Source organism: Microcaecilia unicolor, chromosome 9 (genome assembly GCF_901765095.1).
Source record: "Microcaecilia unicolor chromosome 9, aMicUni1.1, whole genome shotgun sequence".
NCBI classification, from domain to species: domain Eukaryota; kingdom Metazoa; phylum Chordata; class Amphibia; order Gymnophiona; family Siphonopidae; genus Microcaecilia; species Microcaecilia unicolor.
In genome coordinates this window covers 114,971,287-115,259,644 of record NC_044039.1, presented here as the reverse complement: position 1 = coordinate 115,259,644, position 288,358 = coordinate 114,971,287, and the positions used below count along the sequence as shown (strand labels likewise).

General features: G+C 43.9%; 1 protein-coding gene and 1 long non-coding RNA gene across 2 annotated transcripts; one reads left to right on the top strand and one right to left on the bottom strand.

Moving 5' to 3' along the window:
- Positions 1 to 94,682: 94,682 nt before the first annotated feature.
- On the bottom strand, positions 94,683 to 103,282 carry LOC115478124. Its single transcript, XR_003943446.1, has 3 exons — positions 103,271 to 103,282; positions 95,072 to 95,075; positions 94,683 to 94,760 (listed from the first exon to the last, which is right to left on the bottom strand). It is a non-coding gene; the product is annotated as an uncharacterized LOC115478124 (long non-coding RNA).
- A 48,339-nt stretch (positions 103,283 to 151,621) lies between these two features.
- Positions 151,622 to 285,239, top strand: ARHGAP5 (Rho GTPase activating protein 5). Its single transcript, XM_030213780.1, has 7 exons — positions 151,622 to 152,361; positions 203,430 to 207,300; positions 227,618 to 227,762; positions 247,405 to 247,482; positions 255,385 to 255,516; positions 273,407 to 273,512; positions 282,560 to 285,239. Exons 2-7 carry the CDS (start codon positions 203,593 to 203,595, stop codon positions 282,873 to 282,875), a joined length of 4,485 nt encoding a protein of 1,494 aa, XP_030069640.1. The 5' UTR covers positions 151,622 to 152,361; positions 203,430 to 203,592; the 3' UTR covers positions 282,876 to 285,239.
- Positions 285,240 to 288,358: the final 3,119 nt, after the last annotated feature.

Below are 288,358 nucleotides of genomic sequence, written 5' to 3'. Positions count from 1 at the left end.
GTGTATTTATGGAAGCATAAAGTATGAGATTTCTTCTCTAGATACTTGAAAGTTATAACTTTAGCAAGGAAGTCCAAAATCAAAAACCTCATTTCTACCAACCAGTCTCTTGAGCTCAAATAGTCCTAATTTGAGCCTACAGACCCATTCTCTACTTGTAGGCCACTAAAGTACAGTATTGTTAGAAAGATGACTTCTTTATTTCAAGTGATTGGTTTTATTTCAAATGAACTACATCAAAGAGCAGATTGGAGAAATCACACCTGTAGAATCTCCAGAGAGTAAATTTCCATCCAGCTCTCTTCATGTGTGAAACAGACTGCGCAATAAATTAAGTCTCTTTGGAGAAGCCTTCAGACTCAAATCGATTGACTACCTGTTCATGCAACAAATGTGGTTATTTGGGTACCATTAATTATATAGCTTGGAATATGGATGGCAGCAAGATGCAAATGCAGAATGAGTAGTAACAGTAACATAGTAGATGACGGCAGAAAAAGACCTGCACGGTCCATTCAGTCTGCCCAAGAAGATAAATTCATATGTGCTACTTTTTTTATTTGTACTGTCCTCTTCAGTGCACAGAACGTATAAGTCTGGCCAGCTCTATCCCCGCCTCCCAACCACCAGCTCTGGCACAGACCGTATAAGTCTGCCCAGCACTATCCCTGCCACCCACCACCGGCTCTGGCACAGACCGTATAAGTCTGCCCAGCACTAGTCCCGTCTCCCAACCACCAGCCCCAGCACAGACCGTATATGTCTGCCCACACTAGCCCCGCCTCCCAACCACCAGCTCTGCCACCCATTCTAGGCTAAGCTCCTGAGGATCCCTTTCTTCTGCACAGGATTCCTTTATGTTTATCCCACGCATGTTTGAATTCCGTTACCGTTTCCATCTCCACCACCTCCCGCGGGAGGGCATTCCATGCATCCACCACCCTCTCCGTGAAAAAATACTTCCTGACATTCTTCTTGAGTCTGCCCCCCTTCAATCTCATTTCATGCCCTCTCGTTCTACCGCCTTAGTATATAAATGTGTTATGCAGGACTGTACCTGAAAGATTCATTACTGAAAGAGAATGGGCTATGGAAATTTTTAGCAAGTCCATCTCCCATTTAGTATATTCTAAAATATGAAATACGAAAAGCTCTACCATCTGTTTTCTAAACATAGAAAGAAAAAAAATATTGGCAGATAAAAGATCATATGGCCTATCCAGTCTACTCATCCATACCAACTACTAATCTCTACTATCCCTTCCTCTTAGTGATCCAACTTAGTCATGATATCACCTTGCAAAATATGAGACTTAGAATATTCATCTAGCCTACCATGGCTAGATCATACCTGTTCATTTTACTAACTGAAATTATTTTAACACAGGTATCTAGATGCTGCTTAGGAGAAATGGTTTTCTGAATACTAAAGGATGTGGCAATACTTATCTATGTGTCACTTCATGTCACTTCAGTAAAGAACCCACCCTGAGCCTATCTTCACTGAGCAGATGACAGTAAGTGCATAACAAAGAAATATGAAACTTCATTTTGCATAGGATGTATAGGTCAGAAAAGGGATGTCCAAGTCAGGATATTCACAGTGTACCAGGCATTTTACAAAAGGCTAGCTGAATGTGGAGCCTTTTGTAAAATACGTATAGCAGAAACAACCATTTTACAAAAAAACAGGCACAAAGAGTGACTTCACACAAAGAGTCACACGAATAAGTGGGGGTATCACATATTCAAGTGCTATGTTTGTAATTCATACATGTGGATGCTGGATTTTTTTTTTTTTTTACTACACACACAAAAGGAACCAATTCAGGAGACAAGTTTTAAACCTAAAGTGGCTTTTTGAGCTGGTTGCTAGAGAAGGAAGCAAATTGCGTCACCACTCGCTCCTCAAAACCCCAGGTGCAGCTGAGCAGTTTTCATATACTTATGTGCAGGGCTTCATTTTTAGACAAAAAGGAAGTGGAACCGTGGGGTGAGGCCAAGATCAGAAGTAAACTTACTCCTACACATACAATACTTCATTTGTGGATAAAAAGGAAGATGATATGTATATAAATTTGAAAAATGTATATATTAATAATATGTGGTATATCAATACTCGTGCCTTATAAAATATCAAAATATGTTCACAAAAGAAATCTTCACCAAATGTATTAATGTATTCTCATTTTTTAATAGATTTTATTCTATATGTCATTAATTTCATTAAGAGAGCATCAGAAGTAAATTCTAAGTCCTGCCTTGATGTAGTGGTTTGTTCCACAATACCAAGACCATTGTTTAATAAGAGAAAACTACTAAATAACTGTGAAAAGAAGCAAAAAGAAATATCCATATTAGCCATATGTCACTCAGGAAAAAAATGTACCCAATCTTATGCAACCTATGTCTCAAGACTATCCTTATTGCTACTTAGGGACCCTTGTAATGCCTATGCATGTTCAATGCACATCAATTTGGAACTACCACCTGGCTATCGTGAGCCCCGGGCAGCAATTTTATTTTTACGTGTACTGACGATTACCACCCGGTTAACGCGTGAGACCTTACTGCTAAGTCAATGGGTTGCGGTAAGGTCTCAGGCCTAAAATGGACGCACGGCAATTCTTATTTTGTTGCATGGCCATTTTCAGCCAAAAAAAGGCCTTTTTTGTAGGTGCGCTGAAAGATGGACCTGCGCGCGTCCAATACACGCGTCTAATCCAGCACAGGCCACTTTTCAGCGTACCTTAGTAAAAGGACCCCTTAATGACAAAGGTTCCCAAACCTGTCCTGGGAGTTCCCCAGCCAGTCAAGATTTCAGGATATCCACAATGAATATTCATGAGAGAGATTTGCATATAGTGAAATCCTGACTGGCTGGGGAGCCCCCAGGACAGGTTTGGGAACCACTGCTTTATTCTAATACATCCCTACAGGGTTAAAGGAAAAAAAGAGAATACTTGAGTGGGCAGAGTGGTCCTGGGTCCGAGTCTTTACCAGACTGGTGTCTGGGTACCGGGGTGATGTGGGTCTGGGGCTGGATTGGAGCTAATTGCTGCAGGTGGTCCAGATTCAGGCAGGCTCGCAGCTGGAGGGGTGCCTTGGGCCCAAAGGGGCTGCATTGATATGACTGAGGGCTGACACGGTTGCTAGAGGATCGCAGGAGGTAGCGGGCGGTGTTGGGCCACATTAATGTAGTGATTGAAAACTCGGAGGTGGGGAAGAAAGGAGAGGAGTGCTGAACTGGTGAATAATCAGGACCAGCATTGCTGGAGACCTGCGGCAGCTGGAAATGGGCTGATTGTGCAAATGCATGGTTTCCCCGCACATGCGCAGATGGTGGGAGGGACATAAGAGGCAGGCAGTGCTAGGCCTGTTCGAGCCTCTTCTATGCTTGCACAGAAGCACCGGGGTTCAGGCCTGAGCAGCACTGGCCAGATTTGGAGAGCCATGTGCAGTTTGTTGGGGCATTGCTGGGGAGAGCTCCGGAGGGCCTCCTGAAGATTTTGGGGCAGATTTTGGTGCGGCCTGGGTCGGCCAGGCATGCAAGCATACTGAGGAGAATCAGTGCCACAGAAACAGCGTGGAGGCTATTGGCTCATGAGCAGAGCCGTGCAGCTGAGGGTGCTCAAATGCAATTAAAAGTTGTGGAATTTGCCATTAAAGAAGACTCTGGCAAGGTAAAGAGAGCAGGGGAAATTGTTTTGGAAGATGTTTTCTGTTTAAAGTTTGGTCAGAGGTGTAAATAGGGAAGGAGTTTGTGGCAGAATGCAACGCATGCTATGTGAGTGCTTACAGAACTCCTGGGAGAATTCTAAACAGTCTGGTGTGTCAGTTGAGTGGGCTATGCTGGCTAAAGTGGATGTGTGTTGGAAGATGTTTTTTTTTAAAGTACATTTTTTTAACAGAAATTTGACAGGTTTGTTTATAAATTTCAGGGCAGAGTGCCTGGAATAGTTAACTTGAGAAGTCTGCGGTATCATTTGGCTTCTAGGTTCTGTGTGATGGTTGTGTGAAAGGCATCATTAAAGTCTTTGCCTGTACTTTTAAACTTTATCATTCCAAAGTTGTTGAGATGAAAGTCTGACATCTAATTTCTTTCTTCTTGAGTAGAAGCTGATAAAACAGCTTGTGTAAAAAAAGGCTGGTTTGTATAGGTGTCAGGAGTTTGCACCACAGGGGACAGCAGCTTTGTCCTGATGGTTTGAAAGCGTCTCAAGCATTGGAGTTGCGTTGGAAGTTCACCGATGCAGGTTTCATAAGATAAGTACTTTGATTTATTCTTTCATTGTTATAAATATGTTGCTGTAATTGAAGGTTTAGGCTGGCTCAGTTGGTTTATAAGAGTGCACTGAATTATTATTTTAAATTGGTGCACTATTGCACTACACACATTTATGCACACTATTGCAAATCAATATTGTATGAGTGAGCTACCCTATGAATGAAGTGCAATAATTCACCCATCAGTGGTCTAAGTGGGTGTGAAAGTTTCTGATGGAGCTCCTCCTTTATGATTTAATAATACACATTATAGTAGGTATATTCGCCTGGTTCGCACAGGGAGTGGTTCTCTGAGGGCAGAGAAGGTTTTAAAAGTCAATGGCACTGGAAAAGAGAAACCTTAAGCCTTTTAAGGGCCAGATGCACAAAACCTAACGAGCCCACAACTTGCGTTTTAAACTTCACAAAAAAATCAATTTCTTATTACAGTAATAGGGAAAGTTTAAGTTATATGAATTATTTATAGGAAAAATTAATTTTGTTATTATGTGATATTGGAACTCTTCTTTCTAGTTATGTGCACTGGATCCTGTTAGGGCCTAAACAATAAGATAAAATGTTATTGAAGAAAAACATTTACCTCTCAGAGTTTGTTTTCTTTTCTAGAGTTGTACTGGTATTTCACTGGCTTGTCATTATTATTTTGTCTGTGCCTTTTGCTTCTCTGTGAGGAATCACACCTGAGGTATCGGCCACCTGAAGACTACTAGCATTAGGAAAGTAGGGTGTAATTGTTTCCGGAGAGGTCAAGGATCACACTAAGACAGGAAAATATTAGAACTGAGTCACCTGCTACCGCCTGAATATTTTCTCTACCCCACCTAATGATACTGTAAGACAAGTATGTGTGTTGTCACCCCTACTATTCGATGTGGTCATTGGTTGAGTCATGATGTAAAGCTTGGCTGGGCATATAGGTGTGGCATGTGGTGCAGATGGCCTGAATTTACTGATGTAGGATATGCTGATGTTTTCATGGAAAAGTTAGAATCTAAGGCCCAAGAGCTGCTATATACAATCATAGAAAAAGCAGAAAAAAAATAGGGATACAGATCAATGCCAAGAAAACCAAGTGCATGACATCAAACAATTCAAACGTGGACCTGCCAAACTGTGGTGAGTCAATATATCAGGTGAAAGATATTAGATATCTAGAATCAGTGATCTCATCGTCAAAAGTTGCTGGAACTGCTGATATTGCAGCCAGAATTGGTAGTGCCCATGCGGCCTTCTCTGTGCATTAGATACATGGACAGTGCTATCTGAGAGCTTGCACAGGCTGGAAGTGTTCCAAATGAAATGCTTGAACACTAGTACAATGAAACCATTTAAAAAAATTTGCAACAAACCATCTACAACAGAAGAGAAGATACGATAATCAAACCTCTGTGAGTGTGGCCATGTCATAGAATAAAGGCATTGGGCCAGATTCAGCAAAAGGCGCTCAAATTTAGGTACCAGGAAAACACTGCGCTAAGCGCTATTCTATAAAGGGTGCTCTGGGCTGAGGGTTCTATATTAAATAGCTTAGAGTAGATTCCTGCACACAAACGATACTCTCTGTCCTCATGTCCACCTCAATTACATCACCTGTACCAATGTAATGTCGTCCCCCCCCCCCCCCCCAAATCAGTGTTTTGTGTCTCTCCTATTTGATTTCCAAATGAATTTGTGTGCTGAAGGCAAGAAGGGCCATCCCCTGACTCCTGGTGTACAAACATATCTTGCAGAAGATTTGGCATTTGGAGGGACCTCAAGTCCCTGAGGCGCAGGTTCCGCCGAATAAAGCGGGAGAGGCCTGATATGATCAGAACAGTGCGACGGCACCTCAGGGCTCGACGTGAGTATTATAAACAGGGCACCTGTACTCATTTGCAAATGTATTTATTTAATAATGCAAATGTCCTGTACAATATCAGTTTCCACATGGCTAATAGGCTAATAAGTCATAACACCTCTGTCCCAGATCAAGGCCTGAGGTTGCAGCTACCCTCCCATGAGAGTGGCTGCAACTTCCAACTAACCTCCTCTGAGATGAATGAGATGACATGCCTCACTTCTGTATCCCCTTGTAAGACGGATGTCCTTTGGCAGTTCTGCGAGAAACACGTCAATATTATTGTATTTTGCACTTATGAATATTCCTTATTTCCCGTACCTGGATGTCCGCAACTACATGCACTGTACTTGCGCAACAACCAGATACATCAGAGAAGTCCAAAGTATAGTAATAAGGACGTCTTTCTCGTAGAACCGCCGAAGGATGCTTATATGACAAATGTTGGCAAGTACAGTGAATGTTGGGGATGTCCTTTGGCGGTTCTGGAAGACGGGTGTCCTTTTTTACTACACTTTGGGCATCCCTGATTTGGGCATTTTGCACTGCAATAATGGAATGTCTAAGGACGTCCATACTATTTCTCGATTATACCTACCTGATTTTGGACGACTTCGCGAGGGCGTCTTAATTCATACTTGGACGACCTTTCGAACATGCCCCTCTTGTTGAGCTCTATTTATAGCAGCTCTGTACTTACATCTTTTCTCGCTCAGATACCTTTTAGGTAATCTATAAGCAATGTTTTTCAAAGTACTAGGTGAAAGTACCTAAGTAAAAATAGACAAGCAAAAGAGTGGAAGAGATAGTTCCAAGAACTGCCAGAAGTCCAACGTCTTCAAAATAAAAGTTTATTCTCCAATAAAAGTAACATACACCGTCCAGACCCAACACAGACTGTGTTTTGGCAGAGACACAATGATGGATATTTGGGGGGGGGGGGCAGACAGAGAAGCAAAGCTAGATGTTTTGGGGGAGAAGAGGCAGATGGGCAAAGCTTGATATTAAGGGAGAGAAGAAACAGAGGAGCAAAGCTGGATATGGGGGGGGGGGGGGGGGGGGAAGAGACAGGAGCAAAGCTGGATAGTGGAAAGAAAAACAGGCAGTGCTGCATGGTGGAAGAAGGCTGAGGTGTAGAGTGAAGTGTTAGAGGGAGGAGCGATGCTGGAAGGTGGGGGGGAGAGACAGAGGTGCGTTGTTGTATGGGGAGAGACAGAGAAGATATCCATATGGTATGTGAGGTAGGTTGAGGCGGGAGAGAGAGAGGAGATCCTGGATGCCTGGGGCAGGGGAAGAGAGAGTAGAGATGCTGCATGGCAGGGAGGGGGAAGAAAGTTAGATGGAGGGAGAGAAACAGAGAAGAGATTATGGCAGGCAGGGAGAGAGAGACACACACACAAGATCCTGGATGGTGGGGTGGGAGAGAAAGAAAGAAAGAGGAAAAACAGATCCAATATGGCTGAGGGGGAGTTGAGACACACACACACCCTGGGTTAGGGGAAAAGATGGAAAACAAGGAAAATGAAGCACAGATAAGGCTGAGTGGTCAAAGAGGCAGAAAAATGGAAGAAAGCAGAAAAGAAAATATCAGTGTCTGAGATGGATGTAGTAGAAGATGTGAAGAAGACATGCGAAGAGAGAAAAATGATAAATGGATAGGAGATATGGAAAGAGTTAAAAGAAGACAGGCAGTAATCAGAGACTGCGACTTGCACAATTAGAAAAATTAGATGCCAGATAGCAAAGGTAAAATTATTGTAGGCTTTTGGGCAAATCCAAAGAATAAACATGAGAAAACGTATAGAAGAAACGCTTATAAGACAAAAAAAAAAGTCATTAGTAAGATGCTGCTATGTAAATATTGCCCTTTGATATAATCAAACAAAAATAATACCAGTTCATAACAACTGAACGTACATGCATAAAAAAAACTCATCAAAAAGAATTAAAGGATTACATATAAGAAAGATGCATATTAGTCCAAGATAAAAGTGCCAATTGCCAAATATGCAAATTAAGTGAGCGGCACAATGTAGTTTCATAATAAAAACCAATTGAAGACACAACTGGAAACGCTTCACTATATAGCTACAATAATAAAATGTGTTAAACGAACCATGTCTAAGAGACTAGAAAAAAAGAGCAGTGTCGGGAACAAAAAGGAAGAGGAGTGCCGAAAACTAAAAGGATAGCACGCACAGCATTTTGGATACAAACTCATAGCACTAAAAAAAGAAGAGCAACTCTGCCAAATAAAAGATAGCGCTATTAATCTAAATATCTAGAAATACAAAAAGCGAGGAACCTACCAGGAAATCAGCAATAGATGTTCTACATCTTGTCTTTATTCACTGTTGATGTATTGCACGACCTGTTTTTTTTAAAAAACTGAAGTTTATTTTGGCGCCAGTCATTGGTATGTTTGACAGACATACTGTGCTGCAGTTACGTTAGTTAAGTGTCAGCAGATAAAGACCTGAACGGTCCATCCAGTCTGCCCAACAGTCACATTCATTATCAACTCAAGATTTAAATCAACAATGAACGTGATATTATATACTTGATCATGGTCTTTCTTTGGTGTTTCTGGGACATAGACCATAGAAGTCCGCCTAGCTCTGTCCTTATGTTCCAACCACTGGAGTTGCCGTCAAAGCCTACTCCAGCCTATCCAAATTCGTCTTGTCATTTGCGGGGATAAAGACTGTAAAATCTGTCCGGCACTGTCCTCACGTTCCAAACCAATGTGCTGATTATTGTGTGATCTACTGATATCGTAGTAGGTTCCTAACTTTTTGTATTTCTAGATATTTAAGTGCATTACAATTTTGCAGTTACTGTGCATTAGTGGCAAAACTTAACTCTGCATTAACTGTTGGGGGCATGCCCAGCATCTTCCCATGCAGTTAAAGGGCTATTCTATAACTTGATGCCTGCATTTACAAGCCTTTGCATTGCACTTAGCAAGGCAACCAAGTATTATTTTGTAAGAGTGTGCATAACCTGCTTATTTTTGAAAGAGAAGGGCGCCCATCTTCTGACACAAATCGGGAGATGGGCGCCCTTCTCTCAGGTGCGGCGAAATCGGCATAATCGAAAGCTAATTTTGGCCGCCCTCAACTGCAGTCTGTCGCAGGAGCGGCAAAAGTTTAAGGGTGTGTGTTGGAGGCGTAGCGAAGGCGGGACACGGACGTGATTAACACATGGGCGCCCTTGGCCGATAATGGAAAAAAGAAGGCCGGCCTTGATGAGCATTTGGCTGACTTTACTTGGTCCATTTATTTTCAGGACCAAGCCTCGAAAAGATGCCCAAACTGACCAGATGACCACCAGAGGGAATTGGGGATGACCTCCCCGTACTCCCCCAGTGGTCACCAACCCCCTCCCACCCCCCAAAAAAATTAAAAACATTTTTTGCCAGCCTCTATGCCAGCCTGAAATGTCATACCCAGCTCCATGACAGCAGTATGCAGGTCCCTGGAGCAGTTTTAGTGGGTGCAGTGCACTTCAGGTAGGCGGACCCAAGCCCATCCCCCCCTACCTGTTACACTTGTGGTGGTAAATTGGAGCCCTCCAAAACCCACTGTACCCACATATAGGTGCCCCCCTTCACCCATAAGGGCTATGGTAGTGGTGTACAGTTGTGGAGAGTGGGTTTTGGGGGGATTTGGGGGGGGCTCAGCACCCAAGGGAAGGGAGCTATGTATCTGGGAGCAATGAAATCCACTGCAGTGCCCCCTAGGGTGCCCGGTTGGTGTCCTGGAATTTGTGGGGGACCAGTGCACTACAAATTCTGGCTCCTCCCATGACCAAATGGCTTGGATTTGGCCAGTTTTGAGATGGCCGGCCTCAGTTTCCATTATCGGGGAAAACCGATGCCGGCCATCTCTAAGTCCGGCGATCTCAACATTTAGGTCGACCATCTCTAAGGTTGACCTAAATGTTGAGATTTGGCCGGCCCCGACCGTATTATCGAAACGAAAGATGGACTCCCATCTTGTTCGATAATACGGATGGCTCCGCCTCTTCCCAGGGCCGTCCCCAGAGAATGCCGCCCTTAGAGATGGGTGCCCCCGTTCGATTATGCCCCTCCACGTGACCTAGCAGGGAAATGCAAGGGGGCATACATATGGTCAGAGCATGGATGGCAAGAGGCGGGGCTCATACTTTTACACATGAGTTACATGCAACCTTGCTGCATTTATGCATCTACATTTCTGTGAGTTCTATGGAGGGTGTAACTATGGGCATGGAAATGTAAGGCGTACCAGATCCCAGGTTACAGTAGTATTCTATAATGGAATCCGGGTACCCAGATGCCATTATAGAATCAGCTCTCATCATGCATCTTCAGGGCATCTACGTAAATGGACATGCCCAGTCCCTCTTAATGCAGAAACAATACACTTACCACTCATTAAGTGCACTGCAGATAATGCTGATGCAGTTAATGCCACCTAGTGAAGTGACATTACATGTTGTGTTATCTGCTGCATTAACAGTTAATTTGAGGTGTACAGTGCTGAGCATTAAGTGTAAGGAACAGCCCTCCCTATTCTCCATCCACTTCTGTTTTTAGCCTGCATTAACTACTCACTGTATTAACTGTTAGTACAGGAATGTGCTCACAGTGGGGTCTTTTTACTAAGCTGCAGGAAAAAGGGCCCTGCGATAGCAGCGGGGCCATTTTTCCCATGCGCCAGGGCCCTTTTTACTGCAGCGGGTAAAATGTCCCCCCCCCCAAGAAAAATGGCTATGTGGCAAGATAACTCTTACCATGTGTCCTCATTGTCAGGGAGCACTTACCACTATCCATTGAGGTGGCGGTAAGGGTTCTCTCAGTAACCTGGTGGTAACCGAGCAGCGCACGGTGATATCCGATTACCACTGGGTTAGCACCGTGCTAGAAATGTTTTTTTTTCTGATACACCAAAAATGGCACATGCTTGAGCCAGAACTACCGCCAGTGGCCGCATTGGGCTTACCGACGCTTTGTAAAAGGGCCCCATTTTGTACTAAGTTCTGCATCAACTCTTTAGTAAAAGGGCACTAGGTATGGAAACCTCTTATTTTTTTCCTATTTTCTCCTCAGGGAGAGATGGATTAAAAGCTTCCTTTCTGTATCACAAGGGATAGCAAAGGAGGGAACCAGGTACTCTCAGTCATATGCAGTGACTCTCCTACAAGTGCAATTCCATGCTTGGCTTTTGCGAATTAAAGCTCAAACCAAATAATATTTCAAAATTTATTAAGGTTAAGATTTAAGATATGTCATAGGATCCTGCCCTAACTAAATCAACTAAAATGGCCCACAGGGAAAATATGAGCTCTTGCTTCTAATAGACTCAGCTAAAAAAAAATTCAATTTTTCTAGGCGTCTCTTGCTACTGTAGAATAAGGAAAATACCATTGCAGAATGAGGGGGCTGCAGCAGCATGAAGCTCCCCTAAACTACTGTCCTTGGATTGTCCCTCTTGCAAAGACGCACTCTGCTAGTAGAGCTCCCAAACGGTCCTCCACATTTAAACTAAGTATTAGGGTTGGTAAAGATGGTAATGAAAGTAAATTTCCTACCACTGTTATAAACATTCTTCGTGGATACAGCAAAGCAGCTAAAAGGCCATAAAAGTTACTGAAAATGTTACAGGAAGGGTATAATGGAATGATATTCAAAAGCACTTATACAGCCAGCATCAGACATTCAAGTACTTTGATTTCTATTTTCTGGTTTGTTAAATGGATATATTTTGTCCTTGTAAGTTGATAATATGATCAAATCAGTTTAATTTGGATGGGCCAAGTGCTTCAGGGGCAAGACCAAAATTTATTTGAGGTGCGGTGATATTTGGTCATTCTTCAGATATATTTAGGTATATGTGAACCACAGAATTAAGTAACATACCTATATAAATTTAAGACTACATATTCAATAATCCAAATTATACAGAGATATAAAACGATATCTGATTAACTTAGGCTATCTTTGCACAGGTTCAGCCCCACTGAATATCACCTTTGGGATGGTTAGATACAGTCCTACAATAGCTTGAAGTAAAAAAGAGAAAGTGCTGCTATTTAAAAATTAGACGATACACGAAGAAAACCTGGAAAAATTTAGAAGAGAGGGCATTAGCTTGGAGCAAACTCGAATAAGTGATGCAAATTTAAGATCTTTAATTAGGCAAATAAAAAGAAAGGGCTGGATAATTATAGGGGTTTAAATGTTTAGTGGCAATCACTAAACATGGAAACCCTTTATCCTTCACTGATCTTGCAAGAGTAGGAGTTCGTTCATGAGAGTATTTCTCTGTTCATTCGTGCGAGAAGGGATAACACGGCAGTGCGATACATCGCTTCAAGCATAAGTATTGAATTCTACAATACAGTTGTATGTTATCTGCTACGCTTCGTGACCCCTGACGCAGGCGCTGAGCGCCGAAACATGGACTGTGTCGGGTCCATTAAAGGATTGTTTTCAACAATATATATAAGAATAAAGACGTTACCCCTTTTCTTTGAAGGCCCTTGGTACTTTTGCTCTAGTGGCAATCACTAAACATGTAAACCCTTATCCATGAATTTTCTGTAGCACTATAAGGACTGTCTGCCCTTGTAATGTAGGGTAAATTCAAGAAAGGTCACTAAAATTTGGGCACCAAACATTTGGGTGCTAAACTAACTTTAGGCACAACTGCTTATGCCAATTCAAAGGCTGGTATAAGGGCTCACACCCAGCTGTAGCAATTAGGGCGCAATTGCATGCATGGTATAACGTGCACGCAAGTCCTGGGCATGCCTCTGACCCACCAATGCCCTACCCCAGTCCACACCTCCATTGTAGCTCCCAAGTCCGGTCCTGGAGTACCCCTTGCCAGTCAGATTTTCAGGATATCCACAATGAATTTATATGAACTTGATTTGCAAACACTGCCTCCATTATATGCAAATCTCGTTCATGCATATTCATTGCGGATATCCTGAAAACCTGACTGGCAAGGGGTACTCCAGGACCGGACATGGGAAACACTGTTATCGAATACCAACTAAGGTCAGTCGCAAGTGTAACTGCTAATTGGTGCCAATTAACATTACTTAGTGCCAATTATTACTTGTTACCATTAGTTTTCAGCCTGCAACTGATCTTATTCTAAAACTTCTGAATGCAACTTTGCACGATAAGCTGGGTGCTCAAGTTTATAGAATTTGGGGATATGTGTATAGTGCTAGGGTAGAACAATTCCATAACAATGTACCTATATTTAGGTGCCTAGAGGATAACCATGTGACAACTATTCTGTAAAGGAAGGTAGGTGCCTACTTTATCGAATACTAGCATAATTGGTAAAATACACACCTATCATCTATGCGTAGCATTTGTATCAGATATAGAGCTTGTGCTTATCAGGACTCGTTAATCAATTAAGTTGCGCATGCATCTTGGGCATGAACCCAAGTTAACCTTGAAGACAAAGGACTAATGCACAATGAGACTATGGAACCATGTCAGGGACAGGGCTGCAGGAAGACTGTCCCTGCATTCCAAGAGACTTTTATTCCTAAGTTGATCTCACCTGTGAAGGGAACAGGCTTTAATATTGTTTTGAATATAAAGTGTTTTGTTTTGCTTCTATCCCTCTGAATGGCGGTCTGTTAAGGTTCTGCACCCACCTTGGCTCTTGCTATTAATATACAATACATGCAAAGGTGTGGGACTCACCTATGCTCTGCCCACATATATGGCCTTCTTGCAGTTGCTCACTAACCCCTGGATTCTATATATTGGACCTAAAGTTGTGCACCGAAATTTGGGTTCATGCCCAAGATGCATGTGCAACTTAATTGATTAACAAGCCCTTAACTAGCAATAATTGTGTGCTAAAATTATTGCAGTTAATTGTCTTTGATTACAAGTTGCATGTGCATCTGGTCCTTGCTATTCTATAAGGATCAGTGCCCAACTTTTCTAGTGTGTATCTGAAAAAGGGATGTGACCAGGGGCGTGTCGGGGGCATTCCAAAAAGCTGCACGTGGAATTACAGAATTTGGCCAAAGCTTGTCTAACTTGGGCACAGTCCAGCACCCAAACATTAGCTATACATATGCACAAAAAAGAAAAGACAAAAAGTTACAAAAGGCAGGACAGTTTGTAACCACAACAAGCACCACCTGGGGAACAAACAAAAAATTCCAAACAAGTGTCTTTCCTTTGCATGCAACAAAACACACAAAGAAAACACCAGAGCTTGTACACACATAGAGGATAGCGACAGGAGCAATGGGCATGCCCTGTGAAACGCTGACTTGCAGAGCACACAGAAAGAAAACATTAGTATACAGCACCTACCACACCAGTGGATCAGCTAATGAAAGAACATATGTCTACTGCATCCTTCACTTGGCAATAAGATGTTTGGTTGATGTGTGTCTATCACTATAACCTCATTTGCTGTAATTAAGAAAATAGTGAGAGCTTTTAGCAAGCTGAAAGACAGGCCTGCTCAGTGAAGCATTCTGAGCAAGGAAATTGCAAAATATCTTGGGAATTTCATTTAAAATAGAGACATACACCATCTTATCCAGATATTCTAAAGACTACAAATCAGCATTATGAGAGCTGGAAGCTGACTAGATCAATGAAGTGTGGTATGAAAGAAAATCAAGAAATATATAATTTAAGAGACAGATGGGCTGATTTTCAAAATAGAAAAATGTCTAAAAAGTGGCATAAACATCCAAATCAATATTTTCAAAACCTATTTTTAGATGTTTTTCTATGAAGTCCATTAGAAGTGCGTCCAAATCTCATGGGGGTATGTCAGGGCCGTGTTCAGGCCAGGACTTGGGCATTCCTAAGACTTAGACATTTTTCAGCTATAATGGAACAAAACAAAACCGTCCAGGACTAAAACTAAGACTTTTTGAGCTAGACCTGTTTTTATAATGAATAAGGAACAAAAAGGTGCCCTAAATAACCAGATGACCGCTGGAGGGAATCAGGGATGTCCTTCCCTTATTCCCTCAGTGGTCACTAACCCCCTCCCACCCGCCAAAAATGTGATGAAAAACATTACTTGCCAGGCTCTACGCCTGCCTCAGATGTTTTACTAAGGTCCATTAGAATAGTATGCAGGTCCCTGGAGTAGTCTAGTGGTGGGTGCAGTGCACTGTAGACAGGTGGACCCAGGCTCCTACCTCCCCCTACCTGATACACTTGTGGAGGAAACTGTGAGCCCTCCAAAACTCACCAGAAACCCACTGTACCCACATATAGGTGCCCCATTCACCGTAAGGGCTATGGTAATGGTGTACAGTTGGGGGTAGTGGGTTTTGGGTGGGTTTTGGGGGACTCAGCAGGGAAGGTCAGGGAGCATGGTTTGATGTGTACCTGGGAGTATTTTATGAAGTTCACTGCAGTGCCCCCTAGTGCCTTGCTTTCCTGGGATGTCAGGGGGACCAGTGTACTAAAAATGCTGGCTTCTCCATTTTGTGCATTTTGCACTTGGACTTTTTTTTTTTTTTTTTCGAAAATAGACCAAAAAACAAAACGTCCAAATCACAAAACCTTGTTCAAAACAGTAATTTTTTTTTTTTTAAAGATAGACGTTTCTTTTTTTTTTTGAAAATGGCCTTCTTTCCTATTTAGATTTTAGACATTTTTTTTGCAAAACCTCCAAAGTTGGACTTAGATGTCTTATCGAAAATGCCCCACAGAATGTTACAGAGATGTTTGTGAATACCAATGCTCAAGTTTTGTAGGGGCCTGCCACATCCCAGACTCTTCATAATTTCTAACATAAATAGAAAATCCACCTGGAAGAGGGGGCAGTCTTAATGTGAATTTTTGTTTTTCAAAAAGGAGAGTTCTAATAAACATTTATTGTTGTTTCCAAGAGGATAAAGTAATCTACATATGTATACTTTAGTGTGTTGTGGCTGAAGTTGGGTATTCACAATATGGTATGTGGTCTATAAATTTTATATAAGAGAGAATTAAGGGAGCAGCTATCAAACTATCATTGGAGGAAAGACTGTATATAATTTCTACATCTGGGCTTCACACCATTTTCATAGTATTGTTTTATAAACTTCCCTAGGTAGACAGGAGTGGCCTAGTGGTTAGCACACTGGTCTTGCAATCCAGAGGTAGCTAGTTCAAATCCCACTGCTGCTCCTTGTGATCTTGGGCAAGTCACTTACCCCTCCATTGTCTCAGGTACCAACTTAGATTGTGAGCCCTCCTGGGACAGAGAAATATCCAGAATACCTGAATGTAGCTCACCTTGAGCTACTACTGAAAAAGGTGTGAGCAAAATCTAAATTAATAATAAATAAATACCAAATGTGCAGTCCCTTGCACCTGCTTCTCCTGCAGGCAGCTATTTTTCTGAAAAGTACAACTAAGATTTGAAAATGCAATCTGTTTTAATTCCCCTGACCTTCTCTCTGCATTATTTAAATTTAGTTCATACCTTTTTCAGTAGTTGCTGAAGGTGAGGTACACCAGATATTTTCCTGTCCTCAGAGGGCTCACAATCTGAGTTTGTATCTAAGGCAATGGAGGTTTGAGTGATTTGCCCTAGATCAAAAGAAGCAGCAGCAGGATATGACCCAAGTTTCCATGTTTGCTATCTCAGTGCTCTAACCACTGGGCTACTCCTCAAATGCGATCTATGGATATGTTTTACTTCTGCCAGTGGTGTACCCACAGGTGGGACTAAGTGGGCCATGCCCCACCCAATTTAGGCCCACCCAAAATTGTGGTACTCTTGTGGCTAGTGGGGATCCCTAAACTCCTCCAGTGGGACAGACCAGGAGGAAAGGCCAGCAAAGGTACGATATTTAGTGTGTATATGTGTGTGTGTGTGTGTGTGGGGAGGGGGGGTTGTAAGGAGGGAAAGGAAATATTTGTCCCCCTCTGTCCAACAGATGGAAAAAGCGTGAGAGTAATATAATTTCAGTTTTATTAAATGAAGCCTCAACAGAGTTTTCATCAAACCCCTTAATGGGCTCTCATCATAGGTCTCGGTGAAAACCGGAAAAACAGCAGTGAAAAAACTCCCACAGGAGAAAAAACCATTACTTCAAAAACTGGTTATATACCCAATAAATCTAAATAACCAAAGTTCACTTCTCATGTAATTCCCAAACTGAAGTAAAATAGAAAACGCAAAAACATACATTCCAATTAACATGCACTAGGAATAAAAAAAACAAAAGACAAAAAAATCACTTAGCTTCTGTTTTCATACTCAAGAGTGGTCAGCTGTAACTACATCTCCAACAGCGATCCCTCATAAAGTTCCATTTGCACTCACCATAACCCCTGACAAGGGCTCAGGACGCCCCTTGTTTCGAAATAACTGCTATATAGAATAAAATCAAAATAGGAATAGATATATAATGTATCTGATATTACTTTTATTTACTATAACATTTCTGACTAGTTCATATGAGATCTTTCCCCCACAGGTTTATCTTATTCACATATTAATTATTCTCCATAACATAATGATTAATACATCAATTAACATGTAGTTATTTCAAATGTTCAACTAATTCATTCAGACATAATCTATGTCTTAGTCATGATAGTATTAACCAACGTCAGGTGTTCAAAAGTCCTTATGATCAAAGAGTAATATTATTAGTCCCGTAGTACCGTATCAGTTTACTCTACAGTAGTTCTTGTTCAGCCAATTACACTGACTGGATGATCAAATATTAAGTGGTATCCACAATTTTCTTTTCATTTCAACAATCTGTGTATAAAAGAATTCTTGCAGGTCTACACAGTGCTGTGTTTCGCCGTTGGCATCCTCAGACACAAATGGAAAATTTGCAATGAGCCGATAATTGGATGCTAGACTTCTTCTATGGCTATAATCCTTCAGACAAGGGTGAATATAGGCAGTTTTCCAGAGAGAAGCCACTATCCTGAACTCAAAGCTGGAAGAGACCATTATATGAAGAAACAGAATCAGAGAAGGATCACATTTTTAATTAAGAAGGAAAGTATGGGGTCATGCGGTGCCGTCATGGGCTTCATTTTCTTTACTGTGCAACGGCAAAGGTTGATGGGGTGCTATGTGGGAATTACTGATCATAAGGTGTTTGGAGAGAGAGTCCACATTCTGCTGAAGACGATATCAAGTGTGTGTGAGATGTGAGCAATTGGGGGAGCGTGTCACTTGTACAGTAGAAGCTAGCGTTCTTTGAAGTGTATGGACTTTTTCTGAGAATTGTGTGACTGGGTCCTTAGCTGTAAGATTAAGGGTGGAGGGGTGGAGAGGACAGTATTGGTTAAGTGAGTTTGTTGCTTTTTTACTATCCCATAAAGTTTGGATGAGTGAGGTGCCAGTTATTAAGGATGAGAAATAATGATTTTTTAGCTGCTGAAACCTTTCTATAGGAGTTTGCAAAGTTCTTGTATGAATATAAATGTGCTGTAGTTTGATATTATCTCCTTTTACACTCATGATGGCGGAGCTGGTGTTTTATTAGGAGGAACTTGGAATTAAAGAGAGTCCATAAAGAAAAGGAAGGTGAAAATCCCTACCAAACACTCTAAGAGCCAAGGAAGGAGGTAGGGATAAGCTAGTGGGCTCCAAACATGGATCAGAAATGGCCAGGAGTCAAAATAACAATCAAAATTGTATTGAATATATCCAGACGTTTCATACAACAAAACAGATTCAACATGGAACCGTGTTTCGGCAAATTAATGCTTGCGTCAGGAGTTATCTCTGTTCAGTACTTGGTGAGAAACACAGTATACCTCTATGGATTAAAATTGTATCACCAGAAGTTTAAGATCGATGAACTGTACTTAATGTGAGCCTGCAGAATCTCATGCACTGACGCTCAGAATGCATGGGAAACGTGTTTATTGTATCAAACCTCTGGATATAATCAATACAATTTTGATTGCTACTTTGACTCCTGGCCATTTTTGATCCATGGTTGGAGCCCATTGGCTCATCCCTACTTTCTTCCTTTGGTTGGAGCTTGGAATTAAACCAGGAATCCTTCTTTCTCGGGTGAAAAAAGTTGTCAAGCTATTTTAGCGTAGGAAAGTGGAATATTGCTAACCATCTCTTAGGTCGACCTAAATGTTGAGATTTGGGCATCCCTGACCGTATTATCAAAACGAAAGATGGACGCCCATCTTGTTTCGATAATATGGGATGCCCTGCCCCTTTGCGGGGACGTCCTCAGAGATGGGCGCCCTTAGAGATGGGCGTCCACGTTCGAAAATGCCCCTCCACGTGAGGAGGTACTAGGGTACCCGGGAACTGGAATCCATAATGGTGAAGCTCCAGAAGAGTGCCACCTGAGACCCCTGCCTCAGTTGGCCTAATGGTAGGGCTGCCACTGGCCAAAGTGGTCTAGCACTGCAAAAGCTGAGGCACTATGGAAAGGCACCTGCTCCTACATGTAGCACCGGTGTGTACCTGGCGGTAATTGGGCAGTGCCAGACGCTGCCCGGTTACTGCTGGGTTAGCGCGGGAGCCCTTACCATCACCTCAATGGGTGGCGGTAAGGGCTCTCACTTGCTGCACGGGCATTTCCTCAAAAACAGAAAGACCTACTTTTTACCCACTGTGGTAAAAGGGGGCCTCGTCGGGTGTCAAAAACACAAGCCGACACCAGCGCAGCTTGGTAAAGGGCGCTCTGTCCACAATACAGTTAAGACATGGTAATGACACTTCTACTGATTAGGAAAATACTGGGGACTTCTCCAACGGTAAACACAGAGGTTTTCCAGTTACCACATATTAGTTCTGACAATTCATGCATGGCAACTGCAAACTTTTACTGCACTTTAGTACATTTCTCAGAAAATAAAACAAACCTCTAAATACACTATGTATGTAACTAAACAGAAATGGCTCCTGGCCAGTTAAGTCATCTGTTGGAGGCTAACCAGTCATTTTCAGCAGCACTTAGGGGTCCTTTTACAAAGCTGCGGCAAAAGGGGGCCTGTGCTGGCGTCGGTGCATGTTTTTGATGCACAAAGAGACTCCCTTGAACCGCAGCAGGTAAAACGCAGGTCTTTCTTTTTTTTTTAAAGAAATGGCCGTGCGGCAAATGAAGCACTTGAATCCTGTGCAGAAGGAATGGATCCTCAGAAGCTTAGCCGAAATTGGGTGGCGGAGCCGGTGGGGGGAAGAGGGGTTGGTGGTTGGGAGGCGAAGATAGTGGTGGGCAGACTTATACGGTCTGTGCCAGAGCCGGTGGTGGGAGGCGGGGAATAGTGCTGGGCAGACTTATACGTTCTATGCCTGAGCTGGTGGTGGGAGGCGGGGCTGGTGGTTGGGAGGCGGGGATAGTGCTGGGCAGACATATACGTTCTGTGCCAGAGCCGGTGGTGGGAGGCGGGGCTGGTGGTTGGGAGGCGGGGAATAGTGCTGGGCAGACTTATACGGTCTGTGCCCTGAAAAAGACAGGTACAAACCAAGGTAAGGTATACACATGAGTTCATCTTGTTGGGCAGACTGTATGGACCGTGCAGGTCTTTTTCTGCCATCATCTACTATGTTACTATGGAACTTTGGAAGGCTAAGTGCTTTGAAAATATGCCTCTATGTTACTATGACTGTGTTAGCCGATTCCGCAAACCCAGAAATTCAATGCCGGTGTTCAGACATGGCCTGGCATTGAATTTCCAGGTTCAGCGCCAGTGACAGACAGCAAAACGCTGAATGCCGCTGGCTCAATATCAGGTCCATGGATTTTTGGACAATGTAATGACCTTTATTCTTTTTGGGGGGACATAGGTCAGGCTTAGAAGATGCAAACAAAACTGACCTGTTTCCTTGGTTGTAGTGAATTTATGTGATAAATCTACTGCTCTTTTATTTTACAGATTGGTTTACCTCATGATGGGGGCAGTAATTAATGTGCTGGCACAAACACCATGAGTAGCTTTTATTCACAGGATTTGTGTACTAATCAAAGTAAAATTACACATGTACTTTTATTTTGATTATTTTCTAGGTAAAAAGTACTGCCTACTTTCTCTGCAGATACCTTTTTTCCCCTTTGAAATAACAGAATTGAAAATATCATCTATTCATACTGTTTCCTCCTCCCAACTAAAACATGCCTTTGGGATATATATATATATATATATATATATATATCTCATAGAACACACACACGTTGTTACCTGTATTAAGGATGGGCAATTAAAAAAAAATCCAGCTGTTTTACCCATTGCAACAGCTTTGAAAATAGCATTCAATCCCCCTAATTCTATTAAATTCACCAAAAATTGCATGCACAATTTAATTGAAAAACGAGTGCCAATAATTGGCTTTTTCACAAGCAATTATTGGCATTAATTAGATTTAATTGGAACTTATCCCCTGGATTCTATGTAGTGCAACCGGAGTTGTGCGCACAATCAGGTTGTATTTTGATTTGTGCGTGCAATTTAATTATCTCAACAAGCCAATCAGTGCCGATAATTGCCACTTCACAGGCAATTATTGACACTAATTGGCATTAATTAGAATTTACACACAGAACTTGCTAAGCATATTCTGTTGAGTTCTGTGCGTAAATTCTAAGACACAGAACCACAGGGGGCGTGGCTATGTGAGTGGAATGGGTGGGTCATGGACATTTCTAAAATCTATGCATGCTGATACAGAATACGCCCACTCCGTGCCTAATTGTTACTGGCATTTACACCAAGCTTCTCTTGGAATAAATACCTACAACTAAATTTAGTTGCGTGGACAGGTGCTAAGCGCATTCTATAAACTGCGTGTAACTTTATGCCTAGGTATATTTTTTTGCACCGATTTTATGGCGCCATATATAGAAACTAGTCCTATATACATAAATTTAGGCACAGGATCCACGCCTAAATTTTACGCATGATTTAAAAAAGGGCATGGAAATGGGAGGGTCATGGGTGAACAGGGGCATTCCTAGCATTTATGTGCATTGATATAGAATAACTGGGATACATGCCTAATTTAGGTGCGTACATTTACACCACGTTTCATTTGGTACAAATGGCCCCACTTAAAGTTAGGTGCGATTCCCGGGCGTAAGTGCTTTTCTATAAACTGGTCTAACTTTAAGTGCAGCTTATAGAATATAGCTTTTTTTGCACCATATATAGAATTTACCCCAATATACATAGCTTATTCTCATTAGTTGTTCGTACGTTCTTATCACAAAGTCATGATTTCACATTGTGAACTTTGGAGTAGTACTTAAACACTTGGTTAAAACATTTTGAGTCTTGCATCTCTATTACAATTTTGCTCATTGTCCCTGCTGCATATGTATTAGGATATCTTGCTAGAAGGATTACTGCTTCCATACTCTGTCATGGGTTTAGCAGATACTTTTAACAGGTTGCTCACATTTGGAACTGATTTCTTCCACATTTCTCTAATTAAATCTAGTACATTCTAGAGTTTATAGTTGTAACAGCCTCAAGAAGTAAAAGCCTCCTGAGGAATGGGAAACATCTGTTGGTAAACCCCAGGCATGCTCATTATTGATTTCAGTACTGCAGTACTTTATGAGATAAAGTTCCTTATTACATTTTAAGTATTCTAGTAAACCTTTCCATCAACCTATTTGTGTGAGGGTGATAAACTGATATCCTGATGGATTTAATTTTCGTCAGGATGCAGAATTCCTTCATTAGTCTTGAGACAGTGGGATAATTTTATAACTGTTTGCTTGGGCAAAATATATGTGCATACTTCACTGAATAGACTTTGCTGGATTGTCAAAGTGAAAGTGTGCTTTGAAAAATTAATCCAGGAAATCTATGTATTTATATGCACACTTCTTTTGGACGCACAATTTTTCTGGGTTAATTTTCAAGCATATGCACCTAAATTAACTGATTTTCACCCTAATTTTATAACCTACAGTAGCTGCCTTTAAAAACTCATGATTACAACTGCAACCATGACCCTAGCATAGATTTACTGTTCCTGCAGAGGGAATTTTTGAGTGGGACAAAAACTGCTGCCTCTCAGCTCTGTGCAGCTCTTAGACCAGTGCTTATCAAGCACTATCCATCAGATTCTATAAATAGTTCTCAAAGTTGGACACCCATAATTGCTCGCGATCCTGAGATCCGCATGCATATAAGTTATTTTCTGAACTACTAACAATCATTAAATGGCTGTTAACAATCAGTTATTGACGTTAATTGACTAATTTGGATTTGCGCGTGGATCTGGCTATGTGTGATTCTATCAGGATCTGCACCCAAATCCTCTCAGGTGCAACCTAAAAGGTGGCATGGCTGTGGGAGGGGCATCTCACAGAATTAAACGCAGTATTGTAGAATTTGTGGACAGTGTGTCCGAGTTGCACATGAGGATTTACACCAGGTGTCATTTGATGTAAGTCCTCATGCCCAAAGTTGATTGTGGGAATGCGTGCTAAGAGCTATTCTAGAAAGACCACTGAGCCTGGAGCACCCTTCATAGAATAGTGTTGAGCATGATTATTTCCCACTGAATCTGGCCCATAAACTCCCTGAGCCCATACGCCAGGCCCCCTCCCTGCCCATCTTCAAATCCTTGCTCAAAGCCCACCTCTTCAATGTCACCTTCGGCACCTAACCACTACACCCCTATTCAAGAAATCTAGACTGCCCCAACTTGACATTTCGTCCTTTAGATTGTAAGCTCCTTTGAGCAGGGACTGTCCTTCTTTGTCAAACTCTACAGCGCTTCGTAACCCTAGTAGCGCTCTAGAAATGTTAAGTAGTAGTAGTAATCATGGGCACAGAATGCATGTGATCCCTGCAGATGAGGGGCCAATGATGATTGGATTGGCCACTGTTGAAAACAGGATGCTGGGCTTGATGGACCTTCAGTCTGTCCCAGTATGGCAATACTTATGTACTTATCTTGAATCTCCATCACCTTGTTCTCAAAATACTGAGCCAAAAACTCAGTTGATAGTATGGTAACTAATGATGAGAGCAGATTATGTGATGTCAAGGATTTCGCAAAAAACAGAAGAAACCAGTCTTCGCAAGAAACAACAACAAACAAAACAGCGAAGATGACTGACAAAAAAAATAAAAATAAAAATGAAAATAAAAAAATAAAAATAAACAATAATTAAAAAATCAAACCACAAGAATATGTAAAAAATGTTCAAATTTGTATATAAAAATATAAAAAAGCGACACTTTGGTTGTGAAAATTAAAAAATAAACTTTATTGATCAATGGATAGCAGGGAGAAAGGGACTTGACACAGCTATATTTCGGCCGTACAGGCCTGTGTCAGGAGTCTTCTCACTGTATGCTGATTTCTTATACTATCCTAATTGTGGAGGGAATATGTGTATCTCTTTCCTGATATTCTAGCGTTGGGCAATGCTTGAAACAAAGTTAAGCGGAGAAAACCAGAGCAGCGTCTCATCTCTTTGAAATCAAAGGCCATGCATTAGTCTCTTTGGGGTAATTTTATAATAGGGCACCTGTGAGAAATCTAGCTACTTGGACACCAACTACTTCAGCTTCAATAGTGACATCTATTCACAAATCATTGACCCTGTTATGCTCACAGGATGCCATTCTATACGTGACCAAGCTGGAAGATTCTTTTTGAATAATACTCAGACTAAGGTCCTGATTTTAGAAACCCTATTCAGGATATTCACATGCCAAAACTGGCATCTACACATGAATAGCAAACGTACAAAATCCAAATTTCAGAAAGCTGCTTTTGACATGTGTATACAATCACTCTACATCTGTGTGGGAAGGGAGCATGTTATTGTTAAGGCTAGGGTGGAACAGAAATCTACACATGTATATCCTGACAGATAGACTTTGGGATTTACACCTGCTCTTTCCAATGAATAAGTCCAGGGTTAATGCCAGTATGTTGCAGAAAGTGCTGCCTTCTTTCAACATCTTACTGACTACTCCCTTTAACACCTCTGCTCTCTTGAATGTTCCACCCTCCTGATCAGACATTCTCTTGATGAGATAATCTCTCCCCTTGAGTGCTCCCTGCCAAACAGATAACCCCCTCAATCGCAACACCCTCCCCCCCTTTGGAACCCTCTATCTGATTCTCCAAATCTACCTCCAAGTCCCTCTCCTCGACCAAATACCACCTTTTCCCCACTCCCATGGACCCCCAGATCCCTTACTCATCCCTAGGACCTATCTGGAAGTGGTCCAGTGTCCACCAAAATTTGGAAAGTGTTAATTTAAGAAATATTAATATAATAGAAGAAAAAATATATATATAAGAAGTATTTCAAAACACTCAAGTCCACATTATACTGGAGAGATACCCGTTAAACAGGAGGGTTTAGAAGAAAACATACTTTTAAGCAGTGGCGTAGCCAGACAGCCAATTTTGGGTGGGCCTGAGCCTAAAGTGGGTGGGCACAAAATTATCTCTGCCCCGCCATACCTCCACCTCAAAATATAAATACTTTAGCTAATGAGGATCCTCAAGCTCTGTTACCTGAAGACGTTCTCCGAAGGCAGCCAGAACTCCCTTTTACCAAGCTTGGCAGGCAGCAGCAATGTCCCTAAGCCACTAATGCCAGCACCACATGCGAGCTTAGTAGTCGGTGGCTCAAGGATGCTGTCACTGACTGGTGAGTTTGGTAGAAGGGAATTATGGCTGCCTTTGGAGGAGGTTCTCAGCTGGGGATGCTTGGGGTTCCCCACCAGCTATAAAGCAAGGGTCAGGGCCAGTGTTAGACATGCTATGGCCCAGGCCAGAAAATAAAGGAGGGCACTTTGTCTGATCCCCTCTCCTCCCTGCCTCCCCTCCAATTTCCCCACCTGCCAATACTAATCACACTGACAGACCTTCACCAAATACAGACCAAGGGATCGCAAATTAGAAATTAAAATATTTACACAAAAATTGAATTGAGAACCCCAAGAAGTTAAACTTAACATATGCATTTCCTTTCTACTGAACACAATGCAAAGACAATTGCTATGCACATTTCCGAAAGCTAATATATTCCATTTAAAACATTCAAAATAAAATGCTTTTTTTCTACCTTTTGTTGTCTGGATGTTTTATTTTTCCATTATGTTAGTTCCAATTTCCTGTCTGTAATCTACTAATTCTCCTTCAAGCGGCTGCTGTACATTTGTCTTCTCGCTGCTGTCTTTTCCCTCACTACACCTACCTCTGATATAATGATCCTTGCTTTTTAGTTCTGTCCTCTCATTTTTTTTTCTTTTCCGCCTCTGTCAACTCAAATTTCACCCTCTTCTTCATCCTTCTCCTCCTTTTTACTTTTCAGCTACCTATCAGATTTCTATCTTCTTCTTTCACCCACTAGCTCTCTCATTCCCCATCTCACTCCTTTCCCAGGCTTCCATTCCCTTCCATCTTTAATCTATTCTCCATGACCATATTTCTACCCTCTGTAATCACTATCCTCTCATCCATTTTCTTGCCACCCTTCTCCTCTCCCACATGGTTCCACCATTTCCAGAACCTTCCTCCCTCCACCTTTCTAGCCCAGCATCTGCTCTCTCTTTCTTCCATCCCCACCTTTGTAGCCTGATATATCCTGTCCGTTCTCTCTTCCCTCCTGTCCTGTTCCCCATGGTCCATCATAGCTCCTTCTCTCTTCCCTCAATCCCATTGTCTGGCATCTCTCCATCATTTTCATCTGTTCCTGGATCCATCTTCTTCTCTCCCCCTCTCCACCTGTGCATCTCTTCCTGCCTCTCATCCAATCCCATATCCTACATCTCTCTATCCCCCTCCCTTGTACCCCAGAGCCAACTTCTCTCTTCCCCTCCCTCCCTCCGTCCCAAGCAGTATTCATGCCCTTCCTCTGCCATGTCCAACATTTCTGCCTCGCTCCCACTGTCCACCATTTTTCTCTCTCCCCTCCCCCTTTGTGCCCCAGGTCCAACATTTCTCTCATTCACCCCCCCCCCCAATGTAGCATCTCTCCCTTCCTCCCTTCCACTGTCATGTCCAACGCTTCTCCCTGTTTCCTCATGCACCACCTCTCCCTCACCCCTATGTGCAACATTTCTATTTCTCGTACCCCTCTCAGTCCATCCAACGCTTTTCTCCCGTCCCAGCACTTTTCTCCCTTCCCTCTAGTGCCCCCCCCCCCCGGTCCAGCACTTTTCTCCCTTCCCCGCCTCCAGTCTCCGGTCCGCCTCCAGTACCCGGCAGCGATTCACTCACACAGGCTCCCACTGTAGCTCTGGTGTTCCCTTTGCACGTCCCGTCGTCGTCCCGTCCTAAATAGGAAGTTGCGTCAGTGAGGGCGTGATGCGGCAGAGTGAACGTCAGAGGCGGAGCCGGCCTGTGTGTTTGTGACTCACTACTGTGCTTGGAAGCACCGCGCCGTGACAGGAGGAGGAAAAAAAGAGAAGTGACGCATCTGTGGGATGGGGTGGGACTGGGAGTGGAGGGAAGGGATCATGGGTGGTCGGGGTGCACCATTCTTGGGTGGGCCTTGGGCTTAAGTGGGTGGGCCTGGGCCCACCCAGGCCCACCCGTGGCTACGCCCCTGCTTTTAAGGATATTTAACATCTAGGAGATGTTTAGCAAGGTTAATATTACTTTGTTCCTTCAACTTTCTTAGAAGCCACAAATGTTGTTAAGTGGGATGGATCCATTAAAACATATTTACAATCTTTATAAGATACTATACATTTGCAAGGAAACCGAAGAAAAAATGTTCCGCCTAGTCGCAATACTACAGGTTTCAATATCAAAAATTGTTTGCGTTTCTTTTGAGACATCTGGGAACAAAAATATCTTTAGACCCAGAAATGGTTTGTCCTTGTGTTTAAAAAACATTTTGAACAACCATTGCTTGTCTGACAATAAAGCCACTGTGGCTACTAACGTTGCGGTGGTGGCTTATTCGGTATCTGATGTCTCCAAGAGATTTGTAATGTCCAAAGATGTTTGATGTTGCAATACTGGTTCTTGTACTTTTTGGGGGTACATAATAAACCTGAGATAAAGGTAGTAAATTTACTTCAGGAATCTCCAAAATTTCTTTGAAATATCTTTTTAACATCTCCAATGGACTTATCAGTTTAACTCTAGGAAAGTTTATAAATCTCAAGCTATATCTTCTCATATAATTCTCATAGATTTCCATTTTGTTCCTCAAGTTAGAGATACCCTTCACCATAACTGTTTGAACATTTCCCATATTCAAAACTTTTTCTTCTATCGTGTCAATCTTTTCAGAGCAAAGTTTTATTTCAGTTTCATTTTTATCAAGAGTTTTTTCAATCTTACTAACTTTTTGAGATAATAAATTAGTTTGCTGTATTTGATATTGAACCATTTGAGCTACCAGGTCCCACAAAGAATCCAGAGTTACCTCTGGTGGTTTCTGCAATATCAAGGAAATATTCAATTCAGTGGCGTTCCTAGGGTGGCTGACACCCGGGGCAGATCGCCGATGCGCCCCCCTCTCGGGTGCAGCGCGACCCCCCCCCCCGGCGAATGGACACCTCCCCCTGGTGCATTTTTACCTGCTGGGGGGGGGGGGGTGCTGCACGCTTGTCAGCTTCGCTCGTTCCATGCTCCCTCTGCCCCGGAACAGGAAGTAACCTGTTCCGGGGCAGAGGGAGCACGGAACGAGCGGAGCCGACAGGCGCGCAGCACCCCCCCAGCGGCGTGCACCCGGGGCAGACCGCACCCACCGCACCCCCCCCTTGGTACGCCACTGATTCAATTGTTCTGTTTTAATTTCTTTACCTGTGGCTTCTTGACCCACACCTTCTATCAACGGGCTGCTTTCTTCTGGGGATAGAAAACTTCCCCTTAACTCCCTCTCGGTCTGTTCTCCCTGGGCTTCTCTCGAGATCATTCCAGATACGCCTCCTGGCGCCTGAGCACTCGCTCCCTCAGTGGGAGAGCTCGACCGCATGGGCTGTGGAGGAGGAACTCTTACGTCGGGGCTCAACGTTGTAGCCAGTCCTGGAGACGCTGAGAAGTCCTCCATTGTACCGGCGTCTCCTAAGGATCCGCTCCCAACCACACTACCCTGCCCTGGGGTCCTCGCAAATCGGTCCATAGGGCCTACAGGTAAGGAGGCAGGCGTTGGGAAAGCCAGAACCGCTGCCTTGCCTCTTCTTTTCGGCATAAACTGCAAGTACTGTTTCTGTTCCATAACCGGGTCTGAATCCAGATTGTCATGGATCTAGCCAGTTTCTCTCTTCTAGCCAATCACTGTTTGACCTATAAAGTTTTCATAAAAATGGGATGTTGGATACTGGCTAGTAATTTTCAGGTTTGTCCTGGTCAAGGTTGTTCTTCTTTAGCAAAGGATGCACCACTGCCCTTTTTAATGCTGTTGGTAGTTGCCCATTAGAAAGAGAGTTCATGATTTTGTGGCACCTTCTATGAGGCCCCTGCTTGCCTGCTGCATTATCTTTGATGGGCAGGGGTTGAGGGAGAAGGTAGTTGGTCGAAGGTCTCTTAGGATTTTGTCAAGGCCTTCCTCTGTTATTTGGTTAAAAGAGTCCCATATGTCTGTGTCAGAAGGGGACGAGTTTACATGGAGAAGCATTTTCAATATGACATCTTTGACCGATTTAAGATGTTTTGCAAAAAACGTCCAAAATCTGAATAGGAAAGAAGTTCTTTTTCAAAAAAAGAAAAATGGCTATCTTTTGTTTTAAAAAATATTGTTTCTAACAAGGTTTTGTGCTTTGGACATTCTGTTTTTTGGTCCATTAAAAAAAAAAAATGTCCAAGTGAAAAAGGTAGAAAATCAAGCCATTGGGATGTAGGAGGGGCCAGCATTTTTAGTAGAGTGGTCTCCCAGACATCCCAGGAGATAAATGGGGCACCCTAGGGGGCACTGCAGTGGATTTCAAAAACATGCTCCCGGTACGCATCTCACCGTTGCTCCCTTAGCTTGTCTGCTGAGACCCCAAAACCCACTGCCCACAACTGTACACCATTACAATAGCCCTTATGAGTAAAAGGGGCACCTATATGTGGGTACAGTGGGCTTCTGGTGAGTTTTTGAGGGCTCACAGTTCCCCCCACAAATTTAAAAACAGGTCTAGCTCAAAATGTCTTAGTTTTAGTCCTGGACACTTTCGTTTTGTTCCATTATGGCTGAAAAACATCCCAGTATTAGGAACGGCCAGATCCCACCCTTAACACACCCCTGACATGCCCCCTCATGATTTGAACGTACTTCTGATGGACTTCATAGAAAAACGTCTAAAAATTGGTTTTGAAAATACCAATTTGGATGTTTTTGTGAGAAAAACATCCAAATGCAGATTTATGCCACTTTTTGGATGTTTTTATCTTTTGAAAATGACCTCCATAGTAACATATTAAGTGACAAGTGCTCTTGGTTATCTGATTGGAGACTGGGTGGGACTGCCTGTAAATCCTGTTGGAAACTTTGAATTTTTTTGGCAAAGTATGCAGACTGCAGTTCAGTTGTGACTGGGCATGCTGGTTCTGTTGTGGGGGTTGCAATTGGCTGTTTACTGTGCTGAACAGGTGCTTGGTTGAATTGGCAGCCTGTTCAATGCATTGAGAGTAATATTGTTTTTTGGCTGCTGTTAAGGCTTGACGGTACTTTGTCATGTTATTCTTACAGTTTAGCTTGTCCTCATCCAGGTGAGATTTACACCATCTCCTATCCAGGAAGCTTTATTGCAGAGGTTGGACTGGGAGATTGGTCAGGTAGATGAATTCAGGTCAGAGATAGGGTGCTGGGTTTGTGCAATATCTTGAGAGAAAGAATGAACGAGATAAAAAGACAGGTTTCTTCAGGGGAGCAGGAACATATGCTTTCTGAGACAAGATGGAGAAATTCTGGCTTATGGTGCAGAGAGGTCGAGAAGAACACCCACAAGTTCAGGGGAAAGAGCTAGAAGGACCAATAGGGGCAGAACCTGAGGCTAGATAACAGAGGAGGTCCTAGAGGGCGGTCCTCAATTGGAGAGACAGGCCATGCCCTAGCTGACCCTTTATCATCAGGATACTAAAAGGGAACTTTAAAACAAAGCAGGAAAATAAGATTTTGAAATAAAAATGATGAGATAGTTTGAAACTAACAAGAAATGAGATAAAGACCTGGATTTTCTAACATATTATAAACCATAAAATTCTACTCCTTGTTACCTTCTGATCACCAATCCGTCTCCCTTTTTATCCCTCTTGTTCTCTTTTGTCTTCCCCTTGCAACTATTATTGGAATGTTTTTATGATTCACCAGTGGTGTTCCTAGGGTGGCTGACACCCGGGGCGGATCGCAGATGCGCCGCCCCCCCGGGTGCAACGCGACCCCCCCATCCCCGGCAAAAGGACACCCTCCTGGGTGCATTTTTACTTGCTGGGGGGGGGGGGTGCCGTGCGCCTCTCGGCTTCGCTCGTTCCATGCTCCCTCTGCCCCCTCTGTTCCGGGGCAGAGGGAGCACGGAACGAGTGGAGCCGACAGGTGCGTGGCACCCCCCCAGCGGCATGCACCCGGGGCGGACCGCACCCACCACCCCCCCTTGGTACGCCACTGTGATTCACTCATAATTTTCTTGTATTGCCATGTTTTGCTCACACTCCTAACCTGAGGAAGGAGGGTTTAACTCCTGAAAGCTAGGCAAATAATGTATTCAGATAATTCAATTGTATTATTTATTTAAAGTTAATTTTATTTATTAACTTTTAATCTAAACAGCAACCACAATACATTATCCAAGATATAATAAATGTTGTCAGTTTAACACTGGCTGATTGTACAAATGCTAACCAAAATCTCTTGCTGTATGCCCTAAGTGGAATACCTTGGCTTCTGTGAAATTGTATCTTCTAATGCCGACAGGACATACCTTATTTGTTCTAATTTTTTTTAACCGATATTTTGAGGTCTATTCAAAGTTAAAGTTGGACATTATTGCTCAGAGCTGGTACTACTGGAGTGCATCATGCTATCGGTTCTGTCGTTTTCTCTACAGTTTCATTTTTCTTCATTCTGTTCAAGTTTTCCTGCTTCTTTGGAAGTAGTACAATTGGAACTGTTTTTGTGCGGTATTAACCACTCCATCCTTCAGTGAGAATTTTGTTTGATTCCTGTACAGAAGGCTTGTGGTATCCATTTTTTGGATGTACATTTCAGATTTGATTTCTTATGTTTCCAAGTCTGGGTACAGTGGTGTTTCCATGCCCAAGAGGGCTTACCATATAAGTTTTCAATCTGAAACAGTGGCGTAGCCACAGGTGGGCCTGGGTAGGCCAGGGCCTACCCACATAGGGCTCAGGCCCACCCAACAGTAGCACACGTTTAGTGGTAGCTGGTGGGGATCCCAAGCTCTGCCAGCTGAAGAATTCCCCTTGATGGTAACAAAAATGCTACTCTCCATGATACTGGCACCTGCGCATCCTCAGTTTTCAGCCAAAGTGCAATGTTTTAGTAGAGCTATTAGAGATCTCTGTTACTCACATAGAGCAGAATCCTAGAGGTCTATATAGGATTAACCTAACTAGATTGACATGGGTCAGGTGGCACCCTTTCAGTGGAGACTAACAGAACAAAGACTAGGGTAACTCTTAATAAAAAGATGTTACCCTAAGTTAAGGGTGGATCAGAAGGTGTGACATAGGGATTTCTCTTAAAGGAGCAGTATGCTACACTCGAGCAATTGTTGAATCAGCTCTTCTCTGTTGTTCAGCTGATAACTAGAATTTATATCACTGTAATCAGATTCATTAAATAGTGCTGAAACTTAGGTGCCAAAATATTTACTGATAAGTGCTGTTCTAAAGGATCCTGTGCCTAATTTTTGGGCACCAGACTTACACATGCTAAAACCTGGTGTAAATGCTGGCACCCAATTTAGGCGTAGTTAGGCAGTATTCTGAAATTCCACATGCAACTTTTCAGAATCTCCCCCCCCCCCCCCACACACACACACATGGCCACATCCCCTTTTGAGATACAAATCATGTGAGTTAGGTGCCGTGCCTGATAGAATAGCACATAGCCAGTTGCATGTGCAAATTTTAATGAGTGCTAATTAACGTCAATAATTGATTTTTAGCACCCAATTATTGATGGTTCAGAGCTCATTATCCAATTTATTTGCATGCGCATCTCGGAAGCATGTCCAAAGTTGGGCGGGCAACTTTGGGCGCCGTATATAGAATCCAGGGGTATATGCTTTTCTGAAAAGAGAGTTGCAGGCTTACAAGTTCAGGCTTGTGTATTGGGAAGAGTTTCATACACACAGGGTGCAGAATTGTAACTGAATAGAAAGCGAAAGCTGGCAGACTGAACTAAGCAAATAAGTCACTTTAGCATGACTGAAATCAGACTTTTTGCCTTCCCATAGGCTTGTCTGACTCATTAGAAATTCAATTGCTGACTTAGGGGTCCTTTTACTAAGCAGTGGTATGCCCAACATGGGTTTACTGCTCGCCATTCCAGAACTACCGCAGGTCCAATGTGGGCACCAGCAGTAGTTCCACCCCCAGCATGCGGCATTTCAGGCACTAGTGGAAATATTTGAAAAATAGTTCTGGCAGGGGTTACCTGGTGGTTACCACCGGGTCAGCGTGGGAGTCCTTACTGCCTGGTAAGTGCTCCCCCCCCCCCCGCATGGCCACGTGGCAAGGTCAGTCTTACTGCATGCCCATTTCTTTTCTTGACCTTTATACCCGCTGCAGTAAAAAGGGCCTCAGCGCCAGGGGCGTAGCTAGGTGGGGCCACGGGGGCATGGACCCCCATAGATTTAGTTCTGGCCCCCACTACTTTTGACCCACCCCGCCTAACCTCCCCCACCACTTTTGACCCGCCGCAAGATATCTTTGCTGGCGGGGTCCCCAACCCCTGTCAGCCTTAACCTTCTTCAGCGCCGGTCTCCAGTGTGTTCGCTGATCTGTGCTGTGAGTCCTGTCATCCAGCACGTCCTGCACGTTCCTTTAAAAGGAATGTGCAGGACTCACAGCACAGATCAGCGAATGTGCCGGAGACTGGTGCTGAAGAAGACTGGCTGGCAGAGGTTGGGGACCTCGCCAGCAAAGGTACCTTGTGGAGGTGGCGGCGGTGGGGGGAGGTCAGCAGTGGTGGGGGATGTCAAAAGTGGTGGGGGGGGGGGTCGTCGTCGGTGGCGGGGGGGGGGGGGGGGGTGGCGGCTGGGAGAGGCGGGTAAAATGTGGCCCCCACCTTGGGCTCTGGACGCCCCTCCCACCAAGGTCTGGCTAAGCCCCTGCTCAGCGCACGGCAAAAATGGTCCCTGCCACTAGCACACAGCCCTTTTTTACCACACCTTAATAAAAGGGCCCCTCAATCTTAACTTCTTCTAAATTACAATTGATATCTTTCTGTGATAAAACAAGTTTAGACAATTCCAACCTTTACTCCTAATAATATAGGCAGAAATACAGAAGATAAGAACTTTTATGATGAGCAAAGTTTCCGAAGTTAGATTACAGCACATTACAGCATTCTATTTGCTTTTTCTTTTTTAAATGCAGAATGTTTGCCAAAGATTATTATCATGCTATTTCTATTCAGAGCAAAGAGTGCTGCTTTATCAAAATGTCAGCAGACAGCCTAACAGAAAGGCAACATTGTTGGTATGTGGTTAGACTGCAAGTTGTTTTCTGTTTGGAAATTCCTCACCCTTGCAGTAAAAAGTTCCCATGGAGGCTGAATTTTTTGTTATAGCCTAAACAGGCTCTGCTGTTGTGTGTTATCTGCTGAATTTACCAATTTATTTATTTTAAAAATTCACAGATCAACATACATATCAAAAAAGCCAATTAAACAGTAACAGGCACTGAATTATACAATATTCAAAATAAAACAGACAAAATCAACCCTATGCATGTTCAAACAAACATGTCTTCAGTAACTTACTGAACTGAATCTTACTACTACACACTCTCATATAACCAGGTAATTTATTCCAGATTTGTGGACCCGCTGTCGAGAATGCAATGTTCCCTGTGTTAGCATATGCCACAGTTTGCAATTTTAGCGTTCGCCAAAAACTTCAAATTTTCAGACTGCAAGGATCTAACGGGTTGGTATTCTTGAATTACATCTGTAAAATGTTGGGGAACACAATCAGAGTACAATGCTCAGTGTACTAACTATACTATCTTGTTTTGTACTCGAGCATGAACTGGTAACCAGTGCAAAGAGCGTAAGATTGGAGAGATACGTGCTCAAACCGGGGCACACCTGCCAACAATCAAGCAGAAGCATTTTGTATCACCTGCAACGCCTTGGAAGAATCTGTATGCTAAGAATATAGCCGCTGAAGACTGCCTGCCTGTCTGACATTGCTGCCTGGATGTCTCACCGCCACCTGAAGCTCAATATGTCGAAAACTGAGCTCCTTATCTTCCCACCTAAACCAACCTCTCCCCTTCCCCCACTCTCTATTTCTGTCGACAACACGCTCATTCTTCCTGACTCATCTGCTCGTAACCTTGGGGTCATCTTCGACTCCTCCCTCTCCTTCTCTGCACATATTCAACAGATTGCTAAAACCTGTTTTTTCTTCCTCTATAATATCGCCAAAATTCGCCCTCTCCTTTCTGAGCACGCTACCAGAACCCTCATCCACACTCTCATCACCTCTTGCTTGGACTACTGCAACTTGCTTCTCACAGGTCTTCCACTCAGCCATCTCTCTCTTCAATCTGTTCAAAATTCTGCTGCACGATTAATATTTCGCCAAAGTCACTATGCCCATATCAGCCCTCTTCTGAAGTCACTTCACTGGCTCCCTATCCGTTTCCGTATACAGTTCAAGCTCTTCTTATTAACCTATAAGTGCATTCACTCTGCTGCCCCTCACTACCTCTCCACCCTCATCTCTCCCTACACTCCTTCCCAGGAACTCCGTTCACTAGGCAAATCTCTCCTAATTGCACCCTTCTCCTCCATCGCTAACTCCAGACTCCGTTTCTTTTATCTCACCGCACCTTATGCCTGGAATAAACTTCCTGAGCCATTACGTCAAGCTCCATCCCTGGCCGCCTTCAAATCTGGGCTAAAGGCCTACATGTTTGATGCTGCTTTCAATTCCTGACTTGTCACCTGCTCGTAACCTTTATCTTGTCTTCCTCTCTTCAATAGTCCCTTTTCCCTATGTGTCCTATCTGTCTGTCCTTCCCTTATCCCTTATTTGTCCTGTCTGTCTGTCCTGATTTAGATTGTAAGCTCTTTTGAGCAGGGACTGTCTTTTCTTCATGTTCAACTGTGAAGCGCTGCGTACGACTGGTAGCGCTATAGAAATGATTTGTAGTAGTAGTAGTAGTAGTAGTAGTAGTAGTGAAGACTGAAGGAAAGGACTATAAAGCTGGTGAAGTCCAACCTGCTAGTCACTATTAGCTGGTAGAGCTGCCAAAAAGTGAGGTAGGCAGCATTGGGCTACATAGATGCGCTCAAATATTTTGTCCTAATTTTTTCATTTATATATATATATATATATATATATATATATATATATATATATATATATATATATATATATATATATATAAACTTTTTGCATCTTTTAGTCCAATGAAAATAGTAACTGTATTCAACTATTACAGATAGCATTGAAACCTGTTTAGAGACCAATTCTATTTCTTTCTTTCTTTACCCACTCTAATTCTATAAAAGTTGCTAAAAGTTGCGTGCGCACATTTGGGCATGCACCCAATTTTCATGTGCAATTTACTTGAGTAACGAGCTAATTAGCACTGGTAATTGACTTGGTAACAACCAATTATTGGCACTAATTAGATTTAATTGAAATATATGTGTGTAAATTTAGGTGCAGGATCTATGCCTAAATTTTACATGCAAGTTCACAAAGGGGGTGTGGAAATAGGAGAGTCATATGCGGAACGGGGACTTTCCTAACATTTATCAATGAGGGGGGATACGTACCTAATATAGGTATATACATTTGCATTGTGTTTCAGTTAGTGCAAATGGCCTCACCTAACATTAGACATGATTCCTGGGCATAAGTGCAATTCTATAAACTGCACCTAGCTTTAAGAGTGGCTTATTGAATAGCGTTTTTTTCAGCGCCATGTACTAATGTCTATATTACACAGCCTACTGTATATTAGCTGGGCTATTAATCAAATATTTTTTTGTTTACATGAAAGCTGGATTTCTTTGCAGTTTTAATACCTTTTATTGGACGAACATAAGATTAGGCCAAAGTTGTAGCAATGGATAAACTTTTGAGGCTATATATATACTGTCTTCCAACCTTTGGATTATTATTATGTTGGTCTGATACGATGTATCAAAACCTTAAAGAAACTTAGTTTTGTCCAGAGCCAATACAAGACCTGTACACTGTGACATGAAAGAAATTTAGGGCCTAATATTCAAAAGATTAAAAGGCTGTTTTACTAAAATACACTAGATTTTGCGCTTATTACACATTAACAGATAGCATTAACGTGCAGCAAATGCAAACTAACACAGAGGTGGTCCCTGTATTTTGTATTGCAGGTTGTGAGTTAATATTTGGATTAACATGTAGTGCATGCTCCAGGTTAATGTGGAAGAACTACTTAGGAAGTGGTAAGTGGTCCCGCATTAACTGTGTGTTAGTTAGCACATGGTAAGTGCAGTGTGTTAACTGACTAATGCTTTGATGTCCACTCTCTGGCCATGTCATGTCCTCCGACACAAAAAATACTTTATTCTTGGCTTACTATACATTAACTGGAGCCAGGGCCAGCTCAAGGCATGGACCAGGTGAGTATTGACTCAGGGCGCCAAGCCTCAAGTGCGCTGAAAGCCTTCCTTACTGACCCCTGCAGTAGCCAACTCTCTGCTATCATAATCAGCTAATGGCAGTGTCTCCTCACCCTCCCCCCTTAGAGGCAGGGGGATATAGGGAGATAGATTAGAGGAGCAATGCTGGACATGGAAGGAATAGAGAAATAGAGGGGAAATGTTGGACACAGGAGTATAGGAAAATGAATAGGAGATGCTGGATATTGGGAGGGCTAAGGAAAGAGTGCCGTTCCTGGACATGGAAAGTTAGAATTGAGAGACAGGAGATGCTGGACTCAGAAGAATAGGGAAATGGAGGACAGATGCTGGACACAGAAGGAGAGAGAGAGAGAGAGATAGGGAGATGCTAGACAAAGAGAGAAGATAGGTAGACAGAGGGGAGATGCTAGACATGGAATAAGTAGAGAAAGAGAGAGATGCTGGACATAGGCAGGAGATAGAGAGAAGGAGATGCTGGAAACATGATAAGGGTTAAGGGGCGAGAGAGAGAGAGATGTTGAGAATAGAGGAATGGGGATGGGGAAACACTGAACAGAGGGAGAGAGAACAAGAGAGAGAAGGCAATAGATGGAGGAGGAGATTTTGGACAAAAGGGGAAGTTGTTGGACATGGAGATGGGGAAAGATATTGGAAAGAGATGTGGGGAATGGAGGGAAAGAAATGAAAAGCTGTAGGTAGATGCTGTAAAAAGAGAGAGATTGAAAAGTGCATGATAAGGAGGAAATGTGGAATCTTAGTGGATAGAGAGAGAAAATTAAATGAATGTAAGGAAAGAAAAAAGCCTCAGAAATACAGATTCTGCACCATATAAGTGCTCACCCATTCTCTATAACTGGCCAAAAAAAAAAAAAAATCAATCGATGGATCAAACAATAAATAAACCAACCTTCTTTGAATGTCCTCTAAAGTCTTGAAATTAGTGAGAATCTTCAAAAATTTGTTGTTATGTGCTCTCTTTCTAAACTGCACAAATAAAAACAAGCCGCTTATCTCATGAAATGTTCAATGCTCAAACAGCTGTATGGATTTTTTTTTGCTGAGAAGCAACTTCAAAACTTCATTATTTCTCTCCAACATTCATACTACAGGTGTACTTACATTTCAAATCCAATTTTGTTCACATCACAAAAGCTGAAGATTCCAATCACTGATTTGACAAAATGTGATCAAGCACAAAACACAGACACAAAATCATGATTATAAACGTATCGTATCAGTATAAAGTGTTGACTTTGATTTATAAAGCACTACATATGGTGGCTCCTCAGTATTTGAGCAAGGTAATTCAGTGGTATGCTCTGTCTTGTAATTTGCAATCTGAGACAGAAAGACGCCTTGTGGTGCTAACACCGAATATCACCTATAGAGACATCAGCATGTGCTTAAGCGGGGCCACGGTTATGGAATAAGCTTCCAGGGCACCTTAGGTGTTGTTCAAATGTTGCAGCAGTTTAAGAAGATATTAAAGACTCATTTATTTATGCAGGCTTTCCTTACAAAGGAAGTGAATCTGTGGGGATTGGTAAATGGTATCAGGCATTTGTGATGGCAGGTAGATGGTAGGGAGATTAGTCTTTTGATATATACTATCGGGCAGTGCCGTAGCTGTTGGATTATTTGTAGTAAATAATTAGCAGATCTTAGTACACACAGCTTCAGCTTTAGAAATGTTAATTTCTTTCTTCATCTCTCTCTCATTCACCCCTGAATAATTCACTGCTGAGTCACTTTAAAGTTGAAGTAACAAAACATCTGTTTACTCACAGTTTGTAGTTAGATTATAATCAGACAGGCTTATATATACATATTACTATACATTTGTCTTATCAGCTCCTTCCATGTGCTTAGATGGTAATGGATGCTCACACCACCATAGATCCTCTCAGGTTAGGAGAGATCATGAGCTCCATGTGCTCCATGTGCTGCATGTGCTGCATCTATCCCCCACAGGAAGTTGCATAGCTGTGTGACCTCTCTAAGTAATTCACATCAGAGGTCACAGAGTAATCACAGAGAAATAATAGGTGACAGGCAATGCATGTAAAAATACAATTACATTCCAACAAACCCCTTCTCATGCATAACTGTCATGCAATTATTTATTCATACAAAGTCCAAGCTTTATACGCAGATTCACAAAATGTTCTCTGGGTAACGGTTTGGTCATGATGTCAGCTGTCATCTCACTGGTGTGACAATAGTGTAGACTGATGACCCCTTCTTTCGCCAATTCTCGCACGTTGTGGTATTTCGTTGCGATGTGCTTGGTGCGTGACTGAACCTTGTCATTCTGTGACAGTCGGATGCAGCTCTGATTATCTTCCATTATCTGGATTGGTCTCTTTTCAGCTATTCCAAAATCCAGCAAAAGTTTTTCAATCCACATCAGTTCTCTGCACGCTTCCGATACGGCCACGTATTCAGCTTCTGTAGAAGACAAACTCACAATACTTTGTTTATGACTGGCCCATGAAATTTGTACATTTCCATACATAAACACATATCCACTTGTGGATTTATAATCAGAATGATCCCCTGCCCAATCTGAATCACAGTAACATATTAGTTTTGGATTACTATTGGCTGAAATCTTTAATTTACAATCAATGGTACCCTTTAAATACCTTACCATCCTTTTAACTGCAGTCCAATCTGATTTGGTAGGTGAGCTGACCCTTCTGCTCAAAATTCCTACTGCATTTGCTATATCAGCCCTGTATGTGGTAGCTAGATATAAAAGCTTACCTATGGCTGATCTATATTGGATGTTATCTGGTAAAGGTTCTCTTACTGTTTCATCCTTCAGAAAATCAGTGATCATGGGAGTGCTTACAACTTGGGCATCTTGCATACCTAAACTTTCAATAAGCTCATTTATTTTCTGCTTCTGGCTTAGAAGATAAGAACCATCATTTTGTTTCTCAATTTCTATACCAAGATAGTATGACACATTACCCAGTTCTTTTATCTCAACATTGTGGTTTAAACACTTTACAATGTCCTTGTACTCTTGCTCACTTTTGCTTGCAATGAGCAGATCATCAACAAAAGCTAAAATGTATGCATATTGTCCATTTGTGCACCTAGTGTACAAGCATTTATCTGCTTCACCTTGCTTAAATCCTAAATTTGTCAATATTTCATGCAATTTATCATTCCAACATTCTGCACTTTGCTTTAATCCACAAAGACCTTTGTTTAATTTACACACTAGCTGTCTTTGTTTTGTATTTATGAAACCTGTTGGTTGTTCCATGTACAAGTCTTCAGTTATTTCTCCATGAAGAAATGCTGTTTTCACATCAATGTGGTTGACTTGCATGCCTTTTGAGACTGCAATGCTCAGAAGTGTTCTTATTGTCGTGTGTTTCACTACAGGTGCAAACACTTCATCAAAATCTTCTCCATATTTTTGAAGATATCCCTTTGCGACTAATCTGGCTTTATACCTTTCCACTTTTCCTTGTGCATTCCTTTTTAACTTGAATACCCATTTGCATCCTATAGCTTTCTTGCCAGGAGGTAATTTTGTAAGAATCCAAGTATTATTTTTATCCAATGCATCAATTTCTTCTTGTGCAGCTTTACGCCATTCAGCAGCTTCTTCTGCTGGCATTTTTTCAATCTCATCCCATGTTAAGGGCTCTTGAGCTTCTGCTGACTTTGTTAGGTAAGACAGTCTTAGGGGTGGAACACCTTTGTTTTCCCTGGATGAGCGTCTGACTACAGGTTGGTCCGACCTTTCTGCATCCTCTATATCTGAGAGTCCTTCTCCAATTGATTCCCCTTCTCCAACTGTACTGTCTTCTTCAATGATCCTTTCTGTGTCTGTTTCCTCTGCCTGTTCCTCGTTAGATACAGATGAGTTGCTTTCAGACATCTGCCTTGGTATGGCATTTATATACACTGGCATGTCTATTATGGTTCTAGTTTCATATTCTGGATGATAAGGCTCATCTGGGATAATCCAGCCTTTATCAACCCTTTTGTTTTCATCAAAATATGTAACATGTCTTATGCCAACAATGCCAGTTTTCAGATTTAAAATTCTATATCCTTTGTGTCCTGGAGCATAGCCAACTAAAATGCCCCTTTCTGTTGTGGAATCCAGCTTATGCCTTCTTTGCTTTGGTACATGAGCATATGCTGTACTTCCAAATGTTCTTATGTGTGACAGGTTTGGCTTCCTACCATGCCATGTCTCATGTGGTGTGCGCTCAGCGCCTTTAGTTGGCATTCTGTTTTGTAGGTACACTGCTGTGAGAATGGCTTCCCCCCATAGTCTTTTAGGGAGATTGCTATCTGACAGCATACATCTGGTCATTTCCACAAGTGACCTAAATTTTCTCTCTGCAACAGAATTTTGCTCTGGTGTATAAGCTACTGTTGTGATATGTTGAATGCCTTCTTGTTCTAGAAATGTGCGCATGCTTTGTGAAGTGAACTCACCACCATTGTCGGTCTGAAGAACCTTTGGTTTTCTTTCAAATTTATTGCTCACCATGGCTACGTATTTCTTCAGCATGTCTGTGACTTGACTTTTTTCTTTCAGCAAATAGGCCACACAGTATCTAGAGAAATCATCCAAGAATATTAGCACAAATCTGTTATTTCCCAATGATGGGATATTAAACGGTCCACATAAGTCACTGTGTATTAAGTCCAGTACTTTATTACTCCTATTTCCTGTGTATGCAGGAAATGAGGGTCTCACACCTTTTTGAGTAACACAGTCTATGCATTTCTCCATTTTACCAGCATCTGCACTTATCTGAATGCCAGTGGCTAGTTGCTTACTGTAAAGATCCTGGATCACCTTAAAATCACGATGTCCCAGGCGGCGGTGCCAGATTTCCAGACTACATTTACCATCATTCTTCCTTACTTGCGCCATATGTGAGGCTTCACCTGAAATGTTCAGCTTATAAACATCATTATGCATAAAAGCTTCAGCATACACTTCATCATTTTTAGAGATTGTGCACTTACTGTTTTCAAAATGAATCACAAATCCCTTCTTATCTAATGTAGATACACTAAGCATATTGCAAACTGCTTGGGGAATATACAAGACATCACTTACAGGAATTTCTTTAACTTCATTAGACACTTTGCATTTTAAGAATCCAATACCTTTTGCTTGGATCTTAGCAGTCCCTGCATTTGCAGTTTTAAGAATACCTTCCTCTGGATTCATTTCCTGAAAGAAATCCTTACAATTGGTTAAATGGCATGTGCTCCCTGAATCCAAAATCCAAGTACTTTCATTTGAGTTATTATTTACCATAGTCAAAGATTTTTCTGCCATTAGAAAGCCCTTGTGTTTATCTTTGTCCTTCATACATTTCCTGGTTTGAAAATTCTTTAGTTCCATTGGCTTAGGTGAGCTAGAGGGAGTGTTTTGTGTTTCCTTACACCATTTAGATACATGTCCCTCCTTTCCACATGAGTAGCAAATCAGCTTGCCCTTGGGTGGAGTTTTCCCATAGCTCCGCCTTCCTCTGTTCTTTGCCAAGAAATTTGTTTCATTTCTCTCTGACTTGCTTTGAGAACACATCTCCTCAGAATCATTTATTATGCATTCCTGCCTTAGTTTTGATGTTGCCTGTTCAAAAGATTGCCCTTCAATGGCCTCATTTACAGACCTAAAAACATCAAACTTCTTTGATAGTGAGGTAAAAAGAAATGCTCTTTTCAATGCATCACACATGGGAATTCCAGAAAGTTCTAACTTTTGAAATGAAGACATAAGATGCATAATGTGATCATTACATTTACTTTTATCCCTTAATTTGGTCTCATTTAACTCTGCTAACCAAATTGGTTGCTGCTTTGCATATGTAGTTGCATACATAGTTCTCAGTTTATATAAAATGTCCTTTGGTGTATCTTTTCCCTCCACTAATATGGCTTGTTTCTCTGAGAGAGCTTCCAAAAGCATGCACTTCACATAATAGTTTGCATTGTCCCATTCAGCCATATTTTCAGCTGTTCTGTCTTGGTCTAAGCATATATTTAATCTTTTTGCTCGAAGGAGACATATGAATCTTAGTTCCCACTGCCGATAATTAAACTCAGTTAATCTAGGCACCTTGAGAGAATAGAAAAATGGTGAATTTCTTCCCTCAGCCATTTTCTTAGCCTTCTGTCTGCTGTGTGGGGGGAGAGAGAGACAGACTGAATCTTTCCTTTAAAACTTAAGAGAAAAATATGTGGCCTTTTTTTCTGCCTGGTAATATTTCTCTTCTTTTTCAATTCCTGGCCTGGGCCCATAACCCTTTTGTTGGATTATTTGTAGTAAATAATTAGCAGATCTTAGTACACACAGCTTCAGCTTTAGAAATGTTAATTTCTTTCTTCATCTCTCTCTCATTCACCCCTGAATAATTCACTGCTGAGTCACTTTAAAGTTGAAGTAACAAAACATCTGTTTACTCACAGTTTGTAGTTAGATTATAATCAGACAGGCTTATATATACATATTACTATACATTTGTCTTATCAGCTCCTTCCATGTGCTTAGATGGTAATGGATGCTCACACCACCATAGGTGGTTAGGAGAGATCATGAGCTCCATGTGCTCCATGTGCTGCATGTGCTGCATCTATCCCCCACAGGAAGTTGCATAGCTGTGTGACCTCTCTAAGTAATTCACATCAGAGGTCACAGAGTAATCACAGAGAAATAATAGGTGACAGGCAATGCATGTAAAAATACAATTACATTCCAACAGTAGCGAGGGTGGCTGACACCCGGGGTGGGTCGCCGCTACGCACCCCCCCCCGGGTGCAGCATGACACCCCCCTCCGGCGCGCACCCTCCCCCAGAGCGCATTCTTACTTAGTTTAGAAGCGAGGGGCGAGCGGGAGGGCTGATCTGCCCCCGAGTCCATGTCATTGGGAGCTGCGTCGGCTCCATTGGTTCCTTGCTCTCTCTGCCCCAGAACAGGAAGTAACCTGTTCCGGGGCGCAGGGAGCAAGGAACCAACGGAGACGACACCCCCCCAGCGGCATACACCCGGGGCGGACCGCCCCACCACCTCCCTTCCTACGCCACTTCTATCGGGCTCATTTTTGAAAGAGAAGGACGTCCATCTTTCAACATAAAACGGAAGATGGACGTCCTTCTCACAGAGACGTCCAAATCGGTATAATTGAAACCTGATTTTGGACGTCTCCAACAGCAGTCCGTCGCAAGGATGTCCAAATTTCAAGGGGGCATGTCGGAGGCATAGCAAAATCGGGACTTGGGCGTGCCTAACACTTAGACTTCTTTAACCCATAATCGAAAAAAGAAAGGATGTCCTTGACAAACACTTGGACGTTTTCACCCGGACCTGTTTGTTTTTACGAATAAGGCACAAAAAGGTGCCCGAAATGACCAGATGAGCACTGGAGGTAATTGGGGTTGACCTCCCGTTACTCCCCCAGTGGTCACTAACCCCCTCCCACCGTCAAAAAACATCTTTACAAATATTTCGTGCCAGCCTCAGATGTCATACTCAGGTCCATGACAGCGCATGAAGGTCCCAGGAGTAGTTTTAGTGGGTACTGCAGTGCTCATACCCCCTCCCACCTGTTACATTTGTGGAGGAAACAACAAGCTCTCCAAAACCCACCACAAACCCACTGTACCCATATATAGGTGCCCCCCTTCACCTGTAAGGGCTATGGTAGTGGTGTACAGTTGTGGGTAGTGGGTTTTGGGGGGCTCAGCACACAAGGTAAGGGAGCTATGTTCCTGGGAGCAATTTATGAAGTCCACTGCAGTGCCCTATAGGATGCTCGGTTGGTGTCTTGGCAAGTCAGGGGGACCAGTGCACTACAAATGCTGGCTCCTCACATGACCAAATGGCTTGCATTTGGTTGTTTCTGAGATGGACGTCCTTGGTTTCGAAAATCGCCGAAAGTCAGAAATGTCCAAATCCAAGGACATCTAAATCTAGGGATGTCCAAATTTAAGGATTTGGACGTCTCTGATGGTATTTTCGAAATGAAAGATGAATGTCCATCTTTTTTCGATAATACGGGTTTCCATGTTCCTGGATTTGGACGTTTTGCAAAGATGTCCAAATCGCAACTTGGATGTTTCTTTCAAAAATGCCCCTCCACGTTACCTATTATATTGTAACCCAGATCTCACCTCTGACCAGCTCACTATCACCACCAAACCCAGGCCACAAATGTTTTCTCTGTCTTTATCACTCTCACAGTGTCAGTTCTTCACCACACGAGCATGGGCAAAGGCTGGGGCCAGACTTACTCTGGTAAGCCGTAGGATATTAAACTGGACGTTATTTGTAGCATCCTCACTAGTCTTGGAGTCAGCTTTTCACTCACTCATTCTGTTTCAAAGGATACTCAGCACACCCAAAGACAATCTTTTATGCAAAATATTTACTAATTTATGCAACAGCAGTAAATCCAAACTTCGCCATATACAGTCAGCATTTGGTTTAAGAGGTTTCTTTGGTTTTATTCTAGCCAAGGCTTTTTGGTACAATCACATTCACTATTTAACGTTTCTCTTGTAATCCAGAATTATGTAGAACTCTATAAGTCCTGGCCATCACCCATCCCTTAGGGCGTCATAATCCAAGGCTGCTCCTGATGTCTCTAATCACAATCCACATTGCTCAGGATCAGATATTCCCAGTGTAACAAGAATTAATTTATACTTGGGGAAAGAGCTCTAGAGCACTCGCTAATGTTTATAATTTTTAAAATATACATATATATTGGATAATTCTCCACCAGTTGCCGATTAAAGCAACAAGATCCACAATTGCAATGAATTAAACATTAAGTACATTTATTGGATTACATTAACCTGCATTACCAGGTTTAAAGAACAGGAACACTATATAGATTCAAAAGGGGTTTATTTAAAGTTACAATTATAATACAATTGCAGCGATTAATGTTGCAGCGAGAGATAAGAGTCTTACAGAGAATCTGTGCTTAAAGTAGGTAGCAGGTTTTTAAATCAGAAGTTATAACTTACAGAAAAGTCTTTGTTATAGAGCATGCTGTGGTCCAGTGAAGAGCCATGAGGCAGAGGCAGGTCCTCACAGCAGGCAGGTGGGCTGCAGGTCCTCAGAGCAGCAGATTTCCAAGAGCAGAATCCCAAGAGCGAGAGCTGGGCTATTTCCAGGCTTTTTATAGTTAGCAGAGAAGCATGGTGGGTGCATGTCCTGGATAATTTGCTTCCTGGTTTGCACTGTATATTTTGCAAGGTATTATGGTTATTGTAGTCTGTTCACATGATCACATAATAAGTCTTTCCTTTCTACACATGTCTTGGCGTCTTCATGTCTGATAGCTGATGGGAGGGGGCAGATATACATATCTGAGGCAACCAGCAAATGGTTTAACAAGCAAATGCCTTGTTTATGATTTACACTTTTCCAGACTCTCTGTCTGCTGGTGGAGATGTCTTGGTGAGCCTTCAGGTACCCACCTTAGTCATGCTTTTGTTACCAGTCCTTCAAGTGGGCGGAGAAGGAAGTTTTATATCTCTGTGAAGCAGTGCCCTTTTGTCTCTGTTAAGTGTTCCCAAAGGGAGGGGGAAGAGGGATTTGGAGTTCAGATCAGTTTCCCTGTTGCAGTTTCAATAAGTCTTTTAAAATTGTATTTTTATATTGTTATATATTTGTATCTGATTCAGCACAATCAATTGACATACTGCTCAATAATTCTGACACCATGTTATATTCCTGTCTGTACCTCTCAGGGCTACACCCTGGCCTTGAACAGGCTTCCCCTGCTCCAACTCCTACTCCCAAACTGGGTTCCCTTTAACCACCTGGAGCTCTTTTCACCCTCTCGGTTTCTGCTTTTAGGTGCAGGAACTCCTCTTTAATTCCAGCCCTAGTTAATTCTGCCTTTCCAGGATACCCCCTTCCTCCTAGGGTCCTGGCAGGGGTGAAGGTAACCAAAGACCCCTGTGTACTAGCAAACAAGAACTTTTGTTGCCTTCAGACATCAACTTAACTATCAATCATAATCTACAACCATTTCTCCCTGCAACCTATTCCGTAAACACACTGCTGGGTGCATGTGCTAGCCCAGCGGTAGTGCCGATTTAGTGTGCACTACCCACACGTTAGATCTCCTGCATCTTAGTAAAAGGGCCCCTAATTAATAATAAAGATGTTTTCAAAGTCCGACTTAGACATCATATTGAAAACGCCCCTCCTCGTCAGTTATTTTAGAAACATTGATGTCTATTTCTCCCAAAGCTGTCACAGAGCCAAGTATCCTTTGCCGGTTATGCTTTTGGGGGGAGGGGGTGTCACCAACCACTAGGGAATGAAGGAAGTAACCTCCCCATACCTCTCCAGTGGAGCATTGCTCAATAGGAGCACTTTTCTGAAACCTGGACTCCAGGGTAGCAGGTCTAACTCTTGACATCCATCTTTTTGGAATAGACATTCATTTCCCTACTAAAATGGGGAATAAACATCTGTTTTTTGGGCCTGCTGTAGTCCCACACAAAACACACCTATACCACATCCCCTTACCATTTGAGTGTTTTCCATTTTTAGACTTCAATATTACAACTTTGTATAATTGGAACTTAAACATCTATTCATGATGGACATCCATAACCGGCATTTACATGTCTAAAATGCAAATGGCATTTCTAAAATAACCATCTCAGGCTCATAAGCTTATAAATTGACTGAAAATAGGGCTCAAATTTAGGAGCCCACCTCTTTTTGAATATCTGGCCTCTAATTTATAGCAGCATCTGTATATCCCAACATATGTACATATATATATACAATTGAAAGGATACATAATCCACAAAAACATTTCAGGTTAACATGAATAGTTGTGCAGGCTGTTTTAGAAGTCTAGCAATTTAAGATTGGCATAAGATGTGATGGGTGCCATAACAAGTCTGTGACTGGTTTGATTTAGCTGAGGAGCAGAGAGCTGAAAGTAAGAAGTCAAGAGGGTTATTTCTCACCCAAAATATTCATAACTAGTAAAAAAGGCCCGTTTCTGACACAAATGAAACGGGCGCTAGCAAGGTTTTCCTCGGAGTGTGTATGTTTGGGAGAGTGTATGTGAGAGTGACTGTGTGAGAGTCAGAGTGAAAGTGTGAGTGTGTGTGTGTGAGAGAGAGAGTGAGTCTGGGTGTGAGTGTGTTTGTGAGAGAGTGTGTGTGTGAGAATGAGAGTGTGTGCAAGTGTGTATGTGAGACACAGTGTGAGAGAGAGTGTGTGTGTGTGCGAGAGAGAGAGAGAGTGTGTGTGAGACACAGATTCTCTGTGAGAGTGAGTGTATGAGACCAAGCGAGTGTGTGAGTGACTGTGTGGCACATAGAGAGTGAATGTGATAGTGTGAGACAGAGTGTGTGAGAGTGAGAGTCAGAAAGACATTGTATATGAGAGAGAGAGTGTGAGCCTTGCCCTCCCAATCCATGCCCATCTGTCCCCTGCCCCCCTCTCTCCCTGAGCCCTGTCCTGCAATCCATATCCATCCATGCCCATCTGTCCCCTCCATTCATCCTTTTCCAGCAATTCCCCTCTCTCCCTGAGCCCTGCCCTCCCAATCCATGCCCATCCATGCTCCTGTCACCTGCCCCCTCCATTCATCCATATCCAGCAATTCCCCTCTCTCCCTGAGCCCTGTCCTGCAACCCATATCCATCCATGCCCATCTGTCCCCTCCATTCATCCCTATCCAGCAATTCCCCTCTCTCCCTGAGCCCTGCCCTCCCAATCCATGCCCATCCATGCTCCTCTGTCCCCTGCCCCCTCCATTCATCCCTTTCCAGCAATTCCCCTCTCTCCCTGAGCCCTGCCATCCCAATCCATGCCCATCCATGCTCCTCTGTCCCCTGCCCCCTCCATTCATCCTTTTCCAGCAATTTCCCTCTCTCCCTTCCATGACCCCCCCTCGCATCCATGCTCCTCTCTCTCCCATGTCCCAGCCTGGCCCGCCCTCTTCTCCCCCCCCCTTCGCATCCATGCCCCCCCCTTCGCATCCATGCTGTCATTTCTCCCCTGCCCTCCCGCTCCCATTGTTCAACTTTACTGCCCACCCTCTTCTCTCCCCCCAACATCCCTTTTTTTTTTTTTTTTTTTAAATTTACCTCGGTGGCGGTTCTGGCAGCGCAGCGTCAGGGAAGGAGGCGGCGCTCCCGACTTCTAGCCTTCCCTTCGCTGTGATCCGCCTTCTTCTGACGTCATCCTTGACGTCAGAAGAAGGCAGAACACAGCGAAGGGAAGGCTAGAGACGTCGGGAGCGCCGCCTCCTTCCCTGACGCTGCGCTTTGTTTGTTTTTTTTCCGCCCTCGACGTCAGGACGTTTGCCCTCGACGTCATGACGTTTGACGCGAGGGCGGGGCAGAGACGGCTGGCAGCCTGGCTGGCTTCACACCATGAATCCATGAACCCTACAGGGAGTGTTTGAGTGACTTCAGAACGTTGTCTTCAGAACGTTCACGGTGCGTTTTATTATATTAGATGCTGGTGGCAGAAATGAGTAGACATTTCCAGTTGTAAACCCGTATGCTCGGAGCACTCCGGAGGCCTCATGAATCCTCACGCATGTATGCTTACGTCTTTGGAAAAACAATGCCTAGCCAACTCAACGTCATTTGGGACAAGTGGAGTCAGTCCTGATTTCAGAGCTCTAGGTCTGTCCGGGTTCAGAGATTACCAGTCCTGCTTTTCATACTGACTATAACCAAAGGAAATGTTTCAAAAGCCTTAATAGTAGAAGTTAAAAAAACCCCATGTGGTTCTGAATCTGACAGCTTGGCACTTCTGCTCAATATATGTAAAATATTTTCTCTCCTAACTGCAAAGCTGAGTTATGCAAATTGCCATGTCAAAGCCCACTGACACTTCCACATTTATGTCTCTGATGCTTTTCTAGACCTTTATACCCTTTAACCCTCATCCTTGGTCAATTAATAAACAGCACAAATTTGCAAATCCATTTACACCCGGATTCTATAAAGGTCACCCAAATTTGGACATCCAAATTTGATCGCAGATCTGAGATTCACACACAAACTAGGGGATCCATTTACTAAGCTGGGCTGAAAAGTAGCCTGAGGTAGTGTGGGTGGGTGTTTTGGGCATGCGCTGGGCCATTTTTTACCACGGCTGAGAAAAAAAGGCTTTTTTAATGGACTGGGAAATGGGTGCGTGCCTATTTACGGCCTGAGCTCTTACTGCCACTCATTGACTTAGCAGTAAGGGCTCACGTGCTACCCATGTGGTAACCATGCAGCACACGCCAACTGCTGATTACTCCTGGGAACGCCCCCTCCAGTAGAAAATAGAAAATTATTTTCTACCATGGAATTACCGCTGGATGTGCTAGCCCAGCAATAGTGCTGATTTGGTGTGCATTTCCCGCATGTTAGCCCTCCTGCGTCTTAGTAATAGGGCCCCTAATTAATAATGAGCCATTAACAGTTATTGACATTAATTGACAATAATTAGGACTTACACATGCATCTGTCTTTGAACTATTCTATCAAGCTGCATGCCTCAAAAAAAGGGCATGGCCAGGAGAGATTCATAGGAGTCTCATGGGGAGTTCCATAAATGTAGGTGCAGTGTTATAGAATAGGGTTATTTACATACCCAACTGCAATTGATTGTGTGCCAGCATTTCACCAGGTCTCAGTAGCCGTAAGCCCTTGTACCCAAAGTTGGATGTGGGGATCCGTGCTAAGGACTATTCTATAAAGGTTGCTTAGCGTTAAGCGATCTTTATCTGGATTGGCTGCTATTGTGGACAGGATGCTGGGCTCGATGAACCCCTGGTCTTTTCCCAGTATGGCATTACTTATTTACTTATTATTTCTATAGCGCTACTAGAAGTATGCAGCGCTGTACACTTGAACATGAAGAGACAGTCTCTGCTCGAGAGAGAGCTTATAATGTAATCAGGACAAACAGGACAAATAAGGGATAAGGACAAAGAGTAGCAAGATTCCAGAATCCCAAAGACTACTGCTACTACTACTTATCATTTCTATAGTGCTACTAGACGTACGCAGTGCTGTACACTGAACATGTAAGAGACAGTCCCTGCTCAACAGAGCTTACAATCTATTCAAGACAGACAAACAGGACAAATAAGGGATAAGGGAATTACTTAAGGTGGGAATGATAAAACAGAGATGGGTACTGAACAATTGGCATTAGGAGTTGAACGTAGCCTGAAAAAGGTGGGCTTTTAGCCTAGATATGAAGACAGCCAGAGCTAGAGCTTGAAGTACTGATTCAAGAAGTCTATTCCAGGCGTATGGTGCAGCAAGATAAAAGGAAAGGCAGTGGAGGAGAAGGGTACAGATAAGAGAGATTTACCCAATGAATAGAGTTCCTGGGGAGGAGTGTAGGGAGATTTGGCGCTAGGTGCAGATCGTCCTGATGTCTAACTTTGGATGCCATTTATAGAATTTCCCCCTTTCTTTAGTGACATTCTATGAGCTTGCAAATTTTTTTAAAAAGCAGTTCTTTATGTTTTTTTGTTTAGTTCTTTTTTTCCGATGATATATTTGTGAAGAAATTGACAACACTGACCAAAATTCAAGACAGATAATGAGATTTAAGGAAAAACTGCTAAACTTCTCTCTTAGTGCTTGCTTGCTAACAAACAAGTTGTTGGTGATAGTAGGTGTTTGATGAAGTTGTAGGTCCCAAGGAGGCTTTATGAAAGTTAGTCACAAATGAGGAAGACCAATAAAAAGGTCTGACCTACAATTTGTTGATCCTTATTTCTATATACATAAGTAGACTAACAAATCCACTACAATTCTTTGCTTTTAGGGTGAAACTGTTTACACAAGCTAGGAGTGCAGGAGCTGTCAGTCTATTTCTAATGCTTGGATCTGCCTCTTCCAAAAAAAATTCCAATGTGACTGTGGCAGATACAACTTGCTAGTACTAAATTATGTGGGCCCTTTTATGTCAGGTTTTAACACCGTTTTTTTGCCTGAGAAAATCAAGAGATAATTTTTACTCTAACTTTGAAAGATTCATTCATCCATTATTCTACTACTACTACTTAACATTTCTAGAGCGCTACTAGGGTTACGCAGCGCTGTACAATTTAACAAAGAGAGACAGTCCCTGCTCAAAGAGCTTACAATCTAATAGACAAGTGAACGGTCGGTCCGATAGGGGCAGTCAAATTGAGGCAGTCTGGATTCACTGAACGGTAAGGGTTAGGTGCCAAATGCAGCATTGAAGAGGTGGGCTTTAAGCAAAGACTTGAAGACGGGCAGGGAGGGGGCTTGGCGTAAGGGCTCAGGAAGGTTGTTTCAAGCATAGGGTGAGGCGAGGCAGAATGAGCGGAGCCTGGAGTTGGCGATGGTGGAGAAGGGTACTGAGAGGAGGGATTTATCCTGTGAACGGAGGTTACGGGCGGGAACGTAAGGGGAGATGAGGGTAGAAAGATAGTGAGGGGCAGCAGACTGAGTGCATTTGTAGGTAAGAAGGAGAAGCTTGAATTGAATGCGGTATCTGATCGGAAGCCAGTGAAGTGACCTGAGGAGAGGGGTGATATGAGTATATCGGTTCTGGCAGAATATGAGACGTGCAGCAGAGTTCTGAACAGATTGAAGAGGGGATAGATGGCTAAGTGGGAGGCCGGTGAGGAGTAAGTTGCAGTAGTCCAGGCGAGAGGTAATGAGAGTGTGGACGAGAGTTCGGGTGGTGTGTTCAGAGAGGAAAGGGCGAATTTTGCTGATGTTAAAGAGGAAGAAGCGACAGGTCTTGGCTATCTGCTGGATATGCGCAGAGAAGGAGAGAGAGGAGTCAAAGATGACTCCGAGGTTGCGGGCAGATGAGACGGGGAGGATGAGGGTGTTATCAACTGAGATAGAAAGTGTTCCCGGTACAATCCTCAATCCCTGTTTCCTGTAAACCCCGCCTTCCCCATTCCCTTCTATCTGAAATCATCCTGGTAAGGGGTACTCAGATAGTACAGTGGCAGCATATTTATTTATTTATTTATTGCATTTGTATCCCACATTATCTCACCTCTTTGCAGGCTCAATGTGGCTTACAATTCATCATGGATATTGGAAGTAGAAGAGAATATACATTTGGTTTACAGAGGGTATTTGTTACATGGTGTTGAAATACATAATAGTTTTAAAGTAAAAGACATTATAAGGCATTTCTGTATATATTAAAGAATATACAGTTATACGTGCTGATCTTTGTGATATGTGGAAAGGCTAAGGCCAGCAAAGCTCACTTGACAAGCGGGTGCGTCACTGTAGGGCAGAGTCCAGGAAGTAACAGTGTGGAGCCAGGCATTGGTCATGATCCAAGAATCAGTTATATAGAAACAAACAGCAGATCCAGACTGGGGCACATGAGCAGAGTTTCCATGGGATGAACTCCAAGGACACTGTTGGACTAGCAAAGGTGTATCTTCCTGGACTTGCTTATATCTTGGTGTTAATTTAAAACAATGAGGAGCTTCCCAGAAGCATGTCCACTTCCCTCAGATTCACTGGATAACTACTCCCAGATTTCTTCATGGATCTGCAGTCTCCAAGCTCTGCTGTAGCTCCTCAGGGACACAGGCTCGATCTCTGTTGGTATTTTGCACCTTCCCTGCCAGCACAGGAAAGGCTGAGCAGCGTTTCATGCTGAGTTCACAGAGCTGGCCCAAGGGTATCTGATGCTCCTCTTTCCTGGGGCAGCTCAAGGCCCTCCCCCTCCATACTCCAGTATCTTCTTTTCTCTTCCCTATCCCTAATCCCCCATAGACTAGCACCCCCTCTTCTCTTCCCTAATCCTCCCATAATGTTTGCATCTCCCCTTCCCCTCCCTACCCTCCATCTCTTCCTTACTTCCCAGGTGGCCAGCATCCCATTTCCCTTCTGTAGTCTCCCCTCCAGATGGCCAGCATGCCCCTTTCCCCTCCCTAACCCCCCAGTTTAGCATCTCTTCTTCCCATTCTATGTCCAGCATCTCCCCCTTCTGCCCTGCCCATGTTGCCTTGTCTTTTCCCTGGTTCAAGTCACAAGTAGACACAGCACTGGCATGGGCCTTTTCACTGGCAGCGTTCTTCACGATAGCGTGGATAATTATTCCGCCTTGGGCAATATACCCTTACTGGTTGTTTTTTCCAATCTTACAGCACTATATTTATAAGAACAATCTGGACCCCTGAGGCAGGTGTTTTTACGCCAAAACACAGCCCGTGTCAGGTCTTCTTTCAGAATTAAAGGACTCTATTTATCTCAATCCTGAAGGCCCAGCTGTGATTTTTCTTGCTACCTTTTAAACACAAGCCTGTGCTCAAGTGCCGCCAAGTCCTGCTGTCGCTCTCTGACAGTAATTCCTCTATCAGGGAGAAGGCAGGATGTGGCTACACTTGAGTGCAGGACTTTTCTTAAAGGCCCTCACTGGTGCTGCATTTGCTTGTGATTTATGTTGGGGAACAGATACGGCAATGGTGATTTGGGGGAGGTTGGGGGAATGCTGGACCTAGAACAGTGAGGTGGGAAAGGGCAGAGCACATGCTACTGTCCTGCTGCCCCCCAAAAGCTGCCACTTTAGGCAGATGCCTAGTCTGCCTAGTGGCAGGGCCAAGTCTGGTAGTTCCTGCACTGTGAACTGAATAGTACATGTATGGGGTGGTGAGACTATTATTTATTTATTTATTTTATTGCATTTGTATCCCACATTTTTCCACCTATTTGCGGGCTCAGTGTGGCTTACAATACATTGTAAATAATGGAAATACGATTTGTTACAAATCAGTTATGGATTACATTGTGAGAAGTTAAGCGAAGACAGAGTCAAGGTATCATTAGGGAATAGGTCAAGGAAAAGAACAATGGAACAATGGAAAGAGACAACGGGAAATTAATAGGGTAATAGAACCTTAGCAAAAGAACATTCGGTATAACATTTTCTGTGAGTGAAGGTTTAAGTGTGATAATATTACAGGGGATGAGAGTTCAGAAAAGAATGTATTGGTGTATTTCTGTAACAGTGAGTGTGGACTTCATGTGTATTGATCCTTACAGTAAATTTTATCAAAGAGATGAGTCTTCAGTAGTTTGCGGAAGTTGATTAGTTCGTGGATTGTTTTCAAGTTGCGTGGTAGTATATTCCAGAATTGCAGGCTTATGTAAGAAAAGGTTGATGCGTGCAGCGCCTTGTATTTTATGCCTTTGCAATTAGGGAAGTGGAGGTTAAGAAAAGTTCGAGATGATCTTTTAGCGTTCCTGGGTGGTAGGTCTATTAAGTCAGACATGTAGGCTGGAGCTTCACCGTGAATAATTTTGTGGACTAATGTGCATACTTTAAAAGTAATGTGCTCCTTAAGTGGGAGCCAGTGTAGCTTCTCTCGTAAGGGTTTTGCACTTTTGTATTTTGGTTTTCCGAAGATGAGTCTGGCTGCTGTGTTCTGGGCTGTTTGAAGCCTCCTCAGTATTTGCTCTTTACAACCTGCGTATAGTGAATTGCAGTAATCCAGATGGCTGAGTACGAGGGATTGCACTAGGTTGCGGAAGACGGATCTTGGGAAGAATGGTCTTATTCTTTTCAGTTTCCACATGCAGTAGAACATCTTTTTGGTTGTGTTGTTTGCATGGATTTCGAGTGTTAGATGGCAGTCGATAGTGACTCCAAGGATTTTTAAAGTTTCTGAGATTGGAAGGTTTAGTTTTGGTGTGTTTAAGGTGGTAAATTCATTCATGTTATATTGGGAGGTGAGTATTAGGCATTGAGTTTTTTCCGCGTTTAGTTTCAATCGAAATGCATCTGCCCAGGTGTTCATGATGTGTAGACTTTGGTTGATCTCGTTGGATATTTCTTTGATATCTTGTTTGAAAGGGATGTATATTGTTACATCGTTGGCGTATATATATGGGTTGAGGTTATGATTTGATAGGAGTTTTGCCAATGGGATCCTCATTATGTTGAAGATGGTTGGTGAGAGGGGTGATCCTTGCGGTACTCCACATTCAGGTGTCCATGAAGCGGACGTAGTTGAGTTTGATGTGACTTGATATGACCGCAGGGTTAGGAACCCCTTGAACCAGTTTAGGACATTTCCTCCGTTGCCGAAGTATTCAAGTATGTGCAATAGAATTTCGTGGTCAACCATATCAAAGGCACTTGACATGTCAAATTGTAGGAGAAGTATATTGTTGCCGGTTGCGATCATTTGTTTGAATGTAGTCATTAGGGTAATTAGTACTGTTTCTGTGCTGTGGTTCGATCGGAATCCTGATTGGGCATCATGCAGTATTGAGAACTTGTTTAAATAGTTTGTAAGTTGTTTTGTTACCATCCCTTCGGTTATTTTGGTTATTAGTGGTATGGATGCTACTGGTCTGTAATTGGTTATTTCGCTTGCGCTTTTCTTTGTATCTTTGGGTATTGGGGTGAGTAAGATTTTTCCTTTTTCCTTTGTGAAGAGTCCGTTTTGTAGCATGAAGTTTACGTGGTTCGTTAGGTCTATTACAAATTGTCGAGGAGCTGATTTCATGAGGTTGTTTGGGCATTTGTCTAGTTTGCAGTAGGATTTAGCAAATCGTTTAAGTGTTTCAGAGATGAGGTCTTCTGATAATAATTCGAATTCGGTCCAGGTTCTGTCTGCTGGGTAAATTCCGTCTTCTGGGTCTAGACAGTCTAGAAGTGTGGAGTATTCAATAGTGCTGGCGGGTATTTTAAGTCATAGTTGTATAATTTTCTCCTTAAAGTATTTCGCAAGGTTGTCGACATCTGGTATGTCTTTGCTGTTGTTTGTAGCTGGTGAGGTGTCTAGCAATTTATTCACAAGGTAGAAGAGTTTGTGTGTGTCTTTGTAGTTGGGTCCTCTCATTGTTTTGTAATGTAGTCTTTTAGTCTGTTTTATGGTATATTTGTATTTCCTCCGAAGTAGTTTCCAGGCATTTAGTGTTTGTTCATCTTTCTTTTTGTTCCATGCACGTTCTAATTTCCTGACTTGTGTTTTAAGTTTTTTCAGCTCTTCGGTGAACCATGGATTTGATTTTTTCCTATGTGATGTTCTGGTTTGGATTGGGGCGATTTTGTCTAATGTTGTTGTGCATATATCGTCCCATTCTTGGAGGAATTGGATGGTGTCAGCATTTGTTAACCATTCGTTCTGGTAGATCTGTTGCCAGAATGTTGTGGGGTCTATTTTTCCTCTCGTGGTGTATGTTGTTCGTTCATGTTTGTTGATTGTGTTTATGTGTGTTTTTCGCCAGTTGAGGGAGACATAGTGTAGGTGTCCATCTTGTGTCAGTAAGTAGTATGTTTGAGTCTGGGTCAAATTTGTGTGTAATGATGTCTAGTGTATGTCCTTTTGTATGTGTTGGTTGCGTGTTAGGTGCGTGCAGATCCCAAAGTTTTAAGAATTCTTTGCATTCTCGTGTGCCTGTAGAGGTGTCGTCTTCAAGGTGTAGGTTGATGTCTCCTATGATGAGGATGTTTGAGGCAGAGATACATGTCTTCGAGATGAAGTCCATGAGTTGCATTTGGGAGTCTTGCCATTTTCCTGGTGGTCTGTAAAATAGGATTGCGTTGAGGTGTCCTAGTAGGTTTGGGTGAGTGATTCTTGTCGAGGCAATTTCAAGTTGTGGAGAAGTGGATTCGCCCTTGGTTGTGATGGTGAATTCGGGTTTGTAAATTATGGCTATTCCGCCTCCTCTTTTTCCATTTCTTGTCCAGTGGGTGATTTTGTATTCTGGTGGGCATGTCTCTAATATGGCAGGGTCTGTAGGGCTGTGGAACCAGGTTTCTGTGATGAAAAGAAGGTCTAAATTATCTGTGGTAATCCAGTCTAGTATATCTACTGAGTTGCTTACTGCTGATCTTGCGTTGATGTATCCTAGTTGGATTAAGCAGTGTGGTTCTGTGGAAGGGTTCGATGTGTTTATTTTTATTAGTTGTCTGTTCCTTCGGTGGTTGGATTTGTTATTGTTGTTGTTTTTCTCTGTGATTGAACATAAGACCATAAGAATTCCCATACTGGATCAGACCAAGGGTCCATCAAGCCCAGTATCCTGTTTCCAACAGTGGCCAATCCAGGTCACACATATCCAACAGGATCCCAACTATAAGCTAGAGACAAGGGATCTGAGAACACGGGAGAAAGGAAGGACAAGTGATCAAGGTGTGAAGAGTGAGAAAAAAGAAAAGAGAACATCTGGTGAAGATAAAACTCTTCCTCTCTATGAATCTCCAATGTGTCTATAACACGTGAACCTTCTTCGACCACAATAACTCTTTCTCTGCCGGAGATGGCGAATGCCTCCACAGTACTATGTAAGCCACATTGAGCCTGCAAATAGGTGGAAAAATGTGGGATACAAATGTAATAAATAAGTAAATAAATAAAATAAAATAGTAGAGATAACTGATTGGAAAGTGGTAGTTAGGGGGTTATCGTTAGAGTATTAGAGATATAGTGTTGTCCTAAAGCCATTGGTGGCATAAAGCAAATTTGACATCTGTATCAGTTTCACAGAATATTCAATTTATTAGAGTATCAATCTACTTAGGCTCCTATCTACAATGCTGTGTTAACCGTTATTAACAAGCTAACAGTTGACAGCAATGCTAATTTCCACATTAACCAACTTATGTGAAAATGGGCGGAATGTGCGGGGAATGTGTCTTAAGTATGTTAACTGCTAATGTGACAGATAACATGGAGCAGTTAATGGCACCTCAAGAGGTGTAATGAACTATATCATGTTATCTGCTGTTCCATTAATGCAGATGAAATCTCTTTACTGAGCATTAACAGAATGGCAAAATACTGGGAATGCTCCGACAGTTAGCAAGTGTTAATTTTGGCAAGTAATGTGCCATAAATGCAAAGCTTACACACTTTAGTAAAAGCCAACTCAAAGCAGTATATGATAGTAAAAACAACTTCACAAATAAATAAAATTATATAATCATACATCCTTAAAACCACCTACACAATAAAAATAAAATAATTCAATAACAAATAACATTAAGGGGGGAATTTATCAAGAAGCGATAAAAGATTGCCTTTTACCACACCTTGATTTCCTGCAGGATTCACCAACCTGCAATATGCTAGTTCCACATGTTGCTGAATCCTGTTTTAAAGGTATAACACTACTTGTGAGACCCCTTGTAAAGCGGCATTATTCCAGGGACCTGGGAGCATCAAGAAACAAAGCCATGGCCCGATGCTCCTGGGCTGGCAGAGCAGGGTCTCCCCAACTTCCAGCACCTCCCAGCTCAAGCCCTGCCCATACCACCCCCCCTCAAGGTTCAAGCCCCCAGCCCATCCCATTCTTCCAAGGTGGCCCTTGTGCCCTCAAAGGGTTACATTTTCCACATTGGTGGTTCAGGGGGTCTTTGGGCAGGAGCAATGCCCAGTTGTTCCTGCCTAGTGCAGCACTAGCTACAAAATGACCCCTAGTGGTGCTTGGTGCCTGGGTGGGGCTTGGTGTCTTGGTGGGGCTTGAGCTGGGGGGAGAGGCTAAGAGCTGAAGGGCAGAAGCCAGGGGTACCCTACTCTGCCACCCCGGGAACGCTGGGCTGTGGCTTTGCAGCACAATGCTCCTGGGTGGTAAAATAACTCCACCAAAAGCTAGGGTTATTTTATCATGATTTTTTTTTGTCCCTTACATGACTTGCGGTGTACGTGTACCACCGCAAGTTGCATTAGAATATTTGCACAGTAATGAGATGCACAACATGCATTTGCATGTTTTTCATTTCATTATTATGTGACCTGCAGTGACTTAAGTTAGGGCCCTTTAAATTACGTTAAGGGGCAAATAACATGACTTAAAGCCCTAACGCAGATTGACAACTTCTCTAAATTTAATATTGCAAAAAGGATTTTCCCTACACTCAGCCATCTTCTGGCTATCATCTATTTCTTTGCCTCTCTCTTTAGCTATAGGTACTCAAATTATTATGTTTGAAATATGCTTATAGCACCAAACATCAAATGAGCAATAGCTCAACATATTTACATTTTTCAGCAAACATTCCCCCCTCCCTTCCACTTCTTAAAAATGATTTAGGTCTCAAAAAAAAAGTCTGTTTTATACTAAAGAAAAGAACACGCTAGAAATTTAAAACACAACTACTCACCACTGACATCAATGATTTCCAAAACAATTCCCAAAGAACATTTTCCTTTACAAGAATTTAAGTTTTCCACGTTGCAGCACTCAATTATTATTTTGTTTTGTTTTTTACTGTCCTGGCTTCTGTATAACAAAATAAACCCTGATATTTACTTGTAAAAATGTGTCTGTTCTGTACCAAGTTTCTCTTGTTTTGTTGAAGCAATAAAAACCATTGCATTTACAAATAAAATTTAAACAAATGAAAATGAAGGGCCCTCCTAATTTTACGATTTGAAAAGGCAATGAATGGTAGCTGTGCCTCTGCTGGAACATGCTTGGCTGCTGCTGGGGCTTAATGTGTATTGCTTTTATTGAGTGATATAATTTAACTGACTGAGGCTTAAAACCCCCCCAATAAAACCTTGCCAGGTTTCCAACTGCATCATATATTATGGACTGTAAGGAAGCAGACAGGGTTCATTCATTGCTGTGCTTTTGCCACTGATGGAGGCTCAGTAATGTGTATCAATTTTAAAGAGGATACTCTGGGAATAGACAGTTCAGTGGGGATGCCTCTGTTTTGAATAAGCAGGAAGGAGAAGATAATCCCAAGTACCAGAAAGTGCCTGTGTTGACTGACTAATGGGAACGGTAATGATGCATAGCTCAAGACAAAGGGATGGCGTGTGGTGGTTTGTTCTACTTCTTTTTCCAGTCACTGCCCAATCTTGCAGCCTCACTGCCCACAGACAGATCTTCAATAGCAAATCTAATCATTTTCACAAAACCATAAACACCTCTGACTCAAGCACATACAGAATGCACATCTCAAAGATGCTGTTTTTTTTTCTCAAGAAATGCATTTCACCAGCAGCAAAAGGCAAAATGCCGTCATTTGTTTAATAATATTTCCTTGGGATCCTTTTACTAAAATGCACTAACATATGTGCTTAATGTGTTTTAATGTGGGATTCTCCTGCCCCACTAACCCTCTGATTCTATAAAGGTCACAAAACAATTCCGTGTGCAAATTTATGCATGTTCCCGATTTGCGTGTGCCATTTATATCCAGAAATGTCTTATATCGTCTTTTGCTTTAACACTATCATGTATTTCACTACCATGTAACCCAAAACCCTCTGTTAAACCAAATGTATATTCTCTTCTACTTCCATTATCCATGATGAATTGTAAGCCACATTGAGCCTGCAAAGAGGTGGGATAATGTGGGATACAAATGCAATAAATAAAAATAAATAAAAATTTAATAGAATAATGAGCCAATTAGTGCCAATAATTGGCACTAATTAGATTTAATTGGTACTTACCCATGTAAAGTTAGGCATGGGATCTGCACCTACAATTTATGATCGGTCCATAAAAGGGGGCGCAGAAATGGGAGGGCAATGGGCATCTTGGGGTGGATCGGAGGCATGGTTTGGAGTTACGCACATAATTATAGAATAATGTTGCTCTGAATGTAAATTTAGGTGCAGGCATTTGCACCATATTTTCGTCTGATGACTGCATTGCCTTTGAACCCTGTTACTGTTTGACAGAACTGCCCTCCACTGGCAGTATCCTTTTACTGTCTATACACTTACACACACATTACATAAACAAGTCCAGTGACCCCTGAGGCAGGCAAGTTCGCCAAAACACGACCCCGTGTCAGGTCTTACTTTGGTGCCTTAATAAAACTGTTCATCTACTACTCCCGTCTTGAGAGTCGTGAGTCACCCTCTACTTCGTGTTGCATCTTGCGTTCTTCGTAGAGACTTTCTCCTGTTTTCCTTGTGGATTTTGTTTGCTCTGTTCCTACATTTACACACAATCTCTCTGATAAACGGTAATTCTATAAACCATGTCAAATTTTAGGTGTAGCTTATAGAATACCGCTTATGTGGGGGATTTTCAGGGCCGATTTTTTAGGCGCCATATATAGAATCTAGCCCTAAGCCCATATTTTATGCACCAGTATAATCAGGGTCATTTTTTCTTTTTTTCACGTCTCTAATTTTTCCATTAGTGTGCAAGCCTTGCAAAAAAACAACATGGAAGCACTTACCGCCTTACTCTTTAGGAGGCACTAATATGCTGATGATCAGTTTTGCCATGCTGTTCTGAACAGTGCCGTAAAATTACTGCCAGAACAGTGTAAGAATGCCCTTATGATCAATACTAATAATGTGCAAATTTATGTGCATTATTAACGTTGATCATAGGGGGACTTCTGCGGGAGGATTGTGCCTGGACATGCACTCAAGGCACAGTCCTCCCACAGAAGGAATTTGAAAGGTCGGGTCACATCAGGTCCCCTGTCGTGGGTCCCACTGGACCACCAAGGCATTCAGTGTGTGTGTGTATATGGGGGGTATGTGCTCCGGGGGGGGGGGGGGGAGTGAGGAACCTGAGGGTCCACTGGACCTCCAGGCCCTTGTGTTTTTATTTATTTATTTATTTATTTATTGCATTTGTATCCCACATTTTCCCACCCATTTGCAGGCTCAATGTGGCTTACATAGTTTTGTTAACATTGTCATTACAGGATAACAGATACATTTGGTATTGAACAGAGATTAAGTAAGGGTAGAAAGAGGAAGGAAGGGAATGATTAGGGTAATTATAGTAGGTGGTTTATAGATGAGGGGTTGGGGGGCCTGGAGGTCTGGTGGACCTTGTGTTTGAGGGGATTGGGGTGGGGGGCCTGGAAGCATGCAAATGCATGCTGAATAGGGTCTCACCATTCCTCTCCAATGCCCTGGTAATGACCCCCCTTGTGCATCTCACACTATGCCTATGTTATTTTGGCTGGTTTTCAGGGTAACAATTAATATACATGAGACAGATTTGCATGCATTGCCTCCACTGCATGCAACTCTATCTTATGCAAATTTACTGTGCACCAGCTTGAGTGAATTTTTTCAAAAAGATGGTAAATAAATCTTAATAAATAAATAAATAAGTAAGTAAGTAAGTAAGTAAGTAAGTAAGTAAGTAAGTAAGTATTCATTGTGGTTATCCTGAAAACCAAACTGGCTAGGGTTACTCCATGACAGGCTTGAGAAACACTGTCCTAAAATACTAAACTATCTAGACCAAGACTACAGATCAGGTCCTTGAGTACCCCCAGCCCACCTGGTTCTCATGATTTCCACAATGAATGTGCGTTGGTTAATGCGTAGTCAGTTTGGCAGCAAGCTTTTAAAATTTTAGTGTGTGCAAAATTGATTTAATGCTCATTGTGGAGCAATGTACATATAATCAAGTTGCACACATTAAGAGTCTGAATGTGCATTAAAAATTGTCTATTAAACCAAATATCTGAAATGAACCAAGAAAATGCTTAAAAATAGGGGAAATGTAAAAAAACACAAAATGATGTGTATATCAGTAATGAATATGCATGAGATATATGTACACATGTTGTCTCCATTTATGTAAATTTATTTCATGCATATTCATTATGGATATCCTGAAAACTTGACTGGTTAAAGAGTACTCAAGAAATGGTTCGAAAACCTCTGATCTAAACAAAACTATAGCTTAATACAGTGGATCTCAACTCAGTCCTCAGGACAGTCAGCCAGTTGAGTTTTACAGATATCCACAGTAAGTATGTGTCATGGACTTACAGTGACTTCTTTTTCCCAATGCGCACCGCTCCATCCGGGGCATCTGTGGGACTGCATTTCTTCACCCTTCAGCTGAGCGCTGGACACCTAGGGAACATATGCATGCTACAGCCCTTGGCTTATCAGGCTAGCATCAGAAACATCGCTGGGCATGTCCATAGTGACATCATTGGTCTGGCTGTATTTCACGGAAGCTCAGACCCTCTTCCCATGCCTTCACAACTTGGCAGTCCTGGCCTTGCCAAGTTCTGAGTTCCAGCCTCGCTAAGTTCCTGAGTTACAGCTCCACTAGTGCCTGAGTACCAGTCTCACTAGTTTCTGAGTTCTAGCCTTGCTAGTTCCTGAGTTCCAGTTTCACTAGTACCTGAGTACCACTCTTACTAGCTCCTGAGTTCCAGCTTCGCTAGTTCTGGAGTTCCAGTCTTGCTAGTTCCAGTGTTCCAGCTTCACTAATGCCTGAGTTCCAGCCTTGCTAGTTCCTAAGTTCCAGCCTCACTAGTTCCTGAGTTCCACCTTGCCAAGTCCTGAGTTTCTGCCTCACCTAGCTTTTTGAGCCACTGCCTTATCTCCTTTTCTTTGGCTTCAGAAATGACCTGTCTGCCACAGTCGGGCCTATGACTGAGGTCCACAGGCTTACTACCCCGAATCACAACAATATGTATGAGATATATTTGTTTACTATGGAGGCAGCACATGCAAATTTATCTCATTTATATTCATTGTGGATATGCTGAAAACCAGATTGGCTGGGTGCGTTCTGAGGATTGAGTCAAGACCTCCTAGCCTTAGTGCATAGGCCAGTGAGTGTTTAAAATATCTTAAGAAGGTTTGACAAGAGAAAGGAAACCTATTAAACTGCATCGATGTAAGGGCACATTTTAGGATGGAGACATTACTATATTACTATGCTCTAACTGATTAGCACCATGGAGCAATACAGAAGCATTATGATTTTCTCTATTTTATTCTTCATCCCTTTCCTAAAAATTTCTAACATTACGTTTGTTTATTTGGCCACCATCACACACTGAGCCGAAGATTTCAACATATTGTCCACACTGAAGTCTAGATCCTTTTCCTAAGTGGTGACTTTTAATGAGGACCTAGCATCATGTAGCTCTAGTTTGGATTATTCTTCCGTTGTGTACTATATTACTACACACTTTTCCACATTGAATTTCATCTGTTATCCAGACGCCCAGTCTCCCAAGGTCCTCTGCCATTTTTCAAAATCTGCTTGTTCTGAAGTTTAGGGGAGTCCAAGAAGGCAGCAGGGTAATCTCGCTTTTACTTTTTACCTGTGGAGATGGTGAAGTATAAGGGGAAGTCCTGGATCTTCCTTTCCAAACCCAGGCTTCCTATTTGTTTGGCACCATGGAGAGGTTCATGGTGCACCTAGGAGTGCAGCAGGGTGCCAAGGCTAGTATATGCCCATAGAAATGTCCCTGGAGCCAGATGGACTGGGGATTACTTCAGGGTTCAACATTTTTCTCAGCCCAGAGCAGTGAAGAGTGTCACCATAGTGCAGGCCAGGGCCCCACTGCATGCTCCCTCACCTTCAAGTGCACACAAATCTTCTTTTATCAAGCCACACTAGTGGTTCTCATGTGACAATGCTGGCGGAGCCCTTTCAAAGAGAGTGAATATTGTCGGCATTACCACACCCAAGCCGTTAGCATGGCTTGATAAAAAAGGCTCATAATGAGATAAGCACATCTCTCCAAGTTTAGGAGGGGGGGGGGGTCTGGAGGAACTGAAGGTGTACAGAGTAGACTGATGAAGGATGAGGCAAATTGAGGCTGTCTACTTCTGGATCAAGGCACAGTCGTGATGTTTCCTGGCAATATTACTTCAGGCACACATCTTAAATATCCCCATTTAGAAGATCAGAGGGGCACCTCAAGTGTAATTGTGCCTTCACAATTTATGTTGCTGCATCCTGCTAATTTTAGTTTTGAAAATATTTAACTGGCAAATTTAGAGCCGGGTAAAGCATTGTCAGGACAAATGAAGGTCATAAGTGGACATTTCTAAGATAGTAACTCTAAGGTGAAGAGTCACAAGAAGGATCTGAGAAATGTTATACAGTATTTTTAGGCTTCTGAATTAAATATTACAAAATTACAAAACAATATAAGGTGGTGATGCTGTCTCCCATGAAACCTCTGTTAGAATTGTGTAATTATCGTACGGGAATTTTCCAGTTTGCTCAGGAAATGATTTTGCCATAAGAACATAAACATTGCCATACTGGGACAGACCGAAGGTCCATCAAGCCGAGCATCCTGTTTCCAACAATGGCCAATCCAGGTTACAAGTTCCTGGCAAGATCCCCAAACAGTACAATACATTTTATGTAGCTTATCCTAGAAATAAGCAGTGGGTTTTCCCCAGTTCATCTTAATAATGGCTTATGGACAGTTTCAAAGATCTACCATATGCCTCCATTCAAAAAGTTTGAACAGGGAGAATCCCCATGTAGACAATCTCCTTCTTTAGACTTATTAAACTTGGCTGATTACCTGGCGAAATCAGTTTTGGATCTGGTTGTACCAGCTATTTTAGTATTGTGTAATTCCTTTAAAAACGGGGATAAATTATTTATGAATGATAAGATTAGGATATTTTCAGATGTCGCTAAGGCTCTGCAACTTAAACAAAAATATTTTTTTTCATTAAGGCTTGGTATCCTTCAGATTGGGTCATTTTTCTTCTTGACATTTCCCTGTAAATATATTGCGAAGTATCAGTCTGTGAAGTATATTTTTTGAGCATTTGCAGCTGACCTCCTTTTTGAGTAACACTTTTTGCCTAACTCTGAATCTGCTTAGGTTTTGTTGTTTGCAAGAGTATGGGCTATGCTGGTAGATTCCTCCCTGCCTGCTTGACTTTGTTTAAATGAAATATAATATTTTCATTGTTGTTGGGATTGTTTTTTTTTTTTTTTTACTTCTATTCTCAAGATTGTGGATTTGGGATGATTTATGAGAGCTGTCTTTTATTTTTGTTATTTTCTGCTTTTTTTATTTCCTGTTTAGATTACATCGTTTCAGTATTTTATCATATATGTGAGATGTTATTAAAAAGAAACAAAATTAAACAAAACAAAAGTCTCACTTGTTTCTAATTGCAGACACAAAAAAGAAAAAGGAGAACACCTCTCCTCTTTTCATACAGCGTTTCTATTTCCAGATCATTTATAAATATGTTTAAAAAACACAGGACTAAATAAAGATCCCTAGGCATTCTACTATTTACCTTTTTCCGTTAAAAGAAAATTAACCATTAAGTCCTCCTCTCTACTTCTGTCTTTTAATCCACAACAGGACAGTCCCTCCTATCCCAGGATTTTATTTTTTAAATTTCCTATGGAGTCCATCATGAGGGACTTTGTCAAATGCCTTTTGGAAAATCCAATATACCATGAGGGGCATTTTCGAGTAGCGCTTTAGAAATGATAAGTAGTAGTAGTAGTAGTAAATGGCGAAATAAACATCTATTGGAAAACATCCAAAAACTAAAGCCTATTATGAAAGAGAAAAAATAAACGTTTTCTGGTATTTGAAAATACCCTAAACAAACGTTTTGCGTTCAGCGATAGACATTTCCGGCTAGGGGCGTGCTAAGGACAATTTTGCAGCAGCTTTGTAAAAGTGGCACTATGTCATTGGTACCCACATGTACCACAACAGCTGACTCCAAGGGAGGCAAGTTACCAAATGATCCTTTCCACCAACCACCTAGCTATGCACATTCCTAGCTGCTGGCAGCCCTTCACCCTTTGTTTTCCTTATGCAGCAGGGCCAAAAAAACCCAGAATATTTTCTCATGCAGCAGATGTCTGGAATTAAAATAACTTTTAAGCTCTGTTCTTCCTTGTGTGTTTCTGTTTATATTAATACTGGCTATTAAAATGAAGCTCCGCTCTTTAGCCTAGGATTGCCATGTTGAGAAATATGGCAGATAGGAGACATTTTTAGGGGCATTTCTGCCAGTGGCATAGCTAGGTGGGGCCACAGGGGCCTGGGACTCCCCACAATTTGCTGTGGGCCCCTGGTTAGCTGGCGGGGGTCCCCAACCCCCGCTAGCTGAAGACTTTGTCCAGCGCTGGTCTGCGGCGGCGGCACCGCATTACCTGCCCTGCTCTCTCTTCTCCATAAAAAGGAGTGTGCTCAATGTGAGGGGAAGAGAGAGCAGGGCAGGCAATGCGGCGGTGCCCGAGACTAGCGCTGGACAAAGTCTTCAGCTGGCGGTGGCTGGGGACCCCCACCAGCCAAGGTATTTGCGGCAGCGGTGGGCAGCAAGGCAGCGGAGGGGGGCAGTGAAGCAGTGGCAGGGGCGACGTTGTGGCGGTGACCAAAATGTACCCCCCCTCCTTGGGCTCTGGCCCCCTCCCACCTCGAGGTCTGGCTACGCCCCTGCTGTCTGCAGTCTCTTGTCATAGTTCTAGAGACCATGAACTTCACCAACACTTTTTAAGGGAAATTTATGCAGTTATTTGTATATTTATGGGGAGAGGATTTTTCGATACAACATCCAAAAGGGAAAAAAAAACTTTTATTGGAAAACGTGCAAAAAATGAATCCATAATGTAAGAGGTAAATAAGGAGGTCTTTTACAAAGGCGCGCTAAGTTTTAACATGCGCTAAACGCTAGAGACACTCATATATTCCTATGGGTGTCTCTAGCATTTAGCGCCTGCTTAAAACACTAGTGCGCCTTTGTAAAAGGACCCCTAAGTGTTTTCTGATATTCAAAAATACATTTTAAAAAAGTTTAATAAAAAAACACACTGCCAACATCATAGATTTTTTAAGATAAATATTTCAGCCAATTGGAAATACACTACGAAAAATGTGCAATGGCGGTAGTGGTTCCTGCGCTTAGAAGACAACAGCAGGACATTCTCTCCATGTGCAAAACTTGCATACACACCCCTGCACGTGGAAGGATGTTCCTCATTGTAGACAGCAATGTCACTGCGCGGAGAGCCCAATTTCTCTATGGAGGAATCTGAGCTCCTGGTCTTCCTGTGCTGCAAAATATTTAAGCACCACCATTACCTGCCACCCCACAATGTCTCTATGAGGGCATAGAGATCTATCAGGAGCATCCTGGAAAGGTGAATGTGAAGCAATGCTTCCCAGGATTACATCACCAGGCATGTGTAAGCACCATACATAGGCAGGGTCAAAACAATGTGTTTTGAAGGAAGACCATTAGGCCCCCTCCCTTCTATCCATGGCCCACATCTGCAGAACAACTTAGATGTTCCCCAGCTCCCATGGGCCCCCCTCCACTAACCATTAAAGGCAGAAATGAGGGGATGCACATATCTGGACCCCTAACCCTCCCCTCAGGCCCAGCATGCTGCTCCATGCCTACATACTGATGGGTGCATTGGCAGCAGCTCACAAAAGTACATGCAGCCACCCAAACACACACCTGCTTTACCCATTCCCCATCCCAACCTCCCAGCAAAAGTGCTAATGCTCCACAGAAAGGGCACCATGCCATCCTCTGTCTCTATGGAGACCTTAGCTCACACAGCACCTATGCCTGTATATTGCATACCTACTGCCTCAGCCCTCCCTCTCCCCCCCCCATCTATCTGTTGCCATCTGTCACAGGCTATGTGAGGAGCATTGCACAACATGTCAAAAAAATATGTATGTCAATCCAAGAAGCCCCATCACCTGAATCCTGTCTCCTCCAACTTGTGCTTTCCAGATGATTTGGCATCCACTGTGACCTTGAGGCATGCAGGCACCAGTACAGGCGCATATGGCAGGAAGACCCAGGCCTCATCTGGCGCATGAGGGCCCAACGTAAGTACCCCTGACATTGTACCCTTATAACAGCTCAGTCCTGGATCAAGGTCTGAGTATGCTGCAACTGGCTTGATGGACCTTTGGTCTGTCCCAGTATAGCAACTCACCCTCCCAGCAACAACAAACAGTCCTCACACAAACAGCAGCAGCACTCAGCACAGTGACAAACTGGGACTGAACAAACAGAGCAACAATGAGAGACAGAAAACAAGCAGGTAGGAATGTAGAATGGGAGGTGTGGAGGTTTGGTGTGAGAAGGGGGCCAGATACAGAGCAAGGATGGGTGTGGCTGAGGGGCTAGCAGGTGGGCAAGGACTTGAGGAGGTGAGACATAGAGGAGGCAAGGCAGGAAATGTGAGGGTCAAAATGTTCAGACTGGGGCAAACAAACAAAGGTAACAAACCACTCAGCAACTCTCCACTGTTTTTCACAAATGATGAATTCTATCTCTCCACTCTCCAACTCAGCAAATTCACAAATGGGTCCAAAGACAGGTTTGGCCTTGACCTAGACTCTTTTAAAGTAGATGTAAATCACAACATTTTCCTTCTGGCTCCAGGAAGTCATTTGCTATCAGTTAATGCAAAAAATTCCATCACGTAATGGCTCCCATCTCGCGCCCACAACACGCCCCCAAAATGTCTTTCTGAAAACATTTTGGTTTTGGTGAATATTGGACTTGAACATTTTTTGGGCTTCTGTTTGATTACATGATTTAAACGTTTTCATGTGAGAAACACTTCAATCTGCCACCAAGCTCCGATGCAATGCAGCATCTCCTCTCTATGTGTCTCTCTCCCCCCAGTCATGCAGCATCCCCTCTCTATATGCGTTTCTGTCCCCCTAGCCATGCAGCATCCCCTCTCTGTGTGTGTCTCTCTCTCCACCCAAGCTATCCAGGATGTCCTGTCTCTCTCTTTGTCTTCTCCTCCCACCGTGCAGCATCTCCTCTCTGACTCTCCCCCACCACCATATAGTATCTCCTTTCGGTCTCTTTCCCCTGTCATCAGGATCTCTTCTCTCTCTTCCCTCCCCCATCATGCATCTCCTGTATCTCCCCTTGTCATGCAGCATCTCCTCTCTATCTCTTCCCCCACCATCCAACATCAGCCCTCTATCTCTCTCCCACTCTGCCACACATCAACCCTCTATCTCTCTCCCCCCTGCTCTGGCCATCCAGGATGTCATCTGTCTGTCTGTGTGTCTCTTTTCTCACACCATTCATCATTTCCCCATCTCTCTCTCTCTCCCTCTCTCTCTTTTCCTCCACTATATATCATTGCCCCATCTCTCTTGCCCTACCATGTAGCATCGTCCTATCTCTCTCTCCCTCCACCATCTAGAATTGTCCCATGTCTCTCTCCCCTCAAATCCAGCATCACCCCTCTTTCATTCTTCCATCCCCCAATATCCTCCCTCTCTCCCTTTCAACCACCACCATCCTCCACCTCTCTTTCCTTATCCTTCTACTACCAATATTGTCCCATCTCTCTTTTCTCCTTACCCCCACCCAAACATGATCACTGATTCCATCACCAACAACTCCACCCAATCCCCACTGCCTTTCCCTTCCTACCGCCACTTGCTCACCTGCCAGACCACTGCCTTCCCGTATCTGCAGCAGCAATAGGAAATAGAAACTGCATCTTTCCCCTCCCTGACGCCTACCCATTCGCTCACCTGCTGCCTCCTGGACTCCGTGGCTGCAAACTATGACCTCACACCTGCTTTCTGTTTGCTTGCAGCCATAGAGTCCAGGAAGTAGCAGGTAAGGGAGTAGGCGGCAGAGACAGGAAGGACACAGTTTCTATTTTCAATTTCTATGCAGGAAGGTATCAGAGTTTCAGAGAGAGGAAGGTATCAGTTGAGCACTGGGTGCCCCTTACCCCCTGCTGATATCTCACGTACCCCTTAGGGTATGCATACCGTGTGTTGGGAACCTATGGATTAGAGGACTGATAAATGCTCACATGGTAATGGCTGCAACTCATCTGGATCAGCAGATCATAGTGAGAGTGGCTTCTCAAGAAGGAACGTTAGATTCCACACTGAGCCCAAGTGGTTGTTCCCCCCTCCTCCCCCGATGACAGAGGTGGAGGATGTTGTGCTTCTACTGACTGGCATGGAGTTGATGAAGTAATGGTGGCTGATCCAGCACAGAATAGTTTGCAGGTGCTTCTCAAATTAACCATAATTTCTCGATTCATACTAAACTGGAGAATTTAGAAAACACCTTACAGAGTAAAACTTTGTGGATTTTAAATTTCTCTAAAACTAGAGCGTTGTCACCAATGGAGTTGTGGAAAATATTTTTGAAAGAAGTGTGGAAGATCCTTAAACCAGAGAAAGTTGAGATCTCAAGCATATACCATGTTCCACAGGATAGATGAGGTCAAGGAAAAGAGGAAGGAGGCTTTGCCTCCCTTGTGTCAATTGATGGTCTGAACTTGGCTGTCAGCCTTTTTGAAGACATTGCAAAGAGAGATTGCTACCAGTGCTTGGTGGTGGTGTCTCTTACATAAGAACTTGAAAAAGGTTTGATATTTAAATGTTTCTTTAAAAATAGAACTGTTCCCTTTTTTGGTTATATGGTCTCATTTTTTCCAGATGTGGTCAGGTTGATGCAGATGAAGAGAAAGGGATTTCTGCATTTCAGAGAGGGAGTGATTAGTGCTGGAGGGACTTTTTTCTTAAAGTTCCAGTGCAAATGTTTAATAGGCCATGGTGAAACAGAAATGTATTTACTGATCCTTAACACTTAAGATTCTAGTTATTCTGAAGAAACAATTCTATCTCTTTGACCTCATGTGCAACTTTCTTTTAGTCACCTTACTTTCAAACTCCTCTTACTCTCTTACCTATCTACTGTATATGTTCCATCTTTGCTTATACCCTATGCTGTCTATTAAAATGTTCTATTACATATTGTGTTGACATTATAAGTAGTATACTATAGAAACTACTGAATATATATATGCCCTGATTATAAGGTATTGGTTTAGCACTTATATCCAAAGTCACTTTTTTATAATTATAAATAATGTAGCCTCTTAAGCCCAGGGTACCATATACTTGGACACCAACTGAAATGGCTATCATCATTGGCTCCACCCCCATCCGAAAACACCTGCAGAGCAAAAACTCCAAGAATCTCAAAACAGGAGAAAAAAAGGTCTGCAGTAAAAAACGGAGGAGGAGGTTTTAATTGTGACAAATTTTAATCTTACATAACCTTGGGGATCTCTCTTATTTGAACTGTGAATTTCTCACCACAGACTTGTAAGATCTGTTTACACTCAGACGTGCCTATAGAGCAGCTTGTAAATAAATCAGATCATTTTTGGAATCACAGATTTGGAGTAGCTTGTCGTTACTTTGTCGAATCTGAATAGAACTGTACAATTTTGAGTGCCTCCATCCACAGTCCACTCAGGGCCAGTGCAAGGTATTAAGATTCTATAGGCAAGGCTTGTCCAAGTTTAGTCCTCGAGGACTGCTAGCAGACCAGGTTTTCAGGATATCACTAATGAATATGCATATCTCTACCTGAGTATCCCTTTTCCACTCTAGTTACAAATTAATATACCCTATGTCAAGTAACTACCTCACAGTTTATTAAATTATATCAACAACTTCTTCATTGAAAACTTTTAGTTGTAAAATTGTTTAAGATCTTATCATTCTGCTAATTAGCATTCTCACGTTGTTAAAAGTGAAGTGGATAAAGCTGCAGAAATAGGCGATGGACAGAACTGGCGTGAACAGCAATGTGAATATTTGATGAGACTACATCAGCGAGAGATAAGACAGTGTTTGAGATACATGTGAACTATAACCGTTGGAACGGAAGCATCAGTGACAAGTGAACATTGAAGTTAAAGTATTTGAGAAATGGTGGATAGTTAATGGGGAATTGTGTACTGAAGCATTTTCGTGTGAAGAAATGAACATATTGTAACTAAGTGGAGAAATATTTCTCACGTACTGCAGAATTAAGAAATAGGAAGTTTAAACAGCCCAATGTTGGTTTGTACTCACATGATTAGTGGTATTTAAAGTAGGAGTGTGGAATGCATGGTAAGAATGAGTTAGTGTTAGATTAATATTAATTAGGAGAATGATATGATTTTATTTTATTTTTTTTTTTATTGAAAATTTTCATAACTTTACAAGCATTATACTTGCTACATGAAATACAGATATGATTAATACATACCATTCAAGTGGAAACATAATTAACTAAAGAAAAACATTAATATTTCACCATATCTTCCTTTGACCACAATTAAGGAGGAAGGAGTCCAAATAGTTCAGGGGAACATAAAAAGGATAAAAATAAGGAAAGGCCTAGCCCTAAATACCACCATACGATACTTTATGTTGGTTTTATCATTTGACAAGCTTTTTCATATTTATAAATTCTCTCAATTGTGTTGGTACAAAAAACACATACTTTATATTTAGATATTTTATAACACACTTGCAAGGATAAGCAAGTAAGAAAATTGCTCCTAAAGACCTGGTTTCCTCTCTCATTTCCAGAAACTGTTTTCTTCTTTCTTGAGTGATTTTAGTCACGTCAGGAAATATCCACAGTTTCTGTCCACAAAATTGTTGCTGTGTATTTTTAAAATAAAGTTTTAATACAGCGTCAAAGTCTTGCTCAAATACGAAGGATACAAGGAGGGTAGCTCTAGTTGTCACCTCGGATAAAGAGTCCTCCAATATCTGTGAAATATTGTTCAATTCTTCAGCTTCCTCCAAAACACCTTCTCGATCTTTCTTTGTAGGTAAGAAATAAATCTTGTTTATCGGCAGAATATTTTGAGCTGAAAATTTTAAGTTCTCCACAAGAAACCTTTTGAACAAATCATATGGTAACATTCCTACTGGTTTGGGGAAATTAAGAATTCGCATGTTCAATCGCCTATTATAGTTTTCTATTTGTTCAATCCTTTGACGCATAGACATATTATCTTTCATCACTGCAGTGAATTTTTCATTAGTTTTCACAGCTTCTTCCTGAGAGTGTTTTTCCTGATCTTTTAAATCTTGCTTCAGCTTATCCAAAGATTGAGATAGCTGGCCTACAGTATAAGCAAGTTTTTTGGTCTCTTGAGTAGAATTTATTATTAAATCTTGCATTTTTTGCATTGACTGCCAAAGCATGTCGAGCGTTATCACTCTTGGCGGGGTCTCCCGCATCGATTTACCTTCAACAGCCGACTCCAACTCAGGGAGGGGGCCCTCTCCGCTGGCCACATCGCCTCCGACTTCTGGAGCCTGTAGTTCAGCAACCCCTTCCCAAATCATGGCTGGACAGAGTGGAGTACCAACAGTCGGGGGAGACAAAGAGGTCTCAACTTCCAATGACGTCTGAGCCCCTGCACTGGCGTCAAGCGGGTTTCCTCCTCCCGAATCACCTGGTGGACGCCGAATTGCAAATCCGTCCAGAGTTCGCTGCATAGGAGAGGACGTAAGAGCCTGAGAAGGTAAGGCTCTCACCAATCCTTTTCACTTGTGGGGCATTATTCTTTTTGAGGAAAATCAAATTTAGCCGCGAATTATTCTGAGCAGGTTTGCAGCGTTCAGCGTGTCGGCGCCAGCTTGACTCCTCCCTCGAGAATGATATGATTTTAAATGATTTTACAACTAAATGGATGTAGTGGGCAAGGAAATCTATTCCATACATATTCATGATCCTGAAAACCTGGTCTGCTTACAGTCCTCAAGGACTAAACTTGGCAAGCCTGCCCTAGGCAAGTCTTCAGTCTTATGCCCCCCCCAATTATCTCTCATTTATCTTGGTCCCTCCTGAGATTTTTGTAATTAAACTCAACAAGCACGATTACCCTATCACCCATCCTAGAACAATCCTGCAAAATGCATAAATGAACATTACATTTTTATATATAAAACCTTGTTTTCTATGTGCATATGTAATGAGGGCAATTTCCAAAAAAAAAAAACAAAACCATTTACCTGGGTAAAAGGCTCTTCTAAGTAAATTAACTATTTGAAGATTACCCACTCTCATTACAGGTTAAAGTATGTGCTGGTGGTTCTTTCATTTATTTATTTATTTATTTATTAGGATTTATTTACCACCTTTTGAAGGCAGGCAGAATATATTATTTTGGCTTGAGTGAAGAGGTTCTTTGTTGCTCACCAAAAGCATCATTCAACTTTCTGATCTACAAAAGCGGGAACGTGTGGGCGGGACCCGTCACGTCACTGTCAATAAGGAAGGCTGGCTAAGAGTGGCTGTAATACTTTCCCAGACCTACTAAATTCAGAAGGAAATTGTGGCACGCCGCACATATGTTGGATTTCAGGAGAGGTGCTGACTCTGAGGCAGGTTTAGTTTTATATTATAAGTCAAAATAAAAAATAAATATTTTGTTTCATGCAGATCTCTTTTGTTTAAAAATAACTAAATGGGCTATAAGCCCCTAATGCAGTCCATTGATTTTCTTATATTTTGTTTGTGATGACTTATACTGTGCCAGAATTGAAATTTGAAAACTCTTATCTCTATTTGGTCGTTAATAAAAGGAGCTCATTGTGAATACTATCCACCCTAAAAGGATATTTTGTGGCTGTACATGAGAATTGTGATATGATCCCTTGTTTCACATTGTTGATGGTCTGTGATGTTGTCCGTATGAGTGGTGTATTAAGGTCTGCCTAGTGTAATATTTATGGTACAGTAAGGCTCTGAGTGTGCTTTTGTGCATAGTGTTTTGCAGTTGAGAGATTGTTGGCCTTATTGAGGTGACAAACATCAACACTTTAATTTTAATTTGCCATATCACCAGACATGGTTTGGTTTTAGAATATTTTGGAGGATCTGGTGTTGAATTGTTCCATAGATGTGTATGTGGTTTAGTGTTGGTTAAGTGCTTGAAATAATTGAGTTTAAAATATGATATGTCATTTATGATATATAAATCCATTTTTACACGCACATAGAAGCATTACTTGTCAAGAACCAGCAGCCCTTCCTTGGGACTCAGTCTCTTCTCCACCATGACAAATTTTTATACTGAATATATTGCAAGAAACCTTTCACTTGCTAACCTTCAATCTCACTAATTAGAGTGGTACTTGTAACTTTTCACATTTGGGATGGGACACCCTTCGCTCCCCTAGAGTAGATTTATGGTGATGCACAATAAGGTAATTATGGATGTAAGCCCCACCCTTGCCCCACCCCTAACCCCGCCCTCTTTAACCTCCCCAAACAGTTGGGCCACTGACCTCCTATGAGCACACCCTGCTTAGATTCATTATACAGAAGCAACAAAACAGAAGGAGCTTCCACAAAATTCAAGCACTAATTAAATAAGGTTCTAAATGACAAAAGAATGAGATTTTCATGTTTGTTTGTTTTGAAGCATTGGTGTCTGTACAGCATATTTGCAGCATATTTTACAGTGTGTAGGAGGATGAGGTTTAAGTGAAAACATTTGTTCTGGCCCATTTGTATCTCAGTACAGGGAGCAATATTGTACTGAGTGCTGCATCAGAAGCCCACAACTGATGGCTCATATTTGCCAAATAGAAAAGGTGGTGTAAAAATCTAAAACATTTTTAGTAGCTAATAACAAAAATAACATTTAGGCAGTTATTTTAGCATGTGCAGATACCAGCATGGGGGGGGGGGGGGGACAAATTTCCACAGGCCCGGGCCTCCAAGGGGGGCCCGATGCCGCAGTCCCACCCGCCCACCCTCGGCTCCGTCGTCAACTGTCTACCACTGGGCTGGGCCCCCTGCATTGAAATCACAGCGCCTCTCACTTCCGTGTGAAAGCGCTGCAGGCAGCAGCAGATCGCCTCCCTTTGGGCCTCCTTCCCTCCCTGTGTCCCGCCCTCGTCTGACGTAACTTCCGCGAGGGCAGGACACAGGGAGGGAAGGAGGCCCGAAGGGGGGTGATCTGCTGCTGCCTGCAGCGCTTTCACACGGAGGTAAGAGGTGCTGTGATTTCAATGCAGGGAGCCCAGCCCGGTGGCGGACGGCGACCTCGGGGGGGGGGGGGGGGGAGTGGCTGCGGCGACCTCGGGGGCAGGGGGGGGCCCGGCCTAGTTTCTCGGCGGCCCTGAGCATATCCATGAATAAATGCAGAACAAAAATGTTTAGAAAGCCAGGATTGCATGTATATATCTGAAATAAACCAACAACTCAACCCCCCCCCACTCCAAATAGTGAGAAAGAGTGAAAATCTGATGATTGAAGGTTTAAGGGAGGAAAAAGCCTCAAGGAGCTCTTGATCAACGGATCTACAGAGCTATAGATGATCCTATTGACCTATCTCTTGGTCACAAACGGATCTATTTCTCATCATAGGCAATTACAACTATTTTGAAGGAAATTGTCCCTGTCAATCTATATTGAAGGCAAGGGGAAGGGTTTTTGCCTATGATGAGGAATAGATCCTTTTGTGACCAAGAGATAGGTCAATAGGATCATCTATAGTTCTGTAGATCCGTTGATCAAGAGCTCCTTGAGGCTTCTTCCTCCCTTAAACCTTCAATCATCAGATTTTCACTCTTCCTCACTACTTGGAGTGGGGGGGGGGGGGGGGGGGGGGTTGTGTTGTTGATATTTTGAGACAGTGATTTTTTTTACCACTACCACCACTGTTTGTTTTGTTGTTTAGAGGATTATATCTCAAATAAAGGCATATGGCAAAGGGACATGGTCTGGGTGTGTTTTGAGTGAGGACTATGACAGGCCAAAAAATACCCGTCTATTCCCCATTTCAGAAAGGGAATGCACGTATATGAGTCCCAAGATCAACATTGGGATTTACACCTGCTCCTAGGGATGTCTAGATTTTATAAAGGTGCTCATTTTGAGCAGTGCTTTACAGAAGGGATTAGGGGAGGTTGTCTTCTTATTCCTCTAGTGTTCCCCTTCCCTCCTCCCACCCTGAAATTGAAAGTGCCAAATTATTGCTGGCTCTGTAACTAATTGAAAAAACAGACATGTACATTTCTAAAATAGCAGACATACACCCTGGAGTCTATAAAGGGCACTCAAATTTGTGTGCTCAAATTTAAGCATAATCATAAGTACATACAAGTATTGCCATACTGGGACAGACTGAAGGTCCATCAAGCCCAGCATCCTGTTTTCAACAGTGGCCAATCCAGGTCACAAGTACCTGGCAAGATCCTAAAACAGTACGATACATTTTATGCTGCTTATTCTAGAAATAAGTAGTGGATTCTCCCCAAGTCCATTTTAATAATGGTCTATGGACTTTTTATTTAGGAAGCCATCCAAACCTTTTTTAAACCCTGTAAAGCTAACTGCTTTTACTACATTCTCTGGCAACGAATTCCAGAGTTTAATTACACATTGAGTGAAGAAGGCAAGTCACTTAACCCTCCATTGCCCCATTTAAGCCGCATTGAGCCTGCCATGTGTGGGAAAGAGTGGGGTACAAATGTAACAAAAAAATAATTTTTTTATCCGATTCATTTTAAATTTACTACTTTGTAGCTTCTTTGCATGCCCCTAGTCCTAGTATTTTTGGAAACAGCAAACAGACCCTTCACATCTACCCTTTCCACTCCACTCATTATTTTATAGACCTCTATCATATCTCCCCTCATCTGTCTTTTCTCCAAGCTGAAGAGCCCTAGCCACTTTAGCCTTTCCTCATAGGGAGGTCGTCCCATCCCCTTTATCATTTTTGTTGCCCTTCTCTATACCTTTTCTAATCCCACTATCATCTATTTTGAGATGCAGTGACCAGACTTCAACACAATATTTGAGGTGCGGTCGCACCATGGAGCGATACAAAGGCATTATAACGTCCTCATTTTTGTTTTCCATTCCTTTCCTAATAATACCTAACATTCTGTTTGCTTTCTTAGCCGCCGCTGCACACTGAGCAGAGGGTTTGGATATCAGGGGATGCATGCTCAACTAATCTGGGTAAAGAGCTGATTAATGTCAATAATTGGGTGCTGTCAATTATTGATGTTAATTGGCAATAATTTGGATTTGCATGGGCATCTTGCTATGCGCTGTTCTATAAAACTGCATGCTGAAATCCCATAGCGCACAACCTTAAAGAGAGCGTGGTCATGGAAGGGGCATGGGTGGGTCAGGGGAATTCTAGAAATTTGCAGTGTTATAGAATACCACAGATGTGCATCCAAATTGGGCACCAGGAATTTGGGTGCAGGAATCAGTGCTATGCACTATTCTATAGAGGGTGTTCAACCCGGAGCATCCTTTATAGAACAGCGCTGGGCGCCATTTACTGAATCTGGTTCACAGCATCTAAGTATCAGCACTACAGGTGTATGTTCTGAGATACCAGTGTGTATGTGCTGATATTTAGACATGCATGTTGCTAAGTTGCCTCCATTTATAGCTGTAGGTGTTGACAATTGCAAAATGGATGCTACCACCTGACATAGCCAGTACATACATATCAATTCTTTAATATATTTTAGATAATGCTGTCAGCAAATCCTTTTCTAAAAATTTAACATGCTCCAACTTGGACTAAATTCTGCTTTGTATGTTTTTTCTAAAATCTGACTTTACATATATACACATTGGTATCAGAAAGAGCTATTTTCTCTGTCCTAAGCAACTGCAACTTAAAACATTTTTAATAGCTGATAACAGAAAATTATCCTGCTTCACTGCTCAGTTTGGAGGTCAGTAAATTGTTTAACTGGAGTTCCAATTGTATTGGCGTAGCCACAGGTGGGCCTGGGTGAGCCAAGGCCCATCCAGTTAGGGCTCAGGCCCACCCAACAGTAGCACACGTTTAGTGGTAGCTGTTGGGGATCCCAAGCTCCGCCAGCTGAAGACTTCATCCTGATGGTAACAAAAACAATGCTCTCCACGATACTGGCACCTGCGCATTCTCATTTTTCAGTGCATGCCTGCTGCAGGCTGCCAATGTAGAGAGAAGTATTATCCCGCCAGCTGAGATATTTTTTTGGTGGGGGGGGGGGGGGGGGGGGGGAGGAAAGAATACTTGGTGCCCACCCACTTCTTGCCTAGGCCCACCCAAAATCTGCTGTCTGGCTACACCCCTAATCTACATATCTATTTCTGGGGGGAAAAACAGATTGCTGAAATATTTGCACTTTCCATCTGCTCCCCTGCCTCCCGGCCATAAGCGTTGCTATGGGGTGGCAAATGCAAACCAGCATTAAATTCTACCCCGGCCTCTACCCGGTTCAGTATCTCTCTTGTCTTTCCCTCCTACCTTCCCTCAGCAGTGTTCTTGCAGGCTAGTGGCAGCATCAAAAAGAAAGCAACCTTCCTCTGAATGGCCTTGGAATGTTCCTTTTGCTTTGTCCTGCCTCCTCTGACACAATTTCCTGTGTCTGCACAGGCGGGACACACAGTAAAGGAAACACTTCGGAGGCCAGCCAGAGGTAAGTTGCTTCTTTTTTTTTATGCTGCCGGCAGCCTGCAGGAACACTGCCAAGGGAAGGAGGGAAAGACAAGAGAACCAGGTGAGGGGGCAGCACCGGTGGCGGGCAGGCAAGTGTGCGGTGGCGGCAGCAGCAGTGGGCAAGTGGGGGGGGGGGGCAGCAGCAGTGGGCAAGTGGGGTGGGGATTGTTTGCCCTGGGCCCAGCTTTGTCTCTCGGCAGCTACTACTACTACTACTATTTAGCATTTCTATAGCGCTACAAGGCTTACGCAGCGCTGCACAAACATAGAAGAAAAAAGACAGTCCCTGCTCAAAGAGCTTACTCTGCATTCAAGTGAACCTGTTTTTCACAACAGGTACAGTATTCTCTGTGACTTAATAGTCAATTAGCCTGCATTATTAGATGCAACAGGGAGTGGTAGCAATACATAAGACTTACACCTAAAGAGATTTTGTTCTTAATTTCTCTTTAGAAACACTTTCAGAGGTTTGATACAATTTACGAAAAATCTGTATAACAGCTGAAACAAAATCATCAGAATTCAGAAGAAAGGTTACTTAGCTTCAGCTGAATCTATGTTTTTTCTTTTCCATCTAAGCTTTTATGCCAGAGTTTACAGTTATTAAATTTAATGATGTCTCTTGAAATATCAGTTCAGATCCACTTTTATAAATCCAATTTACATAAAGCAGGTACTGTGATATTGATTTTAGAAGGGTTTAGCTAGCTAACGTCAGGGGTTAATGGACTAAATTTGTTGAAAACTTCCTTCCCTTCCCCTCCCCCCACAGTGAATGGGGGAAGGTAGCTGAACCTATCTGGCTAGTACTAATCAGATAATTTTAGCTGACTAACCATGGGCACATGAATGTCAAGCTTTTATCTAGTTAATTATCCATGTACTTGGTCCAGTGACAAAATCCTCTTCCCAACCACTGAAGTACATAAGTACATAAGTATTGCCATACTGGGAAAGACCAAAGGTCCATCAAGCCCAGCATCCTGTTTCCAACAGTGGCCAATCCAGGTCACAAATACCTGGCAAGATCCCCCAAAAGTACAAAACATTTTATATTGCATATCCCAGAAATAGTGGATTTTCCCCTAGTCCATTTAATAATGGTCTATGGACTTTTCCTTTAGGAAGCCGTCCAAATCTTTTTTAAACTCCGCTAAGTTAACCACCTTTACCACATTCTCTGGCAACGAATTCCAGAGTTTAATTACACGTTGAGTGAAGAAACATTTTCTCCAATTCGTTTTAAATTTACTACATTGTAGCTTCATCGCATGCCCCCTAGTCCTAGTATTTTTGGAAAGCGTAAACAGACGCTTCACATCTACCTGTTCAACTCCACTCATAGTAACATAGTAAATGACGGCAGATAAAGACCTGTACGGTCCATCCAGTCTGCCCAACAAGATAAACTCATTTTACATGGTATGTGATACTTTATATGTATACCCGAGTTTGATTTGCCCTTGCCTTTCACAGGGCACAGACCGTAGACGTCTGCCCAGTACTGTTCTTGTACTAAGTTCTGAAGCTAACATCGAAGCCTCTTAAAATTTACACTCCAGCCCATCCCTATCTATTCAGTCACGATCAGGGCGTAGACCATAGAAGTCTGCCCAGTTCCTGTTTTGTTTCCAATTATCGGTGTCACCACCCAATCTCCGCTAAGATTCCATGGAACCATTCCTTCTAAGCAGGATTCCTTTGTGTTTATTCCACGCATGTTTGAATTCCATTACCGTTTTCTTCTCCACCACCTCCCGCGGGAGGGCATTCCACATATCCACCACCCTCTCCGTGAAAAAATACTTCCTGACATTAGTCCTGAGTCTGCCTCCCTTCAACCTCAATTCATGTCCTCTAGTTCTACTGCCTTCCAGTCTCCGGAAAAGGTTCGTTTGCGGATTAATACCTTTCAAATATTTGAACGTCTGTATCATATCACCCCTGTTTCTCCTTTCCTCCAAGGTATACATGTTCAGGTCAGCAAGTCTCTCCTCGTATGGTTTGCAACGCAAATCCCATACCATTTTCATAGCTTTTCTTTGCACCACTTCCAGTCCTTTTACATCTTTAGCAAGATACGGCCTCCAAAACTGAACACAATACTCCAAGTGGGGCCTCACCAACGACTTGTAGAGGGGCATCTTCTGCTGGTTATGCCCCTCTCTACGCAGCCTAGCATCCTTCTGGCCACGGCCGTCGCCTTGTCGCATTGTTTCTTCACCTTCAGATCCTCCAACACCAATACCCCAAGGTCTTTCTCCTGAGTTGAGCTTACTAATCTCTCCCCTTCTATCTGGTATCTCTCTTTTGGGTTTCCGCACCCCAAGTGCATCACTCTACAATTCTTAGCATTAAATTTTAACTGAATGCACTCAAGGACTCCAGAAATTTTTTTTTTCCCAAGAAGTGGTTCCTCCTGAGGAAGTAACACGAAATGCAGTCCTGCATTGGGGAACTGATCGTGTTCTAGTAATGTGACCTATATGGAGGTGTAAGCAGAGATCTCTCAGCCACGTTCAAGCGTTGAAGATAATGGAAACAATTTGGTGGCATATTGAGGACTTTTATCCGGTTACAAACTTTGTTTTGGATTAAGACTCAAATTGCAAGCGGTGTTCTTAAGAGAACACGAGATAAGTGGAATGTTCAGTACACAGGTGGTCTTAAACAACAGCAGTTCAGTGCACATAGTAGAGTGTATTACACGCTACACAGAGATGATTTCTTTGTGCACATGTTGAAAGAACTTATAAACTGAGTCTTATAACATTATATATATTGCCCATAAGCCACCATTGAGTAAAATTTTGTTTAAACTTTATATATGTTATCAAAGTGTTTATTTATGATTTAGCCTTCAACGGTGTGAATGTGGAGTGAGTGTGAGTTGAACAAAAGTTTTAAATAGATATTTGTATGTCTATATGTGTTAATATACATTGGCACAATAAATGCTGTGAAGTAATTTATAACTTCTTGGGAAATTTTTTTTTCTGGAGTCCTTGAGTGCATTTAATTAATATACAAGACTCCGGTGTTTTATCACTATCCCCTTGTATTTGTATAATTAAATTTTAACTGCCAGACCCTCAACCATTCTTCTAACGTTCGGAGATCCCTTCTCATCATGTCTACTCCCTCCAGGGTATCCACTCTATTGGCTATTTTCGTGTCATCCACAAAAAGGCACACCTTTCCTTCAGCAATAACTCCCACAAATATATTAAACAGAATAGGCCCCAGCACCGACCCCTGAGGAACTCCACTGCTCACCTTCCTTTCCTCTGAGTGGATTAAATTTACCATCACCCTCTGCCACCTGTTGGTCAACCAGTTTCTTATCCAGTTCACCACTTTCGGTCCTAAGTTTAACCCTTTCAGCTTATTCACGAGTCTTCTGTGGGGGACCATATCAAAGGCTTTGTTGAAGTCCAAGTAAATTTTCTGGCCTACCCAAAAGATGCATGCTGGAAACTGTGTATCTACACATGTAAATAACAATTTCCTGAAATACGTATTTACATATGTTAGCAATTTACATGTCAGTGCTGCTATTTACATGTGTAAATAGCAGCAGGCAAGCTTTCTAAAATCAACTTCTTTGCGTGTCAGCATGAGGCTCTTACTTTATCCCCCACCTTAAACACATGGATAATTCTTGCCTGGGTCCTTCATTCCTATCTTCCTGTTTCCAAATTGTACTTTAATTGAGCCTGTGTCTTTTGTAATTGCTTTGCCCAATGGAGAGCTGCGTGGATCCTAAACAGGGATAAATCTGAACCCATAGCTAGTTCTAAAATGTGCCTTTTGAATGGAGAAGTGAATGACATTATTATATACAAACTGTGCTAATAGCTGTAATGTAATCAGTCATTCTGGTTGAAGCTGTAATAACAGCCACAAATTGTTCCACTGCTTGGCTTTACCCAACTCCGTCTGACATTTGGTCTGCAGGTGGTAGACAAGTGATACTTATATAACTTTCCAGGAATCTGCTTAATGGTATGAATTGAATTCCCTGCTCTGATATTATGTAAGCAGATAGTCTTTTTAATCTATTTGCTTTATAAACAATTGTGCCATTTTGGAGACTGAGGGGAGCCCTTTTGCTAGTATAAAAAGAGCATCTTAATTACTGACTCTGCCACAACTATGATCATGGAATAACCTTGAAATAATGATTGTTCCACAATCATAGATACTCATAGCACTGCCAGTATTAGCAGGAAAAGCAGTAATACCCAGGTCTGCTTTTTGGTATTTTCTGGAAGAGGTTGCCATTTTCCCCTTCTCTACCAGTTTTTCTTGTGGTGTATGATTCAAAGTTCCAGTCTATAATTTACAACCTGTCAACCCAAACAGAGCAGAATTGCTATAAGCTTTGAATGGCATCTGATCCTCCACAGGAGCTGTATCCTGGAATGAGCATGGTGTGTAAACATGTCTAAAGAGGTGATTTTGCAGTGATGTAATGGAGCAGGACGTAAACCCTAGTAAGAAGGGCTTGAGGTCTCCTTTTCTTTCTCCGTTTTACTTGAAGACAGCAGGACTCAGGGAGTTGCAGAGGTTTTCAACCCAGTCCTCGAGTGAGTCGAGTTTTTCAGAATATCTCCATTTTCAGGATATCCCCATTGAATTCAATGGGGATATCCTGAAAACCCGGACAGGTTGGGTGTGCCCTGAGGACTAGGTTGAAAACTCCTGAATAGATGATATTAGAAATGTCATCCTTTGTGGAATTAAAGAATTCCGGACACCAGGAGCAATAAACTAAGCACATTCCTCAAGTCTGAAAAGATAACATCAATAATTTACAATCTTCTAAACAACAATCAAGCACCGGGTATATGTCAGCTATCCACAAACACATATCCATGCAGGCTACTTACATCCCAGAAAGCAAGACCAGATGGCAAACAAACTATTACAGCCTTCTTATCTTGTGCCATATTTATTTAGTTATTTATTTATTTATTTATTTATGTTTTAGGATTTAGTTACCGCCTTTTTGAAGGAATTCACTCAAGGCGGTGTACAATAAGAATAAATCAAGCATGAGCAATAGGCAATTACAGCAGTAAAAATATTCAAATAATAATAATAGTATGGCGTGGAGGGGCATAATGGAAAGAGGCGCCCAAGTTTTCCTGAGGACGTCCTCGCAGGACTTCCCGGCGAAGAGGCAGAGAAACCCGTATTATCGAAACAAGATGGGCGTCCATCTTTCGTTTCGATAATACGGTCGGGGACACCCAAATCTTGAAATTTAGGTCGTCCCTAGAGATGGTCGTCCTTAGACTTGGTCATTTCTGATTTTCGGCGATAATGGAAACTAAGGTCACCCATCTCAGAAACGACCAAATGCAAGCCCTTTGGTCATGGGAGGAGCCAGCATTCGTAGTGCACTGGTCCCCCTGACATGCCAGGACACCAACCGGGCACCCTAGAGGGCACTGCAGTGGACTTCAGAAAAAGCTCCTGGGTACATAGCTCCCTTACCTTGTTTGCTGAGACCCCCAACCCCCCCCCCCCAAAACCCACTTCCCACAACTGTACACCACTACCAAAGCCTTATGGGTGAAGGGGGGCACCTAGATGTGGGTACAGTGGGTTTCTGGTGGGTTTTGAAGGGCTCACATTTACCACCACAAGTGTAACAGGTAGGGGGGATTGGCCTGGGTCCGCCTGCCTGAAGTGCACTGCACCCACTAAAACTGCTCCAGGGACCTGCATACTGCTGTCATGGAGCTGGGTATGATATTTGAGGCTGGCATAGAAGCTGGCAAAAAATATTTGTTAAAAGTTTTTTTGAGGGTGGGAGGGGGTTAGTGACCACTGGGGGAGTAAGGGGAGGTCACCCCGATTCCCTCCGGTGGTCATCTGGTGAGTTCGGGCACCTCTTTGTAGTTTGGTTGTAAGAAAATAAGGACCAGGTAAAGTCGTCCAAGTGTTCGTCAGGGACGCCCTTTTTTTTCCATTACGGATCGAGGACGCCCATGTATTAGTCACGCCCAAGTCCCGCCTTCACCATGCCTCCAACACACCCCTAGAAACTTTGGTCGTCCCCACAACGGAAAGCAGTTGGGGACGCCCTAAATCGGCTTTCCATTATACCAATTTGGGCGACCTTGTGAGAAGGACGCCCATCTTGCGATTTGTGTCGAAAGATGGGCGTCCTTCTCTTTCGAAAATAAGCCTGATAGTATACTACTTAAATGTCAACATAATATGTAATTGAACATTTTAATTGACAGTGTAGGGTATAAGCAAAGATGGAACATATAGATAGGAAAAGTCCATAGACCGTTATTAAATGGACTTGGGGGAAATCCACTATTTCTGGGATAAGCAGTATAAAATGTTTTGTACTTTTTTGGGATCTTGCCAACTATTTGTGACCTGGATTGGCCACTGTTGGAAACAGGATGCTAGGCTTGATGGACCTTTGGTCTTTCCCAGTATGGCAATACTTATGTACTTATGTAAGAGAGTAAGAAAAGTTAGAAAGTAAGGTGACTAATTTAAACAAAGTTGTAGATGAGGTCAGAGAGATGGTTAAATATTAGGTAGAGGTGGATAAACATGTCCTGCAGCCTGTGTCACTCCTTGTGTGTGTGAGTGAGACTAACAAGTTAGTTACTTCTTCCATTAAAGGCCTGGTTGAAGAGCCAAGCTTTCACCTGCTTCCTGAAGTAGAGATAGTCTTGTGTTAAACAAAGCCTTACAGGCAGTGCATTCCAGAGTGTGGGGGCTACTCTGGAGAAGGCTCGCTTGCGGGTATCATATTGTGTAATGTTTTTTGGACAGGGTGTGGTTAGTGATAGTCCTTGAGAGGACCTTAGTGTCCTTGGCGGTGTGTAGAGGATCATCCTGTTCTTTAAGTACTTGGGGCCATTTCCTTTAAGGGCCTTGAAGATCAGACACAGTGTTTTAACTTTAGCCCTGTATTGTACTGGTAGTCAATGAAGTTTTTGTAAAAATGGTGTGATGTGGCTGTGATTCAAGGGGGGCACTGAACCATTTTACCACTTAAATAAATCAGAGTAGCCTTCTTGTAGAAGAAAAGCATTTGCTTGGTCTGCGTCTAATAGCATTCCAATGAAACAGGTTGAATTTGCAGATACTGTACCATATAGAGCTGATATAATTCTCGCACAGATCATAGAACCATGAAAAAGTTGGTATATTAAAGTGATCTATGCATACTTTTTGTCTTTCTCATAGTGAATTCAACTACCACTGAACTATGAGACAGTTAAGCTTCTGGAATACAGATAAAGGTTGCACTTTTTATTTGAGGTCTAATTTCGCTTTTGTCACATACAGGTTGCATGGACACCAGCTCATTGTTAATGTTACAATGTGATTTTTATTGTTATATTTTTTTATGGTTAGTATTATTTATTGTGAGAGACTTTTATTAAGGTGCACTCACGTCTTTGGCGCGTGCTAAAATTGCGAGCACGCTAAATGTTAGAGATGCCAATACATTCCTATGGGCGTCTCTAATGTTTAGCACGTGTTAAAAACATAAGCACGCTTTACTAAAAGACACCCTGTGTGTTTTATCTGTTTTTATTAGACCCCTGACGCAGGCATATATATGCCAAAACATGGTCTGTGTCGGGTCAATTGAATAAGGAACTTTAGTTTGTCTCAGTCCTGAAGGCTCTTGTGTTCTTTTCTTTTGTTGTTGCTGCTATTTGTGGGGTCCTTTTACTAAGGTGCGCTGAAAATGGCCTGTGCTGTTGTAGGCGCGTGTATTGGAAGCGTGCAGGTCCATTTTTCAGCGCACCTTCAAAAAAGGCCTTTTTCTTTTAGCCGAAAATGGACGTGTGGCAAAATAAAAATTGGCGCGTGTCCATTTTGGCCCTGAGACCTTACTGCCACCCACTGACTTAGCGGTAAGGTCTCACACATTAACCGGGTGGTAATCGTCAGCACGCGTACATTGCCGATTATCACCCAGTTAGCGTCATGTGGTAGAAAATAAAAAATATTTTTGGATGCTTGTATTGGATGAGCATAAAAAATGGAATTACCGCCCGGGGCTCACGGTAGCCGGGCGGTAGTTCCCAATTGACACATGTTGGATGCATGTAGGCACCTATGCGCCTTAGTAAAAGGGCCTCTGTGTACTTTTGGCCCTCTCTTTTGTTACCAGGCCTAATATTTTGACACAGGTTGAACTGAAACCAGGGCTTTCCAAGTGCAGGTTTGCTGTTTCATCAGAAGTCTGTAGACAGAAACTGCCACTACATCCTTGGGAACTTCAGTAAATATAAGTAGAACCAAACACATCAGATCTTGGCTCATTCTTTTGTTCTAGTGGAAAAGGTCCTCTTTTTGACCATCTACTGCACAAATCTGGCATATGAGATATCCTTATATGATGATGTGTTTCTTCAAGGGATGGAAATTGTCGCATCGTTGAGAATGAGACCTTGCAAAATCTTCTAAAGTATTCTGAGCATGGAGAGAGTAGATGGAGGCAAGGAAATTTTTTTTGTAATCCAGAATTAGACAATAGGGTGTGCATAGACCCCCCCCCCCCCCCCAAAAAAAAAAAAGATTGGTCCATGCATGTTTAAAATGAAATTTTACCAATCTGTGGGCATTTTTTCATGTTTGACCTATTCATTTTTGTAGGCATGCCCTGAAAGCATGGGTAAGGGTGTGGAATGCCTTACACAATACAGAAGTTGAAAAACAGCAGACCTACCCAAAGTAATAAAATTTCTCCTGTTTCTTAAGACTACAGTCTTAATAACAGAACAGCTGCTTCATATTGCTGTGGAGTGAAGATGTTACAGACATGGAGATTAGATTATTGCACAAAAATAAATAAATCATTGGAGTCAGATTAAATCAGGCTGTAGACATTAAAATTAAAATGCAGAAAGAAATCTGGTAATGAAAAAAAAAGCAAAAATAATCAGCTTTGCGATCTTACAGATATGTGCCAGGCCTCCTCATGCTTTAGGAATGTTAATAATTTGCACACTTTTGGAAGAGCTAAACTAAAAATAACATGTAAAAAACAGAACAACGTGAATTCATTTTAAAACTACTAAGTATGTGTGGACAATCATTTAAGGAGTCATTTAGGGGCTAGATTCAGTATATGGCTCTGAATGGTATTCTATAAAGGCAGATAGGCACCATTTATATAATAATGCGTAGTACCGCAGCTTTGTAAAAGGAGCTCTTAATTGGGTAAAAATTCTAAAAATTAAATCTTTGCTCAGCAAAATAGTCAATAAAAGAAAAATAACAAATGGGGGGGGGGGGGGGGCTGGGTGAAGGCAGGGCAATAGGGATTCTAGAGAGAATTAATTAAATTTCCCATGCAAATTAATAATGTGCTTTTGTTCGAAATACAACAGGAATTTTAACAAAATATTCTATTTCTTTTTTCTTTCAGTAAATAAAAGGAAACAAAGAACTGTTCATTTTCACTTCCTTTTGTTTAAATAATTTGGCCCTGCCCCATCTAAAAACCAAAAACCAAAACAAAAATTCCCCTCTTAGGCTTTCTCCTCATTTGTCACAGCCCCCGGAGCTTTCATACCTTATCTGTAAGTTTCTTTCCCTTTCATCCCTTCCTAACTTTTTACGCTTCCCCACCTCAATACTGGAAACTTGCAAATGAGATACTACACCGGAACATTTAAATATGCTCTATAAAGAAATAAAATATAGAAAATCCTGCTTGTATGTAGGTTAATTGAAATTTTATTTATATTAAACATTTTGTCAAATCAAACAATATTCCAGAAAGATCTGAAGATCAGTTAAGAGTTAAGCATTTTATATATTGAAACACTTAAATTAATTAGGTCTGAACTTACAGGGCCACATTCTATTAATGGTGCCTAAAAATTGGCGCCATAAAACTAAGCACTTAGTGCGATTCGATAAACTACGCCTAAAGTTAGGCGTAATTTATAGAATATACTCATGTGCTGTTCTTGCGGCTAAAATTTAGGCGCACCTATTTAGGCCACCTAAAACCGGGCCTAAATACCTGCGCCTAAGCAAATCAGGTGTACTCCATAATAGTGTGGATAGTTTTTGAAATGACCAGGCTGACCAGGAACAAACGAGGAGACTTCTAAGAATGATAAACGTTTATTGGTAAAGACTCGACACAGCACTGTGTTTTGGCGGTAAGCCTGCTTCAGGAGTCTAAATTAACAACAATGAACAATAAAAGGATGTCAAAAAATACTGCAGATAAAAATACTGCAGATAAAAAATTACAAACAAAACATACGTATATTAATAAACAATCAAATGTGTCACGTCTTTATCATTCTTTGAAGTCTCCTCGTTTGTTCCTGGTCAGCCTGGTCATTTTCCCACTCTCTTTCACTCCTGACTTGTTTATCGTGGGATCTCAGTGTTCCTCTGCCCAGGCAGATTCACCCTAATTTTTGAAATGCCCATGACCCACTCATTCCATGGTTAAAGGGAAGTGGGAAGTGGACCAATGACTCCAGGGAAATGGGATACTGATGTATAAGGTACCACTTTATTCATAGACCTTATACATCAGTATCCCGTTGTGCTCTCGAGGGAGTTAGTGTTCATCCAATTTGGTGGATCACCTCCACTCATTCCATGCCCATTGCCATGCCCCTTTTCTTGGCTGTGCACATTAGAATTTACACGCACCACATTGTAGAATACGCCTAGAAAGCTGTGCATGTGCATTCTAATTAAAGCTAATTAGTGATACTAATTGGTTTTTAAGTACCAGTTACTGGCACTGATTGGCTTGCTAATCAAGTGTTGCACGCAATATGGCCTTGCAGCAAAATTAGCGTGCACAACTTGAAGCACCATTTATAGAATTTGGGGGGAAGTGCATGAAAAAAATGTTCATACTGTACAGTCGATTCCAAAAAGTTGTTCTGCAAAATAGCATGTATATTGATAATATTAGAATTATTTATTTATTTGGATTTATTAACTGCCTTTATGAAGAGATTCACCCAAGGCAATGCAGTAATTACTACAATCTGATAATTTTCCATGCCATGAACTGCCCAGTTCTGTTCTTAATTACATTCAAAACAGGTGGAAAAATGTTCTATTTCGAGTTGTGTGTGGGGAGGGGGAGATTGGGTGGATGTTAGTAGAGAACATTATCTTTTTTTTGCTTTTGCTTTTGTGATTTGGAGTTGCCTTAGTTTAGTCTCATCCATTTTCTTGGGAATAAGCACCCATAGAAGTTTGGGGCACAATGGGAAATCAAGCTGGGGCACAAAGGGAGAAATCCCTTTTGTGAGAAGGAATGCATGGAATGCTGTCTTTTATGCTGCAATCAGTAACCCCCTGGGCTTTCTGTTAAAAGTTCATATTAAGTATACCTTATTTTCCTCTGATGTAGCCCTGACTCTATCCTTCAACTACACATATAGGACTAGGTTCTATAACTGGCACCTAAAAAATCGGCAGTGAAACCCCCCCACCCCCGCTTAACCGGTATTCTATAAGCCGTGCCTAAAGTTTGGTGTGGTTTTTAGAATACACGCTTAAGTGGAGAATCATACCCAAGTTTAGGTGTGGTCATTTACATAATCAAAAACGTGGTGCAAATGCTCACGCCTAAATTTGTACGTGGAACACCATTATTCTGTAATTATGCATGGAACTCAGCCACGCTCCGATTCTATCCTGAAGCACCCATAAAACTCCCATTTCAACACCTCCTTTTTTGGAACGCATGTACATTTTAGGCATGGATCCCGCATGTGTTGATCCCAATTAAATCTAAATTGTACCAATAATTACTCGTTAAAAATCCAATTATTAGCACATTGACTTGTTTTTCAATTAAATTGCATGCACAACTTGGGAGCATACCAAAATTTGTGCATGCAATTTTTGGCAACCTTTACAGAATAAGGGGGATGGGGGTTAATTTTATAATGCTTCTTCCATGTGTAAAGCCTGCTTTACACATTGTGCATGTGAAAAGTTTGTGCACAGAGAGTGTGTGTGCCTATTTTAAAAAGATCTGTGCATAGTCAATCCTGGGAGCGTAGTTTGAGTTAAGCAGAGGTAGAGTTGTGATGTGCGCAAGCATCCCATAAAATACGCATGTATGCACAAAGAGTACACGTACAAATGTACATCTTTTTCAGGGAGGGGTTAAGTTATGCATTGGCAGTTCTGCTCCATAGAGAATTTTGAGGTTGTTCTATCACTGCTATCATCTGCCTCAAATGAATTTTTGTTTTTGGCCTCAAATACATTTTTATATTGTAACAACTAATAAGCATGCTCCCCAAACCAAGCAAATCTTTACCAAACACTTATCTGTGAAGGATTAATCTTGATGACTCGACATCAGATGCCTACTTTGGGGGTTCACCTTAGGAGCATAGAAAAACAAACGTTTATAAAATAGCCTTAAAATAGACATCTTTGAGGACTTCTTATATTTATTTATTTATTTTAGTACGTTTATACCCCGTATTTTCCCACAAAAGCGGCCACAATGCGGCTTACAAAATTACAAAAGTTACATATCAAGAAGGGAAATAACTGTTTGAAACAGGTTCAGTCAAGAGGAAGAAGGTGTGGGCTGAGTGATGTAGTGGAATATGCCTTCTCACATGTTGGCATCTTGTTACAAAATCAAGCCTATACTCTTTGAAGAAACAGTTGGCATACAATAAGATCATTAACACATTAATTTCTGTAACACTTCACTTAAAGATCCCCATGTTTTAAGACAGGCTTGTCCAACCTTTGTGTATCTGGGGCCAAACTTTATATTTTGAAACATTTGGAGGGCCAAAACACACACCATCGTATTTTGCTGCATGTTTTGCCAAATAGTAGTAATATACAATGGTGCATTGTGCCCTTCCCAGCCTTCACCTGGTCTCTGTCATGTACCCACCCCCACACAGCCTTCATCAATCTTTTTTTTTTGTTACATTTGTACCCCACGCTTTCCCACTCATGGCAGGCTCAATGCGGCTTACATGGGGCAATAGAGGGTTAAGTGACTTGCCCAGAATCACAAGGAGTTGCCTGTGCCTGAAGTGGGAATTGAACTCAGTTCCTCACCGGACCAAAGTCCACCACCCTAACCACTAGACCACTCCTCCGTCTTCACCCAGTCTCTTTACCCTCACCTGGCTTCAGCTACAGAAGAAACAGTGGGATTCCTGCTTCCCCACTGTGACACAGCTCTCTGCAACCTTGGGCCATGTGGTGCTAGAAGTTCAGGTTGGTCTCGCGAGACTCGAAACTGCAAAACCAATCCGAACTTCTGGCACCACATGACTCAAGCTTACAGAGAGCTAAGTCATGGCAGGGAAGCAGGAATCCCGCTGTAATCATCACAAGAATTGCCAAGCTTCTGAGGGCCAAAAAAAGCATTGGGGGGGGGGGGTCTTTTTCTAAGGTACGCTAGCATTTTTAGCGTGTGCTAATATTTAGGGCTTGCTAAATGTTAGCAATGTCCATATATGGAGTTAGCGACAAGGCTGCATTAAAAGGTGGCCTGCGCTATTTTTAGCATGTGGGTTTCCCGCGCGCTGAGGCCACCTTTAGCGTGGCTGTAAAATGGCCACAATTTCTTTTTTCCTATTAATGGCCACATGCTAATTTCCCAATTAGCGCATGGCCATTACTGCATGAGTCCTCACTGCCACCTATTTTGTAGGTGGTAAGGGCTCACGTGCTAATCCTGTGCTAATTGGCAGTGCGCAGAGATTTGCCTGCAAAAACCAATTAGAACAGGGCATGCCTACTCTCTGCCCCTCAAACACGCCCCTGCACTAAAAAATATTTTATATTTTTTCGCGTGGGATTGGTGCACACTGATCCCAGCACTACCATGAAACGCCTGAGCACGTTCCTCAATATTGCCTTTTAGAATGCAGTAAGCACGCTTTAATGCTTACCGCCACTTCGTAAAAAGGCCCTTTTATTTTCTGTTTTTAATATCATTCTATTTGCTGGATTTATATTGTAAACTACTGTGTCAGTATTTTCCAAACTGTGGTATATCAAGAATCAATAAACGAATCTAAACTAAACTAAACTAACCCCCCTTTTACAAAGCCACGCTTAGTGGCTGCCGGTGCAGTAATGCTCACACAGCCCATTCAAAGTGAATGGGCTGTGTCAGCATTACCGCATGGCTTTGCAAAAAGGGGGGGTGGGGGAAGAGTACGTTTCTAATTAATAGAGCTTATCCAAAGATTTGATTTTGGCATCTTTCATATATGTGCAGGGCACTTCTATAAAGTACACACTCACAGTTACATGCTCATTATGCATTTTTCATTAGAATAGTTCCATATATGCATGAATGTATGCACATACGCATATATATGTCAACATTCTGCCTAAAAGCTATTCTGTAAATATACAGGTCTCTTACATAGATCCACTTGAAGTCCGAATTCACTGAAAGCAGGGGTAGAATGTCAGAAAACCATTTGAAACAACGCTTGAATCATATATGTCAGACCTCATAGACTTACCAACCAGGAACACAAAAAGGTCAGCACGCACATTCTTGAATCTCCACTACCCCAGTTGCAAAGGACTTAAATATAAATCAACATATGCATCCAGCTTCTCCTACATTAGCACGCAACTATGGAATGCACTACCAAATGTCATAAAAACAATGCGTGACCTAACAACCTTCCGAAAATTACTAAAGACCAACCTGTTCAAAAAGACATACTACAATGACCCATCCTAAATACCAGACAATGAAACTCTACCAGAACCAGACAAAACTGAACTCTCTATACCTGACTGTTTCAGTCATTCTATCACCAATGAACGTTAACGCACTACCACCTTATTTCTCACGCCGGAAATGAACTGATTACCTAATTTAATCTATGATTTACTCTATCACTTTAATGCAATACCACTTTCTATTTCTCATTCCGGAAATGGCGATCGCCAGTACGGAATAATGTAAGCCACATTGAACTTGCAAAAAGGTGGGAAAATGTGGGATACAAATGCAACAAATAATAATAACAATAACTTATTTAAGTCATCAAACACTAAGGGGGTCTTTTACTAAAGATTAGCTTAAGTTATCTGTAGCAGAGTCCATTTTATTCCTATGGGCCTTGCTGCAGATAACTCGAGCTAATCTTTAGTAAAAGACCCCCTAACTTTCCAATGGACCTTGGCAGTAACTTGTTTCACGTGGAGGGGCATAATTGAACAAAAACGTCTATCTCCATGGGCGTTTATCTCCGAGAACGGGTCCATGAAGGGGCGGACCGAACTGTATTTTCGAAAAAAATAGACGTCCATGTTTTATTCGACAATTGTAAGCTGGGCGTTTTTGTTTTTCAGTGATAATGGAAAATGAAAGCGCCCAGCTCAAAAATGAATAAATGCAAGGCATTTGTTCGTGAGAGGGGCCAGGAGTCGTAGTGCACTGGTCCCCCTCACATGCCAGGACACCAACCGGGCACCCTAGGGAGCACTTTTACAAAAACAAAAAAAAAGGTAAAAGAGCTCCCAGGTGCATAGCACCCTTCCCTTGTGTGTTGAACCCCCAAAATCCCCCTCAAAACTCACTGCCCACACGTCTACACCATTACTATAGCCCTAAGGGGTGAAGGGGGGCACCTACATGTGGGTACAGTGAGTTTGGGGGGGTTGGACGATTAAGCATTAAGCAGCACAATTGTAACAGGTAGGGGGGGATGGGCTTGGGTCCACCTGCCTGAAGTCCACTGCACCCCCTAACAACTACTCCAGGGACCTGCATACTGCTGCCAGGGAGGTGAGTATGACATTTGAGGGTGAAAATAAAAAGTTGTGAAACATCATTTTTTGTGGTGGGAGGGGGTTAGTGACCACTGGGGGAGTCAGGGGAGGTCATCCCCGATTCCCTCTGGTGGTAATCTGGTCATTTAGGGCACTTTTTGGGGCCTTATTCGTGAAAAAACAGGGTCCAGGAAAAGTGCCCTAAATTCTAGCTACAAACGCATACTTTTTTTCCATTATAGGTGAAAGGCACCCATCTCTGTTCGGGTGATAACCATGCCCCAGTCCCGCCTTCACCACACCTCCGACACGCCCCCGTCAACTTTGTACGCTTCCACGATGGAGTGCAGTTGAAAACATCCAAGTTCGGCTTTCGATTATACCGCGTTATTCGTTTTTGGGAGATAAACGCCTATCTCCCGATTTAGGTCGCAATATAGGCGTTTTTGTCTTTCGATTATAAGCTGGATAGAGACACAGATCTACGATTTACTAAAATCCTCATCGTTCCAATAATTTTTTGCAAATTTTTAAATAAATTTAAATACATAAACTTATTTTTTCTTCTATTATGAAAAACCGCCACTTTGTCGTACACCACTCCGGCACTACTGCTGAGCTACCGCCGGAGCCAGGCGGTAGTGCCTGCCCCACTGCATGCCATTTCAAGTGCTGAAAACATACTTTACATTTTTTTAGCGCCAGGGGCTTACCCGATGGTAATCGGGCAGCCCCACGCACTGCCTGGTTGGTATGGGAATTTTTATCGCCTCATAAATAGGTGGAGGTAAGGGCTCGCTCAGGAAATAGCCGTGTGGCAAGTGGTTCACTTACCATACAACCATTTCCTTTTTTTTCCTTTTTTTTTAAAAGCCTTTTACCCACTGTGGTAAAAGGGAAATGAGACTTGATATACCATCTTTCTGTGGTTTTTGCAACTACATTCAAAATGTTTATGTAGTACAGTATATACATGTACCTGGGGCAATGGAGGGTTAAGTGATTTGCCCAGAGTCACAAGGAGCTGTAGTGCGAATCAGGATCAAAGTCCACTGCACTAACCACTAGGCTACTTCTCCACTCTGAAAGGGGGGGGGGCATCAGTCTATGTCAAGTCCACACACAGTGATGCTACTGCAGGGCTCCCTTTTATCACAGCTTTGTAAAAGGGGCCCTAACGGTAATTGGTAAATAGGACCCACTACAATAAAATGGAACTCGCAATAAATAATACACATTAATGTGTGGAAGCACATGTTAGAATGGTAAAACACTTTAGTAAATTGGGGGTCCTTTTACAAAGCTGCACTAAAAATTGGCCTTGGGGAGGGGAGGAGCAAGAGCAGTAGGAGGAACTGGGTTCAATTCCCACTACAGCCCCTCGGTGGCTCTGGGCAAGTCACCCAACCCTCCATTGCCCCAGGTACAAAAAATAAGCACCTGTATATAATATGTTAACCAATTTGAACATAGTTGCAAAAACCACAGAAAGGCAGCTTATCAAGTCCCATTCTCTTTCCTTTTAAGTGTCTTTCCCATGAGCCAAGGTCATTTTAACTGCAGCTATAAAAACCCCAATTTTCTATTTATTTTCATTAATGGCTGTGTGCTAATGTTGCCATTAGTACATGGTCATTTTTAAAAATTACCATGGGAGCACTTAGCAGCACCTATTTTGTAGATGGTAGGGCTCCCATGTTATCTGTGTGCTGACCAGTTAGCATGTGGTAATGTAGATGCGATAACTGGTTAGTGCGGGAACGCCCACTCTCTGCCCCTTACATGTCCCCTGAAAAAATTCCAAAAAATATTTACTGCATGTTATCACACAGACATTCCAAAACTGATATGTGACACTTTAGCACACGTCAGCCCCTAGCACAGCTTAGTAAAAGGAGGTTAGTATTATAGTTATAAAAATGATAAGACCTCAAGAAGTAGACACAATAGCCCAGCTGAATCCTCACTAATAACCTCTACCTCTTCTAGTCATACCTTCCCTTACACACCCTGGAATCCCTGAAGCTCATGCTACTGCCCTGATGCATTTTTTCCTACCTGAAAATCATCTGATATAATCACCCGAGGCCTCTTTCCTGATCCTTGGACATCAGTGTCGTTTTGTATCTCTCCCTTAGATTTTTGTGCCCAAAATGCTTTTTTTTTTTTGTATTATAAAATTTAGTTGCCAGGTAGTTGATGCCTTTTCAAGCTGCTTTATATCATTTCTCATTTTTTCTACTCCATCAGGTATGTCCACTACAGTATGTTGCAGATCTTAGCATCTTCTACAAAAAGAAAACATTTTTCTCCTCATTTCTCCACAGTATCACTGACACAGATATTAAACTGGTCCAGTCCCAGGACCAATCACTGAGGTGCAAAACTAATCGCGTTTCTTTCCTAAGACTGGATTCCAGTTACCATTACCCTCTGCTGTGTCACAACCAGTTTTTAAGCTAGCCTACCATCTGCAGCCCACCCACTCATGTTTAGTTAAAAACATGAAAAAGCAAAGTCCCCATACAAAAAAGGCAATTGTTACTTTCCACATTGCTGCAAACTCTATGGGTACTTTTTACCTACACTCTTTGCACAAATATAAGAATATTTTCACTTTGAACATTCTTATGGGTACATTTGTACCCACTTCTACTGTGGTTGCATTTTTTTTCAATCTATGTACATTATTTTCCTCAAATAAACTATGCTGATTCTTTTCCTTCCCTACACATGCACTGAGGAATTCCGCCCCCTCCCCCGATGCCAGTAAAGGAAGTGTATCGTGGAACATTGAGAATACTTTTAGCTTGGTTAAGGGCTGACAGTTTTCAGACAGCCCTTTTAACTAGACAAATTGCTTTTGAAAATTGCCCTCTCCCCATGGTGAAATTTCAAAGGGCATTCATTTTATTTGTCCAAAGAAATGTGAAAAATTACTTGGAACTATGAGGTCTATTTTGGCCAGGAGTAGTTTTCCCATCCAGAAAATGAATACATGTTGACTGCAGGAAGTGGGTCATGTGTGTTCAGTAGAGATAATTTTGAGATGAATTAGGTGTGGTTTAGAAAGCATAAGCTCTCTTGTATCTGTAATAAAATGCTACTAGTGCTTCAGGACAGTCGGCCAATCAGACAGTCAAACGACTGTTTCCAAAACCTCTTGTAAATGTGCATATCATCAGTGGGCTATAGCTCAATGGCAGAATGAAATGACACTGGACATTTTAAGCCAACAAGACTGAACTGCTCTGCTCTGTGTCTCAGGATCTTCACCAGTCTCTGCTCTGACAATAAGAGATGTCTCCTACTATCCCTGGAAACATATTTGGTATTAGACAGCTGTGAGTAAAAGTTAAATGCTTAAAGCAGATAAATAAAAAAAGCAAAGCAATAGATTGAAACTGTTTAAGGCACACAGGTTTTCTTGGTTAAAATCATTTTTTTACATTACATTACAACTGATGCTTATATGCTGCATGTACCAAAATGTGGATCAGCGCAGCTCACAATCAGTAAAAGAAGGCAGGGACATTTACCCCTAAATTACAACATAATGGAGTTAAAACTATAAAGAAAATAGGGACATTTACCCCTAAATTACTGCTTAATGCAATTATGACTAATAACAATTAGTTTAAGAGAAATTTATGAAAAAAACCCAAAATGTAAATAATTTTCTAAACAATATATAATTAGATTGAGATTGAAGGTTTGAAGGAAGCATATTCCACCTTTTGGAAATTTGATAAGGGAAGGTCAGCAGCAATTCACATTTATAAACAATCTTAAAAGGAAAGGGATATTGAAACATCAACCAATGCCTACAATCGACCACATAATCTTTTTCTTGTATTATGATTAATGAAATCATATATTATGGGGCCATACCATAAAAACTTAAATAGGCCATGCAACATAATTTGAAGATAGAACAAGCCTCCATTGGTAAACAGTGGTGTAGCACTCTCAAACCTAGAAGTTCTACAAATTAACCTTGCTGCAGTACTTTGCAATGTCTGAAGTTTAGGATGAATTGCTATGCTACAATCAGCATAAATGACCCTTCAACAGTGTCTGGGCATTCATGCCTTTGCATAAAACCCATCCCTTGGGAACATCTTTTCAAACAGTTGGTAAGCTTACATATGTACAGGTTGTATGCACTCAAGTTTACCTTCATATCGGATGGGCAATTTTGTACTAAGCCATTGCTGTGCATAAACTGAACATAAGAGTAGCCATACTGGGTCAGACCAATGGTCCATCTAGCCCAGTATTCTGTTTTTCAAACAGTGGCCAAGCCAGGTCACAAGGACCTGGCAGAAACCCGAATTGCGGCAACACTCCATAATACAAGTCCCAGGGCAAGCAGTTGCTTCCCATGTCTGTCTCAATAGCAGACTATGGACTTTTCCTCCAGGAATATGTCCAAACCTTTTTTTAAACCCAGATACGCTAACCGCTGTTATCACCTCCTCTGGAAAGAGTTCCAGAGCTTAACTATTCGTTGAGTGAACAAATATTTCCTCCTATTTGTTTTAAAAGTATTTCTATATCTTCCCATGTATTTCTTATCTGATTCTTTTAGTGTGCATTCTGGAATGGCTTCAGCTGAGAAGAGGATCTACAAAAAGTTTTAAATAAATGAATAAATAAATAAATAAATAAATAAATAAATAAATAAATAATCTTTTCCTGCATATTTAGATCAGATAATGTGTTTAGACTCGATCTGTACATTTAGTGCTAAAAAAGTCTACTTGCCTCTTCACTTGCTCTTCTGTGTTAAGAGCACAGACATCTCAATAAGTTTAGTCCAGGCTTTGGGTAGTGGATAGCAGAGCACAGAGAATACCTTTTTGTTTGGGGCAGAAAAGATTCTATTAGTGTTTGGCCCATAAGATTAGGTTTCAGCAGCCAAATGATCAAAAGTGTTACTCTCTTCCCACTGGAACATGATCAAAAGTTTATCAAAACCCAGATGAAGAGTAATTTTATAATAGGTTGCCTTATGGGGTGGCCAAGTATTCTGTAACAGTTTAGAACTGACACACCTCATTGTATCTGAGCATTAAAAAGGAGGTGCCAATTTACTCAGAGGCCCTTTACTAAGCTGCGTAGGTGCCTACGAGCCTAACGCACACCAAATGGAGTTACCGCCTGGTCACCGCATGGCCTTTGTGATAATTTAAATTTTGGTGCTTGTCTGCTATGCCTGTCCAAAAAATATTTTTTATTTTCTGACGTGCAGCAGCTACACGTGTCAAGTGGCATTTGATGCACGTAGACCTATTATACCGCCCGGTTACCGCTAGGTCAATGGCTCATGGTAAGGTTTCACACCCAAAATGGACGTGCGACAATTTTCATTTTGATGCCACGTCCATTTTCAGCAAACATTTTAAAAAGGCAGTTTTTGTAGGTGCGCTGAAAAATAATTCTGCGCATGGCCCATCTATACTACTACAGGTCATTTTTAGAACACCTTAGTAAAAGGACCCCTGAATACCAAGCCGCTCCTGACATCAGTCTGTTGCAGTTGATTAGAGCATCCTGTTTAGAATGGGCTGTGGGGTAGTTCTAAATCCTCACAGTGCTTCCAGATTCTTCTTGCATCAGCTCACTCTGCCTCTCTCCTGGAGGATCTACAAACTTCTCTCAGGGATCTTGGTCCACTCCCTTGTGACAAAATCATGTCCCGTTTCTTGTAGGGGTGACCAAATCATAAAATTTCCCAGAGGCAGAGTAATAGATTTATATAGTCATCAGCAGAACCAGCAGTATTTTGCAATAGATTCTATGGCCATTTATGCAAATATTTGAATTACTTTTGGTATGAAATCATATACATTTTATTTTGCATAATCAGAATAAAGTTTTCCCACCTTGTTTTGTGCCTAAAAATTTTATTTTGCTCTTTTGAGAGATCAAGGGATGGGAAATTTCAGGTATCAATATACAGGAAGAGGAGAAGATGAGATCTTAGGGATGAGGAGTGGAGGAGAGACTTTCAGGAATGGGGAAAAGGGGAACAATTGGGGTAGAGGGAGGAAAAGAGGAGGGAGGGAAGTTGAGATTTTGGGAGGATTCGGAGGAAAGGGATGTAGTTTTGGGGTCTTATGGAGAGGGTCTGGATCCAGCCCTGTCCCTCTTCTTAAAGGTTCTCCCAACCTGAACTCTTTCCTCCCCCTTCCAACTCCCAATCACCTCTTAATTACAACCCTCTATCCATTTAACACAATCCCCACCAGGGCCAACATTAGGGAGATGCAAACAGGGTAACTGCCTTGAGCCCCCATGCTGCAGGGGACTCATAAGCATGCTTAAAGCTGAAGGAGATGTAGCCTACTGCTGGGTTCTGTGGCCCCTCCCAAGTTTCTGCCCTGGGCCCCAACAAGTTTCATACTGGCCCTAATCGCCACCCCACACTGAAGATTTGCAGCAGGGGAATAATGGCAGTAGATCAGTTCACATCCATCTCCTTTATTTAAAGCCAACTCTTGTGAAAAGTGCAGCAGCACTATCTGTGCATGTCAAAGCGGAAGTTAACCCCAGGCAGTAAAGGAGGATTCGGCCTGATCAGCTACCACTGCTCTCCCCCTCCTACAGGTAATCAATAGAAATAAAACAAAATTAAACGTGGAAAAGAAAATAAGATGATACCTTTTTTTTATTGGACATAACAATACATTTCTACAGAAAATCTGGAATGCAGGATGTGGGGAGGAAGTTGGTTACAAATCTAACCTGATCCCATGGTGATTCTATAAGGACTAGAAAATCTTCAGGATAGACCAGACTTTGCAACCTTTCCATATTGTCAAGGGAGACCAGGGCCCTGGTTATAAGACAAAAGAGCCTTACACAACTTTCAGAAATGATGTACAAAAATCTTTTCTCTCATTAGAATCAACTACCCGCCTTTAATGTACATGTCTAATAACATTCTGGACTGCCTCGGCAGGACTGCTCATCAAGTCTATGTTTGTCATACACACCTACACATGCCTGTGTTTTTGCAGCAATGTCTTTATTCAAAAATTAGACATACAAAGAGTATTCAGAGATGCTCCCCTGCTGATTGTCTTCCCCTCCCTTCATTACCTGACCATTCAAACTGGCAATGACATTGAAATTGTTCATTCACAAGTGTTGTCTGGGAATAGTACAAGCCCTGAAGAGGCAGTTGCCAATTTATCAGTAGAAAAGGAATAACAAATATTCCTTTTATAGAGATTGTCTTTGGATGGAAATGAAGCCAAGGGATTCTGTATGTTTTTAGAGAGGCACAACCTCTGTGTAGTACAACCCTTGCCTGAGTTATCAATTGGAACTGCATGCCCCACAGGCACTGTTTCAGTAATGCAGTGCAGTTCAATCTTGGGGCCTAAAGGCTTTTCTTTCATTCTGTGTCTATGAGGAAGATGCTTAATAAAGGGGAAATGGAAATGGGACTTGATATATCCTTTCTGAGGTTTTTTTTTTTTTTTTTTGCAACTGGATTCAAGCGGTTTACATATATTCAGGGACTTATTTTTGTACCAGGGGCAATGGAGGGTTAAGTGACTTGCCCAGAGTCACAAGGAGCTGCAGTGGGAATTAAACTCAGTCCCCAGGACCAAAGTCCACTGCACTAACCACTAGGCTACTCCTCCACTAAACAGAGCTCAGATTGGGTTTTCAAATCCTAATTGGTAGTAGCCAAACCTCTTTACCATCTACAAAAGGGTTTGACAAATCCAAGGTGCCAGGTAAATATGGTGACTAGAAATTACCCTCTGGAACATGACATTTCCTTGTCCTATATCCATATATAGTTCCAGAAAAGCAACCACGATTGCATCTTCCCTGAAGGACCCACTTGGCTAAAGCACGCAAACACAGCACACCACGTCTCCCAGAACTGAAAGGAACCAGGGCAAAGTTGCAGCTGGATTCGAGTGCAACTTTGCCTGGTTCCTTCCAGTTTTGGGACGGGGCAATCATTTTTTGGACACCATCCATGAATGGAATGGGCATGTTGTGGGTGTTTAAAAAAATTACGCGCACTGTTATGGAATACACTCGATCTGTGCCTAACTTAGGCGCAGGTATTTAGGCCTGGTTTTACATGGCTCAAAAGGGTGCACCTCTGGTGAGTGAGCATTTTCTATAAACTATGCCAAACTTTTGGTGTAATTTATAGAATCACATGAACCGCGTGGTTTTTCAGCGCCAATTTTTAAGGCACCATTTATAGAATTTGGTCCATTGTAATTTTATTTAGGATAATACATCCCAAATTCTGGTGCAAGAGTTTCCAGAAAAGAGGTGGAAGAGGGAAAGCATAGAATGTTTTGAAGAAATTACAAGAAACGAACTCAACTGGGCACCAGTCAGGAAGCATCAGGGCCCTATCAGTTCATGCTGAAGAAAACATTGCAACAGTTGAAGAACCAGATAGTGAAATGATGTCATTTAGGTGAGGTGGCCAGCGTGAGTGTAGGCATATTATAACTTTATTCAAGATGATATATCCCAAATTTTATTGAAATTGGTCAAGTTTTGACAGAGATGTGCAGAAAACAAGCTTTGGATAGTTTTTTTTTAAACACTCTCTCTCTCTCTCTCTCTCTCTGTATATATTATATATATATATATATATATATATATATATATATATATATATATAAAGAGAGAGAGAGAATTCATCAATAATTTTTGCACAAGTGAGGAATTGCTGCAGGATTTTGATCATCCCTTGAATGAGCTATGAGAACAGATCTACTTTGGGGATTGCTGGGTACTGACCACTGCAGGGACAGGATGCTGAGCTCACTGAACCTTGGTCTCACCCAGCATGGCTTTTCTTAGAAGGGAAGTAAATTCCCCTGATGCAGCTGATACATTATGTGTAACACTTCAAGTAGGGCATGGAATTAAAAGCTTGTCCATTGTCCCAGTTCTGTAACTAAGCATGGGCAGGAAAAATAGCTGCCCATGGCACAAAGCCCTTGGAGGCACAAATACATCAGAAATCCAAATATAGGCTGGCAGCAGATGCAAAGCCATGAACAGTGCCACTGCCCTACCATCCAGGCTGGGGAGGAAAAAGAGAAGTGAAAGACTGGATATCAGAAAGAAAAGGAAGACGTTAGAGGGGAACAGGAATCAAAATATGGGTAAGTGACATGCACAGACACATTGGCCTGCTCTGGGTCCAAAAATGCCTCAGTGCAACTCTGCTCTGGTTGATGAATGTCCCCACATGAAGTGTTAATGAAATCCAAGGTAACAGCAAACAGCCTTTAAGCTAAACACATTTTACCCATCATTTTGAAGATACAACTCCAGAATAGTAAAAACTATGGCAGTTGTGCAAGAAAGCTGTTGATATATACAAACATGACTTCACTGCTACACACAACTCTTAAGAGTTGTGCAAACAGAGTTGATGGGCTCTTGTTTACACAACAAAGTAATAAAAAGAAATCAATGCAAGAATAATAAATGAGAAGACAAAAAGGAGCAAAATTTTGGTGGGCATTGGTAAAATCATGAAGAACTATGAGTATCATTTTTCAAATGAAAACTGAATCCCCATTTTACATAGAGCATCTAGATCAGAAAGGGGCATTCAAGTTGAGATTAAAAAATGTCCTGGGTATCTGTAAAAACTCATTGAATGCAAAACCTTTTGTAAAATACATGCATGGACATTAGGAGTATATATGTATTTGCCAGTACAACATCCATTTTAAGAAAAACACACAAAAAAAGAACAGCTTCACTTGGACAGGGGCATAGCCAGACAACAGATTTTGGGTGGGCCTAGGCAAGAAGTGGGTGGGCACCAAGTGTTCTCCCCCTTCCCACCACCACCAAAAAAAATACCTCAGCTGCGGGGAAAATGCTTCTTTTCGCCTTGGCAGTCTGCAGCAGGCATGTACTGAAAACAGCAGGTGCCAGTATCGTGGAGAGTAGCGTTTTCGTTACCATCAGGGGGAAGTCTTCAGCTGGCTGAGCTTTGGATCCCCACCAGCTACCGCTAAACGTGTGCTACTGTTGGGTGGGCCTGAGCCCTAAATGGGTGGGCCCCGGCCTACCCAGGCCCACCTGTGGCTACGCCACTGACTTGGGATCTTACACTTAAGTGCCAATTTGCAACTTAAATGTGTGAGCACCTGATTCTGTAAAACTATACATACAAGAGCGGCCAATAAGGAGCCAGGGCTTCGACTTCAAATGTTTAACTATTTGAAGTGATTAAGGTCAAAGAGAGAAACACTGTTATCCCCTCATTTCCTCCTCTACTCCAGGCCCAAATGAGCAGAGGAAGTGCAAATGCTGACATGGAAAGCTTCTGAAATATACATATATTCCCCTTATAAATGGGAAGTACATGTAATCTTGCCCACAACCTGACCCCCTTGAAATCTGTGTGTGCTGCAAATATATATGTATAAGTAATAGCTTTCTATAACCATTAGTTACACATATATGCCCATGTACACATGAAAAATACTTTCAGGAAAGATGTCAGGAAGTATTTTTCACAGAGAGGGTGGTGGATGCTTGAATGCCCTCCCGCGGGAGGTGGTGGAGATGAAAACGGTAACGGAATTCAAACATGCGTGGGATATGCATAAAGGAATCCTGTGCAGAAGGAATGGATCCTCAGAAGCTTAGCTGAAATTGGGTGGTGGAGCAGGTGGGGGGAAGAGGGGTTGGTGTTTGGGAGGCGAGGATAGTGGAAGGGCAGACTTATACGGTCTGTGCCAGAGCTGGTAAAGGGAGGCGGGACTGGTGGTTGGGAGGTGGGAAGTACTGCTGGGCAGACTTATATGGTATGTGCCCTGAATAAGGCAGGTACAATCAAGGTAAGGTATACTACTACTACTACTACTATTTAGCATTTCTATAGCGCTACAAGGCGTACGCAGCGCTGCACAAACATAGAAGAAAGACAGTCCCTGCTCAAAGAGCTTACAATCTAATAGACAAAAAATTAGTAAACAAATCAAATTAATGTGTACAGGAAGGAGGAGAGGAGGGTAGGTGGAGGCGAGTGGTTACAAGTGGTTACGAGTCAAAAGCAATGTTAAAGAGGTGGGCTTTCAGTCTAGATTTAAAGGTGGCCAAGGATGGGGCAAGACGTAGGGGCTCAGGAAGTTTATTCCAGGCGTAGGGTGCAGCGAGACAGAAGGTGCGAAGTCTGGAGTTGGCAGTAGTGGAGAAGGGAACAGATAAGAAGGATTATCCATGGAACTGAGTGAGTACATTTATAGGTTAGTAGAAGAAGTTTGAACAGGATGCGAAAATGGATAGGGAAGCCAGTGAAGCGACTTGAGGAGAGGGTAGTATGAGTAAAGCGACCCTGGCGTAAGACAAGACGGGCAGCAGAGTTTTGAACCGATGGAGAGGGGAGAGGTGACTAAGTGGGAGGCCAGCAAGAAGCAGATTGCAGTAGTCTAAACGAGAGGTGACAAGGGTGTGGATGAGGGTTTTGCTCGGAAAGAAGGAGCGGATTTTACGGATGTTGTAAAGAAAGAACGACAGTCTTGGCGATCTGCTGGATATGAGCAGAGAAGGAGAGAGAAGAGTCAAAGATGACGCCAAGGTTTCGAGCTGAGGAGACAGGGAGAATGAGAGAGCCATCAACAGAAATAGAAAACGGAGGGAGTGGGGAGGTTGTATGTTTGTCTTGTTGGGCAGACTGGATGGACCGTGCAGGTCCTTTTCTGCCGTCATCTACTATGTTACTATGTTACACATATATGCCGTGTACACATGAAAAAATGGGCTTTTTAAACATGTAAATGCCACCACCCCTTCCAAGATGGTCTCCATAAAACTGCAACTTATGACCTCATCTTGCTTTTTGCAAAAATATTTTTTCAATACTTTTAAACTCAGATTGTATTCATGGCATAGTAATAAGATGCTTGGTATTTCCTCTGGATTTTATAACAACTTAATATGCATGGTCTCTATTAAACAGATTTGGCATCGCTATTTTGAGATACAAATGAGCAAGTAAAGAATGGCATCATAACAACACTCTGTAAGCCACATTGAGCCTTCAAAAAGGTGGGATAATGTGGGTACAAATGCAATAAATAATAAATAAATTTGGCCCAATGAGATACTTGTGGACATTCATTCTGCAAGGGATTATATCATATTACATTAAGTCATTTCATATTAAAAATAAGCTGCAATTATATATATAATTATTCCCTTTGGTGCTTTGTAGAGACTTGTTAAAAAACCATTGACTTTTACAGAACTGAAAGGATTTTGCATGCACAAATTTCCGGTGGTTTTACCTGAGGATTATAACTTTCCTGAACAGCCTGTAGTCATCACTGCATCATTACAAGGTGCTGCAAAGAATGTTCTTCTGAGAATGTCTAAATAAATCTTTCTGTTACTATTCAGTATCAGCCCATGCCAGTAATGTATCCTCCCTCAATGTCCTAAAGAAAATACTTCCATTTTATAGGCTCAAAATAGTAAGAAAACCATTATTCAATATCTAACCTCAGACTGCAGCTGAAAGAACCATAAAATTGAAATAATGCAAGACCCTAAGCTAAACTTGATCTTTACTAATTTTGCCATGTAAAATAGAAAACAGATGATAGCTTAAAGTTAATAAACAGAAATAAAACAAAAAGCTAAAATGATATCTTTTTATGAGATTAAACAATACCCTTTTTTGATTAGCTTTCAAGGGCCAGAATCACCTTCCTCAGGTCAGAAGAGTATGAGCAAAAGATGAATATATCAGAATATGTAAGTAAAGCAGAAACATTAGTCAAAATGTGCATTTAGTTAGTCCAATAAAACAGATACTTTTTTGTTGTTTGTAATACTATTTTTTCTTAAAAAGGGAAATCTCTGGTGCGTGAGGTTGAAATGTTTAGCAAACCTAAGCAAAATTCTTTTTATTTCATATTCTGCTCCGGAGAAACTGCAGATGAGCAAAAAAAGCTGTATATTTTCAATCAACTCTTCCTCATTCTTCAAAAATGTTTATGCACTTACTCATAAACATTGCACACATTGCTCTTTGGTTTCACTGCTTGAACTTTCTCTTCATAGATTTGTTAAACTTCCCTTTCTTGCCTCTTGTTGTAGTAAAATAGGAAGTTCTGTCTGCCAGATAAATGTTTCCCAACAAACAGCAAGGAAAATGAAAGCTGTGTTATAATGCTACCACAGAATAGACAGAACTATGTATCACTCACTGCACACCCTCTTAGCACTGTTCAGCTCATTTTTGGGGACAGGGAAGATTCTGAGTGTGCTGGAGCATCCGTGTAGTGTACTTGAATGTAACTCACCTTGAGTAACAACTGAAAAGGATGTGGGCTAAATTAAAATAATAAATAAGGGTGAGCAAAGAGGAGGTTGATAACTACAGACTTGTCAGTTTAACTTCAGCAGTGAAGGATAAAGCTTTTGAAACAATGCTGAATACAAAGATAATGATGCACCTTGAAACAAGCAGATTGCAGGACCATACACATGGTTTCACAAAGGGAAAAACGCTGTCAGATACATTTGAGTGAATTAACCGGTCCAGAATTTTGCAGACAACCTATGCAAATGCCTATCCAGCTTATTTTCGAAAGAGATTGCCAGCCATCTTCCGACACAAATCGGGAGATGGCCGGACATCTCCTGAACCCGGCCAAATCGGTATAATCAAAAGCCAATTTTGGCCGGCTTCAACTGCGTTCCGTCGCGGAGCTGGCCGAACTTCAATGGGGCGTTTTGGCAGGGTAGCGAAGGCGGGACGGGGTGTGGTTTCGAGATGGCCGGCTTCACCTGATAATGGAAAAAAGATGGCCAGCTCTGACGAGCATTTCGCCGGCTTCACTTGGTCCATTTATTTTCAGGACCAAGTCTCAAAAAAGTGCCCCAATTGACCAGATGACCACTGGAGGGAATCGGGGATCACCTCCCCTTACTCCCCCAGTGGTCACCAACCCCCTCCTACCCAAAAAAAACCCCCAAACCCGGCCATCTTTTTCGATAATACGGTTTGGGACCACTTTTTGCGGTGCCGGCCATCTAGATGGCCGGCGCCGTTCGATTATGCCCCTCTATGGCATCAAATAGTTAAGGCACTATTGAATCCTGTCACTGACACAGGCTGGACCACAAGGTCTTGTAAAGAAGAACCAGATGGCATCACATCTGAAATAAAGATTGCATGGGGCAAGTGAGCTGGCGTGCATCTAGAGACCCTGCCCATTGCACAGGTTTACTTAATCCAGAAAGAGGTCATGGTGGTGGTGGTTGGGGGGGGGGGGGGGGTCAGAAATTTAGAAATAGTTGAATTGCATATGCAAGGGCCCCAGGGAAGAAGGAAGGACTCAGAAGCTCTAAACTTAGTTTTCTGAATCAGAGGTGTAGGGAGTTGTACTGAATGTTGCCTATCTGGACTTTACCAAGGCTTTTGATTGTTCTCCACAAAAGAATAGGAGACAAATTTAGCTAGTGTGGGTGAAAGATAAAAAGCTGTTAAATGAATAAGGAACTGGTTGTGAAACAGGAAGCCGAGAGTGATAGTCAATGAAGCCCATTCTGATGAAGATAAAATGGGCAGTGAGAAACCTCAGGCTTTAATATGTGGGCTAGTTCAAGGGATTTAAGGGAAGAACCTGCATATAGTATGCAAACTGCTCTGATTGTAACCATAGAAAGGCAGTATATCCAATCCCATCCCATTTCTCTTTCCCTTAATATTGGGCTAAGGCTCCTTCATTCCATCAACAATATCACAAGTAACAACGTTACAGCCAATGACTGTTAAGAACCCAGTAGACCTTTACTTTGTTAAAAGTATGTCACAAACAATGACCCACTTATCTTTTTTCTTGCAAAGGCTGCAGCTGTACAACCCGCTGGTGAGGAGGGGTAACAGGGCTGAGGCCATTCCCTCCCATTCTTGAGTCCAACAGACAACTACCACCAACACCTGGCATCAGACGATCCATGGCTGAAGGAAGCAGCTTCTGAAGACCCAGCAGATTTACCTGGAGAGGAAGATGACAACAAAGAGGCAGCTGAAGTTGCAGTGGAGGACATGCAAACGATGCCACCAGAGAAGAGGAGGTGGAGGATGAGGAAGAGTGTGCAGAGAAGCCAGCAGGGAACAGCATCACCTTTCACCTGCAGCCCTGGGCAGGAAGAGGACATATCAGTGCTTGCAGGTGACATCCAGCAGCAACACTCCCTGCTCAGGGTAGTGGTCTGTAGCCTCCACAGGGATGTTCAGGGTCTGATAGGCATCATAGAAGAGGGGCTATCCAATATCAATGCTGGGGGGGGGGGAATCCTGAACCAAACCTGCTCTCCCAGCTGGTGTCATGCCCATCAACACCAGGGAAATCCTTATCATTCACCTCTGCCCCAGAACATTCCCCACCGATCTTCAGTCCACCTCATCTCACCCTAAAGCCTAGCTCTACTGGTGTAAAACTAATGTATGGTGTTTCCTGACTTCCATGAGAAAGCCAGGTCTGACTCAGGAGGGGAGGGGTTGTCATGGTGACAATATCTATCCAGGGCAGACCTCATCCCCCCAACAATCTCTGCCACAGCATGCATCTGAAGGCATCTCCCTCACTGTGTGGCTGTGGCAGGGGAAAAATAGGGCATCAGAGAGTTATCAGGGGTTCAAACAGGGCACAGGGAGGGTGGTTATCATGGCGGCACTGTATATACCTGTTCACATAATCAATATGGCAGAGGAGAAACATTAAGATTAGAGACACATTGGGCACATTATCACACAGACATCAGGGTTGTGAAGGGTGAGGGAGGACAATATTGTAATTTCTTGCCCACAAGAAATGTGTCTCAGTTCATTTCTAGCAGCCACTGCAAGCTGGTATGCCTGTGAGGATGTTAAATTCTGATGCTGCACAGCCTCCCCCTTATTAGTATCTCTGTTGGGCAGTAGTGGTCCCTTTAGGTCTGGCATCTTGTGAATGAGGGCCAGGTTGTGGAGCATGCAGCAGGCTGTGAAAATTTCAGACTATAGCTGGGGTGTAGAACAGGTCCCCCCTGACAGGTCCAGGCACCTGAACCATGACTTCAAGATGCCAAATGTCCTTTCTATCACAGCCCTTGATCTCCTGTATTCCTTGTTGTACCTCTCTTCAAGTGCCCCGTGGGGGGCTGACAATGAGGAGCAGCAATCAGGTCTCTAGAGGATAGCCTCTGTGACCTGCAGGGAAGAAAGCAAAGGGGATGTTAATGAATGTTTACCTGTTGTGTTGATTGGTACATCAATAGAATTGGTAGTCCTGAGGCTTGCTGACAGGTTGTAGCAAATGGTGAGATTCATTTGTGGGACAGAGATAGATGGTTAGTGACTGTAAGGGTGTTGGTGGATGTTCTTAGCTCACTTAGCAGCCATCCCCCAGTGACCTGGTGACTCTGAATACACTCATGTATACCGGATTGGAACAGGTTATAGGCATCATGACTGGACTGTGGCTAGCATGTACCGACATTAGTAATGTTTGAGACATTACAGATGACACATGTTTAGTGAATAGCAGGACTTTCAGATCCTATAGATTGCCTCCTTTCCTGCAGGTGGTCTCTGGTTATGTGGGTGTAGCCTATAGCTCTAAGCACAGAGGGGGCGTGTCGGGGAGCATTCCTGCTCCAATCAGTTAGCGCAACTACAATACCGTGTGAGCCTTTACCGCCTACAAAATGGGTGGCAGTAAGTGCTCATGCAGTAATTTTTTAATGGCAAACATTAGCGCATGGTCATTAATGCAAAAACTGGAAAATTGGCCATTTTTTTGGCTGCAGCAAAAATGGCCTTAGCATGTGGAAAAAACCAATGCAAAGGCGCACTGAGGCCACTTTTTGCTGCATTTTAGTAAAGGGACCTATGTTAGGCCAGTATGTACTATAGATCACTGGTCATTGGTCTACTTATTCTGTTTGAAATTAAGATTACTGAGAAAATGCCAGGGCGGTTCTTACAGATCATTTCTATAAGGGATCATCAGAAATGTATGTATATTCTCAGTGATAGTGGAAAGTCATTTTATCAAGACAATTATAATCATTGCTCCCATGAGAACGTTTTTTCAAAAAGGATTTTAGTCTTGCAAAATTATTATTCCCAAAGTGGTCATAAATATACAACAAATGGTGCAGCAGGAGTAGTTACACTTCCAAACGCTTATCTCATAAGAAGGAATTGCAGCTGGTTCACGGAAATCACATCCAATTTGTAATCCCAATATGGCTGAATTTTGATGGTCATAGCCTGCATCAGAGGGTCTCAGTCAAGAGAAAATCAGAAAGCCTTCATAATTAGTCTACAATTTAATTTTATTGCATTTATTTTTTTTAATGATTTTTTATTTGATTTTCAAAAACAGATACACTTGTACTTTAAAATGTCAGTACATTAATTTAGCTCAATTAAATAATTGTAATGTACCTTATAGATGTTACTCTGAAGAAGAAACATCAATATTCCTACATCTTTATCCCATGAGTTCCTACGCCCGCCTCAACTAACCCTCCTTCTCCCCCCACTTTCTGAAAAGACGTCACTGCCACAGGAGAAGAAAAAAATATTTGTCCTTCCCTGTTGTCTCTTGTTTCATTATATTGCATTTATAAAGTGCTTTTATCTTTCGCCCAAAGCAATTAACAGCATATTTCAAAATTTACCAGTTCATAAGATGTATACATTACAGAATCATACCAGAACCCGCATGTTAGTGGCAACAAATATACAAATGCTGCATTTACAGCAAAAGGCAGCTAGCCCCTTCAAATTGTTAGTACTCAAGGGGTCGCAATAAACAGTTTCTCACACTAGTGTCATCTGTGTCTTTCACCCTATTTTTTGTCAGAATCTGTTGTGTTCAAAAGATGAAAAACACACACATACACTATCCCCCAAATTATATATAGTACGACTTAAGTTGCGTGTGCAAATCTGGGTGTATTCTGATTTGTTGGCGTGACTTAATTGGTTAGCAAGCTAATCGATTCCAATAATTGGATGTTAACAAGCAATTATCGGCACTAATTAGAATTTAACGTGCACTACTCGCTAAGCATATTCTATGAAGTAGTCCAAGTAAATTCTACCACACGATCTCAAAAGGGGGGCATGGTCATGGGAGGGAGCATGGGTGGGTTGAGGGGGGTTCCTAAAATATACATGCAGTGTTATAGAATAACCCCGTTCCTCGCCTAAAGTTAGGCATGGCCATTTACACCAGCTTTTCATTAGTCTAAATGGCTGCGCCTAACTTTAGGTGCATGGTCAATGCTACACATATTCTATAAACTGCACCTAACTTTAGGCATGGTTTATAGAATACATATAGGCGCATTTTCTATCAGCACCGATTTCTTGGGTGCCAAATATAGAATTTAGTCCTATACAGATAATTTCATAAAGTTTGCTCCACACAGTAAGGCCTTTCATACAATTGTAAGAGTGTACATGGCTATAGAAAGAGCATGCCTGTACTTATATGGTCTGCGAATAGGCCTGGGAATGTAGTTTGGGCAGAGCAGTTGCAATGTATGCTTGTATTTTATAAAATACAGGCATAGAGCTCATCCACATATTTACGCTTTTCAGAGCATACGGCAATTTGTGCATGGTCATTTGTATACTACTGAGGCTGGTTCTGGGACCCTATTTTATAAAGGCACATACATACCTATGTCATACTCATAAAATAGGTGTCTTCTTGAACTTTCAGCATAAGCAGTCTGGTGTAAAATTACCCCTCACATGGCATCAGAAGGTTTTGATGCAAACAGGAATGGTCTAATGCAATGTTCTTCAAATCTTCAATGGAAGGCCCACAAGCCAATGGTGGCTGTTGGGGACCTCCTATTACGCCCCCCAGCGCCTCCCTTCTATTTTTGTTTCTATCATGGCAAGATGTTCCCTCTGGTGAGGAGTAGTAGCTTATGCATGCTCATACCCACCCACAACCCAATTCTACCCTGTACATGCACAGCAAGCAGAATATCCATCTGTTGCAAGCTGTTTGCTTGTCAGCATATGTGGCTGTTGCCATCTGATTCATGCCCAAATACTTGCCCTGCAGCAACCACTGCCTGTGCAGTCAAGTAGCAAATGTCTCTCTGTGTTCTCTACTGTGGTCTGCTACTAAACTTGTCACAGCCTTACTTCCCTTTTACCACTCCAGTCTCCTCCCACTTTGTCTGGCATTTATACCACGAGGAACATATCCTGCCACCTACCTCCACTGTGCAGATATATTTCAATTCAAACTTAGCAAAGCTGTGCACAATCAGTTAGCCTAATAAAGAGAGAATAGTGCAGGCATTATGGGTCTGATTCTATATCTGGCACTGAAAAAAATCGACACAGATGGAAAACGTGCCTACATGTATTCTATAAACCATGCCTAAAGTTAGGTGAGGTTTATAGAATACTAAACATGACTAAAATTTAGGTGCAGCCATTTACACCAATGAAAAGCTGGTGTAAATGCCCTGCTAACTTTTGGCACAGAATGGGTTACTCTATAACACTGTGCGTATATTTTAGGAATGCCCACGACCTGCCCATACTCCTCCCATGCCATGCCCACTTTTGAGATCTGCACAGTAGAATTGTTGCAGACTACTTATAGAAAATGCTTAATGAGTAGTGTGCGTAAATTCTAATTAGTGCCAATTAGTGCCGATAATTGCTTCTTAACATCCAATTATTGGGGCTGATTGGCTTGTTAACCAATTGAGTTGCGCATACAAATCAGAATGTGCCCATATTTGCACGTGCCACTCTAGTCACTCTATGTAGTATTTGCAGGTATGTGCTTCACCAGACCCAAGAGCCAGCCTGTTTGTAGAAATACATTTTAAGAGCCATCTTAAACTTAGGCAGGAGCATCTTAATATGAAGGTAATTAGGAAGAGAGTTTTAGAGCAGAGGAACGAGGATATAAAATGCAGAGTTGCGTGTCAATGCAAGTTCAGCACGGAGAAAGGTTTATAAGCAATTTGTCAGTACTGGACCAAAGTAGATGGCATTAGTCCAATAGTATAAGAACATTAAAGGGAGGTGCAGGGAAACTCACCCGCATAGTCTTAAAGGCATAGTATGTATTTTAAACTTCACCCTATAGCTAGCAGGAAGCCAGTGATACTGAACAAAGAGCAGAGTGATGTGGTCATTTCAGCATTGTGGAGGAATCCTAATGGCAGTGTTTTGGGACTAACTGTAATTAAGTATAGATTTTCAAACACCATTGTAGAGAGTTGCAATAGTCAAAATGACTTAAAAAGGGCATGAATAGCGTCAAGAAGGCCTTCATTGATCTTATCTGTTGAAGGGCAAAGAAAACTTTTGGAAGCCTGAGCTGTTTTACACTCTTGTAGGTTATTACATGGGTGGCCGCTCGAGGCTTTGCCTGAAATGAGCATCAGTACTGAACATGAATAACCCCTTTCATTTAAGTTGAATTGACCCCAAGGAATTTCTCAGAGTAGAATGGAAAGTAAACCCTTACTGAACATCTTTGACTAATTTGTCAGTTTTCTATATTCAGGGGTCTGTGCTGGGTCCGTTGCTTTTTAATGTATTTATAAATGACCTAGAGATGGGAATAACTAGTGAGGTAATTAAATTCGCCGATGACACAAAATTATTCAGGGTCGTCAAGTCGCAGGAGGAATGTGAACGATTACAGGAGGACCTTGCGAGACTGGGAGAATGGGCGTGCAAGTGGCAGATGAAGTTCAATGTTGACAAGTGCAAAGTGATGCATGTGGGTAAGAGGAAACCCGAATTATAGCTACGTCTTGCAAGGTTCCGCGTTAGGAGTTACGGATCAAGAAAGGGATCTGGGTGTCGTCGTCGATGATACGCTGAAACCTTCTGCTCAGTGTGCTGCTGCGGCTAGGAAAGCGAATAGAATGTTGGGTGTTATTAGGAAGGGTATGGAGTCCAGGGGTGCGGATGTTATAATGCCGTTGTATCGCTCCATGGTGCGACCCGCACCTGGAGTATTGTGTTCAGTACTGGTCTCCGATCTCAAAAAAGATATAGTAGAATTGGAAAAGGTACAGCGAAGGGCGACGAAAATGATAGTGGGGATGGGACGACTTTCCTATGAAGAGAGGCTGAGAAGGCTAGGGCTTTTCAGCTTGGAGAAGAGACGGCTGAGGGGAGATAAGATAGAAGTGTATAAAATAATGAGTGGAATGGATCGGGTGGATGTGAAGCGACTGTTCACGCTATCCAAAAATACTAGGACTAGAGGGCATGAGTTGAAGCTACAGTGTGGTAAATTTAAAACGAATCGGAGAAAATTTTTCTTCACCCAACGTGTAATTAGACTCTGGAATTCGTTGCCGGAGAACGTGGTACGGGCGGTTAGCTTGACGGAGTTTAAAAAGGGGTTAGATAGATTCCTAAAGGACAAGTCCATAGACCGCTATTAAATGGACTTGGAAAAATTCCGCATTTTTAGGTATAACTTGTCTGGAATGTTTTTACGTTTGGGGAGCGTGCCAGGTGCCCTTGACCTGGATTGGCCACTGTCGGTGACAGGATGCTGGGCTAGATGGACCTTTGGTCTTTCCCAGTATGGCACTACTTATGTACTTATGTACTTATGTACTTATTACTTTATTAAATGCTAACCAATAAAATTAATGCTTTACTAGATAGCTAAGGAAGTCAATAATATGCACATACCGGTATATTACATTACAATATTATCTGAACTGTACCACAATGAAGCTGACTAGTTTGAGTTGTATAAATATATTAATGCCTTATCTAATGAAATAACTTTGTTTTCTAGATAGTAATATGTAAGATAAGATTCCAAGGCACTTGAGCATTACTTCATATATATTTGTTAATCAGAAAAGCTATATGTCTCCCCCCCTAACTAGGGCAGGGGTAACCCCTTTTGCCCAATGTCTCGGCGTAGTGTTGTTGATAGGTCCAGAGCCCCTGAGGTCACGGATCCGGCTTCCTCGGGCAGGATAAGCTCCAAATTCCACCACTGCCAGGACATGTGATACCCTGAGTGAGGGTTAAGTACATAAATACATAAGTATTGCCACACTGGGACAGACCAAAGATCCATCAAGCCCAGCATCCTGTTTCCAACAGTGATCAATCCAGGTCACAAATACCTGGCAAGATCCCGAAAAAGTTCAATATATTTTATGCTGCTTATCCCAGAAATAAGCAGTGTATTTTCTCCGTCAATTTAATATTGCTCTATGGATTGTTCCTTTAGGAAGTCGTTCAAACTTTTTTTAAAACCCCACTAAGCTAACCGCCTTTACCACATTCTCTGGCAACAAATTCCAGAGTTTAATTACACGATGAGTGAAGAAAACGTTTCTCCGATTCATATTAAATTTACTACTTTGTAGCTTCATTGCATGCCCCCTAGTACTAGTATTTGTGGAAAGAGTAAACAAATGATTCATGTCTACCCATTTCACTCCACTCATTATTTTATAGACCTCTATCATATCTCCCCTCAGCCATCTTTTCTCCAAGCTGAAGAGCCCTAGATGCTTCAGCCTTTCCTCATAGGGAAGTTGTCCTGTTACAAGAAATAATTTACTTGGGGATAGCTAGAGCACTCACTAATATTTATAATTTTTAATATATATATATTTATTTTAAAATTTCCACCAGTTGCCGATTAAAGCAACAAGATCTACAATTACACTGAATGAAAGGAATTAAATATATTTATTGGATTGCATTAACCTGCATTACCAGGTTTAAGAAAGAACAGACCATATATATATTTAGCTCCAAAAGGGTTTATTAAGTTACAATATGATTAATGCAATCATATAAATAAGGTTACAAGCGAGAGATAGTTCTTTTAAGAGATCTTTACAGAGAATCTGTGCTTAAAGTAAGGTAGCCAGTTTAAAAGTTAAGGTTATAATTTAACTTTCAGGAGACTCTTTGTTATAGAGCATGCTGTGGTCCAGTGAAGAGCCATGAGGCAGAGGCAGGTCTTCACAGAAGCAGATTTCCAAGGGCAGATTCCCAAGAGCAGGCAGGTCCCAAGAAGTTGGCAGGTCCCAAGAGACTGGCTGGGCTATTTCCAGGCTTTTTATAGTTAGCAGAGAAGCATGGTGGGTGCATGTCCTGGATCATTTGCTTCCTGGTTTGCATTGGATAGTTTGCAAGGCATTATGGTTATTGTAGTCTGTTCACATGATCACATTATAAGTCTTTCCTTTCTGCACATGTCTTAGCGTCTTCATGTCTAATAGCTGATGGGAGGGGGCAGGTATACATCTGATGACAGGCAAATGTTTTGTTTATGGTTTTCCTCTGAGTTCTTTGTTGTCAATAGCTGGAGTTACGCCTTCCCAGACCCTCTGTCTGCAATTGTGTTTTGATGTTGGTGAGACTTCAGGTACCCACCTTAGTTTTATATCTCTGTGAAGCAGTGCCCTTTTGTCTCTGTTAAGTGTTCCCAAAGGGAAAGGGAAGAGGGGTTTGAACTGAAAGCCAGTTTCTGCTGCAGTTTCAAATATATTTTTAAAGCTCTATTTTTGTATTGCTATATATATTTGTATCTGATTCAGCACAATCAACTGACATACTGCTCAATAATTCTGACACCATGTTACAGTCCCATCCCCTTTATCATTTTCGTTGCCCTTCTCTGTACCTGTTCTAGTTCCACTATATCTTTTTTCAGATGCGGCGACCACAATTGAACACAATATTCAAGGTGCGGTCGCACCATGGACCGATACAAAGGCATTATAACGTCCTCATTTTTGTTTTCCATTCCTTTCCTAATAATAACTAACATTCTATTTGCTTTCTTAGCCGTCGCAGCACAATGAGCAGAGGGTTTCAATGTATCATCAACAATGATGCCGAGATCCCTTTCTTGGTCGGTGACTCCTAACGTGGAATCTTCCATTACGTAGCTATAGTTTGGGTTCCTCTTTCCCACATGTATCACTTTGCACTTGCTCACAGTAAATGTCATCTGCCATTTAGACACCCAGTCTCATAAGGTCCTCTTGTAACTTTTCATAATCCATTTGCGATTTAACAACTTTGAATAACTTTGTGTCGTCAACAAATTTAATTACCTCACTAGTTACTCCCATCTCTAGATCATTTATAAATATGTTAAAAAGCAGCGGTCCCAGCACAGACCTCTGGGGAACCCCACTATCTACCCTTCTCCATTGAGAATACTGACCATTTAACCCTACTCTCTGTTTTCTACCCTTTAACCAGTTTTTAATCCACAATAGGACACTACCTCCTATCCCATGACATTCCAATTTCTTCTGGAGTCTTTCATGAGGTACTTTGTCAAAAGCCTTTTGAAAATCCTGATACACAGTATCAACTGGCTCGCCTTTATGCACATGCTTGTTCACCCCTTCAAAGAAATGTAATAGCTTGATGAGGCAAGATTTCCCTTCACTAAATCCATGTTGGCTTTGTCTCATTAATCCATGCTTTTGAATATGCTCTGTAGTTTTGTTCTTTATAATAGTCTCTACCATTTTGCCTGGCACCGACATCAGGCTCACCGATCTATAATTTCTCGGATTCCTCTGGAATCTTTTTTAAATATCGGTGTTACATTGGCCACCCTCCAATCTTCCAATACCACGCTCGATTTTAAGGATATATGACATATTACTAATAATAGTTCCGCAAGTTCATTTTTCAATTCTATCAGTACTCTGGGATGAATACCATCCAGTCTAGGAGATCTGCTACTCTTCAATTTGTCAAATTGCCCCATTACTTCCTCTAGGTTTATAGAGATTTCATTCTCTGACTCGTCAGCTTCAAATACCATTTCTGGCACCGGTATCTCTCCCAAATCTTCCTCGGTGAAGACCGAAGCAAAGAATTCATTTAATCTCTCTGCTATGGCTTTGTCTTCCCTGATTGCCACTTTTACCCCTCAGTCATCTATAGGTCCAACCGATTCTTTTGCCGGCTTCTTGCTTTTAAAATACCTAAAAATAATTTTTACTACGTGTTTTTGCCTCCAACGCAATCTTTTTTTAAAAAGTCCCTCTTTGCCTTCCTTATCAGCGCTTTGCATTTGACTTGATATTCCTTATGCTATTTTTTATTATTTTCAGTTGGTTCCTTCTTCCATTTTCTGAAGGATTTTCTTTTAGCTCTAATAGCATCCTTCACCTCACTTTTTAACCATGCCGGCTGTCGTTTGGTCTTCCTCCCTTCTTTTTTAATACACGGAATATATTTGGCCTGGGTTTCCAGGATGGTATTTTTGAACAGCATCCACGCCTAATATAAATTGTTGACCCTCGCAGCTGCTCCTCTAACTTTCTTTTCACCATTCTTCTCATTTTATCATAGTCTTCTTTTTGAAAGTTAAACACTAACGTATTGGATTTCCTGTGTATACTTACTCCAAAGCTAATATCAAATCTGATCATATTATGATCACTGTTATCAAGCAGCCCCATCACCATTACCTCCCGCACCAGATCATCCTAGTCCACTAAGGACTAGGTCTAGAATTTTAACTTCTCTTGTTGGCTCCTGTACCAGCTGCTCCATAAAGCAGACCTTGATTTCATCTAGGAATTTTACCTCCCTAGCATGCCCTGATGTTACATTTACCCAGTCAATATCGGGGTAATTGAAATCACCCATTATTATTGTATTGCCCAGTTTGTTAGCCTCTCTAATTTCTGATAACATTTCTACATCTGTCTGTTCATCCTGGCCAGGAGGATGGTAGTACACTCCTATCACTATCCTTTTCCCCTTTACACATGGAATTTCAATCCATAGGGATTGCAAGATGTGTTTTTTTCCTGCAGAATTTTCAATCTATTTGATTCAAGGCCCTCCTTAACATACAATGCCACCCCTCCACCAATCCGATCCACCCTATCACTATGATATAATTTGTACCCCGGTATGACAGTGTCCCACTGGTTATCCTCCTTGCACCAGGTGTCAGAGATGCCTATTATATCTAATTTTTCATTTAGTGCAATATATTCTAACTCTCCCATCTTATTTCTTAGGATACTGGCATTCGCATATAGACATTTCAAACTATGTTTGTTGTTCCTATTTACATCATGCTCAGTACTTGACAGTATTAATTTGCAATCTTTTGTCTGATTTTTACTTTTATTTAAGGACACTTGAGGCATATTTTCAAAGCACTTAGCCTTCCAAAGTTCCATAGAAACCTATGGAAATTTGGAAAGCTAAGTACTTTGAAAATATGCCTCCATCTACTATGGTCTCTTTTGCAACCACACTGTCGGGATACCCGATAGTGAGGTTGAGGGTGGGCCCATAGGCGCCCCGTATAAGAGGCTTGGGGAGGCTAAGCCTCCCCAGCCCGCCACTGCCCCGCCCCGCCACTGCTGCCGCCGCCGCCACCGCCCGCCGTACCTTTAAATATTATAGTTTTGCTGGAGTCGCGGACAGCCGGCATTGAAGACATCAGCAGGCTTATGCCAGTTCCAGCAGCCTTCCCTTCCCTCGTTGCAAGTCAGATGATGGCTCCGCCCTCTTCTGACGTATTTCTTGTTTCTACGAGGGCGGAGCCATCATCTGACTTGCAACGAGGGAAGGGAAGGCTGCTGGAACCGGCATAAGCCTGCTGATGTCTTCAATGCTGGCTGCCCGCGACTCCAGCAAAACTATAATATTTAAAGGTACGGCGGGGGGCAGGAAGGAAACAGGGCAGATGGGAGAGGAGAGGAGGGTTGCTGCACATGGTGGAAGAAGGGGAGAGGAGGGTTGCTGGATGGAGGGAAGGGGAGAGGAGTGTTGCTGGACATGGTGGAAGAAGGGGAGAGGAGAGGGCAGGGGAGAGGAGAGTTGCTGGACATGGGTGGATGGAGGGGAGGGTAGGGGGGAGAGGAGGGTTGCTGGACATGGAGGGGGAGGGAGGATTGAGGAAGGAGATGAGATAACAGAAAAGGAAGAGAGTAGAAAAACTGCACATGGATGAAGAAAATAGGCAAAAGCTGGATCCACTGGACAGTCAAGTTTGCGGAAGACCCAGCTTTTACTTACGGATGTAGGACAAGAAATGAAGAAAAAAGGCGGAAAGTAAACAAATAAATGGAAAGGAAGCCCTGGAAACGGAGTTAAGAGGACACATAGCAGCAGAATCGGATACTGGGCCAGCACAATCAGAAAAACAAAGTCACCAGACAATAAAGGTAGAAAAGATCATTTTATTTTCATTGTAGTGTTTGGAATATGTCCACTTTGAGAATTAGGTGTTCAACATTAAAAGTTTATTTACTTATTTATGACATTTTATCCCACATTAAACATGAATTAGGATGTTTTGTGGCTCTACATGAGAATTGTGATATTATGATCCCTTGTTTCAATATTGTTGACGGTCTGCATTTTCCGTATGGGTGGTATATTGGTGTATTAGGTTCTGCCCAGTGTAATATTTATGGTACAGTAAGGTTCAGAGTGTGTTTTTGCACAAAGTTGTGCATAGTGTTTTGCAGTTGAGCGATTGTGGTTAGTATATGTTTTGAGCAACCACTTTATTCTTTGACATATGATACATAGCTAATATCTAAATTTAATAAAAGGTATTAATTGTGACATTTATTTATTTATTTTTTTCTGTGTGTGATCAGACAATTATGGATTTAAGCTCCACCCCTGGCCCCACCCCTAACCCCGCCCCCTTTAGCCTCCCCAAACAGTTGGGCCACCGACCGCCTATGGGTGGGCCTGTGAAATGACACAGCTGGACAAAGGGATATAAATGAAAACAAGTGTTTAATTGAATCCTAAAGCCTGTTATGTCACAGAGCCAGTAACACAAGGAAAATGCCTCTGTAGTTCAAGAAGCACGGTCTTAAGCAGGCCTCTGGTTGGCAGGCCAGCCCAGAACACAGTCTGTGGCTGGTGGGGCTGCCACATCCCAAACACAGCCTGTAAGTCCTTCTCGGTTGTTCTCAGAGTTTTAGGGTCTGGCTCCAGCCAGACTTCAGAGCAAGGCTTGCAAGTCTCAAACAGGAAACAAAAGTGGCCTCAGCCAGGTCACAATCATTAAATGTAAGCTGTAGTGGGGTATGCTAGGGCTTCGATTCTTCCTTCCCTGGGCTTCCTTAACCTCAATCTGGCCCTGTCCTTTATACTTCTTGGTTCTGACTATACCTTTCCCAGCTCACTTTCTCCCAGGCAGGACTACTGTTATTAAAGTAGCTCAGCCTATTTGAGGGACTATTTTTAAGGGTGAGGAGCAGTGTTCTATAAACCCCCTCACACTCCTCAACAATAATATATGTTAGAATAAAACAGGGAGAATAATTATGAGTTGGCTTAACTGGCAACTAAAACCTCTGAAAAGTATTTTGCTGCTATTAGTGATTTATTATGAAGTTTATTGAAAGACCTGCCATGTTATGGAACCTCTTGAGTTCCCATTACCTGTTTTGCTACTAATCTGTCATCCAGGAGCTTTTGCCAGATTTTCTTTCATCAGCGAATCAACTCATTGATTTCCTAAAATAATTTAACAAAGGGCTCTCAAGAGCCTCTTTTAGAATATAACTGGCTTCCATTAGATCAATGCGGACAGGAACACAATAACATATTGAATGATGGCAGAAAAGGCTAACTGAGACTTTCAGTTTGCCAAGTCATTCCTGATTCAAGGGCTGGGTCTTCTATTAGGCAGGCTAGGCGTTATTTTTCTGGCAGTAAGAGCAGGGTTTGTTTGTACGCTGCTCTCTGAGTATTGGAAAGGCATAGCAAACACTGTTATTAACATACATTTGACAACATTAAATACAATTTGTGACCATCTCTGCTGCGCACGTTGTTTCCTTTGCTAAAGTCCTTTGTGCATTCTGCGCAGATTTATATGCGAGCTATTCCTGTGTTAATTGGCCTTACTGCCAGCAGTAGGTTTTGAGAATTGGCAATAACTTTGAGGGCAGGGGGAGGGGCAGCTCTAAGAGCTTCCTTATGCATGAGCACACAGGGCTCTGCTCTGGCCCCTGACTCTATTAACCAGTGCCTCAAATCTTAGACAGCAGAGAACATCCTTATATTTTCCACTCCCAGTTAACAGACAGAGACCAGCAAGGGAGATTGAAAGGTTAGACTGGACAGAGCAGAACAAGGAAAAGCCCCTCTACTTCCTAATGCAGCTCAGGGCCACCGAGAGACAGAGCCGGGCCTGGAGCAGGGCCGCCGCAGCTGCTGCTGCCTCCCCTCACTGGGGCCGCTGCCACCCTCCAATTCAGGTTGCAGCCACCGCCGCCGCCCCCACTCAGACTACCACTGCCCTCGCCCCTTACCTTACTGCATCTGCTCCTCCCTCAGTCTGTCACTCTCCTGCTCCTGTGTGCCGAGAACAGGTTATTGTGGTAATGCAATCACCCAGGTCCTGACTCACAGGAGCAGGAGAGAGACAGGCTCTGGCGCTGGGCCCCCCTTGGAGGCCAGGCCCAAGGATTCTTGCCCCTTCTGCTCCGCCCTCTCAGTGGACCTGATCCAGTTTTCTGTCTCCACTCCTCCTTTCCTGTCCTGCAGGGAACATGAAGGTAGGGGCTGAAGCAGTGGACAAGAGTTCAACTTTCGTCTGCATATTTGTATTTATTTATTTTTCACATTTCAACTGATCATCCTGTAAATAACAACTCGGGACCTTGTACAGCAAATTTAGGAGCCCTTTTACTAACATTTAGCATGTGCTAACGGAACTAGTGTACACTAAATGCTAAGAAGCTTCTTGCATTTAGTGTACGCTAAGTTTTAGTAAAGGGGCCCCTTAATCAGTAAAGTGAAGTTACTCATCTGTAGCAGGTGTTCTCTGAGGACAGCAGGACACTCAACAAATTATTTCTCATTTTAAAGTCTGAGTCTGCACCTACCTTGGTCTACTGGATGGTTATCCAGGCACAGGGTGAGAGTACCAAAGTACAGCTTGTCTCCTGGACTAAGTACATAAGTACATAAGTAGTGCCATACTGGGAAAGACCAAAGGTCCATCTAGCCCAGCATCCTGTCACCGACAGTGGCCAATCCAGGTCAAGGGCACCTGGCACGCTCCCCAAACGTAAAAACATTCCAGACAAGTTATACCTAAAAATGCGGAATTTTCCAAGTCCATTTAATAGCGGTCTATGGACTTGTCCTTTAGGAATCTATCTAACCCCTTTTTAAACTCCGTCAAGCTAACCGCCCGTACCACGTTCTCCGGCAACGAATTCCAGAGTCTAATTACACGTTGGGTGAAGAAAAATTTTCTCCGATTCGTTTTAAATTTACCACACTGTAGCTTCAACTCATGCCCTCTAGTCCTAGTATTTTTGGATAGCGTGAACAGTCGCTTCACATCCACCCGATCCATTCCACTCATTATTTTATACACTTCTATCATATCTCCCCTCAGCCGTCTCTTCTCCAAGCTGAAAAGCTCTGGGATTGCTTCCTCCATGGGCTGGACAGAAGCACCAACAGGCAGGGCATGGGTCTCCAAGATGGGCTGGAGTGGCATCATAGTTGGCACAAATGCCCTAGATGCCTTGGCATCTCCCCACTTCAAGATGTGCCTTGGCTCCCCTTGCAGCATGACCCAGAATCGTTCCTAGAGGGCAGGCTTCGGTAAAGGTAGGGCCAGTGCTGGTGTGGAGACAGCCTGCGAAGATACTGGTGTCCAATCAGAAGCGGGGTATTGACCAGGGAGACTGGCGTATTGGCACCACTTTGACGGTGGGGGGAATAGCCCTCTTGATGCTGACACTTTTCAGGCACCAGCAAAGCAAGTGCCCCAGAGCTCTGGGCACTGTGCTTCATTGCCTTCATTTGGTTTCCAGCATTGGAGTCCTTCAATGCCGATGAAAACAAAGCAGAATCCACACGGATCCTCGGTATCTGCTCGGCCTGGACAGGTGCTACTGGTGCTCGATGTTGAGGCAGGGAGAGACCTCCTTCATGCCAATGCATCACCAGTGTCTGGTGTAGCTCCAGAAGCCATGGGGACTGATGATGTGTCAATATATCATACTTCTATGTACTAAAAACGTTCTCATGCACTGCCTCTCTACTCTTTTGGGTTCTCTTCTGCATTTGAGCACAAAGAGAATAATTAGAGGATCTATGGTCAGGGTCTAGACACTTTAGGCGCCTGTCATATGTGTTAGTCACAGACATGGTCCTATTGCAGTCTGTACACCACTTAAACCCACTGGCAGCCTTTTGGGACATCATGGGGAAAATAGCTGCAGCAAAATCAAAAGGCTCAATGGTGAGAATTTGAAGGTTAATAATAACTAAAATCCTGGCTGGAAGCCCAGGCCTATATACAGCCACGAGCCACAGAAAAATGAAAAAAAAAAATCAGAAGGCCAAAAGCTAACATAAAACAGGAGAGAAAAAAAATACTGTGCTACTCATTGAAAAAAAGAAGAGGAAGGAAGGCAAAAACAGCTAAAATGCAAATCACTTGCAGCCACAATGGAAGACATGTCTTCACAGTTTCGTGGAGAAAATGAAACTGGGGGTCCTTCGTGACTTGGGTAGGCGGGAAGGCACTCGTGCAGTGTGGGCCTATGAAATGCGTCCAGAAGTTTCGCCCCCATGTGAAAACTAATTGTCCTGCTTGTCCTTTGAGAAAGAAATTAGATGATAAATCAGAATAATAAAAACAATTATGGTCGCTTATTCTGTATTTGGAAAGGGTTTTTCTGTGCCGTGTTTGCAACCAATATGAGATAGTCTGTAGTTTCTGCATAGTCCATTCAATTCTGTTTTGCCAGTAGGACATTTTTTGTTAATAAAATCTGAATTTTTAGTCGACCTTTCCAAATAATTCTCAAGACAGGTTTGAGCATTTTCAGAATTAAGGTATAATAAATCCCTATCTTGAAGATGTTACAATCTAAGTGGACACCCAGGGGTGTGCTGGTAAATTTTTAACAACAGGCTCTTTCTCCGGACATAGCCAGCTCTGCAGTTGGAAAGGCCAGGGGTGGCCGGGGGGAGGGGGAGCAACTTTCCTCTCTCTCCTCCCTCCTTTCTTGCGGGCATGCTAGGCATACCTTTGCTGGCAGCCAATAAATGGACTGCCACGACTCCCTACGTCTTGCTCTGAGCAGCATGCTGGAACTTCTCTCACATGCTCGAGAAGTCCCAGCCTGCTGCCCAGAGCTGGAAACAAGGAGCGGGGAGCAGTAGTAGTCTATTTACTTGGCTGGAAGGGCTCAGCATACCCACCAGCAAAGTAAAAGATAATTCAGCAGGGGGCCCAAGCCCACATTTTGGGAGCCAGTTGTTAAAGTAGCCATGGAGGGCCCTACTTTAACAACTGGCTCCCAAAATTCTTAAAAACTTAACAACCGGCTCTTGCGAGCCTGTGAGAGCCTGCTCCAGCACACCACTGTGGACACCATAGATAATGGGAGATAAAGGGTCCTTTTACTAAGCAGTGTGGAAGCCTTTATGTAAGGAAGATTGATACTGTGGGTGTAGTTTTTGTGCTAGGTATGCAATGTTTGAAAGAATTAGCACTTTATATGGTAGCATTTAAGAAAGTTAGGTCCCTGTTTACTAAGCCGCGCTAGAGGTGTGCTAGCATTATTAGCGCACGCTAACCATGAAGATGCCCGTAGTATTCCTATGGGCGTCTACATGGTTAGCGTGCGCTAATTTTTAGCATGCGCTAAAAATGCTAGTGCACCTTAGTAAACAGAACTCTAGTTTTAGTGTTCTGTTGATATGTATTTTATGCTTTGTTTCTCTGTGAAAAGCTTTGATTTAAGCAGTACAAAATTGTTGAAAATAAATAAATAAAATTAAGCGGCCGGAGCGTACCCTTTTGTGGGTCTTTCCCTCATGCTAAATCCATTTTTAGCACAGCAGTAAAATGTCCGATTTTTGAATTATTGCATTAATGGCTACAAGAGCTAATGTCGCCATTAGCACATGGACATTAAAAAAGATTAGCGTGTGAGCCCTTACTGCTACCTATTCCCAGACACACTCCCTCTGAGATAAAATATTATAAAATTTTTTTTTTTACTGCGTGATGTGTGTATGTTAACCTGGAACTTGCTGCAGAATACCTGAGCGTGCCCAGTAAGCATGTGCTAGTGCTTACCAGAGCTTGGTAAAAGGACCCGGAAGTGACTTGTCAAAAGTCACAAGGTTAATAGGTAGAGGTGCGACCTAGTTATCCTAGTTTTCAGCCAACTTCTCTGAACATTAAATCACAATTTATGCCTCCTGAACAGAATAGTAATACTGTTCTGGGGCTCTATATGAGGTTTGCATTGCTGCATTTTAATAAGTAGAGCTGTTGATGTTTGACTTCTGGAAATGAGTGCAATTCTGCTACACCCCTGCACATTTTCCACATTCTGCTATCTGAAACTAATGCATTTTGAGCTGTACTTAACATTTTACATCATTGATCTGCACAATATATTCTACACTTATATGAAAGAACAATTCTAGAAAGGCAAAAAGTAATTAAGACCAAAAACCAAAGCGTCTGATTGCATGTCTTCATATCCTTTGTCACAGTAAATCCAATTAATTCCTTTTCTAAAAATTGTCTTAAGACTCTTAATTTAAAGAGTCCCTCAGTGTTCATCACCCAGTCAGGGTTGAATCAATTTGGATACTCCAGAATGAAGAATCAAGCCACTTCTGTTATATGGAGTGATTTGAAGCAAAGGTCTAAATAAGCCCGTCACAACCCTGGATTTCTTTTGGCAGCTTTAAGTTGCTCAAAAGGTACACACTGGAGAAGGTTATAAGAACATTTCAACATGCTCAATTTCCCTTGCAGCTCTATCGGGTCCATCATTTTAAAGTGGGATCAGTATGGCACCATCAAGACATTGCCTCAGATAGGCCATCCCTCCCAAATAATAGCCAAGGGTTAAGAAAACTGCTAAGGAAGTTCGCTGTGAGACAAGGTTACTTTGAAAGAAGTACAGAAGTTTCTGTCTGAGATGAATCATAGTAGCCATTGACTGGAATACTGCATTTAGTACAAATAATAAGATGTTAATTCGTAGCTACCAGGGTAGCCATTCATGAAAGTGCTGACATTTCAAGCTATGAATTCAAGTTTTGCTATTTGCATCAGGGACAATATTCTGACCAGAGACCCCTCCTTGTACACATTTACCATTTCCCAGCACAGCAGTGAAGTACAATGATGTGCTGAAGTTCATCAAACCTCGAATAACTTTCTTTTATCAATTTAGGATCAAAACAAGCATAATTGTTACTGGCAGATCCAACGTGCAGTAATCAACTGCAAGAGACTATCTAGTATGTGCAGGCAGGCATGAAAGGATCCACAATATTCTTGAAGAGGCCATGAGCAGACCTCAGTGGCATAGCTAGGAATGAATGGGCCCTGTGAGGAAAAGTTCAAATGGGCCCCTATCTCTTCCAATATAGTGGGGACAGGGGAACCCCTTCAGAGCTCCAGTAACCAAACTCTGCAAAAATGCAAAAAAAATATTCCTGACCTATATAGAAAACATGTCAAAATAAGGCAGCACTAAGGGCCAGATTTAGTAAATAGGCACAGGGAAAAATCAGGTTCAGCATCACTATTTCCTCTGTGGGAGTCCTCCAATTGTGTTGCTGCCAGTAGGGGGTAGTGCTTTAATATTGTGTTTTAAATTACTAGGGACAGGCGGGTTCTCTAGAATTTTGCAGAGCTTGCCTTGTCCCTCACTATTGAGAATATGATAGTGAAACAGCGCCCTCCTCCCCTTGTCAGGCCAGTTGGTGGAGGACTCCTGCTCAGCTTAGAGGAAACAGTGCTCAGTGCTATTCTATAAAGGTGCTCCAGGATGAATGCCTTTTATACAATAGTGCCTAGTGGGGATTCCCATGCTCAACACTGAGCGTGAAGACTTACGCCAACTGAAACCTGGTGTAAATCTTGGTGTGCGAGTTGGGTTCAAATTCCTGGAATTTCTAATGTCTACACCCCATTTCGAGGTGCGCGCAATGGAAATTTGGCATGCAGCAACTCCTAATTGGTACCAATTAATATCAATAATTGATTGTTAGTGTTCAATTATTGATGTAAATTGGCTAGTTATGTTGCCCACACATCCCAGGTTTGCGCCCAAATTTGAGCAACATTTTAAAGAATCCGGGGCTAAGTACTAGATTCTATATATTACGCCTAAAAATTTGGCACTGAAATGTGTCACGGTTGTGGCCGTGCCCTTATGTTCAGAACTACTGTTTCTCTGTATCTAGCTCTGTGACCTCTCCAGTCTGCTTCATTTCCTATTGTTGTTCTTCCTGTACGCCAAGCCTCGCTTTGGTTTTCCTGCTTCTGCGCTTTGGTTTTCCTGCTTCTGCTTCATTTCCTGTTGTTGTTCTTCCTGCTAGCTAAGCCTCGCTTTGGTCTCCCTGCTTCTGCTTCATTTCCTACTTGTGACATCAGCCTACTCCTTTATAAGGACCCAGGGAGCGTTCCTATGTTCAGGGCCGTGCCAATGCGGTAAGTGGGGTAAGCAAGGCAGGGGGGCGCCGCTGTCCTGCCGTCCGCTCACTTGCAAAATCTTTTACCTGAAGTTCCGATTCTCCTATCTCCCCTGCCCTCCTTTTCATGGAAAACAACACAACAGTATTCACTGAGGCAGGCAGGCAGGCAGGCTCTTCAAGTTATTTGAGAGAATGCAACCAGATTGCTATATATGCTTTGGTTTGGGGATAACTCATCACTCAGGGTGAGCTTCAGAGCTTGACCAGCATTCAAATTAAAGAGAACCTGAAATGCTAAAAGTGCTAAAAAATAAGTTTTAAAAGTATTTGCATTAAATCTAATTGCAGAATTCAGGTGCTGGGAGTCTGTACTTGGTTGTCATATGCTCAGATTTGTTTAAATCATCTGCAAATTAGTCCGTTTTTGGGAGGTTCTCATTTGCATATTTATGAATAAAAAATGATGGAAATGTTTACAGCCTTAATGTTAGGTCATGGCTCTGATCAAATGTGTGAAGTTTGATCCAAAAACGAAGGGTTTATCTAGTGTTTTTCACTAAAACTTCCCATGAGTGTCTGTATGTTAATTTGCATTCAAATAGAGCTCTCTGATTGGATGATCAGCTTCTGTTAAAAATCTGCCAGGAAGGGAACAGAGTGAGACAGCAACTGACCGTCGGTTTGGCCACTAGAGACATGCAGCTGTGAGTTCCTGTGTGTGTTGACTGAAATTATAAGAGTGCCTGATTATGTGGTAAATGAGAAAATATGAATGAAAAGAGGTTAGTGGAGATTGAATTTTGAGGTTTCTCTAGTGAGAAAAGGATCTGAATATTTCAGGATTACTTGAAGTTTATGAAGAATAGAAAAGGGTGAATTTCAGTTTAAGAGTGTTTAAATCCTATAAGCTATATAAAGGCTAGGTAGATTTAAATGACTGTAAGCAAGGAAACCTTAATATTTGATCTGAAATAAATATTTGATCTGAGATAGTTGATCAGAGATAAATGTTTGATCTGAATTATATCCTTTGGTGCAAAAGAGATTAGAAAAAGAATCTTTGGAAACTAAGAGGACTTTGCTCACATTTTGAATTAGCATTCCTATTTTGAGTTGGAAATCTTTGAAGTGTTATGAAAATACATTTTGCTTTAATGAAATTGCTAAACTTTAGAGTCAGAGACTTATCAATGAGGGATACATACAGTGCTATTTTTTCTTGAGGTCTGGCTTACTTGCCTGCTCCCTTCTGTTCCTGCTCTGCTAGACGGAGGGGGGGGGGGGCCCAACTGATAGTCTGCAGGGGGGCATCAGAGACCCTAGGCACGGCCCTGCCTATGTTGCCTTTGCAAGAGGTCATTTAATCTTGTGTTATCTGTTTAGATCATTTCCCTGCTTGGCTTTGTTCCTGAGAATCTGGCTCCTGAAGGTCTGTTCTGTGTTTTTTTCAGTCTTGTGTTTCAATGCTTTGCTTTGTTTCTGTGTGTTTGCTTTTGAACCTTGATCCTGAAAGCCTGGCTCTAGAGCCACAGCCTGCCCTTAGTGCCTGTATCTGTTTGACTCTACCCTTGGCTCCTGCTTTTAGTCTAGCCCTGCTTTTGACTCTTGCTATAGTTAAGCTCTGTGTTTAAGCCACTCTCTGTGTTTAGCCAAGCTCTGTTCCTGTTTTCTATATTCTCTGTTCTGTTTCCTGTGTGTGTGGTTCTTGTCTGTTTATTCTGAGAGTCTGTAGAAACCAGCGTCGGCCCTGATTACTTCACTGCTATACAGCTGTGGCTGTCTCTCAGTCTGCCAGGCCTTTCCAGCTGTGGGTGCTGGTAAGCACATTGCTTCTTTGTTTGTTTGTCTTCCCTTATTCTGCTTAATCCTTTGCCTGCTATGTTTGCTTCCTGGCTCTTGAGCTCTGTTTCTGCCAAGTTCTGTTCCTGTTGTGTGTTTGAGCCAGGTTCTGCCCCTGCTCTGTGTTTGAGCTAGTTCTGTCCCAGTTCCCTGCTAAGCCAAGCCCCTTTCAGTATCCTGTTCCAGCCAAGCCAAACCAAGTCCCTTTCAGTATCCTGTTTCAGTCAAGCCAAGCCAAGTCTGTTCCAGAATCCTGTTCCAGTCAAGCCAAGCCAAGTCTGTTCCAGTATCCTGTTCCAGTCAAGCCAAGCCAATTCCAGAATCCTGTTCCAGCCAAGCCAAGCCTGTTCCAGAATCCTGTTCCAACCAAGCCTGTTTGAGAATCCTGAATCCTGTATGAGAATCCTGAATCCTGTTCGTCAAGCCTGTTTGAGAATCCTGAATCCTGTCCCTGCCTTGTTTATTGTCTTGCTTCTGTTATTCTTGTTGCCTAGTTCCTAACATGTCTTGCCTGTCTAGTTGTGCTTTGTCTTGTCTCTTTCAGTCTAGTCCTGTCCGGATTCAGTCCTTGCCTTGTCCTTGTTTTGCCCTTTTCTGGACCCAGTTTTAATCTACTTCCGTGTTTTGCCTTGTCTTGCATTTTTGGGTCCCATGCCCAGTTTTAATCCTTGTCCTGTCTGGGTTCCAGTTCTGGCCCCTTGCCTTCTTTTCCTTGCCTTGTCTGGATCAGGTTCTTGTGTTGTCCATTGTGTTTAGTTACCTCTGTCCTGCCTTTTTGAGTCTGTTAGTTTATCCTAGTCCATTCTGTTCTGATTCCTGCCAGAGCCAGCCCAGGTGATTTGTCTGCCAAAGCTCCAGCTTTGGTCCAAGGGCTCACCATTCCTGACAGTTGTGACAAAATGAAATTCGACTACGTGCATTCTATAAAGTACACCTTAATTAGGTGTACTTTATAAAATAAGTCTACATTTCCGCACAGTTTATAGAATACACATGATTAAATTTAGTCACGGGCAGTTACGCCAAGTAAACCCTGGTGTAAATGCTGATGCCTAAATTAGGTGTGGACCAGGCGTATTCTATGGCTATGCCCCCTTTTCAACTATGCAACTCAGAATTTATGTGCAGCACGTTATAGAATATGCTTGGACAGTGCTGTGCATAAATTCTAATTAATGCCAGTGTCAATAATTGCATGTTATTGGCAATTATCAGAGCTGACTGGCTTGTTAACCAGTTAGGTTATGCGCACTGTTATGAAATATGCTTTCATTTCCACGCAGAAATCTTGGCACGATGTATAGAATCTGGGGGTAAATGTCCAGGAGGCAGCACCCTAGCATACCTCTATATTTTCTGCTGGAAAAGCAGAAGTCAGACTCCTACGGCCCCCTACATAGAAACTAAACACTAACACCATACCTACTTCTATAGTTCCCACACAGCCTCAATTGCAGAATAAGGAACAATACAGTGGAAATAGGAATTCCGAGAAGTGTGTCTGTAATGCAGTAAAGTAGCAACAGAAATGTATTTCCTTCTGTACTGTGTAAAATATAGTTATCAGGGTTGCACAATTCAAAAGCTGACATATTCCAGTCACTTAATTAAAAATAAAATGTGTTCTTCTTTTGTTGTCTGGGCATTTTAGTTTACTAATTCCAGTCTCCCCTTTCAATTTTTCTTTTGTTCTTTTCCAGAGTCTCGTTTTCATTTCTTCCTTTCCTTTCTAATCTGTCTCTGACACTGATTGTTCCCCTTCATCATTTTTCTCTATTTCTCTCTTCTGTGCATTTCCATTCAGTAGTTAGATTTAACCCCTCATTCTCTCTCTCACTCTCTAGTCCTCAGTTTCCCTCTTTTCACAGCTCATTTACCCATGAGTATACAATAAGCTTTCCATCTCCCACTCTTGCTGTCTCCAGCCCTCATTTATCTTCCTCCAGGTCTCATTCCCCCTCCAACCCCAGTTAACCTGTTATTCAGCCCCCCTCTCCCCAGCATCCAGCCCCTTGCATCTTTCTCTTACTGCTACCCAGTTTCCTCATTCTCTTCTCAGATCTGTCCCATCTATCTGTTCCTTTCCAATGCCTCTCAACCCTTTTCCACGCCCTCCAAATAATCTACCCCTTCCCCCTTTTTAACCCTTTCCCTCCCTTCAGTCTTCCCTTATCACCCTCTTCTTCCTTCTTACCACTTTCCTCCCTCTTTCATTCCATTCTAATCCCTTCTCTCTAGTCCACTCCACTCTCTTCTCCCTTGCTACCTGCTCTGAGCTCCTTCTCACCTCTTCCTTCTCTCACTGCCCACCTTCAAGCCCTGTATCAAGTTCTAGCTCCCAGCCCCAATCCCATTCTCCACCTGCCTCCCTGTCAGCCCCTTCTCACAGGTCCAGCATTAGAACCTTTTTCCCCGAATCTCAGCCCCACTGTTAGCTCCAAGCTCCTTTCTCCTAGTCCCAGGATCAGACCTTTGTATAATTATACTACAGCAAGAGGCCCTCACTGGATGCCCACCGGAAGGGTGGAAGGCCAGATTTTAGGACTCAGGCTGTAAAAATACCAGCTAGGTTTAAAAATCTATGACTGGCTGAGCAAGGACTTGCTTTTCCTGCAAGTTAATATGCGTCTAGTTTAAGAATCTATCCACTGGAATAGTGGTGGGCCAAGCTACATAGCTTTGTACAGCTGAAAAGCACTGACTAGGCCTGATAACCTACTAATGGCCTTATAGATGAGTCTTAACAAAATCAGGTACAAATTGAATGTAGCACTTATTAAAATGGAGTTTGTCTTTCTATAAGATGAAACTGAGATCATAAGATGATAAAAAAAGAGGAAGTGAAACTGATATGCTAAAAATAAGATGTTCTGGCAGAAGAGAAAAACATGTGACAAAAGAGGAAATTGCACAATAACTTGCCAATAGCTAGAACGGAAGCACCTGGCCGGATAGGAAGTATGATCTCAGAAATTGAGAAATATTAGAAAAAAAAGGTACCTCACAATTGACTTGTATTGGGATCTGGGCTATAAATAAGATAAGATTTTGACAGAGAGTTGGAGTCCTTCCCAACACTTCTCGGACGGCAGAGCTCTGTGCAATTGAACCCAGAATCTGTTTGATGTCTGTACTTGATTGAAAACTTGGTAAGATTAAAGCCTTCTTTCTGAAATCTATCTCTGTCTCTATTTTCAAGTACTCTCCACCTGTTCATTTATACTACAAACCAGCCACATACAAATAATACACACTCTTTGCACTAATTTAAGGACTCATAATATATGTGGGAACACAAATGGCCAAGGATTCATTTAAATCCAGATAGACAGAAGGCATGGTCATGGGCATTATCCTAGAGTTACGCCTTCTGGTTGCCTGCACAACAGAAATATCACTGGGATGGAATATCAAAAGAATTTAGGCAGGCGGCCCAACAGATAGTGGAAGCGCAGACCCTTTGTCCTTGGAGAAGGGTATTCCTGGGGCGCAAAGAGGGCCTTTAAAATTTACACCTTCTTCCAGGTCTACTTTGAGCCCCTTCTGACATCCCCAGCTGTGTAACTGCAACTGGTTCCAGTGGTGTGCTGGAGCCAGCTCGCATGAGCCAGTTGTTACATTTTGCTGCATTTTGTGAGCTGGTTGTTGATGGAGCCAGGTAGCCAGCACACAAACCTCTGTAGGGTTTTTTTTTTCTCCTCCTCTCTCCCTCCTTCCTGGCCCCCACTTGCCCGCAAGTCCAGCATACCTCAGATTCCTACCCTCATCATATCCTCTCTCAGGTCCATCCCCCCCTCGCCACCATCTGTCAAACATTACTCTTCCATCAGCGCTAGTGGTAACACGCTGTCAAGCCAACCCGGAGCCTTTTCTCTGCCAGATCCCGCCCTCTTGTAAGCAGGAAGTTGCATCAGTGTGGCAGGACATGGCAGAGTAGAGGCTCCAGGTCAGCCAGGCAGCATGTTACCGCTAGAGCTGCTGGAAGAGTATGGTTTGAAGGATGGCAGATGAGGGAATGAATCATTTGGGAAGCTGAGAGAGGTATGAACTTACGGGGGAGCAGGAGATGATGCTCTGTTTGGTTGAGAACAGGAGACGGCATGAAATAAAAAAAAAAGTTGAAGCTAATTAGGGTAGTCTATTTCCCTTCCCGCGCAGCTGTCTTTATCATAAACTCAAAACAAAAGCAAGCAAACCTATGAGCTGCTGCATCCACATTGTCGTTCTTTATTGCTGGTATCATTTTTATTTAATCTCACTTATATTTTCAAACATGCCAGCTTGTGCAGCATACGGATATACACAGAAGTCAGAGGAAGTATAATAACAGAATAACGTTTCACAGATAGAGTAGTAATTTGTTATAAATCATATTCAGTGCGTCATTTGGAGGGCTGGTTATAGGGACACCCTAGCATGTGTTATATTTGTGCAGAGATTTGTTTCTCCTGGTAAAGGGCCACTAAAACAGATATCATGTTATAAGAATCGGGTGCTCAACATTCAGAGTTTCTATCTATTTAGTTAGTTATTTATGACATTTATATCCGACATTAAACATGAATTATGTTGAAACCTGGGAGTATATAAAATTTTTGTTCCTGTGCCTAAATCAAAAGAGAAAGATGGTTTGTGGGAACTTGCATCCTTTGTTTTGTTGGAATACAGTGGTAAATTATTATTGAAAAGCACTTAATATTGTTTATTACTACTATTTAAAAGAGAGAGATTCAATAATGAGGGCAGAGCTACCTTCATGTAGAAGTCCAGTCCCAACATTTTCCAGTTATGTAGTTGTTCAGGCCTCTAAGACTTGTAGCTTCTAAGTCTTATATCTTGACGTATAACCTCGGTACACTAGTTCACACCTGAAGACTCTATCTCTCTGAAAGTCCTTTATTTGAATAACACAATGTTTACCCACAGTCAACTATAGATCAGAGGTTCTGCCCCAATGGCAAAGAGTCTCCGTGATTCTGAAAACAACATTAGCTCAGAGCTGGTTGAATGGAGTACAATATCTTTTTAGTAAGATATATTCAAGGTAAAACTAAGTACTCTAACAGAGGGTAACGCAGGAAAGGGTTCTGTACTGTCTAACAAATGAAGCCTACCTCAGACTAAAGGGAACAGAAAAAGGGCACACTCTGACCCAGCGAGCAGGGGGAAAACCACCAATGGGAACAGAGCCTGTCAACTAGTAACAGCATAACCAATCATATAACAGTTCTATGCAGACAGGCTAGTGAAGTCACATTGCCTGATAACTGCACCCCCCACAATGCAACGCTCATGTGACTCTGCAGTGAGAATGACAGAAAAAGTGTCACACCCACCCCACAGCCATATTACAATCAGGGAAAGGCTGTCAGAGAACAGAACAGTAGTATATATTTATTTGTTCTTCAAGTCTGTTTGGTTGTAAAAGTCAAGTTTTTTTTGTGGGGCGGGGGTTAATCTTTGTCTCCTGGACGTGTGTTTGTATATAGAGGAGTCCTGGGAATAATGATGTCTAAGGGAAAGCAGCAGTAGAACAGCTGGAGATGAATGATTTTTATGTTTATACAAAGTTAATTATTTCAGTGGAAATTAAATCTGTTGTCTGCCTGCTATGTGAATATTTCATCACTCTTTCATTATTGCTACCAAGTATTACATATTTAGGGCATATGTCTTAAAACACAGATTGTTTAAATTCGTTTATCTAGACGTTACATGCACATTGTTAAACCTGAAGGCAAAACATAAGGGTGGTGAAACAATTTGATATAAACTGTGATGTTTATGACTTTACTTGTTTTGTACTGCTTTTGGTCCTACTGATCTGCACATCTGTTGTGTTATTTTATTGAGTGGAAACAGTTGAGTGGGCTTTTAGGAAGGGAGGGGAGTATGAGAGGGGAAGGGTTCTTGGGGTTGGATGGCCATATGAATTTACAGTAAAGAATATTGTATATTTTAATATTATTTGTAAATTGGTTGCTACACTCTACCTTTGTACCAATAAAACGTATAATAAAGCTACGTACATATATATTGCTTTTTTGGGGGAAGGGGAGAGAGCCTGTTGTTAAAGATTTACCAGTACACCACTGCCTAGTTTCTTACTATTTAAAAGAGAGATATTCAATACTGAGGGCAGAGCTACCTTCATGCAGAAGTCCAGAGTCTAAGGGCTACTGCAGCAGAAATAAGAGATCTGCATAAATATTTATTTTTTATTATTTTGACTTATGAAAACCACTTGTCCTTGAAACATGTTCAAAACAGAATAATCCATTTGTACAAAAGAGACGAGGTAAACATGTGATTCCATGTGATCCAATGAAAGGAGAATTTAATTTTACTCCCAGTCTTTATAACACCAAGCTTCTCAAGGCGGATTACAATAACAGTTAAAATGAACCCATCAACAGGATATCCTTACTGACATTTGACCATGTATTACTGTATTGTATAGAACAGTGTAGAAACAGTAGCACAAAATACAGCCTTTATTAGTGCTGTTTCACCGGCTACAATGATATTCAGTTTTCATTTCATGATATTTATATCTACATATGGGAAGCTTTCAATTAAATAAGGGCCCCTTTTACAAAACCACGGTAAGCCCAACGCAGGCTTACTGCTTGCTAAAAAGGAACTACTGCTGGGCTACTGCAGCAGCCCAGCAGTAGTTCCCACCCCCAGTGCACTGTCATATCCGGCACTACAAAAATATATTTATTTTGTAGCGCTGGGTGTACCAGTGATAATTGGGCAGTGCCGAACGCTGCCCGGTTACTGACAGGTTAGTGCGGGAGCTCTTACCGCCACATCAATGGGTGGTGATAAGGGCTTCCCCTCAAAATGGCTGAGCTGCAAGTGCTTTACTTGCCGCATGGCCATTTCATGCAGAAAAGAAAGACCTACCTTTTACCTGGCTGCAGTAAAAGGGGCCCTCAGCGCACATCAAAAACAAGTGCCGACGCCAATGCAGGCCCCCTTTTGCCACAGCTTGGTAAAGGGGGCCCTTAAAATGCTGTCAAATAAAAAAAATAAATCTTTTGTCCTCCACTTTTTAAGGCACTGCCTATACAACTGGAACAGTTTTTAACTTTTTACAGCTGGACCATGCTTAGGCAGTCCGTTATTTCTAATAATCTTTTGCTATTGTTTTCAATAGCATTTGCTATTGTTTTGGGTGAACCAGTGTGATGACAATCTCTGTCTACTGGCAGCAAGCTCCGCCTACTAGCTACAACCCATAAAATGGGCTAGATAGCTTCCTACCATCTCCTGTTCTCAATCTAACCTCCTTGATTTTGAGAGAAGAGCCAGCATGAGCAGGAGCAACTGGGGATTACTCCTGCCCTGACTACACTGCTAGAATGCCAGGGATTGTAAAATGGGCCCCCTACTGGTGGGTAGGAGGGAAAGGCAACTCCTGTTTGGAAGGAAGGGAAGGGGGAGGGGGAGGGAAATAAACAGGACAAAGCACCAATTTTCGGCTTCCACTGCAAACACATGGTCAGTTTTGGCTGAAACCGAAACCAGACAGAAAAAGGATTTTGAGCCAGTTTCAGCATGGTAACCAAAACTGAAATTCGGTCTGCCTCTAGTTCTATTCTCTCATTTCCCAAGCCCCAGCATCACTCCCTTCCCAACCCCTACTTCTTCGCTCCTGCCGCTCTGCCTGTCCTCTGTCAACTGACTGTTAGCAGCACAGGACTACTGAAATCAGAAAGTACTTCCCGTATCATACAGGAAGCATTGCTCTCTGGTTAACTCCTCTGTGGTGTCAGCAGAAGACAGGAAGAACAGCAGGAACAAAGACACAGACTCCTGCTGCTCTGCAGCAGATTTAGAGAACAGGAAAATTTCAGAGATGTCAAGAGTGGCCCATCCCAAAAAATGATATTTAATATCCAAATTAAGGAGACTGAAGGTCAATAAGCAAGGTTTGTCTTGTAAGTTTGGGGTTTTAATACAGACCTGCCAAGTCTCCCGCATTCATCGGGAGACTCCCGCTTCGGCGGGTCACCTTCCGCCAAAGTGGGACAGTCACAGTCTCCCACTAAGATCGAATTGTTTCCTCATCGCCGCCACTGCTGCTTCTCCCGGCAAATAACTACAAAATAAAAAAGCACTGGGCCGCAGCAGTCTTCAGCATGCGCTGTCAGCTCTGCTGGTCCTGTGCTCCAGGAACTTGAAGTTGATGTCAGACTGCTGCGGCCCCGCACTTTTTTATTTTTGTCGAGGCTGCTGTAGAGATTGCATGGAAACAGGAGGAAGGTGGATGAAACAAGTTGAAGCCGATAGGTTAATTTTTATCTGTTTCCTCTTCAAAACAAAGCAAGCAAACCTATGAGCTACTGTATCTATGTTGTCATTCTTTATTGTTGGTAGCATTTTTAAATTTAATCTCACTTATATTTTCAAACATGCTGGCTTGTGCAGTATATAGATGTACATAAAGGAAGTATAATAACGTAGTAACTTTTCATAGGTAGAGTAGTAACTTGTTAGAAATTGTAATCAGTGTGTCATTTGGGGGGGGGGGCTGGTTATGGGGACACTTATATTTGTGCAAAGAATTTTTTTTTCTAAAGGTAAAGCGCCTCTAAAACAGACATCATGTTATGAGAATCAGGTGCTCAACATTCAGAGTTTCTATCTATTTATTTATTTACTTATAAAATCGAAACCGAATCGGTTCCCCAGACCGGAACGAGACTGGAATGGGACCGTAGCTCTCCAAGAGAAATAGGTGTACTGGCCGCAGCTGACCTCGTGGCCCGACACATCCGACCGGACAGACCCATCTGAACCGGCCGAGCAAGTGAGCAGGTGAGAGGCCCGTAGCTGATCGAGACTGCCGGCCCACCACGCCCCAAAGCGGAGTGGTGAAGCTACGGCAGGATCGAACGGCTCCCGGGACGAGACGATCGCAATGCCCCAGGACGAACGAGCGAGCACGAAAGAGGCCCGAGAAGGATTGAGGCTGTTTACCTGCCATGTCCCAGATTGGAGTGAGTAGTGGCGACGAGACCGACCAGCCCGCAGACGACGACCTTCACAAAGAACTACTACCAAAGAAGCCATCCGAAAATCACTGAACCGGAGGCCCAATCAACAGCCGACGAGAACAGGCTAGGGGAGACCTTGATAGAGGAGTGGCTTCAGCGCTCACAAAGGACTAGATAGGCTCACTTCCAATAAATACCTATGATACCAACTCAAGTCCTGCAGGCATTGCTTCTAAGTGTACTTGGATGACGGCAACTCTAAAAAGGGAAGCAAAGACTGACTAATTCTGATTCCTTGATCCTAATAGCTTGGACAGGTATATCTCCTCATCAGTTTAACTAAACACAGCCAACATGCATCCCAACAAACTACTCATGCTAATCTACTTCCTCCCCTTAATTTACCACATATGGACCACTCCCAACATAAGCAACAATCTTTCCACATCACACAAAGACCACATAGAACCCTTTAATAATGCAACAAACCAAAAGAATAACAACCAACTAAAATTAAAAACAAGCACATACGGAAATAACCAACAAAAAGAGAAGAAAAGACACAATAAAACCAAACACCAAGAAACCAGACATTTAATAAAAATCAACACAACCAAGTCCCAAACGGAACCCTACAGACAAATCCGAATGGGATACACAAACGCCAGATCAGTGATAACTAGAACAGCGAATTTAACAGACTAGATCATCGCAGACAATCTAGACCTCCTATTCATCACTGAAACCTGGATTCATGACCTTAAAGACCCTATAATCCTAGATCTATGTCCACCGGGTTACAAAATTAACCACTGGACAAGAAACGGAAAAAGAGGAGGAGGAATAGCAATTATATACAAATCCGAGTTTATCATCACAACAATAACCGAATCTATTCTACCGCAACTTGAAATCGCTTCGGTAAGAATTAACCACCCAAACCTGCAAGAACACCTTACCGCAGTCTTGCTCTACAAACCACCAGGCAACTGGCAAGAATCCCAAACACCTCATGGACTTTATCTCGAACACATGTGTCTCCAGCTCAAATCTCATCATAATAGGAGATATCAATCTACATCTCGAAGATCTCAATTCAACCAGTACCAGTACGAGTTCCTACAATTATGGGACCTTCATAGGACACACACACAACTTACCCACAGAAAAGGACACACTCTAGACATCATCACACACAACTTTGATCTCGATACAAACCTTATCCTAACAGACACAAAATTTATTTATTTATTTTATTGCATTTGTATCCCACATTTTCCCACCTTTTTGCGGGCTCAGTGTGGCTTACAATACATTATGAATGATGGAAATACAATTTGTTACAACTCGGTTATGGATTACATTGTGAAGAGTTAAGCGAGACAAAATCAAAGTATCGTTAAGGAATATAACAATGGAAAAGAACCGTGAAACATTGGAAGGAGACAATGGGAAGCTAAAAGGGCAATTTATAATAACAAGAAGACAGATGGTATACATTTTTCTGTGAGTAAAGGTATAAGTGAGACACCTGTACCATGGTCGGACCACTATAAAGCAAACATTTCCCTCCAATGGCGAACAAAAGGACTACTGAATAAACAAGAACGCAAAACTTACAACACAAGAGGAAAAATAGACCCGGTAATATTCTGGCAACAGATTTACCACAATGATTGGTCGACAAAAACAGATACAATCCAATTCCTATTAGAATGGGACGACAGATGCAGATTCACACTAGACAATATTGCTCCAACCCAAACAAGAACCTCACACAGAAAGAACTAACACCTTGGTTCAACGAAGAGTTGAAAAAACTCAAAACACAAGTCAGAAGGTTAGAACGAGCTTGGAATAAAAAGAAAGACGACACAACACTTAACGCCTGGAAACAACTTCAAAGAAAATACAAATACACCATAAGACAAACCAAAAGACTACATTACAAAACATAATTGGACCAAATTACAAGGACACACATAAACTGTTCCAACTCGTGAACAAACTATTAGATACCACACCAGTCACTACCAACAACAAAGACACCCCTGGAGCAGACAATCTCGCGAGATACTTCAATGAAAAAATAGTACAACTACGACTTAAAATACCTATCAGCACCATTGACTACGCAGAACTCCTTAACTGCCTAGACCCAGCCCCTGGCATTCACCCAGCGGACAGGACCTGGACTAACTTCGAGCTATTATCGGAGAACATCATCTCCCAAACGCTCAAAAAATTTGCCAAATCACACTGCAGACTAGATATATGCCCAAATAACCTGATGACGTCTGCTCCTCAACAATTCATACACGACATAACGAAACACCTGAACTACATGGTACAAAATGGACTTTTCCCGAAGGAAAAAGGAAACATTTTACTCACCCCCATACCCAAAGACGCAAAGAAAAGTGCCAGTGAACTAACTAACTACAGACCAGTAGCATCCATTCCCTTAATAACCAAATTAACGGAAGGGTTGGTGACCAAGCAACTTACAAACTATCTAGATAAATTTTCAATTCTTAACGATTCCCAATCAGGATTCCGGTCTAACCACAGTACCGAAACTGTATTAGTAACTCTCATGACTAAATTCAAATAAACGATTGCATCTGGTAGGAACATATTACTTCTACAATTTGATATGTCAAGCGCTTTTGACATGGTTGACCACAGAATTTTATTGCACATCCTTGAATACTTCGGAATTGGAGGCAACGTCCTCAATTGGTTCAAGGGAATTTTAACCACAAGATCATACCAAGTAACATCTAATTCGACTATTTCAGCCGCATGGGTATCTGAATGTGGAGTACCACAAGGATCCCCCCTCGCGCTGACTCTATTCAACTTAATGATGACACCACTGGCCAAATTACTGTCAAATTAAAACCTTAATCCATACATTTACACAGACGACGTAACGATCTACATCCCAGTCAAAAAAGATCTAAAAGAAATTTCCAATGACATCAACCAAAGTCTCAAAATCATGCATTCTTGGGCGGACGCATTTCGGCTAAAACTCAATGCAGATAAAACCCAGTGCTTAATACTCACCTCACAACATAACAAGAAAGAATTCACCGCCATTAACACACCAACTCTAAACCTTCCTATCTCAGAAACCCTAAAAATACTTGGAGTCACTATTGATCGACACCTAACACTAGAGAACCACGCGAAAAACATAACCAAGAAGATGTTCCACTCTATGTGGAAATTAAAAAGAATAAGACCTTTCTTCCCAAGGAGTGTTTTCCGCAACCCGGTACAATCAATGGTGCTCAGTCATCTAGACTATTGCAACGCACTATATGCCGGCTGCAAAGAACAAATAATCAAGAAACTCCAGACAGCCCAGAACACTGCAGCCAGACTCATATTTGGCAAACCAAAATTTGAAAGCGCCAAGCCCCTATGAGAAAAACTACACTGGCTCCCACTCAAGGAACGTATCACGTTTAAAATATGCTCACTAGTTCATAAAATTATCCTTGGAGATGCACCAGCTTACATGTCAGACCTGATAGACCTATCACCTAGGAATGCCAAAAGATCATCCCGCACATTCCTTGATCTGCACTTCCCTAGCTGCAAAGGAATGAAATACAAAATAATGCATGCATCAAACTTTACCTACCTGAGCACACAGTTATGGAACGCACTGCCACGCAGTTTGAAATCGACATTCAAAAGAACGAACTTCTGCATACTATTGAAGACACATCTCTTTAATAAAGCGTACCACAAAGATCAACAACTGTGAATACGCACAACTCGCATATCTATATTCAGAACTTGTTTCATAATATCTGCTGTACAGTATGATTTCATTTATTATGTTTGTTTTACTATCATCATGCTGACAAGATCCTGCAATACCAAATGTTTATCTATTAACATTCCTTCACTACTCATGATGTATTGTAAGCCACTTTGAGCCTGCAAAGAGGTGGGATAAGGTGGGATACAAATGCAATAAATAATAATAATAATAATAATAATAATAATAATAATCTCCTTGTGACTCTGGGCAAGTCACTTAACTCTCCATTGTACCCAGTACAAAATAAGTACCTGTATATAATATGTAAACCATTTTTATTGTAACCATAGAAAGGCAGTTTATCAGTTCCATTGCTTAATATAAACTTTCATAAACATTACTGGATAATAAGCATATTTTCATAAGAGCATTACGTATTCACATTTTGTTAAGTATCTGCTAACGCTAGAGACACCCATATATGGTGTCTCTAGCGTTAGTGCATGCTAAATTTTAGCACACACTAAAAACGCTAGCATGCCTATAGAGTGGCTTAGTAACAGGGCTCTAAGTGAAAACCTGTGGTGAGGGAAGATAAGAGGAGCATTTTCGACCTGATGCCTAATTCTGATTTTGGATATTTTACAAAAAATGTACAAAAATCCAGTAACGAACATGTCATTTCAACCAGATAAACAGCCAACTTTTTGTTTCAAACATGGCCATTTGCTGGATATTTTTGTGTTCAGTGTGTCTATCTTTTAAGACCATTTTTTGAGAAAAAATGTCCAAGGGAAAATGCACTAAAACAAGCCATTGGGATGTAGTGGGGGCCAGCACTCTTAATAGACTGGCCATATAGACATCCCAGCAGAGCAGTGGGGTACCCTAGGGGGCACAGCAGTGGACTTCAATAAAAGGCCTCAGATACATATCTCACCATTAACCCCCTTATATTGTACGGTGAGCCCTCCAAAACCCACCAAAACCTACTGTACCTACATATAATGACACCTGCAGTCATAAGGGCTATTGTAGTAATATATATTTGGATTTGGTTTTTGGTGGGTTTTGGAGGGCTCATACTTTCCACCACAAGTGTACCAGTTAGAGTGAGATATGACTCTGTGTCCCCTTTTCTACAGTCCACTAAACTGACTATTAGACTATTCCAGGGACCTGCTCAGATATGACTGGCCATAACATTTGAAGCTGTCCATAGAGGCTGGTATGTACTATTTCTTTCACATCGTTGGAGAGTGGGAGGGTTCAGTGACCACTAGGGGAGTAAGGGGGGGTCATGCCTTAATCCTTCCAGTGGTCATCTGGTAATTTAGGGGACCTTTTTGTGACTCAGGCATACTTGAAACAGGTCTAGAACAAACTAACTTTTAGCCCTGGATGTTTTTGCTTTGTTCCATTATAGCAGAAAAACGTTTAAGGTTTGGGAACACCCAAATCCCACCCCCTTGTGATTTGGATGCAATGCAGAAAAAAAAAATCTCAAATCTGAGTTCTGAAAATCACGATTTGGACATTTTTTAGAGACAAACATCAGTAGTGTACCTCACCTTCATTTGTCAAAATTAATTGATTTTGACGGGTGACATGCCCATTCTGGGTTTTCAGCCAATCAGAAGTGAGGACACGCCCAAGCCATATCCACTCCCCACCCCCTTTGATGAAATCATAGCACAAGCCATACCCACTCCCTGCCCCCTTGGATGACATCACCAGATATGACGTTTTGGCCCAGCACAAGCCTCGCCCCTTTTGCATAGTCATGACCCTTGCCCTGTCTTATTTGCATAGCCCTGCCCTAAACACCACCCCTTTTTTGCATAGCCCCCCACCCCAAACCTTTTGGTGATGTCATGGGGCACAATATCACACAGATATCTATTGAAAACATAAGGGGGGGGGGCAGCTCTTCCAGGCATAGCCCACGAGTTTCTGACCCTGTGTGAACAGATCTCACAGCCTAACAAGTCAGACCCCTATGGTTTCTTATGTAAGGTAAAAGCAAAGAGGAGGAGGAAGGTCAGTCTATTCTTTTGTTCTGAAACCTAAAACGGCTGGCATTCAGTAAAAACAGCTTTAAAAGTAAGCACAAAATATCAATTTGAAAGAAAAAAATTATAAGAAAAAGAAAACAAAATGTCTATTTTCTTTCCTGTGAGAAAAAAGTGAAGAAACAGCTTTAAAAGTAAGCACAAGTGATCATTTTGAAAGAAAAAAATGATAAGAAAAAGAAAAAAAAAATGCCTATTTTCTTTCCTGTGACTAATAAAAGGTTAAGGAGCATGTACAACTAAATTCTGACAAGGCTGTAGGGGGCAGTATAGGAGGGGGGTTGACATCACTTCCTGTCACATGACCCCCATCCAAGATGGCAGTTAGTAGTGTAAACTGCAAATGATGTGATGCATACAGTAGTACTTCCTGTGACATCACCAAAAGGGATGGGGCTTGTGGGGACAGGGCTGTGCAAAAAAGGGGAGGAATTTGGGATGGGCTATGCAAATAAGGCAGGGTTTGGTCTGGATCAAGACCTCATGTCCAGTGTTGCCAGGTGGGCGGTTTTACCGCCCAATTGGGCGGGTTGCGGTTTTTTGGGCTTCTTTTTTGTTATTTGGGCAGTTTTTTTGGCGGTTTTTTCGGCCGCGGGGGGCAGGGCCGATGACATTTTGGGCGGGGCCGATGACGGGGAGGCGGTGCCGATGACGGCGGGGGTGATGATGTGGGGTGGGGGTGTCGGGGGCGGGGTTTGAGTTTGGGAGGGTTTTGGGCTGGATTTAGGCTGGTTTGGGTGGGAAAAAATTTTTCCACCTGGCAACATTGCTCATGTCCAGTGTCATCATCCAAGGGGCAGGGAGTGTGCCAGCTTGGGCTGTGATGTCAAAAGGACAGGGAGTGGGCATGGTTTGGGATGTCCTGACAAGTTGAAAACCTGGAAGTGGGTGTGTCACCTTTCAAAATCAATTTTGACAAATATAGGTGAGGTACACTACTAACATCCAAATGTCACTTAATTTTTTAGATGTTTTTCTCTTTTGAAAATGAGTCGTAAAGTAACTTGCCCAGAGTCACAAGTAGGATCAGTGAGTAGTTGCGCTAATGTAATTCTCAGCCCCTTGTTCCAAATGCTAGGCTGCTTTCTTCTTTTCAGCTCCGTCAGTGCACCTCATTTGTGTCTGCTACTGCAGTATTGAGATCTCTCCAATAGGCAGCTCTGCCAAAGTACCTCATTCTTGACACTGTTGTGTCAATAGCCACTATGCATACTCAGAAAGAAAAGGCTAGCTAGTTCCAAGTCTACTTGCCAAAAATCAAGAAAACTTTGACCTTAAAAAAATGTAAACTAATTGCAGTAGTACTTCCTATTCAAGTCAGTTCCTTAAAAAGACACAAGAGAGGAATATCACGGACTGGATGAGATTCCAATCCTCCTAGCCATCTAACTGTTGCACATTTAAAAGGATTTATTAATAGGACAGCACATGAGCTGCTTTGCTGGGCTACGGGATGATGAGCAAGCTAAGTTCCTGAGAAGGGAGACAGGATTGTCCAGCCCAGCGCCAATTGCTTATTTTCAAGGAATTCAGTTACGGAATGCATTTTGAAGAAAAGTATACTATTGAAAACTAAATACTTTAAAAGAATGCAAGCTATTCTGCAAAGATTGGTGAACTAGAGAGTGATCAGCACAAAGGTACGCAAAGGCGAGGACACGTCATAGTAGAAGCGTTCCAAGCCTCTTCCCTTCTCCCAGCTCCACCTCTTCATATATATATATATTACAAAAAACCCTCAACAAATCAACTAACTGGCTTAAAACGTTATCTACTTTAATACAATATATAGATGATGACTACTACAGTTATTGACATTTAGCTGACATCCGAAGCCGGCATTCCACCCGCGTCTGCCCAACGACCCCGCCGCCGCTGTTGTTGGCGGTCGCGCGCTGCGCCGGGCATGCCGCACTTTCCCCGTTCCCTTCCCCCTCTGCTCGCACGAGCGAGGGCGAGTGGGATCGGATTCGGGCGCCATTACTGAATCATCAGGATTGCGGACCAGGTGGGGGAGCCAGCGATGCACCAAGGACGGCGATCATAACAGCAGCAGCAACAGCCGGTGCCAACACTCTAGACTCTGAATTTTCGCAGATAATAATGGGGAAAAAAAGAAAAGAAAAAAAATGAAAGGAAAAGGATTGCGAGAATAGTCCACCCAGCTTCCTGCCCTTCCTCGAGCGACAAGAGTCTCTCCTTTCAGATGGGAGGTGAAAGTTGAAGCGAGAACACGGCTCTTCCTTCTGATTATTTTTCCCCTCTATCGTTTGCTTGCATAGCTAGAGAAGGGCGGGAATAGAGGGGTGGAAAGGAGGAACAGCCGTCGTGAGGTAGAAGAAAGGAAGAAGAAAAGAAATCCCCCCTCCACCTCAAAACCCCTACAACTGGCATAAGGCGTGGAAAGAGAAGGGGGAAGAGAGTGATTAAATCCCCCCACCGCTTTCTTCTCCTGCTCTTGGAATGCTGGCCTCACTGCTGCCGACAGCCACCATGTTAGGTAGGGAAGAAATCTCTTTTACAGGAATGAGGAGAAAATGAAACTACTAGTCTCTGCTACCCGGGTGTGCACTGAAAGCTGGGGTTAGGTAGGGAGCAGTTTCGGCTCTCCCGGGCACAGATTTGTAAGGTGTCTGTTGACCTCGCTTTGCTTTTATGCCTACAAGCCGGAAATGTACCCTGGCTGGATTCTGATTCTTTCACAGGCCTCTCCTCAAAAAAGGTGAGAGCGAGGGGGGAAAGAAAAGAAAAAAAAGAGGCCCCTGGAAACATCTGGAAGTAACACGATTTAATTTACCACCAGCTTAAACAAATGCATTAGCATACATGTGTGTGTGTATGTATATGTGTGTATATATATATATATATATATTTTGGTGGGTCAGGGATCTGAATGATTTATTTTGAAATTGACAAACATCTTGCTGTGTAGTTCATAACTCCTGTGCTAGAATTTTTCAAACAAGATCATTTTTAAAAATAACTCAGGAGAAAAGTTTAGCCCCCGATTTGAGAGAACTGTTCAGGCATTATTTCTTTTTCACTAGGTAGTTTTGTTCTACCTGCCACTAGTTTACTTCCCAGCTTTTGTTTCTTTCTCTCTTTTTTTTTTTTTTTTTAAGAAATTCACCCAGTGAGATGCCAGAAAATAATACATTTTAATATATGATAATGGCAAAAAATAAGCACCCCAGTAAATGTAAGCGTTTCGTAGGAATTCCCTGGAAACCCGGAAATAGCACACAGCTGTTGGACATTTTTGGTTAGCATTTGTTTTTTTGCGGCAGTGAAGTGATAATCCTCGGTGTCATAGGCAAAAGCCGATTTTTTTTCTCCATTTTATACTCGTGGCAAAGATTGTTTATTAATAAAGTCATTATATAAAATGTTCTCATATGTAGATGTTTTCTTTTTTTTTCATTTATACAGTTAAATTATCCAGTCGAAAATTAAAACAGTACGTTTCCTTTCGATGCTGAGGCTCAGAGGGAGTTAGGAGTGCAGTGAATGATTGACATCTGACCATACCAAATATTTCTTTTCATGTGGCATATTTATTTATTTTTTAAAGCTTGATTCCTGTATGGTTTATAGATGATGATGGGTTTAAAATTTGCATATATTCACATGTTGAGGAAGTTTGCAAGTTTTGAAGCCTGTTCTTGACAACTTTCAAAAGTGAAGGAAACGTTTTTATTAAATATTTTTTGTTACATTTTGAACTCGATATGAGCTTCTTCTGAGTCAGTTCTTTATGTCTTAACTTCTTAGCAAGAATTCTGTGCGTGTGTAGTGCTACTAAGAGTAAAAGCTTCATACCTCTAAAACTACACGGTTATAAAAAAGTTTGACAAAGTACTCATTGGCTCAGTTTTTTAATGTGACAAAATAGTTAATGAATTGTCAAATTAGTTACGGGAAAATAACCTGCTGGTGGCACTGCTGATGACTATTTTAGTAGTTTAATTGAAAAGTTTCTAAAATGGTATGGTTAGCTCATATTAGATATGAATTTGCTCGTTTGGCCTGTATGTCTGTCCTAATTAGATTCTCTGTCGAGCAGGGACTGTCTCTTCATGTTCAAGTGTACAGCGCTGCGTACGTCTAGTAGCGCTTTAGAAATGATAAGTAGTAGTAGTAGTAGTACTTATAGTTGTAGATAGGTAAAAAAAATCATGTGTAAGCTACTGTGAAATTAAGTTTATCACACAGGAATGATAGGAATTACCAGAGGTGGGCCAGATCAAATTCTATTTAAAAGCAAAATCTTTCTTCCCAAAGCTAAATGGTAAATACAGATAAAGACATATTCATTATTTTTAAACACTTCTATTACTTTCTAGAATTTATATGGAAGGTATAGTTTGAAGCAAATTAGATTTACTTGCTTAGCATGAAACATGTTTCTTGATTATAATTGGATAAACTTTTTTTTTTGTATGTTTAGTGGATACATGCAATCTTCTCTTTTCTCTGTAAATGCTAAGCGAAATATTGGTCTTTTTGTAAGAAATATCTTTGTTCAAATTATTTTCTTTCATTTTTTTAGGGAATGTCATTGATCAGCATACTTCACTAGTGCATTTGTTGAAATACTACAACTTGATAGTTTTACATTTTGCTTATGAGTAAAATGTGAATTAGGATTTCTATATTGCATTTTTCTCAATAGTATATTTACAGAACTCTTCTTTCTTAAAATAGAGAGTTAGAACTATGAAAAATGTACATATGCTAGAAGTAGTAATACACTTGTGATTTTGTTCAGTTTCTAAGAGTTGTATGATAGAACTATTCAGTATACTTGTATAAAATGTTTTATGGAAGATCCTAAATCTAACCAGTAGTGGATCATATACAAGAAGGATTGATACATAATTGGCTGCTTCCTTAGCATCCCTCCAGACCGGCCCAACATGACTGATGGGTTGTGCACGACTTCCAGCAGGTGGAGACTGAGAACATTGAAACTTGAGAGAGCCAATAGGAGCCCAGCTCAGCCCCCTCCAGCCTCAGTATTCTCAGTCTCCAGCAGGTGAAAGATGTGGTGAGCCCTTCCATCTCGGGTTATATATATATATATATATATATATATATATATATATATATAAATCTATCTTTAATTTCTCTCTCTGTGTGCTGCTGGGTATTATTGGCTGGGACAAAGACCTGAGGGGGTTTCAGATGCCTCGGGGATGCGCACTTCAGTGGCAGAGTCTCTCCTCCCCTGTATCCCCGAGCTCTTCCTGAGTGCAGGTTGCCTTGGGGTTGCTTCTTATCTCTGTTTTGGCCTTCACCCCTTCGAAGGAAGGGTGTTGGCAGACTAAGGGGAACAGCCACGAGGATTTAAAAAAGAAGGAAAAAAAAAAGTATTTTAGTTTGGCAGAAGTGGAGCGCAGCTCGACCAACACTGCTCTGCTTTGTTCCCTTTCCTGGCTGTGTTCCTCTCAGAGACTTGTAACATTTCGGTTGGCGTGGCTGAGAAACTGCGCCGGTGCACAATCTGTCAGCGGCACAGTCTTATGGTGGCTGGTGTCTGCAAAATTTGTACCGCGTTGGAGAACATGGGGCCGTCGGGTTTGCCTGAAGCGAGGAGCCGCAGTTTGGACTCTCCCACTGTAGCGATGTCCTCAGTGGAGCCAGGGAATGGAATCAAGATGGGTTCCATTTTGGCAGGAACTCCCGCCTTGTTGAATTCTCAGGCCCATTCAGGACAGCGTGCAGCACAGCTCTTGAAGCAGTCAGCAGGGGTGGCGAGGCCTGGAGTTTTACATGGACTCCCGGAGGGGGACAGAGTTTGTGGTACAGATGTATAAGGTGTTTTTACTGCATCAGTCTGCTCCTTTGGGAGTCATGGCCCTGTGGCCCTCCTCAGGGGACTGGTCGGGAGCTAAAAGGCCCAGACTCTCTTGGGATAGTCAAGACCTCGCTTTGGTGGCTGGTTAGAATCTCTAGGAGGAGAACTGGATGAACTGGTCCTAGATGAAGAAGATGGTATGGAAGGAGAGGAGGCAGTTGTCTCTCAGGAGGAGTTACCGCTGGGGAGGACTCGTCGGTGGCAAGAGTCTTCCATAAGGAAGATTTGCAGGAGCTAATCTCCTTAGTGACGTCTACTTTGAATTTTGAGGAAACTCTGGAGGTACCGCAGCAGAGTAAGGTGGATCCCTTGGTTAAAGGGGTGCAGAAGCTGGGCAGGACCTTCCCTATGCATCAGGACATTAGGGACATTGTTCAGGCGCAGTGGGATGCTCCAGATGCGCCTTTTTGACTGCCTCGGTCTATGATTTGGCTTTATCCCGTGCCAGACCAGGAGAAAGAATGGCTTAAGCCACCGGTAGTGAATACAGTACTGGTGGATGGCAGCACGGCCCTCAGAGATCCTCAAGATAGTCAAATAGAGACTCTTTTAAAGCATTGTTATAATGTTTTGGCTAGCGGTGCAGGCGGCCATCTCGGGAGCATTGGTGGTGAGAGCATGCTTCCGTTGGTCAGAGTGGGTGCTGGACAGGGACTTGGATGATTTTACCTTGGTAGATCAGGAAGTGGCAAAGATTGAGATGGGTTCGGCGTTCTTGTCAGATGCTCTTTATGATTTGTTGTGGGTATCGGCGAAGTCCATGGCCCTAGGGGTGGCAATGCGAAGAATACTCTGGCTTTGTGACTGGTTGGCAGATGCAGCTTCCAAGTCCAAGCTAAGTCCTGTTTCGAGGATCCTTGTTTGGTGAGTGATGGATTTGATGGAACTCAGCGAAATGCCAAGGTGCCGCGTTTCTTCAGCCACAGAAAGGAATAGTGCTCTGAGGGCCTGGATGCTATTCTTCACCTGTGGCTGACGGATCTGCTGTACGTATTCCTTCCCTGGCCTCTGTTAGGTTGCGTCGTTCAAATCATAGGCGGTCGGTGACTCAGATGTTTGGGGGAGGCCAAAGTGGGGCGGGGCTAGGGCCATAGTGAGGTGGAATGTTGGTCAAATTAAAATCCTTGTGGTGCAACACCTGTGTCAGCAGTAAAGGGACAGTGGGGGGCACTTTTGAACACAGCTTCCTCCCCTACCTAGTACCTCTGTTACTGATGGTATTATATACTCTGAACACACTCCAGGGAATTATGGGGGTTGTTTACTAAGGTACGCTAGCGTTTTTAGCTCATGCTAAAAATCAGCTGGCACTACAACACCCATAAGAATATAATGGGTGTCTGTGTTTAGCATCAGCTGATTTTTAGTACGAGCTAAAAATGCTAGCGCACCTTAGTAAAAGGTGCCAAAAAAATCAAAATAATGCAACATATTAAACAGAACAATATTTGCCGTATTCTGGAAATATATGCAGGTACTTTAACACTTGACTGCCAAATCAGCTGTAGCTCCCCAGTCTTCCTGTTGGCTATGTGAACAGTGATGTTCAGCATCACTGTAACAAAAATCCTGAGGTTACTGTACATAAGTATTGCTATACTGGGAAAGACCAAAGGTCCATCAAGTCCAGCATCCTGTTTCCAACAGTGGCCAATCCAGGTCACAAATACCTGGCAAGATCCCAAAAAAGTACAAAACATTTTATTCTGCTTGTCCCAGAAATAGTGGATTTTCCCCAAGTCCATTTAATAATGGTCTATGGACTTTTCCTTTAGGAAGCCGTCCAAACCTTTCTAAAACTCCGCTAAGTTAACCACCTTTACAACATTCTCCGGCAACGAATTCCAGAGTTTAATTACACGTTGAGTAAAGAAACATTTTCTCTGATTCGTTTAAAATTTACTACATTGTAGCTTTATCGCATGCCCCCTATCGATTTGCCTGTCGATGTTTGTGGTAGGTTGCCAAATGGTCATCAGGTTTCAGATCTGCTGCCCTTTAGTTTATTGTTGAGTTACCAAACATGGTAGGATTAGATATTAGCTGTACATGATGGTTAGAGCAATGGGCTGAGAACCGGAGAAGTCAGGATTCAAATCTAACTGTGCTCCTTAACATCTTGGACCCTCCATTGCCTCTGGAACAAACTTCAATTGTAAGCCCTCCAGAAAAAAATATCTAATGTATGTGAATGTAACTTACACTGAACTATAATTGAGAATGGCATGAGCTAAATCCAAATTCAAAATCTTGTAGTAGGCATATTGTGAAGTAATACAAAATGTTAAAGTTACGAAAGGACCTATAAAGCTATTCTACCATACCATAATAGCACTTACTTCCAGGAGTCATATGAGGGCCTACATAGGAAACCTATCAGTGGGCACTAGAATATTAATATATCTACTAAACTGATTCCGTACAGACATTTAATGCTATCAGAATAACTGGCCTCTTTCACAAATGCAGAACACAGGCAGACTCTCACTAAGAATGAAATAAGTAACCACAAGCTAAAAAAAGAAATATGTAGTCAAAACTTAAACTGAAACCCCATGAAGCTGGATTCTGCATATAGTGTAAAACCAGAGAAATAGAAACAATAATGTATTTCCTTCTGTACTGTAAAAAATAAAGATAGGGGATGTAAATTTTAAAAACTGACACAGTCTACACACTTAATTAAAAGTAAAAGTAAACTAGAAAATAAGGTGATACCTTTTCTTTGGATTAATTTAATAGATTTTTTGACTAGCTTTCGGAGGTCAAAACCTTCTTCAGGTCAGGATGGTTTACTTAGTCAAAAAATGTATTTCCTATATGATAATTCTCACCACCAACATTCTAATGTGTCTGCCTGTGTCCATGGCTCCTTCGGAGTTGCTGAGCTAGGCTCCGTAGCCAGGCTGAATTCACTCACAGCTGATTCCCAGGCAGGGGGAGGAGTAGGGAAACATGAGGAGCAAGTGGCAGGGAGCGGCGCATCAAACAACGACCCTGCTCTCTCACCTGCCCCGCCTTCATCCACCCAGGGTGTGTAATCAATTCTTCGGGGCAGGCAGGAAAGATCCCCGGTCCTGCCTGCCCGCTGCTGGCGCTGACGCTCCCCCGCTGCCGGATCACTGTTCAAAATGGCCGCCGATAGTTACAAGGGCGGCCTCCAAGACTTCAGCAGAAGTCTTGCGAGTCCGCCATTAGAAGTCTCGGTGGCCATTTTGAACAGTGATCTGGCAGCGGGGGAGCGTCCGCAGCGGCCAGGCAGGACCAGGAATCTTTCCTGCCTGCCCCGAAGACTTGGTTACACAACCTGGGTGGATGAAGGAGGGACAGGTGAGAGAGCAGGGTCGTTGGACATGGGTGGCTGGAAGGGAGGGGCAGGGGGAGAGTAGGGTCGTTGGACATGGGTGGCTGGAGGGGGGCATGGGAGAGGAGGGTCGTTGGGCATGGGTGGCTGGAGGGGGGGGGCAGGTGGAGAGTAGGGTCGCTGGACATGGGTGGCTGGAGGGGGGCCAGGGGGAGAGGAGGGTCGTTGTTTGATGCGCCGCTCCCTGCCACTTGCTCCGCATGTTTCCCTACTCCTCCCCCTGCCTGGAAATCAGCTGTGAGTGACGTCAGCCTGGGTGGCTGGAGGGGGGGCAGGGTAGAGGAGGGTCGCTGGACATGGGTGGCTGCAGGGGGGGCAGGGGGAGAGGAGGGTCGCTGGACATGGGTGGCTGGAGGGAGGGGGTGAGGGGGGTCCTGAGACCAAAAAGGTGGGGGTCGAAGGGGGGCCTCAAACCATAAAGGGAGGGGAGAGGGGGCACACACTCACTCACTCTCTGTCTCTCACATACATTCTTTCACACTCTCCATCTCTCACACACACTCTCTCTCTCAAACATACACTCTGAGGAAAACCTTGCTAGCACCAGTTTCATTTCTGACAGAAATGGGCCTTTTTTATTAGTAGTACAATAAACTCTGTCTCTCACATACACTCTCTCTATCACACTCTCCATCTCTCACACACACTCTCTCTCAAACATACACTCCGAGGAAAACCTTGCTAGCGCCCGTTTCATTTCTGACAGAAATGGGCCTTTTTTATTAGTAGTACAATAAAAAGGTATCTTTATTTTCTGTTAATGTGGACCAACACAATTTCCATATTATTTCATCCTAAATTAAAAATAAATTTATTTTTTGTACCTTTGTCTGGCTATTTAATTTTTCTAATTGTGTAGGTTGCAGTCTCTGGTTACTGTTTTCCCATCTTAACTCTTTCCTGGGTCTCAAATCCATTTTTCATTTTTTTTCCTCTCCTCGTGTCTTCACCTCTTACACTGCATCCATCTGTGACACCAATATCTCCCATTCGGCCTTCTTGTATTTTACTGAATTTGTGTCCACTCAGATAATCATTCTTAGTATCCAGTCTTCAATCTTTTTTTTTTTTTTTTTAATCTTTTTTCCTCACACAGGCCCTCCCATTTTAATTCTCTTATTTCTCAGTCTTTCACAAACTGTTCCCTCTCTTCCCCCTGCCATGTAGCATTTCCATTTCATGTTTCTCTCTCCCCACAGCCATACAGCATTTCCCATCTGTGTCCCTCTCTCTCACTCGCTTCCCCTCATCAATACAATACCTTCCCCTCTGTTTTTCTCACTCTCAGCCATACATCTCCTGTATAGTCTCTTTATGTCCTCTCATCCATGCAGCATATCCTCTGTGTCCTTCTTCCCTAGTCATGTAGCATCTCCTCTCGCTCTCCCATCCAGAATCTCCTGTCTCTTTCTCCACTTTCTATGTAGCATCCCATCTCCCCCATGCCCCAGCCATACAAGATCTCCTCTCTCTCCCATGCCCCTGCTGTATTCATCCAGAATCTCCTGTCTCCTCCCCCATCTCAGCCCACCCCGGCCATTCAAGATTCCTTCTCTCTTCCTCCCCTCCCCATGACATATTAATCCAGGATCTCCTCGCTCTCCCCCTCCCCCAGCCATCTAGGATCTCCTCTTTCTCTTACACCACCCATTAATGTTGCCCCTCTAATTCTCTCACCTCCCACCATCCAACTTTGCCCCTCTGTCTCTTTCACCCTCTCATTTTCTTCCCCATCTAACATTACCCTTCCGTCTTTCTCTCTCATCCCCTAGTAAAGCTAGTGTTGACTTCTCTCCACCCCCTCCATCCAGAATAACTTGTTTCTCTGCTCCACAGTCCTGTTTCTCTTTTATTTCTCCCATCCCCCACCATGCAGTATTGTTCATCTTCCCCTCACTCCACCATCACTCCATCTCTCTCTCTCTTCCCCCACCCCCCCCAATTATTCACTCACTGGCACCTCCAAGGTAGCTGCCTTCTAGAGTCCGCGAGCTTCCATTCCATTCCAGATTTGTGCAACTGTCTCCCTGGACCCCGACTTGGCTGGAAGAAAAAATGAAAGTATGCGGGGGGACATAGCCCTCGGCACACTGCCGGCTCTGCCAGTTTCTGTCTTCCTCCTCCTTTCTCACACCCATGATGTAATTTCCTGTATTAGGGGGGTTGGGAGGGAGGAGGAGGAAGACAGAGACTGGCGGAGAGCTGGCAGCGTGCCGAGGGCTATGTCCCTACACGAATCAGGAAGGGAAAGAAATGGAAGGTTGTGGTTCTAGTTGTGGATGCCAGAAGGCAGTGGCAGGGAGGGGAAGGTAGTGGTTAAGCCTCCCCAAGCCTCTTATACGCCTATGGTTCAAAGGATAGAAAAACATGTGGGGCTCGCAATTCTGGTAGCTCCAGATTGGCTGAGGTGTCCTTGGTATGCAGATCTCAGGCAGCTTCTGGTGGCTCCCAAACTGCGGTTGCTGGAGTCGGTCGGTCTTCTGTCTCAGGGGCCCGGTCCTCATGCCAAATCCGGCTTGATTTTGTCTTACGGCTTGGCTGTTGAAAGGGCTTAGCTGAGAAAGCGTGGTTATTGTTTTCGGTCTCTTCTCCACCACTGCCAACTCCAGGCTCCGCCCTTTCTGCCTCACCCTATGCCTGGAACAACCTTCCTGAGCCCTTACGTCAAGCCCCCTCCCTGCCCATTTTCAAGTCTCTGCTTAAAGCCCACCTCTTCAATGCTGCCTTCGGCACCTAACTCTTATCTTCAGGATATCCAGACTGCCCCTATCGAATTGACTACTCACTTGTCCTTTAGATTGTAAGCTCTTTGAGCAGGGCCTGTCCTTTTATGTTAAATTGTACAGTGCTGCGTAACCCTAGTAGTGCTTTAGAAATGTTAAGTAGTAGTAGTAATGTTCTGATTTAGATTGTAAGCTCTTTTGAGCAGGAACTGTCTTTTCTTCTATAGTGCTGCGTATGACTGGTAGCGCTATAGAAATGATTTATAGTAGTAGTAGTAGTAGTAGTGGTCTCACCGTACTTCTACTTCTTTGGGTACGTTCATATTTGGGGGATTTTCGAGGCCTGGTGTGGTGCTCAGGGGATTGCGCCATTGCAGGCTAGTGTGTCGCTGGTTTTGATAAGTGATTAGCCGTAGCTTCCCTGAAGGTGCAGATAGTGGTGTTGACGTATTTTGGGGGATGGGTCAAGGGTAAGTTATTGACTAGTCATCCGGATGTGGTTTTTTTTTTTTTTTGGAGAGGCGTGAATGTCTTGCGTCCGCCTCAATAGTCTCCTTTTCTGTCTTAATTTGGCCCTCTTGGCTCTTACTCATCCTCCCTTTGAACCTCTGGCTTCTCTTTCCATCAAGGAGCTTACTTTAAAGCCAGTCTTTTGGTCACTATTTCATCGGCAAGGCGTGTTTCGGTATTGCAAGCTCTATCGTGCAGAGCTTCTTTTTTGGAGTTTCGGTCAGATCAAGTGGTATTGCTTCTGGTTTGGCAGCTTCAAAGGCTACCTTAGCCAAGTGGATCAAAGAGGTCATTGGTTTGGCCTATATTCTGAAAGGTAGGTTGATTCTGGATGGAATTAAGGCTCATTGTACTGGAGGACAGGCTGTGTCCTGGGCAGAGTTGTCTTTGGTGTCGCCATGTGGAGATTTGCAAGGTGACCACTTGGTCTTCGTTACATTCGTTCGTGCAGCATTACAGAATCGATGTACCGGTGCATCGGGATTGCGTTTTTTGGTCAGCGAGTTCTTGCTGTGGGGCTAGTTTGGTGCCTTCCTTAACTGACTGCTTTGGTACTTCCCATCAGTCATGGTGGGCCGGTCCGGAGGGAAGCTAAGGAAGGAGAAATTAGGTCCTACCTGCTAACTTGCTTTCCTTTAGTCCCTCCAGACCAGCCCAGCTCCCTTCCCATTCAGATGTGTTTTGTTTTCGGCAGAGCGGTTAGATAGTTTGGTCTTGGTTGTCTTCTTTGTCCTGGTTTCTGTGGGGACAGTTTTTTGAATGTAAATAAATAAAGAAATGTATACGTTTCATGACGAATCAAAGATGTTTCTATTAATGAGATGTTCTGTGGTGTTGGTCGCTTTCCTGCATGCTTTTGCTTTCTTATTATCCAAGGCTGTATTGTCCAGTGGTGCACAGAGGTTCTGTTTTCTTTCTTTGTTACTGATATACTGAGGCTGGAGGGGGCTGAGCTGGACTTCTATTGGCTCTGTTAAGTTTCAGTGTTCTCAGTCTCTACCTGCTGGAAGGCGTGCACACCCCTCAGTCTTGCTGGGCCAATCTGGAGGGACTAAAGGAAAGTAAATTAGTAGGTAGGACCTAATTTCTCCATTGCAGATCAAGTTGTTTTCTAAGGTGCATAGACAGACCTAGACTTCAATTGAAAATGCAGGTGAAAAGGAAAATAAACCATTAGTTGTGTTTTCTCAGATTACAGTAAAGTTTAGTTTTGAAGTTTTTCATATGCAATATAAAGTTCGCTTCGAGGAGCACCTCATCCCTGTAATGAATTCTGAACATGGTTGCTAGACTTATCATTTGTTGTTATTGTTTATTAATTTGATATATCTCCTCTTTTGAGCACGAGTCGAGGTGGTTTACAATTGTACAGTTATGTGCACTGTCCCTAATGGGCTCACAATCTAAGTAGTATATTGTACCTGGGGCAGTGGAGGGGCTCAGGTGGTGTTTTACAAAGGCATGGTAGCATTTTTAGCACATGCTAAACGCTAGAGAGGCCCATAGGAATATGTGGGAGTCTCTTGTGTTTAGCTCATGCTAAAAAAGCTAGTACGCCTTTGTAAAAGGCCCACTAAGTGACTTGCCCAGGGTCACACAGAGCTGCAGAGGGAATCTAATTGTGTTCCCCAGGTCTTCAACCCACTGCACTAACCTTTAAGCCACCCCACATTATGCATACTGCATAGCTCGGAGTATGCATAATACCTAGTTTAAGTACAAGTAAGGATCTTCTATGTGTAGAGGAGCGGTAGGAGTAATGAAATGCTTACAGTTACCTAATAGACAAAGCACTATTTATATATGTATGCATTAAGATTTGCTTACATTTAATAACAGTATAACTAGAAAAAAAAGGATAGTGAGGTAAAGTTGGAAAAAAGAAAATCATAGTAATTATATTATCACTATTGGTAATATACATATTCAAACAGTACAGTAAAATTTTCATTAAATAGAAATATTTATTCGGATTTAGCTCACACTTTTTTTTTGCAGTATTAGGTCAGGGTAAGTTACATTCAGGTAAACTACCGTATTTTTCGGACTATAAGACGCACCGGACCATAAGACGCACCTAGGTTTTAGAGGAGGGAAATAGGAAAATTTTTTTTTCCTTTTTCCCTCCTCTAAAACCTAGGTGCTCCGGTGCGTCCTGTCCGAATCCCTCCCTCCGAGTTCGGGATCGCCCTCCCCCCGGCCCTGTCACCACTTCTCCCTACTCACGTCACGCGATCTTCCCTGGTGGTCTAGTGACGTCGGGACAGGAAAGAGCCCCCTCTTTCCTGCCCAGCGCGCTGCTCTCCGTCGTCCTGTATGCTGCCTGACGGTCTCGGCGAGATTCAAAATGGCCGCCGAGAATTGAAGTCTCGGCGGCCATTTTGAATCTCGCCGAGACCGTCAGGCAGCATACAGGAGGACGGAGAGCAGTGCGCTGGGCAGGAAAGAGGGTGCTCTTTCCTGCCTCGACGTCACTAGACCACCAGGGAAGATCCGCGAGCCCGTGAGTAGGGAGAAGTGGTGACAGGGCCGGGGGGGAGGGCGATCCCGAACTCGGAGGGAGGGCGGGCGGGCGATTCCCAACTCGGAGGGAGGGAGGGAAATCTCTACCTTCGGACTATAAGATGCACCCCCCATTTTCTTCCCAAATTTTTGGGGAAAAAAGTGCGTCTTATAGTCTGAAAAATACGGTAGGTATTTTCCTGTCCCCGGAGGATGTACAGCAATGTTTATAAGTCTTTTTATGGCTGCGGCCCCATGAGAGCAGCCAAATAAAATTTTTGTGACCTTGCTCAGAAGGTGTAGAATAATGATGCATCTATGGAGACTCCTCCCCCCCTCAGCGGGTTGTGACCCCAGATGTGGATTTTCTGACCCCATTTTGGGGTCCTAAGTCTCAGCTTAATCTAATTTTGAACCTGAAGCAAAGGAGGGTTAAGTGACTTGCTCAAGATTATAATGAGCATCGGCAGGATGGCCCTTACAATGGGGTTGATACAGAAAACCACTGTGCACATTTGCCATGGGGTGTATGCACATATTAGTGACAGCACAGTGCAGTAAAAAAAAGACCTGCACTGTGCTGTCAATAATGTGTATTCATACATTACTGACAGCACAGTACAGGTCATTTTAATGTAGTGTGAAGGGTAATGAGGACATTTAAGCATTCCAATGGAAATGCACAGAAGGATACGGCGGCTTTTAACGTGCGCATAACAAAAAGAAAATTTTTATTAGGTCCAGGGCAACATAGGAAGGTTGGTTGAGAGGATTTAGTGCCAGTTTCTGGAGTAGTCTGTGAGTTGGTGTAACCTTTTTGGGATTTAATTCCAGAGTGTGGAGGCTACTCCTGAGAAGGCTTGCTAATATCATATGATTTCCTTTGGTGAGGGTGTATGGATACACATTGGGGCCTTCGTGATTAGTAGACTTGACTCTTGCAATTCACTATACCTAGGTCTCAGGGCTACAGATACTAGACGCTTACAGATAATTCAAAACACAGCTATAAAACTAATAACTGACAAAAAGAAATTTGACCACGTGACCCCACCTTTTAAAGCTGCCCACTGACTCCCACTGCCCCACCCTATTATCTTTAAAATTCTACTGCTTGTCTATAAGACCCACCAATCTGGAGTACCACCATATCTTTCCCTGCTATTGATTCTGTAAGCTAACTAGCAACTACTCAGCTCATCCGCTCAAAATTTACTAGTAATACCGTCTTTATACATGTACATACTAGGAAAACTATCTTTTTTGTACAGGGCCCAGAACACTGGAACAGGCTCTGCCAATCACTTTGTCGCCACACCTTCCTTCAAAGTTTCAAAAAGCAGCGTAAGACCTTTCTGTTTCTAGATGCATTTTCCTAAATCTTTTATATTCACTTCCCCTTCTTCTTCACTGAGGAGGGTGAGTCTGACTGAGGATGAGATTTAATGCTCCCCCTTCCTTTCCCCCCCCCCCTTACTTCCCTTTTTCCTGTCAAGATATTGCAGTTCTGCCCTCTTGTATCTTGTATTTGTGTTCGTAGTACACTGCCTAGATACTTGCTCTGTTAGGTGGGATAGTAAATCTCTATACTTGAAACTTGTGTAGTGGGAGACCACGTGACGCTATGAGCTAGGCAGGACGTCTGCTGACTAGCTCTGAGGCCCTCGCCCTAGATCGATCAAAATTGCAGAGATCTGACTCATCCTAAACGTCTACTTTATTATTGCTAATGTTTATAACGTGCCTATGGACAAATATTTACAAAAATCGCCGGTTGCAATGGCACACAGGTCAGTAAAAAAAGAAAAAACTAAAACCGCAGACGGCCCGCTTGAAACTTCGCCATCGACAAGCTTCAATGATCAGCAACTAACTCAGCTGACAGCAGCGATTGCGAGCGCGTGGGACCCGAAATGGGCAGCGCTTAACGAGAAGATCGATAGTTACCAGACGGCGTTAGATGGCTTGGGAATTCGCACCAGTGACTTAGAAACATGGGTGTCCGCGCTCGAAGATGATTCCCGGGACTACGGCCCGGACCTGCGAGGCCTGCAGCAACAATTGAAGGAACAAGAAGAGAGGCTGGAGGACCTGGAAAGCCGTTCCCGGTGGAACAATGTCCGCATAGTAGGCTTACTGGAACAACTTTCAGAACGCAACTTACACACATGGTTGGCAACGGAATTGGCCCTTACAGACTCCTGCGGCCCCCTAATAATAGAACGTGCACACCGCGTAGGACGTCGAATGGAGGCAAACGCAAGGCCACGGGCAGTAGTGGCGAAGATCTTGAACTATCAACACAAACTAGAAATACTCCAAGGGTTCAGACTTCGCAGGGACTCATTGAAATATGGAGACAAATCCACTTTGATTTTTCCGGATTATACGCAAAAAGTCCAAGATCTGCATAGGAAATTTCACCCACTCTGTGCTCTGCTTGCAACAAAGAAAATAAATTCGCACTGCAATATCCAGCAAAATTATGCCTTTGCATCAATGAGCAGTGGCAAGCCTATAATATGGTAGAAGAAGCGCGAGCAGTATTAACAGAGTATCATTTACTGGACGGGACATGAGAGGAGGAATGAGTGGTAACTAAACATGTTTGAGTAGAATTTTATCTGTTACTTAGAATATAACTAATGTTGAATTGCATGTAATTGTATAGAGATCTGGGGTAGGGGCCTCACAGCGCCTACACGTGCTGCTTTCAATCTCGCAGGCTTAATAGCCGGTGAAGATGATCTGGGGTAATTCTATTGGGAAGAGGAGGGGGGGAGAGGGGGGGCAGGGCGGGTTAGAAGGGAAAGGGGGGAGACTCCTCATGACATCTTAGATATGCCAGCAAGGCAGAGCTCAATATACACTGACACAAGGACGGCCCGTGTAAGGCTTGTTACTATTAGAGGCACCACAATTGAGAGTTAGGCAACATCCCAACAGTAACGCAGTGGAGAAATATGACACACTTCGAATAACAGACCAGGGTACTTTCTTAAGACGTAGGCTATGCCTGCATGAATTGTAACATGGAATGTGGGGGGTATTACGTCCCCGGTAAAACGCGCTAAAATACTGAGGGCCTTGCGTAGACATGGTGCAGATATTGCATGTCTACAAGAGACACGTCTCTCCGAACTGGAACACAGTAAATTACAGAGAACATGGGTGAGTGAAGTGCTGGCCAGCCCCTCTCAGGGACGGAAGGGAGGGGTAGCCATACTATTTAGGAAAAGGCTGTCCTATAGAGCGGAGGTCACGGTTAGAGACCCAAATGGATATTTTCTGTTAGTTAAGATCTGGTTGCAGGGATTGGAGTTCAAGCTGCTGGTAGTATATGCCCTAATAACCATGATCTCAAATTTTACCAGTCGATACTTAAGCTCTTTCATCAATAAGAGGGGGCACCACTATTGCTAGTAGGAGACCTTAATTTGATCAAAGACTCTGAGTTAGACTGCACAAACCCCGCCTCTGCGCACTATCAGGGCTATAGACAGAAAACTACTACTCAACGTGTAATTAAACTCTGGAATTCGTTGCCAGAGAATGTGGTAAAGGCGGTTAGCTTAGCGGAGTTTAAAAAAGATTTGGCTGGCTTCCTAAAGAAAAAGTCCATAGACCATTATTAAAATGGACTTGGGGAAAATCCACTTCTTATTTCTGGGCTAAGCAACATAAAATGTTTTGTAATTTTTTGGGATCTTGCCAGGTATTTGTGACCTGGATTGATCACTGTTGGAAACAGGATACTGGGCTTGATGGACCTTTGGTCTGTCCCAGTATGGCAATACTTATGTACTTCTCTGCAGTGACTCAGAATAATACGGTCCCGGTGGATTGGGATACGGCTCTAAAGGGCCCGCAGGACTGGTGACTAGTCTCTTTTGAAGCATGCCTTTGATGTTTCATCTTTAGCTGTTTAAGCGGCCATCTCTGGGGCTCTGGTGGCCCATGCTTGTTTCTGATTTCTCTGATAGATCAAGAGGTAGCTAAAATTGAAATGGGATCTGCATTTCTTTGAGATGCCCTCTATGATTTACTCCGGGCTTCTGCTAAATCCATGGCTCTGGAAGTGGCAGCCCGCAGGACTTCTGGCTCAGAGGTTGGTCTGCGGATGCAGCTTCAAAGTCCAGAATGAGTAAGTTTCCGTTTCGGGGGTCCCTATTGTTTTGAGAAGATTTGGACAAGCTGTTCAAGAGTTTAGGAGATACCAAAGTGCCTAGACTTCCAGAGGATTGTCTAAGGACTATTGGTCGGCGAAGGGGGGGGGGGGGGTTGCTTCCATAAGAGGTTGAGGGCTTGATGCTCGGTGTTTCCACGTAGGCAGAGGACTCCATTTCAAAGGTCTCGTTATTTTCAGCTAAATCAATCCTTTCATGGGGGTAAACGGGGAAGCAGGGATGGTTCCTTCTCTTCCCAGACTTCAATTGTGCAGCACAATAAAGTTTTGCAGATCCAGCGTCCAGTACCAGTTGGAAGTCACTTAAAGAGGTTTTCCTTTGCGTCCCTCCGGACCGGCCCAGATTGAGACTGATGGGTTGTGCACGCCTTCCAGCAGGTGGAGACTGAGAACTGTGACTCTTGAGTGAGAGCCAATAAGAGCCCCTGTCTAACATAGAATGCTCCAGTAATCTCAGTCTCCAGCAGGTTGGAAGGTGGTGAGCCATTTAGTCTCTTACTTACTTTTATTTCTTTTTTTTAAATAAGTTTCTGTGTTTTCTCCCTCTGTGCATCTGGTTGTATCCTAATTTGTTAGAGGCTGAGATCCGTGGGGGACTGTTTACAGCCTCGGGGGTGTTACACCCGAGTGGCCGGGTCCCTCCCCCTCATCCTCCCAATTCCAGCATATTTCGCTAAGTTACTTCTGCCTAGGACTCTTTAAGGTAAGAGCAGCTAGGCTGGGAGTGGCAACCTTTTAACTTTGAAAAAAAAAAAGAGAGTTTACACAGCTTTCAGCACTGTTGTTACTCTCTGAAGCGTTTGTGTTGGGCTGTCCTCTCTCTCTCCCTCCCTCTTTCTCCCTGTGATTCACAGCAGGAGGGCAAAGGGAGCTTTCCACATTGTTTAGAGCTGTTATGTCGATGTTTAGAAGGTTTTTGTAGTCTGCTCCTCTTCCCCTTTGATCTCTGTACTTGGGAGCTGAGTGTCAGCAGTTTATTAAAAAAAAAAAAAAAAAAAAAAAAAAAAAAAACACCGCGCGAGCTCGTCTCTTCAGGCAGTCATGGCAGGAAAGCTCAGACGCTGTACTGTTTGTCAGCGTTGTGGTGTAGGAGCGAATGGGGCTTGTAAATATTGTACAGCTGTAGAGGATCCCTCTGAGGGAGCTCCCTCGACCTTGTCGGCACCAGTTTCTGCTGCAGGGGGTAAGGATTCAGTGCCCAGTACTACTAAATCGGTGGCCCCGGTTTTGGCGGGAAATGCCACCATTTTGAATAGCGCAGTGAATTCGAGGGTCAGTCCGGTTGTTCTACAAACATCTTCAGAACAGGCTTCTGCGTCCTCCTCAGGCGCTGTTGGGGGCAGTGTTGCCAGATGGGCGGTTTTCCCGCCGAATTGGGCGGGTTGCGCGACCGGCTACGGGAAATTTTTGAAGGCTGTGGGTTTTGGGCGGCGTCAGGGTTGATGACATTGAAGGCGGGGCATGCGGTTTTGGGCGGGGAAAAATGTTTAAAGCTAGCAGAATTTGTACTTCAAATGTACAAGGCGTTTTTACTTCAGCAATCTCATCCTCCCCTGGTAGCTTCAGGGAAAAGAATGTCTGAGGGGCAGCTGGGCTCTGCCAAGCAGCCCAGAGAGTCCGGAGATAGGGTAGAGGACCCTGATATTGCTCCGGAGCTGGATTTACCTTCCCTGGAGGAGCAGCCTTTTTTTCAGGTTGATTTTGAGGAGGAGGGTTCTGTCCTTGGGGAGGCAGTAGCAGAGCCCTTCATTCCTGGGGAGGATTCATCAGTGCTGAGAATTTTTCACAAGGAGGATTTACAGGATCTGATGTCCTTGGTTTCCTCCACTCTCCGTTTTGAGGAGGAGGAGTCTTCGGATAATCCGTCGTGTAAGGTGGATCTTCTTATTAAAGGAGTCCGTAATCCAGGTAAGACGTTTCCTATGCATCAGGATATCATGGACATCATTCAGGCTCAGTGGGATGTCCCTGATTCTGTTTTTCGGCCTGCTAAGGCTATGATGTGTCTTTATCCAGTGCCGGAGGTAGACAAATCTCTTTTAAATCCCTCTGTAGTGGACGCAGTGGTCTCTGCGGTTACTAAGCGGAATACGGTACCTGTAGATGGGGGCACAGCTCTCAAGGATGTTCAAGACTGCCGGATGGAATCCCTTTTGAAGAGTAGTTTTGATGTATCGGCTCTGGCAGTTCAGGCAGCTATCTGCGGGTCTTTGGTAGCCAGGTCTTGTTTTCGGTGGTCAGAAAGGGTGTTGGATAGGTCTTAGACGATTTTTCTTCTGTAGATTCGGAGGTGGCCAAGCTAGAAATGGGTTCTGCCTTTTTGGCAGACGCTTTGTATGATTTATTGAGAGCTTCGGCCAAGTCCATGGTGTTGAGTGTAGCGGCTAGGCATTCCCTTTGGTTTAGAGGTTGGTCGGCAGATGCGGCTTCTAAGTCTAAGCTTAGTAAATTTCCCTTCAAGGGTTCTTTGTTGTTTGGCGAGGAATTGGAAAAGCTGGTTCGCAGTTTAGGGGAGTCTATGGTTCCACTGCTTCCTGAAGATGGACCTAAGCCGGCAGGACGCGATATGTTTTTTGGTCGGGGCTGGGGACTGGATTTTCGTCGGTTTTGGCCTGGTAAGGTAACTCCGGTTCAGCGTTCCAGATTTTTCCAGAGGAATCAGTCCTTTCGAGGTTCTCACAGAGGAGGCAGGGATTCAGGAGCTTCCTTCCAATCCCCAGCTCGTCCAGCACAATGAAGGTGCCTGGACCCAGCCTCTGGTTCCAGTTGGAGTGCGTTTGGCGCAGTTTTACCAGAGGTGGGTCCAGGTTACCTCGGACCAGTGGGTTCTTGAGGTTATTCGAGAAGGGATACGCCTTAGAATTCGAGTGACCTCTCTCCGAGTCTCCTTGTCGTTCTCACGGAAAAGCACTCATTGTCAGGGGCACTCTGGAGCACCTTATCTGTCTACAGGCGATCTGCCGGGTTCCCGCAGAAGAACTTGGGCAGGGTCGCTACTGGATCTACTTTGTAGTTCCCAAGAAGGAGGGTTCTTTCAGACCAATTCTGGATCTCAAGACGGTCAACAGGTCTCTCAAGGTTTCCCCCGTTCGCATGGAGACTCTTCGCTTGGTTATTGTGGCGGTCAGAACGGGGGAATTTCTAATGGCCCTCAATCTTTCCGAGGCCTACCTTCATGTCCCTATTCGGCTGTTTCATCAGCGTTTTCTGCGTTTTGCAATTCTGGGCAGGCATTACCAGTTTTGAGCGTTGCCATTCGGTTTAGCCACGGCCCCTCGCACATTCACCAAAGTAATGGTGGTCGTAGCTGCGGCTCTCAGGAGAGAAGGAATTCTGGTTCACCCTTATCTTGACGATTGGCTCATCAGGGCGAAGTCGTATCAAGAGAGCCTCCAGGTCACGGATCGAGTGGTTCAGTTCTTGCGGTCGTTGGGATGGGTGATCAGCTTCAAAAGGAGTCGTTTTCAGTTATCTCAGTCTCTGGATTATCTGGGAGTCTGTTTCGACACTCATAAAGGTTGAGTATTTCTGACAAAAGCTCAAATTCTAAAATTGCAGTCCCTGATTCGTCAATTTCTGCGCTCTGTGTTCCCGTATGCGAGGGACTATCTTCAGATCCTGGGGTCCATGGCTGCTACAATAGAGGCGGTGCCGTGGGCCAGAGCACACATGAGGCTTCAGAGGTCTCTTCTCTCCAGGTGGTCAACTCAAATTGGCACCCTGCTCCAGAAATTACCCCTACCGGCACAGGTGAGGGGCAGTCTTCGTTGGTGGCTCCGCGCGCCCAATCTTTCCTCAGGAATGCCACTGGATGCTTCCGAGTGGATTGTACTCACGACGGATGCCAGTTTACGGGGTTGGGGAGCCCATTGTCAGAAGCAGTATGCTCAGGGATGTTGGTCAGCAGAAGAATCCTCCTGTCCGATAAACCTCTTGGAGTTGAGGACAATCCGTCTGGCGCTTCAGGCGTTTTGCCCTCTGGTGCAAGGCATGTCAGTTCGGGTCATGTCAGACAACGTCACGGCGGTGACCTGTGTCAATCATCAAGGAGGAAAAAGAAGTTTTCAGTTGGCATACGAGGCGGCACTTCTCATGGACTGGGCAGTCTCATGTGGTGGCTCTCGGCGGCTCATGTAGCGGGAGTAGAAAATGTCCAGACAGACTTCCTCAGTCACACTACTCTGGATCCAGGGGAGTGGTCTCTCAGTGACGGTGCGTTTCAGATGGTAGTGGATCGCTGGGGACTTCTCGTCATCCATCTCCTTGCCTTGGCTCGAAACGCAAAAGTTCCCATCTTCAGTCGCAGAAAGGAACCAGCAGAGAAGGGGGTGGTTGCGCTTCTGCAGCCCTGGCCGATGGGCCTTCTGTATGCTTTTCCACCGTGGCCTCTCACAGGATGTCTTCTACACAGGATAGAGAGTCATCGAGGACAGGTGATCTTGCTGGCTCCAGACTGGCCACGCAGACCTTGGTATGCCGATCTCCTGCGTCTCCTGGTCGAGTCACCTCTCGAGTTTCCACAGCTTCGTGGCTTGCTAGTTCAGAGGCCGGTGCTTCATTCAGATCCGGCTCGATTTTGTCTTATGGCCTGGCTATTGAAAGGGCGCGGCTAAGTAGGAGAGGTTATTCGGCAAATGTAGTTTCCACTATGCTTCGGTCACGACGTCGCTCTACTTCTCTTAATTATGTGAGAACGTGGGGAGTGTTTGAGGCATGGTGTGAGGAATCCGGTGTCTCTCCTGTTCGGGCTTCAGTGGCCAATGTGTTGGAGTTTTTGCAGCAGGGTCTCGAAAAGGGTCTATCTGTATCTTCTCTTAAGGTTCAGGTGGCAGCTCTCTTGTTTTCGAGGGCGAGTGCAGGGGAAGTTGTTGGTGGCGCATTCGGATGTTGTTCGTTTTTTACGAGGGGCAGGGTTTGTCCGCCCTCCGGTTTGGGCGATTTTTCCTTTGTGGGACCTTAATTTGGTTCTCTCTGCTTTGTCGCAGTCCCCTTTTGAACCTTTATCTACCTGCACTTTGAAGGATTTCACGCTTAAGATAGTTTTCCTAGTGGCTATTGCTTCAGCTAGAAGAGTGTCGGAGTTACAGGCTCTGTCCTGTTGGTATCCATTTTTGGAATTTGCTAAGGATAGAGTCATGTTGCGTCCGGTACCATCGTTTATTCCCAAAGTTTTGTCCATATTTCATTTGTCTCAGGTTGTTGTTCTGCCGGTGCTAGGTTCTTCTGGTTCGGAGGAACAGCGCTGCCTCAAGTGTTTGGATGTTAGGCGGACGCTCAAGCATTACCTGCGTGTTATGGAAGACTTCCGGCAGATGGATCGCCTTTTTGTTTTGATTGGGGGTTCTCAGAAAAGTTTGGCGGCTTCTAAGCCCACTCTGTCTAGGTGGTTGAAGGAAATGATAGCTTCTGCTTATCTTTTAGCGCGCCAGCCCATTCCGGAGGGAGTGAAGGCTCATTCCACCAGAGCTCAGGCTGCTTTTTGGGCTGAGGAAATTTTTGGTGCCACCTTTGGACATTTGTAAGGTGGCCACTTGGTTGTCTTTACATTCTTTTTCGAAGCATTACAGATTGTATGTGCAGTGTAGGCAAGATGCAGTTTCTGGTGCGTGTCCTCACAGCGGGTTTGTTGGGGTCCCGCCCTTAAAGTCACTGCTTTGTTACTTCCCATCAGTCTCAATCGGGGCCGTTCCGGAGGGACGCTAAGGAAGGAGAAATTAGACCTTACCTGCTAACTTGCTTTCCTTTAGTCCCTGCGGACCGGCCCAGAACCATCCCGTGAATTTTACAATGTCTGTTGTTGTTTTGGGTTATGAAAGCTGTGTTGCTCTATTTTACAGTTCAGGTTTAAAAAGTTATATTTCAAGTCAGTCCTCTCATGTTCTGGCAGTTTTGCCGTGCTTAAGTTGTTAGGCACAGAGGACAAGTTGCACGAGCCCAGAGTAGGTTCGATGCACATGGCTGCTTAGGTTCCAGATGCACAGATCGAGGTCTTTATTTCTTGCTTTGGTACAGTTTACTGGAGCATTCTATGTTAGACAGGGGCTCTTAATGGCTCTCACTCAAGAGTCACAGTTCTCAGTCTCCACCTGCTGGAAGGCGTGCACAACCCATCAGTCTCAATCTGGGCCGGTCCGGAGGGACTAAAGTAAAGCAAATTAGCAGGCAAGGTCTAACTTCTCCTTTTATATCCTGGGAATCCAAACGCTCTTCATGCTTTTGCACCAGATCCTCTTGAACTTGAGCCCTAGTCTGCACAATCTCAATCTCTGACCTCATCCCTGAGAATGAGGTTTTATGTGAACCAGGGTTTTGATTGCCACCCACAGGGATTCCGTATCCACTTACTCCAGCTTCTGTAACTCCCCATACGAACAGTACACTACTCCAGAAGATGTTGCACCTGAAGCCCGGGCACCAACCCCTTTGGCGGCCCCAGCGACTCCTCAGTCCAAGCCAGTCGCATTTTCACTCTCAAAGTCGCAGCTATATTCCGAAGCACATGGGATGAAGTTTGCCCTCCAGGCTTCTGAACTTCCGGGTCGATGGGGAGCTTGCCGCTTGTCTGGGCTCAATGAGACCAGGTCCACCACACCTTTGGGCTTAACCCCTGAATAGGAACTGCAGCCACAGCTGAAGAGGAAAGCAATCCAGGGATCGTAGATTGCGATAGGTGCTTCGGGACCCCTACGGGTGGAGGCTTCTGGGCGCGAGGAGCACCTTAACGCTTCCCCATCTAGACACTTGTAGGGTGCAGCAGTGCAGTTTCGAAGCCAGGAAACCAGTGCGTTCCTCTCAGGTGTCCATCCTCGATGCTATCTTGGCCTCATGACATTAAATTTCACCTTTTATATACCTAAATAGCAACCTTCTCTTGGGATTCCTACGCCAGAAACGAAAAATTTTGAAACCCACCCTTTACATTACTTATGCTCAATTGGTGATTAAGTGGGTCTCCTGCAGAACAATTATGGGCCTCTTTTATCAAGTTGCGCTAGTGGTTCCTGCACGGCAGTGCTGATGGACCCCATCCAAAGTGAATAGGCTTTGACTCCATTACCACACTGGGAGCTGCTAGCTTGGCTTGATAAGAGGACCTATGTGAATTAGATTCTTTTTAACATATCTTAGAATCCTCATTTAATTGGAATATTCAATCAAATTTACATTCCAGGAAAATAATTTAATAGTCATTAGTTTATTCCAGTATGTGAGAACCCCCCCCCCCCCCCCCAAAAAAAAAAAAAAAAAAATCTGTGAAATTTATCCATCCCGATGTCTTGTCACTTGACCTTTCCCAAACTTTCTACTCAATTACAACTTCAATATGGAGCAGCATGACCAAGTAACAGAATAACAAGAACATACATCAAAACAGAGGACAAATGGACCAAGAATATTCCAGTATTCTTCCCAAAAGGTGCTAATAATAAATCGCACGGAGTTAAGTAACATGTTGACCTTGCATGCATTTAGTATGGACTATGCGAGACATCCTCAAGAAACTGCTGCTGCTTTTGGTACTTATCAAAAGAAAATAAGGAATAATATAACTGTGGCAAAACTCAATACAAAAATCTTTTCCAAAACTCTATGTAGGAAAGGAGGCGATAGAACATCAGATATACATTAATAAATGGCTATGAGACCTCCAGCTATTTCAAGTCTGCAGCCTAAACATACTTTCAATCACTTGCCCAAACCAACAAGCCAACCTCCTTAATTATACATTCAAAATTTAATTTTATTGAAATTTCAGACTATAAATAGCACAAACAAGTTATTTCAAGGGAAATCTATGTCTAAAAATAAACTAAAAAAAAAAAACAGGGACCACTTAGCTTTTATTGTAGATTTCTTCAGTATGATAGCAGTGAAGTACCCGACGCCCACAGAATTCATTGCTGGCATTTTCCTATGATGCCCAGAAAATACTTTGCTTGCGTTTGGTACTTATAACAGTCTGAAAAGTTGGTGCTTTAGTAGTATCCATGTTACTCGCATTTTCCTGATCTGTCTAAGGAACTGTACGTCCTTTTTTGAAACTAGGTGTACTCAAGTCACCGGTCTGATTGCAGAGATTTCATATGACATGATGTGTATGCTCTAGACCAGTGGTTTTCAACCCATTCCTCAGCTGTGCAATTCAGGTCTTCAGGATACTCACAATGAATATGCATGAGAGATATTTGTATGTAGTGGAGGGTGCATTCTGATACATCACATGTATATTCATTGTGGATATCCTGAAAATCCAAGTGGCCCCTAAGGACTAGGTTAAAAACCATTGTTCTAGATGTTCTTTCAAAAGTTGTACCCAGTCTAAACATTCCTTCATTGGAGGTATGTGGACATCTTTGTTTAGATATGCAAATGCCAACCTGAATGGGAAGGTCCATTGTCACACACTGCCCAGCCCATCTGAAGGTGTGGGCCGAGTGTCTGACTCACTGCACCGCCCACCCAAAGGTGTGGGCAGAGTATCCCTCAAGCAAAACAGTAATCCAAAAAGAGGTCCATACATGATTCTTCACAGCAGTCCTCAATTCCTTCCAGCAGAAGACTCGCTCTGTCACCCTTTGCAAGGGAGAGACAATGGTCTCCAGCGCTGCAGATCCACCAGCCACAGAGTCCTGACTTGGCTCCCCCTTTCGGTCAGGGTGAGTTTACAATTCTACCACAGTCTATCCCCCAGGTGGCTTAAAGGCCTGGGAAGACCAGATCCTTCCCCTTTGGGCCTAACCAGGGTCTCTCTTCCCTTCTTTGGTCCTATTTATAAGGAATGTCCAGTCATATCTGCCTATGCTGATCATATGCAATTGAGTTAATGCACTCAGTCACTGGGTATCTATCACTCTTTCTCAGCACTCAGGGAATTATATCACTAGCTTCCAGAAACGTTAGTCTCCCCCTCCCCCCCGCCGGTCTCCTCCCACATAGTTTTCCCTGATGGCTACTTCCTCCCACACAGGGGTCTCAGGTCTTGACCTTAATTGTAAGGGTAGACCATGGAACTAAATTCAGACCCAGGTGGTTGTCTTATGGTTTAACTCTGGTGCTGTTGCCGGGCAGGGGGGTCCTCAACTCTCTGACGGGATGTACACTCCATCACGTCCATTGAAACTTAATGTTCAGAGATTGCAAAAAGTGAGTTAGAGGTCTAAAACTTTTCTTTTGCTGCAGCGTAAATTGGTGTAGATCTCAGTATATCTTTACAGAGTCACCATGAGAAGTAAGGGAATCTAAATTCCTGATAGCCATTATTAGCTTCTGTTTGTCTTCAAAGTAGTGCAAACAGGAAATTATAGGACGGGCTGACAAGGAATTAGTTACGGGAAAATAACCTGCTGGTGGCACTGCTGATGACTATTTTAGTAGTTTAATTGAAAAGTTTGTAAAATGGTATGGTTAGCTCATATTAGATATGAATTTGCTCGTTTGGCCTGTATGTCTGTCCTAATTAGATTGTAAGCTCTGTCGAGCAGGGACTGTCTCTTCATGTTCAAGTGTACAGCACTGCGTACGTCTAGTAGCGCTTTAGAAATAAGTAGTAGTAGTAAGTTGGTGTAGATTGATGGTAAGATCTGTGGATCCGTTCTGTGCGGATCTTCTTGCCAGTCGTCTCTGGTGCACATTATTGGTGATAAGTATCTTCCAAATTGCAAAAAAAGATCTTCCTCCTTTTTTTCCTGCCCTCTGATATCTATTGTCCATATGTTTCAACACTGCTGTCTATTTTCAGTAATTATCTTTCTCTATATATAGACTTTTTCTTAGGAAACTTGGATAAAAGTAGTATCGTAGCATCAATTTACCCAACAGTTTTGATCTCATTTTGAGACACTATCATCCAAATGATTCAAAGATTCTTTCAGTTATACTACTGCAGCCTCATCTGATTCAGCACAAAACAAAAACATATCAATGTTGTAGAGCACAATTTTTTCTTTCAGATGATACTGTTCACAAGCTGATTCAGGCAGACTCTTTTTAAATAATTGGCTTTGAACTTTGGTACATTTTACCATTTGCGCTGACAGTGCCAACTTTGAAGAGATCCTGCAGGGCGGTTGTAGATGCTGGTTAGTTGCAAATCTGGCAGTATTATGTCCAGCACAAGCATAATGCTTTGTTCAAAATTTCAAGTCCGTATCTTTTCATGGAAGTTGTTGCGGTCTGAATATTGGTCCAAATATGTTCCGATGAATCGCGACCAATTTTGATGCACACACTTTGAGTCAACTTGTTTGACTGGATTTTGCATCCATAATGTTAAAATGTATTTCATCGGAATTAGCATCGAAAACTGTACAGGATTTGAATTTTTTAGCCATTCTTATAAATGTGTTTGGATAAAATTTGAACAAAATTGGAGACATGATGAGGGAGGAAGTGACGTCACGGGAGCAATGGAAGCATAAATGCTGAGCTCCCGTTTGCCCATAGCGAAAATAGAAAGATTCCCTACCGTAAGCAAAATTTAAAAACATACATTGGAGGGCACAGAACATCTGAAGAGGCGGATAAAAGGAAACCGACGCCGATTCACCGCCAGCAGTGACCTGCGAAAAATTGCATTGGGCGCGGCGAGGAAGTGGAGGTGTGGTGGCTAGAGAAACATCCATCGGCTCCGCTATAGAAAACGGGAAAGCGGACCTAATAGTGCGACTGAAAAACAACAAAGCCAAAATAAAAGCGATGGAGCCTAACACCGCGACGCCAAGCCTCTCCCAGTTTGCATATGCGGGAAGCACGAGGCAGAGCAATATGGCGGCCAGCGGAGAGGAATTGGTAGCCAGTGGGGATCGAAAACGCAACCCCTCTGCTGAAGATATGTTCCCGACGCCGGACCAACTGAATCAGGAGGAGGAATCCCTCCCAGAATTGAGAACTCTGCTAAATGAAATCCGCTCTGACCTAAAAGCGATGCGGGCTGATTTAGCCAAGATGGGGGCAGACCTCAGAAGCGAAATAAAAGAGCTTGGTCACAGAGTGGAGGAAACAGAGACCAGATTAGAAGAACAGGGAGAGAACATGGGGGCCCTGGATCGGAGAGTACATGAAATAGACTTGGGACATGAAGCACTAGCTGATAAGATTGAAGATTTGGAAAATCGCAGTCGACGAAATAACCTCCGATTTAGGGGTCTACCGGAAACTCCCACTTACCAAGAAACGGAGAAGGTGATACAACAGATAGTCAGTGCATTGGTGGCAACTCCCGAGCAGCCCCTGGAACCTGAACAAGTAATATTGGATAGAGCCCATAGAGCCCTTGGGGCCACAAGAAACAACCTTCCCAAAGATATGATAGCATGTTTTCAGGATTATAAATTAAAGGAACGAATTCTTCAAGCAGCACGCCAAAAACAAGATTTTAAATGGGATACATACAAAATTGAGATATACCAAGACTTGGCGGCAGCAACATTGAGGAGGAGAGCAGACCTGAAGCCGGTAACCAGGAGATTAAGGGAGATGGGACTCCAATATAGATTGAGGCATCCATTTGCCCTGATATTTTATAAAGATGGAAGACAACATCAGGTGAAAACGCTAACAGAAGCAAGGGAAGTGCTGCCTGAGGATATCCCAGCATCATCCTCCATGGATATAGAAGCGAGACATCCCCAAACGAACATGAGAAACTACCCGAAATGGCAGCGAGTTGGCCGCAAACGCCTGCAACGCCAGCAATCAGCTGGACGCCTAACTTGAACATAAATGCCAAGGGTAATGATGCGAACTGAATTATTCAATGGTTGATATGGTTAGAGATAAGAGTTTGCATGAAGGGGCATAATCTACCAGGGGAAATGAGAGCTGGGAAGATCCAATTAAGCGAAGGGGGGGGGGATGAGTAGATAAGGGGAATGCACAGAGGGAAATGTTAAAACTATATAAAGACCGGGAAAGGAGAATCAAAAAGGACAAAAACTAGCTAAAGAAGGGCAGAAGGGTCACACTCTCTCTACAAAGCACCGTTTTAATCTCCTTCTTTTTTTTTCTTAACTTTATTGGAGATGAAACGAATGCTCTGGATTTGGGGAAGGGAGTGGGGGGGGGGGGGGAGGGAAGCTTAGAGGGGGAAATGGGGGGAAACTAAGCCATAGGGGAAGAGTACAGGAGGGGGAGGGGGGGAACAAAGGGGGACAGAATGCTATGAGGTTACAATATGGTGTTAAATATGTTGAAGGTTTATTATTACAAGTTGTAAAATGTTTAAATGTATAACACTAAATGTAAGAGGCCTTAATACGCCGCAGAAGCGTAGGCAGGTGTTTAGAGAAATGATCCGACAAAAGTCGGATGTTGTATTTCTCCAGGAGACCCACCTGAGAAGAAATTATGAGCATCTGATGAAACATGCAAGATATCCAATTATACATTGTGCTTCAAATAGGGAAAATAAAAAAACGCAGGGGGTTCTGATAGCTTTATCGAGCTCCCTCCCATGGCAAGTACATACCACGGTGAAAGATAAAAGAGGGCGATACATATTGATGGTAGTGTCCCTATACAATAAACAATATACTCTAATATGCATGTATGCTCCTAACGTGGGGCAAAGAGAATTTTTAGATACAGTAGAAAAGGTGATAAAGGAGAATGTACAAGGAGAATTAGTGGTGGGAGGTGATCTTAATCTCACGATAGATCCTAAATTGGACAACTCAGGAGGGAGGGTAGAATATGCTAAAGCAGACAGGAAAGCCCTTATAAACTGGATGACCCGATGGGATTTAGTAAACATATGGAGAGAGAGGCATGGGACAGAGAGAGACTATTCCTTTTTCTCCCCTAAACATAACACTTATTCACGAATTGATTATTGGCTAGGAAGCAGAGGGCTGAGTAATAATGTCAAACTAGTAGAAATAGAACAATGTAGCTGGTCAGATCACTCGATGGTGCTAATGGAGGTGGTGGGAGAAGGAAGGAAGACAAGGAACAGAAGCTGGCGCCTAAATGAAACATTATTGATGGACCCGCAGAATGTCCTAGAAATAGAAAATAATATAAAAGAATACATACAGTTCAATGACAATGAAGAGGTTAAACCGGCAAGCTTATGGGAGGGTCTGAAAGTAGTAATTAGGGGACAATGTATAGCAAAACAAGCTTATATCAATAGGAAAAGAATGGAGGCTGAAACTAATTTACGGAAACAAATAACGAAACTAGAGGGAATTCATAAAAAAGACCCAACAGAAAGTAAAAAAGCAGAAGAAATACGTCAACTTAAAATTCAACTCAATGATGTACAGCTAACGGAAATAGCCGGACAGTTAGAACAAGTACAGCAAGAATATTATGAATTCGGAAATAAAACAAGTAGGCTGCTGGCTAATAAGCTTAAAAAACAGGCGCAACGCAATTATATACATGGAATACACAACACTTCAGGAGAACTAATAACACAAACAGAGGGAATAGTAGGCGTATTTTGGGATTTCTATAATCAACTATATCAAACAGAATATGAGATATCAAGGGAAGAAATGGAACAATACATACAAGACCTGGGGATGATGAGAGTTTCGGGAAGGGAGCAGGAAGCGCTATCAATGGCCATAACATTAGAAGAGATAGAAGAAGCAATAGCAGATCTGCCAAACAATAAATCACCCGGACCGGATGGCTTCCCTACGAGATTTTATAAAAAATTTGCAAAAATTCTAGCCCCTGTACTATTGAAAGCTATTAATGCTTTCGAGGAGGCACAAGAGTTGCCATACTCATGGAGGATGGCGGAAGTGACTATACTTTTAAAGCCAGGGAAAGACCCACTACAATGTGGTTCTTACCGGCCAATATCTCTCCTGAACACGGACTATAAGATCTTTACTAAAATAATGGCACGCCGCCTACAGGAGGTAATGCCTAGACTGATACATGAGGACCAGACCGGCTTCATTAGGGGGCGTCAAGCACATGATAATACTCGGACACTATTACATATTATACAACAAGTGCAGGAGGAAAAAATACCAACATTAATATTCTCGATCGATGCGGAAAAAGCATTTGATCGTGTGGATTGGGAGTTTCTATTTACAGTAATACGCCAAATAGGTATAGAGGGCCGATTTATGACATGGCTGCGACTATTATATATGAAGCCGATGGCGGTATTAAAGATAAATGGGACATATACTAATATATTAGAGCTGCACAGAGGCACAAGACAAGGATGTGCAATTTCACCATTATTATTTGCACTATCAATCGAACCCCTAGCTATGATAATACGGGCACATAAAGATATAAGGGGAATAATACGGGGGCAAAGAGAACATAAAATAATGCTCTTTGCCGATGATGTTTTGTTAACATTAACTCACCCATCACAATCAATACAAGAAACAATGACGGTAATGTCAAAATATGGAAGGGTCTCAGGATTTAAAATCAATATAAGTAAATCAGAAATATTAAATCTTACAACACCAACTAGAGAAGTGCAGGAGATAACAGATAAGTTTCCGTTTACTTGGGCAAATAAGTCAATTCGATACCTAGGGATTCAGATCACACCGGAAATAGGAGGACTATATCAAGCAAACTACCCCCAAAAAGTTAAAGAATTATTTGAGGAAATAGAAAGATGGGAAGGACTTACTATATCATGGCTGGGAAGAATCCATGCTATAAAAATGATACTCCTACCAAAGATACTATATTTGTTCATGGCCATCCCGATACCTGTTCCACAAAGGTTCTTCCAACAACTAAATAGGAAAATGTTTGCCTACATCTGGAGGAAGCGACCACCTAGGGTAAAGAGAAATATGATGTTTCAATTACCCGTAGAGGGGGGAATGGGAGTACCGAATTTCCAATTATACTACCAGGCAGCTCAACTCAGAATATTGGCGGAATGGACTCCTAGAAACACAAAAAAATGGTTACATTGGGAACGATCATGGATGGGTACCCGCTACATAGGAAATATACTTTGGAAAAAGGGAACTGAAATTATGACACTAACAAAAAAGGTACCAGTGGGTATTGGTCTCTTACTGGAGACATGGTTGCGGATACGACGAAAGGTGTTTCCGGAGAGGAAATACTTTTTACAAATGGCTATTTGTGGGGCTCCGGGATTTCCACTAGGAGAAACAGATAATGTATATAAAATTTGGGCCCGTAAGGGACTATATATGCTGGGCCAGATATGGAATAATGGAGACATAAAAACTTTTGAAGAATTAAAAGAGGAATATGACTTGGAAGAACGAGATATGGCATATTATCATAGCTTACGAAACTACATAAAAAGACGGGCAGGGGAAGAACTAGAACTTACAGAAACAACACTAGAAAGAGCAATTAAGGGAGGAGGGGGTAGAGGGGGGGTATCACGGTTATATAAAGCATTATTAAAGATGTCCAACCCACAAGATCATTATATTAGACGATGGGAAGGGGCCTTGCAACAGACCTTCACAAGGGAAGGATGGATGAAGGGACTTAGATACTTGCTGAAAGCCTCCATCACGCAGTCGGTGGCAGAAAATGGTTATAAAATATGGTACTGGTGGTATTATACGCCAGTTAGACTACAAAAAATATACCATAAGATATCACCGGACTGCTGGAGGGAGTGTGGTAACAGAGGTACATTTATGCATATATGGTGGGAATGCCCCAAGATGCAAGCATTTTGGACCCAAATCCGAGCACTGGTTTATCAAGTTACAAAGATAGATTATCCAAATCGGCCGGAATACTGTCTTTTACACTTCCGGCCGGGAAAATGTAAGATACACCAACACAAAATGGCTAGTCTGATTTTTGCAGCAGCCAAAATGACAGTGGCAAGGGCATGGAAACAGATAGAGATGCCGCATGTTAAAGTAGTAGAGCATAAACTTGACTATTTACATCAGATGGCGAAACTGACCGCATTGAGAAAAGGCCAATTGCATAAGTTTCAACAAATTTGGCAATCTTATGAACAGATGAGAGAAACATGTAAACACCATAGTAAGAAAGGGGGAGGGGAATAATGGGATAAAAGACTGTTAAGAGTTTATCAACAAATATTGTTATGGAAAAAGAGATGTATATGTTATGCATAAGTTGATTGTTGCGGATAAGTGAAGATGTAACTGTTATGTCAAAATATAATAAACAAATTTAAAAAAAAAAAAAATTGGAGACATGATGGTGGGAAGGTTTAGACCACATGCCATGAAATTGACCCTATGGGCTCTTGGAACGTAGGTCACCTGGAAGCCAAGTTCTCAGATACACATTGGTACTTGAGGAAGGCTAGTGTCTAGAAACTTCAGGATAGACTGTCTGTTGTTAGAAACCCTCAGGCTCTTTTAATTACTCTCAGTATGCTGTGAAGAGGTAGGGAACTACAAGGTCCAGAATGCACTGCAGCAGCAAGGGAATCAGAGTCAGGGGGAGGACTCTAGGCAGGAGAGTGAGAAGCCAGCAGTTGATTGGGAAATTGAACCAGGTGTGAGAGGGTTGCAGGCAGCTTTATTAAGAGAGTGGTGGAAAGCTGTAGGGGGTAGATGGAAACACTGGGGAAGCTCTCTCTGGAAAAGGTGACAGCTGGAGAAGGAAAGTAGATGTTTGTGTTTGACTGTTTGAGTTTGAGGAACTGTCTTAAGTTTGAGAAGGGTTTAAGTAGCAGGCTCTGAGTAAAGTGCCTTTCTGTTATGTTTGACTTGAATAAATGTTTGTGTTAAAGAAGAAGAAATGTTGTTGATAAAGAAGAAATAAGCCATGAGGAGTATGTTAAATGACCATTAATAAAACCCTTAATTATAAGAAGCCTGGTGTTGATGAGCGTTTTGTGAAGGGAGGAGGCAGAAAGCTCCCCAGTGTTTGAGACAGAATCCTGTGAGTTACCGAGACGGGTAGAGCCCAGCAGTGACTGTGTGGGTGTGGAGGAAGCTAAGCAGGGTCAGCCCTGGCTAGAGTCTGGAAGGTTGACCAGCTCACAATGCACAGAGCTGAGGAATATTGTCTGGAGACAAGTCATATCCTGTACCTGGGGAATGGTGGTAACTTGTCATCCTGCACCAGCCCAGCATTCTTTTGCTAGGCAATAGATGACCACTTAACATTTTCTTTTTCTACGCTAGCAATGCTCTGAAGGGGGAGCAGGGGACTAGATCTGCTTTCTCAGAGCAAGTTTCAGCAATCCATTTTTATATTTCTGTATCCAGTACAATTTATAATCCAGCAAATTCATCACATCAGTCTTCGGTGACAAAAAATGGCAGTTGAGATGTTGATGCATTGGACTACTTTATTATATACTAGTAAAAAAAGGCCTGTTTCTGAAACAGATGAAACGGGCGCTAGCAAGGTAATCCCTACCCCCCCCCCCCCATCGGGCACATAAACCCCCTCGCCACCCGCAGCTGCAAATACTAACGCAAATACTGCTGCTTCTCCTGTTGAGCAGCGGCGGCCTGGACAAAAAGAAAAAAGCTAAAAAAACATTTCAAACCTCAAACACGCTTCGTGTGTTTCCCTACTCCTCCCCCTGCCTGGCCGGGGTGTTGATGTTCGTCGGGTGGGGGGGTGGTTTGGTGATGCGGCGAGGGGGGGGGGGTGTCTGTGTTGCTCCGAAGTGGCAGGGAGCGGTGCACTGACAGTTGATTCCCAGGCAGGGGGAGGAGTAGGGAAACACGCTCTGCCTGTTTCCCTACTCCTCCCCTTCCCTTGGAATCAGCTGACACTGACGTTAGTGCGTTCTAGCCTGCCTAGCAGACCACCTCCGAGGGAACCACGGTCCCAGGCAGGTTAGAACGTTGGAGGTGTGTATTATTATATAGGATTTGACTAGCTTCTTGGAGCCAAAATCCCCTTCTTTAGTTAAGTAAAGTATGAACAAAAGATTGAATTTATAAGTGAGGGCAAAAAAAGAGAGACGCAGGAGCAGAGCCTCTACGTACGTATTCACAGTTAAGAAAGGAGTAGAGGATGAACAAAATAACGATCAGCCGTGGTGATGAGGTCTTCAGATCTTTATTAAAAGCACCAGTGCAATAGGACCCAACACGGGCCGTGTTTCGGTGGATGCAGCCACCTACCTTAGGGGTCACAAATATAGCTCTAAGCTTAACTAGTTGACAAAGTATGTCTCTGGTGCCCGAAAAAATAAACTGAACTTTTACAATGGGCTCAGTGAACAGTTGTCGGAAGAGCAAGCGTTGAGAGCGCCGTATCTATGGTGCTTTTAATTTGAAGACCTCATCCCCACAACTGATCGTCATTTTGTTCATCCTCTACTCCTTTCTTGACTGAATTTATAAGTGAATCATAAAAGCATTCCGGTGATCGTATGAAGGGGGGAAAAAGGGAGATGAATGGGTGATCAGAAGGTGAAGGGCGGTAGAATTTAATGGATTTTATAAAGTATTACGACTCGACAAAGATTTAGATTTTCTTGTTTCAAAGTAATCATTTTAACTTCAAAAGTCTTAGATTTCTAGATTGCTATTTTTCAAGGGGTTGAGAATGTCTGTTCCTTGTCATCAAGCAGATGCAGCCATTACAGATGAGTTGTGTCCATCAACCAGCAGAGGGAGATAGAGAGCACACTTTTTTCAGTGCCTCTTACCAGCTAGCTCCACTGCCTCTCTTCAGTATTCTCTATCTCCCCTAGCAGAGCGGCTGCAGCTTCTTCGAGCTCCATCTAAAATCTGCCTGGAGGTTGCTCCTGTGCTTTTGCCAGTTGTTAGCAGGGGTGTTGGAGGCTATAGCAGCTTCACTTTAAAGGCACATAGGTTCGCCCTTTCCCTGCTTTACCCATACCTCCGTGGATGTGGACACATTGCTTAGCTTTCCCTGTCCTTCCCCACCAACAGTGGATGCAGGCACATAGTTTCGCCCTTTCCCTGCCTTTCCCACTCACCTGAGCCTCCGGAGTCCTATTTACCTCTGCTTTCCTCACAGCGTTAAAAAAAAAAAAAAAAAAAGTTGCGTTGCGCTTAGACGCTGGAACAGGTGTTTTTCCTTGCCTTTTTCTGTGGGACCGGAGCTGTGATACTCGGTCCAGTGAGGTAAGAGTGTTTTCTGACTCCTCCGGGGTGGGCCCGCGATCGGGGCGACTTTGGCGCGAACTGCCATTTTGTATTTTACCGCCGTTTTCGGCGATGGCTGCGGAGACAGTAAAGCGCTGTTCCAAGTGTGGCAAGCGCAGATCAGCAGCGGGGCTCTGTAAATCGTGCTGTACAGACGTTAGAGCTGGCCCGAGCATGGCGAGCGACGATTCTTCACGCTCTGAGCTGGCAGCAGACGCCGTTTTGACTTTACCACATGGCGCGACCTCCGCTGAGACGGAGAGTCCTGAGCCCGGGGGGAGGCCTCGGTATGAGGCTGATATGAGAGCTTCTAGCCCCGGCAGAGATCCGGGTGCCCAGGGTGAGTTTTTCTTCCCTGATTTTGTCTTATGCATAAAGCATATATGCTTAAAAGAGCTCTCCTCCAAAGCCCTGCAGGGGCCTCTTCTAATGCCCCCCGGTGGATTCTAGCCTTGGTATGCCCTCTGAGGCGTTATTCCCTGATAATTGGCAGAACATGAAGCGCAGAAGGGCTCATTCCCCTTCAGAGAGTGCTGCACCTCCATTTTCCCCCCCGTGGTCGGGCTGCGAGGATTCGGAGGACTCTGGCAGGCATTCATGGTTTGAGGAGCCAGAATCTGGTGCAGAAGTGACTCAGGATCTGAATGATCCCTCCGCGGTGAGGATTTTCCACCGTGATGAGCTGCCAGCGCTTATTTCTGATGCCCTGCAGGCTCTCTCTATTGAGGACCCTGCCAGTGGCACAGCCTCCTCTGTGAATCCTAGGATGGCTAGTACCAAAAAGCCTGCTCGAGCCTTTCCTTTGCATGACTCCATCCAAGAGCTTATTTCGGCTCAATGGGCTGACTCCGAGGGACCTTTGAAAGTTTCCAGGGCTATGGGGTAATTATACCCTCTGAATGAGAAGCATATGGCTCGCTTTGCTATGCCTAAAGTGGATGCCCTAGTCACAGCTGTGACAAAGAGAACTACCTTCCCTGTTGAAGGAGGTGTTGCCCTGAAGGATATTCAAGACCGTAGACTGGAATCAGCACTTAAACGGTCATTTGAAATTGCAGGTCTCACTATTCGGGCGTCTGCATGTAGTTGTTATGCTGCTAGAGCCTGCCTGGCTTGGCTGCAACAGGCAGTGGAACAGCCCGGTGATGGAGCGGAGCCCTTTTCAGATGTGGCTCCGCGGATGGAGTCGGCCTTGTCCTTTCTTGCTGACGCCCTTTATGATATTGTCAGAGCTTCGGCTAAACACATGGCAGTAGCAGTGGCGGCTCGCAGTCTTCTTTGGCTACGGCATTGGGCGGTGGACATGGCCTCTAAGCAAAGGTTGGTGAAGTTGCCCTTTCAAGGCCTTCTGTTTGGTGAGGAGTTGGAGAAAATTGTGAAGGGCCTGGGTGAGGCTAAACCCCAGCGCTTGCCCGAAGATAGGCCTCGGCCTTCCTCTAAGGGTGCGGCAGTCCACTCCTCTTACAGACCTCGCTTCCGTGAAGCTCGAAGGTACCGCCCGGGGCGTTCTGCTGGGTTCACTTCTCGTGCCTTTTTCAGCAGAGGAACTCCTTTCGCTTGGACAAACGTTCCACAGCCACTGGCTCAAGGCCTGGAGTTCAGGGGCGACCCTCTCAATGATGGTGCGCCGGCCCTCTCCTCGAGTCCTGTCATCGGAGGACGTCTTTCCCTCTTTGCCGAGGAGTGGGCCAACATTTCCTCAGATCAGTGGGTCTTGGACCTGATCAGAGACGGTTACAGAATAGAATTCGACGCCCCTGTAAGAGACGTGTTTGTGGAGTCCTGATATGGTTCTGCCGCCAAACAGGCGGCGGTAGAGGAGACTTTACAAGGTCTGATTCAGATAGGGGCCGTGTCCCCGGTACCTCCCGCCAAACACGGCTGGTGCCGCGAAAAGGAGGGTCTTTTCGCCCAATTCTGGACTTAAAAGAATTAAACAAGTCCCTGAGAGTGCGGCATTTTCACATGGAAACCCTGCGCTCCGTCATTGCGACGGTACAGCCAGGAGAGTTTCTCATGTCTCTGGACCTGAAAGAAGCTTACTTGCACATACCAATTTGGCCCCCGCACCAGAAGTTTCTGAGGTTTGCGTGATGGGAAAGTATTTCCAGTTCCGGGCCTTGCATTTTGGCCTCGCCACAGCTCCCCGCACCTTTTCGAAGGTTATGGTGGTAGTAGCTGCCCATATAAGGCGAGAGGGTATTCGGGTTCACCCGTACCTGGACGACTGGCTCATTCGAGCAAACTCTGCTGCAGAGAGTCAGCATGTAACAGTCAGAGTGGTCTCAGTACTTCAATCTCTGGGCTGGGTCGTCAATTTGGCCAAAAGTCACCTGACCCCCTTGCAGTCTCTAGAATATTTGGGGGCCAGGTTCGACACAGCCTCGGGGTATGTGTACCTACCCGAGCAAAGGCGATGCAAGCTTCAGAATCAGGTCCGTCTGCTCCTGAGGATGCCCCGCCCGCGAGCTTGGGACATTGTCCAGCTGCTTGGATCGATGACGGCCACCATGGAACTGGTGCCCTGGGCGAGAGCGCACCTGAGACCTCTACAGTATGCTCTACTCCAAAGATGGTCTCCAGTATCTCAGGATTATCAATGCAGACTCTCTTGGCTCCCTGCGGCCCGACTCAGCATGGAGTGGTGGCTCTCAGACAGCATGCTGTGGCGAGGAATGCCGCTGGCGCTCCCCGATTGGTGCCTAGTGGTGACAGATGCCAGCCTGAAAGGCTGGGGCGCACATTGCAAGGGGAAGAATGCCCAGGGTCTATGGACACCCGAGGACCTTTCAAGTAACCCTGGAAGGATTGGCTGTCAGAGTGATGTCGGACAACACGACAGCAGTGGCCTACATAAATCGACAAGGCGGCACTCAGTGCAGAGCTCTAGCCGCGCAGGCCTAACAAATTTGCTACTGGGCCGAGCTGCATCTACAGTTTCTGTCGGCAGCTCACATTGCAGGTCAGAGCAACGTGCAAGCCGATTATCTAAGCAGGCATCAGATTGATCCAGCGGAGTGGGAACTTGAAGACGAAGCATTCCTGCAGATATGTGCCAAGTGGGGCAAGCCCGTGATGGATCTAATGGCGACAAGCACCAATGCCAAAGTCCCGTGTTTCAGCAGATGGAGAGATCCTCGCTCGGCAGGGTTGGATGCCTTGGCTCAACCCTGGCCTCCGGGCCTACTGTATGTGTTCCCTCCGTGGCCCTTGATAGGGCGAGTGCTCCTGCGGATTCGGCTGCATCCAGGAGAAGTGGTTCTCGTCGCCCCGGATTGGCCCAGGAGGCCTTTGTATGCGGACCTCTGACAGATGCTCGTAGAGGATCCCCTTCAGTTACCTCTGGTTCCCAACCTGTTGTCACAGGGTCTGGTGACCATGGAGGACGCCGGCCGATTTGGTCTTATGGCCTGGCGATTGAGAGGGAGCAATTGAGAGACAGAGGCTATTCCAATAAAGTAATTACCACTCTCCTGCAAGCGTTCCACTTCCGTGGCTTATGCCAGGATTTGACGCCAGTTTGAGGTCTGGTGTGTTTCCAAGGAGATCACACCCCTGCGGGTTCCTGTCTCGCCGATTCTAGGCTTTTTGCAGGATGGTGTACAAAAAGGCTTGGTCTATAATTCCCTGCGGGTGCAAGTGGCAGCGTTGGCCTCCCTGCGTGGCAAGGTTGAAGGCATGTCTTTAGCTGCTCATCCAGATGTGGCACGGTTTCTTAGAGGGGTGCTTCGGCTCCGTCCTCCCGTGCATGCACCTTGTCCAGCTTGGAACCTGGGGCTAGTGCTGAAAGCCCTTCAGGGTGCTCCCTTTGAACCGCTTCGGCGTGCTTCAGAGAAAGATTTGACACTGAAGGCCGTCTTTTTAGTGGCCATTACTTCGGCGAGACGGGTGTCAGAGCTCCAGGCGCTGTCCTGTAGAGACCCTTTTCTGCAATTTTCAGAGTCCGGGGTCACGGTTCGGGCCGTGCCTTCCTTCTTGCCTAAGGTTTCACCTACACCAACCTATTTTCTTGCCCTCCTTTGTCGAGGAGGAGTTTCCAGAATCTTTTGGGCAATTGCACCTGTTGGACGTGCGCAGGACTCTGCTGCAGTATCTGCGAGTTACTAACTCTTTCAGGACCTCTGATCATCTGTTTGTTTTGCTATCAGGTCCTCACAGAGGGTCTCCAGCGTCTAAAGCCACTATTGCCCGCTGGCTCAAAGAATCTATCTTTTCAGCTTATTTGCTTGCCGGCCGGCCTCCGCCTGATGCCTTTAAGGCGCATTCCACTAGAGGAATTTCCTCTTCTTGGGCTGAAACTGGAGCACTCTCTCTTCAAGAGATTTGTAGTGCAGCAACATGGGCTTCTAAGCTCTCTTTTGCCCGACATTACAGGCTGGATGTGGCTGCCAGGAGGGACGCACATTTTGGAGCGCAAGTGCTGGCGCGTGGTGTGGCTTGTTCCCACCCTATCTAGGGATTGCTTTGATACATCCCATCTGTAATGGCTGCATCTGCTTGATGACAAGGAAGGGAAAATTAGGTTCTTACTGTGATAATTTTCTTTCCTTTAGTCATAGCAGATGCAGCCATGATCCCTCCCTGTCTGATTGCTATCTGCTGTAAATCTATTTCAGGTTCTGTTCGTTTCCTGGAGATTCCGTCCTTGGGAGAAAGTCGGAAAACAGTCTTCAGGATTCTTGTTCAATTAAAGGAGGATGACTTAATTCCCTCCAGTTTCATGTTTTGGAGGATGAGTTTATTCCCTCCAGTTATGTCTTAGTGGAGGATGAGTTTATGCCCTCCGGGAGGATGTTTCATTCCCTCCATTCTGAGTTAATGCCCTTTGTTGTAGGGCCATCATTCGCTGTGAGGAAAGCTCATGTTATTCCCATTGCGGTTTGCCATACTGCTTTGGAAGCTTCAAATAATGAAGAGAGGCAGTGGAGCTAGCTGGTAAGAGGCACTGAAAAAAGTGTGCTCTCTATCTCCCTCTGCTGGTTGATGGACACAACCCATCTGTAATGGCTGCATCTGCTGTGACTAAAGGAAAGAAAATTATCACGGTAAGAACCTAATTTTCCCTTCCTTTGGGGGCAAAATAACTTTCTGAGAATTTAATGGAAGGGGATGAAATGTATTATGAGGGAAAAACCAGTAAAAGGTGCAAATTCAAAATGGGCCAAATCGCACTGGGAGCTCTAGAGATTTCGCCCGAAGACAAGCAGGACAATGTATCTTACATCTGGGGGACGTTATCTGACCGAGCCCGGTGCAGGTGCTGGCCAGAATAAGGCTTTTGGCAGCAACATACGAATGCCTTCCCACCTGATGTCAGCATGCAGGACCATCAGTCTCTAGTTTTCTGCATGTGATGTTCTCTCTCTCTCCTTTTTTTTTTTGTTTTAATTGAAATCTTCAATTCACATTTATCAAAACATAAACAGAAATATGCATCAAATAAATAATACAAAACAATATTAGAAAACACATGCATACCAGTCCACATTACGGAGAACCAAATGAGCAACAAGCATCTCATATGAGTCATATATACCAATCAAAAACAGGCATAGCAAGAAACAAAAAACTATTTTGTAAATGATTTCTGTATTTTTCTGTTGTTTACCTGCCATTGTAAAACAAAAAAAAAAATGTAAGAATTTCAAATTTTCTTTCTCTAACAATAAAGTTTCCAAATGAATCAGATCTAAGAAAATATAGGAACTATTCCCAAGTGTTACCAGACACAAAGACATTTCAGGAAAAAAAAGAGACCCCCAAAGTCAAGACTCTTGGTCTTAACTGTAGGAAGGCCTGGCAACATCTAGGACGATCATAATCTTCTGCCCCAAAAAACACTTTTCAAAATTAGCTATTTATGTTATTCTAATTGAAAAGAAACCAACAGTATGCTCCTTAGTGCCCCTCCGGATCGGCCCAGAATGTGACTGATGGGTTGTGCACGCCTTCCAGCAGGTGGAGACTGAGAAAAAAAACTGTGACTCTAGAGCAGTGATGGCGAACCTTTCAGAGACCGAGTGCCCAAACAGCAACCCAAAATCGAATTATTTATCACAAAGTGCCGGTACTCATTATGGGTGGGGGTCACCACATATGACTCCACCCCTATGATAGCCACACCCCTTACACCAGCCATGGCGCATATAAACAGACATCATTGAAAATATTATACTAGTATAGGAGAAAAAAATAACATGATTTTCTTTCATTATAAATCATTTCTGTAAGCTGTTACAGCTCCAGTATACCCAGTGCAAAATAAGACAGCAGATGTAAATTCTCAAATTGGACATATTCCAAACACTAAAAAGAAAATAAAATAATTTATTCTACCTTTGTTGTCTGGTGACTTTGTTTTTCTGATCATGCTGGCCCAGTATCCGATTCTGCTGCTATCTGTCCTCTTAACTCCATTTCCAGGGCTTCCTTTCCATTTATTTCTTTACTTTCCTCCTTTCTTCTTCATTTCTTGCCCTCCATCCATGTCCAGCAAACCTCCGCTCCCCTCCAGCCACAAATGTCCAGCCACCCTCCTCTCCCCTCCAGCTACCCATGTCCAGCCACCCTCCTCTCCCCCTGCCCTCCCTCCCAGCACCAGGCAACCCTCCCACCCAGCATCCAACATCAGGGCTCCCTCCCTCCCAGCACTCAGCATCAGGCCTTCCCAGCACCCAACATCAGGGCTCCCACCCAACATCAGGGCTCCCTCCCTCCCAGCACCCAGCAGCACACAGTAGCAAGCCTCCCTCTCACCCAGCACCACACAGCATGAAGCCTCCCACCCACCCAGCACCAGGCCTGCCTCCCTCCCTCCCAGCACCAGTTCGGCATCCCTCCTGCCCTCCCTCCAACCAAAGAAGTATCAGGCCGCCCGCCCTCCCTCCCAGCACCAGGAACCCCCCTCCTCCTTTGAAATTTAGCGTACTGTCCTACTTCTCGGGGTTAAGGCAGCGTGCATCGGCAGCGAAGCGCGTGTTCTTCACTCGGCGCGCCTTCGGTCTTTCCTTCTGTCTCTCAGGCTCTGGTCCTGCCCCATAGGTGGGACCAGAGCTTGAGAGACAGAAAGGAAGGCCGAAGGTGCGCAGCACGAAGAACACACGTTTTGCTGCTGCTGCCGATGCACGCCACCTTAACCCTGAGGAGTAGGATGGTACGCCTTTTAAATTTCAAAGGAGGAGGGGGGTTCCTGGTGCTGGGAGGGCGGGCGGGCGGCCTGATGCTTCTTTGGTTGGAGGGAGGGTGGGAGGGCTGCCGAACTGGTGCTGGGAGGGAGGGAGAGTGGGCGGACCAGCGATTGTCGCGCGTGCCAATGGAGAGGGCTCTGGGTTCCCTCTCTGGTAACGCGTGCCATAGGTTCGCCATCACCGCTCTAGAGAGAGCCAATAAGAGCCCTTGGCAACAAGAGATCCAGTAATCTCAGTCTCCAGCATGTGGAAGGTGGTGAGCCCTTCAGTCTCAATCTTTATATTATATTTATGTTCTATTATATTCTTTATATTTTTTATATATAAAAAGCCTGTTATTTAGAGGCAGAGGCCCGTGGGGGTCTCTTAGCGCCTCGGGGGTGTCAACCTCGGGTGGCTGGGTCCCTCCCCCCATGTCCTTCCTGGTATTCTTTTAAGCTGTGCTTGAGTGAGTAAAAAAAAAAAAAAAAGGCAATCTCAGCACAAAAAGGCAGTTTCCTCAAGCTCTTCAGGGGAAGAGCTTTAGAGGCAGGGAGAGGCAGCCACGACAAAAAAACAAAAAGTCAAGCTTTGAGTTTGGTTCTCTGCCCTTTACTTTCTCTTTGAATGAAAGCAAGACAGCTTCTGTTTTCTCTCTGTGATGGTTTGCTGTTTTTTTTTTCTGGCTCCTGTTTTGGTTCGCAGTTGGCTTAGGCAGACGCGATGGCAGAGAAGCTCCGCCGCTGTTCAGTTTGTCAGCAGCAGGGAGTCGGCTCGAGTGGTGCTTGTAAGTTTTGTACCGCGGTAGATGCTTCGTCTGAGCACGGAGCAGAGGCTGTAAAAATGTTGGCGCCATTAGCCGGGGGGAGGGGGGTGTCCGATTCAGCAGTTTTAAGTGCAGTCTGGCCAGCCTCGCTGGCAGCACCAATTTCGGCGGGAAACGCCGCCATTTTGTCTTCCCCTCTAAATGCTGCATCCCTGCCTGCTTTACCGGCCTCTCTACCGGCTCTGCCTCAGACTCCTGTTTCTTCAGCAGGTGAAGGTGGCTTCCCGCCTGACTTTGTGGTACAAATGTACTAAGCTTTTTTATTGCACAAAGCTGCTCCAGGAGAGGCTTCAGTGAAGAGGTCTCAGGAGGGCCAAGCAGCGGCTGCTAAGCGGCCCAGGCAGTTTTGGGATTTAGAAGACGATTTTTCTTCTGATTTGGACCAGGAAATGCCATCCTTGGAGGAGACATAGGTGTTTCTGGAAGGTCATTTTCCTGAGGACCTCGGTCAGCTGGAAGATGGTGCGGAGCCTCTCCCTGCGGGGGAGGATTCCTCAGTGGTGAGAGTTTTTCATAAAGATGACCTGCAGGATCTTATTTCTCAGGTTTCCACAACCTTGCGATTTGAGGAGCAGGAGACTCCAGTGGCGGAGACCAGAAAGTTATTCGTAGGCCAGGTAAGACTATTCCAATGCATCAGGATATTAGGGACATCATTCAGGCACAGTAGGAGGTGCCGGATTCTGCCTTTCATCTTGCCAGATCCATGCTCAGGCTTTATCCTGATCTTTTATGGATCTTTTATGGCTTCCAGTGGTGGATGCCGTAGTGTCTGCCGTTACTAAACGAAATACAGTTCCCGTGGATGGCGGGACGGCTTTGAGGGATGTCCAGGATCGCCGTATAGAATCCTTGTTAAAGAATAGTTTTGATGTTTCTGCTCTGGCAGTGCAGGCTGTTATCTGTGCTTATTTAGTAGCGAGAGCCTGTTTTCGTTGGTCTGAAAAGTCTTGGACCGTTCTTCTGATGATTTTTTCAGTAATAGATGCCGAAGTTGGAAATGGGTTTGGCCTTTTTGGCAGATGCTCTTTACGACTTGCTTCAGGCCTCTTCTAAGTCTATGGTTCTTTGCGTTGCGGCCCGTCGCTCTCTTTGGCTTCGTGGCTGGTCTGCGGATGTGGGCTCTTAAGTCCAAGCTTAGTAAATTTCCTTTTAAGGGTTCTTTTCTCTTTGGCGATAAGCTGCTGCGTAGCCTAGGTGAGGCTAAAGTTCCGAGGCTTCCTGAGGATCGTCCCAGGGGGCCTGGGCGTGGTGGTTTTTTCCGTCCGTGGTAGGAGCCGTGCTTTTCTGTATAGACCTGGCAGAGTAGTTCTGTTTCAATGATCCAAGTTTTTTTCAGAGGACTCTCTCCTTTTGTGTGGTCGTAGAAGCAGTCGGGAAACAGGAAATTATTTCTCGTCTTCCTCCCATTCTCAGCAATGAAGGTTTGCGGGCCCAGCCTCTGGTTCAGGTAGGAGCTCGGTTGGCGCAGTTTTATGGGCCCAAATTACTTCAGACCAGTGGGTTCTAGAGGTTATTTGCGATGGGGTTTGCCTTAGACTTTGCGCGTCCTTTGTCAGATGCTTTCGTGGAGTCTTCCTGCCGTTCTGTGCTCAAAATCAGGGCTGTCAGGGACATTCTATGTAGACTTCTCGACCTTCAGGCTATTTGTCCAGTTCCTTTAGAGCAGCGTCTAGGACGTTACTCCATAAACTTTCTGGTTCCCAAGCAAGAGGGTTCCTTCAGGCCGATTTTAGATCTCCAGGTGGTCAATTGAGCCCTCAGGGTGCCCTTGTTTCTTATGGAGACTTTGCGGTCGGTCATTGTGGCGGTGCAGACCGGGGAGTTTCTGGCATCGCTCAACCTCACAGAAGCCTACTTGCATATTCCTACTCGACCGGCACACCAATGTTTCCTTCAGTTTGCGGTGCTCGGCCAGCATTCTCATTTTCGGGCTCTTCCCTTCGGGCTTGTGACTGCTCCTCGGACGCTTACCAAAGTCATGGTCGTAGTAGCCGCAGCACTCAGAATGGAAGGCATTCTAGTCCATCCTTATTTAGTCGATTGGTTGATAAGAGCAAAGTTTTACCAGGAGAGCGTTCAGGTGACAGCTCGAGTAGTAGACTTCTTGAAGGCCCTATGTTGGGTAGTCAGTGCACAAAAGATCCGTCTGCAGCCATCTCAGTCATTGGAGTACCTGGGAATCTGTTTCAACACGTTGCAGGGCTGTGTTTTTCTTCCACCGGCTCGTGTCTTCAAACTGCAGTCTCAGATTCGTCACTTATTGCAGTCACCGAGGCCAACGGCCAAGGATTATCTTCAGGTCCTGGGTTCCATGGTGGCGGCGATTGAGGCAGTGCCCTGGGCCAGGGCTCACATGAGGCTGCTTCAGAGGTCGCTTCTTTCTTGATGGTCATCACAGAACGACTCTCTACATCAGAAATTGTTACTTCTGGTTCAGGTGAAGAGCAGCAGATGCCAGTCTCCAGGGATGGGGAGCTCACTGTCAGGGACAGTATGCTCAAGGCCTGTGGTCTCCTCAGGAGAGATCTTGCTCAATAAATCTATTAGAGACTAGAGTAGTTAGACTAGCAATCCAGATATTTGTCCATCTGTTGAGGGGCGAGGCAGTCCGCGTGATATTAGAAAATGCCACCACGGTGGCTTACATCAATCAGCAAGGAGGAACGAGGAGTTGGCAGTTGGAGCAAGAAGCGTCACAGCTGTTACAGTGGTCGGAGGTGCATCTGGTGGCGCTGTCAGCGGCTCATGTGGCAGGAGTTCAAAATGTTCAGGCAGACTTTCTCAGTCGAAACATGCTAGATCTCAGGAAGTGGGCTGTAAGCGATGTGGCGTATCGGACGGTGGTGAACCGTTGGGGGGTTCCCCAAGATGGACCTGTTTGCTTCTTGGCCAACCAGTCTTCTTTATGCCTTTCCTTTCTGGCCATTGATAGAGCGTCTACTTCAGAGAGTCAAGATGCACAGGGGCTGTCAGATCTTGGTGGTGCCGGATTGGCCTCGCAGACCATGGTACGCCGATCTTCAGCGGCTTCTAGAAGAGGATCCGTTCAAGCTCCCGGTCAGGCAGGATCTTTTGGCTCAGCTTCGCTCTCGTCGGTGTTCTGCCTCTTTGAATTATGTTCGGACCTGGAGGATTTTTGAGGCCTGTGTGAGGAGCTCGGGATAGCTCTCTTTCACGCGTCTGTCTTGCAGATTTTGGATTTTCTGCAGCATGGTTTCGACAAAGGCCTTGTTTTGGCTTCTCTTAAAGTGCAGATTATCGTGTTTTCGAGGTCGTGTTCAATGAAGATCGCTAGCTAGCCACCTGGGATGTGTTCCGTTTTTAAAGAGAGGTCCTCCGTCTCGCTGTTCTTTTCCCCGCTGGGATCTTAATTTGATAATCTTAGTTCTTACCAAGCCTCCCTTTGAGCCTTTATTTTCTTGTACTTTGAAGGACTTAACCCTGAAGGCATTGTTTTTAGTGGCTCTTGCCTCAGCTAGGAGATATTCGGAGTTGCAGGCTCTTTCGTGTAGGTCTTCGATTTTGGAATTCAGCTTGGATCGAGTGGTTTTAAGACCAGTTCCTTCTTTTCTGCCCAAGGTATTGACTTGTTTTCTTTCATCTCAACCGGTGGTGTTGCCTGTTCCAGGTTCTTTCTCTGGGTCAGAGGAGCAGCGTCTCTTGAAGCGTTTGGATGTCAAAAGAGTTCTGAAGCATTATATGAAGTCTACGGAGGAGATTTGTCGGTCCGATCGTTTGTTTTATTCTCATCAGAGGTTCACGCACAGGGTTTATGGCTTCTAAGCCCACTATTTTTCGTTGGCTTAAGGAAATTATTGCATCACTCCCTATATGAGAAATCTGCTTTGATTGCTGTTACAATTAATTATGTAGAAAACTGTTTGGATTATATTACTAGATGTGCTTCTAATAAACTTGAGAGCTGATTTCTTGTATATACTTTTGTATTTATTCAGTTTATCTCCTACTTTACTCAGAGTAAGTGCACAGCTCTGGTAATTGCAGAGTCTAGATAAACGAGGTAAATATATACCAGAAGCAGCCTTGGATGTATTTGTTCATCAAAAGACACTTCATATGTGGCTGTGTGGCTGTCATTCAACTAAATATGAAGAGAATCTCTCAGAAACCTATTAGACCACAAGCCCTAGGTTGACAACGGATACATTAAAAGCCGTTGATACGTTTCTATCATCGGGATTTTTTGTATTTACAGACTCTTCATATATTGCTTCACTTTTTTTCAATAATTTTTTTATGTGCTCAATACTATATTCAATAACTGTATTATTCAAACTAGAACCACTTCTTATCAAGGAAAGCGCCAAACATGATGCAACACTTAGCTTTAGTCCTACGGCGCCACCGTTTCACCTGTATGTGGCTTCATCAGGGACTATCGTTGCAACAATCAGCTTCCCATAATCTGAAAAGATAGGATTCTGTCATGAATATTATCTTCTAAAACAAAATATACTTAAAACAATGCCTATACACACAGGTCTATATACTTTTCAGTCGAAATAACTGCTCAAAATGGCGCTTACGTGTCACACGCCAAACAAGGCCTACTTATAGAACGCTCCTACCAGCTGTTCTATGACTCATAGATCAGCTTTTCACAGCAAAAACATGGCGGGAAATTCAATATTAACTCTGACTTAAAGTTAATTTGGACTCAGGCTTGATGTTAATAAAATGCATTCCACTTGATTTTATTGTTTAAACCCGTAGGCTCGAATGATTTAAGTTTAAAAGTCCATTGTGCTTCTTTCCTCAAAAGCATCAACTTCCTGTTGCCGCCTCTCGGGTTCTTTTGTATCCTGTCCAATGCACAACACCTTAGTTCGTCAATTCAACTAAAGGTTCCTTAATATTGCATCTAGCAATATTAGATCTATGCTCAAGTAATCTTGTTTTGAGAGCTCTGGTTGTCATGCCTACATACAATTTGTCGCACGGACATTGGATAACATAAACGACGTGGTCAGTTTTACAATTTGAGAAATGAGACAACCGGTACGTTTTGTTGTTGATTCGATCTTTAAACTCCCTTGTCTCTAAGGTGATCCTGCAGATTTGGCATGTGCCACACTTAAAATGTCCTACAGTCTTCCGTATAATGTTTGTTCCTGATGGAACTGGGCTCAGCTCTTCTTTGAGAGTTTTTTCCTCTTGCAAATGCTATACGTAAATTGGAACCTGTGAATATGGGATTGGATTGTACAATGTCCCAGCGTTTTTTTACAATCCTTGAAGCTCAGAACTTGCAGATGTATATTTCATTACCATGGTACACAAGTTCTCATGTATCTTCTTTTTACAGGCTCCTTCCAACAGCAGGTCCCTGTTGTTAAATTTTGCCCGCTTATACGCTCTCTTAATTGTGGATTTTTGGTAACCTCTTGACAACAATTTCTTGGACAAATTCTTCGCCTGGCGTTTATATGTGTGATTGTCTGAGCAAATCCTTCTGATTCTTAACATTTGAGATAATGGTAAACTGTTCTTTAAATGTGTGGGGTGACAACTGGTGTTATGCAAAAAAAGTGTTTCTGTCTGTAGATTTTTCATAAACTTTGGTGAAACAACTTTCATTCTGAATTTCAATTTCCACATCAAGAAAATGTATAGAAGTCCTGGATGATTGATATGTGATTTGAATATGGTCATCGCAACCATTTAACCACTTCACAAACATGGATAGCTCACTGGATGTACCCGTCCATAACATAAAGACGTCATCTATGTAACGCCACCATTTATGTATTTTCTGACTAAAAAGCGAATTATCAATCCACTCCCTTTCAAAAGCATTCATAAAAAGGTTTGCGATAGACGGTGCAAAAGTCGCACCCATGGCGACTCCGCTGATTTACAGGTAGTACATGTTGTTAAAAAGAAAAAAATTCTCTGTAATAGCCAACTTGGCTAATTTCATAAGGAATTCGGTAGGGATAAAACGTTCTGTATGACAATTGCTCCCCCCTTGTCTGCCTTTTTGATGATGATGTTTTTATCGTTCTTCAAATCGCAAAGTGACTTATATTCAGCACGAGTAAGATTGCGTGTGTATTTCTTATATTGAGAGCTACTTTCATTTTTTCAATATCTTTCAATACAAGCTTCTTAAAAGTTGCAAGAGCTGGATCTAATTGTCCAGGTGGAATCCAAGTAGATTTCGGTCTAATAATGGTTCTCTCATCATGTGCAATACTGGTGCCAAAAAACATCCAAAGCTGCAATTTCCTAATAAACTTCTCCAGATCTACGTTGAACTGGAAATCATGAAAAAATGACGTAAAAACAAAAGAAAAACCTCTTCCTAATAAACTGGCCTCATCTGGGGTTAAACGTTTCCTAAATAAATTGATCACCACTGATGGCCCGTTCTCTGGGATCGCGTCCAGGGTCTGTTCCGCTGGGTGCTTCTTTCTCTTTTGCTTCTAGACCATGGCCTGGATCAGTTCATCGAGGGCAGGCATCGGTAAAGGCTGAGCTGGAGCTGGGATGGAGACCACCTGCGGTGCTGAATTGGAAGCGGAGGCTTGGCTGTATGGAAACTGACACATTTGCACCACCACAACAGAGAAAGCGAGCAGTGCTCCTGGCACAGACGCTGCTGATGCACCGGAACTCCCATCACCTTGCCTCAAGGGGGACTGATGCCGACTTCTTAGCCTTCATTTGATGCTTGGCATTGGGGTCCCTTGGTGCCAATAAAGAGGACGTCAAAACCATGTCTCCTCTTCGGCCTGAGGTTCTGGTTGTGTTCTGTGATTCTTTTCCATTTTCACCCCCGCCCCCCCCCCCCCCAAAAAAAAAAAAAAAGCCAATCATTTCTTATTGAGGTTGGCAGCAGTATGAGGTTCCCATGATAAATATCCTGGTATATGCAGGGTAGTGAGTGTTTTGCTCTGTTGTTTATCATTGCAGCTGCAGTGGTTGATGGAGCATGGGTGTTTTACGAAGGGATCTTCTGCTGCTTGGCTAGATGCATACTGGATTGTTCCAGGGAGCACCCCAGCTTATACTGATGATGTCACTGGTAGAATTTAGTTTTCTCTACCTCCACCTTCTGGTAGTAAGGAATAACATCCATCAGTGCAGAAGAGTGTAGCTGACTAAAGGAAACAAAATTAGCAGGTAGGACATAATGACCCCTTACTAAACATATATTCCCACCGCTTATGTTTTATTCATTGTTTTACAGGGTGAATAGGTTTTCTGTTCACTAGAGAAGTTATTTTTATTTATTTATTTTTTTAAGAATTTGCATTTCTGTGTGTAGTTTTGTTGTAGTGTTGAAAACCAAAGCTCAAAAAGATATGGAATAATTATACCTGATTGTGTGTTTTTTTTTTTTTTTAAACTAGGAAGATGATCCAGAAGTGAGATGATTTTACAGTCAAGATGGAGAAAAGAAGAAGAATAGAACACTGTGATCCTAGGCTTTAGAAAATCATATCTTGAATTTATAAGAATGAAAGACATTACCACCTGTCTAGATGAATACAGAAGGCTGAAAGGAGAGTTGTGATGGCAAAAAATAAGGAACCTCGTCCTCCTTCCTATACTATTAGTGTAGTTGGACTTTCTGGAACTGAAAAGGATAAAGGAAATTGTGGGGTTGGAAAGTCTTGCTTGTGCAATAGATATGTACGCTCAAAAGCAGATGAATATTATTCTGAGCATACCTCTGTGCTTAGCACAATTGACTTTGGTGGGCGTGTGGTTAACAATGATCACTTTTTGTACTGGGGTGATGTAACACAAAAAGGCGAAGAGGGAATAGACAGCAAACATCATGTAATTGAACAGACTGAATTTATTGATGATCAGACTTTCCTGCCTCATCGGAGTACAAACTTACAACCATATATAAAGCGATCATCAGTCTCAAAATTGCAGTCAGCAGAAAAACTAATGTATATTTGCACTGACCAGTTAGGCCTAGAGCAAGATTTTGATCAGAAACAAATGCCTGAAGGAAAACTAAATATAGACTGCTTTATTTTATGTATTGACGTAAGTCAAGGATGCAACAGAAAATTTGATGATCAGCTTAAATTTGTGAATAATCTCTATATTCAGTTAGCAAAATCAAAGAAACCTATAATCATAGCAGCAACTAAATGTGATGAATGTGTGGATCATTACTTGCGAGAAGTTCAAGCTTTTGCTTCAAATAAAAAGAATCTTCTTGTCGTGGAAACGTCAGCCCGATTCAATGTCAACGTTGAGACATGTTTTACTGCTCTGGTACAAATGTTAGATAAAACTCGTGGTAAACCCAAAATAATTCCTTATCTGGATGCCTATAAAACACAGAGACAGCTTGTTGCTACAGCAACAGACAAATTTGAGAAACTTATTGTGCAAACTGTGAGAGATTATCATGCAACTTGGAAAACTGTTAGTAATAAATTGAAAAACCATTCTGATTATGATGACTATATAAATTTAGAAGGGACACAAAAGGCTAGAAATACTTTTTCAAAACATATAGAGCAGCTCAAGCAGGATCATATTAGGAAAAAAAGAGAAGAGTACGTTAATACATTACCACGAGCTTTTAATGCCCTTCTGCCAAAGCTTGAAGAAATTGAATATTTAAGTTGGTCAGATGCTCTAAATTTTCTGGAGAAAAGGTCAGATTTTAATTTGTGGTTTGTGGTGCTAGAAAAAACACCCTGGGATGAGACAGACCATGTTGACAAAGTAAGTGACAGAAGGATTCCATTTGACCTTCTTTGTACGTTGGAAGCTGAGAAAATATATCAAAATCATGTTCAGCATTTAATATCAGAGAAAAGGAGGGTTGAAATGAAAGAAAAATTCAAAAAAAATCTTGAGAAAATAACATTCATTTCACCTGGTCAACCCTGGGAGGATGTTGTGTGTTTTGTAATGGAGGATGAGGCCTATAAGTATATAAATGAAGCAGATCGTAAAGATGTTTATAGTAAGTATCAGCGTGAAATCGTTGAGAAAGCCAAAGAGGAGTTTCAGGAAATGCTTTTTGAGCACTCTGAGCTGTTCTATGATTTGGACCTTAATGCAACACCCAGTACAGATAAAATGAGTGAAATTCATGCTGTTCTTGGTGAAGAACCACAGTACAAAGCTTTACAGAAACTTGCACCTGATAGGGAATCCCTTCTACTTAAACACATAGGATTTGTGTATCATCCTACTAAGGAAACATGTCTTAGCAACCAGAATTGTATGGACATTAAAGTAGAGCAGATACTTGATAACAGTCTTTTGCAGTTGGATCTTGGTCGTTTAAATTTGTACCAAGATAGTGCCAATATTGATAAAGTTAACCTTTTTATTCTAGGCAAAGATGGTCTAGCACAGGAACTGGCAAATGAAATTCGGACACAGTCCACAGATGATGAGTATGCTTTAGATGGAAAAATATATGAACTTGAGCTTAAGCCAATTGATGCAAATTCACCTTATCTTTCTAGTCAGTTGTGGGCCTCTGCTTTTAAACCACATGGGTGTTTCTGTGTGTTTCATTCAATTGAATCACTTAATTTTATTGGAGAATGCATTACAAAAATAAGGTCTGAAGCTACCCAGATTAAACGAGACAAATATATGGTTAATCTTCCATTTACACTAATATTAGCTAATCAGCGGGACAGTGTTAGCAAAAATTTGCCTATTTTAAGGCACCAGGGTCAGCAACTGGCAAATAAACTTCAGTGTCCTTTTGTTGATGTACCTTCTGGCACATACACACGCAAATTTAATGAAACTCAAATAAAGCAAGCTCTGAGAGGTGTGCTGGAATCTATCAAACACAATTTTGACATTGTGAGTTCTATTCCTACTATTAAAGATCTGTCAGAAGCCGACTTAAGGATTGTGATGTGTGCCATGTGTGGGGACCCATTCAGTGTGAACCTTATACTTTCACCTTTTCTTGATTCTCGTAACTGTAGTGCTGCTCAGCCTGGGCAAAGCAATTCACTGATCCTAGATAAAATCATAGGTGAGAAAAGACGGCGAATACAGATAACAATATTGTCCTATCATTCTTCAATTGGTGTAAGGAAGGATGAATTGGTGCATGGATACATATTAGTTTACTCTGCAAAACGGAAAGCATCAATGGGAATGCTGCGTGCTTTTCTTTCAGAAGTGCAGGATACTATTCCAGTCCAGTTGGTTGCTGTTACTGATAGTCAGGCAGACTTTTTTGAGAATGAAGCAATCAAGGAGTTAATGACTGAAGGAGAGCATATAGCTACTGAGATTTCTGCTAAATTTACAGCTTTATATTCCTTTTCTCAATATCATCGTCAGACAGAAGTTTTCACACTCTTCTTTAGTGATGTTTTGGAGAAGAAGAACATGATTGAAAATTGTTATATGTCAGATAGCACCAGGGATTCAACAAGTGCAAGTGAAGATGTTTTCCTTCAGTCACCCAGAGGAAATTCTTCACCTTTCAACTGCTATCCAGATTCAGAAGATGATACTGAAGCCCCACCCCCATACAGTCCAGATGGGGATGATGTGCAGCTTCTTCCTACACCAAGTTCAAAGAATCGCCTAGATCTGGAAGGAAATGAGTATCCTGTACATAGTACACCCCTTAATTGTCATGACCATGAGCGCAATCATAAAGTGCCTCCACCTATAAAACCTAAGCCTAAAACAAATGTTAAAAAACTGGACCCAAACCTTGTTAAAACAATTGAAGCTGGCATTGGCAAAAATCTAAGAAAACCAACATGTCGAGTGCCTTTAGCACACCCAGAGGACTTAGATCTGTGTGAAAATTATACAGACCCCCTTGATGCTATTTTCAAAGGCAAAGCTTTTGTTGACGATATTTCCAGAGTGTCGGATGATAGCCAGAATCGTAGTATTAAACTTCGGAACCCTTTTGTTCATAATGCTCAGGGAGATGAAGAAAATGGTTTTCCTGACAGAGTGTCAAAGAATCATGGAGAAAGGCGGCCTTCAAAATACAAATATAAGTCTAAAACACTGTTTAGCAGAGCCAAATCTTATTATCGGAGGACACATTCAGATGCAAGTGATGATGAGGCCTTTGCTACCATATTAACTAAAAGGAAAGTAAAGCATCATGGAAGTGAAGAGGATCCTCTCCTCTCGCCAGTGGAAACCTGGAAGGGTGGTATTGATAATCCTGCTATTACTGCAGATCAAGAAGTATTTGAGAAAAGAACGAAGAATATGAAACACAAAATAAAGGGAGAAAAGGTAAATTTAAAAAAATATATTTTTTGTAAGTTATTGTGTTTAGTATAGTAGTTAGAACTTTAACCTTGTTGAGCAAAATGTTTGGTTATGTTCCAAACCTTCCTTCCCACTGACTGACATTGACTACTCTATGTTTGAGTTTATGCAGTGTTAACTTGCTTGTAATAATGTTCTTTGTCCCTCCTTACTTGGCAAGAGTCTATATAAATTACTGAACAAATGTTTGCAAGGCCAAACATCTGAGAGGTGACTGTTTTGAATAGTAAAGCATTTATGTTTCTTCTTTCATTTTTTGTTAATCATTTAGTGCTTTCAGTTAGTGCCTTTTATTTAAAGGGAAGTTGTATAACTATATTTTCAACTAGTTCAGTACATTGGCCTTAATTAGATGCTGGTGCAGATGTATTTATTTTAAAATCATTTATTTGTATTTTAGTTTAAAGTGTCTCTTCTAGTATTGGCCTTGTTATATGCTGGGAAACAAGTAGAACCTATATGGGGCTTTTATTTTAACATAATGTATATTTTTAGACATTGCCTTTGCTCTCCTGCGCTACTGCAGTAAATTTGCATGTGGTTCCTGCAGAGTGTATGAAATAAGCACAGAATGCTTTGGGCCTGACTGCTGTATGTACCCTGTATACTTTCCTCTGAAGAACTCTGCTTTCAGGAGGGATAAGAGAGAGAGAGAGAGAGAGAGAAAATCTTAGGATTGTTTTATGAAATCAGCTTGTTGGTAGGGTCCATCACTGTTGTTTTTTAGCCCCATTTTTGTACTGTATTTTGTCCATCTGCTTATTTTGGAATCAGAGTTCATAAAAATTCTGCTCCTACTTACCATTTATTTGCTGTTACATTGGGATTTTCTTCTTTTCTTTCCTATTTTTCCAGCTATTGTGGCAGTAGCCCTCTAGAACCCAGTACAAGCATGCTACTGAGCTGCCCAGTTGGTGTTGTTTTTCAGTGATGTGGAAGCTCCTTTCACATGAGACTGTTAATTCTGCATTATTGTCATAGGTCAGCCTGACACCCCTTGCTTTATTTTATCTTTTCATGGCCAAGTTTTGTTTGGGGCAACATTGCAGAGTGATGTTACAATCTCTCATTTCAGAATAGCATATAGAATAGTATCTTTTATAAGCCTCCCAATTATCCTGAACCAGTGGTTTGGAACAGTTATATTCTGTTGCATTTGAGACTTCCCCCCCCCCTCAAACCCCCCCCCCCCCCCCAAAACAATGAGTCTTTGCTTTTTACCTTACAGTGTTTTTGCTTGGTTTTCTCACTTAGATGATTATATTTTTTAAATTCTGTTTTGTGCAAAGATGTCTAAACATAGCATTTAGGAAACGCGTTACATACATAGGAGCCAGCTGTGCAGGTGCTGAAGACCCTCGTATTTATCAAGATCATTCAACATGTCCAGGAGGGGCAATTTATATTGTGTTTGTATTTGGCAACCCCCGATCATTTTGAAGTGTTGCACCTATGAGTACATATCTAATTTGACTTTTTAAACATTTTTAGTTAAAACATTTATTTGAAATTTGGAGTTTATTGTGCTCTGAGATGGGTGTTGCTCTAACCCCCGCTGCTAAATTGAACAGGCCTGTCAGTTGCTAGGGCTGCAGAGTGTGCTTTCCTTCCTTTCCCCTTAGCGCAGATAATTTGGTTTCCATTACATTCTATCCCACTATTCCAGGACAAGTGGGTAGTTATGTCCATCGACCAGCAGATGAAGATAGAAAATCCAGAACTGAGCACTACTACCTAGCCACGTGCTAGCCGTCCAGTTCCTCAGGATCTTCAATCTCCAGCAGGTAGATGGACATACTTTGTTTCTCTCTGTGTTCCAGTTGGTTTCTTCTGGTCCGGTTGGTGACTGGTTCCCAGTTGAGTCACACCTGAGGAAATTTAGACATACCTGGTGGTGCTGGGTCCCTGTCTTGCTCCCGCATGGAGGCTTTCTTCCCTTTATTTCTCTCCTGAGCCTCTCTTGTGGCAGTGTCTATGCAGCAACCAAAAAAAAAAAAAAAGAGAGCCACATTTCTTCTGACCGTATCAGAACGGCTCCAGTTCAGTGGTGTCGGTTCTGGCTGGGGAGGTGAGGAGTTTGGAGAGTTCGGGGGTGCACACCCTGTTTCAGGATCCAGGTGGTAAGTTGGGGATCTGTTAGCAGGCCGTGGTAATGGTCACGCGGTTCCTGTGGCGTGCCTTTTTTCTATTAAACACTAGTGCCAAAAGTTAAAAAAAAAAAAAGTAAAGAAATAAGAGGGAGCAAGTTAGCGGGCTTGCAGTGCGCTCTTCCGAGTCGGGCCTCTGACCGGGTGTTTTTTGGTGCAGCGGCATGTTGGTACCCGCTGAGGTGGTGCGCGGCTCCTCCTGTGGGGGTAGACGCTCCTTCTCGGGCCACTGCACGGTGTGCAGATCGGTGTCCCCAAGTGGAAGGGGAGATCCCGGTGGCCTTTCTCTGGGGATAACTGGCCTGGATCAGCGCTCTGGGTCCCCAGGGGGATCTCTTTGCGACTCCTCTCTGGCGGAGGCAGGAACTTTGGCCATTTTGTCCTCCACAGTCAGGGAATGTGCTCTGCCAGTGGCAGAGAAAAGGGGCAGTCGCAGCAGGGGGCTTACCTGATCAGGGTATGCCTTTTTCCCCTGAATTTGTCTTGTTAATGCACCAGGCATTTTTATTAAAGCAGGGGGGCGCTGCTCTGCCTACTGCGGGGGTCCTGGGGGGTGCGGAGTCGGACTCAGCCCCTCCTCCTCCCAAGAGACTTCGGCCTATCCTGTTGGACGACCCTTTGGAGGGTTGTTCACCCGTTTCTCCGGGGTCAGACACGGAGTCCGCTTCTTTGGGGGGCCCTTCGGTCCTGGAGCCGTTAGAGGAGGGAAGCTCCCCTTGGGAGATGGGGATGACCCTCGGGTGTTCCAGCTTTTTTCAAAAAGATGAATTGGGTGCGTTGATTTTGGAGTCCTTATCAGCTCTTTCCATATCTGAACCTGGGTGGGATTCTTCAGGTTCCCAGCAGTCTGGTCCCATGTGGGGGCTTAGGGGTCCCTCTAAGGCGTTCCCAATCCATCCAGATATTCAGGATTTAATCTCTGCAGAGTGGAATACCCCCGAGGCGGGTCTGCGAGTGGGGAGAGCCATGGCCTGTCTCTACCCTTTGGTTCCGGAGGAAAGGGAGAAGTTGGGCTTTCCTAAGGTGGATTCTTTGGTGACAGCGCTGTCTGTGGAAGGCGGGGTGGCCTTAAAAGACCTTCAGGATAGGAAATTGGAGCAGACCCTGTAACAGGCCTTTGAGGTGGCTGCCTTGGGCTTGCAGGCTACAATTTGCACTTCCTTTGTGGCCCGTGCCTGTCTGCAGTGGTATAAAAGGTCGGGGGGCCAGGAGTGGCTCGCGGGCGGCTAGGAGGGAGGCAGGTCTCTCTTATCTAGTGGACGCCGCGTACGACATGCTTAGGGCTTCGGCCAAGGGTATGTCATTGGCGGTCTCCGCAAGGCGACAGTTGTGGCTCTGGGCGTGGTCTGCAGATGCGGTGTCCAAAGCTTGGTTGGTCAAGCTGCCCTTTCGGCGAGGACTTGAGTAATCAGTTGAAAGAGCTCGGAGAGTCTAGACCCCAGCAGCTACCTGGGGACCAGCCTAGGTCGTCTGGTCGGCAGTCCGGGTTCTCTCGTCCTTGGTTTCAGGACAGTAAGAAATACAGACCAAGTCGCACGGCCTTTGGGCAAGGCCTAAGTTTCAGCCCCATCAGGCTTTTCGGAGGGACAGGAAGGGGACCAGCAAGTCAGGTCGGACAGGTCCTCCTGCCCGACAGTCGCAATGATGGTGCGTTGGTCCACGCGTTCAGTCCGATAGGGGGATGTCTTCAGGCGTTCCAGGACACGTGGGCCTCCATCACCTCAGATCAGTGGGTGCTGGACATCCTGCACGACAGTTACCGGTTAGAATTCTGCCGCCCGGTCGCTCCTCTCTTCTTACAGTCTCCGTGTCGAGGTTCTGTCCGAGAGGCACAAGTCAAGTCCACTGTTCAGGCGTTACTGTCTCTTCAGGCCATTGTGCCTGTGCTGCTCGACAAGCACGGACAGGGGAGATGCTCCATCTATTTTGTCGTCCCCAAGAAGGGAGGCACGGTCCGGCCCATTCTGGACCTCATGAGTGTCAACAAGTGCCTGTGGGTTACGCACTTTCGGATGGAAACCCTCAGGTCCGTCATTGCCTCCGTGCGGGAGGGCGAGTTTCTCACCTCTCTCGATCTTAAAGAAGCGTACCTTCATGTTCCAATTTGGGGCCTCCATCAGCAGTTCCTTTGTTTCGTGGTACTAGGTCAGCACTTCCAGTTTTGGGCGCTCTCATTTGGCATTGCTACAGCCTCACGGACCTTCTCCAAAGTGATTGTAGTGGTGGCAGCCTTCCTTCGGAAGCATGGTGTTCGAGTGCACCCTTACCTGGACGACTGGCTAATTCACGCGTCGTCCTACCAGGACAGCTTGGAAGCGACGTCCATGGTTGTCAGGCTGCTTCAGTTCTTGGGATGGGTGATAAATTTCGAGAAGAGCTGCCTGATCCCCTTTCAGTGCCTGGAATACATAGGTGTTCTATTCGATACCCAGTGGGCTCGGGTCTTTCTGACCGGCCCGCGGCGGGTGAAGCTGGTGAGGCAGGTATGTTCCCTTCTGTTGGCCACTAGGCCATGGGTTTGGGACTACGTCCAGCTTCTAGGGTCCATGACAGCGGCCATGGAGGTAGTCCCTTGGGCACGAGCTCACATGCGTCCGCTTCAGAGTTCTCTGCTCTCTCGCTGGTCTCCGGTGTCGGAGGCTTACCAAGTCAGACTGCCTTGGATGTTGGAGGCCAGACGGAGCATGAGATGGTGGCTCTGCCCCCAATCTCTGGCTCGGGGAATGTCCTTTCCCATTCTGCAGTGGGAGGTAGTGACAATGGATGCCAGCCTGTCGGGCTGGGGGGGCCCATTTAGCTCAGGGTACGTGGTCACCGCAGGAGTCCCGCTGGACCATCAATTTTCTGGAGCTTCAGGCGGTGCGGCTAGCTCCAAAGTCGTTTCTCCCATTCTTGAAGGGGACGGCGGTCCGAGTCTTCTCCGACAATGTGACGACTGTAGCTTATATCAACAGGCGGGGGGACATGCAGCAGCCGTCTGGCCAGGGAATCCGGCCTCTTGATGGCCTGGGCGGAGCGGCACCTGTCTTACCTCTCAGCCGCCCACATTGCTGGAGTCCTCAAAATAGAAGCCGACTTTCTCAGCCATCATGTTTTGGATCCTGGCGAGTGGGAGCTGCCTGCCACGGCGTTCCAACTAGTGGTGCGGCATTGGGGCATTCCTTGCATGGACCTGATGGCTACGAATTCATTAGGTCTGGATGCCCTACTTCAACCGTGGCCGGTAGAGGGAGTCCTATATGTCTTTCCTCCTTGGCCGATGTTGGGCTGTCTGCTGAGAAGAGTAGCGACTCATCGCGGCAGAGTGATTTTGGTGGCTCCGGACTGGCCCAGGCGTCTTTGGTATGCCGACCTCATCAGTCTTCTGGACGGCCATCCGCTGCAGCTGCCGCAGGAGAGGGGTCTTCTCCGGCAGGGACCGGTAGCCATGGAAGATCCCTCCCACTTTGGTCTTATGGCCTGGCCCTTGAGAGGTCTCGTTTGAGGAAGAAGAGCAATTCGGATTCGGTTATTACTATTCTGCTTCAGGCTCGCAAGCGGTCTACTTCTTTAGCCTATTCCCGCGCCTATTTGAAGATTGGTGCGTGGAAAGGGGTTTGGATCCCTTTAGCGCTTCGGTGGGCAGCATGCTTGATTTTCTGCAGCAGGGGGTGCACAAGGGCTTAGCGCTGGGGTCCTTGAAGGTCCAGGTGGCGGCCTTAGCCTGCTTCCGAGGGTGCTTACGCAATTCTTCGCTGGCGGCTCACCCAGATGTGGTCCGTTTTCTGAAAGGAGTGGGTCGTCTTCGACCGCCCTTCTGGGCTCTCTGCCCTGACTGGGATCTCAATCTGGTGCTTGGAGCGTTTCAGCGTCCTCCCTTTGAGCCTCTTTGTCAGGCTTCCCTGAAGGATCTTACTCTGAAGGCGGTATTTTTGGTGGCTATTGCTTTGGTCAGTCGCGTTTCTGAGCTCCAGGTGCTCGCTTGCAGGGACCCCTTTCTCCGTTTTTCGGAGGGGGGGGGGGTGTCTCTACGAACAGTGCCGTCTTTTCTGCCCAAGGTGGTCTTGGAATTTCAACTTAATCAGTCGGTAGAGCTGCCTTCCTTTCGTCGGCAGGACGTGGGGAGTCAGTATGCGTCCTTGCGGCGTCTGGATGTTTGAAGAGTTCTTATCCGGTATCTGGAGGTGACTAACGAGTTTCGTCGCTCAGATAGATTGTTTGTTTTGTTCGGTAAACAGAAGTTGGGCCTAATGGCCTTCAAAGCGTCCATTGCCCGTTGGTTGAAGGAGGCGGTGTCGTCCGCCTACCTCCTGGCAGGGAAGGCTTCGCCTTTGGGTTTGAAGCCCCACTCGACTAGGCGTGTGGCGACGTCGTGGGCAGAGACTTTGTCTTTTCCGGTAGACATTTGCAGGGCGGCAACGTGGTCGTTGTTGCATTCTTTCAGCAAGCATTATAGGGTGGATGTTGCTGTGTGGTCAGATGCATCCTTTGGGGCGGCGGTCTTAAGAGCAGCCGGGCCGATGGCCCACCCTCGCAGGAATTGCTTTTGAACATCCCATTTGTCCTGGAATAGTGGGATAGAACGTAATGGAAGGAGAAATTAGGTCTTACCTGATAATTTTCTTTCCATTAGTTCTTCACACTATTCCAGGTTACCTGATAATTTTCTTTCCATTAGTTCTTCACACTATTCCAGGAGCTCTCCCAGTGTTTTTGGCTTATTTTGCTTCTGACTGCCCTGCTCACTGTTCTGGATCCTGTCGTTGGTTTTGGGGTTTTTTTTGCCGCCTTTGTTGGTTGGTTGGTTGCTGTTCATGCATTTAGGTTGGTTTTCTGCTGGCTTATGTACAATACTGAGGAACGGGGCGGCTCGCACGTGGCTAGGTAGTAGTGCTCAGTTCTGGATTTTCTGTCTCCACCTGCTGGTCGATGGACATAACTGCCCACTTGTCCTGGAATAGTGTGAAGAACTAATGGAAAGAAAATTTATCAGATAAGACCTAATTTTTCCATATTAATCCTTTCTTTTCTGGTTTGTCAGGAAGGCACCATATTAAAGTATAGAAATAAATAGTTTTAGATTATAATATATACACACACACACACACACACACAGTGCACTCCATTTAAGTGCACATCAGATAAGCGCATGCTCTGTTTAACTGCATGCCGTACTTCGGTCCCGTTTTTGGCACCATCAATTTCTATAGGGACAAACTTTGGTTTAGCGCACTACTGATAAGTGCAAGATTCGCTTATATGCATGTTTTAAGACTGCTCCTCTGCAGGAAAGACTCCGCATAAGTGTGCACACGGAATATGGAAGCCGATTGGTGCGTGACAACCAATGAGATTTCAAATTTACCGCCCCTTTAACTGCCACAGGCATAATAAGCGTAAGAAGGTTGTTAGAGTGTACACTGGAGTCGTCGTGGCAGAACTGTAAGACTTTAACGCTGGCTGAACGAATAGAAGTTCTTAAATTAGAAAACAAACAAAGTCAAGCATCTATTGTTAAAGAATATGGTGCCAATCCCAGTCAAATTTCACATGTCTTGAAGCAGAAATATCAGCTTCTGGAAGACTGGCAAAACAATACAAATCCACACAGGAAACGTAAAAGGGCGGGAAAAGCTGAGGAGGTAGAAGATGCTCTTCTTTGGTGGTTTTCTCGAGTCAGGAGCAGACAGTTTCCTGTCAGTGGTCCACTGCTTATGGAGAAAGCTAACCAGCTAGCTGAAAGTCTTGGACTAACTGAATTCAAAGCCACTGTTGGATGGTTGGAAAGATGGAAGGAGAGGAACAGCATAAAATTCAAGAAACAGCATGGTGAAAAACAAGACACTGATGACTTTGGTGCTGAAAATTGGGTTGTTTCAGTTCTTCCTACCATCTTGAACGAGTTTGCACCTCGTGACATTTTCAATGCTGATGAAAAGGTCTCAATTGGCGAGCAATTCCTGATGGAACACTTGCATTCAAACATGCCGAAACTACTGGAGGTAAAACGTTGAAGGACCGACTGATGATCCTCCTTTGCTGAAATATGGATGGGAATGAGAAGTTGGAACCCCTCGTCATTGGAAATATCAAACAACACCGTTTCTTCGAGAAAGTTAAGCGACTTCCTGTGTCATACGAGGCTAACGCAAATTCATGGATGACTGGGGAAATTTGGAAGCAGTGGCCAAAGAAGTTAGACACTAGAATTCGGGCACAAAAGCATCAGATTTTGTTGCTTTGTGATAATTGTGCTGCACAAAGTGATGATGTCAGGCCGTCTAACATCAAGGTCGTCTTCCTGCCACCAAACACTACCTCTCTGATCCAACCTTTGGATCAGGGCATAATAGCCAATTTCAAACAACATTATCAGGCTCTTGTGCTGTGTTGTCTGATGAGCGTTATGGATGACCAGACTGGCAAGGATAAACGTGCTGTTGAACTGGCTCGTAATCTATCACTGTTGGATTCCCTACATATGCAGAAAGCCTGGAATCATGTTACACAGGCAACCATTGTGAACTGCTACAAGTGGGCAAGCTTTCTTAAGGATGTGGAGAGGGATGAAACAGATGCAGCTGTTGCAAACGTGTCAGATGAACAGGTTATTGACATCCCAACCTGTGCTACTGAAGATGAGTTTCATCACTATATAGCTGTTGATTACGATCTACAAACAGCTGGCGACAGCACTGATGTCGAGATATGAGCCTACACGCAGGCAACAACGGCTGATGATGAAACAGATGATGAAATGAGCAGCGAGGCACATGCTGATGAAATTCAACAACCTCCCCCTGTCACTTTTGCAACAGCACTGGAGAGTCTCAACACTGTGCGGGCCTATCTGGAGGCCACTGGATGTCAGTGCTATGACAGTTTTTACCATCTGGCAGACATATTCTATGGAACTCACAGACCCAAGAGTATACAAAGGACTATAACTGATTACTTCAAGTAAGCCTAACGTTAGTTAACGGAGATACTGTACATATAATAATAAACAGTACTGTACATATGTTTATCAGATGTCAAGCTTCTTTGGGTCACAACGGTTAAGTGCACGCTGTGGTTAACTGCATGCATTTCTTTGGTCCCAGACCCTTGCACTTAAGCGGATTGCACTATATATACTAAAAATTGTTTCTAAAATGAGCTACCAGTGATAGCTTTAAGAGCTAATATTTCATAAATCGTCTTGACCAAGGACAAATATTTTATTTGAAACCTTTTTACAGCTTTTTATATAATTAATTCTTTAAAGTTGAGATGTTTACACTTAGTGATGTAATTAAAGTACTTTTCTAAAATTATTTTGTGAATCAGTCTAATAATAGTTTTACAAATTAGGTCTTATTAAAATAATCTGAGGTTAGCATTTTTTTGGATGCAGCATTTAGTACTGCTTACTTTATTAACTCTTCTTGTCTGGCCTGCTACTAGTTCTTTATTTTTAAATAGAATGTGCTTTAACAGTATGCGAGAATCTGCCAAGTACACTAGCTATTTATAAAGTCTGAGTATCAAGTTTGCTTAAATTCTTAATGGAGGTAATAGGAGGATTGTTTAAAAAGATTTACTGTTTATTTTAGTCAAGAAACAAGATCTTAAGCAAGTTGGAAGTGCACACTTGTAGCATACCATAAAGTTGGGTTTCTGCTTCTCCAGATATAGTCATAGGTCACTTTCTGAATGGATATGGATAACATTTGGTAGGATAACTAGAAACTGAGTAAAAGACTGTCTCCTGCCAAATCCATCATGAATGCATCCCCTGACATGTAGAGCACAGTGATGACAACAGGCTCTTCCTTAAATAAATGCATCTTAAAAATTGTTACTAATGCTTTCAAACTTTATTAAGGCAACATGAAACAGAATTATTTTATTTATAGACTATTTTGCATTGTTAGACATGCCTTTGTTTATGCATGTTTAGCTCACTCTTTTTTTTTTTTATTGGTACCGCAAAGCATTCAGGTAATATAGTTTTCCCTGTCTGACTGCACTGTTTTGAACAAGCGGGTGTTAGTAAAGTAAAAACTGGTCTTTCTAGTGAACTCACTGTTATAACCTGCTGCTGCTTAGGGAAATCTCCGGTATTTTCTGTACCTCTAGCAAATGGTAGATTGCTCAGATTGTCCTCCATTTTGCTGGCCAAGTCCACACAGTGAGGTTGAGCCTAATGGCCGGTACCCAGGTAACCGGGTCCCTGGACTGGACATGGTTGACGGATCTGTGTTCCGCTGTCCCCAGGTGCGCTTTTTAGTGTCCACTGGGTGAGGTGCTTAGCTCAGCCCTCCTGGAGGGGTGTGGGTTCCCACCTCCCCCACCCCTCGTAAGTTATACATCCTGTTTGGGTGTTCTCTACTCGGGCTCCCCCAGGCATTTAAAAAAAAAAATTACTGTTTGGCCTGCCTGGTTTAGCTTTATTTCTTCCATTGGGAAATTAAGCTTTCTGAAGTGTAAAAAAAAAAAAAAAGCACAGGGGAGCTGCAGAGGTGGCAGAGCCCCGGACCAGACTGACCTGAGTGTGGAGGCAGACCTGCATGCACCGGGCATGCCTGCTGGCAGGCACTGCTTGTCTGCAAGAGACAGCAGCTTAATACAGCTGCCAGCTCTGTCTGCCCCTCCTTTGATGGGCAATTTCCGACTTCGGAAACAGACCCAGGGATGGGGCTGGAGATGTTTGCTCATCCCCACACTGAAGCGTCGGGACCTGTGGTCCTGACAACTTTGGCAGGAACAGCAGCCCTATTTGATTTTTCTTCCTTTATCTCCTGCTGCTGTTCTAGTGCAGCAGTAGAGTTCTTGGCCCCCTTTGGAACTTGGAGAGATGGGGAGCATATCTCTCCTACCCACCCTGCATCTGCTTGCAGGGGGGGGGCTAGCTCTTTTGGGCTCCAGAGCTTAACCCAAATGATTAAGCCCTGTAGGCTAAGGCTGGCCCCTCGACCAGCAGTAGAGCTCCTGGAAGTTCCTGGTTGGGGCCCCGTTCTGGGGGTGAGGTGGAGACCTGGTAAGCTTCTGATGCTCTGGGTGGTTCTGCATGGTCTCCAGGGGATCAGGAGTATCCGTTGGACCCTCAGTCTCCCCCAGACTCTGATTTTGAGGAGGATTCTCTTTACAGGGAGGAGGAGTGGACCCATGTGATTTGGCTGTTCCATTGGGAGGAATGTTCTCATCTCACACAAGGTCATAGTTTATACTTTTTATAGTTTTATTAAATTTGCTGTACCGCTCTAACTAATGGGCAGAGCAGAGCGGTGTAAATACCAAATAAAAACAAAACAAAAGAGAAAGAAAAGAACTACAATATTGATAGGACCATGGACCAATCATACCAGAGAGGGCAGAGGGGAACAAGGGGAGGAGAACCTGGCTGTTGCCGGGGATCCCATGGAATGCTTAAAGTGCCCGCTGTTGACTCCTTTGAGGGGGGATCCCTTGTTGGAGGGCCTCATGGGGCCCCAAGAGCATTTCCCGCTTTACAGGGCCCTCACTCGAATGATGCTGACGTAGTGGGATTCCTCGGGTAAGGCTCTTAGTGGAGAGGTACTGAATGTACTCCAAAGTGGACACTCTTGTTACAGCAGTCACCAAAAGGACTGCTGTCCCCGTGCAAGGAGGCTCTGTTCTCCAGGAGCTGCATGAGAAGCGGGTGGAGCAGCAATATAGCCGTGCCTTTGGGACATCTTTCGTTCAGGCCGCCAGATTCCCCAGCTGTTTCTTGTCTGGAGTCTGCAACCTTCTTGGCAGATGTGCTTTATGATTTGGCCTGTTTCTTCTTCCGGTCATTGGGCACCTCTGTGGTAGGTAGGTGCTGGCTGTGGCTGTATCACTGGTTCACAGATGTGGTCTCCAAGAAACTTCTCAGTCAGCTGCCCTTTAGGGGGGGGGGGGGGCGCTTGTTCAGAGAGGACCTGGAGAAGCTGGTGAAAAATATGAGGGAGGCTGGTCCTCTTTGCCTCCCTGGCCTGCAACAAAGGGGCTCTGGGCAACCCTCAGCCACTACAGGCCACTCCAGGGGAGCAGGCTGATTTCGGCCAGCTCAGTGTTCTAAACCTTAGGTTCAGATAGACTCTTCACGCCAGGATCTTTTTGTGGGCCAAAAAGAGCTGGTGATTATAGCCTCTCCAGTGGGGCTTGGAGCAGCCTGGTCTGACCAATGAGGGTACATTGAGTTCCTCGGTGATTCTGATAGGGGGCAGGTTGGCCCTCTTCTTCCACAAAAGGGCCCACATCACCTCAGATGAGTGGGTTCTGGAGTGGTCAGAAAAGGTTGTTCCCATGAATTCACCCACTCCATTCCAGTTGCCTTCATGGTGTCTCCAAGTGGCTCAGAGCTGAAACGATAGGCTGCTGTTCTTACCTTGCAACATTTACTCAACCTGGGAGTGGTGGAACCTGTTCCTTCAGAGGAGCAGGGTCTGGGTCGATATTTCACTTGTTTTGTGGTCACAAAGCATAGCGGCTCCTTTTGGCCTATCTTAGATCTAGGAATGCTTGCCCTCAGCTGATTCTGACTGGTCCAAGAAGAGCAACTATATAAGCTTATATTTAAAGCTTACTAGAGTTTAGGGATTCTTTTCAAGTGGTTGATGCTTATCCTCCCATTTTGAGTTGATTGACAAACAGTTGATGCCCTCAGATAAAGCATTTTTTTTTTTAATGGAAACTGTCTGGTCTGTGATCACTTCCGTTCACTTGGGTGAATTTTTGACGATTGGACCTCATGCATAGTCTAATCGTGGATCACCACAAGTGGTACCTCTGCTTTTGTGTGCTTGGGCACTATTTCCAGTTTTGAGCCCTGCCTTTTGGACTGCCCATAGTCCTTTGCACCTTTTCCAAGATGATGATGGTGGTGGCCTATTTGAGGTGCAAGGGTATCCAGGTGCATCCCTTACTTGGACAATTGGCTGATTCGAGTTGACTCCAAGGTGGAGTTCGGGAGAGCAACTTTTCAGGTCATAGCTCTCCTGGAGGCCTCTGGACTTGGGTGGTGAATCGCCTGAAGAGTCACTTAGTCCCTATTCAGGTCCTGGAATATCTGAGAGTTTCCTTCAACACTGCTCAGGGGATGGATTTCCTCCTGGAATATTAGGCAGTGATGCTACAGGCCCAGAAATGCAGGCTGTGTGAGCTGCCGACTCTCCAAGGTATGGGACTACCTGCAACTCTTGAGCTCCGTGCCGGCGACTCTAAAGGAGGTGCCTCAGGCACAAGTGCATATGCAACCTCTGCTGTTAGTTTTCTGGTCCAGTTTCACAGGACTTTGGACACCTTTTATTTTTCTCTGCCAGAGTGAGAGCCAATCAGGACTCACCAGTCCTCCGAGTGGTTTTGCTGGACTGTCCGCATTGGGTGATGGTTACAACTAATGCAAGCCTCCTTGGCTGGGGAGCTCATTGCTAGGGCAGAGTGGCTGCTGGAGGCATTGTGGTTGGCTTATCAATCCTGAGGTTAGAGGCTAAAATAAAATCAGCTTTAGTTGGGCAGGAAGTCCAGGGTGATGGGAAAGGTTCATCATTCATCCCTGATCCCTCCAAACTCTAGCTTATTCCATCTACTTAGTGGTTCCAAAGATGAGCAGTGCCTTCAGACCCATTCTTGACCTCAAAAAGTCCCTCATTTCTGCATGGAGACCTCTGCGATCAGTGATTGCTTCAGTGTGACTGGGTGAGTTTTTGACCTTTTTGGGACCTGGTAGAGGTTTATCTTCCCATTGCCATCCAGCTGGGCCACAAGCGTTTTCTACATTTCTGCGTCCTGAGAAGGCATTTTCAATTTAGGTCTCTTCCCATTGGCCCTTTGATGGCTTCTTGCACCTTTCCCAAGGTTATGATGGTGGTGGCAGCCCAGCTACACAAGCAGAAGATATGGGTGCATCCATACTTTGATGATTGGCTTGTAAGAGCCAAATCAGAAGCAGGGTCTAGGGTAGTCGCAGCAGAAGTTATTCAGCTCCTCTAGCGCCTGGACTGAGCAGTGCATTACACTAAGAGCTGACTCTGACAAAGTGCAGAAGTACCTTGTGACCCACCAGGCAGGAAGCAGTGTTTCTCCCTATGGAATATGTGTGCAAACGTCAGGCTCAGCAAAGGGTGCTGTGGGCTTTAGGGACCCTGATAGCCTGGGACTATTTACAGCTGCACAGTTTTACAGCAGCAATCCTGAAAGTGGTCCCATAGGCTAGGGCCCTCATGCAGCACTGCAATCAGTGTTGCTCACTCTTGGGACCCCTTGGTCACAGGAGTTTGAGGCTCAGCTCACCCTCTTAGGCTCACTGCCATGGAGCCTGAATTGGTGAGACTGCCCACACCATTTTATATCGTACTGAAAGGGTAGATAGGATTGGAGGAGGGGTAGGACTGTATATTAATGTGAACCTTGACTCGGATAGGCGGCAAATATTGCAGGATACAAAACCCCTATTGGAATCTTTGTGGATTGAAATTCCATGTGAAAAGGAAAAAAAATGGTGATAGGACTGTACTACCGTCCACCTGGCCAGGACGAGCAGACAGACGCAGCAGTGTCAAAGGAAATTAGGGAAGCAAATAAAATGGGCAATGTAATAATAATGGGTGATTTCAATTATCCGGATATAGACTGGGTTAATGTAACATCGGTACACGCTAGGGAGATAAAATTTCTTGATGAAATCAAGGACAGTTTCATGGAACAGCTGGTTCAGGAGCCGACGAGAGAAGGAAAAATACTAGACTTAATCATTAGTAAAGCTCATGATCTGGTGCGGGGAGTAACTGTGCGAGGGCCGCTTGATAACAGTGATCATAATATGATCAGTTTTGATATTGGCTTTTAACTAAGTGATCTTAGGAAATCAAATATACTAGCGTTTAACTTTAGAAAAGGAGATTAAGATAAAATGAGAAGAACGGTGAAAAAAAGGCTGAAAGGAGCAGCTCACAGGGTAAAAAAACTTGAATCAGGTGTGGAAGCTGTTCAAAAACACCATCCTAGAGGTACAGGACAAATATATTCCACGCATTAGAAAAAGAGGAAAAAAGACCAAACGTCAGCCGGTGTGGCTAAACAGTAAGGTAAAGGAAGCCATTAGAGCCAAAAAACAATCCTTCAGAAAATGGTGAAGAGAACCAACTGAAAATAATAAGATAAAACATAAGGAATGCCGAGCCAAATGCAAAGCAGAGATAAAGAGGGTGAAAAAGGACTTTGAAAAAAAATTAGCGTTAGAAGCGAAAACACATAGTAAAAATTTTTTTAGATACGTCAAAAGCAGGAAGCTGGCTAAATAATCGGTTGGGCCGCTGGACGACAGTGGTGTTAAAGGGGCAATCAGGGAAGACAAAGCCGTAGCGGAGAAGTTAAATGAATTCTTTGCTTTGGTCTTCACCGAGGAGGATTTGGGAGGGACACCGGTGCCAGAAAGGATATTTGAAGCGGGCGAGTCAGAGAAACTAAACGAATTCTCTGTAAACTTGGAGGATGTAATGGGTCAGTTCTGCAAACTGAAGAGTAGTAAATCACCAGGACCGGATGGTATTCATCCAAGAGTATTAATAGAACTGAAAAATGAACTTGTAGAGCTACTGCTAGTAATATGCAATCTATCCCTAAAATCAGGTGAGGTACCGGAAGACTGGAGGGTGGCCAATGTAACGCCGATATTTAAAAAAGGTTCCAGAGGAGATCCTGGAAATTATAGACCGGTGAGTCTGACGTCGGTACCGGGCAAAATGGTAGAGGCTGCTATTAAGAATAAAATGACAGAGCACATACAAAACCATGGGCTCATGAGACAAAGTCAGCACGGATTTAGTGAAGGGAGGTCTTGCCTCACCAATCTATTGCATTTTTTTGAGGGGGTGAACAAGCATGTGGACAATGGGGAGCCGGTGGATATTGTGTATCTGGATTTTCAGAAGGCGTTTGACAAAGTGCCTCATGAAAGACTCCAAAGGAAACTGGAGAGGCATGGGATCGGAGGTAGGGTATTATTGTGGATTTAAGAGCTGGTTGAAAGATAGGAAGCAGAGTAGGGTTGAATGGTCAGTATTCTCAATGGAGAAGGGTAGTTAGTGGAGTCCCTCAGGGGTCTGTGCTGGGGCCGCTGCTTTTTAATATATTCATAAATGACCTAGAGATGGGAGTACCTAGTGAGGTAATTTAAATTTGCAGATGACACAAAGTTATTCAGGGTCGTCAAGTCGCAAGAGGAGCGTGAAAGATTACAGCAGGACCTTGCGAGACTAGGAGTTTGAGCGTCCAAACAGCAGATGAAGTTCAATGTTGACAAGTGCAAAGTGATGCATGTGGGAAAGAGGAACCCAAATTACAGCTATGTCATGCAAGGTTCCGCGTTAGTAGTTACAGACCTAGAAAGGGATCTGGGAGTCATCGTGGATAAGATGTAGAAAACTTCTGCTCAGTGTGCTGCAGCGGCTAAGAAGGCGCACAGAATGTTGAGTATTATTAGGAAAACAAACACGCGGATGTTATAATTTCGTTGTATCGCTCCATGGTGAGACCGCACCTCGAGTATTGTGTTCAGTTCTGGTCACTGCACCTCAAAAAAGATATAAAGGAATTGGAGAAGGTGCAGAGAAGGGCGACGAAAATGATAAAAGGGATGGGAGGACTTTCCTATGAGGAAAGGCTAAGACGGTTAGGGCTCTTCAGCTTGGAGAAGAGGCAGCTGAGGGGTGATATGATAGAAGTCTACAAGATAATGAGTAGAATGGAGCGGACAGATGTGAAGCATTTTTTTACACTTTCTAAAAATAATAGAACCAGGGGACATAAGATGAAGCTAGAATGTGGTAGATTTAAAACAAATAGGAGAAAGTTGTTTTTCTTTACTCAGCGCGTAGTTAGACTCTGGAACTCGTTGTCGGAAAATGTAGTGACAGCAGTTGGCATTGGTGAGTTTAAAGGGGGTTTGGACAGATTCCTGAAGGAAAAGCCCATTGAACATTATTAACTTAAATTTTTGTTTTGTTTTTGGGTTTTTGATGGGTTCTTGAGTCCTGGATTGGCCACTATCGGAGACAGGATGCTGGGCTTGATGGACCCTTGGTCTTTTCCCAGTATGGCAGTGCTTATGTTCTTATGTACCATTTGCTTGGCCCTCTGTGTTTTCTGAGTGGATAGTGGTGATCACCAATGTAATCCTCCTGGAATGGGGAGCCTATTGTCTGGGGCAAGTGGTGCACGGTCTGTGGTCCATGTTGGAGTTGGGGTGGGCCATCTACTTGGTGCTGGTAGAGTTCCTCCCCTGTTTCATGGGAAGGTGGTCCGGGTAATGTCAGACAATTGCACAGCTATGGCATACATAAACAACAAAGGAGGGACCCAGAGTACAATAGTGGCCTTTGAGGCTATGAGTATCTGCAACTGGACAGAAGCTCATCTAGCAGCAACCTCAGCAGTCCACATAACCAGGATGGAGAATGTCTAGGCAGATTTTCTCTGTTGGAACTTGACCCAGGGGAGTGAGAACTGGACTCGGCAGCGTTTCAGCTTCTGTTGGCCCATTGGGGGGGCCCCCTGTGTTTCATCCTGATGGTGTGTACAGCTCTTAATTTGCAGCCCTGGCCCTTGAGTTGAGAAGTGTTTGTGAGGTAAGGAACTTGGGCTCCCTGATTTTTAAGTCACAGTTTTTCTTGGTTGTTTTAAAATGCTGTCTTTCTTAGATTTTCTGCTTTTTGCCATTCTTTCAATATACGGGAAGAATTCGTTTTGGTGCACAGTACACCTTTGTTTTTTCCATTGATGACAAACAGTAAGTGTTTACACACTAGCTTGGGTATTTCTCACCCTTTCTGATGTTTGCAGCATAATTATAGTTCCTTAGCGTCCCTCCGGACCGGCCCAGAATGTGACTGATGGGTTGTGCATGCCTTCCAGCAGATGGAGACTGAGAAAAAAACTGTAACTCTAGCGAGCCAATAAGAGCTCTTGCCAGCTAGAGAGAGATCCAGTAATCTCAGTCTCCAGCAGGTGGAAGGTAGTGAGCCCTTCAGTCTCTGTATTTTTTTATTCTGTACTTTATTTATCTTTCTTGTAAGGGATTCTTTCTATTGCTGGATTAGTTCTGTGCATTAAAAAAAAAAAAAACAAGAAAAAAAAACCTGTTTTGCAGAGGCCCGTGGGGGTCTCTTGGCACCTCGGGGGTGTTATTCTCGGGGGGGGGGGGGGCTGAGTCCCTCCCCCCATGTCCTCCCTGTTATTCTTTGGTGCTGGGCTTGTTTAATCATTTTTTCAGCTCGTATTTAAAAAAAAAAATAGTTTCCTCGAGCTCTTCAAGGGAGAGCTTTGGAGGCAGGGAGACGCAGCTACTTAAAAAAAAAACCCCCCAGCTGAGTTTGATATAAACGAGCAGGGCAGTTCCTACGTTGTTTTTTCCTGTGTTCCTTTGGCCTTTCGTCGGGTGTTGAACAGCTGACAGCGATGTCAGAAAAACTTCGCTGATGCGCCGTCTGTCAGCGGTGGGTGCTTGGCGCGAGCGGGGTTTGTAAATTCTGCACAGCTGCAGAGGTTTTTGTGGAGCCGGCCCGATTCGGGCGCTTTACCTGCGGTCGCGTCTTCCTTGCTCTCGGTTCCAGTTTCGGCGGGAAACACCGCCATTTTGGATGCCCCGCTCAGCGCTGCGCCCCAGGCCTCTCTGAGTACTGCGCTTCTGCCTCCTTTTCAGACTCCCTTTTCCACAGCCAGTGAGGCAGGATTCCACCTGAATTTGTGGTACAGATGTACCAAGCCTTTCTGCTACATAAAGCTGCTCTTGTGGACCCTTCAGGGAAAAGATCTCTGAAGGGCTCTTCTTTGGCTGTAAAGTGGGTCAGGCACTCTGTGGAGGCAGATGAGGATTTTTTTTTTCTTGCCCCTGATCAGGAAATGCCATCTTTGGAAGAAGACCTAAAAATTCCCAGATTACTTCTGGTAAAAAATGTAAACACTAATCATACAAACCAGGGTATGGTATAATGGGAATAGTACAAGTGAAAGGATTGACCCAAGAGTATGCCAAAATATAAGGTGCTATGTATATATGGATAGATGTATAAGGGAACTCTCAGAGTATAAACTCACCCAAACGAGACAACACTAAGTGTTTTACGTCTCTAAGGGTGGACAAGTATCTCAATCATAGAACTTCTCCTTTGTGTCTTTTTATATTTTTTTATATACTTGCAAATGCACCCCGTGCTATAATACAAATAAAACATTCCAAAAGTGTGCACCCTCTGCCAATGTAGGCAACTGATAGATCAATGCTGTCATGTTTTCATGTGACTTTTGCTCTATAGTATTCTGACCCTCTTTCTCAGACTTTACTTTTGTAGAGCTGAATTGTCTCCATACAGTAGATTGTAAAAGAGCACATTCTGTATCAACAGAAGTAAAGATGTTGGAAGATCCACCCAGTTCTTTGTCTCTTAGATCCTAACAGATTAGCTATCACAAAATGTACAACTACAAATTGAATCTCAAAATAATACCTCCCGCTTTCCCTTGGAGTACTACTACTACTATTTAGCATTTCTATAGCGCTACAAGGCGTACGCAGCGCTGCACAAACATAGAAGAAAGACAGTCCCTGCTCAAAGAGCTTACAATCTAACAGACAAAAGATAAAGTAAGCAAATCAAATCAATTAATGTGTACAGGAAGGAGGAGAGGAAGGTAGGTGGAGGCGAGTGGTTACAAGTGGTTACGAGTCAAAAGCAATGTCAAAGAGGCGGGCCTTCAGTCCAGATTTAAAGATGGCCAAGGATGGGGCAAGACACAGGGGCTGAGGAAGTCCACCCCAGGCGCAGGGTGCAGCGAGACAGAAGTACAAAACTATTTTTCTTACATTCTTTTTTATGACTGAGGGTGACATGCATGCTTGCTACATATGAACAAAAAGGCCTTATAGACCCTTCTAACACCAGCTAGTAAATTATTCTGGCGTTGGATGTGTGCCACATGTGTAATTTATCCTGAGGTATGATGGTCCATGAAGAATACCATACAGGTAAGGAAATTGCTGTCTATTGGGTTTGCCTGTTGTAAATATCCTTATGAGCTTGTTTTGTAATAAGACTTTCATGTAATAAACAATGTTGATGTAATGTTTTTCAGTTTTGTTATAAAATTAACACTATGTTTTACAATCTCAGAAATCGAAAAACCCAACGTTCAATCCACCAACCCGTAGAAACTGGGAAAGTAATTACTTTGGGATGCCCCTACAGAATCTGGTTTCAGCTGAGCAACCCATTCCTCTCTTTGTTGAAAAGTGTGTCAGCTTCATTGAAGATACAGGTAGGATAGTTATATCTTTAAAAAGCTGTGTAAAAATTGAATTGTGTTTACTATTAATTTGTAATTTAAAAAAAATATGCTTTGTGCTTAAATTTCATCATGTAGGTTCTGTTCAAGTTGAAACTATAATGTAGCAATACAAGGTTAACTTTTTTCAAGATTGTAAAAGCTGACATTTTATGTTTCGTTAAGTCCAACCACATTTTACAAGATTTTATTTTTTTTTTAAAGTCTTAAACCGCAGGAAAACATTTTTAGTGATGTTCTTTAGCTGGATGAGCACCTATTATATGTGTTCTGTGAAATCGAGCTTCCTTAGCGTCAGCAGCAGATAAATCCAGAGACGTTTGGGTTGTGTCCATCTACCAGTAGGTGGAGATAGAGAGCACTGAATTGCACCTCCTTATAGGATGGACTGCTCCCTGGTCAGTCAGTATTCTCGATCTCCAGCAGGCAGATGGATGGTCTCTCACAAGCTCCTGGTCTCATCTGTTTGCAGCTCATTTTTGGGATCTCTCAGTTCAGTTGAGCTAAGGGGGGGGGGGGGGGGGGTTGTGCTGCTGAGTGGTGCTGCCTTTGGGGGGTACACCTGGTCACTCCAGGTCCCTCCCCCACCCTGATACCCTCTCCAGCCCTCCTCTATATGCCTTCCTCACAAAAAAAAAAAAAAAGCCTTAACATCATATTGGCTCCTGGAGAGATACAGGTGCCCCCAGTATCAGGGCTAGGATTGGAGAGGGTAGATATGTGACTGTGCTGGACTCCGATGACCAAAGGCTAAGAGCAAATGAGTCAGCAGCAGGCCTCCCAAGAGCTCCCCGGGGTGAGTTTTTTTTATTTGCTGTTTAGCTTATTTTCTGGTACTGTTTTCCTGGTGGGGAACCCTACAGCGGTACATGCATTCTGTGGCCGTCTTTCATGGCTGGGAGCAAATACCGCATCCTACTACGAGGTCTATAGGCTCTGTTTGTCAGACGAGGTTTGAGTTTGGGTTGGGCTTGCTGTTTTCCCATGCGTGCATAGCGCGGGCTGCTCTTTTACATTGTGATAGTTGATATAGCCTTCGGGCAGACTTATTCCTATTCTTCAGCTCAGGTTTCACACCCAGGTCGGGTGCTTCTTTCCCTACCAGGTCCTGAGGCCTGGGAGGGTGTTCCAGGTCTAGGCGCATGGGCATCTGCATTATATTGTATTATATTTTATATAGTATGTTTTGCTTATTGCAAAAAAAGAGTATCAAATCAATAAAATAAAGTCAAACAAGAGCACTTTGTCCTAACCTCAGAACTCTTTGGAGTCAGCTTAGTCAGTTCTGCTAAGTACTGAGTATTGATGTTGCTTTCCCTTTTCTGAGCCTTCTGCTAAGGTAGACATTGGGGGACAAGGGCACCCCAACATAATAGCCTGGACAAAATAGCCTTTCAAATAAATAAGTATAGTAAAAACATTATTAAATGACGTAAGCAAATACCATCTATCATCATAATTCATTCATTTCATACTTTACATGTAGTTTAATTCATGCTAAACTATAACATTCTCTAAATAAACATATTATGAGCCACACTTTAAAGAAGGTAATATCATCTGCATTATACATTGGCACAAGTGCCTGTAAACGTTTCTCAAGTTGTATATAATTGGATTTAGATGACTCTGAGAGGCATATTTTCAAAGCACTTAGCCTTCCAAAGTTCCATAGGTTTCTATGGAACTTTGGAAGGCTAAGTGCTTTGAAAATATGCCTCTCTGGCTGTCGAATGCCTGCACAATAACGAGCTAGTTCTATTTCAGTGCAATCTTGTTCCTTCCTAAAATGATCAACAAGTTTAAATATAGAGGTGACAGTCGGTGGTCTGCTGAGATGATTGGTGCCATTCTTCTACAGAGTTGTTCATATGAGGTAAAGCAGCACGCGGTTGCGTACGTTCCAAGGTGCAGTAGCATAGCGAGGCTCTGCTCTGCGATTTTGCTGCTGCCATCCAATGAAAGTGTCCTCCAAGTAATCAGTTACTGGCGTTATCTCAGGAGGACAGGTCTCAATGATGTTCTCAAACCCTGCTGGGACATCATCTATCAGTAGGAGACTCAAGGGTCCTTTTACAAAGTCGCATTGAAAAATGGCTTGCAGTAGTGTAGTCATGGGTTTTGGGCATGCGCCGATCCATTTTTCAGCATGCCTATAAAAAAAGTCCTCTTTTTTTTTTGTTTTTTTGCCAAAAATGGACGTGCATCAAAATCAAAATTGCTGCACATCCATTTTTCGTCCGAGACCTTACCACTAGCCATAGACCTAGCGGTAAAGAATCTGGGCGGTAATGACCCTACGTGCGTCAAATGCCACTTGGCGCGCATCTGTTAAGCATGCCAGAAAATATTTTTCAGATGCGCCAAAATTGAAATTACCACAAAGGCCATGCAGTAACCGGGTGGCAATTCCAATTTGGTGCACATTTGGCACGCGTAGGTGCCTACATGGTTTAGTAAAAGGCCCTCAATGCAATCAACATCTTTATGTTAATACGGATAACTTCATTGTCTCTATAAGCATCTGTTAAATCACTATCCTCCAAATATACTGCCCTAAATGAAATAAACATGCAGTTAGAGGAGAGGCTGGAAACACTTTTGACACTTGATTGGGATCCTATAGGATACATGGAGCCAGTATTCTATAAAAGATTTGGAACACAACTCTGCCATTATAGAATACTAGCGTAGTATCCATTTTTTGGGGGGCCTAACCTACATATATAGAATTTAGCTCAAAATATTTGCAATGCCAATATTTATGCGCAGAATAGCATACCAAAACACGCACAGATGTATGCAATTGTTACTCTGGGTCTGAAACAATTTTTTGTGTGCAGACCCATGTGCTCATGCAATGCTCAACAATCCAACACTTTTGTTTTATGTTCAGCAAACCACCTCTTCAGTTCTTTTTTTTAAATTATTTTTACCCATAGTCTGTGGAAGCTAGAAAAAAGTTTCAGGTTATACATGCTTGCCATGAAGAGAAGGAACTATGAAATCCTCACAAACGCTGACCACAGAAGAATGAGTTAGCCTTTTACACCTCCTTATACGTTGCATTAAAACCCCACATTGTGCTCAGCCCATACTCCTATCCTCTCCCCCACATCTTTTCCTATTGTCCTATTCTCTGTAACTGGGTTATCTCCGCGATACTTTGTACCATACTTTGTATTGTCTCTGTGATACTTTGTACCATACCTTGTAAGCTGCACTGAACCTGCTATCGAGTGGGAAAGAGCGGGGTATAAATGCTATAAATAAATAAAAATAAATCTGCGTGGTTCTCTACTGAATAGGTAATAACGTTATTAAGCTGTATATAAATTGTACGCTAAAGCTGAGCTAGCTGGAAACACTTTTGACACAGTATTCTGACTTGCTTTTTCAAAGTCGGATAGCATGCTAACAGGGTTCAAATTAGGAATTATCTCCAAAAGCTTTTGAAACACACATGTATAGTTTTCTTCCTTTTTGTCCTTCAGCAGAATATAAATTAATGACTTTGAAGTTTTGTCAAAGCATGAACTTGAAAAAACAGTTCCGGGGCAACTTTAAATGCCCCATCAATGAACCAGTGAGGATTTTCCTCGAAGGTGTAAATTTTTGCTCATTCCAATCATAAATATTTGATTGTCATCACCAACATGTGAATCCCCATAGCAGGAAGTTAGAATTTCTGAAGGTCAGTCGAAGTGCACGAGGTATATCAATTTCAGCAACAGTGTGAGGATTGGAATAAGGATGATGAGTGTACTTAATTTTACGCTCTATGGCCCGTTGCGAACCTGCATATGCAGAAAGATGAACAATTGACTGATATTTCTAATGTTTATTATTGTGTGGTCCTCATCCACTGAATCCTTCTATGGTTTTAAAGCAACCATACTAATTGGTTAGACATCACTTGTACGTCATCCATGCGTTGTTTCGTCTTTCCAGTATGTCCAACAAGGAAGTGTTAGCGCATGCCCAGTTACGTCCTTTTTGGTTCAAGATTGAACTATTTAAATAACGGGCAGTGGAATCTATAGCCTTCTTTTGGACTTCACATTGATACTGCTGGTGCAGACTGTGGCAGTATTCTTTTCGTATTTCTTGGTGACTTATGTTTGTTTCCTTGATACCTTCTTGGTCTCCGTGTCTACCTGTATATCTGACTGCCGCACTGATTTTTGAAGGTTGCAACTTTGTTTTTCTTTTTGCTGATTGGCAGAAGACAGTTTGTGGCTCCTTCACCAGCCTCTTCGTGGCCTCTGTTCGGGACCCTCCTGTTGGGGGCTATGCAGGCTGCCTGACCTGGTTGCATACTGCCAGGTTTTTGCGTTTTCGAGTTTCATCTCTCCACTGGGCAGGTGGCATGGTTGTGTCTCTTTGCTTCTACAGGCGGTCCTTCTCTGTTAGCAGCTCCAGCAGTTTCGGCCTCCAGCAGTTCCTGTCACCGTTGTTTGCCTTTGCCTCACAGTGACAGCTTCAGCTAAGCGCATGGCTACGGCTGCTTGACTAGATCCATGGCTCTATGGTATTGGTCTGGTCCCAGTCTCAGTTTGGTTCTATCTCAGAATGCTGTTCCCAGTTTTCTCTGTCGGTTGGAACAGCTCCATGTCTGAATGAGGAACGCAGCCCTAGTCCTGACTCTGAACACAGCCGCCTGTGCCTGGTGACTGCGGCTCCTTCGTGGGGCACAGTTCCATTTCTGATGACTGGGTGCATCTTCATCTCTGCCTGTTGAGTGTGGCTCCGTCACTGCCCATTGAGCGAGGCTTCACCTGTGAATTTGGATCATAGCGCTATCTCGTGGTGCGGAGCTGTTTCTTCTCTGCTGCTTCCGAATCTCTCCAGTACAGTTGGCTTCATCTCTGTCTATGGGACATAGCTTCCTCTTGGGTTTTGGGGCACGGCTCCTTCTCTGCATGTATGCCCAACTTCACCTGTGAGCACGAGCCAAGGTTTCATGGCAGCAACTGGATCTCCTCCTTCCTCTGGTTATGCCTCATAGCTTCATCCTTGAAGTTGTCCAAAGCTTTGTCTCTGGATGCGTAATTCATTTCCTTCTCTGATTACGGAGCACTGCTTCTTGTCTGACTGTGGGTGCAGCTCTGGATCTGGGACCAGCTGCATCTCTGGATGAGGAGTACTACGCCATTCATTGAGGTGAAAGTGCACCCATCTTTGAACTTGCACAACAGCTTCAAAAACTGATCCATATCTGACTCTTGGACTGGTCTTGTCCTTGTTATCTTTGATTTTCTCACTTTGTTGTTCTAGCTGGGGAATGTTCCTCTGTTCTGTAGTGTACAACACAGTGTGGAATGTTGCTAGCTGCCGCATTTCAGCTCACCCTATTCTGAGCCTCAGCCCCATCTTGCAACAGGATCCTCCCCCTCTTATGACGGAGTTCTCCTACGTGCCTTCATGCTTGTCTCTGCATGTTCAGCATGACTCCTGCTTGATTTCTTGCATGGTTCCATCATTTATTTGAAATCCTGACAGTGTTCTGTGCAGATGCCTTATTCATGTCTTGGAGTCATGGGTGACTCTCAGCACGGTCCCGCCATTGTTGACTATGGTGGTTTCCACATTTTCATTTCTGTTAATCAGCCATTGTTTCCTCCATTCTTTGGGAGGAAAATCATCCTGGTTGATTCCATCTGCTGCTTTATATTGTGGTCGCTGTGGGCCTTTCTGGTATTCAGGCCACCAACAGATGTCTGGGCATGGTCTCTCTTCCTGCTCCTGGTGGGCCTCATTCGAGGCAGTGCAGCCTCATATGCAGTCATAGCTCGCTGGAGTCGGGCGTCTTTTGGTTGAGTGTATCTTCTGGGTGCGTCTCCTCTTCTCTTCTAAAAAAGTCACCTACATGGTCCTTGTGGTGCACGTTTTCCAGACCTTGTCCAGTTGATGGTTTTGGCTAGTTTAAGGCATCCTTTGGGGTGTCAGTTCTTTCCATTTTTTTCACAGCTGTGTCTGGTTCCTACCCTACTTGTGGATTACTTTGCTACATCCTATAAGCCTCTGGATCTGTGTGGTACTTATGACAAGAAAGGAAAAATTATGTCTTACCTGATAATTTTCTTTTCTTTAGTCACAGCAGGATGAACAGAGTCCCCACCCTTTCACGAGGTGACACTAACAGTTTAGTCTGTTTCTCTGCTTAGGTTTCTTGCTGTAGTTGCTTGGGCATAGTTCTGCTAGTTGACAAGTTTATACTTCATTTCTATGAGGTGGAAGAAATGTTTGCTGCCTTATTCCTTCTGCTTTGTTACAAGAAATACTGTCAGTATTTCTTGTAACAAAGCAGAAAGAATAATAAGGCAGAGTTCAGCTTTGTACTCTGTCTCTACCTGCTGATCAATGGCCATAACCCACATGTCAAAGGTTTCATTAGCTGTGACTAAAGGAAAGAAAATGATCAGGTAGGACACACTTTTTTGATTGAATCCGGAAGGATATGGGAAGTCCAATGAAGTTCTTTTGGAATGGGGGAAATATGGCCAAATCTCTTACTACCAGTAATAAGTCTTGATGCATCATTCTGGATGAGCTAATCTGGCAATATACTGCTGGGAAAGCCCATAATAGAGGGAATGGCAGTAGTCCACCTTACTAACAATCAGACTGAAGGCAAGAACCTTTAGATCTAGAAGAGGGAAATAAGGTTTTACCAAACGGATTTGCCAAAGGGCATGCTATGAGGATCTAAGGATAGGAGATTTGCAGGTCCAAAGAAAGGTGGGAGGAAGTCCTAAAATCCAATACTGATCACTGGGTATTAGCAATTATTTTGATATTATGTTTAATATACAAGCTATTTCTCCCCCTTTTCTGCACTTCCTATTTTCTGCCACGTATCTTGCAAGAGACTCATTGCTATCATGGGAGACGTAGTTCAATAATATCTAGGTCTGCCTCCACCATTAGGGCTTGATTGAGCAGTTGCACTTGTAGCTTTTACAGCTGTTTTTTATTGGCTTGGTCTTTTCTTTAAATCTCCACATAGACATCACACCGATGTGTGTAAAGTACCATTCTCCGAGGACAAGCAGGCTGCTTGTTCTCACGACTGGGTTGACGTCCGCGGCAGCCCCCACCAACCGGAAGAAGCTTCGCGGGACGGTCGGCACGCAGGCCACGCCCACCGCGCATGCGCGGCCGCCTTCCCGCCCGTGCGCGACCGCTCCCGCCAGTTACTTTTTTTCCGCGACTGAGAGAGTGGTGCGTTTGCCTCTCTCTCTGTTCAGCCGCCGGATTTTCGACCGCGTTTACGCGGATCGTCGCTTGGACCGTTCGGTTCCCTCTGTTTTTGTTTGTATTGTTTTAAAAAAAAAAAAAAAAAAAGAAATTTTTTGCGCGTGTGGAGCACGCGCTCCCCTTTTTTCCCTCGCTTTCTAGCGGGGACGCCACGTTGCAGCCTAGTGGCCGCTCGGTCGGTTGATTTTTCGTGGTGTGATTTTAGCCACCATTGCCGACTTTGACTTCGCCGACGCGATTTTTCCGTCGATGTCCTCGAAGGTCCCGAGTGGATTTAAGAAGTGTGGTCGCTGCGGCCGGCCGATCTCGCAGACCGACACCCACGCTCCAGTGCCTCGGGCCGGGCCTCGGGCCGGAGCACAATCTCAAGTCGTGCGCTTTGTGTCTCGGTCTCCGGAAACGGACTCAGGTTGCGAGGCAAGTTCTGCGGGACCGTCTTTTTGGAACTTGCGCCGGCCCCTCGACGTCGACCTCGACGGCATCGGTATCGAAGGCCGGTTCTTCGGTACCGGTATCGATGCCCGAGACATCGGCACCGATGGCAGCGACCCCAGGAGAACAGGTCCCGTTGGCCCGCCTTTCCGCCGGTGAGAGTGGGGTTGAGAGGCCGCGTGGGCAGTCGGCCCCGGTCACTCCCTCAACTCGTGAGCCACGGGACCGAACCCTGTCGGACCCGGTACCTCGAGACCGAGGGGGATCGACCTCCTCCTCCTCCATGCCCTCCGGCGCCGGTGACGTGCACCGGAAAAAAAGATAAGAAGCGCCGTCACCGGGAGCCCTCGGTGCACCCTGAAGAGGAGTCGACGCCGAAGCGTCATCGCAGAGAGGAGAGATCTCCGTCGGTGGTGGAGGTACCGACGCGTCGGGTTTCCGGCACCTCGGTGCCGTCTCCTGGCCCCCAGCAGCTTCTGGCACCGACACCCTTACCGGCCCCACCGCCTTTCCCGGCAGCGGGCCTGGACGAGTGCCTCAGAGCCATCCTTCCGGGGATCCTGGAAGGGCTGATGCGCCAGGCTGTGCCGGCGTCGGGGGTGCTTGCGCCGGCGAGCTCTAGCCCGGCGCCGGGGCTGTCGACACCGCCGCCGCTTGCGGTGCCGGTCTCGACCGCCACGCAGGTGGAGTCGACGTCGATGGAGGGAGCTCCGTCCCCGCCGGCGCGGGAGGTCCACCGCTCGACGACACCGAGACCTTGGTGCCTCGACGTCGAGCCGGGCCCGGTACCGGACTCAGCTACATGAGCTAATGTCCGATACCGAGGATGAGGACTCGTGGGGGGAAGAGGAGGACCCGAGATATTTCTCCTCAGAGGAGTCTACGGGCCTTCCCTCGACCCCACGCCGTCACCGGAGAGGAAGCTCTCACCTCCTGAGAGTCTCTCCTTGCCTCCTTTGTGCGGGATATGTCTATAAGCATTCCCTTTCCCTGTGGTCTCTGTGGAAGAGCCGAGGGCCGAGATGCTCGAGGTCCTCGACTATCCATCACCACCTGAGAGTCCTCCACGGTACCGCTGCACAATGTCCTGAAGGAGACGCTGCTTCGGAACTGGGTGCGACCACTAACTAACCCCACCATTCCCAAGAAAGCAGAGTCCCAGTACAGGATCCACTCTGACCCAGAGCTCATGCGGCCCCAGTTGCCCCATGACTCAGCGGTCGTGGATTCTGCTCTCAAGAGGGCACGGAGTTCGAGGGATACCGCCTCGGCGCCCCCGGGGCGGGAGTCTCGCACTCTGGACTCATTTGGGAGGAAGGCCTACCAATCCTCCATGCTCGTGACCCGCATCCAATCTTACCTGCTCTATATGAGCATCCACATGCGGACCAATGTGCAACAGCTGGCGGACCTGGTCGATAAGCTCCCGCCGGAGCAGTCCAGGCCTTATCAGGAGGTGGTCAGGCAGCTGAAGGCGTGCAGAAAGTTCCTGTCCAGGGGGATTTTTGACACCTGTGACGTGGCATCTCGTGCTGCGGCCCAAGGTATAGTGATGCGCAGGCTCTCATGGCTGCGTGCCTCTGACCTGGACAACCGCACCCAGCAGAGACTGGCTGACGTCCCTTGCCGGGGGGATAATATTTTTGGCGAGAAGGTCGAGCAGATGGTTGACCAACTGCATCAGCGGGAAACCGCTCTCGACAAGCTCTCCCAACCGGGCGCCTTCAGCACCCGCCCCCGCGGGCGGGCGTTTTTCCCGGGCTCGGCAGGCTGCACCCTATTCTTTTGCGAAGCGTAGGTACAACCAGCCGGCCCGAAGGCCTCGTCAGGCACAGGGACAGCCCCAGCGCGCTCGTTCCCGTCAACAGCGTGCGCCTAAGCAGCCCCCTGCGCCTCCACAGCAAAAGCCGGGGACGGGCTTTTGACTGGATCCATGGGAACATAGCCGCCCTACAAGTGTCCGTACCGGACGACCTGCCGGTCGGAGGGAGGTTAAAATTCTTTCACCAAAGGTGGCCTCTCATAACCTCCGACCAGTGGGTTCTCCAAATAGTGCGGTACGGATACGCCCTGAATTTGGCCTCCCTGCCTCCAAATTGTCCTCCGGGAGCTCAGTCTTTCAGCTCCCATCACAAGCAGGTACTTGCAGAGGAACTCTCCGCCCTTCTCAGCGCCAATGCGGTCGAGCCGTACCACCCGGGCAGGAAGGGCAGGGATTCTATTCCAGGTACTTCCTTGTGGAAAAGAAAACAGGGGGGATGCGTCCCATCCTAGACCTGAGAGGCCTGAACAAATTCCTGGTCAAAGAAAAGTTCAGGATGCTTTCCTTGGGCACCCTTCTGCCAATGATTCAGAAAACGATTGGCTATGTTCCCTGGATTTAAAGGACGCATACACTCACATCCTGATACTGCCAGCTCACAGACAGTATCTCAGATTCCGCCTGGGCGCACGGCACTTCAGTATTGTGTGCTGCCCTTTGGGCTCGCCTCTGCCCCACGAGTGTTTACAAAGTGCCTCGTGGTGGTAGCGGCCTACCTACGCAAGCTGGGAGTGCACGTGTTCCCATATCTCGACGATTGGCTGGTCAAGAACACCCTCGGAGGCCGGAGCCCTCCGGTCCATGCAGTGCACTATTCAACTTCTGGAGCTGCTGGGGCTTGTGATAAATTACCAAAGTCCCATCTCCAGCCAACTCAGTCTCTGGAATTCATAGGAGCGCTGCTGAATTCCCAGACGGCTCAGGCCTACCTTCCCGAAGCGAGGGCCACCAATCTCTTGGCCCTGGCTTCGCAGACCAGAGCGTCTCAGCAGATCACAGCTCGGCAGATGTTGAGACTTCTGGGTCATATGGCCTCCACAGTTCATGTGACTCCCATGGCTCGTCTTCACATGAGATCTGCTCAATGGACCCTAGCTCCCCAGTGGTTCCAAGCCACCGGGAATCTAGAAGATGTCATCCGCCTCTCCACCAGTTGCCGCACTTCACTGCTCTGGTGGACCATCCGGACCAATTTGACCCTGGGGCGTCCATTCCAAATTCCGCAGCCCACAAAGGTGCTGACGACGGATGCATCTCGCCTGGGTTGGGGAGCTCATGTCGATGGGCTTCACACCCAGGGTCTGTGGTCCCTCCAGGAAAAGGATCTGCAGATCAACCTCCTGGAGCTCCGAGCGATCTGGAACGCGCTGAAGGCTTTCAGAGATCGGCTGTCCTGCCAAATTATCCAAATTCGGACAGACAATCAGGTTGCAATGTATTACGTCAACAAGCAGGGGGGCACCGGATCTCGCCCCCTGTGTCAGGAAGCCGTCGGTATGTGGCGTTGGGCGTGTCGGTTCGGCATGCTTCTCCAAGCCACGTACCTGGCAGGCGTAAACAACAGTCTGGCCGACAGACTGAGCCGAGTCATGCAACCGCACGAGTGGTCGCTCCATTCCAGAGTGGTACGCAAGATCTTCCGAGAGTGGGGCACCCCCTCGGTGGATCTTTTCGCCTCTCAGACAACCACAAGCTGCCTCTGTTCTGTTCCAGACTTCAGACACACGGCAGGCTAGCGTCAGATGCCTTTCTCCTTCATTGGGGGACCGGCCTCCTGTATGCTTATCCTCCCATACCTTTGGTGGGGAAGACCTTATGAAGCTCAAGCAAGACCGCGGCACCATGATTCTGATAGCGCCCTTTTGGCCCCGTCAGATCTGGTTCCCTCTTCTTCTGGAGTTGTCCTCCGAAGAACCGTGGAGATTGGAGTGTTTTCCGACTCTCATTTCGCAGAACGACGGAGCGTTGCTGCACCCCAACCTTTCAATCCCTGGCTCTCACGGCCCTGGATGTTGAGGGCGTAGACTTCGCTGCGTTGGGTCTGTCTGAGGGTGTCTCCCGGGTCTTGCTTGCCTCTAGGAAGGATTCCACTAAAAAGAGTTACTTTTTCAAGTGGAGGAGGTTTGTCGTTTGGTGTGAGAGCAAGGCCCTAGAACCTCGTTCTTGCCCTGCACAGAACCTGCTTGAATACCTTCTGCACTTATCAGAGTCTGGCCTCAAGACCCAACTCAGTAAGGAATCACCTTAGTGCGATTAGTGCTTACCATTATCGTGTGGAAGGTAAAGCCATCTCTGGAGAGCCTTTAGTCGTTCGATTCATGAGAGGCTTGCTTTTGTCAAAGCCCCCTATCAAGCCTCCCTACTGTGTCATGGGATCTCAACGTCGTCCTCGCCCAGCTGATGAAACCTCCTTTTGAGCCACTGCATACCTGCCATCTGAAGTACTTGACCTGGAAGGTCATTTTCTTGGTGGCAGTTACTTCAGCTCGTAGGGTCAGTGAGCTTCAAGCCCTAGTAGCTCATGCTCCATATACTAAATTTCATCACAACAGAGTAGTGCTCCGCACTCACCCAAACTTCCTGCCGAAGGTGGTGTCGGAGTTCCATCTTAACCAGTCAATTGTCTTGCCAACATTCTTCCCCAGGCCGCATACCCGCCCTGCTGAACGTCAGTTGCACACATTGGACTGCAAGAGAGCATTGGCCTTCTACTTGGAGCGGACACAGCCCAACAGACAGGTCCGCCCAATTGTTATTTTCTTTCGACCCTAACAGGCTAGGGGTCGCTGTCGGGAAACGCACCATCTCCAATTGCTAGCAGATTGCATTTCCTTCACTTACGCCCAGGCTGGGCTGGCTCTTGAGGGTCATGTCACGGCTCATAGTGTCAGAGCCATGGCAGCGTCGGTGGCCCACTTGAAGTCAGCCACTATTGAAGAGATCTGCAAGGCTGCGACGTGGTCATCTGTCCACACATTCACATCTCATTACTGCCTCCAGCAGGATACCCGACGCGACAGTCGGTTCGGGCAGTCGGTGTTTGCAGATTCTGTTTGGGGTGTAAATCCAACTCCACCCTCCAGGACCCGAATTTATTCTGGTCAGGCTGCACTCTCAGTTAGTTGTTCTTCGTAGGTCAATTTCTGTTGTACCCTCGCCGTTTGCGAGGTTCAATTGACCTGGGTTATTGTTTTGAGTGAGCCTGAGAGCTAGGGATACCCCAGTCGTGAGAACAAGCAGCCTGCTTGTCCTCGGGAGAAAGGGTATGATACATACCTGTAGCAGTTGTTCTCCGAGGACAGCAGGCTGATTGTTCTCACCTACCCTCCCTCCTCCCCTTTGGAGTTGTGTGTTTCTATTTTATTGCTTGTCATTCAACTGGCGGGAGCGGTCGCGCACGGGCGGGAAGGCGGCCGCGCATGCGCGGTGGGCGTGGCCTGCGTGCCGACCGTCCCGCGAAGCTTCTTCCGGTTGGTGGGGGCTGCCGCGGACGTCAACCCAGTCGTGAGAACAATCAGCCTGCTGTCCTCGGAGAACAACTGCTACAGGTATGTATCATACCCTATATAGCAGAAAGAAAAACTGGTTAGGGAAGTCCTTTTGAAAACAGGCATATTTCAAGGTCCACGTGGTTTTATTGTGTAAAAGTGTAAGTTGGGAGGAATCTCTTTCTATGCATATTTCTCACTCACAGAGGAAATGCCCTTTGCTATGTTATCTGCTCAAACAGTTCTGCTTGAGCCGCAGGTCTTGTTATTCTGGTGAATACTGTTCACATATTTTTTTGTCTTCCTCTATGCCTTTTTCCCTCCATCTGCCTTAATAGCTTCCATCTCTTGGTTCCAAGGCAAGACTAGGAACACAATGTTGAGGGAAAAATTAAAAATTGAATCTTGGTTAGCAGTTTGATTCTGCCAGGAAATGGACTTGAGAGGAATATTTTCTCTGGTAGTGTCAAAAACTGTCATGTAATTTTAGCCACATGTGAGTTGATTTAATGGGATATGTAAACACAAAAGTTGTATCATGTCTGATGATTATTTGAAGTTTTAAAGTTTTAAAAATTAAAATAACTGCATATTCAGGCTAGCATTTTTGCTTCATTTCTCCTCAGAATACAGAACTATCAGATTTTGGCAGAAAGTCAAGAGCCAATTAGGCATATTTTCAAAGCACTTAGCTTTCCAAAGTTCCATAGGTTTCTATGGAACTTTGGAAGGCTAAGTGCTTTGAAAATATGCCTCAATATATCCTGTAGAATAGCTGATAAATGGTGTGAATTGCTTGCTGTAGTTGTAAATCTTACTATTAAAATATATTCTTGCTTATATACAAAAATAACTTTAATGCATAGATAAGCATCTTTTCTGAATAGCAAGATACAATTTTTACATGATACATAGGTGCTCATTTTTTTAAACAGAAAAATGTCTAAAAAATTGCAAAAATTGGCTATGCTCTCTGGACTTGAAGGACGCCTACACGCACATCCCGATACTGCCAGCTCACAGACAGTATCTGCGATTTCAGCTGGGCACACGTCACTTCCAGTACTGTGTGCTACCCTTGGGCTCGCCTCTGCGGCCCCAGGTGTTCACGAAGTACTTGGCTGTAGTAGCAGTGGCACTTCGCAGGCTTGGGGGTACACGTGTTCCCATATCTCGACGATTGGCTGGTGAAGAACACATCCGAGGCAGGAGCTCTACAGTCCATGCAGATGACTATTCGCCTCCTGGAGCTACTGGGGTTTGTGATAAATTATCCAAAGCCCATCTTCTCCCAGTACAGAGACTCGAATTCATAGGAGCTCTGCTGGATTCTCGGACGGCTCGTGCCTATCTCCCAGAGGCGAGAGCCAACAACTTGTTGTCCCTCGTCTCGCGGGGTGCAAGCGTCCCAGCAGATCACAGCTCGGCAGATGTTGAGATTGCTGGGCCACATGGCCTCCACAGTTCATGTGACTTCCATGGCCCGCCTTCACATGAGATCTGCTCAATGGACCCTAGCTTCCCAGTGGTTTCAGGCTGCTGGGGATCTAGAAGACGTGATCCACCTGTCCACGAGTTTTCTCAAATCCCTGTATTGGTGGACGATTTGGTCCAATTTGACTCTGGGACGTCCTTTCCAAATTCCTCAGCCACAAAAAGTGCTGACCACGGATGCGTCTCTCCTGGGGTGTGGAGCTCATTTTGATGGGCTTCACACCCAGGGACGCTGGTCCCTCCAGGAACGCGATCTGCAGATCAATCTTCTGGAGTTACGAGCGATCTGGAACGCTCTGAAGGCTTTCAGAGATCAGCTGTCCCACCAAATTATCCAAATTCAGACAGACAACCAGGTTGCCATGTATTACATCAACAAGCAGGGGGGGCATCGGATCTCGCCCCCTGTGTCAGGAAGCCGTCAGCATGTGGCTCTGGGCTCGCCGTCACGGCATGGTGCTCCAAGCCACATATCTGGCAGGCGTAAACAACAGTCTGGCCGACAGGTTGAGCAGGATTATGCAACCTCACGAGTGGTCGCTCAATTCCCGAGTAGTGCGCCAGGTCTTCCAGGTGTGGGGCACCCCCTTGGTAGATCTCTTTGCATCTCGAGCCAACCACAAAGTCTCTCAGTTCTGTTCCAGGCTTCAGGCCCACGGCAGACTGGCATCGGATGCCTTCCTCCTGGACTGGGGGGAGGGTCTGCTGTATGCTTATCCTCCCATACCTCTGGTGGGGAAGACTTTGTTGAAACTCAAGCAAGACCGAGGCACCATGATTCTGATTGCTCCTTTTTGGCCGCGTCAGATCTGGTTCCCTCTTCTTCTGGAGTTGTCCTCCGAAGAACCGTGGAGATTGGATTGTTTTCCGACCCTCATCACACAGGACGAAGGGGCGCTTCTGTATCCCAACCTCCGGTCTCTGGCTCTCACTGCCTGGATGTTGAGAGCGTAGACTTTGCCTCTTTGGGCCTGTCAGAGGGTGTCTCCCGCATCTTGCTTGCTTCCAGGAAAGATTCCACTAAGAGGAGTTACTTCTTTCTATGGAGGAGGTTTGCCGTCTGGTGTGACAGCAAGGCCCTGGATCCTCGCTCTTGTCCTACACAGACCCTGCTTGAATACCTTCTGCACTTGTCTGAGTCTGGTCTCAAGACCAACTCTGTAAGGGTTCACCTTAGTGCAATTAGTGCATACCATTACCATGTGGAAGGTAAGCCGATCTCAGGACAGCCTTTAGTTGTTCGCTTCATGAGAGGTTTGCTTTTGTCAAAGCCCCCTTTCAAACCTCCTACAGTGTCATGGGATCTCAATGTCGTTCTCACCCAGCTGATGAAACCTCCTTTTGAGCCACTGAATTCCTGCCATCTGAAGTACTTGACCTGGAAGGTCATTTTCTTGGTGGCAGTTACTTCAGCTCGTAGAGTCAGTGAGCTTCAGGCCCTGGTAGCCCAGGCCCCTTACACCAAATTTCATCATAACACTCACCCTAAGTTCTTGCCAAAGGTTGTGTCGGAGTTCCATCTGAACCAGTCAATTGTCTTGCCAACATTCTTTCCCCGTCCTCATTCCTGCCCTGCTGAACGTCAGCTGCACACATTGGACTGCAAGAGAGCATTGGCCTTCTATCTGGAGCAGAGACAGCCCAACAGACAGTCCGCCCAATTGTTTGTTTCTTTTGATCCCAACAGGAGGGGAGTGGCTGTGGGAAAACGCACCATATCCAATTGGCTAGCAGATTGCATTTCCTTCACTTACGCCCAGGCTGGGCTGGCTCTTGAGAGTCATGTCACGGCTCATAATGTTAGAGCCATGGCAGCGTCGGTAGCCCACTTGAAGTCAGCCACTATTGAAGAGATTTGCAAAGCTGCGACGTGGTCATCTGTCCACACATTCACATCTCATTACTGCCTGCAGCAGGATACCCGACGCGACAGTCGGTTCGGGCAGTCAGTGCTTCAGAATCTGTTCGGGGTTTAGGATCCAACTCCACCCCCCTAGGCCCATGTTTATTCTGTTCCAGGCTACACTCTCAGTTAGTTGGAAAAATTGTTAGGTCAATCTCAGTTATGTCCTCGCCGTTGCGAGGCCCAATTGACCATGTTTGTTGTTTTGAGTGAGCCTGGGGGCTAGGGATACCCCATCAGTGAGAACAAGCAGCCTGCTTGTCCTCGGAGAAAGCGAATGCTACATACCTGTAGAAGGTATTCTCCGAGGACAGCAGGCTGATTGTTCTCACTAACCCGCCCGCCTCCCCTTTGGAGTTGTGTCTTCCCTTGTCTTTGTCTTGCTACATATGAGACTGACGAACACGAGCCGGTTCGGGCGGGAAGGCGGCCGCGCATGGGCGCACGAGGACTAGCAAAGGCCTTTGCTAGTGAAGTTCCGATTGGAGGAGCTGCCGTGGACGTCACCCCATCAGTGAGAACAATCAGCCTGCTGTCCTCGGAGAATACCTTCTCCAGGTATGTAGCATTCGCTGTATTGCCATACTGGGAAAGACCAAAGGTCCATCAAGCCCAGCGTCCTGTTTCCAACAGTGGCCAATCCAGGTCACAAATACCTGGCAAGATCCCAAAAAAGTACAAAACATTCTATACTGCTTATCCCAGAAATAGTGGATTTTCCCCAAGTCCATTTAATAACGGTCTATGGACTTTTCCTTTAGGAAGCTGTCCAAACCTTTTTAAAGCTCTGCTAAGCTAACCGTCTTTACCACATTCTCTGGCAACAAATTCCAGAGTTTAATTACACGTTGAGTGAAGAAATATTTTCTCCGATTCATTTTAAATTTACTACATTGTAGCTTCATCGTATGCCCCCTAGTCCTAGTATTTTTGGAAAGCGTAAACAGACGCTTCACATCTACCCGTTCAACTCCACTCATTATTTTATAGACCTCTATCATATCTTCTCTCAGCCGTCTTTTCTCCAAGCTGAAGAGCCCTAGCCACTTTAGCCTTTCCTCATAGGGAAGTCGTCCTATCCCCTTTATCATTTTCGTTGCCCTTCTTGGCACCTTTTCTAATTCCACTATATGTTTTTTGAGATGCGGCGACCAGAATTGAACACAATATTCAAGGTGCAGTCGCATCATGGTGCGATACAAAGGCATTATAAAATCCTCATTTTTGTTTTCCATTCCTTTCCTAATAAAACGTAACATTCTATTTGCTTTCTTAGCCGCAGCAGCACACTGAACAGAAGGTTTCAGCGTATCTTCAATGACGACACCTAGATTCCTTTCTTGGTCTGTGACTCCTAACGTGGAACCTTGCATGACGTAGCTATAATTCGGGTTCGTCTTTCCCACATGCATCACTTTGCACTTGCTCACATTAAACGTCATCTGTCATTTAGACGCCCAGTCTCCCAGTCTCGTAAGTTCCTCTTGTAATTTTTCACAATCCTCTCGCGATTTAATGAGTTTGAATAACTTTGTGTCATCAGCAAATTTAATTACCTCACTAGTTACTTCCATCTCTAGGTCATTTATAAATCACGCGCTGAGTCCCCTTTTACCGTAGCAGATAAAAGACCCTTGTTTTTTTTAAGGGAAATGGTCCTGTGGTAAGTGAACCATTTAGGAGACAGTAAGGGCTCCTGCGCTCACCCTGCAGTAACCGGGCAGCGTGTGGGGTTGCCTGATTATTGCTGGGTAAGCCCCCAGCGCTAGAAAATAAGAATGCTTTTTCTAGTGCCAGAGTTAGCGAGTGGCAGAGGCTGGGACTACTGCTGTGCTACCGCAGTAGGTCCGATTTGCTGTGTGCCAACGTGGCGGTAGCCCTATAGCCATTTAGTAAAAAGGCCCCTTAGTCTCTCAGCTATGGCCTTCTCCTCCCTTAGTTTGTTTACTGTCCCTTGATCATATAATAGCCAACTGACTCCCTCGTAGTTTTCTTGGCTTGAGTGTACCTTTTTTTGAGTTTTTACCTCTGACAAAATCTCCTTGAACTCCCTTAGTATTCTGAGATGTATTTCATGTGGACCTGTGGCTTTGTTTACTTTGCAGGTTTTTGATAAATACACCTTCTGTAAATTATGTGGTATCATTTTTTTTCCATATCCATATGTACTTTCGGTAGCCATCTTCTCTGTGGTGGTCTTCTGTGAATACCAAATACAAATTTATTTAGCAGTGGTTGGTTTGGCTGGTTCTTCCTTTTATATTGAACCATATTGTGTGATGATCACTAGTACCCAGGTGGGAAACTATCTATCTGGATGCTTGACAAACTAGGTCCAGCATCTCCCCTCCTTGGTTCCATCACCACTTATATTTTGCATTGAGGTGGCGGTAAGAGCTCCTGTGCATGGCACTGCCCGGTTACCACCGTATACACTCCGGTGCTACAAAAATAAATATATTTTTGTAGCGCTGAAAATGACGGCGCGCTAGTGGTGAGAAGTACCGCCGGGCTACTTTGGTAGCCTGGCAGTATTTCCTGTATAAGAGCGGTAAGCCCGCATTGGGTTTTCTGCCGCTTACTAAAAGGAGCTCCTACAGAGGGGTAGAGGAGGGCTACTTTGGGGAATTGGAGAAGATGGGGCGAGATGATGACAATAACCCAGGATAAAATTGAGGCTTAAAGAATAAACTGACAAAATAAACAGAAGACAACATAGATTGAGAAGAAAAACAAAAGATTGGAAACTTTGACCATTTGTTGGTATTGTAAATTTTCTTCACAGTTTTTGACTTGCTGCAACCAAGGATAGTTAAACACATTTTGCTATAAAGTATTCCATGAAGATGGAATTTTTTTTTTATTGGTGTAAATATATTTTAACTAGTTTACAAGAGGTAGTGCTGCTTGTCCGGTCAGTCAACGTGCACACCCTGTTAAATTTCCTAAATACTTTGCCTTCCTGGAAACTTCAGGGGTTGCTGTCCTTCACCATTATTTTCTTATAAGGCTGCTGGTTCCCTGTATAATCTGCATTTCTATGTGAAACTATGATAGTTTACTACTTTTTTATTTAATAAAAATCGTATAGCTTATTCAAGTATCTTGTTTTCAAAATAAGTTGTCATTTTACAAATATTTGTAGTTGTTCCTTGTAAGCAAGTACGTAAAATATTTACTGATGTTAAAGGATATGTTCTATTTTTGTTTTTCAAGGCTTATGTACAGAAGGGCTTTACCGTGTTAGTGGGAATAAAACGGATCAAGACAACATTCAGAAACAGTTTGATCAAGGTAATTCTGGTTTCCTATCAATACTGTGATGTGTAGCAAAATAGATGACACTAGACCTGATGTTACAAAAAGTCGTTTTCAGTTCTAACTCCCAATCCAAATTCCCCAACAACGTAGCCTAGTGGTTAGGGTGGTGGACTTTGGTCCTGGGGAACTGAGGAACTGAGTTCGATTCCCACTTCAAGCACAGGCAGCTCCTTGTGACTCTGGGCAAGTCACTTAACCCTCCATTGCCCCATGTAAGCCGCATTGAGCCTGTCATGAGTGGGAAAGCGCGGGGTACAAATGTAATTAAAAAAAAAAAAAAGTCTATCTATCCAGCCTAGGGTGGGGAGCTTATGTAGATGGACTCCACACCCAGGGACAGTGGTCTGCTCTGGAGAAGCAGCACCAGATAAATCTCCTAAATCTAAAAGCTGTCGGCAAAGGCTGTCAGAGATAGCTGTAGAACCAAATCATTTTGAAATGTACTATTCATCAAAGCAGGGAGGCCAGAAATGGTATTTAATGGTGTTGAGTCGGAGGAACTCGGTATACTTGGAAGATGTAATAGGGAAGTTTGACAAACTAAAGAGTAGCAAATCACCTGGATTGCATGGTATACATCCTAGAGTACTGATAGAACTAAAAAATGAAATTGCAGATCTGTTATTAGTAATTGGTAATTTAATCTTCAAAATCAAGTGTGTTTCCAGAAGATTGGAGAGTGGCCAATGCAACACTAATTTTTAAAAAGGTTCCAGAGGTGATCCAGGAAATTATAGATCCATAGAGCCTGATGTCGATGCTGGGCAAAATAGTAGAGGATATTGTAAAGAAGAAAATTACTGTACATATGCAAAAGTATAGATTAATTGGTCAAAGCCAATATAGATTTATATAGATTTAGTCAAGGGAAATCATGCCTCACCAGTCCGCTGTGTTTCTTTGAAGGGATGAATAAACATGTGGATAAAGATGAGTCAGTTGATATTGTATATCTGGATTTACATTTGACAAAGTATTTCATGAACAACTCCTGATGAAATAGTCAGGGTAGTGCCCTATTATGGATTAAGAACTGGTTAAAAGATAGAAAATAGAGAGTAGGGTTAACTGGTCAATATTCTCAGTGGGAAATGGTAAATAGTGAGGTTCCCAAAGGATCTGTGCTGGGATTGCAGCTTTTTAATATTTATTAACAACCCGGAAAACGAAATAATGAGTGAGCTGATCAAATTTGCTGACAACAGTTATTCAAAGTTCAATTACAAGAGAATTGTCAGAGATTTTAGGAGGATCTTATGAAACTGGCAGTCTGGGCATCCAAATACATAGTAACATAGTAGATGACGGCAGAAAAAGACTTGCACGGTCCATCCAGTCTGCCCAACAAGATAACTCATATTTGCTGCTTTTTGTGTATACCCTACTTTGATTTGTACCTGTGCTCTTCAGGGCACAGACCGTATAAGTCTGCCCAGCACTATCCCCGCCTCCCAACCACCAGCCCCTCCTCCCAACCACCGGCTCTGGCACAGACCGTATAAGTCTGCCCAGCACTATCCTCACCTCCCAACCACCAGCCCTGTCTCCCAACCACCGGCTCTGGCACAGACCGTACAAGTCTGTCCAGCACTATCCCTGCCTCCCAACCACCAGTCCCGCTTCCCACCACTGGCTCTGGCACAGACCGTATAAGTCTGCCCAGCACTATCCCCGCCTCCCAACCACCAGCCCCGCCTCCCGATCTTGACTAAGCTCCTGAGGATCCATTCCTTTGGCACAGGATTCCTTTATGCTTATCCCACGCATGTTTGAATTCCATTACCGTTTTCATTTCCACCACCTCCCGCGGGAGGGCATTCCAAGCATCCACTACTCTCTCCGTGAAAAAATACTTCCTGACATTTTTCTTGAGTCTGCCCCCCTTCAATCTCATTTCATGTCCTCTCGTTCTACCATCTTCCCATCTCCGGAAAAGGTTCGTTTGCGGATTAATACCTTTCAAATATTTGAACGTCTGTATCATACCACCCGTTTCTCCTTTCCTCCAGAGTATACATGTTTAGTTCGGCAAGTCTCTCCTCATACGTCTTGTAACGCAAATCCCATACCATTCTCGTAGCTTTTCTTTGCACCGCTTCAATTCTTTTTACATCCTTAACAAGATACGGCCTCCAAAACTGAACACAATACTCCAGGTGGGGCCTCACCAATGACTTATACAGGAGCATCAACACCCCCTTTCTTCTGCTGGTCACACCTCTCTCTATACAGCCTAACAACCTTCTAGCTACGGCCACCGCCTTGTCACACTGTTTCGTCGCCTTCAAATCCTCAGATACTATCACCCCAAGATCCCTCTCTCTGCCCGTACCTATCAGACTCTCCCCGCCTAACACATACGTCTCCCGTGGATTTCTATTCCCTAAGTGCATCACTTTGCATTTCTTCGCATTGAATTTTAATTGCCAAACCTTAGACCATTCTTCTAGCTTCCTCAGATCCTTTTTCATGTTTTCCACTCCCTCCCGGGTGTCCACTCTGTTACAGATCTTAGTATCATCCGCAAATAGGCAAACTTTACCTTCTAACCCTTCGGCAATGTCACTCACAAATATATTGAACAGAATCGGCCCCAGCACCGATCCCTGAGGCACTCCACTACTCACCTTTCCCTCTTCCGAGCGAATTCCATTCACCACCACCCTCTGGCCGTCAACCAGTTCCTAACCCAGTTCACCACTTCAGGTCCTATCTTCAGCCCCTCCAGTTTATTTAAGAGCCTCCTGTGGGGAACCGTGTCAAAAGCTTTGCTGAAATCTAAGTAGATTATGTCCATAGCTCGTCCCTGATTGAATTCTTCTGTCACCCAATCAAAGAACTCAATGAGATTCGTTTGACACGATTTCCCTTTCGTAAAACCATGTTGTCTCGGATCTTGCAACTTATTGGCTTCCAGGAAGTTCACTATCCTTTCCTTCAGCATCGCTTCCATTACTTTTCCAATAACTGAAGTGAGGCTTACCGGCCTGTAGTTTCCAGCTTCTTCCCTATCACCACTTTTGTGAAGAGGGACCACCTGTGCTGTTCTCCAATCCCTCGGAACCTTTCCCGTCTGCAAGGATAAATTAAACAAATCTTTAAGAGGACCCGCCAAAACCTCTCTGAGCTCCCTCAATATCCTGGGGTGGATCCCGTCCGGTCCCATGGCTTTGTCCACCTTTAGCTTTTCAAGTTGTTGATACACACTTTCTTCCGTGAACGGTGCTCTATCCACTTCATTCTCAATTGGACTATTTCCAGTCCATTGCGGTCCTTCTCCAGGATTTTCCTCTGTGAAAACAGAACAAAAGTATCTATTTAGCAAATTTGCTTTTTCTTCTTCATTTTCCACATAGCGGTTCGCTGTATCTTTTAGTCTCACAATTCCCTTTTTAGTCATTCACCTTTCACTAATATACCTGAAGAAATTTTTGTCACCCCTCCTTACTTTTCTAGCCATTTGTTCTTCCGCTTACGCTTTTGCCAGTCGTATCTCTCTCTTGGCTTCTTTCATTTTCATCCGATATTCCTCCATGTGTTCCTTTTCTTGAGTTTTTCTATATTTCTGTAACGCCAACTCTTTAGCCTTTATTTTCTCAACCACTTGCTTGGAGAACCATATCGGTTTCCTCTTTCTCTTGCTTTTATTTACTTTCCTTACATAAAGGTTTGTGGTCCTATTTATAGCTTCTTTCAGCCTGGACCACTGTCCTTCCACTTCTCGTACTTCCTCCCAGCCCATCATCTCCTTCCTCAGGTATTCCCCCATTTTACTAAAGTCAGCACGCTTGAAATCCAGGACTTTGAGTTTTGAGTGGCCGCTCTCCACTTTAGCTGTTATATCAAACCAAACCATTTGATGGTCACTGCTGCCCAGGTGGGCACCCACTCGGATATTTGACACACTATCCCCATTTGTGAGCACCAGATCCAGTGTCGCTCCCTCCCTCGTGGCATCCAAATGGCAGATGGCATTTAACATGAACAAATGCAACGTGAGGCATGTAGGGAAGAAAAGCCCACACTAGCTACATGATGCAAGGTTCCAAATTAGGAATCACTGCCCAGGAGAAATATCTAGTATTGTTGATACGTTGAAAACATCTGGTCGGTGTATAGCAGCAACTAAGAAAGCAGATAGAACATTAGAAATTATTAGGGAAAGAATGGAGAATATAATAATGCCTTTATATCGCTCTGTAGTGCAACCCCCACCTTGAATATTGTGTGCAGTTCTGGTCACTGCATATCAGTAAACCAAATGTGGGTACGGAATGTCACCCCTATAAGGAAAGACTAAAGAGACTAGGACTGTTCAGCTTGAAGAAGAGATGACTGAAGGGAGATATGATAGAAATTGATAAAATCCTGAGTGGAGTGGAACAGTTCGGCATGAATCACTTGTTTACTTTTTCCAAAAGTTTAAGGACTAAGAGGCACGCAATGAAGCTACTAAGTAGAACATTTAAAACAAAGTAGAGCAAATATTTCTTTACTTAATGTGCAATTAAGCTCTGGAATTCATTGCCAGAGCTTGTAGTAAAAATGGTTAGCATTGCAGGGTTTAAAAAAAGTTTGGACAATTTCTAAAAGAAAAGTCCATAAACCATTATTAAGGTGGATTTGGGAAAATCTTCTACTTATTCTTGGGATAAGCAACATAAAATCTGTTTTACTCCTTTGGGATTCTTTTGAGATATTATCAGGTATTTGTAACTTGCATTGGCCACTGTACCTTTGATCCAGTGTCGCAATGCATATTTATTTATCCTATATACTTGAATAAGTCGAAAGTAGTTTTAGGACTAAAAATGGTCAAAAATGCTGTGACCCATGTGTAAATGAAGGCTGAGTCCTACGTTGCTTCCTCCCTCTCCCTCCTCTCCAGCATCTCGCCTCCTCTTCCCATAGCCCACAACTTCACAGAGTTCAACATCAGTCAGAACAGACATAAAACCAGAAGAAAACAGCTAAATCATAAGATTTTAGTGTGTGAGAATTATATATTTATCCCTTACTGATAAGTCTTCAATTCAGTTTTATTCATCACTCTCATTTTAAACTTTTGGCAAGTTCACTACAACAAAATGTTCTTGAAAAAATATTTTCACAAATAACTTGCCCTTTCTTTCCAGGGTGGATGTTTTATTCATGAATTGGTATTTCTCAGCACCCACACACTCCTGTTTTTCTTTTACCAAAAAAAAAGGCAATCAGAATTTCACTCACCAACTCTTTCCACACCAACCGTCTCAGTTAAAGTTCCTTTTTGAACCTACTGCTTGAGCCATCAGCCAGTCAGACGACTTTTAACTGTCTTCATGTCACCTGATAATTGGCATGCACACTTCCATTGTACATGCTCAGGGCAGATTTTCAACCAGCCAGAACATTTAGATTTTAAACAATCACTATCCCCATCATTCTTCTGCCTTATCCTCCAAAACTGCCTTCACACCCAAGATATATCCCCTGCAGCTAACACATCACCTCTAAGCTGCCTCCACCCTAAAAATACTTCCTGCGAAGTGCGAACTACATTGCAAAATAAAATTTAAAAAACCTATCCCCAACTGCTCTACCATTCTGTAAACTGCTCCATCCCCTCCAAAATAATCTAATCTGTATTACACCACATCCAAAATCTACCTACCTGCAACTGACACAACACCCCAAACTTCCCCAATTGCAAAACTACATCTGCTAGTTCCCCGCCAACCCACACTGTCCCAACTGCATAGGTACACCTGCTAATTCCCCACCAACCCACAAACTGCCCCACTGCCAAAGCTTATCCCACACAACTGCCCCTACATGGTCCACCCTGCCCCCACCCTCAAACTCACCACCCCACAAGTGTCCTCCCTGCTCCATCTGTCTCCCCCACAGATACAACACATACCCAGTACACACAGGGAGTCACTACCCCTTTATTTCTTTTCTTTTGTGGTTATTCTATTCTTAAAATTACCACAGGAATCACAGTTTCATATTTCATATTTCACTTCGCAGGGAGGACACTTGTGGGGTGGTGAGTTTGAGGGTGGGGGCAGGGTGGACCATGTAGGGGCAGTTGTGTGGGATAAGCTTTGGCAGTGGGGCAGTTTGTGGGTTGGTGGGGAATTAGCAGGTGTACCTATGCAGTTGGGACAGTGTGGGTTGGCGGGGAACTAGCAGATGTAGTTTTGCAATTGGGGAAGTTTGGGGTGTTGTGTCAGTTGCAGGTAGGTAGATTTTGGATGTGGTGTAATACAGATTAGATTATTTTGGAGGGGATGGAGCAGTTTACAGAATGGTAGAGCAGTTGGGGATAGGTTTTTTAAATTTTATTTTGCAATGTAGTTCGCACTTCGCAGGAAGTATTTTTAGGGTGGAGGCAGCTTAGAGGTGATGTGTTAGCTGCAGGGGATATATCTTGGGTGTGAAGGCAGTTTTGGAGGATAAGGCAGAAGAATGATGGGGATAGTGATTGTTTAAAATCTAAATGTTCTGGCTGGTTGAAAATCTGCCCTGAGCATGTACAATGGAAGTGTGCATGCCAATTATCAGGTGACATGAAGACAGTTAAAAGTCGTCTGACTGGCTGATGGCTATGTGTGTTGCCAAGTTATCTGTTGCTTTGGCAAGGACCAGATTAAGTCTTTGGTACAACCTCTGTAGTGAGTGAGCCTGCCCTGTCTACTTTGATTATAACTAGCAGCAGAGAGAGTAGATAGGATTCAACCAGTGGGAAGGCAGTGGAGGATGAAGACTGGAAGGCAGTTCTAGTCACAGGAAGGGAAGAGGTAACCTGAAAATTTCTGTGCTGTGGAAGTGAAGATTCTGCATCTAGTGGGAGGCTGAAGAAAAATGAACCCCCTCCAAAAATGCCACACTACATTTAAAAAAAAATTCTTAGAGGTCTTTTTATTAGAAGCTTAAATCAACATTACAAAGAAAAGGCAATATACATCAAATATAAGGAGCATAATAAGCACTGTGTTGCCACAGTACATTTCTGTGGGAGTAGTAGTTCCAACAGCTGCAGCATTTTTACACTGATTCACTGATTAAGGAATTGCACCTTTCAAACTTCTTTTCCCTTTTCGTCTTCTCTCCTGAACACAGATACACAGAAAGCATATGCACACCTAACCAACTTAAAAATACACATGCACAGACACATACAAAGCAACCTCCACACATATGCACCCTCCTCAATTGAAATTGTATTGTGAAAAGTAATAAAATGGTATTATTAATTGAATTCCAACTATAGGCATCAAATCTGCATTATTCACTTCTACCAGGATAGGGCACATAACCATAAACATCTATATATCTATCCCAGGAGCTTATCAGTTTTTCTTCAGACCATTTGAGCTAGCAGTCCATCATTTTCTGCTGAATTTAATAGGCAATCATCGGTCTAGTTTTTTCTCAAATATTTTTCTTATGGAACACTATTATAACGAACTTTCAAAACTTCAAAGTCATGAACTTATCTGATTAAATACAAAAAGTAATTCCCCTTCATTAATTTCACAGGAGAACATATACCCCTTCTTCATAGTTTACTTCTATTAAATACAGTAGAAAATGATGGGCTACTTTCTCTGATGGTCTGAAGAAAAACTGATTCATATTAGAATTCCAGATATATGTGTAACTTAACCATATCTAACATACCCTTGTTAAGGAGTTAGGTTAGTTCTGTGTATTCAGTGACAGAAATGAACATCTGGAGACAGTACCCCAAAACTGAAACTATCTGGGGCAATCAAATGCTGTGTGCTGACCTTAAAAGTACCGTTTCCTCTTGTAAAATCTGTGTTGCTATTGTAACTGCGAATGTTAACTCCAGCATCTGATAAACTTCACATTTTTTTCTTACAGATAACCATCTCAACTTAACGTCTATGGAAGTAACAGTAAACGCTGTGGCAGGAGCACTTAAAGCTTTCTTTGCAGATCTTCCTGAACCTTTAATTCCTTACCTTCTGCAGCCAATGTTACTAGAAGCAGCAAGTAAGTAAATTCTGTCTTCGTTAGTTTAACTGGTTTGTTAGTGTATATGCATGGAGGAGGGGGAGTTCAATTAATTTATTTGAGGACATAAACTTTTGTTGTAGAAAAGCTGCAGCATTTTTTTTAGTGATATGTTATTTTGTTTGCTTGGCTTCATGCACACTATTCTTGCTATAACTAGATCCTCAAGTTTGAGACAGTCCTTTCTTCATTTGGGTTGCTGTTTTCTTTCTCTCTACTTTCCCCACCATTCTTTTATGAAGACAAGTAGATTAATTATGTCTCACAAGTGGGTCATATGACTGGACATTCATGCCAAACAAAAGAAACCAAGTTTTTTTTCTCTTCTCATGTGATATAGAGCTGTGTACTGTTTGTTTGTTTGTTTGTTTGTTTGTTTTCATCCATTACAAATGCTAGATGAATTTCTGAAGGACTCCTATTCTCTTAAAAGCTGGACTTTTTGTGAAAATTTTCTCTTTTGTTTCGAAAGTGAGTAGATTTTCATGGCTAATGAGCAGGGTTTGGAAGGCTGCTTCAAAATGTTTGCATGTTAGGGGGCTGAAGGCAGCAGCATATTTGGATCAGTTAAGGTCTGGGAGACAGCAGAAGAGCTGGAAGGAGGACTGTAGGTTCCTACATGTAGGTGAATTTTCAGCCATATATGTAGGTATCTTAAGTTTGGCTGAAGCTGCTTATAAATTTAGGTTCCTAAAACGTAAGTTCCTAAATGAGAGTAACTGCAATTGTGGAGCTCCTAGTAGCAGCAATCAACCTGGTTGTCTGGGTGAGGGCTCATATGAGGCCACTTGACACCATGCTACCGTCCGTGTGGTTGCCCACCTCAGGAGTTTAAGATATAGCTTTGTCTCACCTAGGCTTTGGCTTGGGGTGCAGTGGTGGCTGGATGGCAGTCATTTGAGCAAGTCCATGGCCTTAGAAGCCCCAGACTGGGTCCTGGTGAGAACCCATACAGATGTGTCGATTGGGAGTCCCACTGTTTTAAGTCAGATGGCTCAGGCTCTCTGTTTGGCAGAGGAGTCCAGGTGCACAGTAACAGAGTTTGGAATCAAGAGACACTCACCTAGCACTATTGACCTTCCTGCTCTGAATTTGGGGCATGGTGGTGCACATTCTCTTAGACAATGTAGCCTCTATGGCCTATGTCGGAGCAGGGCTGAGGAGAATCTTCAAACAATCTCTTTGGCTCATATATAGTGGGTAAGAATATACTGGTGAACCTTGAGTAGGAATGTCCTAGACCTGGGAGAATAGGAGCTAAGCAACAAGGCCTTTTGAAGTATTATGGTCAGATGGGGGGGGGGGGGGGGGGAGGTGTTCAATACATAAATCCAGTGATGTCTTTTAGGAATCATAAGGTCAGTTGAGTTTTCAGCAGGAGAAGGGAACAGGACTCCCAATAGCATAGATGCTGTAGTCCAGGTATGGCCTTGCCCCAGGTGTCTTGTCTTCCTACTGGGGCTGCTGATCAGGTTATGCAGTAGATAGAGCACCGCTTCTCACTGTTGATCTGATTGGCCCAGGAGGCATGGTACACTAACCTCTTGAGGTTAAAGTGGAAGATCTCTGCATCTGAGCTCTTCTAAGAGTCTGCTGTATCAGGGTCTGGTCATGAGGATGCTTCAACTTACGATCCTTGTGAGGAAGCACTTATGCAGGAAAGAAACGCTCTTTTGTGTACCAAAGTGCTAAAGTTTGGAATAGTATTCCTGCCTATATTCATAAAATTTGGAATAGTATTCCTGCCTATGTTCAACAGATTGCTTCATATTTATAGTTTTACAAAGCCTTGAAAACTCATCTGTTTCATTGTATTGAGCTATGTACTGTTTTTTTTTTTCTTGTGGTTATAATGAATATATTGTAGTTAGCATTGTAAATATAATTCCTTTCTAGCTATAAGTGACTCGTAGTGTAATCCACTTTGAGGGAGGGGGAATCTATTCTATTCTATTTACATCATTTGTATTCTGCCTTTAACCACAGCTGCAGTGATCGCCATGATATTGAAGGCCTGCAAAAATTCTATGGCTTGGGCCTATATGGCAACTGTTTTAGTTTTTGCTAAAGGCAAGAGATAGCTTTCCCCAGAACTCTTCTATATATAAATCATTCTGACTTGCTCAGCAAATAGATAAGATATAGGAAAATTAATAAACGATCCCTGAGAACTTGACCTCTCTACAAGCAGGACTGGAGAATTGGCTCTACTATTCCTTATCACTTCTATAGTTCTACTAGATATACGCAGTGCTGTACACATTATGTGCAGGTATTTTCTCTGTCTCTAGTGGGCTCATAATCTAAGGTAGCTTTTTTTGTACTTTGTGTAGTGGAGGGTTTAATGACTTGCCTAGAGTCACAAAGCTGCAGTGGGAATTTAATTCCACTTCCCCAAGATCTCAGCTGTCTTCGCTAACCATTAGGCTAGTCCTCCACTCCACTTTGAACTTGCAGTGTCAGGCTGCAGACATCATTTGCAACCAGTGATGTGTTCAGGGGGGTTTCTGTCACAGCACATCCCAGTTGTACAGTTTCGGGGGGGGGGGGGGGGGGGGGGGGGGGGGGGGGGGTGAATCCTACCATATTTAGCCCCATGTCCAGAAGTTGTTTCCATTGTAGCACCTCAGTCTGGTCCTGCAGGCACTTTCTTGAGCTCTGTTTGAACCCTTGAGGGAGACATCTGTTAAAAGGATCTTTTGCTGAAGACAGTTTTGGTTGCTATCTGTTCAGCATGGTGAACTTTAAAGCTGCAAGCTCTTTTATTTAGGGACTGTTATTTGGTTGTCTTGCAGGAGAAATAATCCGCCCTGTGCTGCCTCTTTTTTTTTTTTTTTCACCTAAGATGTTTTCAACATTTCACCTGACCCAGGAAGTCTCATTGCTTATTTTCAGGAAGTCTGTCATGGGAAGGAGAACAAAGATCTTCATTGTTTGGATGCCTGCTGGGTCATGTTTCAGTACTCGAGATGACCAACTCCTTCAATAAATCAGTCAGGCGGTTGGTTCTTTTTGCTGGTCTGTGCAGAGGAGAGACAGCATCATTGATTTCCATATGGATCAGTGAAGCAAAAGGATCAGTCTATAAACAGCAGGGGCCAGTAGGTACCAGTGAGATTTCCAGCCTACTCCACCAGATTGCAGGCAGCTTCCTGGATGAAGTGTAGGGTGGTATCTTTGGAAGACATTGCATAGCGGTGACATGGTGGTCTCTTCACTCATTTTCTAAGCATCATTTCCATTGCGTCCCCAGATCAATCCAGAGACTTGTGGGTTATGTCCCTCAACCAGCAGGTGGAGATAGAGAGAACTCCGAGTTTTGCTATAAGTGGTCATGTGCAGCCAGCTTAACCTCAGTATTCTCTCTGTCCTGTGCAGCTGTGCTGTGATCTGGCTCCTATCCCATTCCCTCAGGTGCTGTTGAGCCTTTTGTGGGGTTGAGGTGCCGTGTAGCTCTTTCTGGGGTACACCTGGTGGGGCCAGGTCCCTCGCCTTCCCCCACCAGCCTCCTCGGTTCCCAGTTGTGGAGACACATGGTTTGGGTCTGCTGGTTTCTCTTTCTCTCCTGCCTCTCTTAAAGTAAAAAAAGAAAAAAAAAAAGGTCAGCGCGTTTGAGCTGTAGTACAGGTCCCATCCCTCAGACTACTCGGAGGTATGCTGGGCTTGGGACCGAGCTAGCAGCTTGTGGAAGGCTTGGCAGCCATTGCCTTAAAGGGAGCAATTATGTCAGTGCCGTCGGAGTTGGCAAAGCGCTGCTCTTGGTGCGGCGCCTGACGAGCATGCATCCAGTTCTTGTGAGGTATGTGCGGTTTTAGAGCCCCCAAGCAAGCAGCGTGTGGAGCCACCGGATCGGGCGTCGGCAGGGGAAGCTTCGGAGTTGGCCAAGATGCCTCTGGCGGGAGAGCCGCTACCGGCCGCAGCGCTCGCCTCAGCTGGCACCAGTTTTTTCTCCTGTTCTCAGCCGCTCAGTACCACGGCAGCGGGACCGCAGCTCGCCCTTACTTCGGGCATGGCAGAGGTAGGAGTTTCTGGCACCTACTCAGCATTTGCCGAGTCGGGGGCTGTTCCCTTCTCTCCAGAGTTTGTGCTGCTTATGCACAAAGCATTTTTGTTAAAAGCAGCAGGAGAACCATCAGCAGATGCCATGTTCTCTGGCCACCATGGCCCCCTGCCTAATTTGCCTCAGAGTCTCCCTAAGATGCCGCGTTTAGAGCTCCCAGGGGCTGAAGAGGATTTGTCTGGGCCGTCTGATTCTGCTGAGTTCCATTTGTCAGGGGACTCCCTCCACACTCCTTCGAAGGTGCTGGAGGAGGGGGAGCTTCCGACGGGAGATGAGGATGACCCTACTGCGGCACGGCTTTTCTGTAAAGATTAGCTCCCTTTGCTAATTATTCGAGCGTTGGAGATTTTTAATAGTTCCCCTCCAGAGTCGGCACCTCCCGCAGGGGCTACACCCTCCATTATGTCGTGCACCAGAACGCCCTCCATGAAGGTCCTCATTACAGCACAGTGGGATATGCCGGAGGCCAAGCTTAGAGTAGTGTGGGCCATGGCAAAGCTTTGCCCCCTGCGCCAGGACGATTTGGATTCCCTTCATTTGCCGACAGTGGATTCTCTGATTACGGCGGTCACAAAAAAAAGACTACGTTGCCAGTGGAGGGGGGCACAGCTCTTTGAGACCTTCAGGACTGGAAACGTCGTCTGAAGGCGGCCTTTGAGGTAGCCACTTTGGACCTACAGGCTTCGGTCTGCGGATCTTATGCTGCGCGGACTTGCCTTTCCTGGGTTCAGAAGGCATCCTCGGTAGACAACCTCATTGAATGCCTGCCGGCTTTGGAGTCAGGCCTGGCGTATCTCGCAGATGTGCTGTATGATATTCTTAGGGCTTCAGCCAAGGGAATTTTCCTTGGCAGTTACAGCCCATCGATGGATTTGGTTGCGACATTGGGCAGCGGATGTCTCCTAAGGTCTCGCTTGACCCGGTAACCCTTTCGGGGTAAGCTCCTCTTTGGCGAGGATCTCGCTCAGATCGTGAAAGAGCTCAGAGATTCTAATGGACAGCGTCTGCCAGAGGACAAGAGTAAGGCAACCTTGAAGTTGGTTTGCCCCCGTTTCCGGGAGGCCAGGCGCTATAGACCAGGTCGGTTGGGTGCCTTTCAGAAGCCCTGTTTCCAGCAGAAGCAGCAGTCCTTTCGGGCTGACCGTCGTTCCGTCACCTCAGCTCCCCGAGGTCAGCAGGGAAACAGGAGCTCAGTGATGGGGCCCTGGCCCATTCCCTTTCGTTAATAGGGGGACGGCTGTCTCTTTTTTGGGAGAGGTGGGCCAGGGTTACTTCAGATGAATGGGTCTTCGACATTATTCAGGAGGGCTACAAGCTCGTTCACCCATCCGTTGGCAGATGGTTTCCTGGAGTCTCCCTGCAAGGCCGCTGTAAAGCAGGCGGTGGTTCAGGAGACGCCGAGCTGCTGCGCTTGGGGGCAGTCGGTCCCGTACCTTCTGCCGAAGTCAGTCAGGGTCGCTATTCCATTTACTTTATAGTTCCCAAAAAAGGATGCTGTTCTTGATTTCAAGGCTGTCAACAGGACTCTATGAGTGCGGCATTTCCGGATGGAAACTCTACGTTCCGTCTTGGCAGCGGTACAGCCAGGGGAATTATTAACTGCTCTCGACCTCAAAGAAACCTATTTGCATATTCCCAATTGGCCGTCTCATCAGCACTTCCTTCGCTTTGTGGTGCTGGGTCAGCATTACCAGTTCCGGTCCATGCCTTTTGCTCTGGCCCAGCACCTCGCAGCTTCTCAAAGGTTATGGTGGTGGTCGTAGCCTTTTTGTGGGCTCGGGGTGTTCAGGTGCACCCGTATCTGGACGACTGCCTCGACGGCGCTCCGTCCCAGGAGGAGTGTATCCGAGCTACGGACACAGTCCTTCGTCTGCTGTGTTCTCTAGGTTGGGTGGTCAACCTACAAAAGTGCCATCTCACTCCGTCACAGGCCCTGGATTACCTGGGGGCTCTGTTTGACACCTGAGAGGGCAGAGAATTCCTCCTGGAGGTGCGCTGGCTGAGGTTACAGAGTCAGCTTTCCTCCCTGCTGCAGGATCTGGCTCCAAGGGCCTGGGACAACGTGCAGGTGCTGGGGTCAATGGCCGCGAATTTGGATGTGGTTCCGTGGGCCAGGGGTCATATGCGTCCGTTGCAGTGGTCCCTACTCAGCCGTTGGTCACCCCTGTCTGAGGAGTATGCGATTCGGATTCCTTGGACGGCATGTGCACGTTTTGCCATTCGCTGGTGGCTATTGACGAGGAATCTGCAGCAGGGGTATGCCTCTTGTGATAATGGATTGACGAGTGGTGACACCAGATGCCAGTCTCTCAGGCTGGGGGGCTCACTGCCTTGACCAGATGGCTCAGGGCATCTGGTCTCCGCTGAAGTCAGCATTGCCGATCAATCTCCTGGAGTTACGGGCGATCCGCTTAGCACTACGCGGCCCTAATTTGGGGCCAGTCAGTCAGGGTTCTTTGCGACAGTGGTAGCCTATGTCAACCATCAGGGGGCACCAGGAGTGCCCAACTTGCGAAAGAAGCCTCCCTTCTCTGCCTTTGGGCGGAGAAACATCTCTCACTCTTGTTGGCGGCTCACATCACGGGAGTCTTCAATGTGCAGGCGGATTTCCTCAGCCAGGGGCAGAGAGTTTGGCTCTGAAGGCGTGGACGCTCTGCTTCAGCTGTGGCTGGAAGCGCTTCTTTGTGTTTCCTCCGTGGCCCATGATAAGCTGAGTGGTCGGCTGGATTGCACGACATCAGGGGTGGTGATTCTGGTGGTTCCAGATTGGCCCACGCAGCCCTGGTATGCGGATCTCATCCGTTTTCTGATCGACGATCCGCTACCCTTGTCGGAGCACCGCGACCACCTGTTCAGGGCCCCATAGTCATGGAGAATCCCATCACCTTTGGGCTTACGGTATGGCTCTTGAAAAGGCACTCCTCAGACGTAAAGGCCCAAGAGCTTGATTGCTACGATGTTGCAGGTGCGGAAGCACTCCACTTCGGCCTATCCACTAGTCTGGCAAACCTTTGTTTCTTGGTGTTTGTTGTCAGGCATTTCGGCGGAGTCTGCTCCGCTCACGTCTATCTTAGCCTTTTTGCAAGAGGGCCTCAAGACGCTTTCCTTGAGCTCTCTGCAAGTGGCAGCCTTGGCATGTTTTCGAGGCCGCCTGTGCGGTCCCTCACTGGCTTCTCATCCAGATGTGGTTCGTTTCTCCGTACCGTCAGCCATATTAGACCATTGTGGACTCCGATATTGCCTGAATGGAGCCTGAACCTGCTTCTGCAAGCAATGCAGCATCCTCCTGTGCTATTTGCAGGTCGCAAGAAAGGTGAAATGGCCTCCAAGGCCACGGTTGCCCGTTGGCTTCGGGAGGCGATTGTATCGGCTTTCCTGTCCATGGGGAAGACGCTTCTTCTATAGGTGCAGGCGCAATCTACAAGACACCAAGCTAGTTCCTTTGCGGAGTATCATCTGGTGCCATTAGAAGATATTTTTCAGAGCAGTTACTTGGGCGTCCGTGCATACGTTTACCAAGCATTACTGGCTAGATGTCACAACGCGTCGGGATGTGGCCTTCGAAGCGTCTGTTTTAGCCTCTGGGGGAGATCAGTCCTGCCCTACTTGAGGACTGCTTTGGTACATCCCACAAGTCTCTGGATTGATCTGGGGACTCAATGGAAGGTAAAATTTGTTCTTTCCTGATAATTTTCTTTCCATTAGTCTCATCAGATCAATCAAGAGGCCCTGCCCTGGGATTGGTTTTCCTGTATTCTGTAGTTCTTTCGGTTTTGTTTCTTCTTGGTTCTATTCAGGTTCCTAAGTTTAGTCTGTGGGATTTTAATTAAAAAAAACAAAACAAAAAAAAAAAAACTCTTCTTCAGGTCAGCATCTTTGGAGGGGTCTCCTTCAAGGGCATGGGTCTTCGGGCCCCTGCCATGGTATGCTGCACTCGGAGAGGCAGAAGAGTGTGGTATTTGTCAGTGATGGATTCCTAGTTACTGCTTTGGTATCGTTCATACTGAGGTTAAACTGGCTGCACATGACCACTTATAGCAAACCTCGGAGTTCTCTCTATCTCCACCTGCTGGTTGCGGGACATAACCCACAAGCCTCTGGATTGATCTGATGGGACTAATGGAAAGAAAATTATCAGGTAAGAACTAATTTTATCTTGGATGTTCACTCACATGTCTGGACTGGTCTAGCAGGATGAGTAGGAAGGTGAAATGTAGTCATATTGTTAATTTCCTTTCCTTGAATCCTGCCAGACCAATTCAGGACTTGCTTTGGGAGGCCAAGGTATAACATAAGCCATTTGTTTAGCATGCCATCAGGTATATATTTCAGAGCCAGGTGTTGCAGGTAATAGTCCCTACAGTTGATCTGCCCAGGGAATTAGCTATGGAGCTGGAAGAGTGGGCGGAGGCCTTTGACGGGTCTCCTTGGTGGTAAGGCTATCACCTTCTCTGGCAACTGTGGTGGCCGGGAGGGGGGTGGTATCTGCTATGGAAAAAAGAAAATAAGAGGAAAAAGAAAAGAATATTTGTTGGGTGTTCTCTGTTCGTTGAATACAGTTGGGATAGTTATGGTTAATGTAGGTCTTAATTTTGACAGAACAATGTTGGTTATTGACTTCAGCTGCACCACCTAATATATTAATATACCAGCGCTGAAGCGTGAATAGAACTGTTCTGTCTCTGCTGGTAGGGGAGACAACCCGCTTCTCTAGACTAATGTGGCAGGATTCAAGGAAAGGAAATAACAGGTATGACTACTTTTCACCTTCCCGTATTTAATTTTTTCATGTTCATTTTAATCTGAAATAAGAATAAACTTGAAATTCGGAGGGAGGGGAGTTATTGTGTTATAAATAGTGCAGCCTTTTGTTCAATTTTGTGTTGTATTGCTTAATAAGGTGCACAATTGAAGACACTGCCTTCATTACACCACCACAATCACAGCTGTTTCAGTGCTATGACCATTCCTGAAAAAAGTCGTCTTATGAGGATATTTATTTGGATTTGTCTCGTGTTTTTTTCACTTGCAGCTCAAGGCAAGTTACATTTAAATTTGTTCAACACATGATAATTTAGATACCCTTCTTGCTAAAGCAAGACGCAGAATCATGGTGGATGTTTGTGGTCTTTTAAAGTTCATGGAGGCTCCAAAGGCCACTGCCACTGTAATAATAGATTACTGCAAGACTAACAAATTCATATGTGGTAAACTTTGCTTAGTTTCCAAGAAAGTGGCCGTGAAATAGAAGGTGTAATCGGCACCTGGTTTTCAACAAAGTCCAGCTCTCACCTCTGTGGCTGAAGCAGCCATGCAGAGAAATTAAATGAGTCTTCCACTGTTCTTCCTGGTAAAGATCTGGGGCTCTTGGGCAAGAAGGTTTTCTAGGGAGCCATGCTGTCTGCTGACACTGCAGGTCATCAGTTTTATATGGTACAGTAAATGCTTACCATTTTTTAAAAAGTACAAGTATATTCATCCAGCCTCTCACCACATGCATATACACTCATCTAGTAGCCATCATAGAGGGACACATATAATGTATGACACTTTCAGCACTTTTGACAGATTTTCCACTTTGGCCATTGCTGCCAGATGAACGTCATTATATTTCTAAGCCAGTTGCTGAAAACGCCTTTTGAGCTACTGGAATTATGTTGGCCAAAATATGGGAGGATGATGGTAAGATCCTCTGTTTGGTTGGTGGGATTGTGGGTAATTGTTTTAACAGTTTCTGTATTATATTCTTTCACCTTTTTTCACTATGTGTTATGGGGCTTTATATCTGTTTTATGTTTTGTACAAGTTATTTTTGTTTTTCTTTTGAAGTTATAATATTTTACTTTATTGTAATATATAAACCACAATAGGCAGTTTTCTAGGGTAACACTATATAAAAATTAATGGAATGGAGTGTCAGTTGAAGTACCTGACTTGGAAGCTCTTATTTAGTGGTGACCATTTTAGCACACAGCCAGTAAGCTCCAGATCTTAATGACTTATCTGATCCATACCTTTAGTCTATTCAAAAGTCCTTCCAGGGGCACACCATTCATCAGTTAAGTCACTCTTTTATATGTGCATTTCTCCTCCACTGTCAGTTTCATTCCTTTTATGGTGGAGTGGCCTAATGGTTAGTGCAGTGGGCTTCGATCCTGGTAACCCAGGTTCAATTCCCATTGCAGCTCCTTGTCACCTTTGGCAACTCACTTAACCCACCGTTGCCCCAGGTACAAAAACTTAGATTGTAAGTCCTCTAGGGACAGAGAAAGTACCTGTGTATAATGTGTACAAGCACGGTGTATGTCTAGTAGTGCTATAGAATTGATTAGTAGTAACAAGTATGCAGTCCATCAGGATTTATAGCATATAAGTCTACAAAATCCTGAGTGATGTAGAAGTAAATCAGTTTTTTACTCATTCTAAGAGTACAAAGACTAGGGGACACTCGAGGAAGTTACATGGAAATACTTTAAAAGCAAATAGGAGGAAATATTTTTGCACTCAACGAATAGTTAAGCTCTGGAACTCTTTGCCGGAGGATATGTAACAACGGTTAGCGTATCTGGGTTTAAAAAAGGTTTGGAAAAATTCTGGAGGAAAAGTCCATAGTCTGCTATTGAGACAGACATGAGAAGCAACTGCTTGCCCTGGGATTTTTGTAGTATGGAGTGTTGCCACAATTTGGGTTTCTGCCAGGTGCTTGTGACCTGGCTTGGCCACTGTTTGGAAAACAGGATACTGGGATAGATGGACCACTGGTCTGACCCAGTATGGCTACTCTCATGTTCTTATGTTATCATGATGTTCAGTATGCTTGGAATAGACTTCCTGAGTCAGTCCATCATTCTCCATCCCTGGCTTATTCAGATCCATGTAAAAGACCACTTTTCTTCGAGGCTGCTTTTAAATCTTGACACCTTATTCACCTATTTAATACCCATGATGTTTTAATCATTCCCATAATAAACTAAACTCTTTAATCTTATTCCTTAGCTTCAGCAGTACCATTCTGAACAAGTGGGTGTTATCCCCTTCTACCAACAGATGGAGTTAGAGAAAAAACTGATCTCTTTTTCCAGTTATATCACTGGTATAAGGTCTAGTGCTCAGAATAAAACCTCAGTTTCTCCATTTCATGTGAACTGGGAGGTCGTTTGACCATCCTTGTGGAAGAGAGCTCTGACATTTTGGCTTGGAGATTGCCTAAGCTGGATGTCGGGGGACATTGCTGTGTTCTCTGAAGGGGACAAATTAATTTTGTCTCTCCATCCACCCCTTTGTTCTTTTCCAAGGCCCTAGTAAAGGGTAAGGCAGCTTCCAAGGCCTCTATTATGTGATGGGTCAAGAAGACAATGGAGTATGCTTACATTCTCCGAGGACAAGCAGGCTGCTTGTTCTCACGAATGGGTGACGTCCACGGCAGTCCCTCCGATCGGAGATCTTCACTAGCAACAGCGTTTGCTAGCCCTCGCATACGCATGTGCGACAGTCTTCCCGCCCGAACGCTCTCGTGTTCGTCAGTCTTCTTTTTTCCGTGGCTCAGGACGGCTGTTTTTCAGTCGGTCTGTGCCCCAAGGAGACCCCTCGCGTCTTTTCGCCATGTTTTTCCATTCGGAAGTGTCCGATTTCCTCTTTTTCTTTCGTGTGTCTCTTAGTTTTAAACAAAAAAAACCTTCCCTTACGTTGAGTTTTTTTCCCGTAAGTTTCCTTTCATTGTTGGGCGCGGCCTTTTCCGCCGCCCATACAGGTTTTTTCTAAATTTTTTGGTGCCATTAGCCATCATCGCGAATTTTGACTTCGCCGGCGTGATTTTTTCACCCATGTCCTCGAAGCCTGCCAGCGGCTTCAAAAAGTGCACCCAGTGCAGCCGGACTATCTCCAGCCGGACTATCTCCCTCACTGACAGGCACATTTCGTGCCTTCAGTGTCTGGGGGCCGGGCATCACCCCCAGGCCTGTACTCTCTGCCTTCTTTTAAAGAAGCGGACTCAGGCGGCGAGATTGGCCCAGTGGAATCTGTTGTTCAGGGCCTCGTCCGGTGCTTCAACGTCTTCGGTACCGAGGTCATCGTCCGGTGAGTCGATGTCTGCGGTACCCAGCTCTTCTGCCGGTGATCCAGTGTGTACAATACCGAGGTCAACGGTGGTATCAATGTCGTCGGAGGGTGCTTCGTCTTCCGGAGTGCAGGTGAGAGCTGTCCATTCCCCTGCTGGTGGCGGTGAGCCCTCGAGTAGGTCTCCGCCTGCCTCGAGGGCTCCTGCGGTACAGGCCCCCCGGGATCGACCTCATTCGGACCCGGTGCACAGGAGACGTTCGGATTCGACGTCCTCCTCTTCGGTACGGGGAGGTACCGGTGACGTGCTTCGTGTGAAGGCAAAGAAGCATCGTCATCGGTCACTTTCCAGATGTGGTACCGAGAGCTCTGGGTCGCCGGTGCCACCAGCACCCAAGCGTCGACATCGGGAGGAGCGCTCACCCTCCATTCAGGAGGTGTCGATGCGCTCCCCCGTGGACAGCCCGGTACCGCCTCCGCGTCCTGGACAGATTCGCAGCTCGTCACCAGTACCGGACTCCTTGCCTCTCTCGACAGCCGATCTGAACGAGAGCCTCAGGGCCATCCTTCCAGGGATCCTGGAAGAGCTGTTGCGCCCTTCTCCTCCGGTACCGGGGGTGCTTGCTCCGCCGGTACCGACGACTGAGGCAACGGCTGGGCCCTCGTCCGTGGTGAGGTCTCCCTTACTGGTACCGCTTGCAGTACCGGCATTGGCTGCCTCCCAGGCGGACTCACCGACGACATCGATGGAGGGAGCTCCATCGCCGCCGGTGCGGGAGTCTTCCTTTCGACGCTCCCACCGTGGCCATATTCCTACAGAGTCGAGGCGGGCGCGGCTTCGGACAGAGGTTCATGAACTGGTGTCCGACACCGATGGTGAGGCCTCGTGGGAAGCAGAGGAAGAGATCAGATATTTCTCAGATGAGGAGTCTGACGGTCTTAATTCTGATCCCACTCATTCCCCTGAAAGACAGCTTTCTCCTCCCGAGAGTCTATCTTTTACCAAAGGTGGCCTCTCATAACCTCCGACCAGTGGGTTCTTCAAATAGTCCGGCTAGGATACTCCCTCAATTTGGTCACGAAGCCTTCAAATTGCCCATCGGGAGCTCAGTCCTTCAGCTTCCAGCACAAGCAGGTACTTGCAGAGGAACTCTCCGCCCTTCTCAGCGCCAATGCGGTCGAGCCTGTGCCACCGGGGCAAGAAGGGCTGGGATTCTATTCCAGGTATTCCTTGTGGAAAAGAAAACAGGGGGGATGCGTCCCATCCTAGACCTAAGGACCCTGAACAAATATCTGGTCCGAGAAAAGTTCAGGATGCTTTCCCTGGGCACCCTTCTCCCCATGATTCAGGAAAACGATTGGCTATGCTCTCTGGACTTAAAGGATGCTTACACTCATATCCCGATACTGTCAGCTCACAGACAGTATCTTTGATTCCGTCTGGGAACACGGCACTTTCAGTATTGTGTGCTACCCTTTGGTCTCGCCTCCGCGCCCAGGGTGTTCACAAAATGCCTGGCTGTCGTGGCGGCGTCTCTATGCAGACTGGGAGTGCACGTGTTCCCTTACCTCGACGATTGGCTGGTGAAGAACACCTCCGAGGCAGGAGCTCTACAGTCCATGCAGATGACTATTCGACTCCTGGAGCTACTAGGGTTTGTGATAAATTATCCAAAGTCCCACCTTCTTCCAGTTCAAAAACTCGAATTCATAGGAGCTCTGCTGGATTCTCAGACAGCTCGTGCCTACCTTCCTGTCCCTTGTTTCCTGGGTGCGGACGTCTCAGCAGATCACAGCTCGGCAGATGTTGAGATTGCTCGGCCACATGCCTCCACAGTTCATGTGACTCCCATGGCCCGTCTTCACATGAGATCAGCTCAATGGACCCTAGCTTCCCAGTGGTACCAAGCTGCTGGGGATCTAGAGGATGTAGTCCAGCTGCCCACCAGTTTTCTTCAATCCCTGCAGTGGTGGACAATTGGGTCCAATTTACCTCTGGGACATCCCTTCCAAATTCCTCAGCCGCAAAAAGTGCTGACGACAGATGCATCTCTCCTGGGATGGGGAGCTCATGTCGATGGGCTTCACACCCAAGGGAGTTGGCCCCTCCAGGAACAAGGTCTACAGATCAATCTCCTGGAGTTACGAGCCGTCTGGAACGTTCTAAGGGCTTTCAGGAATCGGCTGTCCCACCAAATTATTCAAATTCAGACAGACAACCAGGTTGCCATGGATTACATCAACAAGCAGGGGGGCACCGGATCTCGCCCTCTGTGTCAGGAGGCCGTCAGAATGTGGCTTTGGGCTCGCCGATACGGCATGTGTCTTCAGGCCACATATCTGACAGGCGTAAACAACAGTCTGGCCGACAGGTTGAGCAGGATCATGCAACCTCACGAGTGGTCGCTCAATTCCAAAGTGGTACACGAGATCTTCCAAGCGTGGGGCACTCCCTTGGTGGATCTCTTTGCTACCTGAGCCAACCACAAGGTCCCTCAGTTCTGTTCCAGACTTCAGGCCCACGGCAGACTAGCGTCCGATGCCTTTCTCCTGGATTGGGGGGGAAGGCCTCCTGTATGCTTATCCTCCCATACCTTTGGTGGGAAAGACTTTGCTGAAACTCAGGCAAGACCGAGGCACGATGATTCTGATCGCTCCTTTCTGGCCGCGTCAGATCTGTTTCCCTGGAGATTGGAGTGTTTTCCGACCCTCATTACTCAGAACGAGGGGGCTCTTCTGCATCCCAACCTCCAGTCTCTGGCTCTCACGGCCTGGATGTTGAGAGTGTAGATTTTGCCTCCTTTTTTTTTTACATTTGTACCCCGCGCTTTCCCACTCATGGCAGGCTCAATGCGGCTTGCATGGGGCAATGGAGGGTTAAGTGACTTGCCCAGAGTCACAAGGAGCTGCCTGTGCCTGAAGTGGGAATCGAACTCAGTTCCTCAGTTCCCCAGGACCAAAGTCCACCACCCTAACCACTAGGCCACTCCTCCTCCTTGGGTCTCTCCAAGGGTGTCTCTCGGGTCTTGCTTGCTTCCAGGAAAGATTCCACTAAAAAGAGTTACTTCTTTCTATGGCGGAGGTTTGCCGTCTGGTGTGACAGCAAGGCCCTAGATCCTCGCTCTTGTCCTACACATACCCTGCTTGAATACCTTCTGCACTTATCTGAGTCTGGTCTTAAGACCAGCTCTGTAAGAGTTCACCTTAGTGCGATTAGTGCATACGATTACCGTGTGGAAGGTAAGCCGATCTCGGGACAGCCTTTAGTTCGCTTTATGAAAGGTTTGCTTTTGTCAAAGCCCCCCCATCAAACCTCCTACAGTGTCATGGGATCTCAATGTCGTTCTCACCCAGCTGATGAAAACTCCTTTCGAGCCATTGAATTCATGCCATCTGAAGTACTTGACCTGGAAGGTCATTTTCTTGGTGGCAGTTACTTCAGCTCGCAGAGTCAGTGAGCTTCAAGCCTTGGTAGCTCATGCTCCTTATACCAAATTTCATCATAACAGAGTAGTCCTCCGTACTCACCCTAGGTTCTTGCCGAAGGTGGTGTCGGAGTTCCATCTGAACCAGTCAATTGTCTTGCCAACATTCTTTCCCCGTCCTCATAACCGCCCTGCTGAACGCCAGCTGCACACATTGGACTGCAAGCGAGCAATTGGCCTTCTATCTGGAGCAGACACAGCCCCACAGACAGTCCGCCCAAATGTTTGTTTCTTTTGATCCCAACAGAAGGGGAGTGGCTGTCGGGAAACGCACCATATCCAATTGGCTAGCAGATTGCATTTCCTTCGCTTATGCCCAGTCTGGGCTGACTCTTGAGGGTCATGTCACGGCTCATAATGTTAGAGCCATGGTAGCGTCAGTGGCCCACTTGAAGTCAGCCACTACTGAAGAGATTTGCAAGGCTGCAACGTGGTCATCCGTCCACACATTCACATCTCATTACTGCCTTCAGCAGGATACCCGACGCGACAGTCGGTTCGGGCAGTCGGTGCTGCAGAATCTGTTTGGGGTTTAGAATCCAACTCCACCACCCCCCCCCCCCCCCCCCAAGGCCCATTTTTATTCTATTCCAGGCTGCACTCTGTTAGTTGGATAAGTTTAGGTCAATCTCAGTTATGTCCTCGCCGTTGCGAGGCCCAATTGACCCTGTTTGTTGTTTTGAGTGAGCCTGGGGGCTAGGTATACCCCATTCGTGAGAACAAGCAGCCTGCTTGTCCTCTGGGAAAGCGAATGCTACATACCTGTAGAAGGTATTCTCCGAGGACAGCAGGCTGATTGTTCTCACCAACCCGCCTGCCTCCCCTTTGGAGTTGTGTCTTCCCTTGTCTATGTCTTTGCTATGTACTGGACTGACGAACACGAGCGCATTCGGGCAGAAAGACGGTCGCGCATGCGAGGGCTAGCAAACGCTGTTGCTAGTGAAGATCTCCAATCGGAGGGGCTGCCGTGGACGTCACCCATTCGTGAGAATAATCAGCCTGCTGTCCTCGGAGAATACCTTCTACAGGTATGTAGCATTCGCTTTGCTCCAGGTGCAAATTGGATAAAATGTGAAATGCTGTTTATTGCCAAGATGTTTGAATGTGTTCTTGTTACAAATGGTTTGCTTTCCTGTGATTTTATTGGAGTTCTTTTCTGAGATTTGTCTTTATTGTATATCGCCTTGAATTTCTTTGTTTAAAAAAAACCCAATTGAATTGGGGTACTTTTTTGTATTCTGTGTTATAGAATAGTTCCTACTTTTGCAAACTGATGTGATTATGGCTGTGCCGTGTGCTTGTCTGGGTCTTTCCTATCTTGTTGGGCAGACTAGATAGACCGTACAGGTCTTTATCTGTTGTTATCTACTTTGTTACTATGATTTGACAAGTTTGAATAAACCATAACTATTAACCATATATATATCAAATCCTGTCCTCCTTCCCTTTAAAGGACTGCTAATCTCCCTCCAACCCTAGAGCCAACATTTCTCCCTTTCTCTTCCTTTTCTCCCCCCAGGTCCATTATAGCTCTCTCCCACCCCTCCACCCCCATGAGCAGTGACACAAACTTGATGGAGAGGAGCATCCAAGCTCTTTCCGTAGCTGCTGAAGCTCACCACCTCAGCATAGCTTCCACTGGTGGCCCCTCCAGTTCTGCTTATGGGTCTGCAGTTCATTCCCCTCTCACCCACCCAAGGTTTGGCATCTTTGCTCCCCCCCCCCCCAGGTCTATCTTAAAGATTGTTAATCCCTAGCAGAAGCAGTGTTGCATATATGTTGCCAGCAGCCTGGTCTGAAGCTTTTCCTCTGGCCTGTCCCGCCTCCTGTGACATCACTTCTGTTTCAGCATAGGTGATACAGGTCAGAGGGAAGGCTTCGGACCAGGCTGCAGGCAGCATATGTGCAGCGCTACCTCTGCCCAGGGACCACTAGAAGACCCCTTTTAGGTAGACTGGTGCGGGTGGGGGGTGATGTTGAATTGCAGGTGGGGGGAACGATGACAGATCATGCTAAGGACAGGGGTTGGGAGTAGAAGATGGCAGAAGAGAGGTTTGGAAGAGTCAGACATTGCAACATGATTATTTTTTATTTCAATTCATTTTTTAATCATTAATAATTCATTAATTGCAGAGTTAACTGCGATTAACTTGTGGGTGATATTTTGTGAGAAGTGCATTTCGATTGAATCTTGAACCAGAGTATTGATAAAGTGGCTTTGTCAATTGCTAGATATGGAGTGTTAAACATCTTTCTTTTTTTCTTACAGAAATATTGGATAAGGTAGACAGACTAAATGCATTGAAAGAAATTGTGAAGAAATTTCCTTCTGTAAACTACGATGTATTCAAATGTATCATAACGCATCTGAACAGGTTTGCTTCTGTTTTTTTTTTATTTTAAAACTAGAAATTGTTTGGGAATTACACAATAGATTTACAAATGAAGAAATGTATATCAAATAAGGAACTAAACTACCTCATAGCATTCATGCAACTGATGAATTATTGAAAATCCATCCATTTTTAATGTTAATATTTCAAAAGAAACTTAGTCCTCATTAGTTAATTCGTGGCACTTTCTAAAATGGGGCAGCTAGATGTGAAAGTCACTTTTCACATGGAAGTTGTGAAATCATCACTTTCATATATAGGTGTCAGTACCTCTTATGTGGAAGCTGCCTGTCCTGATACTCAGAATGAACAGCATGGTCTTTTTCTAAAATACCACCGAAATTGAGTACATCCCAACCTGGATGTCTTAATTCCAAACTCTACATTCTCTCCCGGATTATATATATGGCGCTTTGAGTCGCATGTGCAAATTAGGGTGTATGCCCAATTTGCATGTGCAACTTAATTGAATAATGAGGAAATTAGTGTCAATTGACATCCTAACAAGCAATTAGTGATGCTAATTGGATTTCATTAGCAGTTAGCATGTGTAAATTTAGGTGCCAGATCTGTGCAAGTCTGAAAAGGGGGTGTGGAAATGGGAAGGTCATGTGCAGATCAGGAGCATTCCTAGAATTTACAACATAGTTATAGAATAAGGGGGTTAGGCGTGAGGATTTGCACCATGTTTCAGTTGGTACAAATGACTGTGCCTGAAGTTAGATGTGATTCCCGGGTGTGTTATTCTATAAACCACGCCTAACTTTAAGCGCAGTTTATAGAAGCACTGCTTGTTATTTTTTCAGCAACAATTTTTTTTAATTTTTTTTAGGCTCAGTATATAGAATTTAGCTCTCTGGGATATGTTATATCATACTTGGTTAAACCAAAAGTTCATAGAGACTAGTATTCTGTCTGCAACAGTAGGAAGTCCAAGTCCCATGTACACATTAAGTTTTGGTGCTGCATTCTAGTTCCTACTTAAAAGCTTAAGATAGGTCTTAAAACATTGCTCTTTTCCATGGCAGTTGCAAAATTGGTCCCTCTCGGCTGATCTGTGGGAGCTGTTATACCTGTTTTCTTCATTTTCTGCACTCTCCTTTATTTCTTATCCTTTCTCTTATTTTCTTTTGCTCACTGGCTTTCTCTAGCTTTGTTTTCTTTCCTTTATTGTAGGCCACTTTAATATTATAATATAAAGTGGTAAATAAGGCTTATTAAAAATTGTTTTTCATAAAGCTGTTTTCTCTTCCTGCATAGATTCTATCTAGATTTTCATGGGCCAGTACATGCAAAACAATTTGCATAAGATTGAAGAGTTTGCAGATGCTTCCTTAGGAAAAATCTGCTGAACTCAGATCCTTAGTAGGTAAAAGGAAGAAATGTAGAAAACACACAATCAGGTTGACCTTTATGTTTTTGAGACATAATTGAGAGCTTCTGCAATGGCTACAGCCTTGAAACCTCTTATAACATGCAGGAAAAGCTCACTGATATTCCCTGCATGGGTGACAATCTTTTCAGAGATAATGTCAAATCCCTTTCCCACTCCACTTCAGACTACCAGTCTCTTTCTTTAGGAAGTTTGCCATTGGGAGTCCAGAAAAGTCTCTGCTGCTTTCAAAGTAGTATATGCCCTCTTCACTCTCATTTGCTGCAATCCCAACAGGGTTCTTGCTCTTTTCCAAGACAGCAGAGGACCCAGAAGTCTCACTGTGCTCCTCAGCCTCCGCCAAAACGATAATGATTGTTTTGTCAACCTAAAGGATGCATACACCCATATAGAGATAACTCCCTGCCTCTGGAAATATTTCAGATTTGTAATAGGGAGATACTACTACCAGTATTGCATCCTGCTCTTCATCAGCTCCATGGCATGTTCATGGTAGCCACACACATGCATAAACTTGGAATTGCATGTATCTCCCTGCCTGGACAATTGGTTACTCAAGAGCCAATCTTAGGAAGGAGTTTAGAGATCCCAGTAGCAGATGTTGTTTCTGGACAGCAGGATGCAAGTCCTCATATATCTTAATGCAGAGGTCCTCTATTACAGTACAGGGTAGGAAGTGCAGCACATGCATGGTGAGTCTAAGAAAAGCTTCTAGAAGTTGAGCTAAGGTGTAGAAGCTTTTTTTTCTGTCAATAAGCAGGATTGATTCAGGCACCCAGTGGATGACAACATGCCATGTTACTGGGACAGAACAGCAGTCCCAGAGCTTAGAACCTAATGTAAATTTCTGAGTATAGATGGCTCTTCCCATGCGCAGTAGTTTCCTCAGCTCCGCAGATTTGTTTTTTTGTGCTCAGCTGAATGGATACTACAAAGCTCTTCTAATTACGTTTATTCTATAAATTGCCTTGTTTCTTCCAACATTGTTTTTTTTTTAACTTTTGTCATGTCATCAAAATCATAGTTCAGACCCAGAATGTTGACACATATTTTAAGTAATTAACCTGTATGGTTGCAGATCATAACCAGAGCAAATACGAGCATTGTGCTCATATGTCTCCTTGAGCCTGCAAGGATTGTTTGAATTGTCTTTACAACCACTCTTTTTACTGTTCTCCTTGTGACAAAAGGCAATTAATTAAGTACCAATAAATCAAATCACTACAGAAGTTGAGAAAAGATTTGCTTCTGGTTCAGACGGATCAGAAGAGGGCCTCCTCTGGCAAAAATCTGTTAGTTAAGAATCTTCTGTAAGAGGATTTTTTACTTTTACTAAAAACCACCTCAACAGATGTCTTTGTCATTTCAACAGAGGCCAAGTGCCATGATTCTCATAGCCCTCTATTGGCTTCAGCAGAACTGGTTTCCTCTTCTAAAAAGTCTGGAAGTTCTTCCCCTTTGCAGGTTTTAGATATTTCCAACTTTAAGCACTTTGGATTGAAATAAAGGACACAGCATGGAAGTTGAACAGAGAAGAGCGACAAAAATGATAAAGGGGATGGGATGATTTCCCTATGAGAAAAGGCTAAAGAGCCTAGGTTCTTCAGCTTGGAAAAGACTGCTGAAGGGAGATATGATAGAGGTCTATAAAATACTGTGGAATGGAATGGGTAGATGTGAATCACTTGTTTAATGTTTTCAAATATACAGGCACTGGGGGGCATGCAATGAAGCAACTAAGTACCAAATTTAAAACAAATTAGAGAAAATATGTCTTCATGCAACCTGTAATTAAGCTATGGAATTTGTTGCCAGAGAATGGGGCCATCACCACACCCAATGAAGCTACAAATCTTTAAAAGCCTGATCATTCAAAGTTCAGACTTCAGAGATCTACCACAACTTTATGCTGGGGAACCTAAGGCATGCAGATATATCTCTTGCACATTCATTAGGAAATCCTAAAAACCTGATTGGTTGTGAACTAATGAGATTGCAGTTTCACTCCCTTGCTTTAGAACTTATATTCCCCTTAATATGAAAGTTAAAAAGAGCTATGCGGTCGCGTGCTGCATGCACTGCTGATATTTAAAGTGTTCCGGGCCATGTAGTGATGATATCACGCTCCCGCACTTCCACTCCCAAAATGGCTGGAACCTTTGGGAGGAATTCCACTGTGAATTCCTGCTCTCCTGCTTGCCAACACCTTCTCCACGAAATGCACAGTCCCCCCTGATCTTACTAAGCTTGATAAACCCAACATTGAAATACTACCAGTTTCAGAGGGAGAACACTTGGGAATCAAGGATCAGTGTTATGCCACCTTCTTAGTTTTCTCAAATGTCCGAACAGTCATTGAGAATATCCCCAGAATGGATGGGCAAAGAATAAACAGAGTCTTCTGCATCGCATCCTTTTACTCTAAAGAGCAGATTCCCACCAGAAGTCTGATGCAACATAAGTTTGTCTAGAAAATGTCTGGTGAGAGTTTCCAAGTTTTAGTGCTTGTTATCCTGCACATCAAACAGTTTATCTGAGCGGTTTACAATCCTAAAAGGGGGGACTGGACAATGTTCAAATGAAGTCATGAAGTACACATGTAGTTACAAAATATAAAATATACACCTATGTGCACACTTCAGCCATATACCTTTACACCTGCTCTTGAGCTGCATTTTAACAGGTTTTGTGAGGCTATAGTATGACAACACATATAGGAGGCCTTTTACTAAAATGTGTTAACCAGTTAACACAAGAATTAGCATGCACTCTAATGCGCAGCTGCACTAAAAGTTAACTTGAGGCCTTGCTAACAGCATAGTGTGAAATGCAGTGGGGAATGTGGGTGAACTGTTCTTTGTAGGTAATACTCATAACTTACTGCATGTTACCTGTTCCAGCAGCAGATAAAGCAGATAACTTCATTAGTCCATAGCATTTTTTTTTTTCAAATAATTTCCTGAATCAAAGCTGTTTTTGCATTTGTTTCAAAGAAAGGGCCATATTGACCTCTCCGTTTAAGTACTGAAATCCCTTGAATTCATGACCTTCCCTTCACTAAGCACTCCTTTCTTGAAATCTGAACATTATTAAAATATTGTGAGCTAGAAACTAAAAAAAATATATAATCTAATAGCTATATCTGAGCCTGGTGAGATGGAGACTTACTTAGGTGGTGGAGGTTCTAAGGAGTTAATTGAGGCTGAGTGTTTTGTTCTGAGTATTATCCACCTGTTGAAGTTTAGAGAAGTGGTTCTAAACCATTGTGTCTTGGTGGTGACTGCCAAGGACATACTAACATAGTAAATGACAGCAGATAAAGACCTGTATGGTCCATCCAGTCCGCCCAACAAGATAAACTCATTTTACATGGTATGTGATACTTTATATGTATACCCGAGTTTGATTTCTCCTTGACATATTCAGGGCACAGACCGTAGAAGTCTGCCCACTGTTCTTGTACTAAAATTTATGAAGTTAACGTTGAAGCCCCTTAAAATTTACACTGCAGCCCGTCCATATCTATTCAGTCACGATCAGGGCGCAGACCGTATAAGTCTGCCCATAACTAGTTTTGCTTCCCAATTACCGGTGTTGCCACTCAATCGCATGGCAAGACATAGGCTCTTGAGGCTCATGCCCCATCTCTGTTGGGCAGTGCTTCAGAGAACAACCCTTTCTGCTCACTTCACTTCCCATGTAGCATGAAGGGAAATGTGATAAGAGAGGGTGAACATGGAGTTGATAGAGCAAAGAGCCGACCACTTTGCTTCCTACCTGCCCATTCACTTCTGTTATTGATGAATAGAAGGGTAGGAAGTGTGCTGGAGCAGACCCTACAGTACTTTCTCTTTCTCTTCAGGATTGTTTTTGTGGGGGTGGGTGAGGGGAAGACATACAAGGGGACAGAAGAGGAAGGTTTAGAGCAAGTGGTCTTTTACTTTGCCCTATTACAGCAACTCCAGCTCCTCATTTCCTTTCCCCAGGAGTTCTTTGTAGCCAGCAGGAGAAGGGGGAGAGGACTTGTAGCTATGATTTAAAGCTGTTTTTGTGGGAGAGAGGATGTAAATCCTGAAACAAAGGGATAAATTCCAGGTGAATGCTATCTTCTTCTCACCTTGAAGTCAATGCAAAGTTGGACTCTTTGGAAACACTTTGCTCTCCAAGATCCATGCTGCCTTATATTTTTTAGTAGGTGTATGAGAACTGAGATTAAGGGTGCAAAATAGAGGAAGTGAGAGAGAGCTGAGTGAGTGAGTAAGAATCATATAAAGGAGAGGGGTGTGTATGATGGAGACATACAGGGGCAAGAGAGCTGGTAAAAAGGGAGTAGAAATGATAGAGGGTGAGTGAAATTAAATGGAGGGAGAAGATGTGAGAGAGAGAAATATATAGTATTGAGTTGGGATAGACATTGTAATAGAGAAGATATCAGAGAGAGGAAGAAGAAGATAGAAAAAGGTAACAGAAAGCCAGTAGTGACAGATAGTGAGAAGAGGTTTGGCGGTATGAGAGACAGAAGTGGTGATTGTGAAGAGGGAAACATCAGAGGGTGAGTGATTCATACACACACACAGTTGATGGGGAAGAAATGTGTGAGAGAGCTTGAATTAGTTATGAAAAAGGTATATGATGGAGGAGTCAGAGGGGGAGGATATTGGGAGAAGAGAAGATTATGTAAGAGGATCATTGGGGATAAAAATGAATCTGAGAGAGTGATTAGAAGATAATTGAGGATGGTGTAGGCAAACCAGAAAGGATGGAAGGATGTGAGATAGTGAGTGAAATTAAATGGTTGAGAGAAAGAAGGGTGAGGGGACAGAGTCGATGTAGGACAAGGTGGAGAGTGGTGAGAGAGAAAGGGTGGCAATAGAGAAAGGAGCCAGAGAGCAGGAGATTAATGTAGGAGACCCAGTCAGAGGAAGATGGAGAGGTTGGGGGCAAGTGCTAAAAAGGGGAGAACTGGACGGTAAGAGATTAGAGGTAGAGAAGAGAGTAATGGAGGAAAAGGAGATAAAAGGAAAAAAAATTAAAATGTTACAGATCAAAGGAGAAATAAAAGATAACGTGATAGAAGAAAAGTAAAATGGAAAGGAGAACATTGAAGAGGAGTTAAAAGAAATAAATGAGTGAAAACAGAAAGAGAAAAAAGATTGAGATAATATGATTGGAGTAAAAAGAAAACACTGAGGTAACAAAGACAAACACATTTTATTTTCAGTCTGGTAATTAGAGTAAGTTGGATGCTCTAAAATGCAGTTCAAAAGTTCTGACATGGATGTAACTCCCACATAGAATATATGAGTTGGAAATAACTAGATTGTGTTGACTAATTTGATTTTTTTTTTCTGGTGTGTATAATTAATTCTCTTGTATGTAGGACATATGCACCAGCCCTGAGGCTTTTGTATCAGGCCGAAAAATATTTTGTGGTAACGGAACTTAAAAGAATGTGCTTTTAGATATAGTTTGAGGTAGACTGCTACAATTTTCCAAGGACACAGTCTATAGGCTGTCCCTTATTACCCCTCTCCCCACCAGAATGACCTGCTCACTACAGAGAAGAAGTATCCTAGATTAACCCACTAGAAATCTGGTATCCTTCCCTTCCTGCTTTTCATCTTACTGATAGGAGGAGCCCATTGTTTCTTACCTGTTTACTTCCTCAATTGACTTCAATCTGATGTCTGTATGTTCAGGACCCTGCAGTGTTGAGATCTGCTGACCCCATTATTCAAACATCAGACTTGCTGAACTAAACAACATATGAGGAGAGACTTGCTGAACTAAACATGTATACTCTGGAGGAAAGGAGAAACAGGGGTGATATGATACAGACGTTCAAATATTTGAAAGGTATTAATCCGCAAACGAACCTTTTCCGGAGATGGGAAGGTGGTAGAACGAGAGGACATGAAATGAGATTGAAGGGGGGGCAGACTCAAGAAAAATGTCAGAAAGTATTTTTTCACGGAGAGAGTAGTGGATGCTTGGAATGCCCTCCCGCGGGAGGTGGTGGAAATGAAAACGGTAACGGAATTCAAACATGCGTGGGATAAGCATAAAGGGATCCTGTGCCGAAGGAATGGATCCTCAGGAGCTTAGTCAAGATCGGGAGGCGGGGCTGGTGGTTGGGAGGCGGGGATAGTGCTGGGCAGACTTGTACGGTCTGTGCCAGAGCCGGTGGTGGATAGCGGGACTGGTGGTTGGGAGGCGGGGATAGTGCTGGACAGACTTGTACGGTCTGTGCCAGAGCCGGTGGTTGGGAGGAGGGGCTGGTGGTTGGGAGGCGGGGATAGTGCTGGGCAGACTTGTACGGTCTATGCCAGAGCCGGTGGTTGGGAGGAGGGGCTGGTGGTTGGGAGGCGGGGATAGTGCTGGGCAGACTTATATGGTCTGTGCCCTGAAGAGCACAGGTACAAATCAAAGTAGGGTATACACAAAAAGCAGCAAATATGAGTTATCTTGTTGGGCAGACTGGATGGACCGTGCAGGTCTTTTTCTGCCGTCATCTACTATGTTACACTATGTTATATCAGATTGAAGCTAGCAGTACAAGACAAACACAGGTAAATGCTGCTCTCCTCTTGTTTGTGGGAGATTGTGATGGTGATAGTACATAATTTGGCTTGGTGTTCCCTGATGATGAAGACTCAAAAGTATGCCACAAAAGATTAATTAAAAAAAAAAGTTGAGAAGTACTGGTTTGGAGGCTTCCAGAGGCACTTTGCCCATTATTCTGAAGGTTCTTGCTCAAAAAAGGTTGGCAACCACTGCTTAGTTACTTGTCCACCTTATTCCTGCCTAAGGTTGAATTGCACTTCCACTTCCAAATCTTCACCTTCATTTAGAGCACCTGCACATTAGAGCAAAATAGATTCCCTTACTTTGATTTGTAGGAGAGCTGCTGCTTTTTATGCGGAGTAGTGTCAAGTTTATGGAAGGTGCATACAATCTTTAGACCCCAACAAACCTGGCAGTGCAGTGACAAACACAGCGAAGATGACTAAAAACAATAGCTAGACAGTGAGAAAGTATCAAATGTTTTTTAACATTTGAAACTCAACACGAACTGTGTTTTAGCGTGCTTCAGGAGTTTTGAGAGGATGTAAGTTAAAAGATATGTCTGGTATTAAAGAATCCACTGTTTGAAAACACACATCCTCTCAAGACTGGCCAGTTAGTCACCTCCGCTGTGTTTGTGTCTGTCTTGTTTGCTGCAAGGTTTTGTTCTCCTGTTTTTAGATTGAGTGCAGTGACAAAAAACAGAGTTTCCAGTTGGGTGGTAGACTGTATCCCATTTTTTTACATCATGGTAGGATTTACCTTCAAGGTGTTTGTCAAAGCCAACCATATTAGGGCCATAGCAGCACTAGTTTCCAAAGTTTACATTGTTTGAGGAAGATTGCAAGGCTGAAGGTAGAGTCCAGTTGATACATTCACATCACATTGTTGTTTGACTATAACCTCAATTTACGATACTATAGTTGAACTGTCTATTGTTAGCACGTGCTAAAAAGTTAGAGTTCCCACAGCACGGCTTAGTAAACAGAGCCCTTAGTTTTAAAGGGAAAAAAAATTGTTTTTGGCCATTAGTTATCAAGTGTTTCTAATGTGTTTTTCTTTCCATTTTCAGGGTCAGCCAGCAAAATAAAATTAATCGAATGACTGCTGATAATTTATCCATCTGTTTCTGGCCAACATTGATGAGACCTGATTTTGAAAATAAGGAATTCTTTACCACTACAAAGATACACCAGTCTGTGATTGAAACCTTCATTCAACAGTGCCAGTTTTTCTTTTACAATGGAGAGATTGTAGAAACATCAAACTCTTTGTCAGACTCAACAGCACCATCACTGCCTTCCATTACAGGACAGTTGGTGGAACCATTGGTTCCACTTCATTTACCACCACCACTTCAACCTCAACTTATACAGCCCCACTTATAAGCAGACCTTTTGGGCATAATTTAATAGGAAGGGTGAGTGGAGTCAGAAAGTCATGCATGCTTCAGGTTTCATTCTGTGCTTTGTATGGCAAATAGTAACTCCTCCCAAAAGAATAGGGCAGACCTTGCATTAGGTGAACCAATCCTCCAAAGCATATTTTTGTTCTTACATGCTGCAGATCAGGACTTCATGTGGCAAGTATAATGAAGTGAAAAGGGTTTTCTTTTTGAGGCAAGATTGAATTTGTGTTGATCAGAAAAGAAAACACTACTCTTAAGCACCGGTCAGCTGCTGCATGAACAGTTAATATGTTATTCATGTGACAAGTTTTGGCACACTGTATTGTGACTAAAAAAGATTTTTCTATAGAAATAAAAATGCATCCGATTTATGAATCATTCAGTGCTTTTTTTCAGCCTGTTTTATGGCTGTACTTGTTATTTAATTGTGATATTTTGGGCAACTTTGTTCCCTTTTATGTATTGTGTGGGCAATTGAAACACAACTATAGTTGTCACCTCCCAGCCACTAATACACTGCTTGGAGTGGTGCATTTTCTTTATTTAAAAAAATAAAAAGACAAAATGCACTGTAAAAATGTTATAACTCTGCACCTTTCAGTCTTTTTACCTTCAACTGAATCCTGTAGATGGTGTGATCAAGGAGATGTGCAGAAGTATGAAAGTAGGAAGTAATTTGTCTTACAGCACAATACTAATGATTTGCTTTGCGATAAATAAGTTTTAATGATTGTGTAAAAAAAAGTTGGATGTCACCTTTTTTATTGTATTCCATTGCCTAAACGTTTTTTTTTTTAAAATATGTATACTGATGCATGTTTCAAAGATCGCTGATGGTCTTAGAAATTTAATCAAATATGAGTTAGATTTTATTTCTCCTCTTGGAAATCAATTTAGCTTATAGGAAATAGTTTATGCCATATTTTTTTATAAGGTTATTTAACATTTTCATAGATAAATCCTAAACTGTTGTCAGATTCTTTAAAACCAAACAGTGTTTTAATATAGAACGTCAAGGTAATCTTTAAATCTATTTTTATGTGGCCCTTAACAAATATACAAAATAAATTGCTAATGTAGCAATAAAGTTTTTTGGGTACTGACAATTAACTTCTTTGGAGTGTGTGTATATATAAATATCAGATAACTGTATTCATATTTCTTTCTGTGGAATGTTGTACTATAAATTCAGAACAAGATTTTTGAGATTTTGCTTTGCATCTATATACATATATAGATAACTATAAATATATATATAAAAATAAATATAATATTTTATGTTGGTACCAAGTTAGCTGTAAATGCTGCTTTTGTTTGTTTTGTTTAAAGAAAAACTTTAATAATTTGAAGCAGCAGACAGGTTGGATGTTAGAGAATGATGGAGATCAAAACAGTATATTTTATAGTGCAGCACCAGACTCTAAACCAGGGTTGTCCAACCTCAATCCTCGAGGGTCACAATCCAGTTGGGTTTTCAGGATTTCCCTAATGAATATACATGATATCTATTTGCATGCACTGCCTCCAATGTGTGTAAATAGATCTCATGCATATTCATTGTGGAAGTCCTGGAAACCCAACCTGGCAAGGGCTGAGGTTAGACATACCTGCTGTAGACTTTCTTGATAAAAAAGAATGACACACAAATAACACAAATATATAATTTGGGTCATTCTTTTCAGCTGCTAGTATGTTTTATGTACTGAATGAAAAATTGTTTTTAGTCTTAATTGTCTCTGTTTATAATGATGTACAAAGTCTTATGTATTATAGTAAACAGATGCTTTGGAGAAGTTAAATCTCCAAAGAAATTGATTTTGTTTCATTTTTTTCTAAGACAAAAGAAAATTACTATAATTGCCTTTCTTAATATTATGTCCTCGGTATTGTTCTTATGCCGTGGATGATTATTGTAGATAACAGTACAGATCAATATGTTACCATTAAACCAGGCTGCTGTTGAAGTGAATCTGTATTATAATTTATCTTGATATTGTCATACATATTCTTGAAAATGATTTTTCTAACAATAGCCTGTCAATCGTCAAGCACACAAGAAATCTATAAATTGCAGTAATAAAAAGGTCTCGCTCTAAGGCTTTTGTTTTGAGTTAGTAACACTTTATATCATTATAGCTTTTATTTTATAGCTGTTAGTTGGCATGTTCTACAGCAAAGATAAATTAAACTTTTAAGAGCTTTATAAATTTTCTAAGCTGCTAAACAATCTACTTTTGTACTATCTTTATAGAAAAACCAGAGGACTGTATACATAGGAGAAACTTGACTATTTGTATTGAAGCAGACCTGAAAGCAGGATTTGAATAAACCTTTGCACTGTGAATACTTCAGGGTACTATCTTTACCTTAATGGTACTTGTGTCTTCAAGGCCAGAGTTTGGAATTTTGATTTGTATTTCCATTATAGTTATTGATTAAAATATTCAGTAGGTCATTGAGGGGTCCTTTTAGTAAGCCATGCTAAAATGTGGCCGGCGCTGTGATTAGCGAGTTGGTTTCTCGTGCGCCCTGGCCACTTTTAGCATGGCAGTAAAATTGCCTCTTTTTATTTTTGGCTATTTTTAATAGCCATGCCCTAATTTCCCCATTAGTGCATGGCCATTACCGCCAAGATCAGGGCTCCTGCACTAATCAAGTAGTACGCGATAATGGCCACACGCTAGCCGATTACCGCAGGTCACGCCTACTCTCCACCCATCAAGCTAGAAACTATTTTCTAGCACAGTGATTGGTGCACGCTGCTGGCCAAACTACCGCAGAATATCTCAGCACGTCCCATGGTAGTGCCCTTTTGACGCATGGTAGGTCCGCGGTAGGCCTACCGCGCCTTAGTAAAAGGGCGCCTGAATGAGAAATAGAAATATACAAGTACATGTGTTAAATCCCCTAATCAGTTCCTTAGTAAATATTTACTTTTCAAGCTGAGGCCCCATCTTACATGTCTGACCTAATAGACTTACCAGCAAGAAATAACAAAAGTTCATCAGGTACTTTCTTAAACCTCCACTATCCCAACTGCAGAGAACTTAAATACAAATCTATACACGCATCTAGCTTCTCCTATATCTGCACGCAACTATGGAATGAATTACCAAATACCATAAAAATAACGCACGATTTGACAACCTTCCGGAAACTACTAAAAGACTAAATTGTTCAAAGAGACTTATAAAAAGGATCCTCCATAATTGAATTAACTCTTAAACTACACCAGAACTAACTTTATTACTTTAATCACATTCTCATTATTGACTTATTTCTTGCCCTGCTCTCATCTATGTTATGAATTATCTATTTATCTACTTCTAGTTTTACCTAATTTTCTTATGCACCTTATTTGTAATATAATCTGATCTTCTTACTCTGTTAATGTGATTGCCATTGCAACATAATGTAAGCCACATTGAGCCTGCAGATAGGTGGGAAAATATGGGATACAAATGCAGCAAATAAATAAATCAGCTTATGGTCCATTAATATCACCTCATAGAATTTTCTGATTGGATCTGCTCAGTATCTTTTGTTAAAGTAAGTTACTATGGTCACTTCTACAATTTGGACCATTGTTCAAAAGTACTGCTTTCTTAACACAATTTCTACCTCGGAAATATTTTTATTTGTATTATTGGTAATGTGTGTAATATACAGTGAAAACAGACATTAATGCAGGTCAGTATTTTTATTGCTGCCCAGGTGCAAACTGTGTACTGACTTCAAAGTGTCGTAGCTTTGATCTCCAGTAAATTTGATATCTACCTCGGATAGAGTTGGGTCAATGAAAAATGAGTCACTTGACCTGTCATGTTGAAACTTTGTCAAGCAGCCCAACAAGTCTATCCCAACCTCATTCCTTTCAAGTTCCATGGCTGATGTCATCGTGAATCTGAGACAGCACTATTTCCTTGCGATTTGTCTCTTAATTTCAGAGACAGACAAGCTTGTGTTAGGGAAGTGTAGGCTTTAGAAGGAAAAGAGATGAAAATTATGGGGTATAGAGACAGGAAAAAAAAAAGCAGAGCTCATACACAGCTCGGGTACAAAGGGTGTAGTCACAAAAGTCAGGATCTGTGATGCAATGCAGACAGGTTGCATGGTAACACAGTAAATGATGGCAGATAAAAATCTGCATAGTCCATCATGTCACCAAGAGCCACACCTGCTACTCTGTGCAAGTTACACTCCTTAAACACTACTCTTCTGCAGTATCCACTGTTCCTCTAGTACAGCGGTTCTCAACCAGTATGTTACAAGCACCCGGGAGGTGTGTCGTGAGGGACTGGCACACAGGTAGATCAGTGACTCAACATGCTGTCATTATCTTTATTATTTTTTTTAATTTTCTCTCTTAGCTCTTCCCCCTCACCCCATGAGTCCAACGCCTCTGTCTTGCAACCCCCCCCCCCCCCAATCCATGAATCTAGTACTTCTCCCTCATTGTTAGTCCCAACCTACTACTACTACTTAACATTTCTAGAGCGCTACTAGGGTTACGCAGCGCTGTACAATTTAACAAAGAGAGACAGTCCCTGCTCAAAGAGCTTACAATCTAATAGACAAGTGAACGGTCAGTCCGATAGGGGCAGTCAAATTGGAGCAGTCTGGATTCACTGAACGGTAAGGGTTAGGTGCCGAACGCAGCATTGAAGAGGTGGGCTTTAAGCAAAGACTTGAAGACGGGCAGGGAGGGGGCTTGGCATAAGGGCTCAGGAAAGTTGTTCCAAGCATAGGGTGAGGCGAGGCAGAATGAGCGGAGCCTGGAGTTGGCGGTGGTGGAGAAGGGTACTGAGAGGAGGGATTTATCCTGTGAACGGAGGTTACGGGCGGGAACGTAAAGGGAGATGAGGGTAGAAAGATAGTGAGGGGCAGCAGACTGAGTGCATTTGTATGTAAGAAGGAGAAGCTTGAATTGAATGCGGTATCTGATCGGAAGCCAGTGAAGTGACCTGAGGAGAGGGGTGATATGAGTATATCGGTTCTGGCGGAATATGAGACATGCAGCAGAGTTCTGAACAGATTGAAGGGGGGATAGATGGCTAAGTGGGAGGCCGGTGAGGAGTAAGTGGCAGTAGTCCAGGCGAGAGGTAATGAGAGCGTGGACGAGAGTTTGGGTGGTGTGTTCAGAGAGGAAAGGGTGAATTTTGCTGATGTTAAAGAGGAAGAAGCGACAGGTCTTGGCTATCTGCTGGATATGCGCAGAGAAGGAGAGAGAGGAGTCAAAGATGACTCCGAGGTTGCGGGCCGATGAGACGGGGAGGATGAGGGTGTTATCAACTGAGATAGAAAGTGGAGGAAGAGAAGTGGGTTTTGGTGGAAAGACGATAAGCTCGGTCTTAGACATGTTCATTTTCAGGTGGCGGTTGGACATCCAGGCAGCAATGTCGGATAAGCAGACCGATACCTTTGCCTGGGTCTCCGCGGTGATGTCTGGTGTGGAGAGATACA

Bases quoted from the DNA above. Each gene is read 5' to 3' on its own strand.
- ARHGAP5 (XM_030213780.1), top strand. From the start codon at position 203,593: ATGGCAAAAAATAAGGAACCTCGTCCTCCTTCCTATACTATTAGTGTA. The intron at 227,763-247,404 runs GTAGGATAGTTA...TTGTTTTTCAAG, and splicing joins CAGCTTCATTGAAGATACAG to GCTTATGTACAGAAGGGCTT. The intron at 273,513-282,559 runs GTTTGCTTCTGT...TTCCATTTTCAG, and splicing joins ATCATAACGCATCTGAACAG to GGTCAGCCAGCAAAATAAAA.